General features: G+C 45.3%; 7 protein-coding genes across 8 annotated transcripts; 5 read left to right on the top strand and 2 right to left on the bottom strand.

Annotated features, from left to right (window-relative positions):
- The first annotated feature begins 711 nt into the window (after positions 1-711).
- On the top strand, positions 712-72,074 carry MAP4K5 (mitogen-activated protein kinase kinase kinase kinase 5). Its single transcript, XM_067295192.1, has 31 exons — positions 712-901; positions 22,503-22,560; positions 36,006-36,096; positions 37,266-37,330; positions 38,602-38,657; positions 39,863-39,910; positions 40,005-40,047; positions 41,831-41,903; positions 42,899-43,030; positions 43,583-43,645; positions 45,389-45,470; positions 46,128-46,244; positions 46,598-46,676; positions 47,741-47,799; positions 48,843-48,907; positions 52,681-52,723; positions 53,201-53,411; positions 53,703-53,800; positions 53,956-53,997; positions 54,641-54,725; positions 54,817-54,896; positions 58,653-58,713; positions 59,551-59,665; positions 59,792-59,850; positions 61,018-61,121; positions 61,543-61,720; positions 62,941-63,009; positions 63,703-63,795; positions 65,644-65,714; positions 66,357-66,412; positions 68,343-72,074. Exons 1-31 carry the CDS (start codon positions 794-796, stop codon positions 68,428-68,430), a joined length of 2,592 nt encoding a protein of 863 aa, XP_067151293.1. The 5' UTR covers positions 712-793; the 3' UTR covers positions 68,431-72,074.
- Positions 72,075-73,862: 1,788 nt separating this feature from the next.
- Positions 73,863-94,704, top strand: CDKL1 (cyclin dependent kinase like 1). Its single transcript, XM_013958397.2, has 9 exons — positions 73,863-74,052; positions 81,367-81,488; positions 84,964-85,036; positions 86,391-86,481; positions 87,265-87,465; positions 90,522-90,604; positions 91,498-91,554; positions 92,420-92,575; positions 93,621-94,704. Exons 1-9 carry the CDS (start codon positions 73,885-73,887, stop codon positions 93,726-93,728), a joined length of 1,059 nt encoding a protein of 352 aa, XP_013813851.2. The 5' UTR covers positions 73,863-73,884; the 3' UTR covers positions 93,729-94,704.
- Positions 94,705-95,958: 1,254 nt separating this feature from the next.
- DMAC2L (distal membrane arm assembly component 2 like) lies at positions 95,959-99,536 on the bottom strand. Of its 2 annotated transcripts, XM_067295194.1 has the most exons (5): positions 99,518-99,536; positions 98,972-99,081; positions 98,310-98,518; positions 97,279-97,450; positions 95,959-96,090 (listed from the first exon to the last, which is right to left on the bottom strand). In XM_067295194.1, exons 2-5 carry the CDS (start codon positions 99,073-99,075, stop codon positions 95,976-95,978), a joined length of 600 nt encoding a protein of 199 aa, XP_067151295.1. In that variant the 5' UTR covers positions 99,076-99,081; positions 99,518-99,536; the 3' UTR covers positions 95,959-95,975. The 2 variants fall into 2 exon arrangements, with proteins under 2 accessions (XP_067151295.1, XP_013813852.2); XM_013958398.2 differs by lacking the exons at positions 98,972-99,081; positions 99,518-99,536 and adding an exon at positions 98,809-98,959.
- L2HGDH (L-2-hydroxyglutarate dehydrogenase) lies at positions 99,080-116,377 on the top strand. Its single transcript, XM_067295193.1, has 10 exons — positions 99,080-99,335; positions 99,567-99,682; positions 101,055-101,206; positions 103,682-103,813; positions 105,994-106,156; positions 106,646-106,680; positions 108,215-108,382; positions 109,436-109,593; positions 110,846-110,977; positions 114,079-116,377. The coding sequence occupies exons 1-10, from the start codon at positions 99,241-99,243 to the stop codon at positions 114,272-114,274; spliced, it is 1,347 nt and encodes a 448-aa protein (XP_067151294.1). The 5' UTR covers positions 99,080-99,240; the 3' UTR covers positions 114,275-116,377.
- A 348-nt stretch (positions 116,378-116,725) lies between these two features.
- SOS2 (SOS Ras/Rho guanine nucleotide exchange factor 2) lies at positions 116,726-174,462 on the top strand. Its single transcript, XM_067295195.1, has 22 exons — positions 116,726-116,973; positions 130,251-130,376; positions 133,692-133,823; positions 135,624-135,788; positions 136,478-136,681; positions 138,212-138,355; positions 143,333-143,443; positions 145,560-145,658; positions 153,231-153,358; positions 153,724-154,379; positions 157,504-157,585; positions 158,293-158,415; positions 161,931-162,034; positions 163,303-163,522; positions 164,614-164,733; positions 164,913-165,075; positions 166,015-166,132; positions 166,541-166,713; positions 167,898-168,014; positions 169,486-169,747; positions 171,769-171,878; positions 172,706-174,462. Exons 1-22 carry the CDS (start codon positions 116,887-116,889, stop codon positions 173,213-173,215), a joined length of 3,954 nt encoding a protein of 1,317 aa, XP_067151296.1. The 5' UTR covers positions 116,726-116,886; the 3' UTR covers positions 173,216-174,462.
- Positions 174,463-178,932: 4,470 nt separating this feature from the next.
- VCPKMT (valosin containing protein lysine methyltransferase) lies at positions 178,933-183,523 on the top strand. The gene is made up of 6 exons (XM_067295197.1): positions 178,933-179,147; positions 179,369-179,479; positions 179,700-179,772; positions 180,764-180,883; positions 182,311-182,415; positions 182,983-183,523. Exons 1-6 carry the CDS (start codon positions 178,933-178,935, stop codon positions 182,995-182,997), a joined length of 639 nt encoding a protein of 212 aa, XP_067151298.1. The 3' UTR covers positions 182,998-183,523.
- Positions 183,524-190,938: 7,415 nt separating this feature from the next.
- Positions 190,939-194,898, bottom strand: ARF6 (ADP ribosylation factor 6). Its single transcript, XM_013955520.2, has one exon. It carries the CDS (start codon positions 194,458-194,460, stop codon positions 193,933-193,935), a length of 528 nt encoding a protein of 175 aa, XP_013810974.1. The 5' UTR covers positions 194,461-194,898; the 3' UTR covers positions 190,939-193,932.
- Positions 194,899-204,799: the final 9,901 nt, after the last annotated feature.

A 204,799-nucleotide genomic window follows, 5' to 3' on the forward strand; every position in this document is an offset into this window, starting at 1 on the left:
ATACAGATATATAGGTATATGTCTATACAGGTATACAGATATATAGATATACAGATGTACAGATATATAGGTATACAGACATATAGATGTGTGTATTTGTATATGTGGACATAGGGGTGCGGGCGGGCTTTCCCGCTGGCCAGGGCGGCGCGCAGCCCCCGCGCCCCGTCGAGGCCGCCGGCCCGGGGCCGTGGCCGTGGCCGTGGCCGTGGCCGTGGCGGCGCCGGCCCGGGTCCCCCCCGCGCCCCCTCGGGTACCCGCGGCGCCGCCGCCCGCCGAGGAGGCGGCTCGGGGGCGGGGGAAGGGGAGGGAGGGAGCGAGGGAAGGGGCCGGGCCGGGCTGGGCCGCGCCGCGCCGGCGGCCGCGCCGTGGCGCTGCGGCGTCGCCGAGGCCCGGTGCCGTCCCGTCCCGTCCCGTGCCGTGCCGTGGCAGCGCGCCGCGTCCTGGCTCCTGCTCGGCTCCGGCTCGGCTCCCTCTCGGCCGCCGCAGCGGGCGCGCAGGTAGGAGCCGGCGCGGCCTTGCGGGAGGCGGCGGCAGCGGCGGGAGGAGGCGGAGGAGGAGGAGGAGGCGGAGGAGGAGGCGGAGGAGGCCGCGCCGCGCCGCCGCCTCTGAGGGGCCGCCGGGCCCAACGGCCGCCGCCGCCTTTGTGCCGGCCGCTCCGCTCCGGGCCGCGCCGCGCCACAGCCATGAGGGCCGCGGGCTGGCGGCCGCGCTAGGCGCCCGCGGGCGGCGAGGAGCAGCGGCAGCGGCAGCAGGAGGAGGGGGAGGAAGGCGGCGGCCCCCCGCGCCCACCATGGAGCAGCTGGCGCGGCCCGGCGGGGACATCCTGAGGCGCAACCCGCAGCAGGACTACGAGCTCATCCAGCGGGTGGGCAGCGGCACCTACGGCGACGTCTACAAGGTGAGACGCAGCTTTCCCCCGCGCCGCACACTCATTCTTAATTTTATTCCCCCCCCCCCCCCTTGAGGGCTGCACGGAGATCCGCAAACTCCTTCTCTGCGCGGTCCAGCTCCAAATCCGTAAAAACGACACTTCGGTTTCGTAAACCCCAAATCCGACACGCCTTGAGCTTGTTCGGGTACGTCCATCTCGTACACGGCAGCACCCTCGCAAACAAGCGGCTGTGCCGCAGAAATATATATATATATATATATTTTTTGCCATCTCTTTGCCCTTTTTGTGGAAACAGATCTACTCTGCTTCGTGTTGCCCCGCTAATTAGCGGCGAGCTGCACTGACGTGCCCAACGGCTTCCGCTTCCGGAGCTGCCTGGAGTTGTCCCGCATGGCTCTGAGCTCTGCCATCTACACGTACCCCCTCCAGAAAAATAGAGCAGCGAGAAAACCCCCAAACCCCTCCCGGCTTTGGCTTCGGCGAAAAATCCGCCTTCTATTCCGGAAAAAGCCTCAAATAGGAGTAAGCCCAAGCCTTCCCGTAGTACAACCTGGCAAAGTTAAGCCGAAATAAGACTGGCGGAGTTGCCGTGCATTTAAAATGAGCGTTGAGATGGTGCGTTTAAAGCAGTTTGAGAGTCTACGTTTGCTTCTAGGTCGTTGGTCTCCTCTTTGCTTTCGTAAAGCCCTGCGAACAGGGAGGAATGGGATCGAGGGAACGGTGAATCGGATGGTACGCGCAGTTATGACAAACGTGCAAAGCAAACTCATTTTTAAAAGTCATTACCGTCACGCTGATTTTGAAAGTCACTAAGGTAAACTTTTTCAGAGGCGTTTAGGTGCAAATATTGTACTTCTACTTTTCCTAGTCCACGATAAACCTCTTCTTCGTACAGATGGCACGTCGTATGCTTTCTAAGGGCTGCCAGGAGTGTTTATGAACTGCATTTCTTAGTCAACGTTCAATTGTTGTTACGTTTCGGAGCGCAGACGAGGTTTGCTAGAGAGCGCTCTTGAATTGACATGGAATTTTCCTCTCACCTCTTCCAATGGTTTCTCTGTTCCATCGCTAATAATGAGTCACCCGTGTCTTCAGCCCAGTTGTTTTTGGGATGTCTAAATGAGGCGGTCTTTCTGATTGTGGGAGATGGGCCTCTTTCTCAGATGCTTTTTGGTGGTGGTGGTTCATGCCTCAAATTCTTCTTGGGGCGTTTGGTAGCTTTTAGCGTAATTAGTTCTTTTTTGGAAGTTGGAGGCGGGGGTTAAGCAAATATTTGTGTTCACTATTAGGTTACAGAAGCATATTTAAGGCCTTTCTGAAAATCTGCTACCCGCTTTGCTTTTCGTAACTACTATGGCAGCTTGAAATTGAAATCCGTCTTCTTGGTGTTTGTGGGTTTTTTTCCTGTCTCTGTCATGTGGTGCACAGCGGTTGATTGTAGGGTTGCTCAAAAGTGCTGGACTGTTGATAGTGCTTTAATAACTTTTTTCCCCCGGAAATGCATTTCAGGGTGGGTGAGAAACATCCGTAAATAAATTATTTTCTTATCTATTCACAGCGTGTGTAAGTAGATCCAAGTTTGGGGCTGCCGCTTCATTAAAATCCCAATGCGTTAGTTGTCCCATCTGTGTTGGGAAAGCTTTTTTTCTTGTTCAGAAAGGTTACTGCTGTTAAACAGATTGTAATCCACTGCAACCATTTCTCTCTAAAAGTACCTTATTAAGAGTATCTGAAATTGCTGACGTCTGAAAGAGGCTGTAGTAAGAAGGGTGGGATCCTCACTGGAACTTAATAATTTAATGACGGTATTTCCTCGTCCCCACTCGCTATCAAATAGTTAGCGTCCTCGGCATCACGTCCCTTAGCGCGCTCTCAGAGTGAGCTTTTGATGAGGTTTTCCAGCAAGATTTTGTTTGCTCGCCCTGGTCATTCACGGGGAAGTCTCAAAGCATCATTTAAAAATAGCGCAAGGTTCTTCGTGCATCCGCACAGACACTGCGCGCTTGCAGTTAAGGTAGAAACTATCCGATTGCCCAGTGTCCTAGGGCAGAAAACTGAAAATAAGTCGGTAGAAAATGTAAGTGTAATTTAATGTACCATGCTAAGAAGTGGCCTGTGAGGTCCCATCCCGGCTGAACTCCTGTATCGTGTTTAGACGTTCCCCGGGTCTCAATGGGTTTTCACGGGTGCCAGTGTCACCTTTCAGCCAACCTGCGGCTTTTCGGTGGTGCTTCATTCTGTCACTTGTACAAGGTCACTTTTCATAACAAGTCCCGCATGGTGACCTGCAAAAGCACACGGTCTGCGAGTCCCTGATGTTCTCTAGAAGGACTTGGGACCGTGTCAGACTGACCAGTTCTGTTCAGCCTCTGAGATTCGGTTGCATCAGGACATCAGGCCATCAGAGTTGTGAAGCAGGTTATATGTAGCTGTAGATGTTGGTATCCTGAAGGGGCTAGGAAACAAATTTCGTATTAGGGCAATGATGTGCTTAAGCTGTAGCTTAGTGTGACTTCTTCCATTGGTGTTTTTATTAGTTTGTTGATTAATGACTGGGAATGTTTGGCAGAGGGACGTAGGGGAGAGAATACTCCATGTCGCGGTGGTGAGAGATGTGGGGTCACCACCCCTTAGACATAAAAAGGAATTCAGGTCTCCTACTACACGTGTGAGTGCCCTAACCACGAGTCCCTTGGCTCTGTCGGGGAGCGAAAGACCACAGTCCGCTACCACCTCCTCCTAACCACTTCCTTCTCCCCCTGCTACTCCAGGCCTTTCTTCTTGTGGATTTTTACACAAGTACCCCAACAGAGTTTGAATTAATCCTCGATTTTGGAGAAGGGGAACAAAAGAATGGTTGAGGTAAACTGTTCTTTTTTTTTTTTAAATGCTCTTGTTTGGCAGCTGAGCTGAAAAATCACGTATTTGTTCAGCCCAGCACCCTCTGCAGGCTCCTTCCGAGTGATGAATAGCTAGATGTGCGTCTTCACTGAGAGACCGTGATAAAATACGATCTTGTGCAGCAGTCCGAAAGCTGGTTTGTTTTTATTGTTCCAAACAGGTTTATCAACAGTGCTACAGTAGCATTCTTTAAAAGTAAGCAAAAGAGGAGAGGAATGTGCTGAATTAAAAGCAGAAACAAGAGACACGTTTTTATTAAATATAATGGAAATGCCATTCCTTCTTGATTCACCTGGGCCAGTCTTCCTTCACCCGGTCTTACTCTCTTCGGATTTTGGGGGGGATTATTCTTATTCTCTTGGGATTTTTTTTGGTAGTAACCTGTGTGGTTATGTCACTCATCACTGCTGCGCAAAAATACTGAGCAATGAAATTGGATCATGGCAGATAGGCAGAGAAACTTCTGCTCAAAAAGAGTTTCGTAAAAAAAAAAATACATATATCTTTTTTTGAAGGATTGCCATAAAAAGCAGAATTCTCTCCAGTTCAAGTCAGGTTTGGACCTCCTTGGGTGACCAGTGCCTAATTCTCAGAGCTCTGGAGTACACGTAATTCCTGTTGGAGTCAGTGGGTATTGAGAACCTGGATCTATCTAGTATTTTGAAAATAATTCTTAATGTCAGTCTGATGTCACAGATCATGAGAACTTACTGATTAAAGCATTCTACTATTTAAAGTCACCAGATTAAAAATGGAGCATTAAGTCTTTTTTTTTAATACCGGAGCAGAATTGTGGCTATGATGGTTTTTAATCAAATGCTCCAAACTTTGTACAAATACATTTTGGCAACTACAGACCAACTGGGTTGGCCGTCCCTGATTCAGCACTTCTCTTCCTGGTGAACATACATTACACATACAAATGACCGTCAAACATTTGTCGTATGGAGGGATTCCGCTCTTTCGCTGCAGATCAAAGCCGCCGGTTAGCTGTGTTTGCTGTAGCCATGCCTGAACCCTGTGTACTCTTGGGTTTCCATACCAGGAGTGTTTAGAAAGGCATCGAACCAGCTGCTCTTGAGTTTCTTCCTGCTGCTGTAGCATTTCTGTTCTGGAAAATTGCATGCTTTTCTGCTGGGCAGCAGTCAGGAAGATGTGTGTTTATCGGTGAGAACTGTGTTACTCACTAGCTTGTTGACATCCTCTTTTAAAATATTTAGGAGTTGGGAGGAAGCCTGTGTTTTTCCAATTTTTTTTAATCTTTATGACTTTTTTCTTTATTAAGAATTTGATCTTTATCATGTAACATTCACATTCAGTATTTAAACCCAAGCTGTTTGGGTTTAAATATTACCTCCTGTGTTTGGTACCTTTCCTGCCAAGGAGGGTATGTGAGGACCCAGCCTCCTTCCGCTCGGTGTTTAACAAAAGCGTTGCCTTTTGAAATGGATGCTAACTGCTGGAGTGGAAGGATGAGGTATCTGTGCCAGATGACTTGTTTCTGAGCTGATGGCTCTCACCTCCGAGTCCACTGTACAGCATCTTTTTCACGTCCTTGTGAGCTCTTGCAGGCTCTGTCTCCTAAGAATCCAGCTATAATGGGTTCTGGTGTCCCTTTACCAGTATTTAAAGATACTGTGGTAGGAAAAGAACGTTTCTCCTTATGCCCAGTTCTCACCATCCCTTATTTTCAGAAGCAAGTAATCTCAGAAACTTTCTTGCAAATAAGATCTCATTGCTTTTCCACCTCTTTTTGAACAGCTGTGCCCTCTCACGTTGGATATCAGAGGTGCCAAAGAAATCTTGGTAGCAACTTTTCAGTGTGCTTCTGTCAGCTAGTACCAAGGCGATATCCAGAAAGGCAGCCGTGGTGCTCTTGGTGCCAGCAGTCTTGTCCTGAGTCAATGGTGATGTAGGAAATGGTCTTAAGTGTACTAACAGCAGTTGTCCCCAAGGACTGTGTGCATTCCTTGGGTTGAGTGCCTCATTTGCCTTGGTTCTGGAAAAATAAAAGTTACTAAAGCATCTCTAAGTCTTCGAGGAAGGAAGAGTTTCTGTTCTGCTGAGTTTACTGTCCTGTTGGTACCAGCCTTGGCTCTGATGTTGACTTCAGTTGCAGTATTACAATCTAGCACTCTTCCTGCAGGAGACAGTCTGCTGCGTAGGTGATTTCCTTATTTTTCTTTGATTCATATGGCAATCAGTGGGGGGAAGCTAAGGTGTCCTACAGACTTGCACAGGAAGGAGTTACGAGGTGAGAACATTTTTAATTTTTTTTTATTATTATTATTATTTATTCCCTCTACACATATCCTTGCAGACCAGTGCTGAAACGCAAGAGGGGCTTTATGTGAGCCATGCCTGTTCTCCCTTGCACCCCAGGCTGAGATGTCGGTTCAGAGGAAGCGAGCGGTGCGGTTCAGGCATCCCCTTTGAACTCCCGGCCGACAGCAGAGGAAATCTCTGAGAAGGAAGAACAGATCAAAGATCAGAACATTTGCATATTGGTAGCTACTTCAGCTTCATCTCCAGAAGATGCAATGGTTGTTTTCATTACCACCTCATCTGGATAACTCTGAATGTGTCCAAGGTTTATAGCTTGAGGTAGCTCAGTGATTCCAAAATCTGTTGGAAGACACATATAAGAGAAATATGCAGAATATCCGTGTCAGAGAATAGCTCTTCCTGTCAGCAAGGCTGTAATGGAGTTTGCCAGCATATTTGGCTGACACCGGTAACTGTCTGCCCTCTCTGCAGCTGGAAAGACAAATATGCTTTCTTCCTTTATGCGTATTTGGCACCTGGTGTCTTAGTTATGGCTGTAAACGAAAAGAAGAGGTAGTATCTACTCAAGGTGATTCAATCTGAGAACAACACAGATTTCTCCTTATTCATAAAAGTCTCCTTGTTCATAAAAGTTGTTCCTCAGCAGCCTTGATATCTTGGCTTTTAAGTTCTCAAGACTTTCTTGCACTTTGGCATTTTGTTAGGATTCCAGATTTTATATTTCTTTAGGCATTTAGAGCAGTTTTAAGTTCTTCCCTGATTGCTGATGGTTTCCTAGCAATCAGAGCACTTAACAGGCTCTGGTGGATGCAGCAACCTGTGTGGTTTATGGCAACTTGTGTGGCAGTGGGTGTATTCGGAGAGTCTAATAAAAGCTCAGTCACTAGGGCAGGATCTTTTGTTCAAGAATCTGCATTTATTCTCTATAAAAACTGATGATACTGTGCTTTTAATGGGGGCGGGGAGGTAAGGCAGACCTGACACTGTCGGTCACTGAAAAATAGCAAAAGGTGATTTATTCTACCAGGCCGTGCCAGAATCTCCTTGCAGCGTGTGCCTGCAGAAGAGGTATTGCAAAAGATCGTTTGTTTTAACTTCCCGTTTGGCTTTACCGAGTAAGCAGTCTTTCTGACAGGTTAATTTGTTTAATCACAGCAAAGGGATCTCTGCGTGAGATAACGTAACACCGCTTTTTCTGCCAGGCTGTGGTTTGCTAGATGGGAGAATGCGCTTCCCCAAATGGCACCATGCGGCGTCATTTGATGAGCACCTCCCACTCCCTTTCCCGGACCTCACGTAGGGAATGTGCTCGAGGGTGGCTTGTTTAAAAAAACTGGAGTCGCTTCTGTTTAGCAAAATAAGAGATGTCCCACTGAGAGAGCAAAGCCTTCCCGCTCCGTTCCCACCTCCCCAGCTCTTGGGCGAGCCGTATCTTTGTGTGTTGGATAACGTTTAGCCTGTGAGCATCAGTGTGAGATGCAGAGCTGCCCGGTCACGTGTGGCCCTGCAGCTGGCTCGCAGGAAATGTCTCCGTCACGTGAAGGTCGGAGCTGTGGGGAGTTACTTCAGGAGACTTGGATAAGCTGCTTTCCTCCTTAGATTGCTGGCTTATTTGAGGGAAAATTCCAGCGTTTTGTACAGACCGCTTTCCATTCAGTGCTTCAACTTTTTAAATTCCTTTACCCCAGCGTTAGAGTAATTCATTTTATGCAGCACAGTGGATAGTCCCCAGGGACCTTCTCAGCCCTCAGATAGCCGAAGCGTATCTTCACTCAGGGCTAGTGGAGAGCTCTGTAACAAGCAGCCGCAGCTCGGCCATGTCTCTGGCAGTTCCCTCGCACGCTCTCCGGGACTCGGAGAAAAGAGTGCGGGAGGAGGTAGGGAAAGGAATTGCTTCCTGACTCCTTCCCGTCAGGACTGTGGTGTGTACGTGCATCTTTTCTTGTGGGGGCTCTTCCCACGCGGCTCTTGACAAGTCCCAAGCAGAGGGATTCAGGAGGGGTCTTGTATACATGGAGATGTTAGGAAGACGGGTTTGGGGGAAAGGCTAACATCTTACCTCCGATTTGGGGACCACTATGCATCTAGCATCACAGATCTCACGCGCTTACTCACTTCTGGGCCTGCAGAACACAGAGATGGTTGGAGCAGATGCCTTGCATCATGAGCAGGCGGTAAAAAATCTGTAACGTATCGCAACAGAGGGAGACTAGGAGGTGCCAGGGCTTTTGTTCCAAAGCCTTGCCCTCTTCCAGTGTTTTTCCCTAATCCGTTATCCTGTGTATTGGTGTATGTGAATCTACTGATTTTGCTGCTCCTGAAGATAGTAAAAAGCTCATGTGAGATGCAGTCAGGGATATCCGTGGGAGCTTTGACCTGCCATACAGTTCTGGTAGCCAGGGCTGCTGCATTTACTGAGCTCTTCTGTGAAAACAGCATCCATAATTCCATATTTTGATATTTCGGCATGTTAGACTTATTCTTCTCCCAGGTCTATTTTTGCATCTTCCACAAGAATGCAGAGTATAGAAGGATCGTGTTTTCATGTACATAAGAGGAAAGATTTGGCTAGACATATTGAGAAAGAGGAACAAGACATATTTTCAGGTTAGTGTAGACAGCCAGATCTGTAGCCTGTTGAAATGCAAATTTCGAGATACTCCAGAAAAGCAGTTTCCCTTCCCGGAATAAAGAGGTCTTTGCAGTGTAATTCTATTGACTGTGTTGGTACGTAATCCTTCTTGAGCTTTCTTAGTGTTGCTGTTCCCTGGGCAGCATAAAGGGCGTCGTTACTTCCTCTTAAATAGAAACAGTGAAATCTATGTTATTTCCATTCAAGCTTAATGCGACTGTGCGTGTTAAAGGCGTAAATTGTGACTATCACTGTGTTGAGAAGCTGCTCTTTGAGGGAAAGTACTGGTTCCTGTTCTAATTAAGTTACTGTATGGTAAAAATTATTTTATTTTGATGAGTTATCAGTGTATCATCTTAATGTGCAACTTGGGGAGGATGGAGTTATGGTCTTTATATTTCTCATTAACGGTTGTTGCCAGAATGTCCTCGCAGGAGACTGGTGTGTGGGAACTACACTGTGCCGTTTACCTTCGGAATTAGTGAAAAGGGGGCACCAAAGGGAAAAAGATGATAAAGTCAGATCTTAAATTTAATATGATGGTCCATTCCAAAAAGCTATATTTTTGTTTTATTCTTAGCTGTGTGTAAGGCTGATCATTACTGAAGTGACCTAAAGTGCGTTACATTTGCCTCAGTTGGCTGGTTAATGTTCAGACGTGGAAGACAGTAGCTGAATTATAATGGTTAGACTCCCCAAGATGTTTGGGAGGTTTAGCCATTAATCTTGATGGAAGGTAACTGGTAAAGTCCCTTGCACATCTGTGGAAATGTCTATTAATTACCATAATAAACAGCAAAAAATACGTAGAAAGAATAAAGTGGGGTTACACCTTTTCGTATTGATGCACTTTTCTCTTTCCTAGGTCTTGATAAAACTTACAAATTAAAATTTGGGCAGGAGAGAGCAGGAGGCAGCGCCTGATGGCTGCTCATTGCTCTGCAGCGAGGAGCTGCTACCGATCTTTGAGCGTTACATTCGTGCAGGGTTTGCAAACAGCAGTAGCTGAAATTTCTTTTGATCTTTTTGGCCTACAGTGGGGTAAGGGAGAATATTTGATGTGTCACTCGCAGGTATTGACAGTCGTATTGTCCATCAGAGGAGAGTTGTTAATTTAAATATTACGATAGATTCTCTTAAACAGCCGAGATCTTTTGCCTTTTAAAATTCTTTTTGTAAAAAAAAGCGTTGCTGCTTAAAATGCCCAGTACCTTAAGAAGAAGACTTCCACTGCAGGGGAGAAGATAACGATACAATACATGTAGGGAGGCAACTGAGCTGGGCGCCAATACGTGGGCGATTTCTGTAGCACCGAGCAGCTTGTGAGGGGAGAGGGTTTCTGAAGCTGTAGTGGGTGTATCCGCATAGTCAAAATACCTACACCAGCATGAAGTTTAGGAGGAATTTGGGTCAGCAATTGGATAGGCTATGCAGTTTCTGATAACGCTGTTTCATTTCGTCAGGCAGGTGTGCATTTAAATTAAAAGCGCTGCTTGAGTTCCCGTGTTCTGCTTCTTGGTTAATTGTAAAGAGGCATTAATGACTATTAAAAAAAAAACTACAAGGCACTTTTGATTAACATAATGCCTTTAAAACTTTGTCAAAATATAGATCCTGTCTAGAGAGTCTGTTATAAAATTTGCTTCATAATACCAGACTGGGGAGAAAGGGAGGTAGGAGAATGATGGGGAGTTTTTGAGGAGAACGTTTTATGGTGTGCCGTTGCTTCAGCAGCCACAAGAGATTGCTCATTTAGACTACTGCTTTGGACACATGAACATAAATTTTCTTCTTTTCCTCGTTCTGTGGGTGTTGAGACTTGTCTAAATCCTAAACTGGGATCTCTTGAGCGCAGGCTGACTGTGTTGACTTGGGCAGCAAAGCTGGTCTTCTGCAGGGGCAGGATTGGGAAGGAGGAGGAGGACAGGCAGACTGTGCCCTTCCTTCATGAAATCGTGGAATGATGACTCCTGGAGGAGAGGAAGCAGGTGTTACCTCTGTTTCTAGGAGCCTTGGTGCTTCAGGGAGAGCATGGAAGAGGGTGTGCAACACGCACCAAGCGCATGTTTCTCCAAGTAGGCTAGCTGCACTTGATCTGCTGTACAGAGGGGTGGTGGCAGGCCCTTTCCTTGTCTGCATCCCCTTTCCCTGGGACGCGGTCTCGCTGGACGTTGAGTTTTCCTCATGTTACAGCTTTGACCTTCCTGCTCTGTCGTTTTGCTTTCCTTACCTCATCTGTGTCTACTGTTTTACTTGGTTCAGGGCAGCTTTCTGTAACTCCAGGTGGAGCCTGCACGTGAAGCCTGTGTGGTTGCCCTCTGATTACGCGAGCTCGGTGTTTGGCATTTCCGTACAGAGCCGGGCAATAGTGATATCTTAAGCCTCTCGCAGGTGGAATACACTTGCAGAATGTGTCTTCAGGACACTTTATAGCACGCGTAATATTACACGTGACAGCTTTGTGTTTCTATTTAAGGACGTGACTGTAATCTGTTTGGATTTGATCTGCTTGGCAGGGCTGCTTCTTCATTCGGTCTCTGCCTTTTGGCTGCTCTCTTAGGTAAGAAATACCCACAGGTTGGTGTTTAACCTCCTGAAGATCTTGTGGCTTGCTGCTTTCCACGGAGCACGTGTGCAGATCCCAAAACCTCCGTTACAGCGCCGCTTATGACAGAAAGGACGCCAAGGACTGCATGGACGTGGCGACTGAATTAGTCCTGAGATATCGCAGTTTCCTCTAAAGAGGACGTTCTGCAGAGGCAGCGAAGCAGCTTTCGCTGTGCTTTCCAGTTACTTCGTCAGGCCTAATCTACTATACTCTAATAATTGCTGCAACATGTACGTTACTCAAGCAGAAGGGTTTCTGCCCCTGTTTTAAAGAAAGCCGAACCGGTGAACGGAGGAAGCCGCTGGCAAAGTCCTCGAAACCGGGCTGCTGAAGGGAAACCGGTGTTCGCTAACTAGATTAACCTGCAGGAAAATATTTGTTTCTTCTTTTCAAGTCACATCATTTAAATGAGTGGATCAGTCACAACTGACAAAATAATAGAAAATGTAAAAATAGAAAAAGCTTCTTTTCTCCATTCTGGCTAGAACTGGGAGGATCAGGTAGCTGTGAAATCCTGAAAGATGTGCTGTCATTTCATTACGAATGAAACTTCCTCTCTTCACTTAATCAGTGCAAGTGCTAAGCGTACTTTACACTTCATCTTTCTTATGCATCTAGCACACTTACAAATTATAATTTTCCTCATTAAAAACTTTTTAATATCTGTTCATTTCAACGACATTCCCAGGCTGTGATTTCTAAACACCTGTTAAATTAGAGGTGTTACTGATCCTTGTTTCATCATCATAAGATATAAAAATAAGATTGTAAATAAATGATGGGTTATACTGTAGTAGAAACAGCTGAGCAATGCTGTATCCCAGTAGTCAGAAAGAAGCAGACACACGCTGTTATTTATTTTTATATATGTGTGTACATGTGTGTGTATGCACACACAAAATGAAATTTAGAGGGAATCATTGTGTTTTAACCGAGCCAAAGAGAATCAGCCCTTCTCCGTCTCTTCCCCAAGAAGATGACAACAGTTGATGTAATAGATGTGCAAAACAAAGCTTAATCTTAGGACAGGAAAAAAAAAATCTCCCTGCTTCCATTTTTAACTAGTTTTCTTCCAATTTCTTTGCATTTTCTCTGCATTTTTTTAACATTCTTTCCATTTTGGCCACTGTTTTAATATAAACAACAACAATAAAGAACAAAACTCACAGATCTGTGTTCTTCCTGAAGACAGTTTTATGGCTTGTTCCTATAGTTTTGTAACTCAGTTCATCTCTGATGAACTGGAATTGGAAAAGCAGTTAATAACTTTGTTGGAGTTAGATTTTTCTACTTAAATCTATGTTTTTCACCTGAACTTCTCTAGATTCTATCAAATAAGTTACATTAAGGAAAAGGAGTCCAAGGAGGTTTGCGCCCTTGGTTTGAAAGGCTTGATATGGCAGAAGAGCGTATGTATAACATTAAAAGTCGGAGGGATTTGCCCAGAGGCTCCATGGTTAAAAACGAGCTTGCAGACACACCTCAGCTACAGCATGAAGCACTGCAATTCTGGGATAAATAGCTTTGATAAAACCCCCAAAGCGAGCAAAATGCATGCGCTTATCTATTTTATCTGACCAATCTACAAGTAGGTTCTCAAATATTTCTGCTTTTGCGGAAGTCGCGTGCAGATAGCGATGGTACGAGAGCTGCAGTCTGTTCTGCCCTTTAAAACGCCGGCGTTGAGCCTCGGCTCTGCCCTTTGGAGGGGACCCAGCTCGTGTGCGCGAGGCAGTAAAAAGTTTCTTTTTCTAAATTTCGATGCCAGAAAAGTAAGGCGACAGTCTTAAAATTCTCTAATGAAACAGAAGTGGCTATAAAAAAAAAAAAAAAATTGAAGCAAGGCAGTGCTTTTTCTCTCAAAAACATGTTTTCCTCCCTGCCTGGAAAGCCCGATTCTTTGTTGTGATGGGAAGCGAAGTCCGGCACGTTGGATCCTGGCCACCTCTTTCCTGCGTGACTGTGCCCTGTTGCTTAGCAGATGTATCCTTTTTATGTGCAAATTATCATGAGTTCATCATGGCTTTTGTGAAATAAAAAATGTCTTTAAAAACATCGCTGTCTGTCATGTAAGGTTCTTATGCATAAAGTGGGGTTAATAGAGCTTTCTTGACCTGTAGGGATGTTAAGAGATTAAGTATTTTATCTGATCAACTCCCTGATTTTTATTGTGAAAAGAAGAGACATAGGTACTCTTCTTTAAATGTTTTGGTTGACATATCACTTAGTTCTTTCATCTCTAGGGAATAAATAAATTCCTTCTCAGCTGAGAAAATATGTAGTCTTCTGATGTTACTTGAATTTGTAGTCTGTAATACTGTTCCCTCCCCCCCATGTCTTGATCTGTACATTCAGTGCAGGAATAAAATAAGATTATTAGTTTCATGGACATTCTTTGATTTGTTTGATCTTATGCTCAAAGACGTATCTTACTCTGCAGGAAAGTGAATAATTTCTAGTAGCTTTTCCAAATAATCTAGTTGACGTAGTTGCAACTTGCAAACGTTTGGGTTTTTGTTGTGTTTTTTTTTTGCCCGTGGTCTGCTCCAGCTGAGTCAGAATTGGGCCTTTTCCCCCTCATGTGGTATTTGTTTATATCTTTTGTGCTGCATTAGTTGCTAAATAGTACTTTTGTGGTCAGGGTCTATTTCTAGCCCTAGCTTTTCAATTTTGGAAGGATCGTGCCAGATACTTTGTAAATGATGATCTGCCAAGAAAATTTCGTAGGAGAATAAACAATTTCTACTTGGAGGCATATAGCTGTTGGGTTTTTTTTGTTTTTTTTTAAAGCAACTGCTGTTAAGATGTGCCCTGATCTTTGCTTTCTTACTGTTGTTATCCTTATTGCCTCAGGTCTTTGTCCTTCCCTGGTTATTGCTAGGAATAAGAACTACATGTTTTATTGACCATTGATGTCTGTAGCAGAACTGTAAAGCCACTTTGCTTATACAAATCCTTAGTCCGTTTTTTGGTGCTTGAATAAACGGAGTTGGCCTAACATCGTTAATGAGCTTCTAATCCCTCATTGCTTGAGTTAATTGGCCTTGAATAAGAAAGTGTCTGAAGTGTGCGAGTGAAAGGTAGGTTCCCCTCCCAATTTTCTCCGCAGCAGCAGATACACTATCGAAATTTCACTAACTGCCAGTAGAAATAAATACATTTAGGCCTTGTTTGCATTATAGCTGCGCTTAGGACTGCCAGTCACAGATCTTACTGTACTGGGTTTCAGGTTTTAATATGGCATTTATTAAACACTGGGACTTTGGTCCCTGGGACTTTTGTCTGTTCTGAGTTTTGCTCCTTCAGCAAGGGAAAGGTTGTAATACTGTAAAAGTGGAAGTAGGAGTGACAGCTGTGAAGTATTACTTCTGCTTTGCGCTTGCACGTATTAACCATCTGACCGAGGAGGAGCGGCGGCATCTTTATCTGCAGAGCACCCACCAAAATCAATATTTTTGTTTGTCGAATGCCGGGCTCTGGCAGCCAGTGCAGTTGCGCTCCTGGCAGTGCTACTGCAGTGTGAACTAGATGACAGAAGCAATTCAGAAATACATATGAAAAAGTAAAATCGGCCCATGAGTCTTTATTTCTGGCTTATTCTGAAAAGTAGTAATGGTGACAGTTGTAAGACGGTGCCTTTCTAGTGCGCTGAATCTATAAAGGCTCTGTTAGGGACATGATTTCTGAAAGCCTCTGTGCCTCGCGCTATAAAAGAGCCTGGTACTGCTTTCTGTCCGAGAAACCCAGCTGGGAAACCGCGGAGTGAACAATTGCCTTTGGGGGTTCCTGCCTCCTGAAAGAGAAGAGCTCTGAAAATCGTAACTTGCTCTTAGGTGTCTTTTCCTAGCAGCCGAGATCAGGCTGGCATCCGCTCTGCGTGTGATCTGACTCGGCACACCTTAAACGCTGAAAGGAGCATTGTCCCGTCTCCGCATGGGAGGTGCAATTGCTTCTGTCTGGCACTAATCTAAACCTGTTCAGTAAGGTTTGCATTAATATTTTGCAGATTCATTGTCCCACTTTTTTTTTTTTTTCCCAAGCTATCCTCTTCTGTTTGTCCTTCTAAATTTTTAATATATTCATAGAGCTTCCTGCATGATGGAGGAAAAATACCTGTTCGGCATCTGTTCTGGCGATGCTCCGAGTGCCAAGCCCAAGGGCTTTTGCTCAGTCCTGTGCTCTGGGTTTTCTCAGGATAGGGCTGTGGGGAATCCTGGGTTGGTTTTATTTGTTTTGCTTTGCATTAAAAGAAAACAAAAACAAAAACTAAGCCTTAATTCTCCAGTAATTGCACCTCTGCGGCTTTGGTACATGCAGACAGGTAGGAGCTAAGGTACAGGGGAATGGAAGAAAAAATGCACGGGTCTTCTACCACTTCTGCAGAGGTCTTCCAAGGCTGCCTGCAGCATGGGATGCCTGGCGCGGGGCAGAGACCAGACCGCTTTCTACCCAGCCTAACCCTGGCTGGCTGCAGCAGGAGCTGCTGGTTTTGGCTGGAGACCAAGCGGAGGAGCTGTGCAGCCAGCCCGTGTCCTATGGAGCCGATTCCTTGCACATAAGCCTGGCGCCGAGGTCTGGATTTGTCCTGAGGCTGCTCAGGTGGGCATTGCAGGAGCTCGTGGTTAGCAGTGAGCCACCAGAGCTAGTCTCTACATTTGGGCTGACCTTTAGTTGCAAATTTTCAAGGAATTTTTTTTTAGGGCTTTCAGAAGGTCTGATTTCTTTCACAAAAGTGGTTTCCTAATGCTACCTGGGACTGTGTGAGGTTGCAATGTCCTTTCTTGTGAAGCATAGCAATTTGAAACTTGTGCAATGGAGATTAATTTATGCTCCTTTTAAGCTGGGTTTTGTGTGAAGCTTTCCAGTTACGTATACCCAGCTCTACAGTCTGGGTGTTAAACTCACCTGGTAAAGAGATGGTGTTTCAGAAGTTTAGCCCCTCCTTTCCTTTTATTAGTAGTATGTCCTGTGTTACTATTCTTCATTTAGCTGCCAGATAGTCTTCCAGCTTCCTACCCCTGTTCTGTCTGGAAAGCACTTTTAAAAACTGATGAACTGATTTATGTGAATCATAAGATAAGCAAAATTGTCATAGTGAATTATGGTGGACGCTTGAACTTCTGCATTAGGACATTGTCCAAATCCTGTTGCAGATCAGCAGGTTGCCGTCCTCTGAGTTCTAACTCTTTTCTCTCACACATCATTTGCCACTTATTTTGGAGATGAAATGGTACACTGCTCAGAGCTGAAGCCTAATCCAGTCTGGCAGTTTCTGTGGGATTTCTTAATATTGCCTCCTGGTTACTGATTTTTATGCATATGTGTGTGTGTTCCCCCCCAAAAAAACAAACAAAGAATGAAACCTCCAAAACTTGTTAAGAGTTGCTGAGCCCGTTGAGGAACTGCTGTCCTGCATGGCAGAGTCTCTCTCTCTGCCAAGGCTGCAGCGTGGTGGAAGACCTCGGACCTCAGAGTCGCTCTTGAGGATTTCTGCTTGCGTGTTGGGAACAGCAGTGAGACATCAAGGCCTGATCTTGAGAAATAAGGGCTTCAGTTGCAAACTTGTCTCATGAGTCATCTATGTGTGTGACCAGTTTGAGCGTAGTGTAAAAAAATTGAAACAGGGTCTCATGAAAGAATGTGGCACATTTACAGAAGAACTGGTATGGGAGAGGGATGCTATAAGAAGTGGAGAAACCCAAAGCCCCGTGGGGTAAAGCTCACGACTGCAGTGCTGCTGAAGGGCCTGGTGGTTGTGCCAAACTGGCAGTTGCTCACTCGAGTTTTACTTTGGAGACTGGCTGGTTGGGGTTACGTCTGCCAGGTGCCAGCCTCTGTTTCAGGGTCTCTGTGCTCCTACCTTCTGGTTCATACATGCAGTAGTCTTGGATTTGTTCGCTTGTCCTGGTCTTTCTGTTTCCCTAATGCCTGTAATACTTGGGGTTTTAGTTTTTCATCACAACTACAATACTTACTGTGCGTCCTGCATGCAAGAAAGGGAGCTGTTTTCCTGGATTTAGAGCAGCCCAGGTGAGAGATGTTTCTTTGGGTCGGATTAGCTGGATGCGAGCTCTAGGGGTTTTAGACTTTGTGAATCCAGAGACAGGTGAATTCAAGGGCCTGGTTGATGATACTGTGCGATATGGAAGAATGATCCAGCATAAGGAGAATTTCAAAGCAGGCTGGAGCAGAGTAAGAGATATAAAGTGTGAGAAAGAGGTCAGAAACTAGAAGGCAGATCAGAAACTTCCACATTAGTGGCTGGGCAGGAGGTCAGCTGCCTTTTGAAGGTATATACAGGAACTGAGAAGAAGCAGGCAGGCGCTTGAGACAGCAAAGACATCGTGGTCACCGAGTGAAGCTTGGCGAGCAATGAGTAAGATGGAAACATGTGGCGGAGGGTTGCTTCAGGAGCTGCAGTTATGATTAGCTGAAGCGAAGGCTCTGTCGAACGAATGGATCTTCTGGTGAGCTGGACAATTGATCCAAGGTCAGAGATGGGACAAGGACAGAGGTGAGGAAAGGGTGTCACCATGGAAACTGATTTTGAGGTTGTGAGAGTGAGACTGGTGTCTGAATCTTCCCCTTCTCTTCCTTAGTGTTGAAAGAGAAGGTGGCTGGATGGGGAAACTGAGCACGTAAACTGTTGCGCTTTAGATGTTCAAGTGAAACGGTTCTACTTTTGTCCATCTTCACGCAGCTTAGTCCTGTGGACTCCTGGAGCGATATTGTCTTGCTTTCCCTCCTAGAAGTAAATAAAACAAAACTGCAAACTGCATAACTGGTTCTGAAACCTTTTTTTTTTTCCCCTGTGTTATTTCTGGTCATCGGCTATAGAGAGTGCCCTACCCATGATGTGTTTTGTCCGTGTTGTTTGGGGGCATGGTGGGAAGCGCCATACCTAGGGATTGTCACTGGGGTCGTGTTGTGTTCCACGGTCCCACAAGAGCTTTTTTGATGCAGTTTTGAGAAAAGACTTAAGGTGCAGAGCAAAGCCTGTTGTTTCTGTGGGTAGTGTCGTGCTCCTCCCCCCCAAAAGCAGTCCTACTGAGCCTGTACCTCTCGCTTTTGAGTTTGGTATTGGGACATGCCACTGACCTCGTGCTTAGGTTGGAGGACAGTATCTCTTTCTCCGGGACTGACAGCCAAATGCTGGCTCTGTCTGCAGCTCGTCCCTGTTGCAAAGGGCACCGTGCAGTCCTGGTTCAGCGGCTGGGAGAGTGCATCAGGAAAGTATCGCTGTGCCCTCGCTCTCTACTGAATCTTCTTCTGAAGCATCCGCTGTTGGAGGTGGGACCATGGGTTTAGAGGAACCTTTAATCTGCTCTGGTGTGCCTGTGCTTTGCGTCATTTTGAGCACTGCCTGTGTGTGTGCTTCTGCGGTGTGGAGCTGCTAAAATGTTCTGGAGGAGCTGGGCTCACTGGGCTGCTCTGACTCATCTTGTAGCAGGCTGTAGGACAGTTGAACGAGAGGCGATCAAAAGACTGCCTGATCCTTCTTCCTCTGTAAATATACACTGTGTGTGACACAGAGCAGCATAAACTTGAGTCTGTGGCTCACCCCCTTGTTCTGGTCTCATTCTTGTGTAGGTCAAGTTGTCTGTTGAAGTTTTGCAATACTTGTGCCAAAACCCTGAAGTTTTAATTTTCCTTCTGACTAATGTAGTCCATCATTTTCAGTTTTGAGTCCCCTTAACTAAAATAAGATTGACACTAACAGATAGCAGAGGGTCTGTGTTTCTCTTGGGGAAAGCCTTGCAGCAGGTCCCCTGGTCGGGCAGGGAAGTGGAGCTCTGCTTCTGCTGGGTGGGAACCGGGTCACGTTGCCGACGGGGATGTGGGCTCCTGCACGAGAGGGAGCTGTGCAAGACTCAGTCTCCAAACTGAGTCTTTAGGAGACTCTTCATTACATATTATAGGAAATAGATAAAGGGAATGGAAGGAATCAAGGCCAGCAAAATCACAGTGAGAAATCTAACAATTTACTTTATCCTTCATTAGTCTGAAATATTAGAATTCAGAATAGTAGTTCAGAAAAGATAATTTATCTATCTTTTCTTAACTACTAATAAATCTATCATCTCTGAACTATTATTCTGAATACTTCTGATAAATATTTGTCATTCTGTATGTGATAAATGCATATAAATAATAACTTGTTATATCAATAATAGCTCAAGAGGTACAAACAGCAGCTATTGAAGTAATATATTTGTTAACTGGCAGCTCTGAATTACTGCCATCCAAATACTTTAAAAGACCTACCCTGGTCTCTGGATGGTTTAAGCTAATTTTGAGTTAAGATGTGAAATGCTGAGGAAGTTTCAGGGAACTGGAAGAAGACAAGGTCTTAAAAATGTGAATAAGATGACCTGGAAAATTATAGTTTCTTTAGTTTGACTTCATTTTTTTTCTCCAGTAAAGAAGTATATCAAAAACAAATTGGAAGATCATAAATTAATCCCTCACACCAGGGAAATTATGGGGAACTTAGATTGTGTCAAATACCATTTGTAGTGAAATTTCAAGTTTGGTTCATGAAGGCAGCAGTGCTGATATAGTACATTCCTGTGTGACTTCCTGGATACTGCACGATCCCGTTAAAAAAGTGGAACAAGGCAAGCTGGAGTAAATGAGGTGAGAATACGCTTAACTAACATGTCTCAAAGTGATTTCAGGAATCCTTATTGGGCAGTTTTCAAATCTAGCTGTGTACCAGAGGGCACCAGTTTCTAGCCTTAGCCACCTTAATATTTAAGAAACAAGAGGTGACAACTAAGAGAGATGTGGTTGCTCTTGTAGAGCAGATGCAATCAAAGATCAAGGAACAAAAGTTGCAGGTTGCATTTACGGACAGGTGACTGTCTCTTGGGAAGCAGCGAGCGTGGGTGATTTGCTGAACACTTGCGATGTGACTGCCCAGCCAGAAGACCTAATGCAGTTCTTGTACCTATGAGCCTCTGAGCAAGGGTTTTGAGGATCAAGGAACACGTAGCATTTTTGCCTTTGGTGCTGGTACGATAGTGATGGAGTAGCGTGTGTCGTCACCAGTAGTCCTGGTGTCACCAGCTCGAGAAGTGTGTTCAGCTGGAATGTTAAAGGGAAAAGCCATGTGTCTTAGAGCGGGTGGCTCAGATAACTAGGTGTGTTTAGTTCATAAATGCCATCCTGGTGGAGATCTTTCCATTCTAGCAGCCAAAGTTCTGGTGGCTGAAAACTGAAACAATCCATGTTCAGGCTGCAAGTCACACACAAAAACTTAACAGTGGTATTGGATTGCAGCAGGACTTAATTTGGTGAAGCTCTATGGCCTATACTGTGCGAGAGTCGAGAGCTGGTGACTGCAAGGATTTCTTCTGGCCCGAGTCTTTGAATCCCTGCCAAGCAGTCTGAGTACTGAAGAACTTTGGCCGACTGCATCCATTCTTTCAGACTTCAGCATAACAGTAGCAGTGGCAGTTACTGCTTATATGGAAAAGGAATATCAGGGAAGAATATAATCTTTTTTTGTATTTCAGAAATGAAGCTGAGTTTCTGGAAACAGAGCTGTCTCTCTCCTTTATCTAGACAGCTTAGCTGCTCGTGGATAGAAGCATGGGTCATGGAGCTTCCCTGACTTCAGCTAGAGACTGTTCTTGGTCTCTTATGGGAACCTCTGTATTTCTTAATGGTATTGCTAGGTGGAACAGTACCAGGAGATCCTAATCTTTTGTCCGTGCTTGCATACATGCTTCTTCTGGATATTGAAGAATGCAACTCATTTTGCTGTGGTCTAAAAAGCATCTCTGGCAGGAAGGTACTTTAAGAAGTGGTGAAGGTTTCCTTTGTGGTTAGCAGATAACTGTCTGTTTCTGTGCTCACTGATTTGCTCTGTTTGCTGCAGTTGTTCAGCTCAGTTCTGTTGCTCAGCTTCTTTCTGTCTTCATCTGAGTCATACTTGTCTGCGTCTTGAGCTTGCATTTTGACAGCCGTCGCTTGGCAGAGCCCTACCCGACTTCGAAAGGGCCAATCATTGCTTTCCCCGGGTTGGAAAGCCTTTCCTGATTTGGAAGCTTGACTAAGTTTGGGCAAAGTTGAGGGACTCATCTTTCAAGATCTTGCTCTACCTGTTGTTAAATTAAAACTTCTCGGCCATATACGAGAGGAAAGCATTTTGTTCCGTAGTGCTTCCTTCAGTTCAGTCCACAGGGAGAAATTTGCTGTGCATTCTCATCCTAAATACTTGCCAAAATCAATTTCAGAAGTCCAATCTAACCCAGTTTTTCTATAATCTCCCTCTTAACGTGTTCTTATATGTTCAGAAGACTCTGCATGTTTGTTATGGTAAGAACAAAAGAGTTGGGTTTAGGCTCTTGCAACTTTTGGGTGATCAGCAAAAAGGGAATGCCACAGTGCCTAATTGGATTAGGCTGTGTGTCAAAAATTATAAAGCTTAGCTCTGGGGTTGGTGCCCGAGTGATTTAGAGCTCATTTTACTAGAGTTAACAACGTTAATGAAATCCCCTCTTAAAACTTTCTATATCTGGCGTTCCTGTAACATTTTCCTCTGGTGCAGCCTTCTCACCCACGTATTCATCCTACCCACTGAGAGAGCAGCCCTGCAAATGTTAATTAGTGCTCCTCAGCCCTTCTCCTTAGTGCCTGCTCCCCTCCGCAAGGGTCTGGTGGAGGGCGTTCCTCAGAAGAGCCAAGCTGTTCGCAGGGAGCCGTGACTCACGAGCACTGCATCGGCAGTCGTTTTCTCTTCCTCCCTGTCGGTTCCACTTTCACAGCACGCCGAGGTTTAGCAGCGTGAACACGGGTGGTTGCGTACCGCACGGTCTGGCAGCGCGTGCCGCAGCGTAATGCTTTTGCACTGCCCCAGCGAGCACAGAGAGCAGAAGCTTCTCCGTTTCAACAGCCCTTAAAGATGATGCTTTAGAGCCACGACCTCTCAGCTGCTGGCAGATAACTGGGTTTTTAAGCCTCGGAAGGAACTGCCAGCAGCACTTCAGAACTCCAACTAGGTTGATGCTGTGCTAATACCAAACCCAGATAATCCTCACCTGGGTTGCTCTCAGTTAATTGCATTGTACCATAATTATAACACATGACATCACAGCGTGTCTTTTCACAGCTTGTAAGACTGTGTGAGATGCCTTTGCAGTATAATTAAATATGCCTTAACTTTTTTCTTTCAGGCTAGAAATCTTCACACAGGAGAACTGGCTGCTGTAAAAATAATCAAGTTAGAGCCTGGTGAGTTTTGCATTCTTTCCCTGCATGTTTGGATTGTGCGTTTTCTGTCATGAAACATTTACAATTTTTTTGTACGTTTATTTTCACAAGGCTGTGAAGTCCTGCACAAAATAAGTGTTATCTGCTGCATCTTCAGTTGTTAGGTGGCAGGAAGCACTGCAGGATGCACCATTACTTTTGGTTATGTCCTGCTTGCTGTTTCCTTGTTCATTCTTATCTACCTTCTCTGTTGTTTCATAAAAAGGTATTGCAATTACCGTGCATTAGGTCATTAGTACAAAGGCTCAAAATTTACCTTCTGTCCTTAATTTTCTTTTTTACTAATGACCTAAAGTAAGCTAACTTGCTGCCCAAGAGGTGTGCTGAGCTGAAGCCTGATCTTTAAGTCCTGCATGGAGAGCTGAAATCAGAAAGTGTGTCCTGAGTGGAAGTGAGGAGAGGAGCTTCTTATCTCCTCAGCCATAATTCTGTCCCACCTGAGCATCTTCTGTTTGTACGAAGAAATAATCTCTCATTACTTGTTCACTGGAATACCTTTCAAATCCCTCTTTAGTGTAATCCTCTTCTGTGTCTCTTTACTGCGTTAGTCTCTCCATAGCTGTCATTTGCCTGAACTCCTGTGCTGTGTCCGTTTAGGATACTAGTCCTCTGGGATGGGGATGAGGGAGGTTCTCACGTTCCCTCTGTGAATGTGGGCTCTGCTTGATACCTGCATAGTAACACACGTAGCCTAAGAAACAAATAAGAGACACCGTAAGTTAGTTTACAGTTAGAGAGCTATGAACTGGTAGGATTTATGGAAACATGGTGGCATAACAGACTGGAGTGCTGCAGGGAATTAATTCAGGCTCATTAGGCAGGAAAAATGAGGGGAGATCAGAAAAGACACATGGCCATAGGAGAGGCTGAGGGAACTGAGTGTTTTTCAGTCTGGAGAAAAGGAGGCTCAAGAGGGATCTAACTGTTGTCTACCATGGCCAAAAGCGGCCTTACAGAGAAGGTGGAGCCAGACCCTTGGAGGTGCACAGAGCAGGGGGGAGAGGCAGCAGGCGACAGAGGATGTTCCAGTTGGACGCAGAAAACAGTTCTTCATGGGGAGAGTGGTTATGCACTGGGGCAGGGCCTAGAGAAGAAGTAGGATCTCCATCCTTGGAGATTTTCAGAAGCCGACTGGACAAGGCCCTGAGCAATCTGACCAACTGTGTAGTTAGCCCTGCTTGGAGCAGATGGCTGGACAAGGGGACCTCCAGAGGTCCCTGCCATCCCAAGTCTTTTATGACTCTAGGTTTTGAAGACCAGCACTGAAACATGCTCTCCAGCCCCTGATAACAACATCTGTTCTTGACTGGACAGGTTTAAAGACTATTATTTTGATGGGGAGCTTAGAGTCAGTATATTGCTAGCAAGTGAGGTGCATGTGATATTTTCCTATATCTTATTCTAAAAAATACAGTCTCATTTGCTTGTCTTTATTTGGTTCCGCTCAGTCCCTCTGGTTGAGAGACATGGGTTCTTAAACACCAAGAGGCACCTGCTCATGTCTTTAGGTCCCTGGCGAGCAGAAAGGCTGCCTTCTCTTCGCCAGGTCTTTCATAACATATTTCTCCCAGGAGCTGAGCCCTGGGGCTCTGCCCATCCTGGTGGTATATTATGTAGTTTTTCTGGCTTTCTGTTAAATCCTGACTAACAGAACCTTTCAGATCTACTGTGCTTACCCAAGAGTTCTGGCCAACTTAAGCACCTGCAGGTCTTCCACTGAAGACTCTGACCAGCAGTATATACAATGATCAGTCCTGGTGGACACCAAGTTAAGCATGAGGCAGCAATGTGCCCTTGTGGCCAAGAAGGCCAATGGTATCCTGGGGTGCATGAGGAAGAGTGTTGCCAGCAGGTCAAGGGAGGTGATCCTCCCCCTCTACTCAGCCCTGGTGAGGCCACATCTGGAGTACTGCGTCCAGTTCTGGGCTCCCCAGTACAAGAGAGACATGGAGCTACTGGAGAGAGCCCAGCAGAGGGCTACAAAGATGATGAGGGGACTGGAGCATCTCCCCCATGAGGAAAGGCTGAGAGAGCTGGGCCTATTTACCCTGGAGAAGAGAAGACTGAGAGGGGATCTTATTAACGTGTACAAATATCTAAAGGGAGGGTGTCAAGAGGATGGGGCCAGATTCTTTTCAGTGGTGCCCAGCGACAGGACGCAAGGCAACGGGCACAAACTGAAACACAGACACTTCCATCTGAATATGAGGAAAAACTTCTTTACTGTGAAGGTGACAGAGCACTGGAGCAGGTTGCCCAGAGAGGTTGTGGAGTCTCCTTCTCTGGAGATATTCAAAACACGCCTGGACGCGATCCTGTGCAACGTGCTCCAGGTGACCCTGCTTGAGCAGGGGGGTTGGACTAGATGATCTCCAGAGGTCCCTTCCAACCTCAGCCATCCTGTGATTCTGTGATCAGGTAGTCTTACAAACCAAATTTTTCTAAATTTTCTTTTAGCAATATGAATAAAGGTTCAGATTAGACTTTTAAATGCCAGTATGTATGTTCATTTCCCGTAAAAGTTTAGCATTGCCTGACTTACTTCTAGGCTGGCTAAATTTTTTCCAACAGCCCTGTTATACTTGAATACTTATTTCGAAACCTTTGATGAGAGTATCAGTGCTTAATGCCTCATGCCTCACCCCATATTTCTTGGTTTTGAAATCCCAGATCAAAACTTTTAGCAAATAGCAGTAGTGTCTTTACAGCCAGGCTTTTTTTTTGTCTTCTGAGAATTTTGTAGTGTTTTTAAGAGAGAAGTCTTGCATGGCCTCTTTCAGAAATCTTTACCATTTCAGATACTTTGAAATGGTCAAGTAACTATGAATGATTTTGGGTTAACTCACCAGACAGTTTTTAGCAAAATAAAAATGCGCTGCAGGAGAAAAGAGTTAGGAGCACTTCTAAAACAGAGTGTTTTGGTTGTTTTACCCCACCCCATGTTTTCTTCCTCTCAAGTTAGATTGTCGGGGAGACTTAGGTGCCATTTATAAAGTAGGAGAAGAAGGCAGCCTGAGTCTCCGTATGTCGCGTGGTCAGTGGTTGGGGAATATGGGGAAGAAGAGCTCAGATCCCTCTTTGTCTTATTTAGAAATAAGAGTTGAAACCAGGTCTCCCTCCTCTCATGGTATTGCTTTCCCTACTGACCTGTAAGGTGTTTTAAGGTCTTTTTATTGTTTCCTGCTGAAATTGTTTTATTTTTTGTATAAGTTAAATGTGAACCGATTTAGACAGCACGTGAGAGTGACTCTGTTGCCTTGTGTTTAGAGTGGTGGCTAGGCTCTTTTGTAAACGGGTCGTGGAGGATTTAGTTTGGGATTTTGCACGTTCAGGAAAAGCACTCCTGCCTCTGGCCTGCAGGATGCAAGGTTTCCCATGGGCATAGCTGTTCGTTTCCAAGTGATTTTTAAAAAAGCAGTTGAAAGCTTGTGAAATGCAAACAGGTTTTTTTCAATTGGAAGAACTTGAAAAATCCTAGGGAATAAACAGAAAAAAGGCTCGGCTTGATTCTTTAGCCTTCCTTTGCTTTTCTTGAAGCATCCAGCGAAGGTACCAACGCAGGCAAAGAGCAGCCAGCTGCGCCGGTGATGAAGTTACCCTGGGACAGCCCCGAATCCGCTGCAGATCTCGTCTTCGTGATTCAGCAAGGTGTCGTGCTTGCTGCGTCCCGGCCTCGTGCTGCCGCTTCGCCCGGCGCCAGGTGCACCTTCACGGTGGGCCCCGAGCCGGGACTGAGCCGCCTGAAAGCCCCGCTGGCGTAGGGGTGGCAGGTGCAGCGAGCAGATGGAGGCTCAGAGTATCAAGGAAAAGGGCTTTTCTTTGATCTGTGAAACTCCTCGATGTTTTAAGTTGTCCCTGTGATGGGCAGGGGAGCTTGAAAGCAGAGCTAAAACCACCGGCTCGACGCGTTCGTGAAACGGTTGCCGCTGTGAGTAGGGACGGTCCCGTAGCAAAGCAAGGCGGCTTCTGCGTGTGCAGACAGCAGCGAGAGCTGTGCCGGCGGTGCTGAGCGCGGCGCAAGCCGCAGCGGGGGTCCTTTGCCTCGCGGCTCGGTCCTCGTCGGCGCCTTGCGTCTGCGTTTTTGCTTTGGCTTCGGCGATGCTCCTCTCTCTGCAGCGCTACCGTGGGGCAGCGCAGTATCGTCGTCTCAGAGGAAGGATGGGATTAACCTGTTCCTGATGGTGCGAGAGGCTTCCTTGAGTATTCACCTCTCCGCTCCGGATCCGGATGAAGTAGGTGAGGTATTTCGTGCGGATCTGAAGAACTGCTGAAGCCGAGGTTTCGTCCTCTGCTCCGAGAGCTGCGGGAAGAGGAGGCCGCTTCGGAGGCTGAGCTGCTCCTGCCTTTGCTGGTCGCCGTGTGAGCGGCGCAGTGAGATGTGCGAGGCTCTGGCCCAAAATCGTTACTGCCGAGAACCCCATTTTAATTAGCATTCCTGACTGCATCTTTTTATGTTTCATTATGTTGTTAGCCCGACTTGCCACGGGGAAGCGATTTCTTCTGCAATTGTGTGCTGGCTTTTTGTTTTTTGTTGTGTTTTTTTTTTTGTTTTAATCCCCTCTCAAACGCTGCCAGCCTGAGCTCCATCCGCAGCGTGTACACCCACAGACTCTTGGCAGAGATCTCGTTGGGTTTTTGTTTTGTTTTTAAGGATGCTTCACAGCATTTATTTGTTCATTTTTAATTCTCTGGGATATCTACTGGCTCTGCAGTGGAGCTGCACTGTAGCAGCTTTCTGTCTTTGCGGGAAGACACAGCAGTTTTACAGATTAAAAAAAAAAATCAGTTGCTTCTTATGAGAGCTTATATTTAATGCTGTGACTGATTTTGAAGGTTTTGAATAGCTTTTGTGGACTGTGCTCGCAGAGCACCGTCAGTTCTTGGATCGCATCCGTGACAGACGTTTTTGCAGCTAGCTTTGGATGCTTTTCAGGAGCGCAGCCCCTTTCAGCACCAACGCGAGCCTATATCGGACCACGCGGCACAGCTAGAGGAAGATTGATAACAATTTCCTAAGTTAGTCACCAGAAAAAGAGGCCTGTGTCTCCCCTGGAGTTACATACGGCATCTTCTGGAGGGGAGGAGGAGGTGGCTCATAGGTGGGGATTAATTAGCGGATGGAAAAATAAGAGCTCCCGACTCGAAGCCTGTTTAAATGCAGGGAGTGGGGAGCTGGGAACAGCAGGCAAAGGATCCTGAAGCACCGGCTGCCCCCCAGGGGGTAAGGGCTGCCCCGAATTAACGTCGAAACGCAATGGCACGGAGTAGGAGGGCAGTGTTTTGGGACGTCCAGCAGAAGCGCTGCCGAAATGGTGGGGCGGGGATGAATTGGGGTTTGTCGCGTTGCTCCCTCATCTGCTACTGGTAGTAAATGATAGGCAAATTGTAGGCAAAGAGACTCAAACTTACAGCCCAGGCCCCGACAACACTGTGTATTTTATTTCGTTTGCTATTACTTTCCTTCATCTTTTCTCCAAACAGAGGAAGCAAACTCTTCTATCTAAAAAGTTACTCATTAATTTATTTGCATTTATGGCAGTATGCTAGCTCTGCTACCACAGTTCCTTAAGCTGTGCTAGTAGAATCAAAATACACTGTGTTTTTCACTTTTTTTTTTTTTTTTGGCATAGACTTTGGAGAGCATTAGGCAAAAGTATTATGGCACGCTAATGACATTTCCCAGCATTCACCGAGCGCAAATGCTTCAAATAATTTGAGAGCCAATTCTATTTCAGAAACGAATCCAACTGTACTCAGCAGTGTAAAAGCCAAAACCGTCTGAAACGCTAAAGCCACTTCCTTGTATGGGTTTAGCAGATGAATTGCAGGGGGAGTCGGTGCAGAGAGATAACTGTTTGCCAGGGTGGTTCCAGCCCGCAGAACTTTCTCCCTGGGAAAAAGGAATAAACAAAATATCTTAAAATTTATTAGATGTCCGTTGTAAATACTCTTATAATGATAAATAGTAACCTCAGAAGCCTTTGACGCGTCGAAGGGCCGGCAGTGGTGATTCGTAACGCTCTGCATCCTTTGCAAGATTACGGAAGAGTCCCATTGCTAGTTTTCATCTAGTTTGATATTGCAGTTTTCCATGGGAGAGCTCCGTAAAGGCCCCAAGCAGCCAGTTATGCATTTCGGGTTGGATCTGTGATTGCAAGTGGAGCTGTTCAAGGCTTTTCATATAAGGAAAAATAATCATCCAAAGGGGTGTAGTGTGTTTAACACATTGAAAGTTGGGTCTGGTTCCTTGTATTTGGTGAGTATCTCGTGGTCCAGCCGCGGAGTTTCCCTCTCTTCCCTGTGCGAGCGCGGCCTTGGAGCCACGTCGGACCCGCGGCTCGTGGCCTGTCCCCTCTGTGCCGCTCCTGCAGCACCGGGAGCGGCAGTGCTGGGGCAGTCGAGGGCATTTTGGGGACTGAAGACCGGTACGGTGGTGAGGCAACCTTATTCTCTGTATAATAAATTCTACAGAGATGCTACGAACCGCAGAGAGGAAAAACCGCAAGCCTTACGTAGACTAAATCCGCAGGGGTTGAACTGTTGTTGGCAGCTCCTGGGGTTGAAGAAACATGAAAATAACTTGCTGTGATTTTCACCTTCGTTGCTTCGTGGTGTGCAACCCGGTCGGGCTTGGGACCGTGCCCTTTGCGCGTGATGGTTTAAATAGCCGCAGGTTTTACGCGCTGGACGGCGGTGGGTCGGACGCCGCCCGAAGCCCGCGCTCCTTCGCGCCGTCGGCCTGGCGTCACCGTTCCCTGGGGGACCCCGTGCTGTCGGACAAAGTCAACGGGCAGCTCTCTCTGCCGGCGCTGTGTCTGCGTAAGAGTTCCCCAGGGTCCAAATCGCCGAGTTTCCAAGCGTACCGGAGCGGTTTAACGCTGGACGTTACTTTTTTTCCTGCTGTGCCGTGTTGTGACTGGCGCTGCCTCTCGTTTTTGGATTGACCCAGCTGTTCAGCCGGCCCGCCTGTCTTTGGGGTACGCACGCTGCGAAGGAGAGACAGCGCGGCATTTTAACAGCTTTTAAATGCGCCGCTCCCGGAGCACGCAGCATTTTAACTATATTTAACTTCTTTTTGAAAGCCGGTCTAATTTTAATGCGCATGTTTATAATGCGTTTATACTCGGCTACTCCTGCTTTGGAAATGTTTGCAGCCAGGGTGGGTGCGCTCACGCTCCCGTGCAGCGTACGCTCTCGCTTGCAGGAACAGAGTTACTTGGATGAGGAGGGCCAGAGGAAGGAGATATGGCTGGGGAAGGTGATGATATAAAGAAGCTGGAGGATTACGAGTTTCAGATAGGAAGTGACGCTTGGGGTAGGGCAGCTTGCTAGGGGGTGCTCGCAGTTAGGAGGAAGACGCTTAATCTGAAAAAAATGCGTGAAGACAAATATCAGTAGCGGTGAGATGGTGGTGGTGAGATGGGATGGTGAAAGGCTGAGATGCACAAAGACAGGTAGAGAAGGCAAGAAGAGAGGAAAAGAGATGGAAGTGCTATGGAATAAGAATATAGATTGTATGTTGACATGGCTGCTCATAAGTATGGACCAAAAGAGGGCAGAAGAGAATATACGTGACAAAATTGTTTCTAGCGCTAGACCAAGGCCCCAAGCCAGGAGTATTTGTGATCCAGCGAGTGGAGCTTTATGATCCACCTGGATTCAGTAACTTCAAATCCGAAGGCGAGGAAGTGGTTGTGCCATGTTTATGTAGCCTGTTGTCCTCTTCTACTTCTGAGTCGTGATCGCGTTTGCTGCGGAGAGTTTTGTTCTGGTGTTGCATCCTGGCTTTCTCAGCCATTGAAAGGTCCTTAAGAAAATGCAGGGTAAGGCACTGAGATCCCCCAAAGCCAACAGTTTCAGGTAGAGCAGAACATTACAACAGTCGCTCTGAATATCGGTGTGCTGCTTACTGTAGGGCTCGCCGTGCTGGGCAGCGTGTAGCCATCGGCAGTATTTCATCTCCGCTGAGAGATAATCACTACCATCGGTGCTTAAGCAGTTGGCAGCTAGATGCTTGTGGCAATAAAATTTGCTGGTGGAAAGATCATTGCTTCCAAATAACTGTATCGTATTTGGAGTCAAGTTTCTGAGCTTCAAGTCTTGGGAATTTAAATTCGTTCTGTCAGACTGCGGGTTTCACTGAATCCCGGGAAGAGGTAGGCATAAAACAGCTCTGATGCTTCAGTGCTATTCACATTATTCTCCTTCTTAAAGGCGTGATGCTTCAGAAGGATTGTCCCCAGTTTTCAAACTCAAAATGGTTGGTAGAGAGCCGCGCAGGCCTAGAGAGCAGTGAAGAAAGCAGGAATTTTGCACCTGGCAGCTGTTGGAGCAGTGGAGTGGGATGCTACAATAATGCCTCCCCCCTAAAAAATATTTAGGGGCTGTTATCCAGTCGTATTGCGTGTCAGGCTGTCCAAAAGGAGCTTGGAAAATGTTTGAGGAGTTGAACTCAGCTGGGGTGGAGGAGGAAGACGGGCAGCAAATTCCAGTCCCAACAAAAACCTGTGTCTGGGGAAAGGCATCTCTTTCACCAGCACAGACAGCACTCGCACGACTGCTTTGGGGCGACCGCGTGAGAGCCGGGCGGCGTGGGGCTGCCCGGGAGCGGGTGCGGAGGAGGTGGTGACCTGCAGATTTGGCCTGGGGGGCAGCTTGGCTGGGGAGTTTGTGCAAACCGTTCGCCCCACTAGACAAAGCTGTAATTCCCGTGGTGCTTTTTCTCCGTGGTCCAGAATTCTGACCGTTGAAATAAAAACGCGGGAGGAACGGTCCCGGTGCCGGCAGCAGCTGCTGCCGCCCGCTCGGGAGAGGGGCAGCTCTTGGGCGAACGGCACCAGCGCAGCACGAGTTCGTGTGCGGGAGCACCGGGGTGACCCCCGTTATCTCTCAGGGCCTCCACCGCAGCGCTGACGCCGTCCCGTTAGGAAGTGGCATCCCACTTCTAAATAACAGATGTTACTTGTAAATCGGGCAAGGCCCAGGGCTTAAAAAAAAAAAAGAAAGCAGCCTTACAAAGCCCAGGTTTGCAAAGTATCCACAAGCGAGCGCTCTAGACGCACCCCGAGGATACTCGACCTCTTGCTACGTGCTCCTGTCCCACTCTTCGGTGACCCTGTTGATGCCTCCCAGTGCCGTCAGGCCTCTCCTCCCGGTTGCGTGCGGGCCCTGGGCTCTGCCTGCCCCTCCTGCCCTCTGTTCCCACGCAGCGTCAGCCCTGTGGTCCAGCGCTGAAATAATGCAGAATAAACCGATTTAGAACAATAACTATGAACTTTTCCCCCAGGAGCTGCTGCACAATGAAGTGACTCATGGTCGACCCAGCAGGGGCTTTGAGAGTGACCCTGGGTCTTTTTTGCGGGACAGGACCATTCCAAGCAGTCAGTGGAGCACCAGAAATACGACCAGGAATAAATATGCATATAAACCATCAGTGTCACGCATGCTCTGAAGACCTGATGGTACAACGTGATAGGCACTACAGCCATCAGATCCTCCCCTAGCTGCAGACTGGGGGATGTGGATCCAGGATTCACATGCTCTCCAGCTAGGATAACATGGCGGGACATCTATACCGTACCAATTCCATAAAAGTCAGAACTAGAAACCACTTATGTATGGATTTAGCCTGAGTTTACCAGGCCTCACCTCACTTAGCTTCTGAAATCTGATCCGATCCCAGCACAAGATGATGTGGCTGCATGTTTCGATAGTCTTCCTCGCCGCCAGCTGTGCGGAGAACAAGCGGCTCGTTGTGCCGAGCGGAGCAGGCGCCGCCGCAAGCTCTGCTCGGAGGAGAATATTCTATTGTAGCTCGCCATTCTGTGTGCTGTATGTCTAGTTACAGAGGTAAAATTACATAATAGGGGCAAGCTGCAGTGACTCACCGTACTGCCCGTGTGATTTATGGCAGCTCCCTAAACTACGTTTTTGCTCAGCATGCCACATAACCCATAATTGCAAACATGTGAGTAGACAAAAAGTACATTTTTCCAATTCCGTGTTATTTAGACTGCAGCGATCTCTGATGACTAAAACAGAAGAAAATCTTTTTGTACGGGTATATTGTCACCTTTGATCGAACTCTTTTTTATCTTGCTGTCTCCCTCTTGATGAAGTATTTTTTTACAAATTCTTTGTCTTATTGTCTTTTTTTTTTATGCTATCCAAGGATATTTAATTTTTGCCCTATTCCAGCTTTTCTTGCCAAGAGTAATATTCCAGCTGCCTGGAAACTCTGAATTCCGTTGTTTTGAATTCATTCTCGTCTTTGAAGCACTATACATCTTCTCCCCTATCTCTGGGTCTGATCCGTCAGAATCTTCTTCTACGTATTTTAGCCAAGCTTTTCTCATGGATACTTCTGTTCTCTGCTCCTTTTTTCCATCTGTTTGCTACTTCTGTGTTAAGCTCCCCGTCTGTGTTCAGCCTGCACGTCCCTTTCCTCTTCCAAATCCCTCATTTTTGGTAGGTAACCCCATTTGTTGTGGAGGCGCTTAGTTTATTAATTGCAAACGAAGAGGTCATCTTTTCTGTCTTCCCTACTGCAAGGCAGGATCGACTACCCTAGGTCACTTTCTGACGGCTACTTGTTCAGCATTTTCTTCAAGTTGTCCATCTGTGAGAGATTTCACAGCTTTCCGTGCATTTGAGTTCAGTGCTCCGTCGTTGTCACAGATGGAAAGTTTTTCCCGACGGAGTATGGGGAACGTAGGGTCAGGCAATTTAAGCCCCTTTCTGATTGTCCTATCATAGACATGGAGAACAGATTATTCCCTCTCCCCTTCCGTGATATCTCATGTATCTCTGAGGATTATTTCTCCCTTTGGTCTTTTTTTAGTCCAGATAACCACATTTCCTTCGATTTCCTCCTATTAGTGATGTTTTCTAGACCTCTGGCATTCTAGTTGCTCCATACGGTACACTCCAGCTGGTGGGATTTTGGACAGCAAGACAGACTGCTACGTACAATGTTTTCCTGCTATGGGAATGCTTCTTGATCATGTTTGTCACGTATATGTGACCGTATTTAGCTCTTCCTGAAACACTTCCTTATTTAACAAAGAATCTTTGATTTGAAGATCGCAGTTTAAGGCGAGATCATTGATACATGGCATTAGGTGCTCCTGCAGCTCAAGGACAGCTGGTGCGGTTAGACAACGGCAATCCTTTCTTTGGGTTTGGGGGTGGGTGCGTCTTCTCCTCCAAACTTCTTAGATTTGACTTTCTTGAAAAACTTCTCGAGTTTTAGAATGCTCCAGTGAGTTATTTGTGAAGGTTCAACCGTTTCCCTCAGAAAGTTCGTCATCGACGTAGGCAGGATTAATCCACCTGACTCAACCCCCAAATTCCTTTGTTCGTAGTAATTGTTTATAGGCAGGGCGCATGAATTCAAGCAAAAATTTGTTGTAGTTCAAAGGTAACCCATAAAGCGAGAGCAAAGTGTGAGATGTCTGCTAAATCTGATTGGTTAGGATATGGAAATTGCGTTGCCTTTTTTTAATAATGTCTTTTGCATTTTTCTTTAAATATTACTTGTGCTTAAAAGGAAAAGACTGTTGATGTCTGAAACTCTTCTGCTAATGTTTCCTGCCCCAGTGAAGTCTTTCTCTGTACTATTCAGCTTCAAGAAACCCTTGAGGTTTTACTAAAATCAGTCAGGGTCGTGTTCACGCGAATGTGTTCCCTTGTGCATTTGTATTTTTGTAGTTATTTTCTTAAGTAAAAGTCTGGTAATCATTAAGACATAAAGGCAGTGATCATTTGGAAATCACTGTACCAAGCTGGCACTTCTTTCACCATGTCTGTAAACATCTACATACCAGCTTATTAATATGTTTATTAAGTTTTTAAAGCGATGATAAATTCCAAAGGGCTGTACGTCAGCAGTGGCCAGCTATGGGCTCTGCAAGAGCTGGGGTGAAAGCCAGACAGATGACTATCCAGGTAGGAGCTCCATGGTAATAGCATTGCTCAAGGAAGCTGCGCCAGAGCACAGTAAATAAAAGGTATATTTTTAAAGAGCTTATTAAAAATAGTAGATACTCTGTTCCTTTTTAAATAAACACATTTTAAAATCCAAGCAGAATTTATACTCGTGCTTGAAACCTCTTGCAGTTATCAAAATCGTATAAATTAAGGGGGGCAGTGGTAGGCAGTACGAGTTGGCTGGGTTCCACATCCCCGACTTTGTGTTGATGTTAGGAGATAACTTTCATGGGTGAAGCGTAAAAGAAAAATAAACATACAAAGCATTTTTTCTTTGAGAGAACGTGGTAGCTACCACGTTGTCTGATGCAGCGTTTTGTCTAAAACCAAATTCTAGTCTTTCAGGTCTTGCAAGTTGTTACAGAAATTTTGTTCATACCAAAGGAAGAATAAAGGTGATAATATATATTAAGCATTACTGCAAGGCAAGCATGTATCTAGAATGGTCTAATAGGCTGATTTCTACTATATTATTCTTTAGAGGGAGGCTGGTCAGTGACTCAGGTTTTGGGTCACTTGAAGTGTCTGCAGAAATGTTTGTCCAAGGCATGTCTTCAAGTGGGATGTAAGGATAAAATTATACCTGCACAAAGCATAAGATTTTGCAACAATGTAACAAAGTTGGAAAAATATAAGCCAGAAATTCCTATTAAAATTAGGAAGGATGTCTCTCTTTGATGTCCCCAGATAATTTTTGGAGGCAACTAATTCGTCCTTCCCGTCTCGTGCTAGTTTGGTATAGCCCACGGAGTTCTTGGCTGCGAGTTTCTTGTCGGTGAAGCCAACTGCTAGAGAAACCCCTCGGAGATCTATCCTGCCCTTATCCTTGCCATAACTTACCTTTAACTCTCCACTAGTGCACGTACGGGTAAGGTAATCTTTCTCTCGTGGTTAACGGAGCTTGTAATTAAGCTCAGAAGCGTGCAAAGCTCGATGCTGTGAGTTGAGGACCCGCTCGTACTTGTTCAGGTCGCTGCGTGCCGGCCGGCGACACAGCGGTGGCTGGGGCAGCAGATGCGTGCCTTTCCTCTGTAACATGAAATTTTGCTGGAATTTACAACGGTTTTTAAGCTTTACCCTTTCAAAATTTAAGTGGTGTAAACATGCTAGGCTACGCTCGTGCTTGCTGAGCTGTCTTCACTGATGGATCATGTCTGGGCTGCCAGGCCAGCCCTTCTCCGTTGGTCTTCAAGAAACATTTTTGCCTCACGCAGAGAGTGAAATACAAAAGGGAAAACGAAAGAATGGTGTTTGTAGATAGCTGTTACTGAGCAGGCTGGTATGTCAGGAAACCCTTGTGAAGGGGCTAGCAGTTGTCCAAGCCCGCGGCTTGTTTTTATGAATTACGCACGTACTTTCGGATCTCCCTGACCTTTAGATTTTGTGTGATGTTACTGTGACTGCTTTCTGTTTTTCAGGAGATGACTTTTCCTTGATACAGCAAGAAATATATATGGTTAAAGAGTGCAAACATTGCAACATCGTAGCCTATTTTGGGAGCTATCTCAGGTAAACCCCACTTCATCACCTGCATTTCTGTCAATTCTTTCCTAAGACAATGCTCTGTCTGGTTTGTTATTTATATCCTCTCGCACTGTTCTTCTCTAGGCTGAATTCCCTTCTGTTCCCAGTTGACTTTAAAAAATAAAGTGACTAATACTTTGCTTTCCCTGCTGGCCAAAAGGCTGGAATACTTTTATCACTAGGAGCAGAACGAAACTGTTCCCCTAGGGACTCTTGCAACATACCCAAGCCTACTCACTTCCTGGGCAGATTTTAAACGTTTACCACTCCTAACATAAAATAAGCTCATGATTTATCTACAGCAGGAATGCTTTTAGGAATTTTATTTAATGGCAGTATTGTGTGTTGTGAAAGTATAGCAAGCAAGCTGTAAGAGCAAAAATCTCTGAATCTGAGCTGCTGGTAAGAGACCTTTCTCATAGCTCTGCTGTGACAGATGCGAAGTCCTGAAAGGCAGAAGCAGAGTGCTGCCAGCTGGCTGCCTCTTCAAGGACACACGTTAAAAGTTGCACAGAAAGTTGCGGAATATTTTCCATATCTGTGGAATTCTGCCATTTATCAATAGGCTCTTTGGGAATATATATCACCGCTTCTCTCATTTGGTCTCTTTCTATGAGGCTTAATCTTCAGATTTCTTGGAGGATTGCGTTTTTAAAGTAAGCTGGACAGACCAAATGGACTTCAAGTGGAACAAAATAGCTGAATTCCTAAATCCCCAACCCCACTTTTGAAGGCCATGAAGAATTTTTAAAAGACAATTTAGATAATTTCAATTTGAGATTGAAACTGTGAGTTAAAATGTTTAAATCATGTTATCTTGCTGATAGAATGTAAACCTCGGGTGTTTCTTCTATATGTTCTTTATTAAAGTTAGAAGGTCAGGGTTAAAGCAACATCTTTTAGGTCTGATCAACAGTTAGAGACTTGTCAGTGACAGACACAAATCCTCATCTATCAGAGTGAAAATTTTATATTCTAATAGCATAAAATGTGTGACTGCTTGTGATGCATTGGAATATTTATTTTTAACAAACTGAAGAATGTTAAAGAATGATCAAGACACGTAGAAAATAATTTCAATGACCATTATTAGCTCTGTTCTGTATATAGATCAATCAGCTTCTGATGCGTGTGTCTTAACTCTCTCTCGACAGCCGTGAAAAGCTGTGGATATGCATGGAATACTGCGGTGGCGGATCCCTTCAAGATATTTACCATGGTATTTTGAAGCTTATGTCAACATTTGTACCTTTTGGAAGCTTTTGGCAAAAAAGACAACTCGAAAGCAAACAAACGGGGAATTTGGTGGTGGCGGCGGGCATTGCATGCGTTGTTTCCTATGAAATGAGCAGCGATTTCAGCGACAACAGATTTTGTTGAGAGCCCTTCTCGGACGTGGTGACAGTCACTTTGTGTCATTAGCCTGCCATTCTGGGCGAGAATATGCTTTATTTCTAATCATCACACTGCTCGTTTTTCTCCATGATACTTAGATAACTGATTCAAAGAGTCCGATTTCTTCCAGGGGAGTCGTGACAGCGGCTGTCAGCGGAGGGCTGGCCGGCAGCTTGAGTTGGCTTGGGTCAACCAAGTGCCTTTGCAGGTTGGGGCAGGGATCGTTCATCTGCTTTTCTGAAGGGGAAAAAGACCCTACAGAGGTTCACAGCAGAAATCTTGCTAATGAGATGCGGAGGCTGTATTAGTTCTAGAATAAAACTATTTGTTAAAACCATTCGTTGTTGAACGCAGAAGTCAAAACAGTGTTGCAGATACACGGCCTGTGTGTTAGTCCCACAGCCAGAAAGGGTGCGTAGTGTGAGGAAGCTGATTTTGCTGGGAAAGCTCTAAATTTGATTTTTAAAGGCTAAAAATAACTTGTTATCCCGTCCCCTGTACAATAGCATGCCACTCTTGTTACTATTTTTACCTCTGAGATGCCATGTAGAGTTGTTGATTCTGTAGAAGGATTTATTGGAGTTTCTGGAAAAGCAGTCTGGGAACTTCCTCTGCCTTTAGCTGATAGCACAAAGTTTTTGAATCCCAAAGCTCTTTCTGCTTCATTTGTACTAAATGGCAGAAAAATAGTTTTAAGACAGTTCTAAGTCCCACAGCCCCCTAATATAGACTATCTGCATTTCTAATATTAAGAGATTAGCAGAACTCATTTTTGTTGCTTTTTACCTCACACACAATATAAGATACTATATTATTACCAAGTCACTTGTAAAATGATAATTAGATTTCTGTCAAAACAGATTTTCTTCTTGCTATGGGTATTATCTTCTATTATTGCAAGAGAATGAAGAAGAAAATGACAGAAAGCCTTTCTGTTTTTAAAAAAAAAAACACTTTTCAGATCAAATTAAAATACAGTTCATGCAAAAAATGTTGTTTAGCTTTTGCATGCAGATACCACTTTTTTGGCTGCTTCGCAATAGTATTATACAGTGGACACTGTAAAGTTACAGGCTCTTTCGTCTTTGTTTTCAGTAACAGGACCTCTCTCGGAGTTACAAATTGCTTACGTATGCAGAGAAACTTTACAGGTACTGTACTGCTGCAGGTGTATGATAAAGCCTTTGGTCTATGTACAGGAAGTGGATATGGCAGATGAGCAAATTCAGAAAGCGATGCTGTACCTTCACTTATATTTGTAAGCACTGGGTATCCAGTGAGACCAATTAACTAGGGTTAATCTGCTAGTTTCCATATTGTATAAATAAAAATTAGCAGCAAACGAAAGTAATGTGGTGCAAATACTTGCTTAAATCACTGTCAGAGCAACTTTTGTCCGCTCCTTGTGCCATAATTTGCAGAAGCAAAATCCTAAAACTCAGTCCTCTTCCTGTTTCTCTAGCGATCCAGTTGGTTTCAGTGAACCTATGGAAGACGTAGGTCTTTCCAGGCTGTGAACGCAGTGTTGTCTCGGCTGTTTGCATGCACTGTTCTAGCACAGTGATTCAGTGCAGCAGTTGTTTAGGACAAATTTTTGAATCTTGTTGCAGAAAACAGCTAAAACCTAGTAAGCAAGGGTAAGTAGCTGAGCAATGAAGAACCCCACACATTTTAATCTGGCTGCTTGATCTATGACAGTAAATTCTAATAATTCATAGAGGAAAAATATTACAACCAGATCACTAAAATTGTTTCGTCTTGTGATTGCTAATAACTGTGGAAATACAAGATAAGATGGTACAGACAGCTCGTTTCTTAAGGGAGCTTTTCCTTCCCTGCCCTTTGTATCCATGAGTAGCTCCGTAAGAGAATGGTGAAGACACCCACCTTGCCCTGGAGTACTGGGTGAGCGGGTGGCTGCCAGAGGCAGGGGCGCAGACCGGGAGCTGATCCGCTCGGCAGTTCTCTTCCTGATCTCTTGTTGCTGTAGGAACTTGTATTGCTGGAAGGGCAGCTTAAAGGCTGAACACCTTTCGGTTGGAACCTTTGGGGCTTCACAAGAATAATTAACTTCAGTAAAGGGTAAAGGCGCTGTATCCTGAGGTTTGTTTCGAAAATGCACACGTATCTGTGTAAAATATTACACCGTGCCTCGTTGAAACGAGTCTTCACATGCATTTGTTGGTGCTGCGAGAGATGAGGAACAGAAGCCAGCGTATTTCTTACCTTCAAATCTCAAATTTCTCAGCTTTCAAATAAAATAAATTGAGTAATTTATATTTATTAAATATGACTGGCTTTGTAGTAAGTTAACAAATGGCAAAACTGAAGTGTTTTTCTTTTTTTTTACTTCCAGGGTCTTGCTTATTTGCATATGAAGGGCAAAATGCATAGAGATATAAAGGTAACTTGGAGCTGTGGGGAGCTTATCTTAAACTTTCTGATGCAGCAAAATACTCCTGATACAGCATTTTAACTTTCTATCTGTTATGCTTTAGGGTGCAAATATTCTACTAACAGACCATGGAGATGTCAAATTAGGTAAGTTGTCTGAGTTCAATAGTAAGACCGAACGCAAATGAGCATTTTAATTTAACCAGTAAAAGTTAATAGTCCCAGCTGGGATACTTCGATTTAGCAAGTTGTCTTTTACTTTTGTCGTGCCGCTAGTGCAGAAACGCACAAAAACAACCAGAACGTAGAGCGCCTGCCTCCTGATCCAAATACTCCGCTTTTGTAGGGCTTTGTTTTGTGTTGGGTAGCACCTGCACAGCAAAGGTGGAGCCTGCTAAAGATGAAGCACAGTACAGCAGATCTCCTGTATTGGTGCACTCAGTTTTACTAGATACTCTTCTCTGTGGCACTAACGTTCTGGTACTGCACCATGGGACGTGAGTCATGCCATTTAGAGCAAGAGTTGACAATAGAAAGCGTCTCTCTGTGGGTGCTTGTGTAGGTACAAGATGAGAGGTTTCGCATCCTATCAAGAGGCTATAGGTAACCAACCACCTTCTTCAGGTTTTGCTCTTTTGGAGCAGTCACTGAGCCAACCGACAGGCCTGGAAACCTCCTCAGTTTCTCTGGAATTGGCCAGGTGGGGGTTACATGGGCTTGGCTGCTCCAAGCCAGGATGGTGGCTCTCCCTTGGAGCCCTCAGGGATGCCCTAAGCATGTGAGATAGCTCCTCCTGAGCCTGGCAGCCCGTGGAAATGTGGGTTCTGCTCCTGGCCGTGCCTCTAGCCCTGTGTGCGACTGTGGGCATTTCCAGGAGGGCGGAGATGAGGAAACTCTCCTTTGCAAGCGCTCTGAGGTCTGCAGGTGAAAGCTTGGAAGGTGTCCATATTACCAGATTCCTCCAATGACTCTTTGCATTTGCAGGGGCACAAACAGGCCGAATCTCTTGTTATCTCGGTGCACTGCCTTCAAATTCCCCATCTGACTGTCTACACTCTCACTTCATGGGTTCTAGCTGTAGACAGGGCTCTTCAGGAGGTCAGGAACAGACTCCCCATCAGAAGGAACAAGCTGTTCATCATCTTAGTGCGTTCAGTGTTGTAGTCAGGGTGGTTGCGTGCTAGCTGCCTTGCTGCTCTTCAGAATAGCCGTCTGGTTCAACATGCCTGTTCTCCTGGGGTGACATAGGAGCGCTTTGCTAAAAAAGTACAACTTTTTAGGGAGGCAAAAAGAAAAAAAAGCTAAAACCTTGAAACTCATTGGAGCTTCCATTAATTATATTAAACTTAGGTTACGCACCAATACCTTCTTTCTGCCTAAGCCAGTTACCTTTTGCCTAAAAATATCCTCCAGCTGTCATGCTACAAATGCAATAAAAATAAAACTGGACTAATCGATTTTTGGCTCTCTGAGATAACCCAGTTACCCGCAGTCCTCAGAGTGAGGGATTGCTGTCCCCGAGGCAGACGCTCTGGAAGCAAGAGCAGGCGGCCCCCCAGAGTTCCTCCAGGAGTAACCCAGAACCAGTACTGGCTCCAAAGCTTGGTGCTATTCTCCCTCTAGGATATTAAGGTGAATACCCACTGAATTTTGTGAGGTGGTTTCGTTGCTGCATTGGGAGACGGAACAATGGCTAGGAGGGGAACAGCATCATCAGTGAACTGTATCTAGAAACTAATCTAATTTGAAGTCATGTCAGTGAAGAAATTAACTGAATTCATTATTAATCTTTAACTGCTGAAGCTTAATGCATTTTTAACTTGGATTAGAAATGCGAGTGTTTTTTTTTATAATGCTATACCTCCTAGAGCGGAATTGGAGTGTTAAATGAAAATCAGATTTCTAAGTAAGTGATATTTTCATTTTACAGCGGACTTTGGTGTAGCAGCAAAAATAACAGCCACCATTGCGAAGAGAAAATCGTTTATTGGTACCCCTTACTGGTAATAAACTGCTTTGATTGTTATGGTTACATGCAAAGCGAAGTCTGTGTTTACAAATTGTACCAAGAATTCCAAAGTGCATACAGTGAAGTGTGTCTGTATATATATATATATATATATATATATATATATAAGTATACACACACACATTTTTAAGTTTATATAGGTCATTGCACACACTCCCTTTCTTCCAAGTGAAATGCCCAAAAGGTAAATCTGGGAAGCACTGATTGTAGCTGGTCTGTTACTGGAGCAAAGCTACCTGCTGTTTGGAGCGGGATTGCTGCTTCTCCCCAGCTTATTAAGGCAGAACATTCAGCCCTTTTTCTGGACACCTCATGGTAGTTTAGTTTCTCAGTGATTTCACTGCATTAGTGAATGAGGTCTTTGGGGGTTCTGCTTTGCAGAAAGAACTGTGAAGAAAAACAGATTTAAAACTTTTTTTAATCGTCTCTACTACTTAATTTCTGCGCAAGGCAGCATTTAATTTGCTGACGTATCGTTGTAAATCTTGAGCTGGATTATAGATGGAAATTTCACTGCTTTTGAATTTCGGTGTGTTGGTGATGCAGTTAAGATGCCTTTCCCCAGGGCAATATTCTTAGCCCATACTGCACATGTACCTACAGCTTAAGCCAGGCAATGACTCTTAATGGTTTGCTGCCCTCTTTGTCCTGTTGGAGAAGGAGGACTAAGGGCAGGAAGATTATCTGCTCATTAAAGCGTTTCGCCAGGAATCAGGAGAGCCTGCTTCTGTTCTAGCTTTGCTGGCGAGTTCATGACCTGAGGCAAAACACGTAACCTCCGGGTGTTTCTTTCCTCCTCTAGTGCTGGGTGAGGGGAGGTGACACCAAGCTTTGCCTTGCGCTCTTTGAGGAGGGTCACACTAGAATTAGGTGAAGGGCTTTGCGGCTCTTGGGTACGGGCAGCGATTCAGAGGTGTAGCCCTATTCTGCTCCACGCGCTCTGACTGAACGATGGCTTTGCTTTTCAAGGATGGCCCCAGAAGTCGCAGCGGTGGAGAAGAACGGCGGCTATAACCAGCTCTGCGATATCTGGGCGGTCGGCATCACCGCGATTGAACTCGCAGAACTCCAGCCACCGATGTTTGATCTTCATCCAATGAGGTCTGCTGACGGGGAGCTGGCTTGTCTTCGGGCTCCTCGCCAGTCCCGAAAGGGACAGTTGTGATACAGCGTAACCTTCGTTGTAGCTCAGACCTAGAAACTCACGCTAGGGTTCCTTCATCAAGCGTCTAGTTTCTGAGAGCGCTGTGTCTGCTCTCAAGCCATCAATCTGAAGCTAAGGACTTAAATTTAGAATGAAAATTACACCTGAAAATTTTAAGTATTTTTTAAACTTTGTGATGTCGTCAGCCATGTGAATAAGAACGGGTATAGTAAATTGAGTAGAGAAACTATAGCGTTATATTTAACAAGCTTATGCATGACAATAAAAAGATCTTTAGAGATGAGAAAATCAACAGCTTTATGGCATCTGTCTTCTAACAGTGTAGGCTATGATCCAGTTTTATCAGTTTGATTCTTATCTTGAAGCAGAATTATAATATGAAGTATAATTATAATATGAATTATAATATGACTTTGGAGTGTTTAGATATTGGAGTGAAATTAATTATTTTTTATTGTATAATTACATTGTTCTTCCTTTATCTTTAGGGCATTGTTTTTAATGTCAAAAAGCAACTTTCAGCCACCAAAGCTAAAGGAAAAAGCAAAATGGTAAGTTAAACCCTTCTCTTTTTTTCAATGTTTTGCAGATAACATGAAAAAACGAAGTCAACAATGTATAAGAAAATGCATTGGTTCTATAAGTACTTATATACAGTAGAACTCTGTAGGCTCATGGTGCTACTTCCTTGCCACAAATGTGACCTTTTTCCATTATGAAATACTTGATTCTGGAAGGCCTAAAACCTGCGGTTCCGAAACATGCAGCTAGGAGAGAGACCTGGAGTGAACGTGAGCCTGCTCGGGAGATGCCCCCACCCGCTCCTGAGCAGATCCTGAGAGCAACTTGTGAATTTTACATTACAATGATTTTTGCAGCGTCTAACAGATCTTCACTATTTGCTCAACTGAAATTTTGGTTTCGCATAATCATTAGATTAAGGAACAACTTAAGCTCTAAAACCATAACTATCTATTACATTATTGAAGAAGGAAGCTGGTGAAAAATAATGTGTGCTAGTTTTCAACTCAGTAGCTTGAGAGATGATTTTGCTTAAAGAAAGGCGTTCAGATTGAGACCCTTTTCGTACGTGCTGAGAAACAGCTACTTGTTTGTCATAGGAGCCTGAAAGCAAAGGAAGGAGGAGGCGTGAGGTCCCGCAGCAGACCGCGCGGGGCAGGAGCATCCTACCTGTGTGATCCCTGCTGCTGGTCCAGAGGCCAGGGAAATCTCCCCTCTTGGACCCTCTTGGTGTGTCCTAGGAAGGAAAATTGTTTCTATCCTTTCCCCTCTATTTCTATAATAGGGCTTTTGCCACTGTAACTGGGGCAGGTGATTTTTTATTCCCTTCATGAAGATTGTGCCTCTGTCAGCATACATTCTACAGGCATTTCTTCAACTTGTGGTACCTTCCCAGCGTCTGCAGGATTTTGTGCCGTGCTTAGTAATGTTTTATTTTGACACCCAAAACAGTTCTGGTGTACAAGATTTTTTGTTCACAAATCTGCCATGCAGCTTTTTTACCTTGAGGGGTCTGGGTGGGTGGATAAGGACTAAGGGAAGGGAAGGAACGCTTCTCAGTGTATGTTTCCTGCATCCAGAAGAGCTCAGTGCAGCCCCGGCCAATGCTCCATGCTTCTCCAACGCCTCGTTCTCAGATGTTCAGGCGAGAAGAGGAAATATGTTTCCTAACATAGTTTGAATAAGAGCAGATTTGGGCTGATGCTCCCAGAAAGGTGCATTAACACAAATGCAGTTGCAAGAAAAATACTTGTCAAAGTCCTGTACAGTGCTTGTAGGTCCCGTCATAATATCAAATTATAATTCAAATTTTAAAAGAGGTCATATGATGCAGTCGCCTAAACTGTTTCAAAAATAGCAACAAAGTGTTTTAAAGAGTAAGTTGAGTCTTCATCTTGTCCTTCTTATTTTATTTTCCTGCTTGTGACCACAAGCAGTGAAATTTTAGGTTTCCCTGGGTTTTGAGGGTTTGCTGGGTACCTAATTCACAAATTTTATTGCTGATACCTGGTTCCATAACAGCTGAAATTTGAAAAGGTCAAAATAGCACCATGTGTGTTTAGTTTATTTGCTATATCCTACCAAAACTTTTTCCGTGCAAGTTCCGTGAATCACATGTTTTTCCTCCTGTTTGACTAACTCGGTAACATAATTATTCAGATCTGAGATGCACTGAGGTAGTTGGACAACCTGCTAATTTAGCACATCCTTTTGTAATCTGTCTAGTCACCGTGTCGAAATTTAATATCTTTTTCAAAACCTTCTTTTTTAAGGTCATCAATATTCCACAATTTTGTCAAAATAGCACTTACAAAAAATCCGAAGAAGAGACCAACAGCAGAAAGGCTCCTTTCTGTAAGTGACTTGGAACTTCTCGTGACATCAGTAAACAGTCTGTTGCTTCCAAGTGAATAACAGATCACTAGGGAACCAAACTGCGATGATTTTCTTTCTCTGATCTTACGACGTGGGTGGTGAAATCTGAATGGAAGAGACATTGGCCTACTGTAGGCAGTACCAAGATTTTATTCAGTGTCAAGAGTTTATAAGGTTTTTATTGCTGAAAATTACTGGAAATTGCCTCATGTTCTGTCCTCAGCCTGTCCTTTCTACAAGGGAATGTCTCGGCCTCTTAGAAAGAGCTGCGCAGAGCGGGCGTTGACCCTTTCTGTCATGCAAATAGAGAACTGATATATTTAACAGTTGTTCATGTGTCTAATTCTGTCCTGTTTAACTTGAATTAATTACTCATGCAAAAAGTGAAGTTACTGTGTAAGTGTTTGTATGACTCAGAGTTTAATCGACAATTGAAACTGGTCAAAGTCAGTCAAAACCAAAGTTCCTGTGCTGACGGAGAGTGTAGAAGTCAAGCCTTCCGGTGTCACTAAAGAAATATTCGAGCCCCCAGAAAACTATTAGGCAAAATTCGATAACGCATTTTATATTGGATGTTTATTAATGAAAGTTATGTACCGGTTGCGTATCGTAACTTGTCTTTTTTTGTGGTTTTAGCATAGTTTTGTAGGGCAGCCTGGTCTTTCAAGATCTTTAGCAGTGGAGCTGTTGGACAAAGTTAATAATCCTGACAACCATGCACACTACAGCGAAGCAGACGATGATGATTTTGAGGTGAGAACATCTTTTATTTTAGGTGAAATTGCTGTTGAAATATCTTGCTTTGCTTTCACCATATAAGCCTCCAGCTTGACGGGGGCACTGCCCACTCATTTTTAGGCCTCCTGGAAGTTACAGTGCTGGAGAAAACAGGCAATCTAACCCCAGGGCTTGTCACACTTCTACTGTAAAGTACATATAAAGTTCCTGTGCATGGCAGTACGGGATCTTGGCTAGGGCAAAGACGGTGTATGTAACAATTTGTGACCACAACAGCTTTGTTTTTCTTTGTTTAATTTGATTATTGATTGAGATGCAATGGAAAGCCACATCACCTTCCTAAATTTTGCTGTTTACAACTCTTACAGCCGCACTCCGTTATTCGCCATACGATTCGTTCTACAAACAGGAATGTTAGGGCAGAAAGAACAGCGTCAGAGATAAACTGTAAGTCGCTAACCTACTTTGCCCATATTGCGGGGTTGGTTTACTTTTACCAGTAGAGGATGTTGGTGTTACTCTTTTATTACATACCCTGGAAAGCCTCTTCTGCTGTTGGCACACTTGAGAAACAAAACCAGAAAAAACAACACATAAACATGAATCTTCAATAATATTTTTCCAAAACCAAAATTAAAACTTGCATATTTTTCCGCTATTTCATTTCATGTCATTGCTGAATAGTAATGTTTATGTGGAAACCTTGTATGACCAGTATAGTCTTTCAGCACTGTGATTTGTGTCAGACCATGCAGTCCCACTTAAAACAGCAAAAACACTAATTACGTGCCAACTTCAAAAAGTAAGAGTGGGCTGATAATTAAGCGGGCATCTTTTCACAGGGATATCTTGGATGTTTTGGAAAAGCGTAGCGTTTTATGTTGGTTTCTACAACTGTTTCAGCAGTTAAGCCTTTTCTTGGTGCCAAGGGGGTGATTGCAGTAGCTGTGTCTCTTGTGATTGCAGTAGCTGTCCTGACCACAGCATGTGTTATTTTAGTGCATTTTCTTTAAAAAAAAAAAAAAATGTGTTTTTTTTTTCTTTTAAAACAGTATTAAAGCTTTACTCTGTTGGATATAAGTTGAAATTCTGAGGGTAGAAACTGCCTTTCTCTAGGTTTGGACATTGTAGTTTAAATGCTGTCTGCTTCTCTGAGTCACATACATGTCACTTTTAGGAAGCTTACTGTTAAAAAAAAAACTCTCTTTTTTCACATGCATTAAAAATAACATGTGGTTACATGGTTACACTTTGTTATATTTTCATTGTATGACTTTGTATTTCCTTTCCCTCCATTTCCTTCTTGTGGGTTTTACATTTGCAAATTTAAGCATTTTGACAATTGACTTCATGAAAAATGGTGATATTTCAAGTGACAGTCATATTTTATAGGCAGATTAAAACTGTATATACTATTCTGATATGTTACAACATGCTTTTCACTGGTACATTAAGCATTAAAAAGGCATTAGAGTAATGTATATTAAAGTTGAAAACGTAATGTTTTGTAGTTGATAAGCTACAGTTCGAGCCTCCTCTACGGAAAGAAACGGAAGCTCGAGATGAAATGGTAAGAACAAGTTCGTTTTTTCCATCGTTTATTAAAATCATAGCGTCTTCATTATTTTGTGGCTCAGCTCTAAGTAATATGTATCTGAACTGTAAAGTCCCGAGAAGACCACTCTTGGTCCCCAGACAATCGCCACATTTTTAGGAAGATGAATTGCCCTCTGTGCTTTGTGCGGAGAGTCTTGCTCAGATGAAAAAAATGACATGCAGCAATTAATTTGGTAATGCGAAGAGGCCATTCTGCGTTTGAATCCTTGATCTTCCCATCACCAGAATTTTTTGCTTCTCGTTGCTCGGCGCACAGCCAGCTCACGTGCAGACATTTGTGCCCCCTGTGAGCTGCTGCTGCTCGTTCCAGTTCTCCACAGTTTGCTTCGGATCAGCTCATTAATGTTCCTTTGGGTTCGTATGGGACTGTGCACACCAGGGCTCCGTTTATTAATAAGTGGTGTGAATAGCAGCAGCTGCCGTTAAAATTAATTTGGAGATGCTGGTGCTCAGCACTCCAGAAAAATCCATTCCAGTTTTTCAAAGCAGTACTGCAATCCAGCAGGTAGGTGTGAGCCCATCTTTTCGGAAGCGACTGATCAGGTTCGTACGTGTTGCTATTAATGAGGTCCCATCAGTACCCTAAATAAAGACGGGGATGCTCCCAGCCTCCACGGATGGTGGCTCCTGTGAGTTTGGAGGTGGCTGCAGTGCCGTCTCTTGTTGGAGGAGTGTCTTGGAAGCGCCCTGAGGGCAAAATCCTTACTCAGTTTTCACCGTCAATTTTTGTTTTAGTGTTATTTATCGCCACTCAGCACTGGCATTGCACCATTTCTAGACACTGCTCCTAAGTCTGAGCCTAAGGAGTCGAAGATATCTTTTCAATGATTGTTTTGTAATTGGATCGTAAAACATGGCTTCACTTTGGAAATTTATTTTACTGATTATGGGTCGTTCTGCAGGGCCTGGGAACCTCCCAGGCCTCTTCAGGTGCTGTTGGTTAGTTATTTCAGTTTGCTAGAAAAAAGTCTTGAATGAAAATTTCTGCATCTTCAGGGTGTAGCCGCCGGCGCTGACTTTGCTTCACATTGGAATCCTTTTGTTGATGGTGGAAGCAGCAGGTAAGCACGGAGTTTAAAAGCATCTTTTACTTCTGTGACTTAGTTTGGAAGTGCAGGCTGAAAACAAAATTAAGTTATGGTGGAAAATCAAAGCATGAGCCCTGGTGCATTTTAGTATTCATGAAATTAAAAGCAATTTTACCCGCTGTGCATTCCTCCTTCTGCAGTTGGCTGGATCACTGTCTGGGGGGAGGAGTGATCATCTCCTTTAATGATAAGCGGTGCTTTATTTAAACCTGTTGTAGCTCCCCAGTAGTATATGGGAAGCGTGGTGTGTATATATGGACACCGTAGTGAAATAAAAGGGCCAAAGTCGATTTTCTGAAGCAGAGGGCTGAGACCGGCATCCCGCGCTGGCCCTGCGGTTCCCCTTGAACCGCTGCCGTAGCCGTGGCAGCCCGTGACACAGCGCGTTCGCAGCGCTGAGGCAGGTCTTCGCAAGTACGCAAAGGAGAAACCGGTTTTGAAGATTTAGTTTTACCGAGTTCGGTACGACTACATGACTACGTCTGCTGTGGGTGCGTGATCAGAGCGGTGTAATCTTTAATACCGTTTTCCAGTGTTTCGGGATGAAAAATTTTAGGAAAAGAAATGCTATAACTAATTTCCCCCGGGCTAAAAGCAGGTTGGAAGTAAGGGAGTACGACTGTCTCCAAGCTAGAGCTGAATTTAATGTGTGTGTGGCTTCCTTTTGCTGCAAACTGCTGGATTCTGCCTTTAAAAGGTGATGGGCGAATTTGCAGTGAAGAGTAGGGAAGTTTAGTAATCCTGACTGATCCACATATGCAGGGAAAGATGGTACGTGAGCTAAAGTAATTGCTAAGCTGGGAGAGCCTGCTTCCCATCTTTATTTGGAACGGAGCATCAGACACTACATTTCTTTGGCTTTTTTGCAGATAAAGTCTTGCATAAGCTGTCAGCTGACATTGCAGCCCCCTGGAAAGCTGGCCGGGTCACGCACATTGCTAGCGTTTGGATCTTTCGAGGTCCAGCCTCTTTTTCTGTCCTCGCTCTCATCGTAGCAAAAGCTCAGGGCGGCTCTAGGCCCTGCCCGTCCCTCTCTGGGAGCGACTGCGACTTCGCGCTTTCCTCCTCGCTTTTTCTGCTCGCGTGACCCTGAGGGGCTAAAGCCTTTCGCGTCGGTGCCGAGGTTTCTGCAGGCAGCCGCAGTCTGGGGGGCTGGAGAGCAAAGCTGTGATTCCTCGTCTTTGCGTCCTCCCCTGCAAAGTGACTTATTGATTCAATTCTGTCTGCGACATTATTAAGACTGCGCCAGACTCCGTTAAAAGCGGTGAATGTAGCCTCAGCAAATGGTGCCAGGGCTATAAATCGGTAAACAGACCCAGATTTAGGAAGCAATTTTTCTCGCTGAAAAGAGCATGGCCATGAAGTTTCTGGATGGTGAATCCGTGTGCCGCTCGCTTGGAAGTGGTTTGCAGTTGAGAGGGATAAACAGGAAATGCATAGCTCATCCGTCCCCAGGAATCCTGCGGGGGGCCGGAGCGGCGAGGAAGGGATGTGTGCTGGAGGGGGGGCTCGCTCGTCGCCTCCTTCGGCTTGTAGCGCAGTTATGCCGATTGAGACGTTTGACTCGGGAGTTACCTCCCTGGAAAGGGGGACACCGGAAAGTGTACCCAAAGATTGAGCTAATTCACTGTTTTTTTCTCACTGTTACTGCAGCATTTTAAATGACTGCTCGATATATGTTTTCTGCATTATGGAGGTGGTTTGTGTTGCTGGGTGTTTGGGTTTTTTTTAAGCTAATTCCTGTTGACAACTGTCTGCTGCTTTTCCTTCAGGAGGCATCATTTGCAGGGAAATTATCTCATGATCTAAAACTGATTGGATTAGTATTTTTATGATCCGTTTTTGTTTTTCTGCTAGTGATCCCCGTAGTCGCGCTTCGCTGGGTGCTGCGGTAGGCACAGCCGCGCAGCGCTGTAGGACGTGCTCGGTGGTGGGCTGTTGCGGGGTGCCCGCGCTGCGTGCAGACCGCCTGGTCTGCAAAGACGTGTAAACGCAGCCTGCTTCGGTACCCTGGAGGAGCTTGTAGCGGACTGAAACCTGAGCCAAGCAGCTTTCTGACTTGCCTCTTCCTTCTCCCAACTGGTAAATGCAGGAGCGTAGATTTCACGGTGTCCCAGCGGCCTAGCAAAGGCGCAGAGGAACGCGTTTTAATGGATTAAGTATCTGCAGTTCGGACTTTTTCTTTTTCTTTTTTTTTTTTTTGAAGACACAACTTGAAATTGCCATTTTCCAAGATGATATCAGGGTTTTTTGTTGTCGTTTTAGAGATGTGTTTTCTGTGATCTTTTGCTCCTCTAGTCACAATTTCTTTTTTGACCCTGTGGTGGCTTTGAAACAAAAATTCCCGCTGTAATGGGAAACAGTCTGAGTGTTTAGGATATAACGCTACAAGGAGGGAACTTTCCACTGCTTTTTCTTTGTGCAGGCTTTTCTCCATCTGTCCCCCACTAGCTCCCTCCGTTTTCCTTTTTAGTTGATTGTACAGACCGTGGTTGAGCATTTCAGCAATATTTAAAAATACCAGGTAGAAAGAATGAAAGATTCGCTGACGGTATCTGCACCGCGGTGCTTGTGTGGAAGAAAGCTCAAATGACGATCTGGGGTGCGGGGCAGCGAATGTGCTGAATGAAAAGGGCTTTAATGCTGCGGCTGAGAGAGAAGTACGGTGCTTTGAAAAGACCTGGGAGATGCTTGTTGTGAAACCGGGTTACATCACCGATCGGTTCGGTTGCACGTGTTGACCTCAGAGCAGAGCTCTTATTTTTATAAACATTTTGCCTAGGGGTCTCCTTACAAAATTTGGCGACGGGAGCGAAGATGTTGAAGAGTGAGTGAACCTCCTGCGTGCCGCAGTTGCATTTCCTCCGCGTGGCTCTCGCGAAGCAGGCCGTGTTCTGGCAAAAGCTCTCTCCTCAAAACGCTGCGGGCAGGCTTGCTGCTCATAAAAACCAGGCCTAGTTGCATTTAACGGTCTAACGCACGCTTGACTGTTTAGCTGCTTGTCAGGAGAAGGTTTGCAAAGCGACGCTTGCCCTCGCTCGCGCCTCCCCCAGGGCACGGCAGAGCGTATGGGGACGCGCCTAAAGCTTTCAAGCAGGCTTCGTGTCGAGGAGGCGAGGTTAATCGAACAGTCCTGAGCCCAGTCGCGGATGTGCAGATATCCCCGTTAGGGGATGCGCAGCCCCTCCGCTGCTCTCCTTTGACTCAGCCGGAGCGAAAGCTGCAAATCGGGCTGGACGGTTGGGGCCCAGCTGGTGACCGGCCTGCGGTGCAGTTGCTCTTGGGGCTGCTCTTAGGCGATGTCCAATAAACTTGTTTCGCCGCTTTGAAAACCGTCGAGAGGCCGTTGCTCTGTGACATGATCTACTGGCTGATACAGAAACGCAGCATTTTCACCGTCGGGAGGAATCTTCTAGAAAAACGAGTACAAAAAAAACAAGTAGTGGAAGGGGGCGCCTTCGGAGGACGAGTCCCTTAACGCATACTTATTTCCTAATTTCAAATACCCTTCATCACAAACGCTAACTTCCATGTTTATGAAAGAATGACAATTTATCAAAACCCACTTCTAACAAGTATTAATGTGCTTTTTTCCACTCTTAGGCTTCTAGTTTAACCCTGCTGTGCGCAGCTGTGATCAGTCTTTTCTATGCATCTGGCTCGTCCTCTTTACAGCCTTTGCTCTCAAGCAGTTCTGGTTATGTTGGTGGTGTAACTAAGACAACTACTGCTCCTTTTCGTTTCAGATCAACCCTCAAGCGAGCAGGGCCACCTCCACTACCTCCTAAGGTAAGCGACCGAGGTGTTTGAAGAGTTTTGGGTGGGCAGACACCACTTAGGCGGTCTCTGCAGTGCTTCTGTCTGAGGCCCGTAGTAGGCTGTAAATCCTGTTAAATACCATTTGCCAGCAGACTTCATGCAGCGTCGTATTTTGTGCTGACTTGCATCCTGTGCAGCCTCCCTGACTGCCGGGAATTCCTGGCCTTTATGCTGTCCTTGCTAAAGTGACTTTTAGGTATTTTCCCTCTGAAGGGAGCATGCTGCGTGGAATGTCCTCTTGTTCAGCAGTCCCTCTGCTGCTGTGATTTTTTCATCGGAGGAGGAATACCTCGCAGATCAGTGTGCTGTCCCGTGCCTTTGTCCAAACGCTGGGAACTTTTTTTTTCCTTTATGTAGCAGCAGTCTGACTTCAATCAAAATCTGTCTTAAGTTTATGCCTCCAGATGCCATTTCCAAGTTAATCTTCATCTCTTTTGTTTGTTGCAGCCAAGAATAAACAGTTACCCTGAGGAAAACCTGCCAGATGATGAGAAGTCTCAGACAATAAAGCATTTTCCTGACTCGCAAAACAGAGCCCCGCCAGCTCATAGGAGACAGAGTATTCCTGTTTGCGGGCCTCAGGCTGATTCTTCCCCCATCGGTATGACCAGCAGCATCAGCAGCCCTGGACTGCTTACAGCTAGATACAGCGACTTGGGTAAATGCATTACATTTCCAAAAGGTGACTTGTTTCCTTTCAAAGGAAATCAGTTTTGGAGCCCGCTCTGTTTTCAGTAGACAGTTAACTTAATTTAAGCTATTCATAAAGTGCAGCTTTCCTTTTCACGTGTGTGCTGGCTCTTATTAGAGCCATGACCCATGGTGGGAATGTCTGTGCCAAAACACGGACGTTCAGCCAGTCAATACCATCGCTGTGTTGCCTGCAGGCGGCAGGCACAGCCTTGACTGTGTCCAGGGTGCTCAAAAATGTGTCTGGGCTTCTTTTCAGGAAATGGGGATGGCATGCTGAAACTCATTGAAGAAAATGTTGAAGGGTCTGGACAAATCCCTCAGCTGCCACGTAAAAAAGAGAAAAGAGATTTTCCTGTAAGTACTGTGACTCACAGTCTGATCAGCTGCCTGATTTCACTGCCATGTTAGCTAACTGGTTAAAGTTTCTAAATATAGACGAATGGAAGCATAATGTACAGTTTTATATCAGTGCATGGGAGGTATTTTATAAGCTTTCTTTCTTCCCACAGAAGCCAGCAATCAATGGTTTACCACCAACACCGAAGGTGCTGGTAAGAAATCTCATTTGCGGTAGGAATTACTGGAAGTCTCCTCTCCTGTCATCTCTCTAGTGTCAGAAAGTTTGTGCTAGAATAAGCTATCAGCTCGTCTGGGGTGACTTCCTGCCTGTCGTAGCTAATCACTTTTCACCCAGTTCTTTGAGTACTGTATACCAAATGCCTTTTCCGAAAAATATCCTTTCACCATTCAGCCTGGATGTGAAGAGATGGAGACTTGACAGCCTCTTTGGGCTGTGCTCTCCAGGGGCATTCTCTGTTTTATAAAGAAAAATGGAGAACGGCAGTAGTCCTGGGAGAAGGTTTTATTTTCTTGAGTGTTTCTGCTTGTTTTGCCTTCATATGCCGTTATATAAGCACTTAGTATTGGTCTTGTCCAGTAGGTACTTAAAATTGTCCATGTCGTTCTGATCTGCCTTTGTGTTTCTTAATGTATATAAAGTCCATGAAAAAGGTTTGGAAGGCTGCATTGTAGCTCTGGGGAAGAGAAAATGTTTTGCATCAGAATATTTTAGAGTGAGTTTCTATGTCTGAAGAGAGCAGCGGTGGTACAGGGGTGTACTAACTGGCAAAGTGCCAGAAGATGAACACTTTATACTGCAAACTTGTTTCAGATTTCAGTTTTGGTGTCTTTCAGATGGGAGCATGCTTTTCCAAAGTCTTCGATGGGTGCCCCTTGAAGATTAACTGTGCAACATCGTGGATACATCCAGATACTAAAGGTAAAGTTGTTTTTCATTCATATTTTAAACCTGCCTGTTGCCAAAGTGGTAATGAGCTTTTGAATTAAACATTTTCTCTTAAATTTTTTAGATCAGTACATTATCTTTGGAACTGAAGAAGGTATCTATACTTTGAATTTGAACGAACTGCATGAAGCGACGATGGAACAGGTGACTATTGATATACTGAACAGGCAGAACAGATTTGGCAATATTATGAAACAAGAAAGTTTCGTATTAGGGGTAGATGGGCGTGCTAAGCTTTGTGGCATAAACTGATTCACATCAAAGTAAGCACTGGAAGTGCTAGAAGTGATAGTCCCCATACTTACGTGAATTTTTTGATGCTGCTCCTGTGTCAGTGCATTCAGAGGAGTTCTGTAGTAAAACATCTTTCTCCTCCGTGGAGACAGCCGATTACCCACCCTTTCTTCTTTGTCCATTTTATCTCCACTAGATGGCACATTGCTTCTCCACTGTATGTTATCACAGCCCTCAGCCATTTAATTTAGCTGACGCATACTAATAAATACGTATTTGCTTCTGTTTTGCTGGGCAGGCTACCCCTTTCCAAAGGCACTTCATACAACCGTGGCATTGCTGTGGTTGCTGCTTTAGGGTCAGGAGTAGCAAAGCATTCTTGCAGAGGAAGTGCTGGCAGATGCTGGTGATGAGATGTGTAGCTGTAGGTTTCCACAGCAGTTCACAAAGGCAGCTCAGGCCTCTAACAAGCATCAAATTCAGACAAGACACGGCACAGGTCAGAAACCAGAGGTGACAGGCTGGGCATGTCTGTGACTAATAGCAAGAGAAAGATGATTTCACTTAGAGGGTGCTACAGAGATTAAGCACAAATCTGTGCTTAAGAGGAAGTGCATGTGGCAGTGAAAGAAATCCTCAGTCCCTAGGAGCACCATGCTAGAGGACAGAAAGCTAGAGATGGGCAAAGGGGAAGGTGTTGCGTGGGGCAGGAGTCTAGCAAGGAGAAAAGCGAGAGAAGATTATAAAGGGCTTGATGGTGAGAATTGGAAGTTTGAATCTGATGCGGTGAGAAGATCCTCTCAAGTTAAGAGATACAAGAATGCACCCAAATACAATAGGAGAGGGTAGAATAGGAAGTTGATTATCTTTTTGTAGCCTCAGCAGATGTGAGGAACAACAATTTACTTTTCTAACAAACTTTAAAAAAAAAGGTGGTGACTACTGTTGAAATCCCCCTGTCCTTGCCTTAATGTTCTCTTTGCTCAGTTAGTCCAACAAAAGTCTTTAATCTTTCCTTGTACATTTTCCTAATTTATTTTATGTAATGTTCTTCTCTGGACTCTTCCAGACCCTTTTTTATATCCTTTTAAAAGGTTAGATGTGCCAGTGGTGGGCAGAGAGAGGTTGCTAGCATCCTACTAATGACATTTAATGCATCCCAGGATTAGTTTCCTTTCTGTGACAGCATCCTCAGCTGGCAGAAATCCCGTGTGAGCCACAGCAATCCCCAGGGCTTTACAGCTGCTGTGCTTCTGCCTTGCCAGTTTTTCCCGCTTTGTATTGATACGTTTCTTTATTTCTCACCACTAAATGCCATTACTTGACTTTTTTGAACTGTTTCTCCAGTTTTTATTTCTGAACCCATCCTCCAGCGTGCTTGCAGTCTCTCCAAGGTTAATAGCATCTGCTGATTGCATACGTATACTTTTATTGCATTATTAGTTTTTCAGTGAAAACACTGAATAGAACCTCAGAAAAAGACACTGTATGTCTACAGGCTGGTTTTTGTCCTGCTAAATGGCAAACTACTGGCAGATACTCTGTTTTTATGTCCAACAAGTTCTATGTTTTCTTTCTGTAGTTTCATCTACCCCATATTTTCTTATTTTGCATATGGAAATGGCATATGGGGCAAGATCTTTCGTATATGTATCATGTCTTACTGTTCCACTGCACCCAGCAGAGCAGTTCTCCTGATAAAGAAGGAAATTCAGATCTTCAAATACTTCTTGTTCTGCACAAATCCACACTAGGCGCTCTTAGTTGTTATCCCTTGCTAATTAAAAGCTACATGGTTTGTTCCTGTGCTACTCTAGATATCCAGAGTCAGTCTGTCAGACTTTTAGAGATCCTCAAGCCCTTTTGGTTCAGTGCAGGTACTGTGTTTGCCCTTCTTGGGGTCCATGTTTGTCCTCCATCAGTTCTTGAGGATAATCATTACTGAGAGCTTGGTTTGAGTCAGTTCTTAAGTACTGTGTATTGGGACCTGCTGTCATGAGTACATCTAATTGAAATAGTATTTAACATCTTCTTTATTGCTTCTCACACAAGTTCTTATCACGGTGCTGTTAACTGGGTTAATCATGTAGCCAGGAGGAACCTCCTTTCCCGCCAAGCAGTGGACCTAGCCTCCTTTTGTCTTCCCATTTAACACATTCATGGAACGTACTTTGCTTTTGTAATTTGATTTGCATCTTAACCTGTCTTACGTTCCTTCCTTCAGGCTTATCCTGTGGTTGCCTTGTCATCCTCAGCATCGTGTCATTGTTTCCATTTGCTGTATTACTTGTTTGCAATATTTAAGGCATGGGGGGGGGGATATTTACCCATCTTGTGGTGGCTGGGAGAGCGTTCCCTCATTCCCCTTCTCTTCCAGTGCAAGAACGTGGGGCCATCCAGCGAAGCTAGTGGGAGCCAAATGAAGTATAAGCAGTGGGTGACTGACCTGGGACTTTTTGCCAGAATGCCAGAAGTTACACGAGTTCAGAAGGGCATCTGGACAAATTTGTGGAAGATAAATCCTTTGACAGTCACTAAATACATAGGAACCACAACTGATTCAGCAGGTTTCTGAGCTGAAGAAGTTTAGTGCCTGGCAGAGTATTAGAGGCAGTACCATATGCATTTTTCCTGTTCTCACCATTTCTGTGGAGAAACTGTGTCACCTATGGTGACTGTTGGAAATAGGTATGAGGTTAGATGGACGTTTGGTTGAACAGGTACAGCCATCCTTTTGTAGAGCCTTGATTCAACCGTCTTGGTCTTTTGCTGTGTTTTGCAACAACATCCTTTGTTGGACGGGTCTGCTGTTGTCTTTTTTTTAATATCCTCCTTTAGATACAACAGACTCCTATGAACTCCTTTCTTCTTATTAGAACTTTTTCTCATGGTAGGACCTTACCTATGAATATCCTTCAAGATATTCAATTTTTTTTTTGTGATATCCATGTCCTTATTCTGCTATCCTCATTCCTTCCTTTGTTGAGATGCCTGAACGGTGTCATTTTGCAGTCACTTTTATCCAAGTTGCCTCCCTCCTTCAGATTGTCAGGAGGTTCCTCTTACCTTTAAAATCTTTTCAAATCTAGACTAGCTGCCCCTTGAGTACCTTCTGAAACAAAAATACGTCCCAATGTCTTCCATGAGCTCTCTTTACATAGCGGTATGATAACACAAATAGCCAGGTAGGTAAGTCGCACAAAATACAGGATTTTCCGAGTGGCTTGGAAAATACCAATGCTTCTCCCTGTGCCTCCCCCTGTCCCCCCCCACCGATTTGCGTGGGGTTTAAGTAGGCTGCTGTAATACCATTATCTTCTTTTCGCTGGCTGTCATTCCAGAGCAAGCTATATCTTTCTATATGTGGTATTCCAGTAGTGCCATTTGTCCCACTTCAGCTCTGTGCTGCTGATTTAAAAACTAAAGAAAATTTGAAGTTTGAAAGTTTTAGGGGTAGAAGAGAGAAGGAATGAAAAGTGATTAAGACAGAAAAAAGGACTAAGTAAGGGTCTAAGAGAGTGAATTAAAGCAAGGAATATATTTGCGGCTGGGACTTTTTCCCGTGTCAATCGCTGTGGGAATGGTAACAGAGATGGAGCAGGCAGAGAAAACCAGGGTTAGTAATTCCTGTATGTTTCTATTAATGGAAATATTTTCCTTCTTCAGTTATTTCCCCGAAAGTGCACCTGGTTGTATGTTATCAATAACACCCTAATGTCATTGTCAGGTATGTATAAATAGAGGAAAAATTAATAAAATAAAGAGAAACCTTTAAAGCCATCATTCAGTACAATGTATTTTTCCTTGGGCATAATTTGGATCAGATTGTTCTGAAGGAAAGAGTTGTGCATAGTTCCTTGTGTTTGTGTAGGCAGTTTAGCTTCCAGAGTGCTTTAATTCAAAAGATTTTCATAGATAAGACCAGAAGTTTATAGGTGGACTTTTACAAGTGGTAGATGCAATTGTCTGCAGTGCCTGATGGCATCTTTGATATGAACCAGATTCGGAAAATAAATCCAATTTAAAACAAAAACCATCTCAAGATAAAGGGGAATGAGGTGGCTATGAGATACTACTAATCCATCAGATTGACTCTTTTGGAAAAAAAAAATTTTTTTTCTGAATTGTCCTGAAATAAGGAGGTTCTACATAGGAAACAGATGAAGAGGATAATATGACATGCAGACTACTTGTAGGATTGTGCTTTTAAAAACACAGCTTTTTGTGCAATACCACTTTCATTGATTTGTAGACAAAGAGAATGTGTCCTGATAGGATTAATGGTTGTTGCATAGTTACAGCCTTCTAAAACCGTGTATGTATAACTAATTTTCAGAGCATCTTTAATGTTACTGAAATGAACTCTGAGTTGAATGCCATGTCTTCTCCATATGCATTATTATTGTTGTCTTGTTTTATTTTTCCTCATAATTGGACTCGAAATATCTGACGCACGTGGTCCATTTTCCTAGAAGGTAATTTTATATACATACGTTTTTCTAAAATGTACTCTTCTCTCATGCGCATGTGTGTGCGGTATCAATTGTGCTTTTCTCTCTTACAGGGAAAACATTCCAGCTCTACTCCCATAATTTAATAGCTTTGTTTGAACAAGCCAAAAAAACAGGATTAGCTGCTCATATTCAAACTCATAGGTTTCCTGACAAAATATTACCAAGGTACAGATCTTAGAGGCAATTTCTAACAAGTGAAAATTTCCTTAAATGCTTTTATATGCTGTTGAGTTAGTAGTATGAAAGGCCCTCTGCATCTATGGCTGATGCATTTTTTAACTGTTATTCCAGGAAGTTTGCCTTAACGACAAAGATTCCTGATACAAAAGGATGCCACAAATGCTGTATAGGTGAGTAGGCACTCAGGTTTACAATTTTTTCCTGGCCTTTGTTGTTGGACAACATGGCATGTCTTAAACTCATTTCCTTTTAATTGACTTAGTTCATTGTTCAGAAAACAGTATGACTACTTTATATCTTAATGCTGCACCTAATTAGTATATGGTTTTCCTTCTAATTAATGCAGGGGGTCTTTATGCTATTCAGTGGCATTGATACACAAGCATTTTTCATATCAGCTCTTAACCTAGAAGTGTTGCCGTCTAGAGCAAGACGCTGAAAGGAAACCCCGGGGAGTGCTGGTAGAGTGCAGCTGACGTGTTGCACGTTCCCTCTGAGAGCTGCCAAGGACGAGAGTCGAGCTCTCCGTGAATGGGCTGATGTTTAGGATCGCTGGTTTCAACCATGAGCCAGCTAGTTACCGTGACATGCAGACAGCCTGCGAATGTACCACTTGTCACAGGATCCCACACTTGTTGCACATACGCAAATAGCCTTTCTGCTTTGTTAGTTTGGCTCAAGCGTTGACCTAGATCCAACTTTTAGCGAGGCTAATTTGAAAAGTATTTTTTCCACAAAGAAGTTGCTGGACATGATAAAAATGATGTCAGCCTGGGGAGGACTGAAGCCATCATTCAAGTTCTAAGTGCCTGCAAAAAAGTCTTAGAGCTTGTGAAGTAATAGATTTGTCTTTGGCGTCACTGACTTTCAAAAAAGCTTGGGTTTTCTACAGAATGCACATCCCTTTGAAAAACGGACATGAGAAATTGTACCTTTGCACTCTTAAAAATGCTTAAAGAGAGAACAAAATACCTAGTTGCGAGCTTGGATATCCCGTGTCTACAGGCGGCATATTTGCAAATGATTCCTGAAGTCAAGCTTAGCCTGGGCCTTTCATTCCCACACCTGCTGCAGCCCCAGGAAGAAGGCTTTGCAGCTTTTACGGCAGAAATGCTTGTTGTTATTAAGTATACAGATAATTGAGTTTATTTGGAATGTGGCACAATAGTAATCACTAAAGATATTTGAACGCTATGCCAGAAGACAATTATTAGTGTGAAAATGGTAGTATTTCTTAAATTATTTGTAAAAATAGCTGCATTTTTTAGTTTCTCTTTATGAATGCATTGAACTTGCTGGACTTAAAAAGGTTTTGTTTATTTGCTTGTTTTATATAGTAAGAAATCCATACACAGGACATAAGTATCTGTGTGGGGCACTGCAGTCTGGAATTGTTCTTCTACAGTGGTATGAGCCAATGCAGAAATTCATGTTAATAAAGGTAAGTATTTTATTTTAGTTTACAACATTTAATTTTGCTTGTCCCTCTTTTCTGCCCCGATATCTTAATCATTATACTGTTGTTGAAATAACCTTTCTAGAATTTGTAATGGAAAGTACATCCTAGTCTAGTCCCATTTGTGGGTTTCTGGGCGCTTAAAAATCTGGCTTGACACACTTTGACTAAGAAAATCCAATGAGTGAAGTCAAATGAAGTGTTGGATCAAGCCCAGTACTCGCAATAACGGGCTCCTACCATATCCCTCTGAACAACATAATGTTGCTCACAGCTTGTGCTGTCTTAAAGTGGATTCTCAGTAGCAGTGAAAAACTCTTCTGTATCTTTTTGTGCATGTTGTTTTAAGCTTCTTGTTTTCAAGGTAGAAGGAAATACTACAAATGCCTTATTTTTTTTTTTCCAGCACTTTGATTTTCCTTTGCCAAGTCCTTTGAATGTGTTTGAAATGCTAGTGATACCAGAGCAGGAGTACCCGATGGTCTGCGTGGCTATCAGTAAGGGTACTGAACCAAATCAAGTAGTTCAGTTTGAGACAATCAACTTGAACTCTGCATCTTCATGGTTTACAGAAATTGGTGCAGGTAAGACTTTGTTGGTCTGTCTTGCAGCTGTTTAATGTCTGGTAACTATTGAATCTTTTCCTCAGAAGACGTTTGGAAGCCCTTTATGCTAGGCAAAATGATGCAGTTTCTCTACCTAAAGCATATGAAACACAAGAAATTCCGTCTGAACATAAGAAAACCCTTTTTCACTGTGAGGGTGGCTGAACACTGGAGCAGGTTGACCAGAGAGGTCGCGGAGTCTCCATTCAAAACCCAACTGGGCATGGTCCTGGGCAACCTGCTCTAGGTGACTTGCTTGAGCAAGGAGACCAGACGGTCTCCAGAGGTCCCTTCCAACACCAACTATTCCGTGATTCAGTGATATTGAACCTGATCCCAAGTTCTTCTTGTGATGATCTGCCAACTTCAGTGTAAACTATCTTAAAAGACTTCATTTTTAGACATGGAATTTAAGGAATTTAAGGAATTAAAATTCCTTAAATAGTAATGCAGACCCTAACGACTGAGTTCTTCCCATTCGTAGTTGCATACTGTTTTCTTCTAACTGGGGTCAGTCTCACTGCTCTTTCCCCTTCTCTCTTGTGTAAAGCCTCGTGTTAGTCAACCTCGCATCTTGTCAGTCCTCCAGCCCTTGGTGGGGGCTTGTCATCTTCAGTTGGTTATTAATAAGTAGAAGATTCTGTTTGATCTTCAAAAGCTATTTGATATCTTCCAGATGCTTTTCTCTGCTGGCTTTGATGGATCCTTTTTTTCACATTAAAATACTGCTCTTTAGCAGCTGTATGGAGAATTTGATTAAAACTATGAAAAATATTAAATTCTAGTTTAATATCAGCACAATAATCTTTCCAGACATTAATTTATGGGAAAAGAGGGTTGGGTTTTTGGGTTTTTTTAATTCCCTTGATGATTTCTTTTGTTCATTATTGGGCCTTTTCATGAAGAAAGCTGACTTACATTTTAAGTTAGAGCTTAGCATAGCATTTTTTGCTGATAAGCAGTAGCTCTTTTATATTAAATACATGCTTTGAGCTGTTTGGCTTGTCCTTAGGCCCTGTTCTGCTCCCATAGCATTCTGGGATCATGCAGCCTTAGTAAAAGAATAACAAATATTGCAGATGGCAAAAGGCTTGTAACATACTGAAAAGGCTGTTGCAGTTGGAGAGAGGCTGACAGGAGGGGAGGCTGCGATCAGACTTGCGATGTGGTGTAACGTAATCTGTTTTCGTTTTCCCAAGGCAATCAGCAGTTAGATGCCATTCATGTAACACAGCTGGAAAGAGACACCGTCTTAGTCTGCCTGGACAGTAAGTAACGTGTATCTGTTGGGCACCTTAACTACACCTCGTGCAAAACTTGTTTTGCCACAGTTGTTGATTTTTAACTCTACCATAAGTTAATTTTTCTCTCTTCATTGCTAATTTGTGTTGGAATGTTTCCTAATAGATACAGTTCAGATAAGGGATCTTTTCGCTTTGACTCTTGTGATTCCACTTCCCCTCTTCCTATGTGTATATTCTTCTTATTTTTCCTATTTCTGTTCCTTTCAAAATGAAATCTGTAATGCAGCATTACAGATTAATATTCACATATATGCAAATCGGAAAAATTTAAAACTTATCTGGAAAACATGGCACTTGCCTATTGCATATGCTTAGCAGGATAGATAGCTAACACTACATCGTGCACGGTAACAATAATTCATATGCATCAGAAGTGAATATTGCAATGGGAACTTTGCAATGACTTAATCTGCTTCAGTTTCAACGTTTATATAGACAACCATAGGTTGTCTGCACTAAATTTGTTATTTTTAGAAAGGCTGTCAAAAAAAGTCTAAAAACATACAGAAATATTTAAGATGGTTTCTGTCTTTACTTCGAGAGAAGGATGCTCATTGTTTTGTTGCCTGAAAGTTGAAGTTAGTATTTCATACTTAGAGCCACCTGTAATCCTCTTCAGCAGTGGGTTTTAATACTTGATTTTCTGTTTTTCTTGAGAATTTGTGAAAATTGTGAATTTACAAGGGAAGTTGAAGTCCAGCAAGAAATTGGCCTCTGAGCTGAGCTTTGATTTCTGCATTGAATCAGTGGGTAAGTGATTTTGTTCTGTACTTGTTCTGAAGAACTGAGAACTTGAAATGATGAATTTTGAAGGGGTTTTAATGGATTGGTCTAGTGCACCCCTTGGGGCCTGACACTGAAAAATGCTTGCTTTAGGATATTGTGAGCTGTGTCCTTGTCTCCACTGACATGTTTAAGAAAATAAGCCAGTTGCCAGGCAGTACGTGTCTGACCTGCGCATGTTTCCAGCTGGTGTCATTTCTGTCTTAAAAATAAGTTGTATCACGATTTGATTGAAAAATGTTGATTGTTCCTGGTCATTTCCATAGCACTGAGAAGAATCTTTGGAAAAAAAGATTTCTATGTTAGTAATACATTCATTTGCATCAGTCTTCTAAAAGCTAGGATTTTATATAAAGTGATAGCACATCCATTTTTTAATAGTACGGGTAATAGTATTTGAATCTAATTCTTAATAGAACGCAGCAGCCTTGCTCCTAAAAGTTGCATTATAATTACCAAGCGAGTATTTCTGCCATAAAAAGCTATAAAAATTAGAAGTATCTGGTTAACATACATTAAAGAATTCTGTATTTCAGGACCTGAACTTCTTTCCGGAACCAAAATCAGTAATAGAAAGCCAACTCATTTTTGTTAGCAGTTCTGTACAATTTAGACTTCAGGATATTCCTCAGGCATCTTCCCTTTAACAGAAGATTCTTGACATAGGTATTTTGTACTTTAACAGCAGCTGCTAAAGCAATGCACATTCTTATATACAGAATCTCTATTTAGATATGTCAGAACCATCCCGAAGGAAGAACTGTTATGATATTTTTAATCAAGCCTGTGACTCTTCTCTAAATTCTGATGTGTTCTAATTACCTGCTTTACCTCTATCGTACAACATCTCCTGCTGACACATGCGTAACATGACTCAGCCATTACCTTTTCCTTGAACCCTGAAGGAATTCATAGACAGAAGCATTTATTCCAAAGTCTTGCACTTACCAGCTGACTTGGAATAACGTGAGCAGTTCTTTATGCTCCAAGTGGGCTCTTGGGAATTCAGAGTATTAAAGAACTCTGTTGTCTGATTGCAGGGTAGAGTGAGGAGTAACAGATAAAGATGTAAATCTAAATGTAGAGAAAAAGGCAGCTGTGAAAGACATTGCTCTTGGGATTCTGTTAAATGCCTTTGTTTTGTGTGTTTAGGGTATAGCTAATACTGAGCAGATACAAAATGTGACTGTGAGGAACAAAGAAAAACAAGCAGGATCTCGGAAAATAGTTCATGTATAAAATATATGTGTCTGTAACACTGCTTAGAGAATACCAAGTTCTTCATCCATTATTTTAAGCAGTCTGGTAGTTAAATCATTCAGAGCTGGTAGCTTTCTGTGTTCTCTCTTTAGCCCTGAATGGAAGACTCCTCCCATTTTTCATACTCATGTCTATTTTGAAGTAAATATAATTAAAATGATGTGTAATTTCCAGTGACCCGCTGGGTTTTGACTGGCAGCATGTTTAACCACTTCCTGGTGTTTTCTCCAAAGTCAAATCATTAGCAGAAAAAGATCTGGAGAATAGAAGTGTAAGGGAGTAAAGGAAAAAACAGAGATGCCTGTCTTGTCTTGGCAAACGGGGAATGTCTGAGTGGTATGCTTTGAACTGAATTGTAAAAAGTGTCTCTCTGATCCAAATAGTAACTTCAGTCCAGTTTTTTTATGGTGATTTCAGAGTTTGGGTCTTCTGCCAGGAGTCCAAGTCTCACCATGCATTTTCTCCACGTGCTTCCCATGATTGCTGCTGGAAACCCAGATTTCCCTGGTTCAAACAAGCTATGCTTGGGTCTGATTTTATGTTTCTCCTCTGCAGTGTGCCTTCAAGACAGTGTGCTGGCCTTCTGGAAGCATGGCATGCAGGGCAAAAGCTTTAAGTCAGATGAAGTAAGTAATTTCCCAGTCTTTCCAGATTTAGTTTCTTCCTGGTCCTCATCTACCAGCTGATCCTGACTGACTCTTCTAGCTGCTTCCCTGGTGATAGTGTCTGTGCCCCTCATTGTCACCATTTTAGCTTTCTGGGTTCTTTCTCTGACTTGCTGCCACGTGTTGCCATTGGTAAAGCACATGTGCTTTTACCAACACCATTTCCAAGCATACAGTTTAGAGACACCTGGACTGGTTCTGCACAGAGTCAGTGCAGATCTGGTAGAAGCAGCATTTGGTTTTTTTGGCTCTCCTGAAAAAACTCTAGTTGGCAGCATCCCTTTAACTCTGCATGAAATTGCAGGGGAAAGCCAGTCTCTCTGCTGGCAAAGATTTCCACAAAATATTCCAAGTGTGCTAACAACAAGTCCTCTAGACTCATAACTATCTACTATATGTAATTTTTTTTAAATAAGTCTTATTTTATGAAATTTAAAAGATTTTTTTAACTTAGTGTTGATTTATCTGATTCAGTCCGGTAATTTGCACTAAATGTTATTTGAATTTTTGAAAAGACTAATCAGGGTTTTTTTCCTTCAAACTCAGACCTTTTTGTTTCATTTTACCACTGAAATGGGCCTTAATGTCTCCATATTTCTACAGGTGACCCAAGAGATATCAGATGAGACCAGGGTTTTCCGCTTGCTGGGATCAGACAGGTAATCACCCTGAAGAAACATAAACCTTTTATTTTCTCTAAACAAGCTTTCTACCTACCAGCTGAAATTCTGCTCCAGACTACCACAAATCCATCTGTAGGCAGTCCTGTGGGAGGTAGCGACACTGTTTCCTGCCTGCAATAGTCAAAAATTTAATTAGTGATTGCATCCAAATCCAAAATGATTTCCAAGGGCCCTGTGACCTCCCCCACTTTCCACTGCAGAGATGGAACTGTGAACAAAAACGCAGTATATAGGAGAAAAATCTACAGGCAGAGATGGCAGCCGCCTTTGGCAGATGGTAAGCGTGGTGCCCAGTGCACTTCTGGAAAGGCTTCTGGCTTGGATTCTGGCTTTGGTTTGGATTTTCAAAGTGAACTGGCATCACCTTGGTAACTAATTACTTAAGTAATCTTCACTACTCCGAACCTTGAGGCCTGGAAATCTGCTGTATACCAGCAGTGCAGGGGATATATTCTATTATTGCAAGAATAAGCTTCTGCTGAGGTCCATTGCTGTACAAATGCTGTGTGTATTAGTCCAGGTGTGTGCTGTACTGAGTCTTTCTTGCATACTGGAATTGATACCTTTAAATGGCTCACATTTCTGTGTTGTGCTGATGAACACAGGGGTGTCCTAAACATGCAGAGCGATGGAGAGCAGTGTCTTATCTGGTTCACCTCCACTTTTATAAAAAACATGCATATCTGAATAACAACTTGGTGCAAAGCACACTTTGGGGTGGGAAAGAAGGTTGAAGTCCTTCCAGTAAGTGTAGTTTTGTGAGAAAACATTTTCTTCCTTTCTGATCTCATTCAACTGATTTGCCTTCATTTTGTATTTCTGCATCGCTATACAAGCAGAGCAGGAGTCTTTTCTACCATGCTTCTGTGAGTGAGATGTGGCAACACCTTTTTGACTTGGATCACTTAAGAATTACTGAGTTGCAGAAGTGAAGATGAGGGATGGAAGCTGTTAGGAGAGAGACTTCATTTGAAGACCCTTTGGGGAATGTGACATGGGAGATCAGCGTGTGAAATACTAACACTGAGATAGGCTCCCTTTGAGATATCCAACGGGTAGGGTTAAACCAGCACAGTTCGCTTATTTGAAAAGTATGTGGAAAACAAAAAGCAGAGGGAAGCTTAATACTAAAAATCACAGGATATAGTCTTAGGAACTGGTGCAGAGAAACGCAGGCACTAAACAGCTGGAAAGGAGAGGGGAGGTCGAAGGCCTGACCACGCTAGCTGACAACAAGAGGACGTTCTGCTTGTCAGGGTTTGGCATGGAAGTGGTGTGTAGGACACAGCTGTCAGCACACCAAGATGGCGAGAGCCACGTTTTCCAGAGGAACCTACAGGAACGTTACCCAGCAGGATAAGACTGACATGGGGTTCGGTGTTCTCTATGAACCCATTGGAGGATAAATATTTTGAAGAGAGAAGAAGAGTTTGAATTAATGGCTGATATTTATCACAAGACGTAGGAGGTATAAACACATTTAGGCTGCAGATGATAAGAGGGTTGAGTCTCCTCACAACACTGTGGTTCCGAGATAACTTCCCAGTAGAAGTACAGGATATAACTTATTTCAGGGTGGAGCATACTGGTTTGGAGGCAGTTTGTGACGCGTTGCACGTGCTGCGGTTGCAGGTGGCAGATCCTGGTTGAGGAAGCCCCTTCTAGTTCTCTGGTCCTTGTAAAGGATGTTTTAGCATTTTTATCAGAAGTGTTGCTACACAGAATGGAAAATGAGGTAACTGATTTAAAGAATAAAATACCCAAGATATTTAGGAGAACCTGTATCTCTCCCATCTTTATACACCTGGGAGCGACAGGTCTGTTCTTCCTCGGTGGGAGCAGTTAAACCGCGTGCTTCATATTTTGCCGCTGACCGTTTGGGGTTTTGTTTGTGTGTTGCTTGCAGGGTGGTAGTGCTGGAAAGCAGGCCAACAGAAAACCCGACGGCACACAGCAATCTCTACATCCTGGCTGGACATGAAAATAGTTACTAAGCAACAGTAACCCAACGCAAATAACAGAACGAATTCACCACATCAGGAAAAGAGAAGCATTAGAAAACTCTGTACAAGCCGGACTACGACTTCCTGTTTCTTTTCTTGACACCTAAAGGATCTTGTTTTAGGCTAGAAATCAATACACTTTTGCAGCTGAGGGCAGCTGGTTCTGTCTCTTGCCACTGTGTGGTTGGTTATGTCGAGTTTGCTTAATAAAAGCTATGAGATAAATAGCCCTTTACTCATGAGTCATAGGGAAACAGAGCCTTTAAAATAATGTTATGCCGTAAAGGTGCCATAAACTGTTAAATATTTTACTTCCCTTGGATTTTCCTTGTATTCTGTAGATATAGATAGAGTGCTGGCTGTTTCCCTGTTTTATACTGAGTCTTATTCTTAATAAAAATGATTTGTGTAGGAAGTGAAAGTATCTGCAAAGCTTTTTGTTTTTAAATCTGCCATTCAGTATGGCTTTGTATAATAGATTATTTAATCCTTATTTATTAATCTGCTGCTAGAATGGTGTAATGTATCTAACTTTTAGCAAAGGAAGGTTGCAGAGCAGCTTACAGTTTTGGTTGTTTTTTTTTTTTTTACAATTGTAAAAAAATTTGATTATTCTTTTTTCTTGTAGAGATGTAGTGCATTCTTGAGGGGTATGCTACAATGTTGGTTGATCTTGTAAAAATGCAGTTTTGTACAACAAAATATTTTGTATTGGTTTTGCCTGCAGAATTGCCATAAAAGGGATTTTCTTATTTACTAGATATAGGGTGTGTGTACACAAAATATAATATTGATATCAAACGTTGCTACTGGTTGAGTGTATACAATATGTGTGTGCGTGTGTCTGTGCATGTGTGGTAAGTTGACCGGCAGTGTGTATATTTTATATATATATATATTTATATATATATAAAAATGTACAAAATATATATGCTTTATTTTCATAAATTAGGGATAAGCCTTGTGACATGAAATGGAAATATATGCGGATTGTACCTGGTCATCCTTAATGAATGAAAGTATCACGTATCAAAACTGCCCATGACGTATAGTTTATTTATACTATTCCAGAAGGGAACCTATAGGATAACTGAGCTTTCTAGCTTTCTGTTTGAATAGTTATCCAGCTGTTGTCAGTCAGACTGTCATTTGCGGATAGTTAGTTCCCCACCTGTGTAGTATAAATAAATATGATAAGAACTAGTATTCTATAATAAAGCTTCACATCACTTCTTCCCTTTCCCTATTTTTGGTTTGTCACCTGCATTTTTCTTTCTCTTTTATTTCTCCAGTAGAGTCACATTGGTCTCTTTTGTCTTCCTCATTAATTAAAATTCTTGAGGTACCATTAAATATGAATATAGTCTGACTACAGGATAGGGTATGGTTTTACTACCTCACACTAACCTGCAAGCTTTGATGCAAGTAAACACAGTCCATAGGCGGATACAGTAGCAGTTCATTAACATTTGAATGGAGGGTTTTTTAAATGAAACCCTACTGTATACTGCTGTCCGATTCAATTTCAGTGATCTGCTACCCTAAAAAAAACAGGTTAGAAGCTTCACAAGTCGTTTTAATAAAGCAATAAAGGTAAGTGTGTTAGAATGGCTTGCCCTGACTCGAGACTCTGCTGACACGGTTAGCAGAATCTGAGTGGTTTGATCTTAACTCGCAAGGTGAAGAATGGAGAGCTGGGTTGTCTGCTTAGGCATCAAACTACTTGATTCATAATTTAACATCGATGGAACTAACTCAGCACACATGATGAATCAGTAATGCCTTTTGTTACTAGGTACAGCTGGAGTTTTATGTTGTTCTGAAGGTCTGGAAGGAAAACAAGACCTGCACACAATTTAGCATTTTGTCCACTTAGCACTGTCATTCAAAACTAATTCTTTATTGTTGATTTGATATTTAAATCAAGCCAACCTTTTCAGTTCTGAAACTGTATCGAGGTTTAATGACTAAGTGTACAGACAGAACTTAAAAAACCAGTCCACAATATATTGAAAATATTTTAAGTGGTCAATTGTAATTGGAGATGAAATATTAGGAAAAAAAAAAAAAAGGACACTGAAGATTTGTGTTTTAAAGAAATTGAGGGAAAGGAGTCTGTTGTAGCATGAAGTCCTTTATTTTAGCTTCTAAAACTGACTTCTTTCCGGAAGTAATTCTCAAGGTGTTCCATAACTGGATAGCAAAAGTCTGTGGCTGTTTAGTTTATAGTGAGTGAGGGTGAGGATATCAGAAAAAATTTGGTGTTTGCATACATTTTTTCAGCTGTGCGTTTGATAAAGAACAATTTTGGCTAAGAGATTTCTTGATCAGATTTTTCCATGTTATGGAAGTATTTTAACAGGTGCTGTTATCAGAAGAGTCTTTTATTACCCATGCATGATTTTGGCTAGAATAAGTGGCTTCACTTGAGGTCAGCATTACATGGCATTTAGCTGTTCTCTAGTACTGAAATTACTTCTGCCATAGGCAACAGTGATTGGTGACTAACCCTAAAAAGGTATAACACCTAGACTACCATGACTTTAAAACAAAAATGAAGACAAAAGTAAAGCATAGACGTTGATCTTATAGAGCAAACATTTTCACATAATTTACCTCATTCACTGCAGAAGGAAATCTTGGCTTCATATTTGAAAACACGATGCCTAAAAGACTAGAGAAATCTGTAAATAAAATATGAGTATTTATGGGGAATAACTGGAGTAAATAACTATTAGGTCATTACACTGTCATGGAACAAATAAGTATTTTTCTTTGAATGACAGGAATGACTGGGGATTTGCTGAATCATAAAAATGCATCTAGGAAAGTCCTCATTTAATCAAACCTCATTTTTTAGCTGTTAAAGCATTTCTAGTCGTGTGTTCTGAAATGCTTTGTCCAGTCTGGCTTAATAGACTAATGGGATTTCTGACATGATCTGCAGGATACTGTTTCCTAGTGTAGAAGTTGGCGTTCCTGCTTTAGCGGAGCATGGCACAACTGATTTGCATGTTGCATAGCTCAACCGGCCAGTCTCAGTGGGCGACTCTGACTAGTATGTTTTGTATCTCTTAGACTGTTTAAGTTTAGTTTGGTATTGTCCGTATCTTTGTATGTTTTTGTAACGTTTCAGCCAGGGTTGAGAACAGCGTGGAATGTGATTTTGGAATTTAATAAAGCAAGGACTTGTTCACTCTCTCATTACTCTTTTGACAGATATCAAAGTATTAGTTGTTTGATGCACAAGGTTCATATATTCAACTTGGAAGCCTTAAAAGAGGCTCCCCGTGTTCTTTGAAGTGCGAACAGTATTTGAAAAGCAGCCTGTAGATGAGTCTCTTTTGATTTCCTAAACAAATTCACTGTCACTGAGAAATACAGCTGTAATCGGGATGACATCTGATTAAAAGATGAAAGGTAGAACGCGTCAGTGAGCCACTATGTCTCGGGGAAGGGGGGGCAGGTAAAGACTGGGAGACTTTCTGAAATGTACTTTTTACCTTGCTTAGTCATTAGATTGTAACTGAGATTAACTGCACTTGCTCCAGTTTGTGCAACTAGGCTTTGTTCTACTTAAATTTCTGTTGTGGTTCATTTCAGTCTATGCCAAATAAACTATGCTTTATTTGATACCTCGACGGTGTTCTAGACTTGCTGGGAACAATACCTTCTTGGACATGTCTCGAAGGAAGTACACCGATCTGTGGGTCATCTTATGGCAGCCAGCGGGAGGGCCTGATCCAGGGATGGCCAGTCTTCTCAGTGCTACAGGTTGGCTGGGAATCACAAGACGTACCCTGGATAGACTGGAGGGAAGGGAGGCCAAGGTGAGAAATCAGAATGGCTGTGGCTCTCTCCAGCTTTGCGTTACCCAGTACTCTGTTCCAGCACAGCCCCGCTGCCGGTCATACGGAGCCACCACTGAACCGCTTTTGAGTCGTCTGGCTCAAAACCCAGGTTTTTTGAGGTCGGCTACCTTGTGCCCAGTGCATTTGTCGGGTGGCAAGGAGGCGGGTGGGCTCTAAAGGAGGGTTGCTTGTAATGGGAGATCACAAGCAGGAGCATAAGCCTGGAGTAGGATCTGGAGCAGTTTATACAAGCCTTGTCCTCATGGGTTGGCCACCTGTATACTGCAAGCAGTTTAGCCCTCGATCCATCCGAATCCTAGATCTGCAGGGACATGCTAAGAGAGAAAAAGGGGATTGCAAATGTGCCTTTGGACAAGGCAAAGAGCCACCAGTAAATGAGCAGATACAGAAAAACAGTCCTCTGCACAACGATTGTTCACACTGTGGGTGAATCCCAGCACCAGCCCGAAGGGGTTATGTGGGGAAGGAAGTTGAACGAGGGGCTTGACCTGCCACTTGGCCTCTTCCACGGTGGCACAGTCCTTGGACCTCTGCAGGGCAGCTCTGCGGCTCCTCAGGCCGCTTGTTGGGTTGAGTTGGCTCACAGCACCCGCCGGCTGCTTTCACTGCAAGTCCTGACTGATCCAGGGAAACCTCCGCAGCAGGACAGTTCTGCCAAGGGACACATCTGCCATGAAATTAAAAGGGTGAAGGGTGTCTGTAAAGTGTCCAGCAGAAGGACCCAAAAAGAGACAGCATGTGTGACATCTATAACATGAAGGGCATCCTCACCCCAGAGGGATGTTGCTTAGGGAAAAAAATTACGGAGCCTGATCTTTTGCCCTGAGGAGAATTTGGAAAACACCTCGGAAAGGGATTGGGGATGTGGACATGTGGTAACCTTATCCCTGAGTGCCACGTGGCGTAGGATGATCACACATTTTACATTTCTCCACATCTTCTACTGGAAGTGATTGCCACCTTAGAAGGCCATCTTCATCACGGTATGAGGAAGCGAATAAGCAGCCATGGGCATAACAGGTGCATGAGGAAAGATCGTGTTAAGGTAAGGGGTGGAAATGCTCACTGAGAGGGACTAGCTCCTGCTGGAAGCTCAGCAGGTGGTGGACACTTGAGGTGCTTCACTAGAGAGGGGAGAAGCAGCCTGGAGGAATGCAACATCTTCCAGGCTCCGCACCAAACCCCGAGCGGGAATGTCTCCAAAACCTCCCGGGCTTAGCCCAGTCTTCCTCGGCGCCAGCTGACTCTGGGGGAGTCACTCCTGGAAAACAGGAGGGAAGGAAGGAAGCTCTGCCCTCCTCCTCCTCCTCCTCCTCCTCCCCCCCAGCCCTGTGGGGAAACCCGGCCAGCGGCAGGGACGGTCAACGCCGTGGAAACCCTGGAGAAAAGGGGCGACGCCTCAGGGGCGAGCGCAGAAAATGGCGCCGCGCCAGCAGCGTGGCGGCTGCCCGGCGGCGGGGCGAGGCGGGGCCGCGGGCGGGGGAGGGGGGGGGAAATGGCGGGCGGCGGGGGCGCGGAGCCGCCGCGCAGCTCCGGCGCGCGGTGCGCTGAGGCGAGGCGGGGGAGCTGCGCCATGGAGCGCTACGAGAAGCTGGGCAAGGTCGGGGAGGGCTCCTACGGCGTCGTCTTCAAGTGCCGCAACAAGGACACGGGCCAGATCGTGGCCATCAAGAAGTTCCTGGAGTCCGAGGAAGACCCGGTGATCAGGAAGATCGCGCTGCGGGAGATCCGCATGCTGAAGGTGCTCGGCGGCGGCGTGCGGGCAGGGAGGAGTGTGGGGAAGGGGCGCCAGGGAGCCTGTGGTGAGGGCGCGTCGGGGACCCGTGTGGAGAAAGGGCGCGAGGGAGCAGCGTGGAGGCGCACGAGCCGTTTGGGAGCCCCGGGAGGGTGGTGGGGACCCCCCGGGAGAGCAGCAGACCCCCCGGGCTTGGCAGCAGCCCTGGCTCAGGGCGCAGGTGAGCCTCCTCTCGCTAAGGAAAAGGCTCGGTGAAGGTGGGAGCTGGAGCGGCGCAGGGACCCTGCCGGGAGCGAGCTGCCGGGTCACCACAGGCTTTTTCCGCGTGGGTAGGAGATGGACATCACCTAAGTAATCGCCTCTAGAGGTGCAGGGGTCCAGCCCGCGCCCCCCTCGTCGCGTGGCGCGGGCGCTCGCCTGCTGCTAAAGAGCCGCCCGGCCTCCGCCGATCCTTGGCTTCGGCGCGAGCGCTCATCCCTCGCGCAGGAAAATGGGTCGCTTCGTGTTCAGCAGACACTCGTGGACCTGTCTGTTGAGCGCTTGTCCAGTCTCTTTTAGACCCGGTGCATGCTTTTGGTCTCCGCAGTATCCTGAGGCACGGAGTCCCGCAACTTCGGGAATGCGCTGTGTGGAAAGCACTTTAAACTGATTAAAGACCAATATTTACAAAATGTGGGCACACTATGAATTTTAAACTAACGTCTTCCAGTAAAAACGCCTTTTTAACAAGAGACGTACAGTTCCAACGGACGCAATGCGTTCTTTTAGACAGTCAAGAATTTAGGATTTTGGAGTTAACAAAGCCCTACAGAAATCCGCAGAGAAAGATGTTCCCTTTTATTTAAAACTTCTTTCCCAGAATTCACAGGCCCTCGGTCTCTGATTTCTACGCGATGTCATTCCCAGGCTTTGCTGCGTTTTAGGGTTTGTGTAGCAGCAGTTGATCACTCATTGCACTAATGTTCCCTTCCGGGGAGTTACCTTAATTTGCTTGCTGGAGACCAGGTAACTTTCAGATATGCAGTTAAGTGCAAGTTTTCAGCAGACTGTGATATTTCTGATAGTTGTTTTTGTCTAAATCTCTTTTTTGCTTTTGCCTTGCCTTTTATTGAGCATTTATATAAAGAAACTCTGTAAAGGTTGTTGTCAAAAGAATATGAAGGCTTGATCCTCCACCTGCTGCAGAGAGAGGCAAAATAAGCATTGATTTCATGGTTGTGATCCTAGAAGAGCCATCATCTAGGGAAAAAAAAATACTTGTTTTTTTTGACAGATTTTGGGGAGAAGGTAGGTAGGTTTTTGTCCTATCTATCTAAAGCAAACAGAAGACATTTAGCTGTGTCTTTTAAGTCGACAATGCTTGAGATGCATTAAGAATTAAATGACTGTTAAAGATCTGAAAAGGAGAATAATCATTGCAGAAGATGCTTGTAATGAGGCTGGTAAATGCATCATCTTTAAGGGCACAAATCCCGCACAACTGCAGCTAGCCATGGCAGGGTCTGTGCTGGAGCGGTGTTGATTTCAACAAGTGGAGACCTGCTTGACTATCTTTTCAACTTTTTCTTGGTAAATAGTAACAGTTTGTTTGTTTGTTTGTCCAGGTTATTTCCTGGCTTAGGCAACAACTAAGTGTTTGTAAAAGATTTAGTGAGGTTGTGTTTCATCAGTAAAAAATGTAGGGCCTGATAAATTATTATTCTGCAGAGTAAATACCTTGTAGACAAAGAGCTTTATGGCCAGCAGTCCTGGGAGGCAGGGCGGGAGAGCGGGGCTGTGTGCGGAGAGATGAAATGCCAGCACCCCGTGTGATCCAGATTCCCTAGGAAGGGCTGGAGAGCCGCGAAAACAGAGTTCGTCTTTGTGTAAACCCCTCAGTGACCGTGGAAACCTGATGCCCTCTGTTTTCAGCAGGGTGAATTTGAAATGCTGCAGGCTGAAATGGTGCAGCACAGAGAACCTCAGTTCATGAAACCATCCGTAGAGGCCTTCCCAGCCCTGCGCAGCGCTGGGTGTGTGTGTGTGGCCGGCAAAACAAAGCCTGTTTGGGTATGCCATTCCCGTGGGGCCTCTGCACTCGGAGACCAAGCTTCTGCCAAGGGTCACAGAGCAGGCTAATGACAAATCTGTGTTGTTTTGCCTTGCTGTTGGCTCCTTGACCTGTCCCAGACGCTCCATCTCCGCAGGTCCATGTCCCAGAGCCTCCCTCCAGCCCCCTGCCAGGCCACCCAGCAGGGTCTGTCTGTCCCCTGTGTGCTGGAAACCGCCGTTTGCAGAAGGTGCTTGGTGGGGGCAGCATACTCCACGCTGTCCCTTCCTGCCCTCCTCTGCCCCTTCTCCTCCCTGGGCCTACAACAGCTCAGCCCCTTGTCCTCACCTGAGGAGATTATGAATCTCCTTGGGATGCCCAAAATGCAGGCAAGCACACACACCAGCTGAGGACCGTCGGTGAGGGTGCCGGGAGATGGTCACTCGGTCTGTGTGGCTGGAGGCAGCAGTGCTGTCCTCCCTCCACAGTCCAGGACGATGTCTGTCCTTCCACGTGCTCACAGTGCTCTGGTTGTGCTGAGATGAGAGGGGAGCTGGCCTGCCGGGGGCAGCCCGAATCTCTCCAGCTGCTCTCGTGGTAGCTGAGTGCGCCTGTGGGGCTCAGTCCTGCGCGGGGCAGAGCTGGTACCTGGCGCTGGCAGCAAGTGCCCGATTTCCCGGCAGCAAGCACTGCGGTGGTGGGATAGCTTGTGGAGAGTGTGAGCGGACGGGAGTTGGAGCGGGACGGGAATGGTGTGGTTCGTGCCAGGCGCTGCCCTCGCTGGAGGGCATGGCTGCAGAGCAGTGTCCAGGCCAGGCGGGCAGCTGGGACTCATCCCTGCCCTGTGTGCAGAAAGTTCAGGTTGAGCTGAGCTCAACCTGTTGTCCGTCAGTGAGACATGAATGTGGAGACTCGGTGCTAAAGACATCGTGAGGTCAGGACTGTTCTTGGGTGCTAATAAGTGAGGAAAATGCTATCGCTTAGAAACTTCTGCTGTGAGAACCCTGAAGGAGGTTGGTTTATATCTCCAGTGTCCAGAGACAGACACTCTATGTCTCCATTAAGATGTCCACTGCTGGAGAAGTTCACCTGCGAGATGGAAACCTTGCTGGAAGGAGTGATTCAGACCGGCTGAGAGCTGATAGGGAGAAGAGGTAAAAATTGGACTCGCAGCGTAATGTAAGACAGAAACCTCCAGCTGATCTTAGTGCCATTGCACAGCAAGAAATATTCAAAATGAAAAATGTCTTCATCTCGTCTGAGCTCACCCGTGAGCTGAGGCCTTAGCCCTGAGATTTGGTACTGGCTGATTAGAGAATAACTGGATGCTCGTTTACCTCTTGTACATTTTTCCAGAGTGTGTGTTTGGGTTGGCCAGAGCACGTAAAAGCTTTCTGTGAGAAACTGCGGTCGCAGAGAGTCTTTTTATCCAAAGAAGGGTTTACTGGGGCGTCCCCATATCCCTTCAGAGGACAACAGGGTCCGAAGCATGCTGACATACCTGACCTGTGAGTCGCTTGTCCTGTGGTGGGCTGTTACTGCTTGTTGTGGTGACCAAGGTGATAGCAGGTGATGTCCCAGCCATGAGGCGACTGAATCCTGCCAGGAAGATGCTGGTGTTTCCTGTATTCTGAGATCTTCTGCCTGATGTCTTCTCTCTGTTGCCAATCTGTGCTGCCAGCCGGTGTTGCAAGAACAGCCTGTGCAGCGGTCGGGCAGCAGGTTAGTCCCCAGGGCAGGGGCACTTGTGCTTTTCTGCGCTGGGCACAGAGAGCCAGTCTGCCTGCAGCCTGCCTCAAGGAAAGATTGCTGTTTGCCATAGGTGCTAGTTTTCTCCCCTGCAGCACCCTGCAAGGTCAAACTTAGGTTGCTGTTTGTGACCTGCTCTTTGTTTGAATGCAGCGATACAAGTCACTGGCACCCGCAGCATCCTGCGGTGGCCGGTGGGAAAAAGACACTTGTTGGTTGTCTTAGACCTGCTGCTAAATAAAGTCACTTGAGATCCTCTGGTTCATGTATCGGGAGAAAGAGTGAAGAACCAGTCCGTGCTCACCTTCCCTCACCGCTGGGGATCTCGCGTGCTTCTCTCAGGTCAGCCTCCAGGCACTAGTTTTCAGGACGGGGAGGAATGAAGCTCACATGGAGGCTGACACAGTTCTTTGCTCTGACATTGCAAAGAAGATGAGAGAAAATTTCAATGCAATGCTGTGTTCATAAGTGAAGCAGAAAATAGACCTGCTCCCTGTCATCTTAGCCTGGGAGTCTTTGTAGTTACAGGGCAAAGCCCATGCAGCCCATCTGGTGTGTCTGCAGAAGGAGACACACAGCCTCGTCACCCAGGCTGAGGACAGGGAGGGGAAGTCCACCCCGGTGCTGCCAGCAAGTGGCAGATGGCAGCGTTGATAGCCTTGGAAACGCTGCCCTGCCAGACAGGGACGCCGGGGTCACCGCAGATTTACGGCGGCTTGGTGTGCGTGTCTGTGTGCACAAGAGCCACGGACTCGGCGAGCCGACTGCCCGGAGGGACCCCAGAGGCTGGCTGTGAGCGAGGCTCAGCGATGCCCAGCATTTTGTCCCCGTGTTGGCAGGGAGAGCTGCTGAGAACGACGGGGGAATCAGGCGCTCGTTACCCAGGTACCTGCTGACGGCACAGCTTGCTCTCCGATGTCTCCGTGTTATCAGTGATCCCTGAGAACATAATACACCAACACACGTAGGGCATGGAAAGGGGAGGAACCGCTTTATGCAATTTAGTCAGGAGCTGCTTGAACGGTGAGGGAAAGGGTTGTATCAGAGCCCTGGCGGCTTTCTGACTTTCTTGGTGGAGTCTGAACTGGTAGACTGGACTGTGTGTAGTGCTGCACATGGAAGTAGATGCTTTGCTCCGTGCGCATATGCTTAATATGCGATAAGCTGTGTGGTGCGGACACAAATCCCATGTGATTGAAAGCTGAGGGAGAGGTATTGCGCGTTTGGGTAGTAATAGCCACAGTGATTTAAGAGACCTGGCAGTGGCAGTCAAATCTTACATGGTCTTTCTTGTACGTACATGAATTTCCATTGCAAAAAAACGCAGGGGAATCTTTTGCCCCACAGGGCTTTACTCTGCATCTCTGCTTTCCTGCACAGCGGCTTTGCAGGCAGACTGCTCTGACATGCCAGCCCATCGTGGTTCTGAAGCCTGCTGCAAGTTCCCGTGCCGTTTCTGTGATCTAGGCCTGTGAACCTGGCTGTTTACAGTCTTTGGGGGAGAACTGCAGTCCTTGCTGGGGTTTTCAGCAGTCTTGCAGGCTGTTCTCTGTATCTGACCATCTCCTGCAAAGTGGATAGGGAAATGATTGGAATGGAGACACTGCTAGGCAAATATCAAGCTTTAGAGGGGTTACAAGTCTCCTCCCTTGTGGTTTAATACCTTCACTAACAACCCTGCCATGGGAACCGGGAGCGCGCCAAGGAAATCTGCCAGTGACGCAAGGTCGGGAGACGTGGCCAGGGCAGAGAAACCTACCCTGAGAGTCAGGCCCTCTGGCACTGTCCGGGTGCCTTGTAGCAGATTGGGAAGGCACTTGGGACGAATACCCATCATGGGGGAGTGAGGAAGTTGTCAGAAGATCTTGTGTTTAGCCTAGGTTAGATCCAGATGGGTATGGTGGGCCGATCAGGTCTTTGATGCTGGCGCGTGGTTTACATGGTGGGGGCAGGAGCCCCAGCCCTGCAGAGGGACTGAAGGAACAAGACGTGTTTGTGGTAAGAGAGGCTGTTTAGAAAGATCAGCTCCTTGCAGCCAGTCAGTGGTTTGCCGGACCGGAATAGCCGGGTTCGGCACGCTCAGGGGGACCCCGTGTGTTGGCACAACGGCTCCGTGTAATTCAGGTTCAGTAGCACGTCCCCCAGAGGCAGGGAGCTCCCTGGAAGGCAGCTCTTTGCAAGGAGCTTTCACAATGACACGTTTGAATAAAATTGCTTTTTGGCAAGGGGGACCACAGCGCACCCTTGCGAGCACTGAAATGGCCCCTGCCACGTCCCTCCTGCTTGGGGCACGCTGGCAATGAGGCATGGTGACAGCTCGGTAAGGGTCACGCGCACAGCCTGGTGGGGATGAATGCCGGTGAGATAAAACCTCCCTGCTCTACAACAAAAGAGTGCACGTAGGAACTGCTCTCCCCGTTAACCACCATTTGGCATTACTTCCCATCCTCTGCCTTCTCCTCTGCACCCCGAAGCTCCGAGCTTTCAGGCCTCCACAGCTGCATTCCCTAGTCGAGGGTCCTTACAGTTTTTTCCGGTCTTGACACTCTGCTACCTTCTCCTTTGCAGGCTTTTCCAGATTGCTTAGAAGCACATTAGAAGATGGCATTAGCGTAACTCCTAGCAATGCCCTTTCCCATCTCCTTGTGCAGAAATGTGTTTGTTCCAAAGCCTCAGTCAGGCAAAGCCCTCATGGATACAAGTCCCTGCAAGCACAGGGGATGGTGCCATTAGTCATCTGGAAAAAAAAAAGCCAGTGTTCCTGAGTTGGGTCTGGCTTTTCTTTGTTTCCTTTTCTGATCACTGTATTGTGCCCCTTGGTTAAAGCTGCTCTCCAAGTCCTCCCCCAAAACGTGGGGAAAAGAGTAAAAAATTAGAAACTCCAGTAACTTCCATCCTCACCTCTTGCAGGGTACATCCAAAACCCAGCTGTGCTTGGGCTCTACGAATGGTAAGGATTTGTCTGAGCTCCCCAGGAGAGGAAGCCCTGGTATGAGCTCATGAAGTGGTTTGAGAGGAAGAGGAGGAAGCAGCAATAAAAATTTTCCTAATTAACCCCTCTGGATTCCAACGATGAGCTGGTGGAGCTGAGACCACATGCTTTACTTGTCCTTGTCAGAGGAGCTCTCGGTTTCCCCTAAATGTGTGTTCAACTGTTGCAGGCTCTTACAGCGTGCGATTTCCCAAGCCGTTCTCCAGGGAGAGCCGGTTTTCATTGTGGTGCACTCAGAGGCTGGATTCGTACAATAAAAGGCGCTGCCAGAATAGCTGTGGGCACCGTGATGAATTCTTTATCTATGAGCATCTTTTCTAAGAGGCACTTGCTGAAGCCAAGCTGACTTGTGGCCCACGGTCAGTTCCTAAAATAACTACCGCCACAGGCTGGGCTGCAGCCGAGCTGCTCCTTCGCGTTGTGCTGCGTTCGTATAAAAGGTTTCGGCTCTAAGAAATGAGACCCTTGTGGATAAAAGCACTGTCCCCCCCACCCCTACCCTGTACCCCCCAGTGCAGCAACTAACCAGTCCATCCGTTCTGTCTTACAGCAACTGAAACACCCCAACCTGGTCAACCTGCTGGAAGTGTTCAGGAGGAAGCGAAAGCTGCACCTGGTCTTTGAATACTGCGACCACACAGTTCTCCACGAGCTGGACAGGCACCCCCGGGGGTGAGTGGCCTGCCTCTCGCTGGGAGCTTTTGAGCAAAGGGGAGCTGCTGTGGGAGCCTGCTGCTGCTCTGCAGAGTTTTCGGAGGAATCTCATTAATAACAGGAGAGGTTTCTCAGCACGGTGCCCAGGACTCGCTCTGTTACTGTGGTTTAGCAGTGACATCCAAAAGAATTGCCTGAGAGGCTGCGCGCGCTCCCGCCTAGCACTGCTCACCAAGGAGACTGGAGCGCTGAGCCTGAGCATTTGGGTGATCTTTGGCTGGCTTGACGGGAGCAAACCCGAGGGGCTGTAGAGGACCTTGTGTCCCACGGCAAAGAGCTTAGGGCTATGTGGAGGGGCGGGTGGCCCGGGGGCGTGCGGCCCTGCTTCCTGCTGCCCCCCAGGTGTGTTGCACCTCACTGTGGCAGCGTCACGCCGTGGGCACCGGGGGATTGGTGGCAGGGGGGGATCGGTCTGGTTTCCAGCTGACGCGTGTCCCGGGCTCACTGCAGAGCCTGCCTATTCTGCAGCTCCTGGGTGCGCTCCCTTAACGAAGGGGATCATCGCATGGGGCCAGCTTGGACCTTCCCAGCATTTTGTAAGGGAGAAGAAGCAACAGGGCCCCATCACCCAGCCCAACGCAGAGCACTAGGAGCAGCTTTAGAGGCCTGGTTTGACATTCAGATGCAGCTCTGACTGTGAGAAGCCTGTGCTGTTCCCTTTTGCGATGCTCTGACCCTATTTTTAGAGCCAAGCTGAGGGCTGGGCCGGATGAGGCTTCACTGCTGGAGCTCTGATGCTCTTTGTGCCCATGTTCTCTTTAGACAGATTAAAAGGAAAGGGCTGGATGGGTAAAGGTCAGCTCTGCATGCAGCAGTAAAGGTTTGGGTTCGATAGCATGAAAACTTCTGAGCAATTGGGGCATTTTAAACCCTGACTGGAGCTACCTAGGAAGAATGGGGAATCTTTTATTGGGAATTTTTAAGCAAACATTTCTTCTGGAAGGGCTGGGCATGTGGGTAGGGAGATGGACCAGCCAGTTCCTAAAGTCCCTTTCTCACTCTGTGCTTGTAAGATGATAACACTCCTAAAACCTCAATAATAACTCCAGCAAGTAACAATCTCTTGCTCAGTGTATTATTTTCAGTTTTGTTTCTTGGTGCCTCAACGCTCACCTTTGCTTGTGTCTGTCAGACTCTTGCTCTGGCATCCTGCATTACATCACTGCATGCCATATCCTTACCTGGGATTTTTTGGGCAGGAATATGCATACAGCCTGTGTCATAAACACACAGCGATCCTGCGTCCAGGACCTGCTGGCTGTGTGGGGAAGAAACAGCATCTCTGCAATGCTCCCCAGCAGCGCTGATGTCAGGGACATCAAGCAATCCTGGGTGAAGGCCCAGTTCTTTACGTTTCACCTGTACAGGATTCCTGGCAGGAAAGAGAAGATGTGTCTGGAACAGCCTGGCCATGCGTTATCCTTGGTTCCCGCAGTTTTACTGTTGCTTCCAAACTGAAGTCACTAGGCCCAATGAGCAGGATGTGTGAACTCTTCTGATCTTGAGGCCAGGGTGACCGAGCACCCAAAACATTCACAGTCTGTGCTGGTATGACTGGCATGGTCCATGTGACGGAGCAGCAGCTTCTAGCCCCCGGCTGCTGCTGCGCGGAGGAGTGTGTGTTGGCTGGCAGGGGCTACCAGGCTAAGCGCTGTGCCTGCACCTTCGTGCACAGCCCCAGTGAACTCCCAGAAGGTCAGATGTCCTCCCCTTCAAACAGGCGTTTGCACAAAGTGTGAGCTATATGAGCAGAAGGAAAACATTCTCCAGGGCAGGGTTTGTTCTTTTAACGCGTTATAAATGATACTCCCACTAAATATATCATCCCTAATTATTCACAGTGACTTGGTGCCATGGAAATGCTCAGCATAAGTTCATAGATCATTTTACGGGCCTTGGAGCTAAATGAATTGCCTGTAGGAGACTAATTGGGGGTTGAGTAAACAAGAGCCTGTTATTCTTTCTCCCTCCTGTGGAGCTCTAGGAGGAGAATGGAGTGTACTGATAGCATGTTTCTTTGTGAGCTAGCGAGCAGCTTCCACCTCAGAGCAGTTTGAGACTGTTCACCTGGAATCGAGACAGGTTGAATAACCCCCCTTTGGGGAAAAAGCTTCACGTTTGCTTTCCATTCATTCGGAACAACCCCAATGTGAACACCCAATGCCTGGTTGCATTTGCTTTTGCTTTTGATCTTTGCTACTGCAGATCATCAGGTCTTTTATGGCCAGGACTAAGACAGGTGGGCACACGTTTCTTGGCACCAGGTTTCCAGGGCATTTGACCAACTTCATCCCTTTTGTCAGGTTGTCAGTGCAGCACTCTCATCATCCTGGAACATTTCTGCAAGGAAACTAGCCTTGTACCAGCAGTGTCGGCACAAGAGCCTTAAAGAAAAACCTAGGGCTCTTGCATTTTGCTTTGTTTTCTTTACAATGGATCAAAAGGTTTGCAGCATTAAACAAATGAAATAAAATTGGGTTTCAGCTTGAAAATGCCAAGAATGTCACCTCTGCCTTTCCTGCAATTGTTGAAGACCTTTACAAATGGGCAAAGAAGTTTAGGAACTGTTGCGTGGTAACTGAAGGGGAGAGGAGGCTGGATCTTTAACAGAGATTTCCTTTCTCTGAAGTGTTTGCCAGCCAGCAAAGGGAGGGAGAGGCGATGCAAACCAAAGCAAAGCTTTATACTCTTGTAGGAACATCCTTTCCCTTCTCATTTGTTCACCTTTCCACTCTGGACAATGAATGACAGGACAGCGTTGCAAGTCAGAGCCCCATCTATACTGCGAGTAGTCCACTACCTCCAGGTCTCTGAGCAGGTGTAGAGGGCCACTGCCTATTGGCGTCTCAGGAGGATTAACGGTGCAAGGAAACGGGGATGTTAAGCACAGCCAGAGGACAGGAGTTGACACGGACTTGCATGCATTGATGTGTGGCCGCCAATTGGTAGACCTCAGGCTGGCTGTGACCTAGTGGTACTAAGCCCTGGCATAAATCCTCGTATCTTGTTGCATTAACTGGAGTTGGAAGCGGCGCTGGAAGTTGATGCTTCTGGGATGCTTGGAGAGTAATCTCGTAGGAGAGCTTTGCATTTTGCAAAGGGCTCTGTAGAGGTGCAGGTACAGAGCTCAGCCGCAGCTCGTGAACACCGGAAGAGCCACAACCAACCTCTGTTACCAGCAGCCCGGTGTGACATTTCCCTGGTTCCCTGCAATGGGCGAGCAGTAAGCTGACGATTACTGTGTTTCTTGTAACCTGTTTATAGCAAGGAAAGGCTGCTAGTGTTGGTTTTGGGGGTCTTGTTCTGACTTGCTCCCTGTTTTGCTTAGAGACCCCTCTATGATCTTCTGGCACTCAAAGGCCTCCTCCACCTTTCTGCTGTAGTAGTAGTTATTTTGAATGACTAAATGAAAATGTCCTTTTTTTTAAAACAGGGTGCCAGAGCATCTCGTGAAGAGCATAACCTGGCAGACTCTCCAAGCTGTGAACTTCTGCCATAAACACAATGTAAGTCCCCTAAATAGCACTGAAGAGTGCTGTGACATGGCTTTGAAAGAGATGCAGATTCTGTTGCCATTTTCCCAATTGCACAGCTTTCATCGGAAGAAGTCAGATGAAATTTCTCATTTTTAATAGAAAATATATATCTGAACTGTTAGCATGTATCTGCAATAGCTCTGTCTACTATCATGCAGGTCCCCTGGGTTTGCTGTCAAGGAATGATCTCGTGACCATAGGTCAGCTTCCAGGCTGAACAGGAATATCTCCTTCTATGTTCCCTGTGTCATCCATCACAGCTGAAGTTGTAGAAAACTGGTGTCATGTCTGATTGAGTAAGACCTGAGCAAACTTCTGCTGATTTCACAGAAAGTCCTTCCGTTGACAGTCATAGGCATTGGGTCAGGTCACTGGTTAAAAGTTTGCAGAACTTAAGTATACTAAAACAAGTTTTACAACCTGCTCTGCTTTCTAGAGGGAGATGTCAGCTCTCCGCATGGCAAAAAATGTGTAGAAAGCTATGGGAACGCTTTAAGAAGCAGAGAAGGAAAGGAGCATTTTGGAGAAGTTCTCTAGGCAACCTTAGCTGTGATGCTTTGTTTCTGTTTATCAGCCAAGGTTTGAGATTTAAGAGGCAGGCAGGAGATCACTTTGGAATGGGTGTCTTGTCTTTGCTGGGAGAATTATGTGTGCCTGAGCCACAGGAACTTGGCCATAGGTCTGTCCTGCTTCCAGGATTTGTTGTTTTGTTTCTTTTTTTCTGTTCCCCTTCTCAGTCTGAAAGACTTAATGGAGTTTTAAAGCTGAAGGGACAATTAGATGTTGCAGTCTGACCTGCCGTAGATCACAGGTAATGAGGTTTTATGCAGCTGCCCTTTTCTGGGACTCAATGACTTTGGTTAACAAGCAGCATTTCAGTCCTTAGCAGGAGATACAATAATTTACCACCAGCTCAGCCAGAAAAGTCCAGGGTGTTTATAGTATCTGAGGCAATGGCAGGGGAGGGATGAAGTGAGCTGGACCTTGGGGATCTCAGTAGAGCACACCTTCCGTACAAAGGCAGAAGAAATTAAGGTCTCTGCTGGTTTGATCAACAGAAACTCTTTGGTTAGGCCCAGATTTAATGCTGGAGCCTCCACAGTGTCTCATCCCAAAGGTGGGTTATAGGTGAAGTGATTGATGCCCAGTAGGACGTGGCTTTGGCTGCTGTTAAGAAATCCTTTCATCTTCTCTTCCAGCAGCAATGATTGCCTGGTTAAGATTCATGGCACAATTTTCAAGGCGTATATGGCTGTATTAAGAGGTTCTTTATCAAAGGGCCAGGTTAAATACTTGCTTCTAACCTTGTTTTTTCTGTTTCCAGTGCATCCACCGCGATGTAAAGCCAGAAAACATCCTGATAACAAAGCACTCAGTCATCAAACTTTGTGACTTTGGATTTGCTCGCATACTGAGTGAGTGCTGACCGGCTACTTACATGGATTGTTGCACGTGAAAGCTCAAATGAAGTGTAGGAGCAGGCTTTCAAGCCCCAATAAAGACTCGCTTGTCTTTGTGTGATGCACATGTAAATCATCCTGTGTGAGGGCTGGCTTGTTTCCACAGAGAAGCTCTGCTAAAGGCTTTGGAGGTGCCAGGGTAGAGATCCTCAAACCAGCTTAAAGGGACCTAACTTGGACACTGTGAGACCACTTCTCTCTGTAAACGAGCTGCTTCTGAGCTCTCTGCTGGTGCAGCTGAATTGCTGTTGGTGCCGGAGCAGGTAGATGCAAGTTGGCTTGGGCATCTCCACACTGCCCGGCAGTCACTTATGTAATGCTGGAGCCACAGCTGGAGTTCCCTGGCAGGAGGGGCCTCTTTGGCAGAAGACACTGTCTCTGCAAACAATGGCTTCACATTTTCCATCATAATAAACCTCCTCAATTCTTTTTTTTAGCTCTTGTTCAGACAGGTCACGTGAGATTTGAGAACCGATGCTGGCTGATGCAGGGTCCCACTGCAGAGCTCTGCATATTTTCATTTCAAGAAAAACATGATTTTGATTTTTGCCAAATCATAAGTGTTTCCGAAGCTGGGTTCTGCTAGTGGCCAGTGACTCATCCTGTTCCTGTAGCTCTTGCCTGCCCAGGAGGTGCTGTTGTTGCTATCCCAACATGTGTGAAAACTGAGGGCAGCTCTTCTGCATCATTCTGATCCCATATTCCTGTTTGTTTCTCTCCTTCCTGCCCCCAACCTAGCTGGGCCGAGTGATTATTACACAGACTATGTGGCTACCAGATGGTACCGGTCTCCAGAGTTACTCGTGGGAGATACCCAGTATGGACCTCCCGTGGATGTGTGGGCGATAGGCTGTGTCTTTGCAGAGCTGCTATCTGGGGCGCCCCTGTGGCCTGGCAAATCCGACGTAGACCAGCTGTACCTCATCCGGAGAACCCTGGGTAAGTGTCTCCTCTGCATCGGTCAGGCCTGTCCGTACGCCGTCCGGGTGTGCAATGAGCTGCCTCTCCCTTCCGCGGGCTGGAATCCAGCACACACTCGTGTTACCCTGTCACTTCCGAAACCAGACCTCATCTCCTCTGTGCTACATCTGATACTGTCGTCAGTGCGCTGGTCGCTGGTTGGGTTTTGGGGCCTGAAAGATGTATTTCTGGAACTGAGGAAATTCTGACTGTACGGAGAGACTGGAGAGAGCTTCCCAGCTGCCTGTTTCCGAGGGCCCTGCTGGGGGATTAGCAACGGAGAATTAGCTTGCAGAGGATGAAGAAGGTGGAATCACTGTTCATGTCCAGTGCTCCTGGGGCATGAGGGATGTGAGCCCAAGGGGGAGAACAGCACCTCTCCAGGGACGCCGGATGTTCTTCATGCCTTTGGCAGGGCTAGAGCTTACCCAGGAGGAGTCTTCTCTGTGGTGGGAGATGGGATTAGCCAGCAAGAGCTCCTTTCAGCAGGAGGTGAATTCACGTGGTGGATCTCTCCCTGTAGTAGCTGTTGGCTTTATTCAAGGAGTTACCGTCTTTAAGTGGGAGCTGGGTTTTGCCAGCAGGTCTCGTATGTGCATGTCTTTTAGGAGACTGTGTAGTTGGAGTAACAGGTGCTGCTTAGTTTCCTTGCAGGATTTAGAGAGTTGAAGTTGGCATTCACCTGGGAGGTGACTGTTCTTCAGAAAAAGATCTGTGGCGTGGGATTGGTTTCATGCTGCGGCAGAAAGGCATACAGTGGACATGGCTGTATGAGCAGGATTATCGCCTGCAAGCTGCCAGAAATGGTCCTTCCGCTCTGTTTAGCACTGGTGTGGCCTCTGGAAAGCTGGGTCTGGTCTTGGGCCGTGCAGTTTAAGAAAGCGTGGAGTGTGTTTGGTGACCACTGGAGGTCCCTCCTGGTCCCTTTGGCAGTGCCAGGCCTGTGGGGAGCACAGAAACACCGGGCTGGCCAGACTGGGGGGGGGGTTGAGGCGACCGCTCCTGCAGGTGGGGGTGACAAGAGCAGTTGGTGGGCACCACACAGATAGAAAACGTGCCCATTTTAGAAAGGGCCAAAGATGTTTTGGTAAAAGCTTGAAAGAGCCAGCGTATTTTTCAGGGTTTGGTATCAAGCAAAGTGGTCCCTGCCTCTGGATAAGGAATAGTTGGATTTAGTTCATCACAGCTTTGGAGGAGGTCTTATAAACATTGCGGGTGCCTGTTGATGGCCGTGTGCTTGGTAAGATAGTGCGAACATCAAAAGGTTTGAGTCTCCCACCTGCTTATTCACCAAGGAATTATAGGAGTCACTCTGGATTTGGAAGAGAGGCTAAAGAAAAGAGCCATTATCTGTGTAATACTTGAGCTAATCCAGTCTCACTGGTTCTATTTAATGTTGGTGTGTCACATCTGATTTCTTGGGTGGAAGGGGACAAATCACCCCTATTAGCTGAAATATGTTAGAATGAATTGAGAATCATAATTTGTACTAAGCAATTTAGAAAACTATAAAGGCAACTAATGGCTTTAAACAAATAAGCTCTTTAGCTGGAACTATAGTTAAACCTTAATTGCTTCATCTTCCAAAATACATTTGAGCAAGTGTTAGTTGAGTTATAATTTATTTTTAATTATAGCATTTCAGACAGAAGAAATTCCCTTTTAATCCAGGTGATGGACTGAGGCACAGTTTACAGAGAAAAGCTTCTTGTTCAAAGCTGTATAACTGTAGTGGTTTCGTTATTGCATTGGGCCTTTTATTATGGATTTGATTTTAACATTTTGCTTGCTTTGAGCTGCTCTCTCGTAGGCCTGTGAGCTTCAGAAAGGGCCATGAAGCTGTACTGGAGAAAAGCTACCGCGTGTTCCTGTTGGTGCTGCATTTCAGCCCTTTTCTGTACAATGTCCTCAGGAGCGTACAAAAAGAATTTCCCCCCAAATGAGTTAAATTTTAATGAAGCTGCAACAATTGTGGTTAGGCTGTCTCCTTCCAGCAGTCAGAACAGAAACGACCGTTTATGCGGACAGGCTGCCTCTCGGGAACCCCTTGCCTTTGCCAGTGCTGAAACGCTGCGTTAGCGTGGAGAGCGCAGCTGGCAGAGCCCTGCTCACCCTCCGGTGACCAAAGCGTGCCAGCAAAGCAAGCCCACGCTGCCACGCGGCCCGTCCAAAACAAACAGTGGCTCCTGCCAGTTACTCATCAGAGCCCTGGGCTGGTCCATCGGGTCGGATGAGAGCAGGGGAGGTAGTTGTTGATTTTTATCTTGCTGAGCACTTTGGGAAGGATGCCTGGCTGAAGCTCCGTGCTGTGGCCTGGCTGGAGTTTCAGATCCTCGTAGGTGTTTGCACAGCACCCTCTAGCTATGATGCTGGGACACGTTTCTGCTCTCGCAATGCAGAACCCACGCTCGAATTCGGCCGGCATACAGTGGACGTACAGATGCTGGCATAGAGCAAATCTGTTTGTGAAACAAAGAGCTTTTCTCACCTCCTTGTTCGTGCTTTCCCTGTTGTTCTACTTCTTTTTGCCTGGGCAAATCTGAATTTGCAGTTTCCCAAATAATGCAGTGATGGAATCTAGGCATTTGGATGGGGAGTTGTACAGAAATATGTATTTTTCAAGGCCCCCACCTATGGTGACCACAGTTCCTGATGGCCATTCTGCTGCACGGCATGGAAACCAAGAGCCTAGGAGTGGAAGGGACCCAGCAGCTGGGTACTCCTGCTCCAAAACCTGCTCCCACCAGCTGAATTTCTGAGCTGTGTGCGGTACAATCCCTGGGCAGTTGTGACTGCAGGCCTTGGAGCCGTGTGGCCCTGCCTTTCATTCAGCACTGTCACAAGGCTGTGGAATCGCTGAAGTCCAAGATGATTAGCTTTCACAAATGAATGCTTCATCAGCTCAGTTGATGATACTCCATTTGTTTAGAAGTTCTCTCCAATGGCGTCAGCCTTGTTGTAGGATAAACTTGTTCAATGCAGGCACTGTAAAAACAGCAAATTAATCTAATTTTGCTTTTTATTCTTGGTCAAAGGGGATCTTATTCCCAGGCACCAGCAAGTATTCAGCACCAACCAATTCTTCAGTGGGGTAAGAATTCCAGACCCAGAGGACATGGTAAGAGCTCCCTCCGGACGTACTCCCTTGAGCGTAGTGCTAACCGGCAATGTATTTGCAGTGTTAAGAAGACACGGTGTTCGGACAGAGAAGTGTTCCTGCTTCTGTTTCCCCAGAATATACAGTTAAAGCTGTTTTCACACCCCTTTGTATGCTATCACATTTAAGGAGTAACCGAGTGAAGCGCAAACCATTTCCATGACTTTGAAACCCTGCTGTGCAAGGATCTAAGACCCAGTGGTCCCGGCACAACCAAAATATCCTCTTCTAGCTAGTTACTACTCTGTGTGAAAGAAACCCTGCTCCAGGGGGGCTGTGCTAGTGCAAATGGCAAGCAACAAACCCAGACATTATGCCCTCCATGGAGAATCCTAGGGTCCGATCCCACAAAACCATAAGCGTATGTTTAACTAAACAGATGATTAGTTCCTTTCAGTTTAAAGATTAAGCATATGCCTTTGTAGGCTTGGGGGCTTTGGAACTAGAGCTGGAAAAGCCTCACTAGCTCAGCTAGTCCAGTCCTCTGCTGTGCAGAATTCTTCCCTGCTCAAAAGCTTTGCCCAGCCCTCTACTTTGCCCACATCCACTGGAATATATTTTGGAGCTAGCTGAACCCCTCTCATGATTTTTTTAACTGATGCCCTGTGTAAAAGCAATCAAACAGATCCTTAATTTCTGCTCCTCCTCTCTTCCCTCATTCTGGTGGCACAGTAGCCAACCTAACTGTCCTCACCAAAGCCAGGCAATTCCACTCTAAGCACACGAAATGACAGATGCATTTTGTGATGTACAGATCATGTTTTGGGATGTACAGATCATGTTGCTATGGAATGCTTTATACCCTGATGACTGAAAAACTTGTTAATACAACTTTATTTTTATTTTTTTTCCAGGAGCCATTAGAAATGAAATTCCCTAATATTTCATACCCTGCTTTAGCTCTCATGAAGGTAAGCAAACGGCAGCTAGTGGAGGAGCTCTGCATTGAGACTCAGCAAGTGATTTTGTTTATCCATCTATTTTGCTTACCCAGGTGGTGAATGGGTGAGATTTGAGTACTGAATGATCAGAGATTCATAGAAAAACAGAGCTAGAAGGGACTTGGAGAGGATTTTTAATCCACCCCTTTCTCTGAGTCACATGCAGCACTATGTGTACCATTTCTAATGAGTGTTTGTCTAATATCATCTTAAGTACCTTTGATAATGGAGAATCTCACAATGAAGATTCCAGATCCTCAAAATCTTTGCTGGAAGAAAGGTTTTCCTCAACCTTCTTGTGGCAGTTTTTGACCATTCCTTTTTATCCTCTTTACCATGGAGGTGGAAAATAAATTATTCTCTTACTGAGATGCAGAGATTGGAAACTGTGAGGATGGACACAAACTAGAAGGAAGGCATGGCTTTAGATACTACTAGCTACTCTGTGCACTGGAACATCACAGCTAGTGATACAGAGGATTCCCCTTTTAAGAAAGCTGTTCTAGTTCAAATGGAAGTTATGGGCTTAACTATTTTTGAGGCTTGATGTTTTACTGCACCATAAAATTGTAACTGTCCCTCTAGCCTCAATTTCAGTTATTGCCCTGTGTTAGAAATGGGAGTTGTTCAGTATTAGCTGCTTAATTAGCTGCTTTGCTTTGCAAGCTTCATGCTGACTCTTAAAAGTCAGACTCTAAGAATTCATGAACAAACAAACAGACAAACTATTAATACGTGTGTCTGTGCAGGTACTTGTTGGCTGTTTTGAGTAGATGGAATTTGTGCAGACCTTTTAACAAATGTTCTGGGTGTTCCTTTACTTAATCTTTTCAAGGGTTGCCTTCACATGGACCCTGCAGAGAGGCAGACATGTGAGCAGTTACTGCAGCATCCCTACTTTGACAGCATTAGGGAAGCAGGAGAGCTGGGGAAAGAACATGAAAAAGCGGCTCGGAAACCAGCCAGGCTGACTCGGAAGCACATGCCAGGGGTAATATTTCATAGTAGCATTGAATATCCTGTGCCTAAGGATGGAAGGTGTTTTCTTGCTGGTTGTTGGTTCCCAACAGGTGGGCTCGTGCTGGCAATTAAAGGTGGGATAGAGCTCTTGCATCAGAATGATCTTAATTTTAGCTCAAGGAGAAAATGAATCTCCTGGTTAAAGAGTAGCTCAGTACAAACTGAATTCTGGACTGCAGCTATATTGAGTCACTGGGGATAAGCAGCAGAGCAATGTGAAAAATCAGGTTTATCTAGGAATCTGCCTTCCTGACAAACCGTAGCAGGATAGCTGGCCAAAGTGGACTTACGGCCAGTTTAATTTGGAGTTCTTTGGGATGTTTTGATGCTTTTGGATCCCAAATAGGCAAGATGGCAAAAATGCCCAGTTCCGTTTGTGACTGATGATGGGATCACATCCCATCATTCTGGGAATAATGTAGCCCCTGCGATGTGCATATCTGGGGTTTCAAGCCTGATTACTGCACTTCATTGTATTGAGGGTGGGCAGTTCCTGAGTTCCAGCTGTTACACAAAAAAATGGGTGTTTCTGTGACTGAAGTTGCCAAGCAAATATCTCCCTCCTGTTTCAGTCTTTCCAGACTCCGGCCCAAGGCTTCTAGCCCTGCCTTACAATGACAGTCATTCAGGAGTTCTCCTTTCTTCCGGTGATCAAAATTCCCCATCACAGCTATAATACTGAACTGGTAACATGCAGGGAAGCTGGAAGATGGAGAACTGCTGAAGCATATAAATTCTTGGATCAAACTGACTCACCCCTTCCATATCTACGTCATAGGATGATAACTGTAATAATTTTTTTGCCCTGACTACTGGAAGAATTACTCTTAATAAGCTATTCTGGTTGCAGTCCAGTTGTAAAGCTCAAGTAAGTGCACACCAGATTCATGACTTTCAATTTGAAAAGTGCAGAATGACAGTGTGAGTAGTTTTATAGCTCATATTCTTTTTTGTAAAATGAAATGCCTGCTTTATTCTCATTTCAAAGAAATACACACAGGTAATTTCTGCTTTAGTTACAGTATCTGCCTCAGTTAACCAGTAGTAACATTCTACCAGCTTTGGACAGCAAGAAGTACTTCTGCAAAACAAGGAAATCAAACTACCATTTCCCTAACATCTAACTGGACAGCAGAAGAATAAGAACTGTTTATTGTTCAAAGTTCAAGTCATTCAGAGCTTATAAAAGGAGGATATGTGGTTGAAAACTAAATCAATAAACATTATGATGATACACACAAAAGTGGTCTGTAAAGTAATGTACTCTGGGCCACTAATGGAAGGACAGTGATGCGCAGAAAGAACTCCAGGTTCATGTTAGTCAGTGTTCTGTGTGCAAAGGAAAATACATCTGTTTTGCTTTAATTCATGATTGTTTACTGCTTCAGAATTACTGCAAACCTGTGTTTACAGCGTGAATTGAAAAACTCCTATCTATTGCTTGTATTTCAGACTTGGCAGCAGAACTGCTGCCATGCCAAATAAATTAGTCTGGGAGACACAGTGTCAGGACAGTAATATTGTTTTAGACTGTATTGTACAGTGCTAAGTAAATGATCCTGCAAGGAACTATAAACATATTCCCTATGTGAGTAGAAGATAGATATGTGTGTTTTTAGAGCCAAGCCTGAAGACAGGCTAGCTAACTGGTCCAGTTATGAACCTGCTGAAATAGCACTGCTTTAAAGATATGTCTGTGTCGTGTACTTCATTTCTATAGCACAAGGTATTAAAAGCACTGCAATGACTTAGACTTGATGGAAGTCTGAACGGGCGTCATTACCAGACGGGAACATATAATTAATACAACCTGTTGTTTCTTTAGTCTTTTCAGAGTTTCTCCTGCTTGTTTCTTCCATGCACTATGAGGTTATTTTTATTTGCTGTTTTGGTCGACAGTGAAATCACCTGCCTACAGTGTTGCAGAAATTGTTTTTATCAAAAACAGTTCATGAAAAATAAGTTGTAACATTAGCCAGACACAGGCAGGAATTCTTCCTAAGTATATGTATTAGAAAGAATCTTGGTTTTTTTGTAACCTCAGGATGTAATATCGTGTTGGTTTTGAATAAAATAAGCGTAGCTTGTTTTTCCAATTTACTGGATGTCTTTTGGTATCTTCAACATATCACTGCATAAAGTCTTAACACTGGGCAAGGAACATCCTCTTCCTGCTTGAAACCTAGAGCAAAAATGTTTTCCTTTCCCAGTACCATTATGAATACAACAACAGTAAAAGCAATTTCAGTGGGACAGACACCGTATCCTCACAGAGTGTGCCTGCCTAGCTTTTATTTCATATCATACTTTAATAGGCAGATGCCGGCATTAATATATTTTAATCTTGAACGTTGTGTCCATAGGTAGTCTAGAATTGGCCCCAGGATGCAGCTAGTACAAAATCTTGTCCTTGCTGGTGCCTGGCATCATTTACTTCAGAGGACAAGATGACAACCCAGGGTAAGAAAAACTCTGAAGAGAAGCAGAGGATCCTGGAAGAGACTCCCAGTTACCCAGAGGTAGCCATGCCCGAGATGGTATTATGAAATCTGCTTTCTTGGAATAATGTCCTACTGCCTTTCTCTCCCCTAGCGTCAAAGCTAGGGGTTTGACTAAAAATGCTATGTTCTTCCTGAAGATGAATCATGCTCTTATTTAGCAGGGGTGATATAGTCCTAACTACTGAGGCACACAGAACTAATTTAGTCCATGTCAGCATATGGCAAAAGTCTGTGCGAGGGCATATCTAAGAGAACCTGCTTCTCCACAGACGCGGATACATTCAGTTCATCAGCTCAATTTCTATGACAAGGTTAGGTTGCTTGTCTGTATTTCAGTCCATTTAAGACAAACAAAGGCTACAGGAGTCAAAGTGTGAAGAACAGGAGAAAAAAAGGCCTATAAGCTATTTTATTAAATCTTCACCCATTAATTGGGCAAGTTCCTCAAAAAGCAAGTGAACAGCTCTCAGTTAGGCAGCATCAACATCATAGAATAAATCCGTACAGTGCTGTTGTTTAGCAACACTGGCATTCTTTTCAATAACATTCTGCGCAAGCATTTCTGTGCAATAAAATCATTTTTTAACTTAATGATTGATATTTTAACAGCTTTCTGATAAAACCAGAACTAAAAAAAATGTATTAGGTACAGAAGCCTGCCTTCTCTGTTGCTGTTGATCCACAGTATAGTTCAAGCTTAATGATGTTTAATTGTATAACTTGTCAAAAAGATTGTATACAGCTTTTAAGCCTGGATTGAGACATCTAGACTTATTTCCATATCTGGAAATGCAGTATCTGCAACATAATTTATGCAACATATGATAAATACTATGAAATAAAATACCTCTCAGTTACATGAAATTGCTTTTATTCTAAGTCCAGTTCCAGCTCTAGGTTTGGCAATGCCTGCTGAAGCATATGAACAGTAGTTTCTTTCTTTCTTATTCCAGGAAGGTCACTCAGATACAAATATTCAAGGTTCCTGTAAATATATATGAGAAAAAGTCAGTAACTATTATATAAGTGTTTACTCAGAAATTAGACAAAGAATTATTCTACTGTAGTTATTTTGAGTGTTTTAAGGTCACTGGTTCTAGCAGAAGGTTTTTCAGAGCGGGTGCATAAAGTTTTTAGTTCACCATAATTCAGTCCTTCTACACAGCTTACAGGGAGCTCCCTACCCCCAACACCATCAAGCTTCCTTTAAATCAGATAGTATGTAGTAATAGTGATTTAAGTAGTAGTTTTAGCAAAACAGGAAGTCCTTACTAATAATTTACTGTAGCATGAAATCCAGTTCACCACACCATGCATTTGTAGAAGCCTATACTCCTGCGTAATAAACAGTTCTGAGTTACTTTAAAGACCATGGATCAATAAAGCACAAATGAACGTACTTCAAAGCTACAGAGGTGCCCAGGTTCCAAACTCATACCGCTTCCCAAGCCTAAACATTAGAAATCAGAGCTCTGCCCCAAGAGCTCCGAAGCTACAGTGACCACAGGAGAACAAAGCGATAGAAAGCAGTGAAAGGTGTAGGAAGATGGTAAAAGCCACAGGATGCTGTGAAAGCCTTTTGTTCTGCCCTGAAAGGAGGTTCAGTGGCAGACACCACGGTGATCAGCACTTATTCTCAAGCAAAACTAACCTAGTGTGTTAATGTGAAAGGAAGCTACACTCACTACTGCTATCGCTGCTCTCGCAAAGGTGGTGTGTGAGCAGAGCACACGTACCTGTCCCCCTCTAATTTGTGCAATAATCAACATTGCAGAAGTTATCTCAAGTATAAAGGGGGGATACTGCACTCAGCTCTGAAGATAGAAACACAGCCAGGGATTCAAAACCTGTGGCAGACGGTTCTGGCTTTCTCTGCTACAATCTCCATTGCTACACACCTATCTGATACCAACTTTAACGGGCTCCTTAATACGTATGTGTTAATTCACGTGTTGCTTCAGAGCTACCCACAACACTTTGCCCTTGTCTTCCACTACACTTGAAGAAGTGTTTCCTGCAGTGGCAGTGCCATCCCTCCCTGGTTGTCATTCAGGTCGGTTCCTCGAACCCAGTCACCCCGCAGCCCCACAAACATCTGAGACAGCCCAGCAACTGAGGGCTGGTAACAGCTAGGGAAGCAGGGCACTATGGAAGAGCTCAGCAGTTCACATACGCCAGCTTGTGAAGTGCGATGATGCCTTTATCTGTGACATTCCCACAGGAAATTATCTTCAGCTGCAGGAGACTCTTCTGTAAATTCTTAGTCTCGCTGAGCCTCTGCAGACACTCGTCCTGTATATAAATACACTTCTGCAGCTTGATTTCTGTAACGTGTTCAAGGCCATCTGTAAATACAAAATGAGTATTTGTTTCAGAATATCGGGAACAACCCGTACTGGTTGTGAAGTTCTTACTTGCAAGTTTAGTAACTACACTGCCTCCAGAAACGCACAGCAACGTGCTCCTGTACACAGTGGGGCCTTAACACAATGAATCCTCAAAGTCCCTTTTGGGGACTTCAAAAATGAAAAAAAAAACAGAGTTTGCATCCTTTGGGTAAGATTCTAAAAGCTTTGGCATGGACAAATAAAAAAACTCTACAAGTATGGTTGATAAACAATGAATCTGAATTAGCAATGTAATAATGCAGGAAATTCAAGGTCCCCTGCGACTATAAAATAAAAAAGTCTGTTCTTCATTTTTGTTCTTTATTGTTTAAAGGAGACCTGAAGCATTTTTTTAATCTGGCTCATACTTTATTAGAAACCGAAAGCTTTTTTTTTTGCCTCTCTTTGAAGATGTCATGACCGACTGGAGAAGAAACACTATTATGACTATTATGATTCACAGATCCCCAAAATCATCACTTGGTTTAGAGAAAAAAGAATTTTTAAAACAACGCTTTGTGCTACCAACTACTTAACCATGAACTCAGTGAAAGAGCAAATCTTTGTTCCAGTTGCTTAGTTCTTGCTGTCGGTTCAGGGAAGGGCTGAGGAAGCTCCCAATCTCTCTCTGCTTCACAGCACACCTCCAGCAGAACCTGAGGAACTGCTGAATACTTGTAAAGCCATTTTAAGAAAAAAGAAAAAGTTTCTCTATATCTTTCTAAGGAACAAAAGAAAGGACGCAGTTCATACTTTGATGCAACTGCAAGAATTAAGGCCGTTCCGTACATTCTTTGCGCAGCTGCGTCAACATTACCCAGATAGTCGAATCCTCTGTACATGATGCAGGAGTCGGTGGCATCGATTGCTTCGATCCTGTATTTCCCCAAGGGGCCGGTCGGGAGGCCGTTGTAGTCCTGCTGCCACTTCTGATAGCCCTGGTAGCGCACCAGGGCGCCGCAGCGCAGCAGCCACTCCGACGCCGCCCGGTCGGGGCCGACAGCCCGGATACGCTCGTAGTCCACCCTGGCGAAGCAGAAGAAAAAGCACATGCACATGCTTTTATAACACGGCAGATTTATTGTCTTTAGGATAATAATACCGCGCAGCAAATATTTGGTTACGGGCACGACGAGATGTCAAAAAAATTAACGTATGATTTACGGGAAGTAGTTTAAATGTAATTATTTGGCTTACACTGGTTCTTAATCGCTCCGGCTTGCGTTTGTTTGCACTTATTTCAACCGGCAGTTACTTCTGGTAACAAAACAAGGAAAACAAACGCAACTTGGCATGTGCCGACCCCTCGAACTGACCGTTTCCTTCCGCGTCTGCGAGGAGAGATAAAACACACCTTTCCCTCCCCGGGACGAGGCTTTGCAGCAACTGCCATTTTGTGTCCCCGGGCCGCTCCGATCGCCTAGAAGGACCCGCGGATCGCGCCTGAGGAGCCCCCCGGCTCCGCCGCCTTTTCCTTACTTGTTGAACACCGCGTTCAGCCACCCCCAGAAGCGCCTGCGCCCGCCCGCCCGCGGCAGCCCGCTCAGGCGGCACGCCGGCCGCGCAGCCATCCCCGGCAGCATCGTCTTCTGCGAGGAAGGGGGAAAAAAATAATAATAATAATAAATGAGGGAAGGAAGGTCGTTAGGGGGACGCCGAGCCCCCCCCTCCCCCCGGCCGCTCTCGCCGCCGCGCTGGGCCCCGGCGCGCAGCGGGGGCGCGGCCCGGCGCCCGCGGCCGCCCCTAAGATGGCGGCGGCGGCGCTGCTGAGGCGGCGGCGGTGGTGGCGGGCGGGCGGCGGTGGGGCCGCGGCGCTGTGGCGGGTCCCGCGCCGCCAGCGCAGGTGAGGCCCGGCGGGGGGGGGGAGTGGGGCGGCGGTGCCGGCTCCCCCCTCTTCACCTTCCTCAGCCCCGCGGCGGGAACCGGCAGCGGCCCCGGCGGCGCCCACGCTCCCCCCCCCCCCCAGGGGCGCGTCGCCGCCCGCAGGACGCGCGCTGCCCCCGGCGCTGCGTGCTCGGTCCTTACCACGCGGTATTTCTGTTTGTTTATTTATTCATTTATTCCTTTTACGCAGCACTTTCGACGTGGCCGTGGTCGGTGCCGGGATCGTGGGGCTGGCATCGGCCCGGGAGCTCGTCCTGCGTCACCCGTCGCTCGCCTTCGCCGTGCTGGAGAAGGAGAAGGAGCTGGGTACGACGTGGGGGCTCCCCGCGCCGCTGCTGGGGCTCCACGGGTCTCGCGGCGGCGGCACCTCCTCGCAGAGCGTCCTCCTTTGGGGCCTTGCTCGGCGAGGAGGGCGAGCTTGTGCCCTCGGGCGCTGCTCTTGCTCTGGGAGAAGAGTCGGTGGGTAAAGAGTGAAACAGGGGTGTGAAAGCTGCTCAAAAACATTCCGGAACTGCTGGTCTGGGCAAAAGTGACGCCTGTCAAGCGTCAGAACTGTAAACCGTGGTCATTTTTCCTGTGTTTCTGGACACCGCCGTTCACGTGGGAGGCCAAAGGTGAAGAACGAATGCAGCGATAGCTGGGAAGACGCTGCTAGTTACTGGCGCAGCGTAGCCGGAGTAAAAAGGCACAGCTACCACTGTGAACGGTTATTTTATCCGTGTTCAGGGACACGGGAAATCCAGGCTTTGAAATAAGAAAGTCTGAGCCCTGTCGTGTCCTTCTGTGAAAGCTGTTCTGACCCGCTCAAAACGAGCACAGGTTCAGCGAGCATCAGCAGTCCCTTCGCACGAAGCACTTACGGAGATACCCAGGCGCTTAGGGTAGGTAGGAGCAACCCCAGGAATCCTGCAAACTGCTAACACGAAATAAGAGCGCAAGCTCTTGCTTTAAGCGGCTCCATCAGCCAGGCTATGCATCGCTCTTGGTGAGCGGGTGCATTTAAAATATGAAATGCCTTTGGATTGCCAAGACGGTGCGCGCAAGAAGTGGTCACCAGGGGTGTGAGCGCAAAGCAGGGATGACACTTGAGGGTCAATATTTTAAGAGGGAGAACCCGCCCAAAATACTTGAACAAAAAGCTAAGTGTAGTATGTTCTTGATGTTTTTCATCTCTGTTTTACTTAGTTATGAAGAGGAAATAGCAACCAAATCTGGCTCACGAATATTTGAAAAGCCTCCCAGGCCTGCCAGCACATCCGAAGAAGCTGAGGACTGCACTGACGTTAAGATAGATGAGGCCTTTACGGATGCATTTCCCTTAGGAAATGGAATTTCTTAAAATTAATTTTGATATGTAGAAAGTTTGGATTCATTGGCATGCAATTGTAGCCCTTGGAGGCTTGGAAGAAAAACTCGTAATGTTTTTCCTGTTGACTCAGCTCACTGCAAGCTGTGATTATTTATTATTAACTAGGTGCTGCTGTGTCAGTATTTTGCTAGCGTTTTGAGACCAGGGAGCAATTGTGCGTGCTGTGTAGTTATTTGATTTGAGGATCTCTTGTAACACTCATTTAGGGCAGGACTTCAAATTGCTCATTTTTCTGACAGCTGGCCTAATTAAGATATGAACCAATCATGGGAACATGTATTTTAACAACACGCTTTTCTTTTTATTTAGCTCATCACCAGAGTGGACATAACAGCGGTGTGATTCACAGCGGAATCTACTACACCCCGGGATCTCTGAAAGCTAAGCTGTGTGTGCAGGGCGCAGCCCTCTGCTACGAGTACTGCGACCAGAAGGGAATACCGTATAAACAGTGCGGGAAGGTATAGGAACTGCTGTGTATTCTTTGCCTTTCGAAACTGTGGCTGCATATTGTATGTTACGGTGTATGGCGTAGACATGGTTATGGTATTTTCAAGCAGGAGATGCTTTTGTGCAACACTTACTACCTTCAGGAAGAATCTGCCTTATTATTTTTTTTTTTTTCCTCCCTTCCTTCCAGCAATTCAAATCAGTTCTTTCTCTGGGCCTTAAGCAGTAAATTCTCCTTAACTGAGGGCTGAGCTGAAATACCCCAAGTAAAGGCAGAAGCTGAGTGCTACAGAGTGGCACCCATGTAGAGCCGCTAGCTCCAGGGAGTACAAAGGCTCTCAGTATGCTTGTGCCACGCTTCTTGGCCTACCAAGCTCTGAAAAGACTCACTGTATTCATGCAGCTCCAGATGCGACCCAGCTACCTGCATTTATGCCATGTTACCTCCAGCTAATACAACCTAAAATGCTGGGGAAGTAAGAATGGCTATACTGATTCAGATTAGGGTCCACCCAACCCTATATCCTGTTTCCAGGAGTGTCTATAAACAGAGACCAAGGAAAGAATAAGAACAGGAGAAGAAAATGTGATAAACTCTTCCAGCTTCAAACCATTTTCAGCCCAGGATAATCTGTGAGCCTGATCTGGCTTCTCTGTTGTGATTGTTAATGAATTCTCTTCCAAGTACTTTTCCGTTAAAACTTTTTGCATCAGAGCATCCTTTGGCGAGCAGTTCCAGAGGTCAATAACCCATTGCATGAAGAGCTACCTCCTTTCGTTTTGAAACCAGCTCCTCTTAGCTTCATCTGATGGCCCTTAGTCCCTGTACTGGTTGTGAACAGTTGATCTGTGCTCATGCTCTCCAGGTCAATCATAATTTTCTCTCTCTTCCTCCCCCAATGTCATCTCTCTCAGCCGGTGAGTCCTAGTCTACTCAGTCATTCCTCTTAGAGCAGCTGTTTCATGACTCTGATCATCCCTGCCCTCCTTCTCTGAACCATTTTTAGTTTTAATGCATCTTTGATACAAGATGAGATGTTCCGATCATTCAATTTGGGGCTTTTTTGATTGCTGCTGAGCACTGAGCTGTTGTTTTCACAGGATTGTTTATCATAACCCTACGGCTAAGACTGTTTTTCCCATCATTTCACATTTATCTACATTGAATTTCATCTGCTATTTCATTAGCCAGCTATTTCGTTTACCTCCTAAGGTCCTTTGGCAGTTCTTTAGAGACAGCTCTTGTCCGAACCACCTTGAATCTCTTTGCAGCATGGCCAGACTTTCTCAGCTCCCTGGTCACCTCTTTCCAGGTAACTCGTGAACGTCCTGGACAGCACCAGCCTCTCTCTTATCAGTGCCGTGCAGACCCGTCTGCTGCGGCAAGAGGCAGGTCATGGTCTCCTGGCTCAGTGGCTCTTCCTCAGCGCCGGCTGGGCCCTGGGTGCAGGTGCTGGTGCTTAGTCAATAATCTCTTGCACATCCTGGGGTGCAGAGCGGAGATGCCTGGACGTGGCAGTGCTGATGGGCCCTGCGCCGGCGTCGTGTTTGTGTTGCTCTGACCGCGCAGAGCCCTGAGTGTGCACGCTGCGCTCCTTGAGCTGGGTCACAAGATGGCACTGTTGATTTGCGCAGTGATGCACCCAAAGTTAGGCGCCTACCAGCCTGCGCTGAACCCAAAGCCCAAAGACATGGGGTGGGACAGCAGACTTGCTCTGCAGGAGTCAAGCTGGGCTTAGGGGGGCTAGCACTGACCCAGAGGCGTTGCTGGTCCTTTGCCGATGCTGAATCAGTGTGCTTCTGTGTCACCTGCCCCAGCAGTCTCTATCCCAGGGAAGATAAGGCTGAGGCACTAAGGCTAGTTTGAAACGAAAGGCTTGGAGAACTCGGAGCAACAGTGCCTGTGTTGCTAGACCTGAGCTGCCTCTGGAAGTGGTATGGACTGTGCAAACTCGGCTCTCGTGTTCTTGGCACAGGTAATTCACAGCCTGGACAAAGCTCTTCCGATAGTTGAGAGCTAACTTTGTGCTGAAATGAAGCGAGCCTAGTGCAGTCCAGGTTAGACACCATGTCAGCACCCCTCCTTGCTCTAATGTCAAAACTGTTTGAGATTTGTACATCTTGGGTTAAGGTAAACTTTATGTTTAGAAGCATCCCAGTGGCTCTTTAAAAGCATGCGTTCCTCGTTCACATTCAGATTTGTGGTCACATAGTACTTTTAGCAAATATTATCCATGGATAGTCGCTTAAACTATATTTTAACATTTGTTTTTCACTGTCTCCTTAATACACTAGTCCTTTATCGGTAACAGTAGGCATTTATAGAATCTCGTGCCATTGATGGCACAAACTACAGCTTTTTCCCTCACACTATAATTCACTGTTCACTCATTGACGATTGCTTGCTGTTAGCTTGGGCTCGATGCCACGTCGGAGCTGGCTTCGCGTGTTTTGCTCACTGCTGTGCCTTGTCATCTTTTCTGAAGCTGATTGTAGCCGTTGAACAAGACGAAATTCCAAGACTCAAAGCTCTGTACGAAAGAGGGCTGCAGAACAACGTCCGAGATCTGAAGTTGATTGGAGCAAAAGAAATACAAGCAAAAGAGCCCTTCTGCAGGGTAAGGGGTTTTCTTATTCTTAAATGGAATATAAACTGCCAGTTTCTCAGGTGATGTTATTTAATGCGCATATGTTTCTGGCCTTGAGGTAATTTGTATGTGTGACAAATTCGAAAGAGAGTCTGAAGGCCCAGAAGAAATACATTTATTTTTGTTGGCAATTATATCTATTCACTTCTGGAACTGTTTAGCATGACACAATCTTTCATATGCATGTGCTATTACATACAAATTAGACCAGGTCTATCACAACTGTAGGAGATCCTGAAGAATCTTTCTTGTTGGCACCTGCTTTCACCCCAGATTTTTGCTGCTTGCCTGTTCTCGTTCCCATGTTCATCCGTTCATCGTTCACTTCTCTGTGTGCTGAAATCGTACAGAGCTGCTGCTGCGCTAATTGCAAATGATGCGCTGGCGGCATCCCAAGGGCCAGCATTCCTAAATTAGAGAGCGGGTGATGTTTCACTTGCAGCCTCCAAAAGGAGCCAGAATTACCTGGGTCAAAGTCGAAAGAAGACTCGTTAGTCCCTGTGCAGGACTGAATCTAGAGGCAAATGGACAGAGCCAACAAGTTGTTGGAATTGCATCCTTTTTTCAGCTTTGCACAGAGGTGTCCTCCCTCATGTTGGTTTTCAGGAAAAAAAAGAGTTCTCACCAGTGACAATCAGTGATTTTCTCCTTCTACTTGCAGGTACTTTCTCCTATGTTTTTGTGGTTGATAGATAGATTTTCCTTTGCCCAGATCAGAGCTGTTATATCTGCGTTTATGCTGAGCTGATTCTGCCCCTTCCCACCAAGATCATTTAACTGATACTAAACTTGGTAGTGCAGCAATGAAAATTCCTTCCTATCTGCAAGCACAAATTTGGATGGAGCCGATTTCAACCCAGTTGCTTCCTGCACGTAGAGTTGTTATGTAGCATTTCTCAGCCTGTTTATTTTGACAGCAGGAGAAACGTAAGTAGCTTGTGGAATACAGATTTGCTGTTGTTTAGTGGATCTTTGACTGAAAGGAAAATCTGGATATAAATGCCCCATGCTGTTTCATCTGGCAAGTGTCTGCTGTTGGTGTAGTTGCATGACTTGTTGCTTGGGAGTAGTTGTAGGCACAGATAAAAATTTTCTGGAGAGGAATAATTTTGGGGGTTTTTTCTTTTGCTTTTTTTTTTTCTTTTAGCATTTTGTGTCTGCTCTTTAACACATTTTTTGCATGTTTAAGATCCAGCTGAGCATCTACTTCTGCAAATGGCTACATTCAGATGGGTCTGTCGTCTCTTGGTTTGGTTTCCTTAGCTGAATCCTTTCCTCCTAAGCAAAGGGAGCTTGAATGGTGTTAATTGTAAAGAACACGTTGTACTGTATTATCAAGTAGAGAGGAAGGTTGTGTGTTAGGTTTCGTTTTATGAACCGTTCTGTGTCGGGGCGTTTAGATGGCCCTTATGATTGTAGGATCTGAATGCCTGGCGATGTTTGACGCATTCACGTTTGAAGCATCTCTTTGAGGTAAAGCACTCCTACTATCCCAATTTTATAGATGGAACTAGGAAACCGTTGTGATGTCATCTAGCGTGATAAGAATTATGTGAGAAACAGCCTTTTTGGTGTAAAGATAGTAAAATGTCATTGTGAAACATTAACAATTCTAGCTGTGTACTGAACTTTGTGTGCTTTCTGCGAGGGCAAGTGCAGGCTGTTGTCTAGCTCAGCAAGGACGTTTCTCTCTGATACGCAAGGCAGTGAGTGTTGAGACCTGGCCAGATCGTGTCTTGAGCCTTGGAGGAGTCCTTGGCAGGAGCCCTGTGTCAGGCAGAACTCCCAAGCAACCGTTTGTAGATGGAATTGCACAGCGCATGGGGAAAAATAAATACGTATTTGCTGAAGCCAGGGTTAAGTAACCTGTTTTATCATTGACAGCTCTGTAGGAAAGCACTATTTATGCTGTAGTTTCATGATCACTGTAATCCAGCCTGAGTTTTTCTGGCCATATTAGTTTCAGCACATATGAACACTAGAGTTGGCCCATAAAGAGACTATGAACAAACATCAGGAACGGGGAGACCGGAGCACTCCCGTCTCAGCGGCAGCGCACATTATACCAGATGGAATATACTGTGTATCTAAGACCAAAGGGCACAGATAACTTTCGCTGTGTTTCTGCATCTTGCTCAATACCGTTTCAGGGTCTGATGGCCCTTGATTCTCCATACACTGGCATTGTGAATTATAGACAAGTGGCCCAGTCCTACGCTGAAGACTTCCGGGAAGCAGGTGGGACGATCCTGACTGATTTTGAAGTGACGAACATGGAGATGGCTAAAGAAAGTCCTCCAGAAAATGAAGATGGTAAGATTTTGTTCAAAACATGTTCGTTGTAACTGAAACTGCGTTTTAGCCCCTCTCTCTCTTAGGGATATGTTTAGATGAAAGACAAAATAATGTTGGTGAGAGTACTGAGCAAACTCACTTTTTTTCCCAGGCAGGTCACCCTTCAGTTGAAACATTAGATGTTGGCAAAAGAAAATGCCAGTAAAATAGAGGAAGTAGGTTGTTCTCTTCACAGTAAAAATGTGTTTAGCTGGGTATTACATGTGCATGCTTGTGACTCTTCCTTCTGTCCTAGAGGGCAGGCTGGACCCACGCTGCAGTCAGGCTGTAGGGTGCGGAAGGGTGAAGAAAATCGCTGTTTCACAAACACGGTTATGTCCAACAACATTTGCTCCGTAGCCTGAAGGTCTTCCAGTGGAAGAACACTTCATCCTAACAAGCTGCCTGTTCTGTCAGCTTTCTGTTATATAGTCTATTAATTCCTTCTCTTGTCTAATTATATTACAGGGCTGAAATACCCGGTCGTTGTTAGGAACTCTAAGGTAAGAACTAAGCTGAAGATTTAATTGCTTGATAGGAAGCTGTTTCTTCTTTTCTTAAGAATTTTTGTTGAGCTCTGGTGCTTTAATCGACTCTCTAAAAAAGTTAGAACACTGCAGTTTAGTAACATGTTCGTTGTCGTCTAGGACTGCTGTTATAAAAGACAACTTCAGTCAGTTCCTAACAAAGCATACGACCATGTTCAGATTTCACTGTGTAAGCAAATAATAAAGCATTTATGACTTTTTCCTTCTGCTGCATAACATGCGTTTGACTGTATGTGCCCCTTATCTTTCTGATTTGCACATTCTTCTGTTTGTTTTTTCCATGGGCTGTTTTTGTGACTCACTTGATAAGAAACACTTATTTTCGTATTTGTCCTTCAATCTTTGGCTTCTATAAAAATGATAAGGAGGCGTTTGTAATTGCTTTTTAGTAAGAAAGCTAGGAGATAATCTAGTAAAACAGGTGCAAATCCTGGAGTCATTCCTGCACATCGGTTAATGCTGCACAGCGAATGTAGTAGTAACCTTTTCATCTTCAGGAGTGGATAACTGGACTCTTAAAAAAATAATAATAAAGAAGCAAAAAAAAAACCCTGATAAACAAACACCCCCCCCACACACTCTTTCAAGTTACTGTTTCTTTTTTGTTCTGTTTCCCCTCTTTCATTAAAAAGTAGCCTCCAAAATCTGTTAGATTCCCTCACCAAAAACTTAAACAAAATTTATGAAAATATTTTTAGTTGAAAGAAGAATAAAAACCACAGTTTTCGAAAACGAGTAGCATAAGGTATGTAGATAATAGATTTAGATTTCTTTATTTAGAAAGAAGTATGAAGGTAGTAAGGTGTTTAGGTATTTAACAGCTCTGCATAACTGCGTGCTATGAACTCGTGTGGCTTTCTGGATACCATTCCGTATTACAAACCACTCCTAGTGTGGGGGGTGAAATCTGTTAAGGGCCTTATTTAACCAAATATATCGCGGTTGCTTAACTACCCCACCTCTAACGTCCCCTCCAGTAATGAAAGCCTGGCCAGGGAGCTGCTGGCTAGGACGGCGTCGGCGTTCTCTAGGATGGAGGCAGAAAGGAGGGAGCGCCGAAGGGAGACGGTCGGTTTGCTGGAGGAGCGGTCGCCGGCTCTGACGCACTGGGCGCCTGCCCTGCTGCTCGTGCGATGCACGAGGCTCTGCGGACCGGGCCGGGAGCCTGCAGGGAGCCTGAGAGCTGGCGACACCTTTCTTTTTCTTTTTTCTTCTTTTTCTTCTTTTTTCTTCCCTTTTTTTTTTTTTTCCTGTAAAGATTCTTCCGGTCCTACCTGTCCAATGAATTGCCATTGTGGGATAGTTCTCCAGGGAACAAGGGAGAATATTATCAAGAATTAAAGGAAACAACTGAAATGTTTCAGCCTGTCTGCAAAAACGTAGTTGTTTTTCTTAACTCATTTTTTGAGGTTTGTAGTTGGGGATTTTTTTTGTTTTTTAAGTTCATATGTTGAATTTTTAGCTGTGTGTTTGTTTGTTTTTTCCCTAGGGTGAGGAAATCTACTGCCGGCACGTTGTGACCTGTGCAGGGCTTTACTCGGACCGCTTGTCTGAAATAAGCGGCTGCAGCCCTGAACCTCGTATCGTGCCCTTCCGTGGAGATTATTTGCTGCTAAAGCCAGAAAAGTGCTATATGGTTAAAGGAAACATTTACCCGGTGTGTACTCTCTTTTGGGATTTTGCAGTGTGTTTTGAGAACTGCTAAAACTATAGAAACAGGGGCAGCGATGTGCAATATGTGAATACAGATTCAGCTGCTTTCTGACAGGACAGCTTGTTCCTGTTAATTCTTGAGGAACAGGTAGAGGTACCATGCTGAAATATTATTTCCAGTGGGTTTGTTGTTTGTCTATTTAAATAAAGAAATGAATTAGCTTTAGGGTTTTTAGGGAAGGAATGAGACGTTTAATATGATGACCATGTGCCCACAAAAGCCTGGCTTCTTTCTTTAAGTTATAATATAAACCTGTAGAGAGGATTCAAAAGCCCCTGAAGGACGACAGTAAGTAATGAATTACTTAGGTGTAGGCTTCGATTTTGTGTACTGATTCCCCAAGCTCAGGTTTCTGAATATGACCTTAGATTTGCCCGCTGCCCACTGGAGCGGGCCGCCCTGGGGGCGCTGTGGAACCGCGGGGCCCGGGTGTCCGTCCGACCTGCTCCCCGCTGGGCTCGATTCAGGATCCTGTCGTGGCGCGGGAGGGAGGACGTAGCTGGGATGGCCGGGTGCCTCCCTGCGTTGCTTCGCGCCTCTGTGAGCAGGGCTGTCGCTCCTTGAAATGATCCCTTAGGGCCAAACGTGAGAATGAGATTAGGAAATTGCATGGATCTGTTTGTGGAGTGGTTCCACTAAGCTCAGAAAATGTTAAAAGCCTGTTTTTATTGGGAAAAGCAGTGCAGAAGAAAAATGAGTGCAGGAGCCAGTTGTGTGGCTGTTTTGCCATGAGGATTGGAAATGGCAAATGGATTTCTTTCTTTTCACTTGTTTATTTAAAATAAATCACTTCCTTTTATTGGGAGCATAACTCCCGTAGTGCGTTTTGTTTTGTTTTACCTGCCGTGTCCTGCTCGGTGAACTCTAAACGTCTGTACTTTCCCCCTTGCAAACGTTTTCCCAGTTCCCGGAGGAATTTGTTGGCTTGAGCGGTCGTGTGGCTGTTTCTCTGATCTGGTTTGAAGGAGCTGTAATAACGGTTGTATCCTGCTTTAGGTTCCCAATCCTCGGTTTCCTTTTCTGGGATTTCATTTCACACCGAGAATGGATGGCAGTGTTTGGCTTGGTCCTAATGCAGTGCTAGCCTTTAAGCGAGAGGGCTACAAATTGCTCGACTTCAGCCCTACAGACTTTTTGGATGCTGTTCTGTACAGGTAATCTTTTTGGCTCCTGTGTACAGTTATTTAAATGTCAGGTTATGACTCCGCGGAAGCTAGTTCTTGTCAAAAACCTTGCTGTTGCTTTTGCCAAGTTTTAGGTCTGTTTGAAGACAGTTGGGCTGCTATGGGTGGACTTCTCCAAGACATTTAACTTCCTGTGATATAATATTTGAATTATTTGAAACTACCAAGGCATGTCTCAGCAGGCCTGAGGATGTAGCCGCTAACGGGAAAGCACTGGCGAGCCGCATTGCTGCTAGCGGGGCTCCTCCAGGGTTGGTTTTGGTCCAATGCAGTGTAATGTTTTAATCAACCTAGACAGTGTGATAAAATCTCTGCAGAGGGTTCTTGGAAAAGAGAATACACAGATCTGAATTGCCTTATTAAACTTAATAAGACCATGCATTTAAAAAATGTCCAAATGCAAGAAAATATGTTAGGAGCCAAGAACACCGGCTGGGAAGCTGTCTTGGAAAGTAGCATCTGAGAGGAATTAGGAATCACTGCAAAAAGTGCAAGCAGAAATAAACAGGGTATCTGTAGAAGGTAAGAGAAATTTTGCTCCTGTATAAAGGATTGGACAGACCACTACTGAGCGCTCAACTCTGGAAATTAGACTTGAAAAAGGATGTGGAAATATTGGGGAGAATCCAAGCAGGGGCTGCAAAACGGTCAGGGAAAGAGAGCTTTCTGGCAAGGAGCATGACTTAAGGCAGTTTATTAAAGGAAATATTTGAAGCATCTGGATCACTGTCTATGGCTACTAATATCGGCAGACTTGAGAAAGCGAGGCAAGCAAACAAGACTTGCAAAGACCTAGCAAAATTCATTAACTGAAAGCTGAGTTTTTTAGGAGGGTGATGGTCTTCAGAATGATAGTGGGGGGGGGAAAAGTCTCAAGTGATGTCTCTCTCTTCTCTCATGCCCGTGGGCTTTCAGTCTTTTACTACTTCATTGGACCAGTGAAAAATCCTAGGCATAGGCAGGACTAGTGTCCAGAGTGAAGTCTCACAGAAGCAATTTAGCTGGAACGCCAGAGCTCTGTTAGCCAGACTTGTTGGCGTGGGGAAGGAGGAACGTGTGTTTCTCAAGTAGAAAGCGCTGCTCGGATCACTAATGTTGGGAATGGGAGCTTTTGCCCTACAATTGCATCTGCTGCCTTGTGTTGTTACAGAGCGTTAGTTCGACGTGGCTGCATTTTTCATGGAAGACGCAGTTTTGCTGCAGTTATTTTTTCTCTCCGCAGTGGGCTGTGGAAGCTGGTGCTGAGAAACTTCTCGTACGGACTGAGCGAAGTGTACAGAGCGTGTTTCCTTAGCGCACAGGTGAAGCAGCTGCAGAGGTTCATCCCTGAGGTCACCGTCAATGATATACTCAGGTAAAGAACACTTTTCTTGTTAGTAACATCCAGCGGCCTGTTAAATCTCTTAGTCTAAACACTAGTAAATGTATCATTAGCTTACTCTGAAATATGTTGCCAAAACGCAGAAGCATTCAGATGCTTTCCACAGGAACGTTTTTTTATCTTGTGTACACTTGTGTACAGACAAGTTTGATGAATATTTGTTTGACTTCATGCCTCTCCATAGGCTGGAATTCACGTACGTGACATATTCACCACAAAAAACAAAGAGTCTCTTCATCCTAATGACATATCCAGTAGCATGAACATAATTTGAGTTCACAAAGGAAGAAAAACACTAATGAAATTCGCAGGTGAAGCCAGATTGGTAGTTTTTACTGATATTACTAGAGGGAGGGAAATAGCGTAAAGATATCCCTGGGTAATTTTTTTTTTTGTCTAGGAAGAGAGAAGACTGCAAATTGACCCTGAGAAGGGAGAAGATGGTTTAAAGCATAGCTGTTTAATGAGAAGAAGGGAAGTGGAAAGCTGTAGGGCTGGGAGAGATCTAGAGCTGGCGGAGGTCATAGGAAGGTGCTTGCACCTCTATGTATTGTAGGAGAAGGAGAACAGTGCTGTTTTTGCAGGTGTGTTGGAGAGCACTGTGCCTTCAGGTGAGGGATTGAATATTATCTTAGTTCGATCACCTCAATTAAATTGTATTCAGCTTCTTGATATATTAAGATATATGAGATGAACAGATTCAAAGGAGTTTAAAATGTCATTTACCTTATTGCTTTGGAGACTTAAAACTAGACGGGCTGGGAGACTGGAATGATCTCCCCGGCCTCGTTGGTGGAAGATTTGCAAATCTGAGCCTTGTGGGAGAGGTGAAAAAGGAGAAACTCACTGATCAGGACTGGAGAGATGAAGTCCCAGAGCTGCAAATTGCTGGTGACTGGAGAATATTTGAAAGAAGTCTTCTGTGCTTTTCCTGTTCTTATCATATCAGCATTTGACTGTGGCTGGACGCAAAGTACTTGATTAGGTGGATCTTTAATCTGACCCAATGTAAATGTCGTTCTTATAAGAATAGAGTAGCAGAAATTTCCATTTTGGGGGTTATTTTTAGTAAAATGATACTCTTGATTCTTGTCTCTCTAACTCTAAATGAACAATGTGTTTATGGTTATTCGAGAAACCGCCTGAGGTGGTAACACCCAGTAAGGTGTTACAGAATGGCAGAACAAGCGATATCTGAGAAATGAAAGCAAATTTCCTAGGCTGACTTGGAGCCAATGAAGTGTAGTAGCTTTGTTTTTGCCACCAGAGGGTCACAGAAACTCCAACAAGACACAAACTTTTACAAAATTATTCTGTTTTGAGCTATTATGTCAGATCTCTGCCTATCTGCCTCTGTATTATCTCTGAGGAGAGAATTTGGTGTCGTTTCCTGCAGTGCTTTCACCTCTGAGATGAGATGTAGGAGCCACAGATGTTCACGTATCCCTCGTGCTTCTCAGTTCTGTAAAGAGGTGCTAGTGCCCTTTACAATCATCCTAACCATCCTTTTGCAGTCTTTCTTGTCATCTTTTCTAAAATGAGCGTTGGGAAAATATTGGTGCTTATACTCGCGCAGAAAGTCCCCGCGCAGGTATCAGTACATTTTTCTGTTTATGGTTCCTTGCTGCTGGGGAAGATTCATTGGCCTGCCGTAGAAGAGCTTGGTCTTAATGAGGCCTTAAAATGCGGCAGAAATCCTTAAACTCTTACGCTTGCTGACAGTCAGACAGCTGCTGCATCGAGCTCAAGATGGCAGGTAGTCGTGCCGTCAAAGGATTTGGAAAGAGTGTGGTTAGCTCGTGAAAAGCTGCAGCCCTGCGCTGCTTCTTTCTGTGCACAGTGCTCAGGGGCTGTGATGCTGCCTTAAGATTTGGGTGATCGGGTTCAGCTCCCTGCTCTGCCTTGCAGCCTTGGGCAAACCTTGAGAATTTGTCTACCTGAAGAAGTTTAGCAGATGTAATTTTTAATGTGATAGCCCAGAATAACTTCCTGAGCGCGTATGCTTACCTGGGCTAAGTGTGTCTGCCGGCAAGCGAGACCACCCCTCCCTCCCTCCCTCTTTTTTAGCAGTAAGGTGCGTGTCACGCTATGAAGGTTTGTTAGTAACCTAGAAAGTTAGATAGCTATCTAGATGGTAATCTAGTAAGCTAGAAAATTTATCTGTGTGCATGAGTTTCTGTTCTTGGGTTTTGCCTTGCTTTTTCATCTGCAAAAGGAGGTTTATAGCACTTCCAAACTTCCGCTGGAGAGAATGCTATGCTAATAAATGCTTTAAAAAATTATGAGGCACTTGATACTGTGATAGTGAGGACCATAGAAATATCTGTAAGCAATGATCATGAACTTTTAATCTGTTGAGTAGGATTAATGAGCACAGATGCTCCCTATTTTTGCATGTGCTATGAAGATATTGGCAGTAAAGTAGTCTTATCGAGCCTTATGATCACACATCTATTTAGCTATCAAATGAGACGTATATGGTTAGGTACTGTGCAAATTGCACAGCTGTAAAACATTTTCAGGGTGTGTTACACATTACTTTCCATGGGAAAACCGTGGCGCTACAAATGGTGCAATATATTCGTGTAATGAAAGACAAAGAATGCCTTTTCCTTTCTTGACAGACGTGATAACTGGTACAAATACAAATGTTTGTGGCCATTTATATAATTGTTATTGTTGATCTTGATGCTATATATTGTGCTCTAAACTCTCAGAAAAATGTGCCAAAGGTTGGATAAAATCTGTATAATTTTAAAATCCATGTGACTTTATTTTAGATCCCTCTTTTTGATCTAGAATAAGGCAGACTTGTGTCTTCTCTTGTCCTCTCTTTCTGTGGAATGTAGAAGCTTCAGTAGCTTCTTAATCTTACACAGAGGGATCCCCAGGCTAAAAAGTGTGGTTTTGAACGTGTTTCCAGGTGCTTGTACTTAATTCCTGGGTCCTCCCTGACATTTCTGAAAGAAGTCACTCTTGCTGGCCTTAGCCTTCGTTGTAGTTCAGTGACATTGGCTGGATAGTTAACTCGCAACATTTTCTCTCTAATGGTGAGCTCTTCCTTTAATTTGCAGGGGTCCGTCTGGAGTGAGAGCCCAAGCGTTGGACAGTGATGGAAATCTGGTAGATGACTTTGTCTTTGATGGAGGCACTGGAGATATCGGAAGCAGAATTCTTCATGTCAGAAATGCCCCGTCTCCTGCTGCTACCTCCTCCCTTGCCATCGCAAAAATGATTGCGGATGAAGTGAAGCAAAGATTTGAACTGTGAACGATTGACAGGTTCAGTGGTGTTTTACCCCTCATATCCGTGTAGCACTGGATGAACTCTGCAGCCTGTAAGGACAAAGATAAAACGGGCAACTTGCTTGCCCGATCAGCGCTGGTATAGCTGCGTGCAAAACCAGCCGCTGCAATGTTTGCCTTTGCAAGCCCACGACTTAGCAACTTCCCGAATAAAGGAGCTGCGATGCCCGATAAAATCTGGTGCTATACCAGCGTCTGCAAGAAAGCAGCACGTGGCCAAACCACAGTGAAGGCTGCCTCGTTCGCCGGAGCAGGGAGAGTCTGCGGAGCGGCTGGTGCTGGGCTCTCAGCGAGGGTCCCAGGGCAGTCACAGGCCATAGGGGGAGCCCAAATTGCCGCTGACTTTCCGTGCCTCCTCCTGGTGCTCTATAGAGGCAGGATGATCCTCTGAAAAACCACAAGCCTGGGGAGGTTCTCTGTGTGTTTTCTCGCTGTCTTTCTTTAAATTGGTTTGGAGCATTCAGTCCCCTAACTTAAAATAATGGAGATAAAAGGATAAACAGTGCTTAAGGGTTCTGCAAATATGGAATTAAGGGCTTTATCATAGACTGAAAACAAAATTCAGAGCCTTCTACGTGAATGTAGAGTGTGTCAGAGAAAAATAAGCCTAACAAGGGATTACCAAATCCAAGTAAATTTAGATATGTGATTCAGATATGCAGTCTGTCTGATCTGTCTCTGCTTTTGTGTACAGCTGAAATCAAAATGTATACATAAACAGTCATTTTTCATCTAACCTAAATTTGAGAAGTTGCCACTGATCAGGAACTACATTGGTGGGTGGGTTTGTTTTTTTTCCCTTTGAATACTGGTAATGCAGAAGGAGCTTATCTCTGTAGAGCATGTTGAGCAATGCAGTGGAAATGGTCTTTGTAAAGGCAAACGCGAAGGGAGGGAAGCTACAGAAACCTGTCTTAATTGAGTCATGTTGCATACTACTTCCCTTAGAGCCCGAACAGCGATGAGTCAGGAAGGTTTCCCATTTCCCAGATGTCTGGCACGAGGGGAGCTTAGAACATACTGGTTACTCTTGCAAACTCCTATTTATACTTGAAGCATTATCAAAGGCGCACCTGGAAGAGAATCCGTATGGAGAATGTGCTTTGAAATAGAGCTGTTGAACAAATTTGGTGCTAAGCTAACTGAGTATCTCGGTGTGTTCTGCATAATTGCTGCAAAAAAAAGAATTATGTGGCCCCAGGGACAAAGTACTTCGGAATACTTCTAAAGCAGATGTTCACAGGATGTTGGGTAATACAGATAATTGTGGGTAGTTTGCTACCAGGCAATTTGCCATACTCTTTTTTTTTTTTTAAGTTTCTTTCTGTACTTCTCTAACATGCGTGAGGGAGCATGTTAGCATAGGAAGTCAGGTGTGCTGTTTTTTTTCTTGGTGACATCTACTTTACTGGAAAAGTGACTCCCGTATAAGGGCAACCTGGAAATTCAGATAATCGGTTCCTCAAAGAGAAGCTTTGATGCACATTATTTTTAGCCACAATAAAACTGGATGAAGGCTCAGATGTTCCAAATGCCAAAACATCGTGCAGCTGTGCAAAAGCCGCATCTTCGCAGTGAGACGGTCGTATCTTCACTCCTCTGCAGAAGTGTTGCCTATCAACAGTAAATACTACAAAAAAGATTGCAAAAGCGGCTTCCTCCCACTCAAGGTGTGGCCCTAACGTGTATTAACAGAAGAATGAACATTGAAATGTAAAGCAGTCATGCTGTGGTGAATCGTAAGTCAGCACATTTAACCGTACAGTGCTTTCCAGTCATTCGCTTGCTGTTTTATTCTCAGGAGATGATTATTTTCCGGTAGGCTTTAACTGAAGCTTTCAAATTATAGAATTCTATGAAATATAAATATTTTTAGAGCTAAAGTTTATAAACCTTTCTAAAGCAATTCTGGGAATTAGGATAACAGAGTTTAATACGTAAATTGACACAAAAATGTGAAACTGCATGAATTTCTTTTTCTTTTTTTTTTTAAGGCGTCCAGTCACACGGATGGCTTTGATCACCTCGCCTCCCTCTGTTGTCATTAAAATTGCGTTTTTTTCCAAAATTCGCTGTAGGGTCCGTGTGTTTCCGCTGCCGTAGCGAAGCCGGGCGCAGCCGGAGGGTGACGGGCGCCTTGGCTGGGGGCTGCGGCGGCGCCGCGCGCTCGCCAGGGGGCGCCGCGGTGGCGGCGGCGGGCGGGCGGGGGGGGCGGGGCGGCGGCCGCGCATGCGCGCGGGCAGGGAGGCGGCGGCGGTAACGGGTCGCGGCGAGCGGGGACGGCGGCGCCTCACCCGCCGTGCCGCCAGCGCACGGCGAGCGGCCCGGAGCCCGGCCCCCTCCCGCGCCGGATGTGATGGGTGGCCGGGCGGGGGGGTGAGCGAGCGAGCGAGCGAGGCAAGCGGCGGCCCCGCATGAGGCGGCCGAGAGCCCAGCGCGGCCCGGCCCGGCCCTGACGAGCGGCGGCGGCGGCTTCTCCTCGGCGCCCCTCCTTCCCCCTCATGCCCCCGGCGCGGTAGCCGAGCGGGAGCGGCGAGGGCGGGCGGGCCCCATGCGGAGGAGCGGCCGGCGGGCGCCATGCAGCCGCCGCCGCAGCCCTACGAGTTCTTCGGCGAGGAGAACGGCCCGAAATGGCGGGGGCTCTTCGTGCCCGCCCTGCGCAAGGTCAGTCCGCCCGCGGCGGCGGCGGCGGCGGCGGGTGGGGCGGGCGGCACCTGCCCCTCAGGGCGCCCCTCCCCCACGCGCGGCGCCGGGCGGGGGAGGGGCGCGCGCCCCCCTTCCCCCCCCCCCCCGTAACCGTCGCCTCGCGCGGGGGTCTCGCCGCCGCTCCCCGCCCTGCCGCAGCCGCGTCCCGTTGCGCGGGAGACGCCGTCCGTCCCTTCGCCATCGCGTTCCCCCCCCCCCCCCCCCAAAGCAGCGCTTCCCGGCACCGGGCCCTTGCTGGCCGTCGCGCTGAGGAGCCTCCGCCGCCCTGGCCGTTACTTAGGACGCGTTGATGAGGAAGGTAACCGGCGGCGGTGGGGTGAAGGCAGCGCCGCAGGAGCGACCGCCCGCTGCATAAACGGGAGAAACCCTGGGGGGAACCACTCAGCCGCTGCCGGCCGACAGATTTATTTATTTATTTATTTATTTATTTGACGTATTTTTTTTTTTTTCATGGCAAGGTGGTCCCCAGCTTGTCACTCGGGCAGGACGCTGCTCGCATCGGGGGAATGAGTTAAATTGAGGCTAGCGGGGAGCGCGGCGGACCGTGTCCTTTGGTTGTGTGTCGTTTGCTTGTTGCTCGTGGATTAGCAAAGGTTGAGGGTCATTTATGTATTTCCTAATACAGTGGGATACAGATCTGCATCTTTGGTGTTGGGTAGTGCTGTAATACAAATAGTTCAGACACTCACGAGTGGTTTTTGTCTTTTTTTTTCCCCAGTAATAGTTTTAGTAATGCTGTCAGATCTATAGAGAGTGGAAGTAGAGGGTAATAATTCTCTTAAAAAAAATTTTTTTTTATTTGTATTTGTGTCACTTGTATTAAAAGCTAGTGAATGCAGTTAGTAGTCTTGTGGCTGGCATAAAAACCACTAACCATCTGCTTGAGCAATCCCGGATTTTCTCATTTTCGCTCCTGAACCTCCTCTTGACGATGGTAGTTGCTCTCCAGTGGGTCTTGGGAAGCTTAAAGCCTGCCACGCTGTTCTTCCTACCTGAGGTGGTTGCCAGTGGTTAAAATGTAAAACATCTCCTTGACACTAACCGCATCCACCAAATGTGAGGTATAGCAATATCAGTTTGACCCAAGCGGATTTCTTTACATCTTTAAAAGTGTTCTTGTTTTAGAATAAGAACAATGTAAAAGTTGGTGGATTAATGCTGCTCTTACCAGTTCTTACTGTCACTCTGAACACTTGATTTTGGTGAAAAGAAATAGAACAGAAACTTAGACTTTCTAAAACAGAGAAAATAAATTTTTGATCCCAGTGGCTGCTTGTGAAAATGTGTAGTTGCTTATAGACAATTTTTTTTCCTCCTGGGAAAATTCCTTGTCTGGAGTACCCACCCTTGAGCATGAAGCAATCCTACTGTAATGGGTATTTCTTTTATGAACATGCAGTATCAGTGAGTCAAAACAAAATTGTATCATTGTTCCAGTTATTGCAGTCAGGCTCTCAGTTTTAAAATCCTGTTTAAAAGATCAAATGCCCTAATATTGACACTGGAGATTTTTAAACCAGAACACTTTAGAAAATTTATGGATTGTTATTTTGTTTACATCTGGCACTTTTGCATTAGATAATGAGTTGAGAGCATTTCCGTTACTTACAGGATAGCTGGAAAATGTTGCACTGAAACCAAAGTGTGCACTAAAGCATCTGATTTTGTGTTGGTTTCAGAATTTATAAAGTGTTAATGCAATTTTTGAAAAAGTTTATAAATTTACTGCAAGTAGGTTTAAAAATCTGTGCTTGTCAGCCAGTTTAGATACTGTCTTTTCAAGCAGCATGCTTTTGCAATCAAAATTTTAGAGGAAGTCTATTGAGCTTCAGAAGCTGTTTTAGTTAAACAGCTGGAATCAGAGTTTGTTGAATTTCTAAACTGTCTTTTTATCACAGTAACTTACTCTGCAAATGCAGAGAGAGTATTTTATTTCCCATATTTGAAAGCCTTCCTTTTAATGAATACTTCTTGAAGTAGAGAAACTGGTAATAGAAAAAGAGAAAAGCTTTTGTTTTTCCTTGTGTATGGTGAGGTGTGAGAAATCTTAATTCTAAAGTACAAAAGATGCGGAATGGAATAACGAGTCAGTTCAGTTCACTGACAACAGATAATATTTCCTTGCTTCTTGAATTTTAAGTCAACGATACGCTTTGAAGAGCTTGATTCTTTCATTTGCATTCAGCAAGCTTAGGGTCACTTTTTTATCAAAACAATTTAAAGCCATTGCATTTACATTTGATTCTGTGCAGTTGACACTTGACAGAAATCATGAGTGAAAAAGATCTGGTAAAATACATCAGTTTTTAATATGTAGAAAAGGTGAGAATCTGTCCTTTGAACAATATTCTTTGTGAACGTAAGCAGTTATATAACCTTAAGATTAGTGCAGAGTGCTAAATTATACCTAATGTGTGAGGGGGGGGAAAAAACAAAAAAGCAAAACCAAAAGACATGACTAAAATAGACGTTTTTATTTTTTTGTATGTAAATCACTGCATCCTTAGTGCTGCCACCTTGGAATCCGGTAAGTTGAAACTTTTAAAGTAGTGTCATGTATTTCCTCTCTTCGAGCCAGTAGGTTTACAAGCATGCCCTTACTCTAAAACATTTTTTTTCCCTCTGTTGCACTGTGCTGAAAATCTCTGCAAGTAGGAAACGAATATAATGAAACTCGTTGTAGAAGTCCTGTCAAAGTAAACGAATTAGAAAAATAGCATTTTTATCTGGCCACTTGCATTACGGCTATTCGAACTGTGGTTTGTACTAAGTAAATCACTTCAAGCAGAACTATGGTTTAAGCTTTATAACGGCTTTTTATCCGGGAGCTAATTTGGTTATTAAAGACTCACGATGTCTCTTGGAATAATACTCCCAGTATGTACACAGCTGTTCTAACAGAAATCACATGCGTTTCCAAGTGCCTGCGAGCGAGGTTAGCTGTGCTTGAGTCCTCCGTGCTGCTGCCACCAGCAGGCGTCATCAAAGCTGCTGCTCGGTGGCTTGGGGCGGTTTCGGGGTGCAGTTTGGGGGAGCCGTGAGCGAGGGTCTCCTCTGCCGCCCCAGCGTCCCCACCAGGGGAGACGGTGGTGGTGGGGAGCCAGCGCTCTCCTCCCCGCTCCCTTCTCTCCTTCCCTAATTGGCCCTATCCAGCAAGTTTCCCCCTCATCCCAGTTTGGGATTCAGGGCCCATTCTTGTCTTTCACATGCAGTTTTTGGTGGTGGCGGCTTTTTTTTTTTCTTCTTCTTCTTTTTTTTTTCTTAGCCTTTTCTAGCCTGATGGCCTTTAAGGAAGGATGTCAAACTATGCAACGTGTTTCTAAAGCCAGCGTTTCAATTTTGTAACTGGGTTTCCCAGTACAGATCATACGCCAAATCCTGTTAATGCCTATTGTCAACTTATTTCCAGATAAAACTTTCCAGAACTGAGATGATTTTTCCAAGTTGGTGTCAATGCTTTGATGTTATATCTGTTAATTTTAGACTGGGATTTCAGGAGAGCCTGAGAAAATGAGGCACGAATGTCATGGTGACAGCTGAGCACTTAACTCCCAGTGACCCTTTGAAGGTCCCAGTTTTTATGTGCTGGGCTTGCATTCTACAGAAGTTTGTTGGGAATTGTCATCGAAAGCTTCATTAGTGCCAAACATCTTAGGTTGCTACCTGGAATAAACTTCTAGTCCCGTGGTTTCCAACGAGTTCTCAAAATAAAATAGCTAACTCTGTAGAACTAGCGTGCATTTTTGAAACGGCGCATAGCGTGTTGTTGGACATGCACATACTGATTCATTTGCTGTAAGCTATTCTCTGCACATTCTTAAGCTGAATTGTCACCTGTGTGCACTTTTACAGATCCACTGGCAAATTAAAAATCTATTTCTGTAAACAGGAGCTGTGCAGTCAGTTGCTTTAGGTTCTTAGTTTGTTGAATAGATTTTTCTAAATCAAATTCACAAGCATCTTGGGTATTTTTGTTTTCATTTTTTCCATTATCTGCAAATAGAAACCGTTAAACAGTTAATACTTGCGTTTTTGGAGGCACTGTACATGTCGGTGTAATCATTGCACTGTACACTATTTGCATTTTCTAAAACAATTCCACTATTGCTCTGCACTACTCATCAGATTTCTAGAGCATGACTAAAGGGTTTATTCTTAGCAAATGTTGCTTTCAGAAATATAAAAGACCGTTTTGAACACACTTTTGAAGTTTACATTAATTCAGTGCTGTTCTATACTGTAAAGCACAAGGGAGTTGATATGTAGCAGAACAATTCCTGCTAAGGTTGCACATTAGGCTCCTGGTCCCTAATAGCAGCAGAGGGGGTGCCCTGTTTCTTCCCTGCTCTGTCAAGTGCAGTTTGCCTGCGCGTTTCCCGTTGCAGGATCGGGCCCACAAGGTATGAATTATTTTATGCACTTGACAGCTTTGTAATTTCGACTGTAAAGTTGCTTGTTACATTATGGTATTTTAAAATAATACTGATACTTAGTTTTGGTGTCTGTTAGGTCATTTAACTTCTAAAAAACATACTTCTTTGAGCTCTGAAACAGCAGAACCTTTGCAGGTTTTTGCAGTACCTGCAAACCTGAGTGCCTTTATGTGAAACAAGGGAAGTGAGGAGGATGCTCGATTTGAAATTTCCCTGAAATGCGCACACTCTGTAGAGGTTTGAAGCTAAGATTGTTGCACCGCAGCACTGCGTCCACGGCTGAAACATGGACGGAGGTGCGGAAGGGAACACTAAGTTCCTACTGAGTGGTAGTTATCACAACTTCTTTAAACAATAGCCCGATTCCTCCATACCTTTTTTTTATTATTATTTTAATAACCCTGGTAGCGGTTGTGTATCTCTACATGTAGTTTTCTGGTCTGTTACTTATAAGTAGCCTGAAATCTTTTTGTCACACTATCACTATCAATTTTGACTCACTATCATAAATAATTTTTGCAACCAAAGGGACTAGTCCCTTTTATTAAAATCCTATTTTTTCCACACCTTTTCTGTTGCAGCTATTACACTGTTTAGCTTAAATACTGTGACTGGATTTTGCAGTTGACAAATAGTAATAGAATTTGCTCAGCCCCTGGCATGAACTGAAGGTAGTTTTTGGTTCTGAGGCATTTAAAAATAGTAGGAAGAGTGTAATTTTATTTGGCAGCAGTAGCAGAAGAAACACTTCCTACCTATGTTGTTAAAATGGAATATGGAAATTGGCGTTTGTGTTGGCTTAAGGAATTGCCAGGCTAACAAGTCACAGAAAGAAAAAAAAAAAATTGTTTGCTGCCCTAATTCACTTTGATCTTGCTCCTTTATTCCCCTCACGTTTGATCATTTTGCCCCCTTTGCATACTGTGTAATCCATTTATGTGAAGAATTGGATTAAAATCTCCGTACATCTGGTGCCCATGCTTCGACAGTGACTACAGACAGTCACGTGGCTCTGCCGAATTCCCCTCGCACCCTCTCAGTGCTGCCAAATTTCTTGCCAAAGCAGGTTTTTTTTTTCTCCGTTCTCCTGGAACCCCTTTTCTGTAATTCCCCCTTGCTTACTTGTCAAAACAGCATTCCTGTAAATCCACTAAACCGCATCCCCTCCTGCATCCTCTTTCCTGAAACCTGAAAAAAATTGTCAAACAACATGGTTTTCTCTTATTTTTTCATCTCCCAAATTTCATGCGTTTCATGCTCTGATTTGAACTGCCCCACCTGTTGCAATAGATGTCTCCTCTCCACCACCTCTCCTGGTCTCCTTAACTTTTTGCATCTTTCTTCTCCCCACAGTGCAAGCATTATCTCTTCTGGAGAAGCTGTTGCGGCTGTTATTTGCCTTTATAATTACTTCACCAATTCCTTTTTTTCTCAGGCTTTCCAAATGAGTTGTGTATTACATTCCTTGATTTCAGTGGCTTACTCATTTCAAAAACGTGCTTAGCACTATCCCTGAGGACTTCTTTCTTTCCAGTCTTTATAGCCTCTTTCATTCTCCTGACGCTTCCCGCAATTCTCGATGTTGTTTTAGTGACCACGTGGTTCACAAAGCAATATCTCTGCCGGTCTGCACTGTCTCCCCTTCTCTGCTGTGCCATATTTAAGCTTTGGCTTTTTTTTTTTTTTTTTTTTAGCAGTACGTGTCTTTGTTTTTTGCTGTATATCATATTTTATTGCATCCCTCTGTTCTCTTCACTTTCAGTATAATCTCCAACCTTGCCATGCAGCTTTCCCAAACTCTGCTGCTGTCTATACCTTGCTGTCCTCTGCTGCTCATGAATTAATCTTCATTTTTGAATCTTCTGAAGACATCATTGAAAAAGTTATTGGCTTGTTTGAATAATTCGGTCTGCTTGAGTGAGCTATTCATATTTGGAAAGACATGATGTGAAATGTGGGGAGAGGGAGCTTGAAGGTGCTGGATTTGGACTTGGGAATAGCTCTTAGGGAAGTGGTATGTTGAATAGTTGGGAGAGACTTGGAATCTGTTAACATTAAAGTAGGATGTGTGCAGAGCACTCTCCCCACTGGTTGTGTTGCTTTTCTTCCATCTCATAGGGCAGGGACTGTGTCTTGTTCATTTAGGGCTTATCTCAATTTAAACAAGGCATTTTATATGGATAGATAAAATCTAAATGCTTACTTTCCCATATGTTTTTAAGGTATAAATATATATATGTTTGTGTGTGTATAAACACACATACACATACATGTGTTTTGGTTTTATTTTTGTTTTGTTTTTTTGTTTTTTTAGTTTCTCTTTTAGCCTTTGCTTAAAGAGATGCAATCGGCTGCAAAAAGGAAAAGTTACTTGTTTGGATAGAAAAGCAGGGAGTATGAAGATGTTGCAAGAGACAAAAAATGAACCGTAGAGGAGATTGAGGAAGAAGTGAAGCATGGTAGGGAAGTGCAAGCAGGCTAGCCCAGGAGAAACTACCAGCCGGCAGCTCTTTGAGCAAATACGCCTGTGCAGTCATCAGCAATAGCCTGGAATCAATCTGATGGCGGTAGGATCCAGAGACTCGGTCTCGTGCTCTTATTCTCCAGGGCTGCACTAGCAGTGTTGCAGCACTCAGCTTCACAAAATGCTGTGTAAGCGTATTACATGCTCTAGCTATATAGGCTTACGGAAAAGGATGGAGGGCTAGCGGGTCCCCGTTGGTTGATAAATTGCCAGTCGAGCTCTGCATTTATGCTATTATCAATCTATGTGTTTGTTTGCACCAAGCGCACTTCCCAGCAGATTTTAGGACCGTGTTCTGCAGTGCTATTCCGGAATGCAGATCCCTGTCTGCTCCACTGATCGTGGATGTCTTTTACTTACTCCCCTCAACTTTATTCTCCTCTAGAATATAATATATATTGGTAGTTAAAGAGCTAAAGCCAAAAAAAGTTAACGTGGAAGTGGCGTTTTAGGATGACTGTTTAACAACCATCCCTGTATGTGTAATCACTTCCAGGGATCAACATATGTGAGATACAACAGCAGGATGAATGATCTGCTGCCGAGATTCCTTTGGTAGCTCAGTAACTGTGTTGTGTGAATACTTCATTTTGCTAACCATGCAGCAAAGATTTTAGAATTGCAGTAAAAAGATAAAATGCTGTTTGCAGATCACTTATTAAATTCCCCTTTGCTTAAGGGACTACTTTGCCCCTTTCTCTGTTAGCGTTTAATAGTTTGGTTTAAGAAAGACGGCCCATCTAGAAATGGCTGTATTGGAAGTAAAGTTACAAATTAGTGCAGTCATTTAAAAAAAAAAATTACAGTGCATTTTTATGCGGGATATCTCTTCAAGTCCTGAAATCTTCGTGGTTCTTTCTAAATGCCTGTAGGAGAGTATCAATTTCACTTGGAAATTGGGGATATCGGTGCTGTCATTTTTCACTGAGTAAGAGCATTACAGGCCTTTAAGTTACTTCATCTGGTTCCCCTCTCCCTCCAGAGCATGAGTATAAATCATCCAGACTGATGGATTAAAAATGCTTTTGGAGCTGATGTTCCATGTTTTTTAGTGGGCAGTGTTATCTTTAGAAGAGGAAAGATAAGGAGGAATAAAAGCCCAACTTAAAAAGAGCCATTTATCTGATTCATATTTTCTTCTTCCTGGCTTTTAACATCTCAGTCCTGGGCAAGTCTAGAACTACTTTCTTTGTCAATGATGTACTTTCATCAGCTTGAACACAGTGTATGGAAATACTGACAAGTGTTGGCAAGATTGTAATCAAGCCATGCTAGTAAATATTTAGCTTTCATGTTCTAATTATTTTTCTTGCTCCTAAATTTATATGCTGTGTTCCTCAAGTAAACAAACAGCCCTCCAGAGTTTTACTTGTCCACTGATCTAGTATAACTGTGTTTTTAAGGGGCAAGTAAAATATGAATCATTTCTAAGTTAAAATCGGTAGCTGTAGGAAAAGGGGAATGAGTAGTTTTTTGTTATGAAAAGTTTGGAAATTTAACAGGCATTTTACAAAGCTGTCCTGTTGGCATAGAAAGCGTTAGAGTCATTGTATCATCCCACTAACAGGTTTTGTGGTGGCATTTTTTTAATCAGAAATTTTTTGTTCTGAAAATGCAAGTAGTACTGGAATATCATTTTCTGAGTGTGTGGTTGTTTATTAATATAAGTAGAGAATAAGTAGCGATGTTGTAATCTAGTCTTTCAGAAATACAAATTCACGTGCTTTCGATGGTTTGTGCTGCCAAAGACTTGATTTGCATAAGCATGAGTTTGGGGTATTTCTGTTTTTTTTTTTATGAACAAACTCTTGTTTTGCACTTGTTCTTACTATGGAACAAGCTGAGCTTTCTGAGTGGGTTTTTACTACCAAAATACATGTATTACGTGAAAATATATTTAGACTGTGTAGCCAAACATCTGGTTTGTCTCATTAGTGCAGGCTAAAAAGAAGTTACTTGCCATTTTTACTCCAGTAGTTTTTCCTCAACTTTTTGTTGTTTCAGATCAAATGCTCTGATCCATGCATTTATATTCAGGACTTCAGAATTGTCCCCAAGATCAGATATTACTGGCATGAAGTCTGAATCTCAGAACTCCTAAGGTTCAAAATTAAGCTTGCCCTTTTAGTAGCTCTAAAATATAAGATTAGCTTGTTTGTAATCCTAGTACTGTTGATTATCTCCTTGAAAAGCTTTCATCCCCATCTTTTCTTAACAGACTTTTTTTTCCCAAGGGTCTATAACAAATATTAAAATCTCTTTGAGAAGGAGTCTGGAGCTTGACTTCCTCTCCGCAGCTGCCTGTTTTCTCTAGGAACTTTGGTGGCATGGTGCGTTGACCTGCCCGTCAGAAAGAAAGAGGGGCAGGAGCTAAATTTACCTTTAAGTTCCCTTTCAGTCTCTTCCTGAGCTGCTGCCGGGGTGGACGCAGTCAGGCTCTCGGAGGCAGCCCTGGCTCTTGTGCCGCAGGCAAGCGTTAACTGGAGGCTACGGCCAGAGGAGGGAGACGCCCCTGTGAAGCAGCTGCTGGATTTTCATCAAATATGCAAGTGTTGGAGGGGTGGAAGAGCAGGGAGAAGTCAAGAAGAGGGGCAAAGGAAAGAACTGTTTTAGGAACTCCCATTTAAAGTAAGAGCGGATCCTTTAAATCCCCAGAAGGGCCTTAGGGCCATTTTTAAATGCCACACTTAAAGGACTTATACCTGTTATTTCATTCCTATTCTTTGAAACAGATCAGGAAGGAATAATCTTATGTGAATGACAAGCAGTGGAAGAATAGCTAGTCCTTCTAATCTTAATCTCCCTCTTTAATGACTTCAAGGACTCTGCTTGGGCTGTTTCAGAGAGAGGAGGAGTAAAAAAACATGTTTCTCCGATACTTTCTCTCAGTATTCTTACTGCAGAGTTGTAGCTGGAGAGTGCAACACATTGTGTTTTTAAGTATTTTGAACTTTAAAGGAAGTGGTTGCAAGTCAAATCAAAGTTTAGCCCTGTGTTAACTACTGTATTATTGCATGCCTACTAATAATGCTGCACTCCAATATTCCAGTTTGAACCTGAGCTCAGTGGATGTGCCTTCCAGAAGAAACATGTCCTCAGTTATTTCTCCTGCTTTTTTCCATACATTCAGTGATTTGGCAAGCATCCACTCCTTGTTTTTTCTGCTCTTTCAATCGGGATGTAGTTGAATACTGTAAATAGTAAGTGTTTTGTCCGTGATGGAGCAGCAGCATTTGATTTGCCATTGAACGGCTTTTATAACTATCTTTTTGTTTTGCCAGTGTCTCACTATGAAATTGTTTTTCTCTGTCATGGCACTTGTGTCAAAATAATTCCTCTTAAAGCCTGGGTGTTCATGAGTACTTCAGGGACCTTTCTGTGATGCTCTAAGCAGGTCATGTTAAGGTAGCCTGTATCATTTCAAACAGAAACTGATTTCTGAATGCGCTAGTAAGAGTAGTCTCAACCATGAAATGCTGGGATTCGTCATCAGTTTTGCTCCTTCTGTAGCAAAATTGGCTCCAGGACCTGTTTTTGTGTTCGTTGGAGGAAGCTGAGATTCTCTCCCAGTGTTTGAAGAGGGCTGAGTGCTCCTCTGCTTGGCTCTCAAAGGTGCGGGGTATCCCTGTGCTCTTGACAAAGCTGAGGAGAGTACAGTATGCCGTGAGCTGGTCATGCCTGCGAACTGAAGTTAGTTATGAGTAAAGTAATTTTCCTAGTGGCAGTGACTTTGGTTTTTAAAGTGAGTGACTGTCATAAGAGGAGGAGAATGGCTACAGGAAATTGGAGTTTTCCCTCTTCTCTGAAGGGGAGCACAGCTTCTCTTTCTCATCTTCTTATAGCTCCTGTTCTTGACATTTCTGTGGGGCATCAGTAAGGTTTCCCTGTGTGGGAAGTATCATTTCAGCTTATTTCCTAGTTAGCTAGCTAATGGTTTTGCCGTAGTAGCGCTCTTGCAAGAGAGACATGGCGGGACCTTAACTTGACACTTCCTGGTTTTCCATTGTTTTATGAATTAAACTCTCATGCTCAGGAAGAGCATGAAATGCACTGACTATTGTTGAAAACCTGCAGTCTTAAGTAAGTGTTTTTAAAGGGTGGCTTGGGGGGGGGGTTCTTTCAGTAGTACGTGATCTTGTATACAGATGAGCTGTATAACAGTTACATGAAGCAGAGAAGTATTCATACTTGAGTTTTTTAAAAAAAAAAACAAACGTACTGGTCTATACAAAAACTCTGTGACAAAACTGGATTAGAACCAGAATGCGTATTCCCTGCTCTCTTAGTTTAAAACTGCTTTGTTGATACGTTTCTTCACCTCCTTTTCAAGGAAGGATGATAGCAGTGTAGAACTAAGCTCTAGAAATGTGACTTGTTATCTGTGGGGGTTTCTTTCCCCCATCATGTTCACCCTGGATATTGCACAGCAGTCCACATGGTTGGCTATCACTTTTCACCATCCCTGTGTAATATCTAAGCCACCAACTCCAGTATAATTTGCACCAAAATATGTTTTCACATTTTCAGTATCCCAGCCTACTCCCCTGAGACACTTGCATTGCCATCCTTGGTATGTGAGGTCCTCGTCGGTGCTCTGCAATCTTGGAGCAGTGCTTTAGCAGACCTCTCCATCCAAGTCATCGTCTCTGCTTCTGGGATGCTGCGATGTAGGGCAGCTGCCTCTGCTGGTGTTCCCCTCGGTGGGTCTGTGCTTCCTCTCCCTGCCTGCTGGCCCACCTGGCCCCTCGTCTCTTTTTGTGCGGAGATGTGGGGACAAAGTGGAGTCCTGCTTTCCCCTCTTCTTTCCAGGCCGTGCCACCTCAGGGCATGGGGTCGTAGTGCCTTGCGGTAGCTCTGGCTCCTGAGGCAGCTCTGTGGACCCTCCTCTGCTGCAGGCAGTGAAGGAAGCCGCCAAGACACCTCGCTTCTCGTTGGTCCTGTTTTTGCACAGCTTACAAAAGCCTTCAGGGCTGCAAATTGAGTGCTATGAATTGATTAGTTAGTTGGGGGGAAGCCCTCAGAGCCCCCAGGTGCTTTGTGTACTCGCCCGTTGTCTGTGGACAGATGAGCACCTGTATTTCAGGGGATCAGAATTGGACCCAAAGGTGTTATTCCATCTCTTCCCCTGAGAAAGTACCAATCCGTTGGCCTTGTGTTTGAAAGCACATACAGAACGCCACTCTTAAGTATGGAAGTTTACTTTTTTGAGGTGATTATCATAGAATTTGTATGGGGAAAGTAGGGAATTTCCCTGGATTGTGTTCTTTATGAATCTTTTGGCTATAGTTTATGACCTAGTTAGTGTTTTCCTGAGTGAGAGCCTGCCAAGCAAAACTGAGTATCTAGACCAACTCTTCAGGGTTTTTAGGGTGGGGTGATTGTTTGTTTTGGGGGAGATTTTTAGTAGGAAAACAGTCAGGTTGGACCGGGGAGAGTTATCTGTGGCCCTTTAGCTGGTGTGAGCATATGTTGAGGTTGCCTGTTTAAGCTTATTTGGTCTAGCTGAAAAGCTGTGATTAATCTCCATGAAGTGACATAAAAGGTGTTATCCTGCCTTGTATCAGAGAGAAGTGGAAGTCACCTTTTCTCACAGTGTATTTTCTAGTCTTGACACTCTTGTGTTCTTACACATGCTTTTCCTTAGGTCCCCCTCTCTGACATAGATTTGTATTTCATATCTCTTTTTCTCATGCCTCAGAGCATATCATGCTCTAGTTAGTTTTCTGTTCCTGAGGCATCTCAAGAGTTGTTCCAGCTGTTCTCCAGTGTTGTGGCCATGTGTTTTAGTGGCCACGCGTTTTAAGAGGATGTTAATTCTGTACCCTGCTAGCCTGGTTGGTTCTCTTTCCCCAGTGTCCTTGCTTCTTGAGTCTTTTCCTCTGGTGGACCCATGCTCCTCCTCTGTTCACGATTATCAAGTACTCTTTGGTAGTGGTAGGTACAACTGTATCTTACTCCTTCTGTGGGTGAACAAGTGTGGAATTAAAGGAGCTAACCCAAACTGATTATTTTCACTGCATCTTTAGCAGAAGCCTGCCTTGACTTACACACTTAGAATTTCTTCCCAACCATAAAGGCCAAACACTTAGTTTTTAATTGAATAGAAACACTAACTTTGCAGGAGTAGGAATTGCCATCTTAACTACATAGGAAGCTTGTGGGAAATTACTAGAAGTGTGGGAATTTGCAGCACTGAAATATAGAGTTACTCTGTGTTTTCTACAGTTCATCATTCAGTAAAACTTCTGAATGAAAAAAATGCTAATTCTTTTGGACAGGTTCAACAACAGGTTCACCCAAACCTTTCAGCAAAAGAAGATTCCCTTTATTATATTGAAGAGTTGATACTTCAGCTGCTAAACAAACTATGCATTGCTCAGCCACGGACTGTCCAAGATGTAGAGGTAAGACTAGATACTGGAAGATGAAGTGCTTGCTTACAGAGTCACTAAGAGGAACTAAAGTATTTTGAACGATGCAGGTTGAAGTTAAAGCAAGGCAAATCTGAAGAGCAGAGCTTGCTAATACTAATTTTCTAAAAAACTATCTAGTATTCTACTTTCATAAGGCAAGCTTAATTGGAAACACCGTTTGTTATAGAGGGCTTCAGAATGGAAATGGTGGGAATGTTTTCCTTCAATATTATTTTTATAAAAGAAGAATAGTTTTGAAAGATTTTCTGCTGCTTTAATACAATGAATAGAATTAATAAAATGAAACAGGAATAGAATTAAATGAATAGAGTTAATAGAATGAAAGGATGTTTCAATTTTTCCTCCTCTTTGCCATTAATATGGTCAGAAAAATATAAATATTGTAAAGAAAGGTTACTGTTGTTAGGCCTGGATTCTGCAGCTGAGGGAAGAGAGTTGTGTGTTCCTGGAACTTTATTGAACTCACTGAGGCTCTTGTATAATTGCAGCTGTCTGCTTTTGTGTCATCGGTCACAAAATGAGGGCTTTAATGGAGTGTGCTTCAGTATACAGTCTAGAGAGAGAAAGTGATTTCATGTAGCTGTTGCACATTATAGTCTGGCTTTGCAGAGTATTATTTTTGCAGCCATCTATACGTCTAGGGCTTTCAGCCAACAGCAAAGTAAAGTCCTCATTTGATATTCTATATATTTGTCATGGAAATAAATATAAAATGTTTACAAAATAATTGCCTAAGGGGTTTTAGATTCTTATTAGATACAATAATCATCCTTTATTCCACATTGACTCAATTCATTAATTATTAATTTTGGTTTATGATTAATGTATTTTGTAATACCGATGCATGAAGATTATAGTATGACTAAACAAAAGCAAAACTTAATAATCGCTTAATAGCTCTCAGGATTGTTACTACTATCAGTCTGGATTTGAACTTTTGATGGGAGGCTGAGAAATTTCATGTTCCTTCTCCAGTTCCCAGCCCATCAAACCACTTAGTACATAGGACAGATTGAGACAGCACTGATTACTCTACACAGCAACTCTGTAGTTTTCTGCTTCTGAATTGTGAGCTGATAAAATTACCCTGTGTACACGGGAATTAAGAATTTTTCTTCGGGTATGTATAAGCTCCACAAATTACTGTTTGCAAAAAAGTGCACGCAATACCCACAATCTTCTGAGAAAACTGCCAACTCTTTGAGTTGCAGTTACGAATATCGCAACTAAATCCTATGTGGTGTATTGCTTTAAATATACCTGATATTTTAAGGCTGTGAATAATAAAACATTATTGCACTTAGCAATATGACAGTTATTTCATTTAAAAACATGGAGCTGAGTCTAAAGAGCGGTAACAGGCTCCCCAAAACTTTATTGTTCCATAGGTCAACATGTTCAGACTCTTCCAAACCCAGGAAAATACAATACAGTACTCAGGACTGCGCTGCCGGCAGGCACCTGAGGTTCATGTTTGAAGGCTTCTGGTTCTGCTCCTCAGCTGTTCTTAGCTGTTGAGAGGAAACATGAGAGCTGTGATCTCTAAAGTTTATCATGCAGATACTTACGTAGCAGCCTGGAGTTAATGGAACTATTTGTGCGTTATAAACTTAATCAGGTCTGAAAGATCAAGGTCTGAAGTCTCAAATTATAACAGACTCTATAGATGAGAAAAAGCCCTTTGAATTGTTCCCAGCAGAGCATTGGGAACCAGTAAAGTCCAACTGCAAATGACATATGTTACTTGTGAAATGAATTGGTATGTTGACGAACAGCCGAATTCCACGTTGCCTCCATTTTCTGGGTGACCTTCCCATGGAATCCCAAGAAAAGTTTGTTTCAGTAAACCAGCCTAGAGTTTTAGGCTCCTGTCTGGGAGGAAAGGGCCCAGTGCAGTTACCTGGCACGAACAGCTGGTGCTGCAGGTCGAGTGTTAAATGGTCGTGTGCTAATATTGGGAAGCTGCCGCTGAGAAAATGCCAAGTCTGCTAAATTTCAGAATATGCAGGAAAATCTTTTTATCAAAGGGACACATGGATTACACCACCTTCCTAGGATCGTTCGTAGATAATCTATAAAGCAGCTCGCGTCTGGACTTTCACCCATCCAGACCTCAGTGTTGCCCGGGTGCTGGACGGATGGGAAAGCTGTCGTTTAGCTCAGGTTAAAGATCCAAAGCGGAGACTGAGTTTGGCACCACACCACGTACTGTGCCTTCCTGGGAATGTCGGGAGGGGGGGAAGAGCACCGTAGTGTGCCGTGCAACAGCTTTCGGGGTGTAAAGTCAAGTGATCACCGCTCACCTCTGAGAACTGAACGGAGCCATTGCAGTTGTGATGTGTTGGCAAAAACTCCCTTGTCTTTTGTGTTCTTTATGGGATGGCTAATACTCCCGTTTATTTTTAAAATCAGTTTTCCCAAAGTCACTTAAGAAGCAGGCATTAGGGTTCCGTTTAGAATAGTTGTAGGTTCCAAGTGTAGCGATTAATTCCCTAACTCCCAGTAGCTGCCACGGCAGCAGGAGGACTGGGTAACTTCATGAAAAGCATGGACCGAGGGGCTTACAGGCTTAGTCTGGGTTTGCTGAGGTGTGCGACTCCTGCCCAAAGCTGCTTGTTCTGTTGCAGAGATCCTCTCGCCTGTTCATATAGCAGCCGTAGAAATGTGAATCCATATAAAAGTAACCTGAAGCGGGTTACAGTTTACCACGGTGTTGTGGGCTGTAAGCTGCAGGTGTTGCGACTGGCCATGCAACAGGGAAGGTGTGAGCTTGCAGGAGCGCTGGCTGGAGCCGGCCTTGTTCATGAATCACAGCCCTACGTGTAGTTTGGAGATCCTGCGTTTGCTTTCCGTTTCTGCCATAAACTTGATGTGACGCAGGGCAAGTTACACGCTGGACTTCTGTGAAATTAGAACAATACCTACTTGTTTTCTTCATTTAGACTATGAGCTGTTTAGTACTTCCTCATGTTGTTTATTTTTTGGGCTCCTGCTCTCAGCTGAGGTTTCTTGCCACTCCGCTGATGTAAAGATCAAGAGCAGGAGTTGTTTTAGGAGATTTGAAGGAGTACTTGATGCTTAGGGAAAGGAGGTTGTTTGGGATTGTTGAAAGGAGTGAAGCTGAATTGGATAAGAAGGAGAAAAGTTGGGAGAACATGTTGCAAACACTGAGGAGGAGGATAATTGGCTATACTGCAGAGGAAGTAATTTGCTGTTTTGTTTTGTTCTTTAAACTTGTCTTTGATTACTGCGGTTAATCTAAGTGCATCCTTTATGTTTGGACAGGAGCGCGTTCAAAAGACATTTCCTCATCCAATAGACAAGTGGGCGATTGCTGATGCACAGTCTGCTATAGAGAAACGAAAAAGAAGAAACCCTCTCCTGCTACCTGTGGACAAAATACATCCTTTATTAAAGGTATTTAAAACAGCAACCTGATAACTACTACCTGATAACTAACCCGCCCCGGTCCCTCCAGCTGTATTGTTACTGTAAAAGTTATACTTTAAAAATATTTCTTCAATTTGTGTGAAAACTATTGTGAATAAGAATGTAGGTAAGTTTCTCATGTTGGCTGAAGGAGTTAAGAGTCACCACAGAACAGTACACATATTACTGTAGTGTGTAATAAATCTAAATCCCTAAGTCCATCATATTCTAGACCTTAGTTTGTTAATATGTTATTCTGCTTTGAAATATGACCAGTTATATTTTAACATAACTAAAATCCAAACAAACACAAATACCTTACCCACTTCAGTGACACCGTTCTAGAGCTTTGTTTCAAAATGCCGCAGAAGTCAAAGTAGAGGAATGGAATGGAAAACAAGTAGATCCTGTTCCTCATATGCCATCAACTAAGATGTGTATTGATTTCATTGTTGAGTTTCACTGATGCCTTCATTTTAAAATCAATAGATTTGCAAAGGCATAACAAAAGACCAAAGACAGACTGTATTATTGGCAGGTTTTGAGAAGGAGAGGGGCCATCTTGATTCTTAAATGTCATGTCGTTTACAACAGATATAGAACTCCTTGCTTATAGTCAAGGTTTAGTGTCATACAGTAAGTATCTACTCGTACCGTGCCCCTGTAGTTGAATTAAACACTGCGGTTTCTTTGGTTTTCTTCTATTTATTTTGCTTGTGCTTCAAAACTTAAAAAAATTGCCATTCTCCGGAGGTGGCATTGTTGCACCAACATTTCCCGCTAGCTTGAAGTAGATTGTGTAATCTCCTGTCTGCTCCTTTGAAGAAACATCATTCAAGCATAAGCAGAAATTAAAGCGCTTTTTCAGGAGTAGTCACTGTGCTCTTATATACGATGTCTCGGTTTGTGGTAGTTAATGAGATTGGGATAAATGTTTGGAAAGAAAAGCATCAAATAAGACCTTTCTAGAGAACGCTGGCTTTCATAAAGTCTGCTTTAGAAGTGTGTGGACATAGATAAAGAATGTGATTTTTAGAAGATACATCAAAACAGGATGAGAGAGACATTAGTTTATTCAAATGTGTGAACTTGTCTGTATTTATTCCTGGCAGTCCTGTCACAAACAGAGACTGCATGGTACGGTACGTGCAGTACAGAACAAGGAGCACGTAGCTAAAAGAGCAGGTGCAACATTCATTGTGGGTTTTTTTCTGTCCAGACTTTTCTCTCTAATTATTTCATGTTAATACAAGTATGCAGATACCTTTGACTATACAAAGTGAAAAGCTAACGGGTGGACTAAAATGGATCGTAGCGTGTAAGAGGTTGAGCATACAGTCCGTAGTTTCATTAAAGACAACTTTTTCTGTCAGAAACAAATTAAAATGTAGTGTGCTCTTTTCTCAAGAGTCCAGATTTGGGCCACAGTCCCTGCAGTATACATAGATGTAGACTAGCATTTGGGTACAAGGGTAATTCCAGTGAGGTCCCTTCCCTTGAAGGAACCCTATTTTTAAGATTTATTTTTAGGGGAAGGATTACTGTAAGTTCTCTAGCTTTTCATCTGGTCTGTATATGGCAAAATGTCGTAGGGAATTATTTGCAAGCGTTTCCTTTGACCCTGTTGATTGAATTTTCATTTGCTGTCCTTTGCCCTGGCTGTTACATTGCTGTGAATTATCAACACAGACAAGATTAATTTCAGTAGAAACAAAATGTATGAATTGTTAGTCAGAATGAATTTCAGGAATAAATAGCATTGTTGTTTTTCTTGTTTTCAATTTGCAGGAGGTCCTAGGTTATAAAGTAGATTACCACGTCTCTCTGTATATTGTGGCTGTCTTGGAATACATCTCAGCTGACATCTTAAAGCTGGCTGGAAACTATGTTTTCAATATACGACACTTTGAGATCTCCCAGCAAGACATAAAAGTGTCAATGTGTGCTGATAAGGTAAGGAGATGGGATTAAAATTGTCTTTTGGAAAGATAAGGAGGTAGATACGGGAGATAATATTTAAAAAACTCATCCAAAATAAGATATGAGAGACACTAGTCTTATATTCATAAACATCTCTTTTTTTTTCTATGGCAGGCCTGTCACAGTAAAGACTTAACCTGTGTCAATTAAGCCTGTTAAATTTTGGAACAGTAGGGCTTCTTATAAAACAATATAAGGATGGAAAATGATACTGTCCTTTATTTACCAGCTGTGTTAACGTCCTCCTGATGTCACTTTGTAGTGATGGCTCTTTTCTTCTTTGCGGCACAAAAAAGAACCTTTAGTTTTCGTCCTCATTAAAATGAGAAACATTTTTGTTGAATTTTATCTTCATCAGGAGGGTTTTGTCAAAAGCTTGTTCAAGATGCCTTGTTTTCAAAGTTGGTTCTGCATGAATTGTAACTTGTTTTCTAGGTCGAACTAACTTATAAAGGGGAAAATCGCTTTGGCAACTGATCCAGCCTTCTCCTGCCAAAGTTTAAATATTACTCCCTTGTGAAAGTGATCACAGAAAGTATTGTATTAAAAACTCAAAGGATTTCTCTGGACACATTGAAACGGTTGAGCTTGAACCAAGTGTAAAAATCAGGCTTTCCTCTGATTTTTTTTTTTTTTTTTAATAAATTAAATTTCTTTGCTAGGTTTTGATGGATATGTTTGATCAGGATGACATTGGTTTGGTTTCTCTCTGCGAAGATGAACCCTCTTCTTCTGGGGAACTCAACTACTATGACCTAGTGAGAAATGAAATTGCAGAAGAAAGACAATATCTGCGGGAGTTGAATCTGATAATAAAAGTATTTCGGGAAGCTTTCCTATCTAACAGAAAGTTGTTCACACCAAATGTAAGTCCTTTAATAGGTTATTGATGTATAATGCTAATTTCTCCATTGGCAGCCATAGCATATCAATTTTACATTAACTGTATTAGATGTAAAATTAAATTTGCTTTATTGTATGCTAGTGCATAACAACAGCTGACTGTGAAATAAAATGGAGAAATTGCCATTCATAGTCTGAAGACTACTGCTCTCGGTGAGGTTTAATAGTCAAGATTCCCTGTTGGATGCCAGCAATAGCTAATGCCCTTTGGTCAAGTATGTAATAGTGACACTTTTGCTTAAAACAAAAATTCACAGTTATCTACCTGCATGCACAGTGAATGCAGATGAATGCTTGAATTGACATTTGAAGTCTACTCCAGGGCACCCCTCTCTGCAGAAACTGCAAAGAAATCAGCCCTTGGCCCCAGATTCTCTAGCGTATGATTGTGAAGGAAATCTATTTTGATAACTGCTTGAAACTGTATTTGTGGCAAAGTCTGTTTTCAGGAGGCTGGAGTCTTTTAAAAAAAAACAAAAAAAAACCCCAAAAAACTCGGCTCTTGCGAGAGAAGAAATAATAATGAGAGATCGGTGAATCCTTCAAGTGAGAGGAAGGAGAAGGGGACCAGGCCAGCAGAACCTGCACTGGGATTCTGCGGTAGTTCCAGAACGTTAGAGAGAGGCAGCAGGAGACGTTCCCATTACAGCTGAGCGTGGAGGTTCCTCAGTAGCTGACTGGGTATCGGAGAGTTGTGCAAGTGTTGGGACAGAACTCAAATGAAGAAGGTGGGAGGAGAAGGGAGCAATGTGTTGGAGCTGAGGAGTATTCTTCCGTTATATGGGAATGGGTATGAAAGATTTACAAATTGCTTGTCCCCATGAAGAGATCGCCATGGTCTTGGGGCTGTCAGGAGATAAAGCGAGCTGCAGTGTTAGGCTGGGGCGAGTTAGGTAGAAGGCTTTAAAGAAGAGTGTTTCAGAGGGACTGAGGGAAGAGTGCAGGTCGTCAGAAGAGACTGCATAGTTGGGAGTGTTTGAGGGGTGTGGATTTGAAAAATCTAAAAACAGATTTGAAAAAGGACAGTTCCTTCTCTGAACCCAAGTAGTATTTAGCTAAAGTAGTTAAGTAGCTGCTTTAGTTTTACCTGTGGTTTTGAGGATCTGACCTTAGAGCTGCTTTTAAATTGCCTCCTTCATGTTGTGTTCTGAGAGACAAGAATCAGCAGAAGGGAAAATAACAGCTGTGAGCTGTGGCTGAAAAGGCCAGACGTTTCTGTCCGAAGCAGTGAACAGCCTGTGCCAGGACTGCTGCTGCTGCGGCCTGGGAAGGCTGGTGTGCTTGCTTTCACTGGGGTTAGAATTATGCAATATTGGATGGGCCCAGACAAGCCTGCTGGGCTGGGAAAACCATGTAACTTAACTTTCTTCCTAGCTCTTTGTTGGCTCCTCTCCACTTGCCTTTTGGTTCAGACTTCACTAAAAACACTCTGGTATTTATATAAACAAAATGCATGATTCTGAATGCTACTAAGGTATATTTTATATTTGCAGGATATCGATGTGATATTTAGCAACATTTCAGATATTCATGAGTTGACAGTGAAGCTTTTAGGATTGATTGAAGATACTGTTGAAATGACTGATGAAAGTAGCCCGCATCCTTTGGCTGGCAGCTGCTTTGAAGATCTTGCAGAGGTAAGTTTTTTAAATCATTGTTCTGTTTTCTTAATAAGCTTTGGGTCAGGACTGATATTTGATAAATTTACAGCTGTAAAAGGTCCTTTTAATAAACTCCGAACAGAGATGTTCCCTACCCATTCTTTATTAGGTAGGCTAAAGTGTACTCAAAGTATTTTCTACCTGTCATAGAAATCATATCTAGTATGTAAATACAAAACTAAAATCTTCTTTGGGAATGGGAAAGCTACAGTGCTGTAGGGATGCGGATTTGAAAAGTAATTAGCTGGGATTGCTTCCTGAAAGAAGGTGGTCTTTTTTTTCTTTAGGAATTGGTGTCAGGCCCAGCACTATGCAAAAATCCTAGCAGGTGGACCTAGCTCTGCAAGATGTCCGAGTGACTTGCCTTACTCTGTAAACTGGACTAATTCAAACAAAATGTGTTCTTAATTCAGACGAATGCATTATTGCACATCTAGATTGGGAAATATTTCTGCAAAGTAATGACTGGAAAGGAATGAAGTATCAAGAGAGACACACAAATGAGCAGGAACACACCATGCAGCCTTGTAGCAAAAGGGCTATTGATATTCATTGACCTATAAAAGTAAAGTTTTTGAAAAAGTGCTTTACAGTGAGATAGCTCACTGTATCAGTTCATTCAATCAAAATAAGATAGGAATATAAGTACCTTCATGACCTGAGAACAGAGTATGAAATGACTCTGTAATTGAGCAGAGAAAGGCAGAACAAAAAGCAGCATCTGAAAGGTAACAGGACAGTTCAGCTTAGAAATAAGGCACGCCTTTCCAAATGTCAGGTTAGCTAACTCTTGGAACAACTTATCAAGGTAGGTGTGGAGTTTTTGCTGCCTTTGAACATGTTTGAATCAAGCCTAGTCCTTCTTGAAAGGTGTATTGAGCCCAGTGTTTTGAGCTAAAACATAATCAGGTAAACCCTGTGGACATCAAATGAGGTGTTCTGGCCTGCGTGTGTGAGTGTGTGTGCCTGGGAATGCATCTCAGATGAGCCACACGGTGAATAAGAAGTTAATGTTTTTATCTCAAAATTACTATATTTATACAGAAAATGGCAACCAGTAACTTTTCTATTTCACTTTTATGTACGTTCAGTTTTTAAAATCAGAGGAGTGCATGAGCGTACCAGTGCTGTCTGCAAAACAACTGCGTTTTGTTTGGGTGTGAAGAATACGTGTCCTTCAGCCCATATACTCTTCAGCCCACTTATGAATATACCATAAAGATCAAGTTTTGCTGGCCTTACTTGAATAAGCTACCACTCATACAATAGAAAAGTCTGGTTGAATTTTGGTTTACTTCTTAAGATGTTAAAAGCATAAATTGCTTATATAACGGTGACGAGAAGCATTTGAACAGTGGATTAAAGTAAATAGCTATTACATAAAAATTGAAAACCAAATCTTAAAATTTGAAATAGTACAGCACAGTTCTGGAAAACATACATATGTGTTTATTGCAAAAGTTACTCTTAGACATCCTGTTCTTTAAGGGAAACAAATCCTTTTCAATGAATAAAAATCTGACTTGCTTTTTATTAACCGAAAAACTTAGGAATTGAGGAACAGATTATTCTTCAAACCTACTTTTTATACAGGTGGTAAGTTTGAATTTAAAAATTCAAGTAGCACAGAGTGAGACCTACTTAACAACTAGCCTGTTCGATCGTCTCGCTTTATATTCTCTTTTTGTGAATGTGTGCAAAAGGGTTCATTAAAGAAAGATTTACAAGTGAGGTGTTTGTTTGCTCTGGCTATGTTACTGCCAAGCTTGCTCACTTAGGGTTTCCGTTAAAAGATGTTTTTGCTCGTTTGGAAACGTGTTTAAAACAAATAGCCCTTGCATGCTGGCGTTTTCGTGCTTTGTCTGTTTTTCTGCATTGGTTCTCTGAAAGGTTTTAACAAAAATATTTTAATGTTTTTGAGATAAGGAAGTATGGGGAAAATGAAACAATTTTCCCTGGGGCGGAGGGAATTAAAAAACATGATGCCTGACACGTAAGAGTAGGAAATGGAAATTTGTTAATATCCTGATTATCAGTTAGGATTTTTTACTTGGTGGCGAATTTTACAATTCCAATTACCACAGTATGATTGTCTTAGATAATCTCATTAGCAATATTTTACTAGTGGCAAGAGAACCTCAGAACAGAGGGCAGGGTGTCTTTGTGCCTGCTTTGAAGGGGTCTTCAAAAGGCAGCTATGAAAAGCAAGGCTGCTGTCGGTAGACTGTAGATTTGTTCTGATGGTATTTGCATTTTACCTGGAAACATTCTCGATATGCACACAGTGAGAAGGGTGGGAGCCGCTGCCCTAAAGTAAAAGGGGCTGAAATGTACAGACGCCGATCCAGAACTGTGCGCTGTATTAATATAATTTGTATGGGCATCAAATAAACACGTCTCCATAGCATAAATGTGAGAAATCAACTTTGATATTTGAGTAGCTTTTGCAAAAGCTATATTCAACAGAACTGCAAGCATAACAACCGTGTCCAGCGCTGGGCTCCCCAGAACAAGGAAGACATGAATTTATTGGGGCAAGTCCAGCGAAGGGCCACAACGATGATTCAGGGACTGGAGCATCTGTCACACGAGGAGAGGCTGAGGGAGCTGGGAGGGTTTAGCCTGGAGAGGAGCAGGCTCGGGGGATCTTCTCAATGTGTATAAATATCTGATGGGGGGGAGTAAAGAGGACGGGGCCAGACTCTTCTCAGTGGTGCCCAGTGACAGGACAAGAGGCAACGGGCACAAACTGAAGCACAGGAAATCCCACTTGAACACAAGAAAACACTGCTTTACCGCATGCGTGGCTGAACACAGGAACAGGTTGCCCAGAGAGATTGTGGAGTCTCCATCCTTGGAGACAATCAAAACCCGACTGAACTTGGTCCTGGGAAATGTGCTCTAGGTGACCCTGCTCGAGCAGGGGGTTGGACCAGACGATCTCCAGAGGTCCCTTCCAACTCCAGCTATTGTGTGATTCTGTTACGTTTTGAGCAGCACTTCCAGCTCTGCCCTGTGCTTGTGCCCTGTGGCACCGAGGATAGAGCCTATGGAGCAGCTGTAGCCGTCTTTCCGTTCCTGCTACCTAGGGATGCACGCTGGACCCAAACCCTGTGTCTGATACGCTGCTTCGCAGAGGTTTATGTTCATTATTTCTTGGCTAGTATGGCAAGAATAAATATATATGCGGTGTTTTCTCCCCCCACCTTTAATTTGGATCTTTCAAAGCTAAGACCCCGTACTGTATGCTTGTACATCATGGGCAGGGGTGGAGTGTGCCGAAAAGGCAGACTGTAAACTGGATTCAGATTCTGCTCAAGGAGATTGGCCTGTTCAGTAAGAAAGTGTATCTCTTGGTTTCTCTTTGGCTGCTGCTGCTGCTGACTTGCCAAACCTTTTGTTTCACCACCACCTTATATTTCACCGCAAGATACAATCTAGTGTGGATTGACAATGACAGTTGACAGTGATGATTAGAATTTGCCTGTAGAAGGAGAGCACATTCTTTGTCTCTCTTCCCCGCAAAGAGTTTAATGACAGCTGCACCATGAGCAAGGCAAGAAATCCCCTGGCCCCTCTGCCAATAGAAGACCTGAGACTTTACCTAAATGTTCAAATGAGCTTTTGTGGTGTTTGGTACTCCAAACTTCTACAGCATATATTCAGACAAACACTTTTGTATTAAGGTGGAAAGAGGTATGTGCTTGTTCTGGGCATACTGCCATCAACACAGGATAATCCAGTGATTCATGAGTGATTCAGCCCAGTGAATCTTCAGAGACTCAAGAACAGCCTGGCGGGCTTTGGAGCAGGTGATCTATGGGCAGTCATAAATTATTCTTACAGAAGTTTGTGTATGGTCAGGATTTCGTTTCATTCAGCCTGCAGTTCGTCTCATAGAATTGCAGCTAGATACCCCATCCAGGCTCGAGGGGTTTGCACCTGAAAATCTTGGTGTTATCCTGCCTATTATCATATCTCAGGAACAGACTGCTAGATGTACCCAGCAGATTTTGGTGGAGGTTTTCTGTCCAGAGGCTATGGAGGCCTCAACTTTATCCAGGCTTTATTTTATCCTGTCACTGAGTATACCATGTCTGAAATGGTGGGATTGTATTTGAACTCCATTAAGATTTCTCTTGTTTTCCAGTAATCTGCTGGACACGCTGCTCAGCCTACTCTTGCTTCTCAATAGAAGAAGTTTCACAAGAGCCAAATGCATACTTGCCTACTGGTCAAAGAGTATTAGCCTCAAAAGACTCTCTGGAGCCCTCTCGGAGGGCGTTCCTCTGAGACTCGATCAGACTAGTTACTTTGTCCCAGGGTGAGATATCGTCCCAGTCTTATAACATGGCCAGAAAAGTGTGCAGATGTCCAGTGCTTGTGACTGACCGTCCTGGTGTGACGTTTCCTGCTAAGGTGGTGGTACAACAATGCCTCCTTGTGACAGTCTCCAGAGTTCGTCTGAAGTGTCACCTCACTTGTGCTTCTTTCCTAAGTGTTGTTCCTCATCGACGGAGAGGAGGTTTTCTAACCTTGGCGTTTCCAAAATTCTTCTTTAATCAGCATTGTGCATAGGAGTAATATATGCTTGCATAGTGGGCTGCACGGTGGTGGTATAATTCATAGGGCCAGTATGCACTATAGAGTAAATTACTGTTCCTTGTGGAATGTGAGTAGACCGAAAGCAAGAATTTTTCTTGGTTCCCGTTGTTTCAGTAAGGCAAAATTTGTGTTAGTGGTATGGTGAGATTGAGGGATGCTGAGAAAATGTGTGCTTTTAAAATTCAGAAGAAATGACTTGCAGTTTACTAAATATTTTTGTTTTCCAAAATTTAAATTTTCTTAAAGTTCCACTTGTGTTTGAGCTTACTAAAGGAATGAATTGTACGAACTGGGACAGAAATATCCTCCGTCCTTCTTGCATGTATATAATTCTCTGTCTTTATTTAGGAGCAAGCCTTTGATCCTTATGAAACCTTGTCCCAGGATATTCTCTCTCCACAATTTCATGAGCATTTTAATAACTTGATGGCAAAACCTGCTGTTGCTCTCCACTTTCAGGTAAGTGTAGATAAATACTGAATTCCTTTCGTTCTCATGTTTTGAAGGTTTGGAGTTTGTCAGTAATTGCTTACTTCCTACTGGTCTGTGCTAGAGGAAGAAATTGCCTGGGATTCTGGATTGTCTCTGGATTCTGACCTTTTATCGGTGTAAGATACTTGGACTCTGCCCCTTCTTGCAAAAACTGGACACAGCTCTGACCCATCCATGAGTCTTTTGCAGGGGTTTTTTTTTGTGCTCACATCAGATTCCTTGCTTCCTGCTATGAAAATAGAGGGTGACCTCTCATGCCTGCCGCTTCCCTGTTGTGCCTTTTAATGCCAAACACGGGCATCAAGGAACAATATTTTAGTTTTCTTCCTTACATGTCCCAGGTCCCTTGTTTGGAGTTGAGACTGGGACTGGCACTTTTTCCTGAATCATTCCTTTAATAGCACTATCCACCAAGTTCATGTGTGACTTTTTTTTTTCTTCTTTTCCCCCTTTTCCCCCCCTGCCAATGTGGCAGATCTGCTGTTCAGAAGCCTAACTTTGTATTCGGAAGTGTACTTAAAGGAGCTGTGTTCAGTCACTGGTGCTTCCAGCTTAAACCCCTGGTGGTAGAGCTCAGTCTGCACAGTTTGTCGGGGCCTGCATCCCACTCTGCAAGCTGAGGTTCCTCTGAACCTTTCCTTCCGGGCGGGTGTTTCCTCTTCAGCTCTGAGCGCTTGGTAAACTGGAACATCTCACTCTTAAAGATTACTTAGGAATGAAGTAAATGTAAAGCCCAAAGCCCTATTCCAGTTTAAATAGGTAATTGAGTCGTTTGACAATGAATCTGGCCTCCTCTCTGGCTCTCCTCACCAGAAGGCAGAGATCCAAGCTCTGGGCCGTGGACGTGTATGAGCTGTCTCTGGCAATTGCAGAGAGGTGCAGCCAGAAGTCTTAAACTGGGGGTGAGTTCATTTCCAAAAAGGAGATCAGGTAATTCAGTTTCTGTTTAGTAGTTACCTTGGTATGTAAGATAACAGGGATTTCACCATCCTTTGGAAAATTTCTCCTCACCTTATCATCTGAATTATTGTGTTAGTTAACTGCTGGGAATGGGAAGGGATTTCTGACTCATTTTCGAACTCATGAACTTGTGATTCTCAGTTTCTGAGGGGGTTACTAATATTAATTTCTTCTGTATTTGATGAGACCTCCGTATTTCTGTGCTATATTGGATGTAAATTGAAGCACAGCATCCATAATTGGAAGGAGAGGGACATTAGAGAGAACTTGGTGACATGTTTGATTATATAGGAATCCTGGTTGGTCTCGAATATTCCACTGTTTCCTTTAAATGCTGCAGCAAACTGATTTCTGTGGCCCCCAGTAAAACATCTGTTTTGGAAGTGGGTATGAGCATTGCTGGAAATACGTTCAAGCATTCTTCATCCTGAGATGTGGCAGTTCACCCTGGAATAACGTATGCGGCTTAGCTGTAGACACTGCGTTATTCCGAGGTGGCGTCACCTTGAGCTAGTGCTAACTGATGAGTGCAAACAGAGCTGCAATATAAAGGTGCTATGGGCTGCGATACGAGCACCTTTGCCTGAATTAAAGGGTGCTTATAAAATGTCTGCTGGGTAGCTTGCTCTCCTAGCTTTTATATTTGGTTTGCCACTACTAGCAAAAACGCAGGCCGTTGCACTGATTGCCATGTTCAAGGAGGCTGATTCTGCCAGGATTTACTGTGGGGCCGGGGCGCTTTCAGAGCTACGGCTTTGCTAGTGAGCGTGCATCAAAATCCACTCCAGGCTGTTGACAGGAAAAGGTGCTTGCAGTGTCTGGAAACGGGTGTTTACAGGTTCTGTTTACTTGCTGACAGGGAATTTCTTTGTCTCTGAATCTTACCTAAGAGTCTCATTAGACAAAAACGTTTTTGCAAACTGTGTTGTCTTCCTCGCTAGCAGATGTAATCGGTAGGATGCTGGAGGAACGTGGATTGGAAGGGGCACCCTGGGTGTCTCTAATACAACCCTCTTGCTCAAAGCAGGGCTGGCTTCAGAATCAGATCAGGTTGCTCAGGGCCTTTTCCAGTCCAGTTTAGAGTATTTCTGTGTAAGTAATCTTGTTTATTTTTCCTTTTCAGTCTACTGCTGAAGGGTTTAAAGAAGCTGTACGATACGTCCTCCCGCGACTCATGCTCATCCCAGTCTATCATTGTTTGCACTACTTTGAGTTACTACAGGTACCACTCCACACTCTTGTTTCCTGCTGAAAACATTTCTTAATGTGAATTTGAGCTTTTAAATAGACAATTAGATTTCACTTACTGCTTCTGAAAATCTGATAAACATTAATTTCATACTAGTTAGCATATGTCTGAAAAGTAAATCCACGTGAAAAGAAATCTTTGGAAGCATCTATTGCTCTGATCTGAATGTTTAAAGTAGCTATATATTTTATAAAATTAAGCAAACTTTTATTGAATCTGAAATTTAATATAGTTAAAATGTAATGTGGCAATCTTTCAATTCCTTGTTTCTGTGGATTCTAATTTTCTTCTCCATTCAGAAGAAGGTAAGCATAATTCAAATCAGTATTCTGTCTCAAGTCACACTCCAGTTGCAATTCAGCGGATCTTGTGGGGGACGGGGAGGGCATTTCCGTTCAGCAGAAAGAATAATCTGTTCTTAATGTTCAGCCACTTGTCTTGAGTCCTAAATGGAAGAGATTTAGTAAAAAATACCATCTGTCAAAGCATACCGCACTTTCTCCATATTAAGGAGGAATGAAAATAAATAGCTGGTTTCTCATTTTGTGTATTCTAAGAAATGACATTGATTAAATGTTCAGGCTTTATGGAATTCCAATTTAGATGATAAAAAGTTATCCTTGTAGGATATATTTCAAGGATCTTATCACACCAGTTCTTTATGTTGGCGTCTCATCTGTATTTATAAGCGAATCTGAGTATTGCAGCATTATTTATTTTAGAACAGCCTTTGTTTGTTTGACCATAGGTTACTTGCACTTATTTTATTCTGATGTGCACTAGCAAGATAGTCCGATCAGTAGATATTTCCCTTGGGTATAACAGCTAAAAGCCAAAAATTAACTAAGCATGTATCCGTTTGCTTACAAGCAAATGTTTCTGCTATGAGTTACGAGAAGAGAGGCCAGCAGTCAGCAAAAATGTAGCATCTGAGATCTGTAATGATCATACTTGAATGAGTAGTGTTACTGTAGAAAATGCAGTATCTTGAAAAATACTTAGAGCTTTTTAAAATAGCTGAAGATAGTGTGAAAAAAGTTTCTGTTTGCCCCGTTGTGCTGGGAAAGTTTGTAAGGCTTATAGAGTTATGCGAATGATTAAATGGGAAATACTTAAATTAAATGGGTGAAATATCCTGTGGGTTTAGTCTACATTTTATTAATGGCATCCGAAGTTACACTTTTTTTTTAAGTTCTCAATGTAAAAAGTGATAATAGCAGTGTTGTACTGACGTAATTGTTATATGGTTTTCCTTTGTATTTCAAAAGATTTACTTGTATGAAGGAAGAATAGGAAACTTTGCAACATAAAACCTATATAATACAATGTAAAATCTTCTCAGAAGTAAAGAATCTCAAGCTAAAAAACGGGGTTGTTTTCAAACTAGTTCTGTGATTAATACCTAACGTATAACTTTTTTATAGTTTCGTCTAATTTTCATTATCTGTGCTGTGACTTTTTGCATATCACAACTTAGATAAGGAAAATATGGCTGGTTTAATTTGAGTCATGAACCACACATCTCCAACATATGAATTACTAGTATTTTGTGGAAAGGTTTAAATCCAAGTGATTTCAATAAATTTTAATTCAGGAGGCCTTTCTATTGATAGTTTAGAAAAAAGTTGTCAAAGCTAAAAAAAAAAAAAAAACAACACTCTAACCTTTGGTAAACTTTTCTCCAGATTGCTGGACTATCTCTATTGAGATCAGAAACTTTACACTGCCTTAGTTTTAATATTTGCTTTCATAAAGCTTGTATTTCTGTCAGGAGCTCTTCACAAAAGAAAATGCACAAAAACAGATCAAAGAGCTAAATGATGTCAGCACAAGCGCAGCCCAGGTCTGCCCATCTTGCTGTGAAATGAGCACTGATAGCTTTGTAAATAATGTCTCTCTCTCTCAAAATACTTTAACTTCCCTTTCCCTAAGGGTCAGTTGCATTTTTACATATGATAAGTCTCTGGAACTTCTTAAAATGTTCTTGTTTCACATTCGAAAGGCATCATTGGTTTAGTGACCTGTATTCTGGTGAAGGTGGGACTGATTGTGTCTTAAAGCTAGGAATTAGAGTGCATCAGGATGAAGTTAAAGAATGACATCTTAGGCCCCAGCTTTGGAAATAGCCAAGCATATGCCTGGTTTTACAGCTACAGGTACCCTAGTCTCTGCAAAGATATTACTTAAAGGTACTTAAACATGTGACACAGTTACTTGCATATAAATCCTTGTGGTATTTAAGCTATGCACTGTTTGGGCATTTTTTAGTGAAATGACACCTGTATTATTGATGGGAGTTTTGTTTTGACAGTTTTGTAATTTTAAATTTAAGATTGAATGTTTTGCATATAGACTTGGTAGTTGGTTTCTCTAGTGACAGTAAAGGCTGGTTGCTATTTCTGTTCTAAACATGGCACAGAGAAGACAATTCATTTTTTGATAGCCTGTCTTAAGTCTGCAATGCTGTAAGATTTTTTTTTCGGTCTCTTGGAGGCTTTGAGCCAGCTCATAACTCCAGTTAATATTGATAGGTCGGCCTTTTACATGCACGTTCTTAAAACTGTCTCACATCTTTGAAGAATGAATTTTGGCATCTCCCTTAGTTTTCTTTATACCTGTAACTTGAATAGTACAACAGGATGCTATGTGAATAATGATATTAGACTCTGCCTTATTATTTTTTTTTTTTAACTAGGGAATTTTAGTAATGGGAGTGGTGAAATTTGACTTTTATGCAAAGGGTGCAGGATTTCTGAGTAGAATTAGAATTCAGCTGCAGTGATCGACACTTACCTGTCTGCAGTCATCTTCTCCTTGCAGGCACTGAGCAGAGCATCTTAAATACCGCTCTGTAAGGAATAATGGTAAATACTGCCCCTTTTGTTGCGATTGCTTCAGTTTCAGGCTTAAAATTCAAACTTCATGATGTATTTTGAAGACATGCTACATGTACAGCAGTGATTTTTAAAAAGCACACTACTTTTAGGGACAGAGAAATATTTATTCAGCAGTATTAATATGTTATAAGCTTTTAGTATTGCCTCTCTGTTACCACTGTATTTGGCTCTAGTGGCCTTGTTGGAAGACTATCTGGCAAAAATGGAAGCAGAAAAGCAATAAAATATTTTCCTGCCTTTGGTAGAGAGGGAAGCTAAGATTGAGACTGCTCACCCTAAAGGAAGTTACCAAAAAACATTCAGACAACTCAGTTGAGAGATATGAAATAAAATAGTGAATGACTTGCAGAAGAGCAATGATACTTGCTCTTTTGCAGAATGCAGAAGCTAACAGACAGGAATTAAATTAAAAATTTAAAAGCTAAACCCTTCTTAAATCCTCTCTTATCAGTCTCTGGAGTTCAGGATCATAAGATAGTAATACTGAAGTCTCTGAGTAAGCCTGGTCGTGTTTGGTTTTTCCTTTTATCGGGGAGGGAGAACAGAAAACAGTCAACAGAAAACAAAGAGGAGCATGTTAGTGCGCTGTCTTTCAATTTTGTGTTTTAAATAGCATATCCAGAGCATGGGATTACTTTCACCTATTTACCCAGAAGAAAACCACCGTCCTTGTCAGGAGACTCGGGGTACAGGTCAGGCACAGATCTTCCATTCCCCATGAAGCAATACCACAGCCGTACAAAAGCAGATCCTGTAGGCAAAGTAAGCTACCCCGGCTGTACACGGGATGGCACCTTGGCCCCGGAAAGCGCTTTCTCCCAGCCTCCAGCGCAGCCACAGTTCCACTCAAATCATGAGTTATTTCTTCATGCTTGTCAAATATGGAGACCCAAAGAGCCACTTTCATGACTAGACATCAAGCAACAGCCTGAAACACCCAAAATTTCTTACCATGTGTCACTTGCCCTCCACGTTTTTGTGGTCAGCTAAGCAGTTAACAAGGAAGCACATGATTAATTCCTTTAAAGATACTTTAGTTCATTGTTTCTTGTTAAAAGCATCGGTTGCAGTGCAATAGTTTGATGTACAGCAACGAAAACGTGCTCGATTTACACGCACAAGCCATTAAACAAGAGTACACAGCCTTTCCTGTAGCCTTTCCAAATGAGCACTACCACGACAGCTGACACTCAGCTTTCTGATTGTTCTCATGAGCTCTCAAAAAGTGATGAAAATAGTGTTCCAAACACCAGTCAAAGAGTTGACAAGAATTGAAAGAGAAGCAGACTTTTACATGAATCAGTCAGAGGCAGAGCCGAAAGGACTGATGCTTGGGATTCTGGGCGTATGTCTGTGATAAGAGTATATATCTTCTGTGGCATGTTAGTGTGCAGTTTTTGTAACGAGTGGTGTCTGTACATTATCCTCAAGCATTTTGCACGAGAGCCTGATAGACTAGTTAGTCTGCTACTTTGGCAGTGCTGCCTTGTGCAGGGAGCTCTTCGTGGGCCTGCAGGCTCAGATCTTAGGGCTGCCGTAGTTGTTACAGGCTGCGATAATATTTGCACACTGACACATTCTGCCTCCATGCAGTGATTAGGGTCTGTGCAAGTCTTTCAAGCTGCAGAATCTTCCTGCATGGCGCAGAAACCCGTTTGTGCGGCCACCTTACGCAGGATCTGCATCAGAGAGTCCCTTTTGCCCAAGTAACAGGCACAAGGGCTTGATGCGCTTCGAACAGCCTGAGGTGGTTTGTGTCTCTGGTGACCTCTGTATCAAATATGTTTGGTTTGTTTGATCTTCATTAGCGGCAGCGGAGAGATCACCAGGAAGCAGCCTGTGAACACCTTGAGTCAGAGGACAGGCCTCAGTGTGACTTTTCTTTAAGGATGTTGATTGCTTGTTCAAGTATTGGCAGATGACCTTGGTATAGCTTCCTTCAGAAAGGATGGTTATAGCAAAGGTTGAAGGAAGTCACGCTAAAAAAACCCACGACTATCCAGATGGAAAAAATACAGGTAGTGATCAAAAGTTGTTAGGTTATGCAGACAGATAACCCAAATGTATTGTTGTGAAATCTTTAATTGATTATCAGAGTATTCTGGGTTTCAAAATACAATGCTTGGCATTTCTAAGCAGGACTCCCTAATGCTAGCAATGTAAAGCAGAGCTTAGTGCTTCCTCAGTCTTTCAAGCTCCAGGTACGTTTTCACAGTTGGGTTGGTTGATATCGGAATTCAAAGAAACTTTATTTATTGAGCGCAATGCAAAGGACTCAAGGGGTCACATCATCTGTCTGAATTGTGCACAATGTACCAATTAGATGCAATATCTTTAAAATCATGAAAGTAAAGAGAAATCATTCTGTTCAAGTCTGTTCAACTCCAAGAAGGTTTCCCTTTACTGATAAGAAAGTATCTCCTTCCTTCTCATGTGACTTGCAGACACAAGATTATCCCTAATTCTTGCATGTGACTCACTATCTTCTTATCAAGCAAGCCAAAATATATCAAATTCTATCTTTTGATCTTTTCCACTGTTACTTAATCATTGATACCAACAGAGAAACCGCTGTCTTTATGGATTACAAAGGTGTAGCTCCTTGTGAAAATGTTGCTCCTGTATGGTATGTTCTGACACTAGAGGAATTTAGGGCTGGGTAAAATAATTCTTACTTCATCCCTAGATATTTAACACAGTAATAAAAAAAATCGGATACGTTCAAAAGCTTCCTTTCTAAAGTACTGAGAGTCTACGAAACAGTAGCAGTATCAAGTTCTCTGCACACACTGGTTGGTATTTTTTAGTGATTCTGGGAACTTTAAGCAGTGTGTTTCATTACTATTTTTGTCAGTTTTTTGTAAATTAAATTTAATAGTAGTTACTCAATTTATCACCATTGGTATTCTTACATTTCTCTGGCAAAAGCAGGACCCCTTTTCCCCCTTTCTAAAGATTTACATATTTTCTCTGTCTAGCAAACATGTTGCACTTTTGCATCTACTGTTTAGTCAGAAAATATGGTGGTTAAGAACAGGCATTTGGAAAAGTAGATGTTGGTCAAAGATTACAGAGAATGAGGTATGCTTCGGGTAATCCCTCTGACCTTCAGGAGTCTGTGCAGAAGTTGCAGAGGTGGATCAGACTGGTCAGTGGACCTGACCAACATGGATTTTTATTTTTTTTTAACACAAAAAAAGCAAGCCAAATACCATTTAATGCCCGTTACCTCCCAAACACAGCGCTCGTTTTGGAGGGGGTATGTAGGAGATGTAAGCAGAAGGTGTTTTATCAGACTCGGTAGCTTTTTCCACCTTTGGGGTTGTGCACTTGTCATCTTTTCAAACCATTTGTATGTTCGCTGCGTTTTCTATGACTGCTACTGAGGGAAAGAAGGGTTTCCACAGAGGTAGGCATTTTCCCTTCCCTGTACTGTTCCTCAGCTCATAAACTCCCCTGAAATTTTTTGTCCTTGAAACTTTCATTTCTCTAAGACGCAAGATGGAGGTTGTTTGGGCATGTGAAAAATAAAAATTTTAGTATTTTGAAATACCTGAAGGGAGTGGGCCAATCTGGTCAAATCCTGTTCTCTCAATTACTTTTAGAGGAAGCTACATACCCTTGCTGAGGGAACATAGTGGGGAAAGGAAAAGAAGGCTTCTGCCATGCTGAGTGATTGTAAGTAAGATTTCTCTTAAAGTATGTAGGTGAAACAGTGTTTATCCAACACTGCATGGCATATTGTCTTGATTTTACTCAGCAAGTCTGTTTGCCTGAATTTTCTTTAAAAAGTTCATACAATCTGAAACACAAAAGGGGTTAACAAGAAAAATCTCTGTTCCTTATGTCCTTATTTTTGGAGCGATCACCTTAAAGAACCGAAAAGAGGAACTCTGGGCATAGGCTTTTCTCACAGCGTGCTGCTACAATATATGTGTATGACATGAAAGCCAGTTCATTTTCCTAATTCAAGGAGTTTCTGCCTAATGGCAAAGAGAAATCTGGTCTTTATAAAAAGGAAGCATGCTGAAGTTTGCTATTGGTAGCAAACCTTGAATTTCAGACTTTGTTAGTGTGGCAGAATTTGCAGTGCAAAGCCAGCATTTCTTCTTGAAATAGATGAGTTTGCTGAAGCTAGCTGAATTCAGAAGGTGAGAATAAAGGAGGGAGATTCCCGATCATTTTGTCGCTTAGTCTTGCTCTGAAATGTTGAGATTAATTGACTAATTGAAGGAATATTATGTGTAGGTAGTTATATGAAACAGCGTTTAATCCTTCAAGATGTCTAACAAAATTATTATCAGTTGTGAAGCAGGACATTAGTAAAAAGATAACAGGAAAAGCCGTATCTGACAATTAACATTATCTCTTGGTAGCATAAAGGGTAAAGGACTATTTTTTTCTAAACTCCCTCTTGCTCTCTCCCACTGCAAACCTACTGATTCTTCCTGAATATCTGACAAATCTCTTTGCTTTAGTTACATGCATGGGTGGTTTGGAGTGTGCTTCTGGTAGTACTTGGGTCGTTGCCTTGAAGTCGCTGTCTTCCCTGGGCGCTGTGGAAAACCCTGCGTAAGAATGTTTGTCAGTCTTCCTACACCTCTATAAATGAGACAAGTCTGAAAGGAAAATGTCTGTTATGTCACAGCAATTGCAGGAATGCAGTGAGGATGAAGAGGATCGGGAGTGCTTAAAACAAGCCATTACAGCTCTTCTGAATCTCCAGTGCAGCATGGAGCGCATTTATAGCAAACACTCACCAAGACGTCGGCCGGGGTAATAACATACAAAACTTCCCTGGTATCCCAAAGTGGGCAGAGAGGGAGATAAATGGCGGGGCAATGATTGTATTTTTTTTCTTGTTAGATAGCTTTTCAAGGCAAATCTTTATGCCAGTTTTCATTGTAAATGCAGTAGCAGCCCCAAACCTCCACGGTCCACTTCTATGAATAACGTCAGTATTTTAATCTTCCTTTATCCAAAGCAGTACATACGATTTATTTGGAACAATAAACTTGGTTAGGGCATTTTTAGGGTAAAGCAATAATGATATAAACAATTAATTTAGTTGATTTTTAGTCTCCTGTGATGGCAAATGTGGAACGCGCCCATCATGACTTTTTTTCTTTTATTCATTTAAGGGAGCCAGTCTGTCGCTTCTATAACCGACAAATAAGAAGCAAGCACTTGGCCATCAAGAAAATGAATGAAATCCAGAAAAATATCGATGGCTGGGAAGGCAAGGATATTGGGCAGTGCTGTAACGAGTTCATAATGGAAGGTGCGCTGACGAAAATAGGAGCCAAACATGAACGCCACATCTTCCTCTTTGATGGTTTAATGATCAGTTGTAAAACCAATCACGGCCAGTCACGGCTTCCCGGTTACAGCAATGCGGAGTATAGGCTTAAGGAAAAAATCATCATGAGGAAAATACAGATTATCGATAAAGATGACACATCTGAGTATAAACACACTTTTGAACTCGTTTCTAAAGATGAAAACAGTATCCTGTTTGCTGCCAAGTCTGCCGAAGAGAAGAGCAATTGGATGGCTGCTCTGATTTCCCTGCAGTATCGCAGCACGCTGGATAGAATGCTTGATTCCGTGTTACTGCAGGAAGAAAACGAGCAGCCACTGAGGTTGCCCAGCCCGAGCGTGTATCGCTTTGTAGTGGAAGACTCTGAGGATAACATTGTTTTTGAGGACAACTTGCAGAGCAGGAACGGAATTCCTATCATTAAAGGAGGAACTGTTGTGAAGTTAATTGAAAGGTTAACATACCATATGTATGCAGGTATCCTTTACCTTTTGTTTTATTTATATATATATTTATGGTTTTTTAAGGTGGGGCTTGTATGGGTGATGAAATTAATCCTTTTGTCTTTTGCTTGCTTTTTTTGGTGCGTATAGTTAAGTGTAAAGCAAGGTTTGCAGAGATAACCTGTATCTCTTAATAAACCAAGTGGCTTTAGTGACAAAGCCATAAGAAAACTTTGGGCATGCAAGCCCACATTTTTTTAGCGGTCTAGTAGGAGCTACCATGTGTTCTGCTAAACCTGTCCTCCTTCGTACCTGGAGACCATGATGGCTCCAGCAGCAGTGCTCCTACAGGTTGGATGTGTGGAGGAGGAGAAGGGATGGAGGTTGTCTTCACTGTGCTTCAACCTGCTCCTTTCAGAAGTCCCTCAGCTGAAAAGGGTGCAAATCACAACGACAATTCTTCACTCTTCTGTGTCGTAATAGCCAAAAGCCACCAAAATTAAAACTGAAAGTGTGACATGAAATATTAGCACTGATGGAAATGTTTGGCAGATCTTAGGTTTGGGGTGAAAGGGATACGGCGAGGGAACGCAGTGAAGCTGGTGACGCAGTGATGCTGGTGAAATTCCCAAATACTAATGGCCTGTGTTGTGGTTTTTGTAAGACTGCTACGTTAAAAATGGCGTCTAGGCTTTAGAGTCCACCAACTTTTAAACTACTACAAAGCAAAATCTGTCTAGTAATAATGAGGCCTGGTATTTGGATGAGTCTTTTGAGTCATGCGCTTTACTGTGACAACTGAAACTAGTTTGTGTTGAGCCATGTACCGCACATTGCAGTTCAGTATCGGGGTGGCTGGTTGGCGTGTGTAGCCTATAGTTCTGTTGTCTGCGAGCCCCAAGCCATCCGTTTCTGAAACGTGACGGCTTTCTGCAGCTCGCAAATTTACAACGTTTTGCTGAATGAACGGGTATATCTGAGTCTTGGTCCTGATCGCGTGGTTTCCGGAGTTGCTATAACACAAGTACTTGCCATTTTAGCTTTGGGAATGTGCAAACGCAGCAGCGTTGTCACAGAATGAGAGGACAGCGACTTCCGCTTTGCAAGCGTGTTCCTATGTACGGATCCCCTAAAACGCTGAGCAGGGCTTTACAGGGAATTTAAGCCTGCTTAAAAGTTGTCTTTTTCTTGCTCTTCTGTACGCTGCTTAGAACAAACTCGGTGCCCCCTGCTGAAGGCTGCTGGTGTAAGTTAACTGCCCAGAACAGAAACAAGAAGGCCAACAAGCCAGAATCAGCACTTTTGAGCTACCATATATGTTTAGTTTTAAGTCTTTGTGTTTTGCTTAAGAGGTCCACATTGGAGATACATGTATATAGAGAAGTGTCACACACAGAGTATCGAAGAGCCTCTTGTACAAAGTCTCCCGAACAGGTACAGGACTGTGAGTTACTGGCATAAAATACAACATTTGCAAAACTCAGGCTGCAGTGAAGGGGAGGGGGGGGGGTTGAGCGAAAAGCCCCAAGTGTGGGCTGAGACGGCGTGGGAAAATCTGCGACTTTGGGAAGAGCAGGGTAGGATGGAGGGGGCAGGAGCCCGAAAGAGCCTAGCTTGGTGTCGTACCCATGTTTGTAACTGCTGGAGATGCCTGCGCTTCTCCAGGCTGCTGTTCGTTCATTCGCTCCCGGCCGGCTTTGGGCACCGCTGCGTGCCCTGCAGGGCAGCCACGTGCTGCCACCACGAGCCTCGCGCCGGGGTCTGCTGCAGCCGCATGAAGGCTGGGACCAAGTGGTGACCCGTCCTGGCTCGAAGCAAAGTGGTTTGTTTATCATCTGGCTTATTCAAAATCTAAGAAACTCTGTACTAAAGAGTGGAATTAAAAGAAGTTAAGGGAGCAGAATTGGAAACGGTGGAACTAGGTTTGTTTAATTAAAGTTAAACATTTAATCAGGATTTTTTTATTATTGTTATTTTTTTTTGTCAGATGCCTCTGTAGTCTCTAATTACATGGTCAAATGGTGTTTATACACTGTGCTGCCTTCCTCAGTGTCCAAGGCAGATTGTGCTCTGGAGATGAGTCAGGACTGTGTTTAGGGAGGCTGTAGTTGTTTGCATTGGTTGGCTTCAAAGCCGGCAGGGGACTGCAGCGCAGGAGAGGAAGCGTTTGGGTTTGCAGGAGCCGAGCACTCAGTTAGAGGCCTGGATTCTCGCCGTGTTTTGCGGGGCAGGTCAGTGCGTTTGAGAGCTTTTTAGCCGGCGGCCACTGAACTGTGCGTTCCTCCTCCTGCGCGGCCAGCGTGACGCAGCGGGCGTCAATTTAGAGAAGCGCGGCTGCAGGCGACGGCACTAGAAACCCTGCTTTGAACGTGTAAGGAAGCGCTCTCGAGCGTACCTCGTGCCTTTGCGAAATAAGATCCCAAGCGTCCAAAATTGCTGCATGCTTCTGATACAGCATTGCTGGTCAAAGCAAACGTGTCCAGGCCTCGGCTGTCCGATTCCAAAGCATCAGCGTAAGCTGCTGGGGAAGGTGGTTTGTGCCGGGCCGAGAGCCGCGGTGGCGTGCCGACGGGCACGTCTCATGTGAGCGCGGCCGGTGCGGCGGCGGCGGCTGGCGAGGCGACTCCTTGAACGGCCGCGGGTCTTCGCTTTACGCGGCCTCCGCGTGGCGCGGCGGTTCTGCGGCGGGGGGCCGAGCGCCGCGCTGGTGCGGCCGGGGCGGGCGGGAGGTCTCCACTGCTCTCGGGCTCTTAAGAACAGGTAAGACACTTTTGGCAGCGCGAGGTAGGTGGTTTTGATGTCAAGATAATGGATAGGCTTAGCTCTGCCGTGTTTTCCGTATCTTTATGAAAACACGGAAAAGCTGCTTATTCAGCAAGTGTAGGCCGTTCCGTGTGCCCGGACTGAGACACGGTTTTGGGGAGAAAATAGTATATGCAGTTAAATACTTCTCCGGTGAAATGCACTGGAGGGCTACATGAAAATTTCCCAGGCAGTGTTAATTCTGGTATTTTCTAAATTACAGTAACCTTAATATGTTTCCAGCACTTTACGCTTCTGTTTTCCTTGGGAGCATATGTGGTTTTTTGGGGGGGGATTTTGATGTTTGAAATTAGATTAAAAAACACTCCGTCATTTTCTTTCTTTTATCTTTACAGATCCTAATTTTGTTCGTACTTTCCTTACCACATACCGCTCCTTTTGCAAGCCCCAGGAACTGCTGAGTTTACTGATTGAAAGGTAAGCGGCAGCGAGCTTTTAAGAAGACACTGAAAGGCTTTGTGTTCACTTACCTGCTCCTTTTCTGCTGAGGTTTGGTGCCATGTGATACGCGTTTTAGCAAACATGAAAAATGATGAAGGTCATGAAAGAGTAATGTTTTAAAAAGGGATAGCGATAGGAGTTTTTAATACAAGCTGCTTTTCTTCCAAGTTGTTAAATTATTTACCCGATTTAAATATCGGCTGGAGCACTCGGTGTGCCGCCGCTTAGAGGTGGTAATCTTTTGAACTGCTTGAACTGGATCGGGAGAGCGTATCTGAGTGTGCCTTACTGTTGATGCAAATAAGAACTAAAATGTTCTAAGCAGCTTGTTTAATTGGCACAGGCTCTTAATGCAAACAGCACTTTAATACAGCGTGATAAAGCAGCTCTTGGGCTTTCTTCTAACCTTCACTTAATCAAGCTGGCAGGTAGTTGAAAATCTTATATCCTAGTCTAGACATCTTGTGATGACCAGAGAACTAACGAATTATCCGGGTGAGACCTGGGTGTGTTACTACTGCATAGCCGGGGGAGAAAGGACGTTCCGGGCAGACTGGATATTAGATGAGTGCTTTAGTTTCACCGCACTGAATTTTTTAAATGTAATTGCTCTCCATGTCGTACATAAAGGGTTTGTGTTTTATCTTAATTACCGTCAGGTTTTTTGGTGCTTGTATTCGTAGGTTTGAAATCCCAGAGCCGGAGCCTACTGAAGCAGACAGGCTGGCAATCGAGAAAGGGGAGCAGCCTATCAGCGCGGACCTGAAGCGATTTCGCAAGGAATATGTCCAGCCAGTACAACTCAGGTTTATCTGCTTTTAAATTTGTTCCGTTAGAGCCAGATTTTTAGTCCAGTGATTATATTCCGTTCCTGGAGACAGTAATCTCTTCTGGAGACTGCTGTCCTGTCGAGTAGGGACTTATCGTTGTTTGCAGCCAGGCTAATATCCCAAACCGTGTTCTGATTAGTCACACTGATTTCAGTGGTTGTTGTTGCAACTGTACTTTGGTTCTCTGCTGCTCACGGCTGTGATCTCCACCACTGACAGGAACGCTGTACGGCTGCTATGTGCGGTGGGTGTGGGTGAGAGATGTTCAGCTGAAAGTATTTTTAACTGCATTTTGAATGGATTCCTTGTTAACAAGCCCTAGGAAGATAGTTTCTCTGTTCCCATTTTTTCAGTCCTGCTGATGTGTTACTGTTGATGTAGTTGCACGCAGACAGGGAGACTCTTGTCTGGGCCGCGCATTGAGCAGGCTGCAGTGAATCTTCAAGGTCTCGCTGACCAAGCTAACTTGGAGAACAGTTAAGCGTCTCTAGCGTGAACGAAGCTAATTGTTGTGAGTCGCCCTGACGGGGGATTGAGTCGGGAAGAGACGCAGATCCCAGCCAAACATTTATTAGAACAACTTTTATTAATAAGGCTGCTAATAACAGCTTGATGCTAATAATAACCTAATGGCAGATAACTGCCATTGTACATATGGTGCCTTTATTATTCCCTCCCCACACATAATCGTTCATAGTTACCTATTTGGAGCAACAGCAGTTTGCTCAGAAGAGGGGAGTTATATATGCCAGTGCCCTCTAGACAGATGTTCAGAAAGTCCCTTGGAGGCCCCTTTTTTCATCAGATATATATGTGTGTGTGCAAATATATAACTATATATAAATATATAAAAATATAAATGTATATTTATTTAATCCTGTAGTTTATCCTACATGTAATCCTGTGTATATATAATCCTGTAGTTGCCAGCAGATAGCAGCCATCACTTTCTTGGATGTGGCCCGAGTTACTCAGCCTTGGTGCAAGTTTGACACCGGTGTGCGCTCTTGGCCTTGCGCAGATCGGGCAGGCTCTTGGCGTCCTGCGTTTATCAGCTGCTGTCGGTTCCAGAGGACCCCTCGTCCCCAGGGCTTATCGCTTCTGGGGAGACGTTCGCACGCTGCCTCTCGGCACGTGCTTTGCCCGGCTTCAACCTGCTGTTTTCTGGTGGCTCCTTCTCCAGCCGCACGCGCAGGTGCCCTCAGAGCCCCTGCGTACAAACTCGGGCGGAATGGGCTTTCCTGACATAACTGGCTCAAGAGCGCTGCCATATATATGTTGTTGTATTGCTTCTGTTGCTATTTTTTATAACCTCCTCTGCTAGCTAGGTTTGGAGCTGCTTGGCGGCCTCCTCGCAGTGGCCCCCTGCGTGGTACAAGCGTATCTCCCTGCAGCATCGCTGACCGCCGCAGCCGAGCAGGACAGAATCGGTTACTGGGGAACTGTAACCTGTCGAAAAGCCTGGGGCAGCAGTTAACCGAGTTTCTGCTACTGGTTTCCAAAATCAGTTTAGCGCTTTAGTCTTCATATGTTATGTTTGAGCTGTTTGAATCCTGTGCCCCATTCCAGAGTTTCCAGGGTTTGGGGGTTTGGTTTTTTGGTTTGGGAGATGAGGACGCCTCTCATCTTGATAGCTACTGTCTGGCTGTCTGATTTATGCTGTGGTTGGTGAGCTGAGCACCCCTACAGGTGCCTGCTTCGTGGGAGAAGCTTAAAGTTGCTACTTCACACCCACCCTTTTGTGATTTATAGGTACTCTTTGAATTTAGGAGGCGTTACATGTTTCTGGTACCTTGCAACGCTCAACTGTGTTCTGGTTCAAACGAAGGGTCTGAATTAGAGCTCTTAGCTTGGTACATTCACTTTGCGAATGCCATTATTGTTAATAGCGTCGACCTCTGCTTCCAAGAGAGCTGCGATTTGGGAAGAAGGTGGGGAACATGTAGATGCTCCTTCCTTCCTTCCTCTCCAGTGCTTATTCCACACCTTACAGAAGACACTGTAGACATGCCGCGCAGTGCACAGACACGGAAACAGTGACATTTTTGGCTAGATGAAATACATGCGAGGGCATGAGACAGAGGAGGTGTTAAGCTAGAAACGCAGTCAGCCGAACCAGGCAGTCTTTCTTGCTTTTTCAGTATTCCTCCCAGGACGTCTCGAAGGCAGAGACTGATTAGATAAGCGTCTGGATTGCTGTTACTGGGAGCTTGTTCCAAAACATCGCTCCTTTGATGCTTGGAAGCTGTCATTAATTTCCAGCCTAAATGGTCTGCGTAGCCATTTTTCCATGGGATGAACTTTATTCTTTAACTTAAATAGTTCTCCTCTTCCCAGTGTTTAATTCTTCAATGTATTCACACAGAGCCACGCATCCCTTCGTTCGCCTAAGCTAACCGAGCCAGCTTCTCTAGCGCTCTGCCTCGCAAAACCTGGCAAACGAAAATCGGTCGCCTGCCCTGTCCCCCTCGGAGGTTCTTGCGCCCCCTGCACGAGGCCGAACCACTGCAAACGGTAGTCTGATATTTAAAGGAAAGCCACAGTTAGTGTTGGTTTGCCCTGATATCCCGAGCTGCGAAGAGTGGGAGTTCAGCGGCGCTCCGCAAACAGCGGAGCCGCTTCCGCAGAGGCGACAGGGCAGCGGCAGCCAAATCTCGCTGCAGGCGTCTCCCTGCGTGAGTCGGAGACTGCAAACTCTCCGTGAAGCTCGTCATCCCTCCCCCTCATTCTGGAGCGGCCCAGGGAAAATCGCTTGTAGGAGACTTTAGCGCACGGCTCGGGTACGGAGGTCTGGTGCGCCCCAGTAAGGAAAGGCTTGAGGTGTGAGCTCAGCTTGGTTACCCAAACAAGAGGCAAAACAGGTTTTGTGTTCGTACTGCATCTTAAGAGTTGAAAGCGCAAGGGCAGCTGTAGTTTAGTTTTAGAGGCTAATTTATTAGGGGGCTGTGTAAGAAAGCGTAGAAAAAAACCATGAGAAAATGTATAGTGTTACCTGTAAAGGAAGCACTGGATCTTGTACTGCCATTTGTATAAGTAAAAAGATGTAAAAGAAGGGCGATATGCTTGCAACAATTTCTAAGCTGAGATGGTAGATCTTAATTGGGTTTTTAGTTAAAAATTAATCAGAAACTTGCACTAATTCCTAATTACATTAGAAATACCCATTTTATCTGATTTTGATGTGTTTTTTTTTTCCTCTTCTGAAACCAACTCAATGCTAGCAATCTTTATTTAAACTAAAAAATAAAATAAATATATATACACTAGGATTGGAAAATTAGGTTCTGAACCCTTGGGGGCTTCTGTGGTCATTGGCACATGCTTAGTCTTAGTTCTGCCCCTTGGTCCATATGTATTTTGATAGTCTTCAATTACACGAATCCATAACTCAGCTTTGGTAGAATTGCGCTTCATGCAGTGTTTACATGGGATGAGCTTGGAGGTTCTTAAGAACAAAATATAATATTTTAATCTTTTCTCTCCTTTCTCAGAATATTAAATGTTTTTCGTCACTGGGTAGAGCACCATTTTTACGATTTTGAAAGAGATCTGGAGTTGCTAGAGAGATTGGAGACGTTTATTTCAAGTGTAAGAGGTATGGTAATTGGTAGTCCTCTATATTGTTCTTCCATATTTTGACACAACCTGCCCGTCTAATCCTGACAGATATTAGGCATGAGAATGTCTTTATACATACAAGTAATTTTAATGAATAATTTAAATTTAATTGAGCTGTTTATGAGAGTCCCACTTCCATGAACGTGCTTTGGCCTGGAGTAGTAGCCTTAAGCGTACTTAGTTCTGGGCTGTAATGTTCATCCTTGCCTGAGACTACCATAGCCTTGCTGGGACTGAGGAAGTCATCTTCCTCCTCCCCGCTCTGGATTCCAGGAGAATTCCTTCTGTTGGTTACCGAGACCAATTTTTCCATCTCGCTTCTTTCCCATTTACTGAAAGTTCTAGCTGAAAACCATTGCGCTTCTAGGCGAGGAGACTTGAGCCATTTGGCATCGCTTCCTCTGGAGCAGACCCTTAGGCGCTAGCAGATGTTTCTGGCAGCCTCTGCGGAGGGCAGCTTCGTGGCAGCTCAGTTTTCCTCGTTATCCTGGCAGTGCTAGCCATCCCTTTTCCGATTGCCAGACTCTCCGTTCAGCAGTGCAGCTCTGAGACAGAGAGCAGTCGTTTATCTTTTGCAGAGGTCTCCATGTTAAATATCGCTGACCAGAGCGGAACAATTCAGTTTCGATTAGTCTCTTTAAAGGTATTTGCCTTGAGTGCCGAGGGCGCTCCTTCCCATCTTGTCCGCTGTGCTGTGTACTGTAAATGTTGAAGTGATACTGTAAATATCTCTCTATATGATTATTTTGCTCTGCTGTGCACTAGTACAGCATGTTTCAAAGTTTTCACTTGAAGCTGGTCATTTACTGTTGTTTTTTTTTTTTTTTTAACTTCTTAGTAGGACCAAACTACTGGAGATGGTTGCAGCTGAGGGAAAAAGTAAAATACAGCGTATACACAGGGTCACTTTTCTCCCACCAAAACTGTCTGTAGGTGCTGTTAAACACAACTGGGCGCCCAGAAATGTGTTCACATACATCTGTATTTGCAAACTGGTGCAGGTGCAAATGTCCCTAAGTAACAAATAGGGAACTGCAAACCTAATTAATTTGCGTTCAGGAATGCAGTATTATGGATGCATATACAGATTGGGTTGGGTTTTTTTTCCATATTCTATAAAATGTAAATGGACTTTAGGATTCAGAATTTTGAAAAAGGGCTTATCTGATTTCATTTAATTAGTTGCCAGAAATCAGAGAAGGTGATGTTACAATTTCTTGTTTTGTTTTGTTCTCTCTTGTGCAGGAAAATCCATGAAGAAGTGGGTGGAATCAATTGCTAAAATCATCAAGAGAAAGAAAGCTCAAGCAAATGGAATTAGTCATAACATTACCTTTGAGAGTCCACCTCCCCCAATCGAGTGGCACATTTGGCGCGTTGGGCACAGTGAGACACTGGACCTCATGACACTTCATCCCATAGAAATTGCTCGGCAGCTAACACTTCTCGAGTCTGATCTTTATAGGTCGGTACTGAACTAACGCACATCTTTTTTTAGACTCTTTGAGCAAGAAAAAAAATCCTAATTCATATAATCGGTTGGAAGTATGTCCCCTTGACTCAGAAGGGAGAGGAAGGAGGTTTTCTTGCCATCTGTTTGATACCAAATTATGCAAGGCAAAAAAAAAAAGTTCTTTTCATCTCCATATCAGACTTCTGCCAACATTACTAAATAAGGGCAGGAAATTAGGACACTAAAATATACAGATAATAGTAACTTGTATTGTCTGCTCATTAAAAGCAAACTTAGTGTTGTATTAGTAAGAAATGTGTGTTGCATCAAAAAAAGATAGCACATTATTTTCTCACCCCATTTCTTTATAGCTGCATAGCAAAGACCCAGCTGTTACACGCAGTAACGTGTCCACCCTGCTTTTTGGTGATTAGCGTAGCTAGCACTAGCTGTGGAGACACAGTGCCAAGAAGTTTGGAGATGCCAGCAACTATAGCACTGGTGTTTCCGGGAACTCTGATCTAGTTCTGAAGAGTTTTTTTGTTCTGGTACTGTGAGTACTCTGCTGTTTCCTAGCTCCGTTACCTGTGATCGTTTAAATTGAGCTAGCCTTGGTGTGAGGGCACAGGCTATGGCTGCTTCTTTATTTTGCTGGGTAGAAATTCTTTAAGGTCTTGCAAAACTCCCAGGTGAAGCATCCTTTCATGCTTCAGTGACAGCAAGTTTGCTGTTGAAATAGGCCACCTTTCCAGCCGGCTGCTTAAGGTGCTTCAACTTCCTATTTCAAAAATATGTTAATTTTCTTTAAGATTTTTTTCCTTCCATTTTCGGGAGATTGAACTTACTGCTTTGTAATTTTCTTGTCTGAAAATACTTATTCAGAAATGACGATTTCAGTTAAGATACAGGTGGATTTTCTTTTATATTCAAGTACCAGTCTAAAAGTCATTTTAAGTAGCTGTTTTGCAGTAGATTATATTGGGTCTTATTTATGAAATATCAAGCCACAGTTAAGGGAAGAAATAATCTTTTGATACAAACATGGAATATATGATTATTATTTGTATTGAATGTTCTTCTGCATCTTGCTTTGTCCTTAACAGGGCAGTGCAGCCTTCTGAACTTGTCGGTAGCGTGTGGACTAAAGAAGATAAGGAAATTAACTCCCCAAATCTATTGAAAATGATTCGTCATACTACAAATCTTACTCTTTGGTTTGAAAAGTAAGTACGGGTGATATTAGTGTAGTGCCATTAACTCCTGTTGAAATGCAGAGAGAAATGTTTTTCTGCTGTTTGAATTCTGTTGCCTTGAATCTTGAGGTGATTATACACCAGACAAGCAGCTGGCAGAATGTCAGATTCTACTTATCAATATTTCTCAAATTACGTCTTTTGATTAGGTGCATTGTGGAAACGGAGAACTTTGAAGAGCGAGTGGCTGTGCTGAGTAGGATTATAGAAATCCTGCAGGTTTTTCAAGATCTGAACAACTTCAATGGTGTTTTGGAGATAGTCAGTGCGATGAACTCTGTATCCGTGTACAGACTAGATCACACATTTGAGGTAAGTCTTGGGCATCATTCTTGAAAGAACCTAATCAGAATCCAGAAGTGCATCACAGCCATGCATTGCACCTTGTTAAATGAAATCCATATCGCACTCGCCTTTTTGAATGAGAAGTGTGAAATGTTTGAAGTTATTTGTGAGAGAACATTTAAAATGGGCTGGGTGTTTCAAAGGGTTTGTAATGGGAAGTGGAGCTTTTTAGCACATGTTTTCTCATTTGTATTCAGCCCAGTTGATTGCTGTTCATTAACCTGTCTGAAACGAACCTGTTGCTTCAGTCCAGCGTTTTCTGGATATGAAGGAGGAGGATCCCAGGGACTGGAACACCTCAGCAGCAGCACTTCCTACCTGTGCAAGAGCTGTGGGGAGAGCAGGGCAGGGAGAGGGTGTAGCTAAAACTCAAATTTCCTTTGATCACAAGCACAGTTAAGAACGTCTCAGACAATTTAGATTCTCAGAGGTTGAAATAAATGGTGGCTGAACAGTTCAGATGAACAGCAGGAAGAGAATTTACTACACAGGCAGTGGCTCCATTTTTCACTTGCTAAGGAAAAGCAATGCCCAGAATTTGGCAGCAGTGCCTTCCTTGACTAAAAAGGAAAAGGAAGCTTGAACAAGATGTTTTGAGTTTTGTATGTCTTGGAAAGACCTTTAAGTTAAATTCAAAATTAAATGTTTGTTTTTTATTAAATTAAAAGAATAGGATTATGTTTGTAAGTTGATAGACTAAATAATAGTTTGCTTACAATAGCCTCATGATTCACATGACTGGTTTCTTGCATGATGCTGTAGTTCAGAGGTTTACAAAAGAGATTCTTTCAACATCTGAATTTCAGTTTCTAAGTCTGCAGATAAGAGTTATGGAGGTATCTTGTTTTAGCTAACTGCGCTGTTCAGAAGCTTGTCATTGCTGGTTTTTTCTCTTCAATAACTTAGGGACTACAAGAAAGAAAAAAGAAAGTTTTGGATGAAGCAGTAGAACTGAGTCAAGATCACTTTAAAAAATACCTAGCTAAGCTCAAGTCAATCAACCCACCCTGTGTGCCTTTCTTTGGTAAGTAACACCAGAATTGACTAAACTCTTGTGTGTTGCCTTTCTTAAGCTGAGCCTGATGCAGAAGTTGTTTATTATACAGATTACTGGTATTATTTATGTTGGTTATTAATATTACCTTACTTAGTTTAACACTGCCTCCAAATTGGTGAACTGAGTATGACAATGTCTTGAAGCTGTTTTATTAAACTCTGGATCTCACATTAAGGAGATAAAACATCTTATTTCAATAAGGTAACTGTTCCTGTGAAAATGCAGGCCTCATTTGTTCTTGCCAGCTGATAAACTGTTGGAGCATTAAAGGAAATGGTCTGCTTATGCTCAGAATTGTTATCATTCACTAGAAAGAGTGAAATCGGGGCTTGGAATGAAATATGAACTTTAAAATCCACTTCTTTTTTTTGTCAGGAATATATCTAACAAATATTTTGAAGACAGAAGAAGGGAATCCTGACTTCCTTAAAAGACAAGGGAAAGAATTAATTAACTTCAGCAAGAGGAGAAAAGTAGCCGAAATTACAGGAGAAATTCAGCAGTATCAAAACCAGCCTTACTGTTTACGGATCGAGCCAGAAATTCGGGTAATCAACAATTGAATATCTGTTTCAGGGATAGGAGAGGGAAAAGAACGCACACGACAAAAAATTGTCAAATGTTCTTCTAGTACTAGACCTAATCTTATGAGACCAGTGACCGCTGGAAGAGGGGGAGTAGTGGCTGAGTGGAGGCAGCAGACAGGAGTGTCTCGACAGCGGAGTAGCCTGAACTGGGAATTTGCTTACTCGATTCCATGCTCTCGGTCTCGTTCATCGCCTTGCTGTTGTGCAGCCTGGTATTTGGGAGATTTTTCAGCAATAGAACAGAGTGAATGAGACACACTGACAAAACAGCATAAATTTTGAAGAAAAATCACTCGCCGCTAGCCTAAAATGCTCTGTGTGTGTCCAGTGCGTTCAGTCCCTCAGACCTTCTGTAATGACGTTTCTGACCGCTAACGATCAGAGGACGCGTAGTTCAGGGCAAACTGGGACAGTCGTTCAGCGTGGCTGAAGTTAAGCCAGCGTGGGGATGCCCTGGTGTCAGTGAGCATTATCTTTAGAAATGAGAAAGGATGCTCGAATGGATACTTAGGTAAGACAGACTAGAGAATCCCAGATAATTTAAAGGGATTTAAAGGAAGATGATGAAACAAGGAGCCAGGTAAAGGTAGGTATTTGTATGTGGAGGTAATCGTAATTGAAGGAATAACTTTCAGTACGCAGCCATACTTCCTGAATGTGTACAGCTCGTTGTAGCCTTTCCAGAAAGCAAAGTTGTCGATAACTCTGTAAATCTCAGCCAGTGAACAGCAGCGATCGGGAAGCCATAAAAAAACTGGTGGCATAAAGCAGTAAATGGGCAATAACACCGTTGTGTAAAATGTTATTTGCATTGTCTTTTTAATTGTTGTGGATATCTTGGAAGGGGTTAGAAGATTTACAGCAGTCTAAGAATGGAAATGCGGTAAGTTCGAGGGATGGGCAGTATTCACACTGCAGGAAGAACAAATAGAAAATGTTGTGACTTAACCATCTGGAGACTCCAGCTGCTGCAGCCACGGAAGCACCTAACACGGGACTGTCAGGCTTTTAGGAAACTTTGCACTGTGCCATGCTCCTGGGGCCAGGCCTGTCCTAGCCGTGCCTTCCTTCCAGGCCTTGGGCCTTAGCTTCTACTACATATATATTCTTATTTTAAAAAACTGTTGATGCTTCTCTCGTTTTAGAGATTCTTTGAAAATCTCAATCCTATGGGGAAGATACCGGAAAAAGAGTTTACGGATTATTTGTTCAACAAGTCATTAGAAATTGAACCTCGAAACTGCAAGCAACCACCTAGATTTGTAAGTCTTTTCCTGTAAATTAAATGTCTAAAATCCAATAGCCACTATGAAAAAAGAAGAGTTAACTCAATAAACCCCATAAACATATCCTTCAGAATTCTGTATCTTGAGATGATTTCCCAGCAAAACTTGATTTAAAAATATTTTTATTTCAGGTGTTTATAGCTAGTAAAAACATACTACCTTTGGCTTATTTTAGAACATTTTTCCCAAAATCTGAAGTTTTCTTACCATATAGTCATTTGATAGACTATGTGATAACATCATTTCACAATATCAAAAATTCTTATGAAAAGGAAATAAAACGTTTTGGAAAGAAGAATTGTATATATAATAGTATATTGCATTTTCTTTAAGTAAAATATTTTCCATTTTGCCTTTGTCTAATATTTTGCAATGTTGCAAAAGTTGAAGTATACCACAGAATTGACAAGGGAAAATATTGCAGCGCAAAATAGAGTTCAATTTAAATGAGTAGCAATGACGTTTTTTAAAAATTAGCCATTGAAGACCAGAATTATTTTTAAGCTGAACTATAGCTCCCTGGAACACTTGATTTTATATCATTGTAATTGTACTTCTGAGTAATTGGAGAGCTCTCTAATTTTTCGGAGAGCTATAAATCATTTTAGCACTCTTCTGTTAGAGGAATGACTAAAGTAATATTGCAAATACAGCAAGAAAATTACAGAAGTTACTGTTGCAAAAACGCTGCCTTCAGTAATTTCTCTAAGTTTTTTTTCTAAAAATAGATATCCATGCTGCCAGTCTCAGTTATCTGAGCATGAATTCTTTACAGTCCAGGTTTTCCCAGCTAGGCGTTCCGATGGGAATTTCAGGTGAGTCACGTTCCGGGTAACGCGAGGTGGTGGAGTCACGCACACCGCCACCATCGGATGGGAACGTGATTCACCTTCAGAGAGTCAGCTTTGATCAGCGTTGTGTTGCTCCTCGGTCTAATTAGGCTCATTTCACTCTCACTAGTTACCCGTATGTAAGAATTCCATACCGACTAGCCCCGAGTACGTATATAAGGTGCCCCTGAGTGTGTCCTTGGTCTCAGCTGCACGTAGGGGCCTGGAGACCTTCCAGGTACAAGCCCAAGGCACGTCTTGCGCTGCTGTTACCTGAAGCTGTTGCACAGGCCTGTTGGGGCACTTGAAACAACTCTCTCCTTAGATCGTGACTTGCTGTTCCCTGTATTTTGTCCAGATTGACATGCATCTGAAACCCGACTGTTCATTCTTCATAGCTATGGAAAAATGATTTATTAAGCAGGATAAACCTCCATAATTTTTCAGTAAACTCTTGCTGTATAAGTAACAACAGACTATACCTCAAGTCAATAGTAAAAAGGCTGTAGTACAGTTTAATGTGTGTTTGATAAGTGCCTTTTTTAAATATATTCTAGAGATTTGGCAATTTTGCTCTCTGAAATGCTGACAGTACTAACCGGCTTTACTTTCTCCAGCCTAGAAAAACAACGTACCCCTTAAAATCTCCTGGGATAAGGCCCAATACCGGTAGACATGGCTCCACCTCTGGCACTTTGAGAAGTCACCCGTTGCCACTTGAAAAGGAACCAAGTAAGATAAATTTTAGTAGAATTACTGAGGCAGAGCAGGAATCAACGGTTTCAGCACCGACTTCTCCAAATACGCCGTCTACTCCACCGGTGTCTGCTTCTTCAGAATTCAGTGTGTTTTTAGACATTGATCTCAACAGTTCTTTTGGTAAATATGCAATATGCTTTAATACTTGTTGTTACTGTACCTCAGACTCCCAAAATATATTGGTCTATATGCCAGCCTTAAAAACAAAAATGTTGAAAAGTTTCATCAGGGACTATGAACTTCGTGTGTCAGTGTTACGTGTTGGGCAGTTCGGAAGCCCCTGCTGTACGTAGTTACAGAACAAGTTAGAGAATTTCCCCTCCTTTTGCCCTAAGGAGCTGAGGCAGTGCATTACGGGAGATGCCCCCCCAGGAGCTGTTCTGCGGTGGCTGTGCCTGCGCTAGCAAGTAAGACACATGTGCAGAACGAAACGGTGCCGAGGACCTGGCATCCGAGGACCTGGCGTCCGCGCCCGTGCGTCTTTGGGGGGGTTCGCTCCTTACCAGCTCTAGCGTGGCCCTGCGGACTGAGCGCACTCAGGCGATTCTGGTTTAGCTTCCTTTGAAGGGAACCCAGTTGGTATGGTTGGAGGTGTGAACCGAAGCGTAGGGAGTGGGGATGGTCGGGAGTCTCGCTCCAGAACGGTCTCAGTCAAGAACTGTCACTCCAACGCAGGTGCACCAATACGCTCCCAAGCTCTGCTTGCAGCTGCGAGCAGCTCCTCCGGCTTGGGAGGAGCTCCTCTGGCTTGGGAGCAGCTCGGGAGAGTCTCGGCCCTGCTGCAAGGGGGCTGCGTACGTGGCAGAGGGGTTGAGCCTGAGGGGGGGGGCGCAAGTGCCAAACAAGTTGTACATGGCAAGTGGGGAGGGCGTTTGGGCTGTAGAGGGAGCGAATGACAGCGTGGTAGTGTCAGAACAGAGCATAATAATAACAATGAAATGAATTCCCAGCATAACTTTAAATGTTCAAGAATAGTTTACATAGGAAAATTTAATTCACATTAGCTGTAGATATACTTTGAGGACATGTTGCTCTTTTGAGGTCCTTCACAAGCGTGCTTTACATGCTCTGGTGCAGTTGCAGCTCTTTAGTCTGGCAAGTCTTTAATCCATTTTTTATTTAACAGGTAACAATAGCATCTTTGCTCCTGTCAGTTTGCCACAGTCGAGTAAGTACTATAACTCCATTAATGTTTCACTTAACTCTGCTTTTCCTGGTTTCAGGAGAACTAAATAGTAATTAAAGTGCCTTTGAAAATGTGGGCTGAGTTCATTAAATAGAATTCTAAGTGGATTTTTGTACAGGATTTAGTGTCCAGTAAAGTAGTCTCTGAAGTCTAAAAACTGTCTGACTTGTTCCCAAGGCTGTAACATGATTTTGCTTCTATTTTGAATGTCCTACCCTGATGCTTATTTTGTTTGGCTAATGGTACAAATAAAGCAACCTGATAGTTTAGCCATACCAAATTTTTTTAGTGAAAATAATCATCCTATCACTGGGGAAGGAAGAGGTGCTTTTTGTAACGCAGTTGTGAGGGAAACCCTGTATTCGTATCTATGTTCAGCTTCTCTTTTTACTTCCTTAATGCACAGCCGTGTATGCTTTTTTGTGATTGAATTAAAATTTCAAATTGGGGAGCACAGGCGCCTAATATACTGCTATTGATCTGCCCTGTGCACTTCTAATAGAAGCAGCAAAGCTTTGGTAAAAGTCACAAACATAGGTCAGGGTGGTTTTGTTTTTTAACTTGAAGCATTTTTTTTCCTCCTTAAAAAGGAAGGAGGACTCGAAGCATCATAAAATGCTGTGAGCGTTAGTATCTTCAAGTAAAGCTACTTTCGTGCTCCCTAGGTGTTTATTTTTCTTACAAGGGGTTCATTTTTATTTTATTTGTTTTTTCTCTTCTTTAACATTTCCTGTTGATGCATTTCTCTGGTGCTGGAAGTGGGAGACTGCCTTGGGAGGAGTATGTCTGGTTACAGAAACGAATGGAAGAGAATTTCATACGGCTGAAGTGAATGGTTAATGTTGCTGTTGAGTCTGAAGATCTGCTTATTTGAGCTGCTTCTATTCTGGTTTAATATTCTTGGAAATGTTTCTCAGATATTACATGGGCAGTAAAATATCTGTTCTCTCTCCAGAGTCTTTCTTCAGCTCATGCAGTAGCTTTCCTAAACTAAGCGATGAGCCTCAAAACCCTCCTCCACTTCCTCCTCGAAAAAAGATGGATCAGGAGGCTTCTAACGCTAAGGTAGTTTTGTCCTATATTGAATAATTTTGGTAACAAAAGAGCTAACGTCTGGCCAAACAGGACTTGGTTAGCCTGCGGTACCTCTGAAATACAGCGCACCAGTTTTATTTCTGAGGTTTCAGATACCCAGCGTCCAAGCTTTGCTAGCTGCTTTAGGAACATAACGGTTCAGATCAGAGGTACGGCTGTGCCGGTGTCGTGGCTCTGACAGCACCAAGAGCAGATGTCAAGGGAAGAGTATTAGAAAATACTGGTGGGGAATATCACTGCACACGTGCCCTGTCCCTCTACTCTTCCCTTGACGGTTGATTTCCGTCACTGTCAGGCAGGATAGGGAGCTAGACAGACCTTTGCTCCCCTCAGGGACGGTCCTTTTTGCGCCCCAGGGAAACGGGCGGTGTGGAGGGCTGCTCCTTCCACCCTGCCGCGGCTCCCCCTCGCAGCAAGCCTTGTAGAGGAAGCACAGCGCGACTTCATGTGCGGACCTGTTGTAGTCACCCAGGCTACAGTGACGTTTCCCCCACAGCCCAACCACCGCTCGCTGCTGGGTACGTGTTGCGCTGTTGCGCAAAATATGCGTGGACTTGGATGAAAGAGCACTTTTTTTGAGGAACCCCAGAGATCGTCAGTGCCAGCTGCGAAGGAGTCGTTTCTAGCACCCTGCACTGCTAGTCTGTGTATTGGGCTGCTAGAGCCCACATCTTTCCTCGTTTACAAACACGCCGAAAGTTCGCTTAGCTCTTCCTTCCACCTCTGGCAGAAGATGCGCTCTTTATCTAAAGCTTCTTTGCATTTCTTACAATGTGTGTTCCCTGTGCGTGTTTTAGGGAAGTTTAAAATCGGATGACGATCCTCCAGCAATCCCGCCCCGGCAGCCGCCACCTCCAAAGATCCAGCCTCGTGCTCCCGCTTACACTACCCCCTTCGAGCAGCCCCTGCACAGTCCACCGCCGCCGCCCCCCAGGGACCCTCTCCCCGACACGCCGCCGCCGGTCCCGCTTCGGCCTCCGGAACACTTCATAAACTGTCCGCTGAGCCTCCAGCCGCCGCCGACGGGCCGCTTGCACCGAGATGCCGACTGGTTCAGGGAGGCTAGCACGGGCCCCAGCTCTCCCAGCACTCCTCCCAGCACGCCCTCTCCGAGGGTGCTGCGGCGCTGCTGCGTGATCAGCGCCAGCCACAACAGCCTGGTGCACCCGCCTGCGCCCCCCGTCCCGCCCCGGCAGAATTCTAGCCCTCAGTTACCAAAACTGCCACCAAAGACTTACAAAAGGGAGCTCTCCCACCCTCCTTTGCACAGACTGTCTTTGCTAGAAAATGCAGAAACTCCTCAATGACCTTAGCCATATTAGTCATTGACACTGGAATAGTATTTGTAAAGTTCCTTTTTTTTTTTTTTTTTATTTATTCAGAAAAGGCAGTGTATTTTAGTACTTTCACAAATTTATGCTCTTAAAGTGCTGCTGATCAAAAAAAAAAAAAAAAAGCTTAAATTGGAAAAATAAGACTACACACGCTCTGGTCTGTGTCTGTTGCGACAGCATTACCCTCAGGTGATCAGTAGCATTGCCTTGTTTCACGTCCTCAGTGCCGACAGTTATGCCAGTATACAAAATTGTATCTTTTGCACTGTAAACTACACTAAACGAATTTAAACTGACATCATTTTATTGCACTGAGCCAAAAAGGTGCGTCTGTGGAATTTTTTCAAATTGGAGCACTAGTGGCCTTTTTTTCTTTTTAAAAGAACAGTGGGATAATTACACAACGTGAGGATGTACAGTGTTACTGATTTTAAACCTCTGGCCACCTGCCTTCTCATTTTGTGTAAGCTCGGAGGTTTGTGAGTGACAGCTACTGTTCTCAAATATTTTGATGCCATGTCTTAATTGCCATTGATTTGCTGCTGAAGAAAAAGGTTGAAATCTAAAAGATACCAAAATACTCAATTTGTCTCGGTTACTTTGACAAAGCGTAAACAAGGACTACCTGGGTCAGCTATCGGAAAGGATCCCTAGTACTTAGCATGCATCTTGTTCAGATGTGCCTTTTTGTTTTGGTAGGCGAAGATGTCTTAAGCTAAAGAGTTGTCTACTGTTTTGAGAACAAAGCTATATGCCATGTATGTACAATTGTTTATATTGTATATTTACAGATAATGCTAATAACCTGTATAAATTTAAGTGATTTGAGGCCTATAATACAGTCTGCTACTCTTGCAATCTTATAGTCAGAAGTGTTTCCTCTGGCTTAGGAACAGTCTTGCCTTCCAAACCTAATAACTTTCTTTAGATCTCACTTAACTTAATTGTGAATCCATTTTGGAAGTTGGTAGCATTTAAACCAGCAAACACTTAAAGCTTTATTAAACTTTTTAAACTGAAAAGTGAATGGAACTTTTATTTGCCAGTTGAACTATTTGTTTGAACTGGTGAGAGAGTGAGTCTGTTTTACTGGTAGTACTGTAGCAGCATTTATAAAGTGGCCAGAAGCCACATTTTATTTACTGGTTTGTGGCCTTTTACTGTGCTTTGTATCAGAGTTCTTAACAAGATTAATAAATCACCCCAGTTTTACTTTTTAAGAGATTGAGCAGTGCGTGTTCCTTGTAAGGACAAGGTTGGGGCTTGGATTTGGTGACTCTGTGGCAAATTAATTGGGCCTGTACAGTGCCGTGAGCAGAGCTTCGAGGGAGTTAAGCCTGATACGGGAGAGCTCCCTGAGAGTTTAACCTTTCCCCCCGCCAGTAACCCATGAGACGTTTCAGCCCCTCTAGACGGGGAAGTTGTCAGAAGAAATTTTTTTTTTTCTGGCTCCTTTCTGGAGCTCGAACACCATGGTGGGATTTAGAGCAGCTCAGGCTGCCGGGTCGCTCTCTGGCTGCTCATCAGCCTGCCTATGCGGCTGCCACCGTCTCGGGCGTTTGCTTAGGGGAGAGGAGAGGTGACGTCTGGGAAGGGGAATGGATTTTCTTCTCCCAGTAAGATGCATCTTGCCGCCTGTCTCTTGGACATTCCTCACCCGCTGCCCGTTTCCCTTGGTGCCCCTTTCCTGACAAAGAAAGGGCAGAATCTCTCTGAGAGGTTGTACTGAGGGCCGTTCACAGACGAGGCAGAATATACTTTATAAGAGAGAGCAGCAGCGTTTTGTAAAAATAAAGCTCAGAAAGTCTCAAATTTGAGACACATGAACTGGGAGTGCAGGCAGGAAATGGATGACGCCTTGATTATAGTTGTTCTTCCGCAGCTGAAAACAGCTCTTACATCTCTTCTTGAAGTGTAAGTTTGGAAAGAACTTTTATGCTAATAGATGGGTGGTGAAATTCTGCTCCGTGAAGTAGTCTAATGCTGAACTGTCATGCTCTGCGGGTAGAAAAGGCAGGCTGTCAGATTTCGAAATTCCAGTGATCTACAGAATAAGCTGATCAAATTAAAATTTTGATTTATTTCTGTGTAATAACTCTCAAAAGGGGTTGGAGAATAAGTGACTTGGTCAGTGCACCCTAAGGAGTAACAGGCGTGGCCATTTCAGATCCTGGAAAACATTGCAGAAATAATTCAGTTCTAGTCTGCAAGTGGAAAAAGTAAAACTCACTTTGATCAAGTTGTTAGAAGTTAAGTCGTTGGTATTCAAGTCCTCACCAGCAGCTATTGCTAAAAGATGAGTTATGTTCTTCATACTGTCACACAGAAGTGTGGGGAAAAAGTCTCTTTCAAAGCTGAGAATATGTATGTGTCAGCTTTATACCTTTCTGTACAAGTGCTTAGACCGGAAATACTTTCAATATCTCATATTGAAATGCAGCATAACTTCCAATTTTGGTCCTTGTTCAGCAGTCCTTATCAGATGAATTTAATCTGCACATCTGCTGATTAGGAATGGCTTTAATGTGTAGCAGAGTGTTTTACTCCATCGGGACCTTTGTGAGGTTCCAGTTGGTAATGCAATTCAGAGAGTTCACACTTGCGGAAGAAGCAGCGTACATTTATTAGAACTAACCTTGAAATGACACCGCACCGGGGAGTACTTCTTAGAATAGCCTTTCTTTTTTAGGTGCCAACTTACATTTTAGGTTGACATGTATTACAGAAATACATGGGGGCTTTAAAAGAAGATGGCCGCCTTTTAAACTTGATTGTGAAAGAGTGCTTTGGGGCAGAAGTTCTGAATTCCACACCTCAAACCAGCGAAAATGAAATACCTAACCCAGAGTGGGGCCCAGAATGGTTTGATTAGGAAAAACGCTGCTGCAGATAAAAGAAAAAAAGGTCTCAAGCCTTGGCCATCGTTCTCTAGTAGACCAACGCTGGCAGAGGTCGGCACTCCAGACAAAAAAGGAGGAGGTTCACACCATTTAATCTGAAGTATACAGATGGCAGCACGATTCGGAAAAGAGGCCTCGCTTACAGATAACTTGCCACATGGTTAAACTGTCCTCCAAGCATAACATGAGCTGGAAAATATAAAAACAAAAGAACCATTCCAAAGCAGGGTAGCAGCAGCGCTGCCAGCAGTTTGAAAGTACGGCGGGTACAGAAACAGACGTTCCCAAAGTAACTGTTTTGCTATGGAAGTGGTTGGAGGCAGTTGGATTCCCACCAGTGTGGTTCAAGGGCAAGCCAAGATAGCAATAAATTATCATTTCAGTTAGTTCATAATTAGAGGGATGGATAAAAAGAGCAAAAAATGCTAGAGGAAGAATGTGAAACTGCTGGTTTTGAAGCTGGCTTCTGTGGGAAAAGGCAGTTCCTTCAGAAAAGTGCAGATAAGCAGATGGAATGTGAAGACATTTAACAGCAAAAGAAACATTTTCTAGTTGTTTTCAATGATCCTATTTTGAGTTGCTGAGTTTTAGCATTTTCTCCTGCTCTGGAGCCTGAATAATTTCTTTGGGCTATGACTTGGCTATAGCAGATCAAAAACAAGGAAGGAAGAAAAAAAGAAACAATCTTTTGCTCTTTATTTCTTTCCAGATTTATTCCAATTTTTGAAAATATACCACAGGTTAAGATTCTGAATTCCAAGCAAATGCAATAACTCCTCCTTGGGGAAGGGAGTTAACATTAGTATGAAATGTTAAGAAATAAAGTAGTAAGAGCTTTTCCCCAGAAGTCCACGGAGAAATATCAACAGAAAGCCTTTGCACTTAAAAAAAAAAAATGTTGACTCGCAGGCAACTCATGTTCAGCTGCTTTTTAAAAATATTATAGAAGTTTAAATGTTGGATGAAGGTCTACAATGCCTGTGACTCCTGTTGATTTAAATGGGACTGCGCATGCACAGTACTTGCAGGCTAGAAGTCTTTGGCCGTATTGAATAGCCTGTGAAATAGATAATTGCTTAAAAACAGGCAAGGAGATGCTGGAAAGTCTGAACATGCTTGCAGATTTACACAGATGTGCACACACAAACTGAACATCTCCAAGAGACACTCAGGTGCTTTAAACATAAGCACCTGGTGCTATCCCAGACATTCACACGGTGCTGGCAGAAGGTTTCCAGAGCACCAGATCTCTGGTTTTCAGGAAAAGCAGCTGGAGATACTCTAGGGTAAGGAAAATGCCAATAGAAACCCAAATCTAGGCCCCAGGATCATTTGCCTGATATCTCCTGAAAACTGAGTCAAAATGGCTCAAGTAAGGGTAGCAATTAGGCTCTATGGGAGGCAAAACAGGTCTTTGAAATCTTCAAACTGACCGCTGCAGAGTCGAATTGCAAAACTGCAACCCAGCGAACTTGGGGGCAGATCTTGTGTACGGTCAAAATCCTCACCTCTGTGACCTACCCAAACTGCGGGGAAAGGCGAGGAGCTCAGCGGTAAGCAGGGAGGAGGCAGAGGGGGAGCTGCTTCGCTTCTCAGCAGATAGGAGCAGACACCCGCCTTGGAGCTGGGTTCATCTCACCGACCTGCTCTGCCTGCTCCAGCTGCACTTTGGGATATTGCACCTGGCCGGTTCAAGCTGGGGACAAAAAATCATGGTACTTTTTTTTTTTTCTTAAGCCAATTCAGATCTGGAAGATTTTCTTCAGCGCTGTCTTTTCCCCCAGCTGGTGCTTAATGCGAGCTTATCCTCTGCAGACACTGATGGGTTAATCGGGAAGGCTTGACTTACTGCCAGTTTCGCTCGTGTATGTGTTCAAACATGAGGTGACACAACTTTTTCCATCTAGTTTCCAAATGAAGGTTTCTCACCTCTTCCCTTGAGGGAAGTCTGACTTTTGTGGAGGACGCACGCAAGATCTTAGTAACACGATGAGTAATGGCCGATCGTTCTCTCTCCTGCAACAACGAGAGCAGTTCATGTGGTTGCTTTACGCTCGCTCCTGCGCTGTGAACAAACAGGAAAAGCAAATGAACATACGCTTTTCTTTTAAGCAAACACCGCTCAGGATACCCTTTCACCCAGTGCTCTATTTACAGGACAGTTGGTCAAAATGAACAAGCCGCTGGCGCACGTTATCGCCGGGGCTGCTCCCCCCATCTCGCACACAGGCCTACCGCAGCCGTGGGCAGGTACGGTGTTACATGAACATGGTAATACATTATGTTATTGCGAACCTTGCAGGAGGTCCGAAACCCAGTATTTTTCACCCTTTTGTAGCCAAGCCGTGCTGCTGCCGCCAGCCTCCCCTGCGGAAGGTGCTGAGGTGGCCACAGTGACCGCAAGCTGGCCTGGGGTGCTGGCACTTGGCCTCTCCGCGCCCCACCTGCACAATAACGTTTTAATTTCTTGTGGAGGCTGCGAGCATAAATACAACGGGGGTTCGGGGGGGGGGGGGGGGAAGCGCACTGTGGCCGCTAAAGGGGCTGTGCAGCGCCAACGCAGCCCGTGCCCCCGCCGGTAACGCTGAGGGAAGCTGGGCTCACACCGGCAAAACGACTTTTAGGAAACCAACCGCCCGAAAGGCGGTTAAATCTGCGTGGTTTAGGCCCCGCGCGGCCGCCGGCGCCGCTCGCCTCACGGGGCCAACCGCCATTTCCCGGCCGCCGCCGGCGGGGGGCGGCGGGGGGGGGAGGGGAGGCGCCGCGCCGCGCCGCCTCAGTGGCGCGGCCATGGCGGGCTTCGTGCGGGAGCTGGAGCGGCGGGGCGGGCCGGCGCTGCGGCTGGAGCAGCGGGCGGCGGGCGGCGTGGGCTGCGTGGTGTGGGACGCGGCACTGGTGCTCGCCAAGTTCCTGGAGAGCGGCGCCGGCCCCCCCCTGGCCCGCCGCGCCGTGCTCGAGCTGGGCGCCGGCACCGGCGCCGTCGGCATCATGGCGGCCACGCTGGGGTGAGCGGCGGCGCTGTGACGGGAGGGGGGGGGAGGGGAAGGGGGGGGCGCTGCTGCCTCTCCGCGCTTTCGCGCCCTTTTTTTTGCTGTGGTGATTTGGGGGAAAAACTCGCTTTTAAATGCCCGGCCGGGGCTGGCGGCGACCCGGTGCCTCGCCCGGGGAAGCCCGCGGCTGCGCTGACGGAAAGAAAGGGGGGAAAAAAAAAAACGGCATTTTTTAGGGCAAACGTGACGGTCACCGACCTGGAAGAACTTCAGGAGCTGCTGAAGGTGAACATCGAGAACAACAAGCATCTTGTCACAGGGTCAGTCCGAGCCAAGGTACTGAAATGGTTTGTATGATTCTTTAATATTCCCGCTTACCGCTTAGCTTTATCGGGGCTCCCCTTCCCTTCTCTCTTAAATTGCCAGATATGCTGGAAAACAGTTGTTTTGAACTGGAAGCCCCCCTGTAAGGATCGCGGTAGTTAATTTTGTTATGTGTTCAGTCTTTCAAAAGATTGTTGTATTATTACTGATGTTTTGTTTTCTCCTCTTTTTGCTTCTTTTTAGGGGCGAAGACGTAACGGAATTTCAGCCTCCCCCCGATTACATACTGATGGCTGACTGCATTTACTACGAGGAGGTAAAGGAGGACTTGGTAAAGGCCAACAGCTGGCTTGGGGAGGGCGTGGGTCTGATGCGAGAAGTGTGCCCTGAAGCCCCTTCAAGTAAACGCCATGCTTTCGTCTTGGTCCCCGTGGTTTAGAGTAACATGTAGAACGAGGCTGAAAAAGATAGTTTTAACTGACTTGAGGCCCTTTGAGATGTGACCAGAGACTTTTATGTTATTATTTTTGAAGATTTCTCTAGCATTGTGCCCCCTCCCCCCTTTTTTTTTAAAACTTGGAAGCAAAATGTGAAAGAAAAAATTGTGATCAATAGTCATGAACTGTCTTCGGTGAAGGCAATTTAAAGAATAATACTGTGTCCATGCTGTTCTCCTGTTGGGGCTCTCATCACCCTTCCCTGGGGAGGGTATGGAGAGAAATCATGCTTCAGCCACGGGGCCTTCGTAGTCCGCCCTGGCTGTGAAGCTGTAGCTGCCCAGGAGGTACGTGAAGAGCCAGCACAAGGCCTAGGAAAAGGGAAGGGCCATGAAGGGCTACGTGTCCTGCTGCCTTTCCCTTTTCAGCTCTTTTGCCAGCCCCTTGCTTCAATCCCTTACAAGTTGGTCCTGTTTCCGTACACAGTGGTCTGGGTATGAGCCATATTCCAAGAATGGTTAAGAACATTTTTGCTTTCGAAAAGTATCAAGAAATGGAGTCATCCTTGTGTGCCTCAAGGAAATGCCTTCTTCAGAAGCGTGGGGTGATTTTTAGCCTAGGTGTTAGTTCAGTTTTCTTGGTCAGTCTGTGAAACCTTTTTTTTTTTTTCTGTGCAGTCTTCACTTTCTCATCTATTTTCCAGCATGCCCCCGTGTTTCTTTTGTCCCAGATAAGGTACTAAAAATAACTGCCTGAGAAGCAAAACTGGAAAGTGCTCTCTGGGGTGAAAACTTTCTCTAGTTACAGAATATGGTATCAGTAGAATGAACTTGAAATCTAAGTGGCAAATATTTAACCTCTTTTGGGCAGTCGTTAGAACCGTTACTGAAGACACTGAAGGACCTTACTGGCCCTGATACCTGTGTGCTATGCTGTTACGAACAAAGGACTATGGGGAAGAATCCTGAAATAGAAAGAAAATACTTTGAGGTGAGTGTTTTTAAGGTGTGCCTCTGAACACAAGCATAATAGTTTGGGTATAGGAAAACTTCCATTGGCTCCCTTGAACCTTGATGTCAGGTCTGTTCTACGTGCAAATTCAGGTTCGCAGCACAAATAGAGTTTGCAGCAACAAACCACGTTTATTTTCAGATGATACAGAAAAATTGACTGGTAACTCTTGAAGTTATTCTCCATCTTACCAGTAGTGACTTTCTGGATAATTTGTGAGTTTTCCTTCCTTCAAAGGATAGAACTAACCTTTCTTATCTTCCTAGTCTTACCCATATAGATGTTTTTGAACCAGGCAGCCAGACATGAATGTTGTTAAAAGCCTCTGTAGCTTGTGGTTATCTGCTGGATGTGAAAAAGGGCTCCCCCATATACAAGGCAATATCTGTCAGAACAGAAAATCATTTTTGCAGGAAGTGAAGTAGCATTTGGTTGCCTTTTTCTTTCTGCAGTGGTTGGTGTGATGTTACTGGAGATTAGTAAGAGGATTAAACCCAGTTCTGTGGAAATTTTCTCTTTTCAGATGTTCTCTTGAAAGCCCAGACAAAATGTAGGTAAAGTGGCTCAGGAGTCCAAGACTTTCTGTTAAGTGATATAGCTGCTCTTGCAAAAATTTCCCTCTCCAGTGAGAGAGCGTTACTAGCTGATACAATTAAACAGACTAGTTGTATCTTCTGGGCAGGTAAAAATGCAAAACCCTGGTAATAGCTGAGTCCCTCCAAAAGGATCGCAGGTTGTAGGGCGACAGTCAGTGCAGGATTTGACTCTGCAGAAAAGCAGCCCTTCCCCGGGAGCGCTGGATTATGTGAATAGAGAATACCAGGAAAGAAGAGAGAGGGAATGGCAAGGATTCCAGGGCGATTTGTACATGTTAATAGAAACACTTTGATAATTAGCCTTGCCTTGAACAAGCTGTTGTGGGGACTAGACGGTGAGGAGGGTTGCCATAATTGAGAGCAGCTCTGCTGAGGTACTTGATGCTCCCACAGTAAATATGATGGGGGTAGGTGTTTCGGGATGCTTTCTGTTCCTTACAAGTTATTTGCTTCCCCTCCTACTCCTCATTTGAGCAGGTTGGCAAACAGAAGCAGGCACTGTGGGCTGCTTTAGCGCTTTGAGGAAGCAGAATCTTTTATCAGAAGCTTTAAGACTTAAATGTTGCAAGATGTCTGTAGCTTTGAATTAGTGCTGGCTTAGTTAAAATGAGGGTTAATGTAAGGGTAAAAACAGCCTGCATGCCTGCAGAGGCCTTTGAAGGAGGGGGCTGAGCGTGGTGATTCCAGACTCTTAGGGCTTCTTGCCTTCGTGCAGTGACTTTGGGACCTTTTTAACTGAGTGTGTCTTAATGCATGTTCGTTCCAAATGGCAGCATCATTTGAATCGTTTTGCTTGTGCTTTAATAACAGCTGCTTCAGAGAGACTTTGAGTTGGAAAAAATTCCTCTGGATAAGCATGATGAGGAGTATCGGAGTGAAGACATTCATATCATGAATATCCACAGAAAACCGACGGTAGGTTCATTTAACTGGTTTAAGAATATTGCCAGAAACTCAGAGTTGCCGTTTATTTGCCATGGTTTGAGCCTTCCATGGTTTAAGCTGTAAAACTGACTCTGAAATGACATTAGGCACCCTGCGAAACTACAAACCAGAACTGTGCTTGCACAAAGAAGCTCTTTTGTTCCAAAACACAGTAAGCTGCCAGGTGCCATCTTTTGCTTTCAGCAGGACCATCTTTGACCTGACTTTCTGTTCTGCTTCTGCACTGCTTGGTGCAATGGGATCTCAGAACTGGAGTCTCGAGGTGCCAGAGCGATAGCAATTAATATGCCCGCTGCATTTTTGTGTGCTGCGTGTTCTGTTGTATGGCCTTCTCCCCAAAGCCAGTCTGTAGCGAGGCAATCGGCAACCTGTTAGTTTTGGTTGGGTCATTTTTGGGTTAACTGGTGGGGCAGACAGTTACGCATGAAGAAGGTGTTTTGCATATTGTGCTGACACGGCGCGTGGGTCCGGTGTTTAAAAAAAAAAAAAAAGCAGGCCATTTAAAATTTGTGCCTTTTTTTAAAAATCTCTTCACAGAATTTTCCGTCGTGAGATCTTTGACCACATTATCTATCCTCTGGCAACTGGCTGGAGCTCCGGAGAGGAGGGAGAGTGTATAATAACACCGCAAAGGGACTGTCTCCAGTGTGGTTTCTGACTCATCTACAGAGCATCTCCTGGATGGTGGATTTGGCACGAGGCACTGAAAGAAGTGGGCTATTTAGACCAGATCCGCTCGTGGCACCTTTCTCGGAGGACAAACCTGATCCGTTGATCTCTGCAGTGCAACCTCACTGAGGCAGAGGAAGGCAAAAATGGAACTGAAGTTTAATATAGGCCAGTGCCGGGTTTCTGTTCCTGGTTACCTTTGCTGGGCAGCTGCTTCAGCTGCAAACAGCTTCAGAGTTCCCACAAAGCAGATCCGAGGACGCCACAAAGAAGCCTGTGTGCCGTAAAGCACAAAGGAAGCCAGTGGCAGCAGCATCTCTTCCTCCTGAGGAGGAAGCTCTTCAGGTGGGCTGAAATTCGCCTTCAAACGGGCCCAGATAGCCGGTCAATAAAATTTTTGTACTTGAAATGGGTCTTGGCTGGTGGCCTTTTTTTTTTAAGCCTGTGGTTTCTGTGTTTCTGCATTGCAGAGGTCCTGCGAGTCTTGTTCCAGGAGCAGGATCTCATGGTAGGTACTGCACAAATATAACGAACAGATGGTCGCTCTTCTTGTGTGAAATTGTGCTTTCTTTTAATTCCATCTGCCTTTTTCTGGTATAAGGAGCTGCAGCGTTCAGATTTGACACCTTTAGACTATTCTTGTGAGCGTGTTCATTGTTGCAGTCGGTGTTCGTCAGCAGGCTCCTTCTCGCTGCTATGCAGTGATTGCTTTGAGATGGAATTTCAAAGAAAATTTTGCTTCTGCTCTGGAATGGAGGCGCCGGCGGCCTCCTGAGCCATCCCGCATCCCTGAATACCCTCTCTGAAAGTAGGGCTGCTTCGACCAAGAGGCTGCTGAGCGTAAATTATAATAGTCAGCTCCCTGAGCCTCTCCTGAGTCATACTGCAAGCAGCACGAGTGGGTCCTGCTTCGGAAACGTGCATATTTAAGCTTGGAACTGCTGAGTTTTTCCTCAGCCTGGCTTCCTAAACTCAGGCGTTGTGTTTAAAGCCAGGCGCAGCGCTCCTTGCAGACTTTGCACTTCATAAAACGTTGCCCTGGCTTGCAAAGCGCAACAAGAACTGCTTAGCAAATGCACGGCAAAGCGAGGAGGTAATTTGTCGTAACCGCACGCGTTATTTGCTGACTTGTTATGAAAAGAGCTCCTTAATTAAAAACTGGCCTCCAGGAAGATATTTACTGGCGCGTTTATGCCAATATGCCTTCCCTTGTGGAAACCCTTATTCTAGGATAATTGTCCAAGGGCGCTTTATAGGGATATGGCAAGAGCTGTAAAAGTTTCCGGTGAAACTTCCGCATGCCTCCGTGAGAGCCGAGCTGCTCTAACGCGGCCGGCTTTCGAAGCGGCGCCCACGGTGGGGATAAGGTGCTGACACGCTGCCCGGCTCGTCCCCTGGCCGAGCTCCTGCGCCGCTCGGGTGCGGGGACGGATGTCGAGCGGGTCTGTGGGTAGCACAGGATGTGGAGCAGCCGCTGCAGCGGGGACGAAATAACGGCGTTGCCTACAGCGAGAAGCGATTGTGAGACTCCTTTCCACGAGGGCTCTGATCTCCCTTAAAAAAGGGGAGAAAATGGTGCCTTGCTGCAACTCGCCCGCTGTCGCGTGCCCCAGCTTCGTTCCTGTGGGTAAGAGGAACTGCGGCGGGGCGGCGAGGAGAGGAGCGCGGCGGTTCCTGTCCCCCCCCCCGGCGCTATTTCGGCGCTGCCGGTTCCACCCCCGGCGTGGGGGGTGGCGGGGCGCAGCCGCCCGCCGGCCTTGGGTGGCTGCTCGAGCCGTAGCGAGAGGAAACTGCTGCGGAGCCGGGCAGAGCGGAGAGCGAGGCCGCGCGGGGGCAGGTGCCGCTTCCCCTCCCGCTCCCCCGAGAGAGAGAAAATGGTGGTTTTAACAGGGAGAAGGGGGGGGGAAAAAAGGGCTTTTAAAGGGGCTCGGGATGGTGCTGGCGGCCGGGAGCCGAGCAGCTCGTGGGGAGCAGCACGCGCAGGGAACGCAGTTAGCAAGCACAGCTAAAAAGTTATTTTTAATGGAATATTTCTCCCTCGCTCGCACGCTGGCCCCCCTCGGCATCCAAACGCAGGGAAGGTCTCGCTGAAACGCGACGGCACCTTCCCAGCACGGAGGACTCGGCGCAGTGCTGCTGGCTGCCTGCCGGCTTTGGCTTCCCGGGGAAACCCAGCCCCACTGGCACGTGTAAAGGAATAACGTTGGGAATGCGTTAACGTGATGTGCAGCTGGAGTGGCGGGAAGCATCGTCACGGGCCGTTTCCGAGCCATCGGGCCGGCACTCCCGTTACACCCGGATTCGGCAGTGCAGACACCCCCGAGACCTGGCAGCCGCCAAAGCCTCTTTTCCTGTTGCAGTTTTGAAGAGGAAAAGCTGGGCTGACCTAAGGGAGTGCTACCGGGAGCGCGGGATTCCCACTTGCACGTGCACCTTGCAGCCAAGCAATATTGATTCCGGTGGTTCGTCATTCCAGCGCCGTCCTGGCATCGGCCCTGCAAACGCGAGCAGACAAGCGCTGGTGAAACGGGAGCGCTGCACCCTGCTGCTGCCGCTTCCCAGCCCTGCTTCCTCCTCCTCCTCCTCCCCCCTCCGGACGCTTAGCCAGGACGGGACGAGCAGGTTTCGCAGCTCCGGGGCCATCCCCGTGCCGGCTGGATCCGGGGGGAGCTGCTCTGCAGCAGTAGGTGCCGGCACACGCGCGGCACGGAGGGGTCCAGCCCCCGGCTCCGCTGCTGTTCCCTGCGGCTCCCTTTGCTGCCGCCACCTCCGAAGGCCGCGGCCCCGCCGGGCGCTGGAGCGAAAGCCTAAGCCAGCAGATTCCTGCCTAATCCGGGATCAGCCGAGCGGCTCGACCCTGCAACGGATGAGGCCCCAACCCAGCCCGCTCCCTCCTCCCAGGGGCTCCCCATCCCTCTGCTCCCAGGGCTTTGGCAAGGACATGACGGAGCCGGCCGGGCCCATCAGCTGGAGCATCGCCGGGCTGCCGCACAGGCTCCTCGCTGCCTCCATGAATTTTGGTTCCAGGGATCAGGGCTTTCTTAAAAAAAAAAAAAAAACCAACCCACAAACAAAACCAGCAGCGATTACTCAGCCGGTTGCTCCCGCTGACTCACGGCCCCGCCGCCCGGCCCTGGAACACCTCCGGCTGCTGATCCAGCTCCAGGGATGGGCTTCCCGCTCCGGGACGGGCTTCCCGCTCCCCCGGGGCTGTTAGCACCCTCAGGAGGGCGGCGCATTGCCATGCTGGGTTTAATCGGATCCAGCCAGTGCTCCGGGAGCAAAGCAGGACTTGCCCCGGAGGCCGGGAGCTGCCTCAGGGCTCCTATTCCCGGAGGTCATTGCTGGTGCCCACCGTGATGGGGTTTAGGCGGTTTTCGGGCACTGGCACCTGTGTCGCCGGTCTGCTCGGCCAGCGGTGTAGTTTCCGAAGCCCCGTTCCCACCGGGAAGAGCAAAGTGTCGGGCGCCCCGTGGGCTGTGCTGGTGCTGCAGGGCGCGTCGCAGTCCGTGGGGATGCGGGGGGCTGGCGGAGGTTGGATGCCTTGGGAAAGCCTTGGGAGCAAGGTGCAGCCTGGAAACACGGCCGCTTTCCATCACCTGCTCCCCGGGCTGGAGGAACCACATGGAAAGAGTCCCACTTCATTAAGCGGCACGTGGTTCGTGAAGGATCCGCTCGAGGAGGCTCTGCCGGAGGACGTCGATCCAGCAAGCCCCTGCAGCGCCAGGAAGCTCCAGGTTTGCCGAAGCCCTGGAAGACTCGCGATGACTGAATAATGCATCAGTCTCCGCAGAATGGGGAGCCGCCAGACGGAACAAGTTAATCCGGAGCCGGCTCCCACACTGGGGCTCCAGCGCTGACGTGACCGACCAGTTTCACCACTCGGAGCGTTTCCAAAAGGCTGGGAAGTGCCCAGGGAGCTGCCCGAGCGCCCGCGGAGGGGCAGGAGCGGCCGTGCAGGCACTCGCCCCCGCCGCGGCGGAGCTGCTCGGCCGGAGAGTCTCCGGGAAGCACTAACGCACCCAACATCTCGAGAAGCTTGAGAGGCGACCAGGAGCAAAAGCGCACACACAGCGTTAGAGCAACTGCTTCCAGGCCCCAACCTGGAGATCTTGGGTGGGGGGGAAACCGCCGGACAAGAGCAGTTAGGTATTTTTTTTACGCCCGGAGAGGCCGTGGAGTCGCCATTCTTGGAGATGTTCAGACCACATCTGGACACGGTACTGGTCAAGCTGCTCTAGGAGGCCCTGCTTGAGCCGGGGTTGGGCTAGGTGGTCTCCAGAGGTCCCTGCCAACCCAACGAAAGCTGGAAAGCTTTGGCACTGATTAAGAGTACAACTTCACATCAAGTTGAGGGCAAGGACGGGAGAAACGCAGAAGATGATGATGATGGTTTCTTCCTGAGCTACCAGCCAAACAGGTAGCACAGGAGCCGTGACCCTGAGACAGCAACCACAAGCGTTTAGACAGCTACACGTCAGGGAGAAAAACTCACTAGCCCGGTTTGGAATCTCCCCTTCCCTCCTTGGAGAGAGCCGGCACAGGGGTCAGCAGCAGGGATTTGGGGCGGAAAAGAGCCTTTTCAGCCCACGGAGCTCATAGGAAGGAGCCCGGAGCGCCCGAGGCACGGGCCCCCCCCGGCCAGGCAGACGCTGGAGGAAAGGGCCGGAGGACTTGGAATTCATTAACCAGCCCAAGGTTGCGAGAGGAGCCAGCGCGAGACCCAGGGACGCGCCGCTGGCAGCGGTTCAGCTCCGGGTGCTTTCGCCTCGGCCCCGGCCGAGCTCGGCCGCTCTCGCAGCCGGCAGGAGCGAGAGGGACTCGGGTTCACCCCCGGCACCAGCCCTGCCCTTGCTCCTCCGTCCGGTGCCTTAAAGGCAGGCTGGAAAACCATCCGTCTCCATGAAGGCAGCGGATTGAAAGCCGCAAGTATCCGATAGGAAAAGCTTCCAAGGGAGCTGGGTCAGGTCCAAGCTAATCCAGCCCCCGTGGGCAAAGGGCGCCCTGGCAGATGTCGAGCTCATCGGATAACCGCCAGCGCATCCTGGCTGGCCGGCGGCTGGAAGTTGACAGCCGCGGGGTCAGCGCCTGCTTCGCGCCGTCCCCCAGCCGGCCAGAGGGAAATTCGGGAAGCTCCTCGGGGCAAAACCGGCAAATATTAACAGCAGGAGGGCGAACACGGAGTCCCGCGTTCCCGAAGCGCAAAGTCCGAGCGCGTCGAGCGAACGTCCTTCCCGCGCTCGGCGCCGTCAGCTCGTGCCTGACCCGACAGCGTTATCCCTCCCCTTATATCTTTAAGCGAGGAATTTCTTCAAGGCCCCCGGGCGGAAGCAAGCTCTGGAGCTGCCTTCGCTTCCTAAACCTCCGTTTCCTTCTCCCGCAGCGATGCGGGAGCGATGGAGCCGTCTCCACCAAGCCCGGGAGCCGCCAGGCAGAGCCGGGACTCCTCCGCGGCCCCTCTGAGGCTTGGGCGAACCTCATTCCTCCGGGAGGAGAAAGTGCTTCGAACGTTTGCAGCTCTCACAAAGCAGACATCCATTAAATCCTTTTTTTTGTTGTTGTTGTTGTAAAAGGTGCGACTAAATCAAGCCACGAGGTAAAACCCGGGACACGAAGCGCAGCCCCGGGAAGGGAAAGCGCTTCGGGCCGGCGACTCTCAGCCCTCTGCAAGAGGCTGCGGCTGGAGCGCTGGCGCGTGACTCATACCTCCGCTCTGCTCGCTTTTTTTTTTTCCTCTTTTTCCCCTCCTCCTCTCTTTTTAAGGAGGCCAGAGATACCTGCTCCGAAGCGAGAGCAAAGTTGCTGCCCAGGCTATGCGCAGCACCCGCAGTTTGCCGTGCACAAACCGCCACTGCTCCCGAGCCCGCACGGCTTCACGGGGACAGGGAGCCAAAAAAAAAAAGCCGAAATCCCTCTCGAATAGTGCGGTTCTCTGACTCATCCGTGTCACCCTTCCCAAACTGAAGTCAGGGCTAAAATTATGCCGCTAAATCGTCAAAGCGAGCTCGATGGCGGCGTCCGAGTGCTTCGTCTCGGCCTGGAGCACGGGCAGGATCCGCTCGGGACGCGGCTCCGAGACGCGGAGATGTTAATGAGGCCGCCGGAGTCCCGCTGCCTGCGTCAAAAGAGGAACGGATTTAGGAAACCGAGATGTGCCACCAACTCCGGAGCAGCGCTGGAGGGTTTACACTTCCCCCCAGGGCGAGCGGAAAGTTTTTTCCGGAGAGTGCCGGATTGAAGAATCCGCGTATCCAGTCCTTCGGGCTGGACAGATGTTAGAAGCAAATCCAGGATAAAACCACGAACTCGTGTCAGTGCTGCGACCGAGCCCCGGCACCCAGGCCAACGCCGTGTCCGCATCCAGGAGCGAGTTCTCCGGTCGTGGCTCTTGTTACCTCCATTTCAAATTCCCAGTATCGAGGGAAATAACGGTGGGGTCCATCAGCGCCCGGCTGTCGCAGCTCAGCTGTCTTGCGGCTGGTTGTTTTTACAATGCAACTCATTTTTTAATTTTTTTTTTGGGAAAACGAAGAAACGTTCCACTGCAAGGAATATTACAGGGATGAATTTCCAGGCAGAGAAGCCAGACGAATTTTTTCCAACCCCTATCCACGAGGACCACGGCCCTGTGACTGGGAGGGGAAAAAAAAAAAAAAAAAAAACCAAACCCAAAAAACCTGCCGAAGGGTGACTCACGGGAAGGAGCAATTCGAGAGCGGCGCCCGACCAGTCACACGCGCTGCTGGAGCAAAGGTCTGATCTTGAGTGCTGACAATTTGAAAAATGACTAACTACCGCAACGAAAGAGCCGTGAGTTTGCTCTCCCGGAGGCTCGTCTACAGACTCGAAGGAGTTTTAATTAAGTCAGGCTAAGTTCGTTTACGCAGCCACACCCTTAACTCGCATTTAAGCGGACAAGGCCTAACCTAAGTGCTGCAGAGGGGAAACGCTTCCCCGAGCGCGGAGCTGCCGCAGGACCCCCGTCCCTGCATGCAGCCCGCTCCCAAGGAGCCGGGCAAAGCTTTCCGGCAATTCCTCAAAGCTTCGCGACCGTGTGACAATCCCAGGTCACTAACACCCGGCCTCGGCAGTTACCTCGAACCCTCATCTGCCTGTCGGCAAACTCCCTGCTCGGATGCAACCGGACTGTTGCCCCGGCTTCGGGCTGAAAGCTCGCGAGTGTTTCCTGCGACGTTTCTGTCTCCCCCTCGGCGTGAGGAACTGCAGCTGTCGGAGAAACCGTAGCCGGCCGCATCCTCCCCGGCCTGCCCCCCGCCGCACCTGCCCGAGGCCTTTCGTCGGCTCGCCCGCTTCCTATCGGGGCGCCGAGACACGTCCCCCCTTTGCATCCGTCGCTCCGCGAGTGCCCCTACTCGCAGCCACCGGCCCTTTTGTCCACGGCGGCGTTTTCCGCGTTAGCCCGGAGCCTTTCCCTTTCCAGCCAGCGCGTTCCTTCCGGGAAGCACGGCCCTGCCACAGTCCCCGTGCGCCCTCGTGCACAGGGTGTCACCTACTATAGTGCTTTTCCAAGTCCTCACGCGAGTTACTTGGGGCTGGCAGCTCCACCACAGCCAGGATAAATTTGACACTGAAGTGTGCTAAAAGGCAACTATTAACTTAAAGCGGGAGCGTTCAAGCAGCAGCATCCTTCCCATTTATAAAAATAGTCACTCATCTAAGTCTCAAAGGAATTGCAGAGAGGCTTTCAAAACCGTGAAATATGGAACAGAGACCTCTTTATGTCAGCAGAACGCACTACTCCAGCACCATCTCGCCCCTTTCTGTTTCTCTCATAATTAAATATAAGCAACGTACCAGGAGAGCTCCACTGTATAATTGCTTTATTTTCTGCTTATTAGTTCTTTACCAACACTACAGCCATATTGAGAACACAAAATTCCTGTTTAGTTTAGTCAGGGAGATCACAGTCTACAAACTCATTCACTTATCGGACACGATTAACGCCATTCAGAACTTACTCCATAAATTCACATGAACACAAATTGATGCACTTAATCTTCAGATCCGGTTTTAAATCACTGGATTTCTTACAGATGGCCACTTTCTCCTACAGGCTGCGTTTACTGCCTTATAGCCACCAGTTCGTGGCGAGGTTCAGCTACAACCTATAAAGGACGTTTGGAAAGTGAAAACTTTGTGTTTTGTTCAGTAGCAATGGCCGTTTATTTTTGAAGTCTCTGCCACATGTTTCAGTAACTTTTTTCTCCCCCAAAAAGACATTAAAAAAAAAAAAACAAACAGAAGCATAATCAGTTTCCTTTCACCTACAAAAACAGAATATCTAAAGTAACAAAGTTACTAAGGAAATACAAAATTGTGAATTCAACTTAATGCAAAGTCTAGCAAAGAAGTCTGCCCCAGCATTTGAAGAGAAAATATAATAAATCAACTTAGACTGAAAATGAACTTATTTAAGTTTTCATTTTGACTGAGAATAGATTTAAGAAAGTTCAAGAACCATTAATAGAGCTTCAAGTTTTCCAGTTTAGGCATTTACTTTGTGCTTGGCTATTTTATTTATGTTCCAGAAGAAAACAGTAACCATATTCTTGTATTTTTAGTCTTTATACCACCACACTATTTGTTAAGTTACATCAACAGAAAAAAAAAAATTCTTACGCTTATAAAAAAGCTAGAAAATAGAGCAATGATATCCCAATGGCAAAAAGACTTCAGGGAAAAGTCTCACCTCCTCTTCTTTATGACTGAGATTTAAGTGCTATTGTACTGTACATGAAGCTTGTTTTTCCAGACTCTTTTCTTTAACTTGCCCTGGTTTATAATCAATCAATGCTCTATCTTCTAGTATCAAGAACCCATTCAATCCCATTTGCAACCCACATCAAGATAAGTCTTCTTTTGGAACCATATTCTAAGGTAATTTTTAAGTGGTCCAAAGCATTCGAATTCAGAAGTGAATTCAGTATTTTTATCTTCCCATACATCTTTGGTAAGAGCTCCATATACAATGTATTTAGCAAGCAGAGTAAACACTGCAGAAATGTAGTGTAATGCCCCCAATTTCATGTAAAAATCATACCCTTGGAAAAAGAAAAAAAAAGCCATTTTCTTCTGGTTTTGTAGCATACATTCCTAGAATTCCCCAATCGAGTTTTAACTGCTTGAGGAAATCTGAAGTTAATCCTTAAGGCTGAATAAGAACCAGCTGCTTTACATTTTTTGCACCCAGCATTAATACTTGATTGAGATTTTACACTAATACAAATACTTGCTCTGGGTGGGTTGGGTTTTTTTTTTTTTTGCCAGTCACATCCGAACCCCGTGATATGGCAAATGAGCTGCCTGCCCTTTAAGAACTAGTTATGGAAGTTTACATTCATAGTCGTAGTCTCACTCTCTCCTCCCGCTCTCATTAATAGTTACTCAATGGGCTTCAGACATCCAACATAGTTCCTTTCATACCGGACTACAGCAACAACATGCTACCGAGACAGATGGCCAAGACTGCAACTATCTGTACGAGTTAAGTCTAGTCTTGTAAAACTAAAACCCATAAGCGATTTCCTCAAAACGGCAGTTATTCAGACGTCAGAATTACTGAGCTCTGTTAAAGCTTAGCACTAAGCTTGCCCACTCGGGTGTCTACAAAATGGAAAAAAAATAGGGTTCTCCTTTCTCCAATACATGCATTTCAGAAGTAATGAAAAATCCTTTTGAGGTTCAAAAGATGTCTTCAAGTGTCTTAAGATGAAGATGAAGCAATTTTTCTTTATCGCAAGACAGCAAAATCAGTGCTAGATTTTCGCCTAAACATTTGTGATTTAAATTAAAACTTGTCGCAATGCTCACACGTTATTGCTGCATTTTTCTGGAAGGAACCTATCTTGCATTGAATCGGAGACTGACACAAGTAATAAAAACCGCAGCTAAACATCATTAAGTTTGCAATGCAAGACAAAAACCGAACAGTATATACCCTGGAACTATTACATCATTCATGTTGTATTTGCTATATGGTTGCTATGTAGTATGGGGAACTTATTTGCGTCCCTTCTCATGCATGATGTATGGTTCAGAACTTCACAGCTGACATTTCAAAGCAGTTCTTACATTACCTAGTTAACATTATGCCTGATATGCACTTTGAACATATTACAATGGTATTCTCACTATCTGCCACTGTAGGCAAGATTTCACTTCGTTATTAGTCTGAGATATGAAGACAGACCGAGAGTCACTATTTAGTTATAGATTAACAGAACTTTAAAAAAGTCCTTAATATAAAAAGACAGACTGCAGTTTGATTTTAAGCAATAATTTTCCGTTTACTAGATGAAGTAGACCTATCAACATATTCCGCATGAATGCAAAAAAGTAGCAATCTACAGCAAGTGATAGAAGAAAAAAAAAAATGTAATCAAAAAAGTAGAACCAGAAAGCATACACTGAAAATGGTACCCCTCCCCCAACCATCCCCCAAAATAATCAAACCATCGTAAAGGCTATCGAGAGAGAGAGAGAGAAAAAGAAAAAAGAAGAGTTACTTAGCAAGTCTACAATGTGTTTTTCCCCTGTTTGCTGGAAGTCTGCCATAGCATCTAGTGCCTGTGTTCGTGTCACATTTGGAGATTAGAGCATCCTAACGCCAAGCAAGAAGAGTTAAAACAGGAATCCAGTCAGTGTGTATAACGAAAGGGTGGTAACTGGAGAAAGGTGATCATAATCCTATGGATGCTTTTGTTTTACTTTTCAGTAGAGAATCATTCTTCCGGAAAGCCATGTGGGTTATTTTATTTTTTTTTTTAATTCTTTGTAGACTAAATAGTTATTCTCTCATTAGGATTTATAATTGGATGTTAACCATGTCAGCCCTTCATAGAGTCCATCCCCTGTAGTAGCACAGGAGGGCTGCACGTACCAATTCCTATCCCTGATTCGGGTCAGGCCCAGTTTCTCCTGGATTTCATGGGGTTTCATGGCATCGGGCAGGTCCTGCTTGTTGGCGAAGATGAGGATGATGGCGTCCCGCATCTCCCTGTCGTTGATAATGCGGTGGAGCTCCTGGCGGGCCTCGTCGATGCGGTCGCGATCGGCGCAGTCCACCACAAAGATCAACCCTTGCGTGCCCGTGTAGTAGTGCCTCCAGAGGGGACGGATCTTGTCCTGGCCCCCGACGTCCCACACGTTGAACTTGACGTTTTTGTAAGTCACCGTCTCCACGTTGAAGCCCACGGTGGGGATGGTGGTGACCGACTGGCCCAGCTTCAGTTTGTACAGGATGGTGGTTTTACCGGCCGCGTCCAGGCCCAGCATCAGGATCCGCATCTCCTTGTTGCCGAAGATCTTGGACAGCACCTTGCCCATCTCGGCGGCATCCAAGGGGCCCGGCGCCGGCGGGGGACGGGGGGCGGACGAGCGGCGACCCAGCCGAGCGGCCCGCGCGGGGCGGCGGCCCGGAGCGCAGCGGGGCCGGCAGGGCAAGGGCAGGCGGGGCTCAGCGCCGCATGGGGCGGCCGCGGAGGGCGAGGCCTGGCGCTGCGGTGCGCGAAGAGCGGCCGCGCCGCGCCCCGCTCGTCCGCCGGGCCTGAGGCGGCGGCGGCTCCGCCCGGCTCTTGCCTTGGCTGCCGCCGCGGCGCCTCAGCTCATGGATGCCGGCTCACGGCGGCGGCTCCGCGTCCTGCCGGCGCAGGGCCGAGGGGGGAGCGCGCCGGGGCCGCCGGCAGTTACCTCAGGGCCGGGGCTGGGGCCGGCTCCGCTCCTGGCCGCGCCGCGCCGCGCCGCTCCCCTCAGCCAGCACCGCCGGAAAAGGCGCCGCGCGAGCCCGCCTCACTTCCCCTCCGCCGCCAGCGCGCCTGCGCGCGGCGCCCCGCCCCGCCCCGCCCCGCCCGGCAAGAGCCGGCACCGCCCGCCCTGTCCTCCGCGCATGCGCCCGCCCGCGCGGCACCCCCCCGCGCGGACGCGGAGGGAGCGGGGGCGGGGCTCCTCTTTCCCCGCCCCCTTCCGCCCCGCGTGGTGCGCGCCTTTCCCCGCGCCCGCGCGGCCTCCGGAGGGAGCTGCGCGTGCGCAGAGCGGCGCCGCGGCGCCCCGCCCCCGCGCGCGTCAAGGGGAGCACGCGCAGACGGCGCGCGCTGGAGCAGCGGGGCGGGGGCTCTGCGTGCGAGCTCGCCCGATTTGCCCGCGAGGAGCACCGCGCGTGCGCAGTCCCGGCCTCGCCTCCGCCCCGCGGCACAGGCGGGGGCGCCACTTCCTGTACTGCTGCGCCCGCGCAGCGGGTCAGGAGCAACGGGGCGGGGCGGTGCCGCGGGGCTGCGGCGTGACTGCGCATGCGGGAGCCGGAGGGGCGGGGCCTCTATGGGGAGAGGCGCCACGCGATCACACGTCAGCACACGGAAAGCGAAGGACGCCACGGGAGCTTCTTAAAGGGCCAGGCAGAGGGCGTCCCCCCCCCCGGGTGGGGGAAGGGCGCCGCCGCTGCCCCTTGCGCGCATGCGCAGTGGGGGCGGGGGAGGGCGCGTGCCCGCCCTGACGGCGGTTGGCGCCAACCGTTGGGACCCGCCGGCCGCGGGGTGGGGGCGGGGCGCCTGAGGGGGGGCCCTGCCGCCGTGTCCTCACGGGGGGGGGGGACCGGTCTCACAGGGCCACCAAGGCAGAAAGGGGCCTCTGGTGCTTCCCCCCTTCCCCCGCCGTGCTAGGCCGCCCTAGGGAAAGGGGACTGACAGGGGGACCGTCTCGGCTTCCCCCTGCTCTGCCGCACTCAGGTTGGCAAAAGGTTTAGGCCGCACTGGGGGAAGGGCTTTCTGAGGGAAGCCATCTGCTGGGGGAGCCTGTGGGGTCCCTTCCTCAGGTTTCTAAGCTCACACGCTTTGGAGCTCGGACAGGAATCTCTGGGAGATGATCCAGAGCGCTTGAGCTGGGCTCATGTGTGGTGCTGGACTAACTGATCCCTTGAGGTGGCTTCCAGCCTGCTGTTTTCTGTAATGCCATGGCTGGAACATCAACCTGGGCCTCAAGGTCTCAACTCATTGCCTGCTAATGGAAGAACAAAGCTGAAGGCAGTGTTGGAGCCTCCCAGGAAAGCTCAAGTCCTGTGGTTGTGCCCCAAATGGGTTGCCGTGAGTGTGATCAGACAGCATACGGAAGAGGGGTCTTAGCTAGGCTGCTCCCCTGACCTGTGTGGTGGCATAAAGCTGCTGCTGTATTAGTTTCTTAGGGATGCCCGTATGCAGCAAACACAGACACCGGCCTTGGCAGGTGCTGGAAAAGTTAACGTAGGCACGTTATGAATTGCTGTTAAAAATGTGTCAGCTGGGGGAAAGAAAGGCCTCATCTGAGCGCAGCACAGGAGCCTATACACAAGCTATATTTTGTTTAAGAAAAGCGCCAATGAAGCACTTGCTGGAAAGGGAAGAGGGTGGCAGAGTGGAGGAAGGAAGTGGGAAGTCAGGAGGCAGTGACTTTAGGGAGAGTGTGAAGGCTGGGTAGCGTGGGGCAGTTGGCAGGAGCAAGGGACAGACTGAAATTTAGGTGTGGAAGGGGCTTGAGCCCTTGTGCCGCTCTGCCTGGTCCTGCCTGACCCCTCTGTGAGCCATAACTGGAAGGGTCATCCCATATAAATCTTTGAAAACCACCGAATATAAATTTGCTGTTGGGACTTTTCTTGAAGAAAAAAAAAAAAAGAAAAGGCCTTGAGGAGGGCAGGCCTGGCTCGGGAGGTATGTGCTGCGTTTTAAAAGACGTCACAGGATATGAAACCGAGAAGAGTCATACGCCCTGTAAGCTCCTGCCTGCGCTGTACATGCAGGGTGTTAGACATGGCAGTGCAGTCAGGAGCAGCTTCATTTGTGCTCTGACTCGTGCCAAGCCAGCGGCTTCACCGGCTTGGGAAGAAGACAAGCACGTAGCTTCTGTAACACAAAACGGCCTACGTTTGACAGCACAAACTGCATCTGCGGCATCACCAGCCTTGATGGGAAATACTTGAGAATAGGAGCATGATTCCCACATCGCCTATAGATGTCTGTTTCGCCTATGGAGTCTCCCCTATTTAAAAACAAAACCGCGTCTTAGGACGTGCAGTGGCAGAAAGGGTTAAGGCTCTTTGGTGGGTGGTGTCTTGGGTCACTCCAGATAACTAGGGTCAGTGAAACTTAAACTGTGGCTAACCAACCAGGAAATAAAGCATTCAAGCACCCGGCCACCTTCCTCCCCTGCCTGCCCGGGGAGCCCTGCTCCAGCACGCGGCTCCGAGCGGCTCCCGCTGCACGTACTCGACAGCCACGCGCCGGGCCGGTTTCACAGCCCGAAATCCCTGCCGTGTGTCGCAACGCCGCGCCGGGCAGCCCCGTGCTTCCTCCGCCGCTCTTAGTCACCGTGGGGCTGGTCCTCCCCCAGCTGATTGCAGGCCGGGCGCGCCGGGGCCGGGCTTGCCTGCGCGGGGCGTTAGCCCGCGTCCCGCTGGCAGGGCCTGCGGGGAGGAAGGCGCTGGGAGAGCCAGCCCGCGGCGGTAGCTGCGTGCAGGTCGTGGGAAGGAGGGGGCGAGGATGCAAAGCCGGTGAAACGTGCCGCGGTCCCCTTGGGGTCGGTCTTTGGGCGGCCAGGCTATGTGGCTGCCTTCCAGCCTGCCCGGAGCGCCCAGGCGTGCTTTCGCTTGAGATTGCACGGGTGAGATAGATTTGACCGTATCCCTCCGTCGCTTCAGAAGTACCAGATCTTTCATTTGAGTTAATTTTTATTACAGCCATATTTTTGCTGTTACATGACACGTGCAAAACAACCCCCCTTGGAACAGCAAAAGGGAAATCGTGTGGTCTCTTTACGGTCCAGGAGAGCGGGAGATTTCCTAGATTACAGAATTATTAAGGGAATGACAACAGCAGTTTCGGAGGAAGCCTTTCTCTTTCATGCATTGAGCAAAGTGGGAGAATGCCAAGGAAAACATACTATCCGTGGCCTCTCTTAAGGAGCACGTGCAGGCTGAGCCGAGGGTACGATCTGCTGACACCAGGCCTTGCCGGCATCCCTGCCTGCAGCAGGCAGTGCCAGAGTTCATACTCTAGTATTTAAAGCAGCAAGGAAAACTGCTGAGCACCACCCTGCCCTGCGATTTACAGCAAGCCCTGCCGATCCCGCTGCATGCAGCCAGTTCAGCCTCATCTCTTTAGTAAAGGAAATTTATCTAAATGGAATTTACTGCCAAGCAGGGCTAAAATTAACATCAGGATATGGAGGTTAGTGGATTTGGGCTTGGCTCTGTTGCGTGAGACCGTTTCAGCGCTTGCGGGCACCAGCTACAGTTTATTAAATTAGGCAGCAGTAGTACACGTCTTGACCCAAATATTTGGGAGAGGAGTTTTTTGGGGCAGTTTCAAAGTATTGCTTCTGTACATGTGCAGTATTGATGGCTCTGCCCCCTGGCCTCAGAGAAACCTGTCCTGGTTTCAGGAAACGGCTGCTTTTTTAGCCTTCTTATGCAAAAAGCATAAGCGCAAGCGTGCTTGCTTTTAACAGCTGAGAATTGCTCCGGTGCCTTCTCCCAGGATCCAGCAGTTCAGAAACACCGATCTCAGGCGAAGCGTGCCTGTGCTCTGGACTGCGGCCAGCACAGCGAGTGAAACAGTTAACAGGATCTCGAACGCTTGTTTGTCCGCGCCGCGGGAGGTGCGATGGGGGTGCTGCAGAGCCCTGCCGCCCTCCGCGGTACCGTGGGACACAAAGCGGAACGCAGCGGGTAGCTGGAGGGTGGGGAAGTACCATTTCCCCCTTCTCCCTCTGCTTTGGACTCGGACGTACCCTTCCTTGGGTCTCTTCTCCTGAATCGCAGCTGTTTCAGGTCTCTTGGTGGCTCCCTTGCTGCTCCCTCGTTTTGGGGGACTGTCTGCAGAGGGGGCTTGACCAGCTTTGGCTTTGCCCATTTCGCTTGGCCAACAGCTGGGTCCTGTCCACGCCGGTCCTCCTGCTCTCCTTCTCCCTTTTCCTTCCTGGCAAACTGGAAGCGATGGGAGGTGTGTCGCTGCTCGGCAGGAATTACTTGCACACGTACCAAGGTGGGGAGCTGCTCTCACGGAGACGGTAGCTGCTCTTGGACCAGAGCCACTGAGGGCCATTGCCTCCGCTTGAGACCATCAAACCAAAGGGTGCTCCGGCCTCTGTTATCCCTCTGCCGGTGTGGGCCATCTCCTTCCAGGGCCCGCCGCATGCCTTGCCCTGTGCCTGCCTGGAGGGGCTGCAGGTGCAGGCCTGTGGCCGAGCGGAGCCGTGCCGGTGTGGGCTGCGCTCCGGGCCGTGGTCGGCACGTGCCGCTCAGCTCGGAGCTGAGCCTGCAGTGAGCGCTCCCTGCAGCGGCTGCGTGCCCTGTCCTCTGCCCTTCAGGAAAACTTACCGTCTGTACGGTTTATGGAGCCGAGTAAGATTTTACACAATTTGGTCTGTGTTTTTAAATAATTATTAGTGTTCTTTAGGATCATACAAGGCAAAGTGCACTCTATAACCATAGGACATTTGAGAACTCAGTCCTCAAATCCTGTTAAGATCTCAGCTGAGTCCCTAATAAATTCTGTGCGTTCAGCCTGTTTCGCTCACATTTATGAATCCAGCAGTAATGCAAAATGGATGACAACGTGGTGAGAGAGCACCACCTACTTTTGAAACGTTTTTATGTCGAAGTCGTACTGTTTTCCAGAAACGAACATACAAGACTGTAAACAGGAAGCAGAATGGAAATGGCACGTCTAAGTAAAGCAAGGAAAGACCTAGCTACTCCAAGGCACCCTGCTGCTGTGCTTCTGCAGGGCTCCCACATCTCACCTTGGTGATCCAGGAGATAAAACAGGTTTGCCTCCTGAGCTGTTAAAATGTGAATTTATCCCAGTGCAGGGTGTTTTGAAAGACAGGTTCTTCTTTTTAAGATAGTCACTTCAGTGACTCACTGGGATGGAAATGTGTCGCTGAAGAAGAAAAAGTGTGACGGTTGGAGCAAAACAGCCTCTTAATCTCAGGCCTCAGCATGCAGAAAGCTGATACGAATCTACACCCTGTCACCACTCCTCCAGGAAAGAAGTTCACATTACGCATTATATGTACTCAGTAGAGTGTAGGTTCCTACATTGCTGGATGATTTTCAAGGTCAAATATCTGACAAAAGCCTTTACAATACCCGAGCGTGTTCTAGATTACCTGAAAAATGTGACCTCTTGCACGGAGTTCAGTTTCACATGCCTGCTGAAGAATTAAAAGCCTGCTCAGGGCCTTGGCAACACCCAGCAAGTTACTGGGTAGCCTGCAGAAGTTAAATATTTTAAAAGTAAGCACTGCCTGACAATGTGTTACTGGATTAAGTGCCTGTTATACGCTGGTGTGGATTTACAGCCTAGCGAGTAAAAAGTGATTACGGCTATAAAGTGATTATGGGTTAAAGCCTGAGGAAAAAGATAGCGAATATCTGCAGGACCTCTTGATAACTCCATCTGGGTCTGGCTGCAGGGCAGCCTCTTCTTTAGCTTTTCTTCCTTAGTAAGGAACTAGCTGGTGGTGCAGGCACCAGCGTTTGCATCTATAGCTTTTGATGGTTTTGTAAGACCATGTTTGCATGTTCCGTCCTCCACCAGTGATAAAGTGCTATCACAAGAATGCGCTGAAAGAAAATAATACATGTCTGGCTCTACATAATAGCCATTACAACAGAATAAGCCAACAAGGGGTCAATAGCACGCCTTATTATTATCTTTTTGGATAAAATCGACCTTTCTGATTGGTTTGGATTATCAGTCCAAATCTATTTTAATATAGCTCATCTTGCTTACTTTTCTCACCTCTGTTGGCAGAGGGAGATGGGAAACGGCTCTGTTTCACTGATCCTTCAAAGACCTTGTGGTCCCAAGGAAGGAAAGGGGGATATAATAATACTGTGTTTTTAATATCTGTTTTAGATAAACTCTTCTCCTGTTGTGAAAACAAACAATATCCTTGATATTACAATGGCATTGGTTTTCTTATCATCAAGATAGTTGATACAATGGGCCAAATATCTTCTTTGGGGAACGACAAGTTAGACGAGCACTTTCCATAAATGATTCACAAGGGTCACTCCCGTCTGTAGGCAGGGAGTGGTGGAGATGGTGCCCCCGGGCATCTCAGCCTTATTGGCTGTGCTTCTGAGATGTCCATCGGAACCTGCCCTCAGCCTGCGCAACCGCAGCTGGGCTCGGCCAGGAAACCAAAGCTTTAGTCCGGGGCGTACGTGCTTTATTGGCATTAAACAAATCCTCGGGCCCTTCACGTGACATTAATATAACGGTGTTAGGGGAAGGAGTAAAGGTGGTAAGTGGGTGTCAGGCAGTATTCTCATTTGAACAGGTTTCCAAACCCTGTGTGTTTTCTAAAATGGCGTAGTAAGGACCCTGAAGAACAGCCAGAAATCCCGCATTTCCCATCAAGGGAAAGCCGTATCCTTGTCTCCCGAATTCCTCCAGCTTTTTGTGGGAGCGAGGGAAGAGCCCTTTGAAAGTGGCCTCCCAACAGGAGGAACAGGCTGCTTGTGTTCATTTCTTACCTTAAGCACCTCAAAATGCCTTTGCATTTACTCTCGGCAAACAAATGGGCTTCTCTTTTCACAGGTTATTTTCAGGAGCAGACAGGAAAAAAAAATGTAGGTGGGAAATATCACCAAATTGTAGGTGGGAAGTATCACCAAATTTCCATATGCCAAAATCCTGAATCACCACGATGACAGTACCAGCCTGAAATACCGTGAAATCTTAACAGAAGTAAGAATTTGTGGGACTTTTCCTTCACCCTCGGAGTTTTGCATTTTCACACCCCATATTAACTAGCAGCGACGCAGCAGCAGACACAGACTCTAGGACTCAGCCGGACCTAGTGGCTTGCGCGCTGGAGACTTGTACCCTGAGGTTTCGGGCTGTCGCTGATGCCCAGATGTTTTGAGTTGTCCTTCTGGGCTCCTGCTGAACGTGGCAGTGGTATGGGCATGCCGGAGAAGCTCAGGGTGGTGGCGCTTAGCAGCTAGTGCTGCACAGGCTGGCAGAAATCTGCTGTCTTCTGCATCCACACCCTAATGCAGAAGGGTTTTCAGAGGCAGCTTCCTTGGAGAGGGATCAAGACCGGCAAGGGCTTTTTTCCTGTAAAACAGGGTGTGTTTTAGCCCTCATTCAAAGGCGACTCTGGCTCCAGATGCAGTGGGAGCATTGCACCATGGCCACAGCACCCCCAAGAGCTGATCAGAGGTGTCTGGCTCTTGCTGGCGTTGGGAGCTCGGTGGGAGCCCAAAGCTGGTTCTTCACACGGAGGCCAGAACCCAGCTTACCCGCAGCCTGGCTCCCGGGACCTTTTGGTGGCCACTTCACTCTTTCGATACCGTCCTCCTTCAGGAAGGAGTATTTCTGCCCCAGCGACAGGCCTGCAAGCTAGCCCTGCGCTCTGCTCCCCTGCCTTTTGCCAAATGCTCTTCAGGCTCTCTAGAGGTGGCGGGATCTCCTGCGCTCGCATGCAAAACAGGTATTTTCATATGGGATGAAAAAGTATGTATCTGCGGCAGGAAGAAACAGTCCCTGTGTTTGTGGGCGGAGGAGGGGACGGGAGAGGGATGCCAGGCCGTCCCGGGCGGTGGCAGAGAGCCACTGGTCGGGGTTTTGAATATTATGCCTGTATACATGGCCTGCATTTCTCTCCTTTTTGTGGCTATCCAGACTACGTTTTCTCCTCCTATGACTCCTAACTCATTATCCGAATGCCTTTAACCAACATCCTAGCTGTCGCTGACAGCTCTTCCTTAAGTAGATAACAGGAGGACACAACAATCTGGGGACCCCACTAGAAGTCTCCCAGCCTACTGCTCCGCTTGGTTGAAGGAGCAATGTGTAATCTGGTCGGAAAGAAAAAAATGGTCGTTTTGGCAATGGCGGGCCATGGTTAAGATCACCTTTAGCTGGCTCTGCTAGAAAAGACACAATGCCGTTCGCATCGCCGGATCAGAGCACAGGCTGCCTTCGCTATCTGAGCACGCTGCCTCTAAGCTTGCCTTGCCCCTGCAGGTCTCCGTGCGAGCCCGAGCGCGGCAAGGGGCCTGCAACATACCTAGCCCAGGCCAGCCGCATGGTTATGCTCGCAGGATGCCTGGGCGCTCCTCTAAGGGAGCCAAAATCCACCACGAATATCCCAAACGCTCTGTGAAAGTATTTCTAGGCAGCCGTCTATTGCAGCAGTGAAGGATAAAGGCAAGAAGCTTTCTAAGGCAAAATATTGCATTGAATCTTTGCTTGAGGAGCTAAATTATACTTCCTGCGTTTGACTCTCTCTCTCCCCCCTGTTCCCAGGGTGTTGCTGAAGCATTAATGCATCCCGCTGCCTGAGGCTGCCGCGGTGCGGCGAGAGGAGCTGGAGCCTGAGCGTTGCAGAGCAGAGGCGGAGGAGCCGCGGGCAGCCGGGCACGGTGGCTGGTGCCTGTAATCCAAGCTCCTGGGAGGCTGAGGCTGGTGGACGGCTTGAGCCCGGGGGTTCTGGGCTGCGGCGCGCTGTGCCGAGCGGGCGTCCGCGCTAAGGCCGGCATCGATATGGTGTCCCTCGGGGAGCCGGGGGGCCCCAGGTCGCCTAAGGAGGGGTGAACCGGCCCAGGCCGGGAACGGAGCAGGCCAAAGCTCCCGTGCCGCTCAGTAGCGGGACGGCGCCTGTGAACAGTCCCCGTAGCACAGCCCGGGTGACAGAGCGGGACCCAGCCTCTTTTGGCATCTTTGCCCCTGTGCTTGCCAGCTCCAGCACCGTCCGTCCCGGGGAGCAGTCACGAAAGGGTCAGGTAATGCTGGGGAAAGGCAGAAGCATCTTCTGCAGGCGATAACAGCGAAGGTGCTGTCGCTGCCTTGCTCCTTAGCGTGCGCTCAGGTTTCGGTTGCGTTTGCTGTGATTTCTTGCAGCGCTGAGAGGTCACGGTGCAGGACGCAGTCAAACCTTTTTGGATCCCAATAGATTTAGCTACTAGGATGGGGAATCAGCAGCATTTCCTATCAGAGACCCTGCACTCCTGCAAGTCAGTTAACGGCAGGGTTAGTAACACCTTAGGCAGCCCGCCCCAGACCGAGACCAGGGCTCCGGCTTGCAGGAGGGTCTCACCAGTCTGCTCCATTGGGTATTTACTGTCACGGCTCATTAGTGTCACCAGCTCTGAGCTTTAAGCTCTTCAGACAACACCAAGTGGTCAGTCAAGAAGCCTCTATACAAAGTATTTCAAAGCTGGGAGTGGGGCATCTCTCAACCTCTCCAGTAAATGAAGAGTACTGAGATGTCCAAGGCTGGAGATAAAGCACCACGATGTGCCTCTTTTGGCTTAAAACGGAAACTTTGGGCTTTCTCAGCTGCTGCAATCCACTAGTGCTCAGAAATCTGTCTTTCCTATGTATTCATCCATTTCCAAAGGTAAAACACAGGCAGCACAGGGACCGTTCTCTCAGTTCCTCACTGCCCCTCTGTGGCCAGGCAGAGCCCGTACATGATGGGTGGAAAAAATACTTGAAAAACAGCCGGGCACCGTGGCTGGTGCCTGTAATCCAAGCTCCTGGGAGGCTGAAACTGGTGGACGGCTTGAGCCCGGGGGTTCTGGGCTGCGGTGCACTGTGCCGAGCGGGCGTCCGCGCTAGGCTCAGCATCGATATGGTGTCCCCCGGGGAGCCGGGGGGCTCCAGGTCGCCTAAGGAGGGGT

Source organism: Apteryx mantelli, chromosome 4 (assembly GCF_036417845.1).
Source record: "Apteryx mantelli isolate bAptMan1 chromosome 4, bAptMan1.hap1, whole genome shotgun sequence".
In the NCBI taxonomy this organism is placed as follows: Eukaryota; Metazoa; Chordata; class Aves; order Apterygiformes; family Apterygidae; genus Apteryx; species Apteryx mantelli.

Coding starts and splice junctions, on each gene's coding strand:
- MAP4K5 (XM_067295192.1), top strand. CDS start 794: ATGGAGCAGCTGGCGCGGCCCGGCGGGGACATCCTGAGGCGCAACCCG. Junction 53,412..53,702: donor AGCTAGATACAGCGACTTGG/GTAAATGCATTA, acceptor GCTTCTTTTCAG/GAAATGGGGATGGCATGCTG. Junction 63,010..63,702: donor CGTCTTAGTCTGCCTGGACA/GTAAGTAACGTG, acceptor GTTTTTCTTGAG/AATTTGTGAAAATTGTGAAT.
- CDKL1 (XM_013958397.2), top strand. CDS start 73,885: ATGGAGCGCTACGAGAAGCTGGGCAAGGTCGGGGAGGGCTCCTACGGC. Junction 87,466..90,521: donor CCTCATCCGGAGAACCCTGG/GTAAGTGTCTCC, acceptor TCTTGGTCAAAG/GGGATCTTATTCCCAGGCAC. Junction 90,605..91,497: donor TTCCAGACCCAGAGGACATG/GTAAGAGCTCCC, acceptor TTTTTTTTCCAG/GAGCCATTAGAAATGAAATT.
- DMAC2L (XM_067295194.1), bottom strand. CDS start 99,075: ATGCTGCCGGGGATGGCTGCGCGGCCGGCGTGCCGCCTGAGCGGGCTG. Junction 98,519..98,971: donor CTGAACGCGGTGTTCAACAA/GTAAGGAAAAGG, acceptor CTGCTTCGCCAG/GGTGGACTACGAGCGTATCC. Junction 97,451..98,309: donor CAGAGGATTCGACTATCTGG/GTAATGTTGACG, acceptor TTGTATTTACAG/ATGGCCTTGAACACGTTACA.
- L2HGDH (XM_067295193.1), top strand. CDS start 99,241: ATGGCGGCGGCGGCGCTGCTGAGGCGGCGGCGGTGGTGGCGGGCGGGC. Junction 99,336..99,566: donor GTCCCGCGCCGCCAGCGCAG/GTGAGGCCCGGC, acceptor CCTTTTACGCAG/CACTTTCGACGTGGCCGTGG. Junction 108,383..109,435: donor TTAAAGGAAACATTTACCCG/GTGTGTACTCTC, acceptor ATCCTGCTTTAG/GTTCCCAATCCTCGGTTTCC.
- SOS2 (XM_067295195.1), top strand. CDS start 116,887: ATGCAGCCGCCGCCGCAGCCCTACGAGTTCTTCGGCGAGGAGAACGGC. Junction 130,377..133,691: donor GGACTGTCCAAGATGTAGAG/GTAAGACTAGAT, acceptor ATGTTTGGACAG/GAGCGCGTTCAAAAGACATT. Junction 157,586..158,292: donor CTGAGTTTACTGATTGAAAG/GTAAGCGGCAGC, acceptor TTGTATTCGTAG/GTTTGAAATCCCAGAGCCGG.
- VCPKMT (XM_067295197.1), top strand. CDS start 178,933: ATGGCGGGCTTCGTGCGGGAGCTGGAGCGGCGGGGCGGGCCGGCGCTG. Junction 179,148..179,368: donor ATCATGGCGGCCACGCTGGG/GTGAGCGGCGGC, acceptor GGCATTTTTTAG/GGCAAACGTGACGGTCACCG. Junction 180,884..182,310: donor TAGAAAGAAAATACTTTGAG/GTGAGTGTTTTT, acceptor CTTTAATAACAG/CTGCTTCAGAGAGACTTTGA.
- ARF6 (XM_013955520.2), bottom strand. CDS start 194,460: ATGGGCAAGGTGCTGTCCAAGATCTTCGGCAACAAGGAGATGCGGATC.